The sequence below is a fragment of the Podarcis tiliguerta genome, assembly GCF_965153285.1.
Source record: "Podarcis tiliguerta genome assembly, chromosome: 12".
In the NCBI taxonomy this organism is placed as follows: domain Eukaryota; kingdom Metazoa; phylum Chordata; class Lepidosauria; order Squamata; family Lacertidae; genus Podarcis; species Podarcis tiliguerta.
In genome coordinates, this window is record NC_139545.1 from 49,114,219 (window position 1) to 49,358,472 (window position 244,254).

General features: G+C 44.4%; 1 protein-coding gene and 2 long non-coding RNA genes across 10 annotated transcripts; 1 reads left to right on the forward strand and 2 right to left on the reverse strand.

The window, feature by feature from the left end:
* Window positions 1–26,788: 26,788 nt before the first annotated feature.
* On the forward strand, window positions 26,789–242,242 carry PRKAG2 (protein kinase AMP-activated non-catalytic subunit gamma 2). Of its 8 annotated transcripts, none has more exons than XR_014503671.1 (17): window positions 26,789–28,431; window positions 96,410–96,481; window positions 106,966–107,248; window positions 167,994–168,205; window positions 200,696–200,762; window positions 212,356–212,465; window positions 214,245–214,326; window positions 216,775–216,833; window positions 229,229–229,274; window positions 230,720–230,774; window positions 231,525–231,651; window positions 233,424–233,589; window positions 235,368–235,405; window positions 236,932–237,078; window positions 238,713–238,765; window positions 240,376–240,469; window positions 241,488–242,242. XR_014503671.1 is itself a non-coding variant. In XM_083406524.1 (16 exons), the coding sequence occupies exons 1-16, from the start codon at window positions 28,333–28,335 to the stop codon at window positions 241,517–241,519; spliced, it is 1,689 nt and encodes a 562-aa protein (XP_083262650.1). In that variant the 5' UTR covers window positions 26,883–28,332; the 3' UTR covers window positions 241,520–242,242. The 8 variants fall into 8 exon arrangements, 6 of the variants coding, with proteins under 6 accessions (XP_083262650.1, XP_083262651.1, XP_083262652.1 ...); XR_014503672.1 differs by lacking the exon at window positions 26,789–28,431 and adding an exon at window positions 90,631–90,839; XM_083406524.1 differs by lacking the exon at window positions 238,713–238,765 and having other exon boundaries at window positions 26,883–28,431.
* Window positions 137,680–144,986, reverse strand: LOC310661119. The gene is made up of 2 exons (XR_014503739.1): window positions 142,272–144,986; window positions 137,680–141,779 (listed from the first exon to the last, which is right to left on the reverse strand). It is a non-coding gene; the product is annotated as an uncharacterized lncRNA (long non-coding RNA).
* LOC310661096 lies at window positions 191,540–200,068 on the reverse strand. The gene is made up of 5 exons (XR_014503700.1): window positions 199,929–200,068; window positions 198,048–198,092; window positions 194,189–194,583; window positions 192,151–193,840; window positions 191,540–191,769 (listed from the first exon to the last, which is right to left on the reverse strand). It is a non-coding gene; the product is annotated as an uncharacterized lncRNA (long non-coding RNA).
* Window positions 242,243–244,254: the final 2,012 nt, after the last annotated feature.

Sequence of the window (244,254 nt, forward strand, 5' to 3'; positions counted from 1 at the left end):
TCCACTAGGTGGACCTCCAAAGCAACACAGCACAGAAGGAGGCTGATCATGAGCTAAGAGAAAGTTCTGCGCTGATAGCTCTTATTGTCCCATTAATGCCTGGAGTTCCTCTGCAACTACATAATCACAGCTTTAAAAATGATTCTGGAAACTTTGTGGTTTCCTCCTAAGATTGCATTTTGGTGTGTGTGTTTTTTTTCCATAATGTCTGCAGCACTCCAGCTTTATTCAGGGCCAGAGCTAGGGGGTGGTGAGGGGGCCCCTGCCAGGGGTGCAAGTGGAGGGGCAAAATTGGCTACAAAATATGTCCATAAATATGTCTATAAATAAAAATATTGATTATTGCCTCATAAGAAAAGGTTTTAATAGAGGGTGAATTGAATGGGGGGTTGGGGGGTTGGAGGAGAGGTGGAAAGAAGAGCTAATTTGTCCATGGCTAGGGGGCGCAATCTGGACGGTTCTGCCAGGGGCCCAATATCAGCTAGCGACGGCTCTGGTCTTACTAGGTGCATGTTAAGTGAGATCAAGCTGAAGTACTAATGGGTTTCTCTTCCACAGAGCAGCTCTGATGTAGCCTGAGTGAAACAGGATGAATCATCCCTTTTTCCCTTCACCATTGCAAAGTACCCAAAATAACACTTTCAAATTTCTGCGACCCATTTCTTATGGGTCAAACCATAAAAGCAATTGCCTGTCTGCTGTTCAGCTCCTGAAATGTGCTGAAAGCAGTGGCAGCTGGTACCTCTTGGCACTGGTAGAGTGGGGGACCGGGACCCCGGCTGCAGGTGGAGCCGAAGCCAATGACAAGCTGGAGCCGGCTAATTCTACTTTTGTTGCCGCTCTCCTCCCTGGTGAGTTCTACAAGGAAAATGCTGGGATGAAGGAGGAGGAAGCTGGCATTCAATGCTGCCACCCTTGGGCTGAGAGTAAGTAAGTAAGAAGGCAGGCTGGTTGGTGGGGCAGTATCCCATTTGCCCTAAAGGACCAGTCCCACTGAGGGGAAAAACATGCAAAAAAGGTGTGCCTTGGATCCTCTGCACACATGACTCATGCAAGCTTCTTTCTTCTCTTCTCCTTTGGTGATCACACATAGCCGAGTAAGCTTGTCTTCCATGAACACGGTCTTAACAGTGAGTCCATAAGTGACTTTGGAGGCCAATTCTGGATTCACATATCCTTCCACAGTGGGGACATAAGTTTCCGGATGGGAGTTGATCACGCTGAGAGTTTGCCAAATGTGGCTTCCTCTTGGCTCATTTCTCCTTTTCAGGCTTCTTCAAAGTCCACAACACCTTTGCTAAAGGCTGTTCTCCAAACTGGAGCACTCAGAGGCCAGTGTTTCCCATTTATCAGTACAGTGGTACCTCGGGTTAAGAACTTAATTTGTTCTGGAGGTCCATTCTTAACATGAAACTATTCTTAACCTGAGGTACCACTTTAGCTAATGGGGCCTCCCGCTGCCGTCACGTGATTTCTGTTCTCATCATGAAGCAACGTTCTTAACCTGAGGTACTATTTCTGGGTTAGTGGGGTCTGTAACCTGAAGCATCTGTAACCTGAAGTGTCTGTAAGTACCACTGTACTGAGGTACCACTGTACTTATGTTACTTTTTTTAGATTTGCCTTGACAGTGTCTTTAAACCTCTTTTGTTGTTCATCAGTATTTCACTTTCCATTCTTGAGTTGGGAATACAGTAGTTGCTTTGAAAGACAATAATCAGGCATCCAAACAACATGACCAGTCAAACAAAGTTGATGTTGAAGAATCATTACTTTGACACTGGTGATCTTTGCTTCTTCTAGTACACTGACATTAATTCACCTTCCCAAATGATGTGTAAATTTTTTTGGAGATACCGTTAATGGAATCTTTCGAGGAGTTGGAGATGGCATTTATAAGTGGTCCATGCTTCACAAGCATACAGTAAGGTTGGTAGTGCAATAGCCTTGTAAACAAGCATTTTGGTTTCTTCAAATGTCCCAGTCCTCAACCACTCTGCACTTCAATCGGGAGAAAGTTGCACTCACAAAGCTCAGACAATGCTGGATTTTGGCATCAGTGTTGACTCTTGTGGAAAGATAACTGTCCAGGTAGGAAAAGTGATTGACACTTCCTAACTTTACACCATTTAGTTGGATTTGTGGTGCTGCAGAGGGGTTGTTTTGTGCTTGCTGGTGCAGCAAACATCCCCAGGCATGCACCAAACTCTGCTTTCTAAAACTCCACATTCAAGGTGTCTGCAGGGTATCTCAAGGACAACCAGGCACAATGTCACTCCCCAATCTTTTGGGTTGTGTGCTAGGTCTGCAGTCTCTTGAGACAGATGAACGCCAGCGACTATCCCCTTCAAGCATGTCATCTGCAATATTTTGTGGCAACACAAAATATTAATTCTGCTTGCAACACAAAAACAAGGGGGTGGGATGGAACATATCCTTTGCATGCAGAAGTTCCCATGTTTGACTCCTGATTTTAAGTAGCACCCCCCCCCCCCCGTATTGGAGTAGACCAAAACATCTGGAGAGCACCAGGTTCGGGAAGGCTGGTTCCGATAAAAGGATCCGATAGGGACTAGGAATATATCTTTTTCTGAGACCTTTGAATGTTGTTGCTAGTCAGCACAGACAATACTAGGCTAGATGTACCAATGGCCTAAGTCAGATTCTGTCTAATGCAGCTTCATGTGTATGTTCAACGCTATGGCTGAAATTGATATTTTGGAAAGCAGAATCCATTGCCTAATCCTTCCAGCTGCTCACCCATGCAGCTACACAACCTAAAGATTTGCTCTCTGTTCTGCCAGCCTGGAGCTACTCCTGCCTACCCCATATCCTGTGTCACTTGGTGAAAAAAAAACACACACACACACAAACTGAGATCACAGAGAGCTGCGGTTTGGTATGGCTGCCAGCAGCATTTTATTCATAGTCTTTGGTTTCCTCCTGTTGGTTTTGCTAGTTGGCCTTCTCTGGGGTATAATCCAAGAGGAGGGTTATTGTTGGCTCCACAATAATGATGCAGGAAAGAGCAGCGGCTGTGCCATTCCAGCTTTTTGCTGTTTCAGAACCTGCCTAGACTGAAAGATTTCAGTGCTACTATCAGCAGATCTGCTTTGTCTCTCCCAAGCCCTGCAGGTAACTCCTGCTGTTGGCAGAGGTTCTTGCTGACATGGGTTCGGGTGCCAAGTGTTAAGACATCAGTGTTGGAGCAAACTTGATAATTTTCTGGAACGCAGATCAGAGGCAAGCACATAGCCTCCCTGGTTTTTAAGGATAAACATGAAGGTAGTAGTAGGTTCAACAGAAAAAAACTTAGTCTGTTGGGGTGTTTGGTTTTTTTTTTAAACTACTTTGTTTCTTAGTGCAGAATTAAAGCAGCCAAGCTGGCCATGGATGGCACAGAAAAATATATATATGTAATGTTGCATTTATTTTTGTTTTTATTTTTAAAGAATCTATTAATTTTCACCATAAAATTACAACTCCATAGAAACAAAACATCAACAGAAATGTGCTTTTTAAATATTTGAATTGTTCCAACTTTACGCCTTAACTCTGCACTGAATACACTTAAAAAAACCCCTTAATTACATATTAACATGTGTCCTTGTAAGGCAGAGCCCAAGTTGGAATTACATGAAAGCTAATTATTGACCAGCTTATGGTATCATAATATTTGATCTAAACTCTCTCATTCCCCCCCCCCTTTTTTTTTCCTCTCTTGTGCTCTTTGAGCAAGAAAACTCCCAGGGCACTCCCTTTATAATCACTACAAAATAAACCCTTGCTGCGGTTCTCAACTTGTGGGTCCCCATATGTTGTCGGACTACAACTCACACCATCCCTGAGCTCTGGCCTTGCTAGCTAGGGGTGAAGGGAGTTGTAGTTCAACAACATTTGGGGACCCACAGGTTGAGAAAGGCCGCTAGAGTCTAGATGTTTAATCAAGGCATCTAATAAGTACTGAGCCATTGCCAACAGCTCAGTGTGTGTGTTTGTGTATGTGTGTAATTTTTTCATAACAAGGATGCAGGAAAAAAGGTGTATAGGTCCATGAGATTATAGAGCTGTGTGAAGATCTGATATGTAAAGGAACTCAAAAACAAGGCTGCCTGTAAATTTCAAAGAGGCAAAACATGGTGTTTAATTTGGCAAGTTCAAAAGTGGAGGAGATTGCTGTGATGGGATGAAGAGCTGCTTGTGTGTAAATTGCAATCCCTCAGAGTTTGAACAGCTTCTCAAACCTCTGCCTGTGACGGAGCCCCTCCAGCATGGCTGCGTCAGTCGCTAGCAGAATCCGAAAGTGGCTGCTTTCGGAAACGTTTCCAACATAAAAGCTCCTTAACGGAAACACGTCTTCTGGACTCTCTGCGTGACAGTTTCCGCCGAGGAACGGGTGTTCCTATAGGGGGTCCTGAGACTTCCCCACTGTTTTCACTGGAAGCATCTCTGAGCCATTCCTCCGACTCCCCTTCCCTTGACGTTCCTGTTCGCCCCCTACTGGTTCCCTCTTCAGGTGTCAAGTCTCTCTCTACCTCAGAGAGCCTTGGCACCTCCTGTCCTGCCGATGGCAGTTCCCTGACATCCACCTCCCCTCCAGGGCCCCCTTCACCCCCTCCCGTCTCCTCCCCTACGGGTTGTGAGGAGGTAAAACCCCGGAAAGAACCTTCCTCATCGTCTGAAGTTTCGAACACCTTTCTCCACTCGTTGTGGTTCCTAGTCTCTCGGTACTCCTCGTCATCTGAGTCCGTTCCTTCTTCCAACTCCGACTCCGCGAATCCTTCCAGTTCCTCTTCCTCGTCTGTGGTGCCGAAATACTCCCTTCTAAACCTTGCTACCGGCTGTGGTTTCCGCGGGAATCTTTGGTGGAACGTTTCTGTTAAAACCTCGTCATTGACCTCCTCTGCAGTCACCCAGGTGTTTTCTGACTCCGGTTCCCCTTCCCACGCCACTAAATACTCCACCTGATTGCCCTTCCACCTGGAATCGAGGATTTCCGCTACATGGTTACTGCTTTCCCTCTCTTCCAAGACCGGTCCCCTGGTGTGCTCCTCTTCACCTCCCCCCTTGTACGGTGACAGTAATGACCTGTGGAACACTGGATGCAATTTCATGTGGTTGGGTAACCGGAGTTTGAAAGCCACTGGGTTGACCTGCTGAATGACCTCAAAGGGTCCCAATCTCTTGGGTCTTAATTTCTTACAACCCCCTTTGAACGGCAACCCTTGGGTGGACAACCACACCTGATCCCCCACCCTTATGGTTTCACCTTCCCTCCTGTTCTTGTCTGCCTGCTTCTTATATTGAGCCTTGGCCCTTTCTAAGTTGAGCTGAAGCTGACGATGGATCGCTTCCATCTCTTCTACAAACTGTTCGGCCGCTGGGACGCTCCATCTCTCGCCCCCCTCCCCCGGGAATGCCCTGGGGTGACACCCGTAATTGGCCAAAAAGGGGCTCATCCCTGTGGACACATGCTCCGCATTGTTGTAGGCAAATTCTGCCAGCGCCAGCTTTTCGACCCAATCATTCCCTCTGTCATTGACATAGCACCTCAGATATTGTTGGAGGATGCCATTTGCTCTTTCCGCCTGCCCATTGGTTTCAGGATGCCGGGCCGTCGAAAAATTGACTTCCACGTGCAGCAAGCTCATGAGCTTCCTCCAGAACCTGGAAGTAAATTGTTTCCCGCGGTCCGAGACAACCCTCAAGGGGGCGCCATGCAGCCGGAAGACGTGTTCTACAAACAACTTCGCTGTTTCTTCCGCTGTGACTGCATGTGAACATGCTACAAAGTGGCACATCTTAGTTAACAGGTCCACTACTACCATGATGGCCGTCTTCCCTTTGGATTTGGGCAGATCCGTCATAAAATCTATTGATACCGCCTCCCAAGGCCGTTCTGGCGTGGGTAGTGGTTCCAATAACCCTGCCGGCGCCCTTCTTTCCCCCTTGGCCCTCTGGCATTGGTCACACCCTCTTACATACTCCTTTACATCTTCCCTCACCTTGGGCCACCAAAACTCCCTGGTGACCATCCACATGGTCTTGTGTTGTCCAAAATGTCCCGCCGTGGGACTATCATGCAACTGCTTGAGTACCCTCCCTCTCAATTCACCTTCTGGTATATACAGTGCCCCTTTGTAATACAATGCCCCATTTCTTTCTTCAAAACCCTCCGGGCTCTCACCCTCTCCCCTGAGGCCTCTGAGCTTATTTTGGGCATATTCGTCAGTTTCCGTTTCTTCTACCAGCTCTCGTCTCCCCACCAGCGCCGCCCCACACACCCAGCGGTCCTCAGGAATGACATGTCTTTCTTCGCTTGCCCCCTCCCCTTCCAAGTACTCTGGTTTGCGTGAGAGAGCGTCCGCCCTGACGTTCTCTGGGCCTGGTACATAACAAATCTCAAAGTGGAATTTGGAAAATTCCTGTGCCCATCTCACTTGCCGTTGGTTGAGTACTCGAGCTGTTCTCCAATACTCCAAATTCTTGTGGTCGGTGCACACTTGCACCTTGTGTTGTGCCCCAATCAATAAATGTCTCCACCTCCGGAACGCTTCGTGAATGGCAAGTAGTTCCCTGTCATACACCGTGTAGTTCCGCTCGGACTTATTCAGCTTCCTCGAGAAAAAGGCACACGGTCTCCACCCTGACGTATTTCTTCCCGGCTGAAGAAGCACAGCCCCCACCGCTCTGTCTGACGCGTCTGTCTCCACCCTCATGGGCTTCTGTAGGTCCACATGCAGAAGTTGTTCTTCCGAAGCGAAAGCCCTTTTCAGTTCTTCAAAAGCTCTCTCCGCCTCCGCCGTCCAAACAAATTTCTTCTTGCTACTGAGGCAGTCGGTGATGGGCGCCGTCAAGTGTGCAAAATTCTTGATGAACTTCCGATAAAAGTTCCCAAACCCCAGGAATCTTTGCACATCCTTCTTGGTTTTCGGTGTCTTCCATTCCAGCACCGCCTGGACCTTGCCTGGATCCATGGCCAATCCTTGGTCTGACAGGCGGTACCCCAGGAATTCCACCTCCTTGGCATGAAACTGGCACTTCTCCAGTTTCACCCACAGCTGATTGGCTTGCAGCCGGCCCAACACTTCTCTCACGTCCCTCACATGCTGCTCTTCATTTTCCGAATACACCAACACGTCATCCAAAAAGGCCACACAATTCTTGTAGAGCAACGGCCCCAGGACGTGGTTGATGAAAGCTTGAAAACATGCGGAGCCGGCTTGGAGACCGAAGGGCATTACGAGGTATTCAAATGCTCCCAAAGGGGTGAACATGGTGGTCTTCCATTCATCCCCCTTCCTTATTCGTATCAGATTATACGCCCCCCGCAGGTCCAGTTTTGTAAAAATCTTCCCCTTCCTCACCCTGGTCAGAATGTCATCAATTCGGGGCATAGGAAAGGCCAGGGGTTCCGACACGGCGTTCAGGGCCCTGAAATCCACTACAAGTCTCGGCTTATCTGTGTTTTTTTTGTCCACAAAAAACACTGGGCTGCCCCCCACCGCTCGGGACTCTCTGATGAAACCCCTCTTCAGGTTTTTGTCAATGAACTCCCTCAGCTCCTGCATCTCCCTGTCTGACATGGCGTACAGCTTGCCCACTGGGAGTTGAGCCCCCGGGAGTAGGTTGATTTGACAGTCAAAGGGTCTATGCGGCGGCAGTTTGTCCGCTTCTCTTTCGCTGAATACGTTGCTCAGATCTGCATATTGCGGAGGCACCTCCCCTTGCTTCATTACCTCCATCCCAGCTAAGGTGATCTTGGCTCCCCCTGGATCCTTCCCCTGCTTGCAGTGTTCCAGGCAATGCGCCGACCCAAAGGAGACCACCCTCTGGTGCCATCCCACTAGAGGATCGTGAAGTGCCAGCCAGCTCATCCCCAAAATAATGGGAGCTCCTCCCAATGTGGCCACATTAAACGCTATCCTCTCGGTGTGTCTTGCCACCCTCATTATCATGGGAACAGTCTGTTGGTTCACTTCTCCTCCCAACAGCTCTCTGCCGTCAATCGTGGTTACCTGCAGGGGTTTACTTAAGGGGAGGGTTTGTATCTGGTGCTCAGCTGCGAACTCCTTACTCATGAAATTACAGGAGCTGCCTGAATCCAGCAGGGCTTTGATCTGTAGGGGGTGTCCATTTGGCAGCTCTAGCAACACCTCTATCACTAGAGCAGGCCTGGGAGGTTCTGGTGCGGGCACTCTCACTGCTTTTGAGCCTGGCTGCTGTGCCCCGACGGCAGCCAGGCGTTGGCTTTTACTTGCTCTGTGCTTTCCTCCTCCTCTCCCCCAACAGCTCCTGCCATGCCTTGCCATTCCTTTCTCCGTGGACAGACTCTGGCAAAGTGTCCTGGCTGTTGGCAGAGATAGCATTTTTTCCCGCCCTTTCCCTCTTTCTTCCGCCCTTCACCGATGTTTGAAACTGTGCGCGCACGCGCTGTTCCCACTTCCATCGGCTCTGCCGGCGGGAAAGGCTGCTCTGGAATGTCTGGAATGCGGAGCTCCCTCCAACGTTCTCCTTTCCCCTCCCGCTTCTCCAAAGCCCTCGCTTCCTGGCGCGCTCCAATGGCTAGCGCGGCTTTAGTCAGCTGGTCCATAGACTCTGCTCTGGGGTTCCGGGAAAGTTCATCTTTCAAGGACGAAGACAGACCCTCTTCGAAAAGCATTTGAATGGGCTCAGAAGCCAAGTCCCACCCCAATCGATGAATCAACATAGTGAACTCAGTCCAGTACTCACGGACAGTCCGGTTTCCCTGTTTGCAAGCCATTAACTGCCTTCGCACCCCTCCCTGCTCAATGTCACTGGAAAACATCAGGTCCATGGCACGAAAAAACTTCATCGCGTCCTTTAGGATCTCATTATTTGCTGCCATCAAGGGTCTAACCCAGTCCTTCGCCCCTGATTCGAGGTGGCTAATTACAAAAGCCACTCGCGATTCCTCATCAGGGAAGTCATCGAATTGCAGATTGAGAGCATATTGCATCTCTGTCCTAAAGGCATGGTAGTTCCTGGGGTCCCCCCCAAATTTCTGCACCAATCCTGGCATCTTTCTGTTGAGTGGGGTGGCTTTCTCCCTCCCCCTCTCTGCATCCTGAGCCCTCCTTTCTTCCAGCCTCGCCGTCTGCAAGGCAAGCTGGATTTCCAACGTCCTATACCTTTCCTCCAGGCTTGGACCTCCTCCAGCTGCCCCTCCGGTTCCTGCTGGTTCGCTCATGATGCCTCTCCCTGGCACAAGCTAGCTGTCGATGACTTTCGGATTGCTGTGATGGGATGAAGAGCTGCTTGTGTGTAAATTGCAATCCCTCAGAGTTTGAACAGCTTCTCAAACCTCTGCCTGTGACGGAGCCCCTCCAGCATGGCTGCGTCAGTCGCTAGCAGAATCCGAAAGTGGCTGCTTTCGGAAACGTTTCCAACATAAAAGCTCCTTAACGGAAACACGTCTTCTGGACTCTCTGCGTGACAGTTTCCGCCGAGGAACGGGTGTTCCTATAGGGGGTCCTGAGACTTCCCCACTGTTTTCACTGGAAGCATCTCTGAGCCATTCCTCCGACTCCCCTTCCCTTGACGTTCCTGTTCGCCCCCTACTGGTTCCCTCTTCAGGTGTCAAGTCTCTCTCTACCTCAGAGAGCCTTGGCACCTCCTGTCCTGCCGATGGCAGTTCCCTGACAATTGCTCAACACTTCTGTGACAGAGAAACCATGTGGGAAAAAATAGGTTGAGTGCTGGCATTTGGCTCTTGTTAAAAGAAATATATATGCTCCAAAATGCTACGGATTCTTTTTTAAATAAATGATAATATAAGGACACAGTTATAGCTTGTGCCAGCAATATTGCCCAGATAATATGCCTTTTGGATAATGTTGTGTGAACACAGGTTATAAATCCAGCATTGGAAAAGCAGGGAGTGAATACTAAATTGGAAGGGAAGCACAACCACAATCTGCTGCCCAAATACTAAGTGAGGGTGGCCAATTTTAAGGCCCCTTCTCTCCCTTCTTGCAGGTTTTAAACCTTAAAATCAGTCCCAGATATGTCAAGAAACTGCTATTAATGAGGGTGCAGAAGGAGAGCGTCTTCTTTGCAGTAGCAAAGTAATTAGGCTACTTTACTGAGAACAGCTCACGAAGATATGAGCATAAATACATATTGTGGGGTTGCTCCTGCTAACATAGCTAAGGAGGGTGGGGACAATCAACCTGGAGGTGTTCATGGCACCTGGAATATCAGATGGAGGGATGCAAGCACAAAGGTTTTCTGACCTCAACTTATTACTATTGCCCCCTGACCCTACCCACAGCAAGAGATAGTTCACCAATCCTACTGAGAAGAAAGGTTTTGTAGCATGTCTCCTAATTTGCATTTAGGGTATTAGGGGACATAGCAGGGTTGCTATATATGTCTACACATTAGGGGTTTTTTTTAGGCTTGGTCTAGAGATGTATCTTCCTGTTATGGACATCACCTTATGCATTATTTTACTATCCTTATACAGGGTCCTGTGTGTCCATATCATCACATGCTAGCTGGAACTAGTTACTCCTTCCTAACCCCCATTGAAGCTCAATATTAATGTGATCAGGAGAAATCAAAATTAGTTTTAAGGATGTTTCACAAATAAACATATAATCTTTTCATATGCTCTGCCGACTGAGCTATCCCAGATTATATTTTATTACACAACTTGTTTTTAATGCTTGATTTTTTTAGTAGTATTTTAAATGAATATTTTCGCTTGTCTCTTGTAAATTGCTTAGAGGTATTTTGTTCTAGTAAGCAAAATATTCATTTTGTTAAATGAATGAATGAATGAATGAAACCCTAGGGAAAGTAGTTATCTGTGAAGCACTAAGGGTCTCCTACAAATAATTCTAAACATCCATTCCAAATTATGATTCTCAAGTTTCTTTAAGAGAAGCCATGGCTGTCAAGGTGGTATGAAACTGACATAAGCATTACACCCAGGGCTATAGGTAGATTTGGATATAACTGTTCCTTAGGGGGGGGGGGGGTCTGTGAAAGGAAAGAAAGAAAGAAAGAAAGAAAGAAAGAAAGAAAGAATCATGCCTCAATGCTGCCTGTTGCTAAGGGCCTCATTTTCAGTGATGTGTGTGTGTTTTGTCGGTGGAAAGACTTGGTATGATTAAGCTTTGTTCTGGTAGATTGAATTTTCACTATACCATATTGAAGTGGTGACGGATTTTTTTGGTAAGAAGATGGAATGTTAAAAAAAAAAAAAAAGCTGTCTGATCTTGTTTTAATTAGAATTCTGCAAGTGAGTTAAATGAAGCAGAACTTCACCCGAGGAAGATGAACAGTGTTTTGTTGTCTTTTTCTGAATGCTAGAAAAGAAGCTGGTATATGCTGATTGAATTTCAAGTAGCAATAGAACAAATATGCAAAGGATAATTGTCTCTCGATCCAAGGCTGATTTCTTCTTCAGTTTCCCCTCATATGGGAAAATCAAGGGTCAGCTATCGCAGGGACAACTGAAATCAATTCATTTTTCTGGCTGAGGTGAAGCACAATACAGTGGTACCTCGGGTTAAGTACCTAATTCGTTCTGGAGATCGATACTTAACCTGAAACTGTTCTTAACCTGAAGCACTACTTTAGCTAATGGGGCCTCCTGCTGCTGCCGCGCCACCAGAGCACGATTTCTGTTCTCATCCTGAAGCAAAGTTCTTAACCTGATGCACTATTTCTGGGTTAGAGGAGTCTGTAACCTGAAGCGTATGTAACCTGAAGCGTATGTAACCCAAGGTACCACTGTATAGGAAACTGACCATCGTGGTAATTGAATTTTACTTCACCACATGTCCTCCATTACACCTGAGGACATCTAGCTAGCTTAGAGGACTGACTGACCCCACTCTGAACCTCTGTTACCTGAGGCAGCCACTCATTCTACCTAATAGTAGAGCTGGGCATGAGACTGTCCACCTTTTTTTCCTCCCACATACAGTACTTGTAATATACATTTATGTGGTTGCCACCTGGTGGCGAAAACACTAAAGTGTTTATAGAGAAAAGTTGGAACCAAGCATGCTCAAAGCAGCCTGGTTTTTTTTAGGAGTAGTTCCAAACTGAAAAACCATGTAGCAAAAGCTACTAAATAAAACCAGTTACTGTTTCATCGTACTGGTGTAACCTACATACAGAAGTCAGGTGATTCAAGACTTTCACTAGCTGTCTTATTTGTTGCAAAATCCCCAATGTATTACAGTATTTGTAAGCTTGAAAACCTGCTCTGGAGGAGTGGAGATGTTGTCCTGATTGTCACAAGTGCCCGCCAATCAGCACTGCACCTAGCCCCTCAACTGTAAACAGTAAGAATGGGTTTCTGCCTATCTCAGTGCTTAAGAGAAGGGCTGTACGTCAGATTTAAGTTGAGAAGGTGCAACGTTGCAGTGGGCGCCACTGCTCAAATTATTGATATTTGGACACATCACTTCGGCTGCAAAACTGATCCCATAATTCATCAACATAAACTTGATTGCACTAGCCAAAGGCATAATCCAAAAACATCAGAGATCACTACTTATACAGTAAAACCACCATCAAATCTAGAATTCTTTGCTACATAGGATAAGAGGTAATTCTCATATAAAATATACATATTAAATCTCTGAGTCCGCTTTGCAGGTATCTAATTCTTTTGTCCTAATCTTCCTAGCTGCCAAGGCATAATTATTATTTTTTAAAACTTATGAATCATAATTAATTTTCTTTAATTATTTCTTGTTTCCACCAACAGTAATTGACAGAAGCTGCTACATTTAAAAAATTCCCAATCCTTTATGTAATGAAACTATCAATAATCATGGTTGTCATTTTATTACTACTCACTGTTTATACTGAGCTCTATATTTGACTGGAAAATGTGTTGTAGGTAAATGCATACGCCATAAATGCATACATTATCAATAACACCTAAGGTGATGATGCAGCTAGAGTCATAACCTAAGGAATGGTGCAAAATTGTTATGTGGAATGCTTGGTCTTTCTGGGCTGACACACCATCCCACTTGGTTTCTTAACAACTAAGACTTTTTCTCGCATTAACTTCGGGATTTCTCTCTCTCCCCGGATGTTGTTTGACTACAACTCCCATCATCTCTGAATACTGGTTCTGGTAGATCGGGATGATCTTATGGGGGCCCAAGGTTGAGAAAGGTTGCTCTAGATGATGCTCTGTATCATGGGGAAGCTGTGGACCAGAAGATGTTGTTAGACTCCAACCTCCATCAACTTGGGATGATGGAATCCAACAACATCCAGAGATTCTCCACCCCTGATGTAAAATATGCATATCTGAACACTATGCCTCTGAAGAGAGAAAGAAAGAAAGTAAGTTACACTTCTGTTCATGGCAAAAGCGAACAGCAGATGAAGCCACTTTTCGTTAGTGTTCTAAAAGTGTCATGATGAGAAAGGATGTCATGTTCCATTGCTCTGTGTGGGTGGGGAGTAACATAAATCAATTTAAAAATAAACCCAGGGTGAATGTACAAATGGGCCCTTATTCCAGGCTATGCTCATTCTTTTGCTTTTTATTTATTTCTGCGCAGCAGCTGTTTAGAAGCGAGCCCCGGAGCATTTTTACACAACAGACCAAGACCAGTTTTATACCAGTTTAAGTGCCATGGCACAAAGAATTCTGGGAACTATTTGATGAGAGTTCTAACAACTACATCAAAGTTCTCTCATAGAACTACAATTCCCAGGGATCCCTAGTAAAAGTATGGTCTGCGCATTTACTTTTTGCATTTACATGCCTTATTTCTGCCAAGGCACTTTACAGTCTTAAGGGACTAAAAAAAATGACATGGTAATAACCAAGGTTGGCTGTGGGGGGAGAGTTCAACTGCAGCAGGCCCTGTTGCTTTCTGTGCCTGCCTCTTTATATATTTTGGCTGTGTTGCATATTTGTTTTTCTTTATTGCACTCCTTTCTTTCAAGAAGCTTAAGGAATGCCTTACCCTGTGTGTCCCAAGCTGGTCACTGAGATCATCTAAGGGAGTAAAGGACTTGACTTCTGGGGAAAGAGTTGCTAGATACTTTAAGGGGACCATAAACTGTAAACTTAAACTACCAGCTGACAGCAATCCTAAACTGGGTTTCCCAGATGCTGGCAGGGCAAGAAAAAACCCCAAAGGATTTCAAATCAGCAGATGGAGTTCTTTTCATGTTTGGAATGGTCCTGTTTCCTGGGCCAGTTATAAACAAGGATCTGTAGCTTTTTCTTCCGCAGGGTCACAATGCACAGCTGTGCAACAGAGGCATGCAGAGAACTGGTCTGCATTGACCAACTAGCTATGGACTTTGGATTGTATGGGCAGAAACCCATTTGATTGTTGGACGACAACCAAAGCTGACTGACATACTCTCAAAGCGATATGTTTCATGTAAGAACCAAACACATTAGGGTGAAATACCACTATGTGTGTGAGGTGATACAATAAGGACTTGTTGAATTGGCGTAGAAATGACAGCCAACATTCTGACCAAGCTACTACCAAGAGACAGTCTGGAGAACCTTCAAGTCAATATGAGACTGGGTGGTTCATTAATTGTGCATGCAATTGTTATATTTGCCTGAGAAGTGCAACCAGCCTTATATAGCCAACATGCTTAAGTCTAATTAATGCATGAAGGGGTTAATGGCATAGAGTAAGCTGTACGGCCAGGCTTAGCTATGTCCACTTCCCTCAACAATAAGACTATTGATCCTCTTCAGTTAACCTGAGAAGCTCAGTATGTAAAGAGGTTTGAGCTAGTTGTTCCAGCTCAAATTGCATGGCTCTCATCAGCCATTATTGAGTTCGTATACCAATAATTTAGGAACTTTCACCACTTGGAACTAAACTAAGTTTTACTACAGTGTAACCTTTCTGACTGATGTATAGAAAAGCACATAAACCCGACCTTTGGATAGTTTGTAAGTTTTACTACAATGTAACCTTTCTGACTGATGTATGGAAAAGCACATAAACCCGACCTTTGGATAGTTTGTAAGTAAACCAATTTTAACTTACTTTATGTGCAGTCTGTTCCCATGCCGGGGGAAGAGGGGACTATTTTTTAACTCATTTTAAAGGGGACATTTTAAATGTCTCACAGCCTGTACTTCAATGCTTTGCTTTGCTACACATTTTGTGATTTTAAATCTCTCCTGGGGTTCTCTCACCAAAGAGGACTTGCCCCAAACCTGGACCTTGGCATCCAGGAATTTTTCTTGTGTTTATTTATGATCAAGGCTAGTTTTTGGACTCTGCCAAAATCCCAGCTGCATGTACTTTGGTGTTATCAGTTCCACTGTGTGCCTCAAAAGGACGGCAGTTTTATCTGGCCTGCAGCCAGGGAACTTTCAACAATCAGGAAATCCAGAAGTGGGAAATTTGCAAACCTTAGCAGGAGGCAGGTAGCTGACTGAATAGAAATTTGCTCTTTGATCCTTCAGCAGCACCATTAAAGGCTTATCAAGCTGGGCATCCATCTTACAAATGAATGGGGCCTGCCACTTTAATAGCCGTTGGGTGAGCCAACACCACACCAAGTTAAATTGTGCCAAAGAGTGTCATTTGTGGTCTAATATGTTGCCTAATCCGATGGCCTGCGGTTTGTTGCTTTTTTAAATGTCACCATGTTTTCAATAATCATAAACATCAGCCTAATACCATTTCTGCTAGAGTTAGTTAATTTTCTGCATTAGTTTCCTCCCTGCAAACGGTGGAATATGATACATGATGGCAGGCCTCACAAGGCTGGTGTGGATGATGAACAAAGTACTGCAGGAAACCTTGCATGCTAAGGATACAGGTATGCCAGCATGGGGTTTTCAAGTGCTTCCAAAGTAGTTTTTAAATAAACCTTACCCCACCTCAGTGGTCTTCTTCCATACCCTCCTTTCCCAATCCAGGTCAACATTTACATCGGGGACATATTGTGTTTGTTTACAAATGTGCAAGCTGAGTGGGTGTTGCAGGATGCAGAAGCAAGCACATAGGTTGGAAGTGTCAGTCCCAAAGCCACTTCAGTCCTCCTGGCATCCTAAATCCAAATCAGTTTTCCACCAGCTGTATTGAAATTGCTGCTATTAAGCTCTTCTTGCACATATTGGTTTGAGCTTCTACCCTGTGATTCCAGAGGCCCATTCGTGCAGCCTGCAGCAAGCAGAGGGAGACAGAACTGCCTATCTCAGATTTGCTCAGCTTGGCACATGACCCAATCTGCCGTGATGTGGTATAAGGTTTTCCACATGTTTGTCAAGCAAGCTGTATGTTTGTCAGGATCTTTATGTAGGCAGTTCTCAGAGACAAGTTTGAATCTGGTAGGTAAGGCTGTTATGAAGTCTCATGTTCACACAGCTTTCAGAAATGCAATCAAAATAAGTGTGGAAAATGTTTATCAAGAGGCAAATGTGTGGGGGCGTTTTGAGAGAGCTGCAATTTTTGACAGAAAATACATAAAGTACAATCGGTTGCAAATTATGCCTGGTATTGGCAGCTCTCTTTATAATAGAAGGTAATGCAAAAAGAGGATTTTACTTGGTAAAAAGAGTGTTTTTGCAGAATACCATCCTCCTATGTACTATGCATCAAAATGTAAAAGCTGAGCTAGTCATGATGTTTGCTTATGGCATGAAGAGTATAAAACAGTGTGACCAAAGCTCAGAGCAAACATATTGTAAACATTTTAAGAAGTCTGGGAATGTTCTGCAGGTCTTTATAAGGGAACATTTGACTTCCATAACCCAGATGTAAAGGGTAGCTGGGGTGGGGGCAAATTGTGTGATGAAATGCAAACAAAAAACTGTCATGTGCCAATTTTCTCTGCCTTTCCCCCTCCCTCCTTTGGCATATCAGTACAGGTTTCTGCATTGCAAAGGCCCAGACTCAGCCTAACTCTTTCCAAATGACTTTGTGGTTGTATTTTTCGTGTGTACTAGTGCTGAAAGATCATATTGTTACCATGCCAAAAATTGGTGCCTGTCCAGATATGACATTGCTGTCCCCAAATTGAAATGATGATGCAAGTAAAATGCATTGCTAATTGCTGTTCAAATCTAAGCACTAGGGTTGCTCTAAAAGTGATTAGGCAGCCACCAAGCAATTTATTTTGGAATGGTATTTCCTTACTCTAGGCCCCTGATGGTTTCATGTTTGAGGTTTTGCTTTAAACTGTTCAGGACTATTGGCAGAGAGTGTTTGTTTGTACTAAGCTAAATCACTGGAGAAGATGTTGCTTAGTTTGTACTCTGCTAACTGGAGGCACAGTGTTTCCAGCTTCATAGGCATTAATTGAAATCCATATGCAACCTGGTCCCTTCACATTTCTGCCCTTCTCTCTGCATAGTCAAGGTTGCAACTCTTAAGGAAGCAGGTGCATGCATAGTATGGGACAGACCCTTCAGAGCAGCTGGCTTGCAGCGGGACTAGTACTGCTAAGGCATTTCAGGGTGTCTTGCAGACCTGGTGGGTTTGATCATTCTTAGCTATTCAAGGAACTGGAAAGTTTTTATCTGTTGTGACCTTGTCTTGTGATTGTGTGTTGTACATTTACCGTATTTTTTGCTCTATAAGACTCACTTTTCCCCTCCTAAAAAGTAAGGGGAAATGTGTGTGCGTCTTATGGAGCGAATGCAGGCTGCGCAGCTATCCCAAAAGCCAGAACAGCAAGGGGGATCACTGCTTTCGCTGCGCAGCGATCCCTCTTGTTCTGGCTTCTGAGATTCAGAATTCACCCCCCCCCCCTTGGTTTCCTGCTCCAAAAACTAGGTGCGTCTTATAGAAAAATACGGTAGTTTAATAAGTTTAAGGCTGCAGTCCTATCTTTTTAGGAAATAAGGCCTATTGATCACAGTGAGACTTACTTCCAGGTCAGCACACACAGAGAAAACAAACATTTTATATTCTTATAAGAAAAATGTTTGGCTTCTGCCTCCCATCAGTTTCTCTGATCAAAATGATGCCGTTTCCAAGGCGGATGAAGGCAGACGCCAAACCATTTTGCTGTAAGAATTTAAAATGTCTGTTTTGTTAGTCATATTGAAACCATAGTGGGAACCGAAGCCTAGTCTTCCCTGTTTTGCTAGAAGCCTTTTTGATGACTCAGGCACCCTTAAGAACAGCTCTCTCAGCTGGCTGATTCGAAAGGCAAACATGCTGAATGACTACAGTCAATTCAATAAAACTTGGCCGGCAAGACAAGCAGAGAGAACACTGGGCCATTTACAGGACCCCGATAGCCTCACAAAGGTGGACATCCTTGGCTCAGGTCCAGACTTTGCAGATTCTAAGGGGTTTTGTTTGCTTCTTGTCTTAGTAGGTGGTATTACTTTTCTTCACTTCTCATTGCACTCTCTTATTTCTCCACCTCTTTCTTTCATCTGCACATAAAGTCCTGGGTTTTGAGCTGGTAGAATGGGCCTCAGAATTAAACACCTCCTTAGACATGGATCCTGGTGGGTTCGATGCAGGCATGTTACCACTACTATTTGTAAAACACTTGGTGTTGTTGTTTAAAATTTATGTTGTATAAATTTATGAAACAAATGAAATAAACAAACCACTCAGCAGTGGTTTCCTAATATACAGAAATAAATCAGGAATTGCCTGCCTTGCAGCATTTGGGACTTTTTAGTTTAGGGAGAAGGCGAGTGACATGACAGACGTTTATAAAATTATGCATGGAGAGAAGTTTTTTCCTCCCTCTGTCATAATACTAGAATTTGTGGGCACTCATTGAAGCTGAATGTTGGAAGATTCAGGGCAGAAAATAATTCTTTATGCCGCTCATAGTGAAACTATGGAACTGTCTTTCCCTTCAACTTCTGAAGTTCAGGAAGTTTTTAATGTGTGACATTTTAATGTATTTTTAATCATTGTTGGAAGCCGCCCAGAGTGGCTGGGGAAGCCAAGCCAGATGGGCGGGGTACAAATAATAAATTCTTCTTCTTCTTCTTCTTCTTCTTCTTCTTCTTCTTCTTCTTCTTCTTCTTCTTCTTCTTCTTCTTCTTCTTCTATTCAAAGGGCCACCTGAAGCAGGTTGCTGTAAGCACACCAGAGCTGGCCTGGGCAAGCACTGCAGCAAAGACATGGGAACACCAACATGCTGCAAAATTGTTTATAGTACATGTGAAACCATAACTAGATCTTTGTGCTAAAGGACAAGCAGTCAGTGGGCAATATTCCAGATCACTGAGGCCTAGAAGCTTTGTTCAAAGGCGAATGCATGCTTAAGTAGATCTACTGGAGCACACTTTGGGCCTTAAGATCATGGTAGGTGTACAATAGATGCACAGGGTTTGTGAAAGCTCAGGGCTGCCCCAGTGGTCCAGTTTAGTGCAAAACGGTGCACATTGCAATCTAGGAAGAGGTGGTTGAAAGCTGTTATCTGGCCTGTTTAAGACATGCTGAGATTGCAGAAGGAGGAAGAGCTCCTGGCTGAGAGTTTACTCCTGCTCTCTCTGACGTTTTTTGTTTGGATGGGGAGTGGACTAGCCTTTGCCTTTAGACAGCAGGAAGAGTGAATCTGTAGATGAGTATTAGTTTTTAATATAAAAAAAGATAGGTTGCTGACATTTTTGTTGCCTTAAATGTTTGTAAGTTATATTTTATTGCTTGAACTTTATTACTGGTGCATATTTTGTTGGGGGTTGTTGCTGTTGGTTTTTTTGTATCTAGATCTTGTGAATCACGTGAAAATTGTTCAGTTTGGTTGTATATTTTTTAAATGCTAATTTATTGTTTATTACTACTTTCACAATGTTGCAGCTATGTGTCCTTTTCCTGTTGCAAGCCGCCTTGAGCATGGTTTGAACTGTGGAACTGTGGCACACGAATAAAATTATGTATGTATGGAATGGCAGAGCTTGCCCTGGGGTGGAAGATCACGCCTCTTCTGCATTTCTAGTTTGTCTTAATTTGCCTTGCCTCTCCTTCTTGCTTTGCTATCTACAGTATTTTCAACACATGCAAGGTCGTCGTTCGTTTAGTCGTGTCCGACTCTTCGTGACCCCATGGACCAGAGCACGCCAGGCACTTCTGTCCTCCACTGCCTCCCGCAGTTAGATCAAACTCATGCTGGTAGCTTCAAGAACACCATCCAACCATTTCATCCTCTGTCGTCCCCTTCTCCTTGTGCCCTCCATCTTTCCCAACATCAGGGTCTTTTCCAAGGAGTCTTCTCTTCTCATGAGGTGGCCAAAGTATTGGAGCCTCAGCTTCACGATCTGTCCTTCCAGTGAGCACTCAGGGCTGATTTCCTTAAGAATGGAGAGGTTTGATCTTCTTGCAGTCCATGGGACTCTCAAGAGTCTCCTCCAGCACCATAATTCAAAAGCATCAATTCTTCGGCGAACCGCCTTCTTTATGGTCCAGCTCTCACTTCCATACATCACTACTGGGAAAACCATAGCTTTTACTATACGGACCTTTGTTGGCAAGGTGATGTCTCTACTTTTTAAGATGCAAAGTATATTCCATTAAAAAATGGCTCTCATTTTGTATTCTGCCTTCAACAGCAACAAAGCACACACATGCACACAGAGTATAACGCCATACACGTGAAAAGGCCCTTTAAAAAGCAAAGGATTAGTATCAGGCATGGCCAAACTTGGCCCTCCAGATGTTTAGGGACTACAGTTCCCATCATCCCTGACCACTGGTCCTGTTAGCCAGGGATGATGGGAGTTGTAGTCCCAAAACATCTGGAGGGCTGAGTTTGGCCATGCCTGGATTAGTTTGACCTTTGCCCTGCCCCACATTTGAACATGGCCAATTAAAAAAAAAAAAAGGAATTTGAAACTGAAAAAGCTTGTTTATTCCTATGGTATGCGCTTACCAAAATATTGAACTGAACTGAATAAAACTTTATTTGCATAGCCAACAGGCCATAGCATCAAAGGACAAACACCAACAGAAGTACATTACAAATATAATTAAAATCTTGTGACCTATTAAAACCCTAGGTAAATTAATAATCTCAGTACTTAAAACTTGGCAGTAATAAAATAATAGTAATAAAATAATAGTAATAAAACATAATGATAATAATCATAAAAACCCAGGCGAGGAATCCGGGTGACCACGCTGATATCATTCAGATACCAGCTCTCAATCTCATTGCTCTCTCGATAAAATTGGCAACCTTCTCTGTTGTCAAGCTGTTCTGATCGGCTAGAAGTGAGCACAATTTGGTTTCGCAAGAGCGGCCGGGGATGGCCGATAGGAGCGGCGTGATGGTCTCGTCCCTGAGATCTTTATATAGGGAGCAAGACAAGAGAACGTGTGACGCCGTCTCTACGTAGCCAGCTCCACAGGGGCAGAGCCGGTTCTCAAATGGGATTTTTTGATATCTACCTTCGAGAACAGCTGACGGTAACATATTTAGTCTGGCCAGTGTAAAGGCCCGCCTAAGTTTTGGAATGGTTAAGGTAGACAAATAAGGTGCCCGAAAATCAAAATGGGAGGGGGGCAGATAAGCGTACCAGGCACTAAATTTCTTAATATAGGCCAGATTATTCTGCTGCTCAATATCCTTCAAGCGCTGTTCGATAATGGTTTTTGCCTTGGGGAGACCCACTTTCAGGAGATGCTGTGCTTGTAGGCCACATGTAAGTAGTTTTTGATGCACTGCTTTGGACCACCGACTTCTATGAGCGTCTCGTGCTACTAGAGGTAATAGTCCGGATGGGTTTAAATTTAAACGAAGCCAATAGTTGAATGTTCTTATCCAGGTCCGGGTCTCGACGGAGAGGAGGCCGGTCTCCAGCCGTAGGGCCGCATTTGGTACGCATGATGGAACGGCTAGAATCTGTCTTAGGAATTTAGACTGGACCGTTTCGAGTGTGCGGCAATGATTTCCTGTCCAGATTTGGGCCCCGTAGAGTAGTTGTGCCAAGGGTTTTGCTTGAAAGACATCCAAAGCTGCTGGGATATGTCTGCCCCCCTTCGTAAAGTAAAAGCGAGACAGTATTTTGACGCTCTGAGATGCTTTTTCCCTAGCATATTTATGGTGGGCCTCCCAGGCCCCTGTTGACTGGAAAACTACTCCGAGGTATTTGAAAATTTTGACCTGTTCTATTGGCTGATTGTCCATCTCCCATCTGTGATGTCTGTGTCTCCTAGCGAAGACCATGACTTTAGTTTTTTGGTGATTAACTACCAATTGATCTCTCCTGCAGTAAGCTGAGAATTCTCTTAGTAGCCTTTTGAGGCCTACTTTAGTTCGTGATAAGAGAACCGCATCGTCCGCATAGAGGAGCACTGAAATTGATTTTTCGGCCAGTTTGGGGGCATGGAACTCTGGGGATGTTAGGTGTTTGACCATGTCATTGATATATAAGTTAAATAAGGCTGGGGCTAGAATGCAACCCTGCTTGACTCCTTTGGTGGCTGGTACAGGGCCAATTAGTTGCCCATTTACTGAGGCTCTTACATATAACTTGGAGTCTTTATATAGGCTTTTTATCAGGAATAGTAATCTTTTGTCAATGTTGGTAGCATTGAGTTTCGCCCAGAGTTTGATTCGTGAAATCGAGTCAAAGGCCGCCTTTAGGTCAATAAATGCTGCGTATAGAATCCCACGTGTTTTGTTGACATATTTGTCAATGAGATGTGCTAGTACGAAGCAATGGTCTATTGTTGTTCTGCCCTGTCTGAAGCCGGCTTGCTCCTCTGCCAGAACTGCCTCAGTTTCCATCCAGTCGATTAGTTTAATGTGGAGGTGTTTGGCGTACAATTTGCTGGGAATGGGGAGGAGGCTGATGGGTCTGTAGCTCGCTGGATCTGCCATAGGACCCTTTTTATAGATTGGGATGATTACTGCCTCTGTCCAGCAACCAGGGATTATGCCTGTTGAATCAATGTATGTAAATATTGACGCCATTATGGGAGCCCACCAACTGGTATTGTTCTTCAGGAGCTCTGCTGGAATGTAGTCTATGCCCGGGGCTTTGTTGTTTTTCAGTTGGGCAATTAGTTTCCCCACCTCCTCTATGGAGACAGGAGGCCAATATGGTAAATTCTCAGAGTAGGCACTTGGATCGTTGTGCTGAGCTTTGTCATCATAGAAGAGGGTTTGGAAATATTTCATCCACTCCTGGGGTTCTACAGTGCATGTGGGACCAATCTGTTCTTGGCCCAGGATCCCCCTAATGGTACGCCAGAAGGAGGTTGAGTCTTTGTCATTCGAGGCCTTCACTAGTCTACACCAGGCCATTCTCTCGGCTTTTTGTTTTTTTACCTTTAATAGCTGTTTGTAATTTCGTCTTAAGTAGATGTAGGCCGTAAATAGCGAGGGTGCTCCGGTGTTTCTGTAATTCCGATAGGTTGATCTCAGACGTTTCCTTGCTTGTCTACACTCCGAATCAAACCAACTCTCTTGATCCTTTGCCCGCTTTGTAACAGAGTTAAGTATCTCAGTTGTTAGGAAGGTCTTTAGTCTTGCTAATAGCTCGTTGAACGAGTCCATGGCCTTTGCCCCGGTATTGGCTAATACAATGGCTGAGTAGATGGTCTTCACGTCTTCCGAATGGAGGAGGTGAGTTAACTCTGTATTAAGCATGGGGGACCATTTAATGCTTCTGGGGGCCAATGATCCCAGGTTAACGATGGGGGTGTAGTAAAGGTTAGCCGTGGGTTTGTTAAACGATGGGCCATTGAGCGCTAAAGTTAGTGGGAGGTGGTCGCTTTCGGTGTTATGTCCCACTTGAAACGTCGATACAGAATTATAGGCGAATCTTGATATCAGAATATAGTCTATCACACTTCCTCCCATCTTTGAAAGATGGGTATACTCCCCTGGGTGGTCCTCTTCCCTACTACCGTTTAATATCATCAGCTCCCTTCTTTTTGCGACCTGGGCTAGGCATAGCCCCGAGAAATTACATTTATTATCTTTGGAAAGTCGTGAGACGCATTCTTCGGTTGGGCTTTCAGGGTCCTGCATCTGATTATATTGGCTGTAAAGGTTGTCATCATCAGTTCCCATACGGGCGTTGAAATCCCCCCCGATTATGATCGGTGTAGAAGGGTAGGAAGTTTCTATGGACTCTAAGAATGCCTCTAACTCTGCCCAGTTAGCTTTCACTATAGATTTTTTTTGGCAGGGGGGCAGGTAGACATTGACCACTACCAGTGCATCTCTCTTGATTTTGAGTAGGACTGCCGTGGCTAGTGAATTGCAGTTTGGGAGGGCTTTTAAGGAATGTTCAAGCTCTGTGGAGATGAGACTAGCTAAACCTCCACTAGGCCTACCTCCCCTCACAGATGGAGTAGCAAGTAGGGAGTGGCAAGAATACCCATTGAACAAAATGGGGTCGCTGTACCAGGTCTCCTGCAGGAGGATGATATCAAATCGCTTAAGAAACATCGCAAATTGTTGATTGTTTTTCTTGGCGCGCCATCCTGCAATGTTCCAGGACAGCAGCTTTAATTCTCTGTCCCTCCATGGTGTAGATTTGTTGGGTCCACAGAGTCCAGTGACCCCTTTACATCTAAAAAAACACTCCCATTAAGTTTGTCAATAGGCATCTGCTGCATAGGGGAGTGATTATCCATAGCTCCCGGGGACTTAAGGGGGTGGTTTGGGCTTGGGAGAGTAGCTATTTCATTTGGGGAGAGTTTAAGATAGTTGAACCAGGTACTCGGAGATGTGACAGTCTGTTTTAGTTTTGCCTTACCATACACCAGCGGGGGCTGCGATTGGTCTTCCGAATCTACACATTTAAAGGCGCCTCCCGCCGTCCTCTTGTCCACTAGGCACTTGGGGGATATAGGCCGTGTGTATGAGCCTTCCGTAGTCTCAACATGGGCCACCTTTTTGGTCAGTCTGCTTCTCAGGGTGTCCAGTCTAACCAAGATTTCCCTTTGGGCTGACGTCTGTAGTGACCAGAACCGATTTATTAAGGCATGTTCTTCTATGGAGAAAGGGTCCTCTCTGTCGTTCGAATAAAGTTGAGTCTCAATAGGAGCTTTGTTTTTCTGCTGATGCACTAGGCTCTGGTTTTGTTGGTTTTGTTGCATGTGCACTCTATCGTTTTGTTCCTCTGTTCCTGGTCTCCCTTCCCCCTTGGCCGCCAGTAGGGAGGTTGGCGGGGCCAAAGCTGGATCCGTCAAAGCTCTACCCCTTAAGGCAGTCCCTTCTTGCCGGTGGGATGGTCGTCTAGTAGATCGTGGGGAGGGGTTCATAGGGAGGGACCGTTGCTGCGAATTCCGGGCGTGATCCTCAATCCTCCTTGTAGGTCGGCTAACCAAATTTGCTGAGTCTGGGATTTTCCCAATAATGCCCCTACAGTTGTTAAAGAAGCATCTTTGTGGGAAGATTCCATACCAGTTGAGGCGATTTTGAAGTTTGCTCAAAAGTGTAGGAAGCCTGGGAGAATCGAACTTGAGCACCAAGCGCTTAAATTTTGGAGTCTCTGGCAGCCATTCTAGTGATAGGAGATCGCCCTGGGCCAAGTAGGACCTGGTCAACATTCGCAGTGAGATCACAGCAGCTTTACAATTTCTCCAGGCATGGTAGGGGAAGCGGGAGTGAACGATGTTCAAGCATATATTGTTAGGGGTGAGTTGGAGGTTTACTAGCTGCTGCCCCCTACTTGGGCTCTGTGCCTGATGATTATCAGGTCCCTGGTGATTTGATGGCGGAATCAAAATCGGGGTAGGGGTTTTGGTGAGAGCATTTAGTTTTCCCTCTAACCTATTGACGGAGGCTGATAGCACCTTTATTTCGTCAGCCAAGTGCATGCAATATTTCTGCAAAGTCCTCAGCTCCACTGAATGTACTATATCGCATAAAGATTTACAGTGAGAGTCGGAGTGAGGAGAGAGGCCGACTGGGCTTGAGGTTATATCCAGCAGCGGTTTGTCTCCTGTCAAGGGAGTATTTGCAGTCGTTGCGAGGTCATACGGACAGTCAACCTGCTTGGAAATGTTTGAAAGGTTGTTTGAAGTCATTGCAGGATCATGTAGGCAATCTAACTGCTTAAAGGCAACAGGCGAAGGGGGCACGAGATTGCAGAAAAACTCTTCTAACGATGAAATAGAAGGCTCTACGGTCTTAGGTGGTAAATCCAGCCCAGTAGGTTTCGAGATCTTAGACATAGGTTCCGAGGCATTAAAGGAAAGGTCTTCCACAGAAGAGGTACGGCCACGTTTTAGGTTCGTCATGCTGGACCCCTAGAGCGGCTCGGTTATCTAAGAGTCCTTCAAAGGCCAAGCAAAAGCTGGTGGAAGGCCAGGGAAGCTGCCCTAGTTACGGCTAATCAGGTTGTTAGTGAAGCTCATTAAAGAGATTTATAGCGCTGAGATTGCAAGCTTCCACAGAGTGAGTTCCTGGCGTTAACATCAAACCATTATCGTGCCAACTTCTCGAGAAAAGTAGGAGCAAAGTAACTTACAGCATGAACTGAAAGGGGAGCTCCGGCAAGTGCGTCTTACTTCGTCGCCATCTTGGCCCCGCCTCCCTCCCTTACCAAAATATTCTTTAAAATATGATAAGACTTTTAAGCAGAGGCTGTGTACCCCTTCGTCCGCCTTTGCCCAGCTGAAGCCGTTCCAGCTGTTTCGGACTACAAATCCTATCCCACGCAGGCCGGGGCTGATGGGAGTTGTAGTTCTAAACAGCTGGCCGGGCTTCAGCTGGCCAAAGGCTTGCCTTCGCCAGCAGCTCCGTGTCCAAACCGTGCAAACCTTTCGCCTGCAGCTTCGCCCTCGGCCAGCGGCAACCAGCGCCACCTGCCGGCCGCGCCTCTGGCAGAGAAGGCAGCGTGGGCACGACCGACGCAGCCTTTCGCAACGGCGCCTTGCCCGAGGCGGGGGAAGGAAAGGAGCCGCCTTCCTTCTGCGAACCCAGAAAGCGCGTTTGTGCACAATCGCGGCTCTCCCGCCGCCTTACCCTGACCAACAACGTTTGCAGCGGAGGAAAACTCAAGCTACATGAATCCAAGCATTACTATTATTATCTTTACCGGGGGGCGGGGAGGGTTGCTCCACGTAGGGAAGAATATTGATGCCCTTTTCGGAATATCATTCCCCTATTTAATTTTTTTTAAAGAGGGTGCCATATAGCATGGCTATGTAGCTAAGCCCCGATTTCAAAGCTGGGTCAACCGATTCCTCCCCAGTCTTGGCTCCATCTGCTCAGGCGATGATCAAGAGAGGAGGAGGCAGCCCCGGGGATGTCCTTGAAGACGGGATCCCCTGCCGAGATCCTTCCTCGGCTCGACCTTGGTTCTGGAGACGCGCGGAGGGGCGTGGGCCGCGGGGCGGGGCGCGCGCTCTGCGCTGGGGGAGAGAAAGTTGTCTTTCGTGATTTTGCACTTCCTGTTCGGTAGCAGCGTCCTCCTCCCTTCTCGATTGCGAAGAATATATATATATATATATATATACACGCGCACGCAGAGCTTGGCGACTGCCTTCCCGGGCTGGGTTTCCTTGCTCGCTCGCGCTCCTTTCGCTTGGATCTTGTGCAAGCAGCTGTCAGAAAGCGTCCTCGCTCGCAGAGCGCGAAACGGGAACCGCAAGCAGTGCTGGGTGATCTGCTCACCTCCCTCCCTCCCTCTCCGGGTCACTTGTGTTTGCAAACTGCAGCCGCCTGCCTGCCTGCCTGAGAGTCTTGTTTTGCAGCGCGAAAGGAAACCAGCTCTTCAACGCGAATTGCATCTCTTCCTCCTCCTCCTTCTCCGTAGTGGTGGCTGGCGGTGGGGCGGACCTGGGCACTGGAGCCCAGACTTGGCACTACAGAGCAGAGAGGGAGGGAGGGGGGCTGCTTTTCTGCAAAACAGCCTCCGCATTCAGATTAATCTGCGCGATTACTCTCAATTGTGTTGGGTGCACCTCCTTGCTTTCGCCCTCCGGGCACGCTGACTCAGAGGACATGCCCATCTCCTGCTGCGCAGGGGGAAGGAAACTTTTGCAGCCGCCCAGAAGCGCGGGCTGCTTCTGAATCGGCCCAGGAGTTCCCTGCTGCAGCCGGAGCTTTCACCCACCTTGGCTAGCTCTCTCGCCGCCTTCCAACCATTGCGCTTTTTCCCTGCACGATGCGAGGCGCCTTCTTCCGCCTCTCCTTCCCAGACCCATCCCGTGCCCTTGAAGACCCCGAGCAGCCGCTGTGGTCGTGACACCCCCCAGCAGCTTGGGACGTCCCTCTTTACAGCCAAAGGCTCTGGAAAAACAACGCAATATAAAACGAGGAGCTCCAAAGACCCGTCATTGGCGCGGAGGAGCTTGGAGAGGGTTAGTCGAAGAGCCTGGCTGGAGGCGAGACCTGGCCGGGCCGGTTCCCGCGGGCCTCTCCTCCGACCTTCCTGTCGGAAGGGACATCGGAGAGATGGGAAGCACCGCTATGGACACCAAGAAGAAAGATGCAGCGCCCGGTGGCAAGAAGAGCAGCGGCCAGAAGAAGCGCCTTCTGCGAGTCCACATCCCAGTAAGTTGCGCCTGCCTGGTCGATCTCGTTCTCTCTCGCTCTCCTTTCCCCTTGCTCAATTCCTAGCACTGGCAAAGACCGAAAAGCGAGTTATTGTTGTCTCCTCTTTTCTCTGGCCAGTTAAGAGCTATGGAGAAGTTGATGCACCTCTCCTCCCCCCCCCCCCCCCAAGGATTATGTTATCTCCTTTGCAGCGCGAGCTCTCTCTTTTGCAGCAACAGGTTGGGAGGGGGGTGGGGCACGAAAGGAATGTGCTCATGCCTGTCACTCAAAAGCCACAATTGGGGAACGGCTCTTTTTTTTCGGGGGTGGAGGGTGGAAAAGGGTGAGAGCGATGGGGCAGCCGTGCCCTGACACTTTGGGAGCCGCCTTTTTCCAGGGAGGGATTTATGTGCAATGCAACCCCTTTTAAGAAAACGTGTTTACATTTTATAAGCCACCCATCCAGCCAAGCTGTCTGGAAGGTTATGCAATAAAATACGACGAAAAATGTATTTTGAAGCACAGTGCCAAAATAAAACAAAAGCCCTTGGAGAGAGAAGCAACCCCCCCCCCCCAGCAAACTCTGCCCCCATTAAAGCAGGTTTAAAACACAGCAAGGGGGTAACGTGGTGCGAGCAACAGTAACAGCCCTGAAGCGGCTGTGGATTGGAATTAAAAGGCCTGGGGGAGCCGGAAGAAGCATAGGCGCCAGGTGAGTCTCTCTGGGGGTGGCATTCCTTACTCAGAAGTAAACCCCATGGCGTTCAATGGGACTAATGCTCCATGAGCGTGCACAGGTTTTACAGCCTCCGTCTGGTTTCTCCGCCAGCTGGTCGTGGGCTCCAAACGCTTCCCAAGGCTCAGAGAGGTGAAGCCCAGTTGGAGGACTGTGATGCTACACAGACACCCACGTGCATCTGCTTAAACCAGATTCCAGCCTGAATGGAAAACCTGCATTAGCCAGATCGCACAAGTGAATTAAAAAATAAAGCATTGGTTGCCTGCCTTCTACTCACGACAAGCTCACATTCATGCAAACTGCTGCACGGAGACTTAAGAGGGGGCTTAGTTTGCAACCCTACACTTGCTTCCCCGTATAGGGTTGTACTGCGAAGGTGCCCTTGATCACCATACAGTACTTTTAAAGCAGCTCTTTGGGTTTGAAGCTGTCCTGGGATCTAAGCAACTTTTGCCTTGAAGGTTGGGCTCTTCTCAGTGTGCAGCTCCTGGAGAACATTCGCTAAGATGGTGTCCTCCACATGTTTTGGACTTTGACTCTAATAGGCTGCCTGGGACTGATGGGAGCTGTAGTCTGAAACGTTTGGAGGGCACCTGGCTGGCAGAGGCTGCTTTAGACAGGGCAGCATACAAATTTAATAAATAATAGTAATAATAACTGCTTTGTGAGAAGTTCCAGGATTAAAGGTCCTCACTGCTAAGTCATACGAGAACACAAAATGTTCCTTTGTATGTTGAGTTCCAGGACACAGTATACCCAAGTTTTCTTGTGCACCATATATAGGATATTGATATGGTGCACCATATATAGGATCACACTGCCATTAACCCTTGATGCCCTGTTTGCAATAAGCTAAAATGGCTTAGATAACCCATAAGAAGGCATTGAAAGAGTAGAAAATGTCCACCTTCATCTTCTGATCTGGATCTGCAACAGAATGAGATGGTATCATCTCAAGGTGGCCAAATAGCCTCCACCACTTCAAACTGATGGTTGTGGGCTTTCATTTAGGATGGCTCTTCTCCCCTATGCAAAGGGTGCACACCTCAAAAGAAAACAAACATCCATGGAAGCAGAAGCTAGTGCAACAGAAACCCTGGAGCACTGTGGCTGTAGAATGCTGTAGAAACAAAACTGAGCTAGATGGACCAAATGGACTCAGTATATAGCAGCTTCTGATGTTTCCTAGTGTGTTAGTTTCTTGCGGACAGTTGAAAGTGATGTCCATGCTACCCTTTTCACTTTTTTTTCACATTACTTGTATGGATCAGAGCTGGGAAAGTAAAAGTATAAATCCCAAGGGGCGAACTCTGTAGCACAGGGCATCACAATCCCTGTTTCCTGTGAAAAGAGGGGCGACCCAATGGAACTGCACTACTTCAGCGGGACTCTTGAGCAAGCAGAAGTTTGCAAGCGCTTGCTGCGACGTTCCTTGATGCCTGTGGGCATGTTCTGTAGCTCCACATACTTTTTGTCGGGCGTGACAGGTATTCTCTCTCCCTGGCGTTCAGACATTGAAGCATCGCTGAGTAGTGAGAAGAGCACTGGAATAAACTATGCACAATCTGATAGTGAGGAACAGGTTCGCTTGTAATCATGCCCTTCCTGTGAGTTGCTTTGTGAGCACGGGGAAGTGAAAAATGGTTTTGCACGCGGAAGTGAGAAGCACCTTAACCCACATACCTGTCGCCACACGAACAGGATCCCAGCCTGACTCAGTATCAGTTATTTATTGTTGGCCTGTGAATTTATATGCTCGGTCATCAACACAGATGAGAATCCCTAGTCTGTGTGCATATGCGTCGAGGGCAGAGGAGGGTGGAAATTTAACTGTTTTTGAATCTTCCTCACTGTGATTTGGCCATTCAGTAAGTTGTCAGAAGCACAGGAAACTTTCTTACAATGATTCAGTTCATTGGAGGCAACTCCTAGGCGCTGAGATTCCTTCGCCCCCCCATACAATATTTGAGCCCCCCCCCCCAATTGATGGGCATTGCTATTCAAATGGTGTGTGGGTGTGTGTGCCACTTCATGTGATCACTTACGTGGGGCAGGGCTTACCAGCCCCCCATATTCAAGTTGACACCCATGATTCAGTTTCAGACCATTGGTTGATCTACCTAAGTATTGTCTACATTCAGTGTTCGATATTCACCAGGCATTCTGTTCTGGCGACTGTAACCTGGTTTAAGGAGCTATTTGGCACCTAGCTTATATATCTGAGTTTCTAACACTACATCAGAGGGTGGGGAACCAGTGGCCCTCCATATATTGTTGGGTTCTGCCTCTGTCCAGCATGGCCAGTGGTTAGGGATCATTGGAATTGTAGTCCATCAACATTGGAGAGCCACAGGTTTGAAACTGGCTGCCATTGGCTGTCCATCCTTTCGGAAAGAGTTCTTTCCTGGTCACCATCTGAAGATGCCAGGGTTTGAATCCAAAACCTTCTGCATGCAAAGCATGTTCTCTACCCACCCCCATTTTAATTTGCTTTAAATTATTTTATGAACCTCCAGCCTACAGAGTGACAAGCTCTTAGTAGCCTCACCTTCGTCCTAACCACACTTTATTGGAACTGAGGCTGTAAAGATTATGGTATAATCTCTCACACACTCACCTTGAAATTACACCTCTTGAACACAGTGGGACTTGTTCCCAAATAAACACATACGGGATTGTGCCGCAAACTCTCATTTAACTCAGTGGGACTTGCTTCTGGGTTTAGGACTGACCTGTGGTCATGTTGGGAGAATAACCGCTATTTTGTGGCATGCAACCAGGTGTGTGTGTGGAGGTCAGTGTGCATTGACTGCCTCTGCAAGGCAGATTGCTGGCTGGTTGGAGCGGTCAGAGAGTATGTTAGGGTTGAAGTGGATGAACAGCTACTGGAAAAGTTTCCTGCTTTCTGTCACAGAACAACAGCAAAAGGGATGTTGTGCTGCTTCTGTGTTGACTGTGGGCAGAGGAATTTCCTCAAATGTCAGATATCCCCTTTTCCTCAAGGGCAGGGACCCAGTCATATGTGCAAAAAGAGAAATGTTACCACTATTGATGATTTGCATTACCGGCCTTTACCAGCAGGCGCCAAGATAGGTTACAGGTGGCGCTGTGCTCTAAACCACTGAGCCCCGTGAGCTTGCCGATCGGAAGGTCGGCGGTTCGAATCCGTACAACAGGATGAGCTCCCCGTCCCAGCTTCAGTCAACTTAGCAGTTTGAAAGCACACCAGGGCAAGTAGATAAATAAGTACCGCTGTGGCGGGAAGGTAAACAGCATTTCCGTGCGCTTTGGCACTCTTCACAGTCCTCCATGCGCCAGTAGTGGCTTAGTCATGCTGGCCACATTACCAGAAAGCTGTCTGTGGACAAATGCCATCTCCCTCGGCTTGAAGTGAGATGATGATAATAATAATAATAATAATAATAATAATAATAATAATAATAATAATAATAATTTATTATTTATACCCCACCCATCTGGCTGGGTTTCCCCAGCCACTCTGGGTGGCTTCCAACAAAAGATTAAAAATACATTAAAACATCAGTCATTAAGAACTTCCCAAAACAGATGAGATGAGTGCCACACCCCCATAGTTGCCTTTGACTGGACTTAACTGTCCAGGGGTCCTTTACCTTTTACCTTCTACCTTCTATATTATAAAAGGTAAAGGACCTTTCAGGTAAAGGACGTGTCCAGGGGTCCTTTACCTTTTACCTTTTACCTTCTATATTATAGCAATATAATATTCAGAATTAAAAACAGAATATATTACAGTCACAGGTAGGGTGGGCTCTGAAAACACACCTCTCAAGGGTCAAAGGCCAGACTAAATAGGGTGACACCCTGTCAAGAGTAGACTGATAGCCAAGTCTTTCAATTGTCCTCACATTTGTGGTGGCAGCCAGAGAATTGTGTGCACCAGTGCCTGTTTGCTCTTCATGTGTGCCACAAAAGTAGTGTTCATACGGTAGCACCTCTTCCCTCACCTCGAGCTTTTCTTGAGATCGCTTATTGGTGCATTTCCTCTAATCAGTCTTAAATGAGAACTTCATTTATTTTTATACCAAGGCACACAAAAACAAACTAGGAAGTGTCTTGGTTGAAAATGGAAGGTTCCTTCACCACTGCCTCACTTGAGGTAAATATCCGAAGAAATGCACCAATAAACTGAGATGAAGAGTTTAAAGATGGACTCCTTCAGCTCTTTCTAGACACTGCCTTTATTGCATAACAAGTGCAGTCAATAGGCGTTGGAAACTCGTGCAACAGATTTCTCTCCCCTTTCCCCTCAGGTTAGTGTGGCTTGTCGGGCTGGGATAAAGTTGCGACATTCTGGCATGCGGACTGTATTATTTTTGTCATTGGTAAAATCCACCCCCTTCCTTACTTAGCAAGAGTATTTGTTGTGATAGAGAGAGAGGCCAGCATGGAACATGATTGAGCAAGAATCAGGAATGCCCCGTATGCAAGAACGCTTTTGACTGAGGTGATTTTGGCTCTGGTTTGTGTGTGTTTTTAACTTGGAGAGGCTTTTCTTGCGATGCTTCTTCCTTGTGGTAAAATTGCCAGCTTCTACATCCTGTTGAAGAACAGAATGCTGTGGCTGATTTTATTTATTTGTGCAATATTTATGTATATTTCCCAGTAATTTCTTTATTTTACATTTATATATCCCATCTTTCCTCCAAGGAGTTTAAAGTAGCATGTGTGGTTCTCCTCGTCTCTGTTTTATTCTCACGGCAACCCTGCGAGGTGGGTTAGGTTAGTAATAATAATAATAATAATAATTAAAACCTTTTTTAAAAAATTTATACCCCGCCCTTCCCGGTTCAGAAAACCGGGCTCAGGGCAGCTAACAACAAATTTAAAAAACACTTAATTGTAGAAGCAGCATAAAATACAGTAAAAAAACATGAATAACAATAAAATTTAAAGTTCATAAATCAATTGGGGGGAAATCTGTCTAATAAGCTTTAGATAGTCACCAGGGCTGGCTGGCTGAATTGGTCCTACTTGGGCCAGTGAGGAGGCCAGGGGAGAATTAGCTGTGGGGTCTCAGAGCGGGTAATCTTCATAAAAGGGGAGGGGGAGGGAAGAGAAGGGAAATAAAAGATCAGGCTGAATTCAAATTAACGGCCAGGTGGAATAGCTCTGTCTTACAGGCCCAATGGAAGGAGGTTAAATCCTGCAGGGCCCTAGTCTCATGGGACAGAGCATTCCACCAGGTTGGAGCCATCACTGAAAAGGCCCTGGCCCTGGTGGAGGATAGTCTGACTTCCTTAGGGCCCTGGACCTCTAAACTATGGTTATTCATGGACCTTAAGGTCCTCTGCAGGGCATACCAGGAGAGGCGGTCCCGTAAATATGAGGGCCCTAAGGCACAAAAGTAAGAGAGACAGGCGCAAGGTCACCCAGTGAGCTTCATAGCTGAGTGGATATTTGAACACTGGTCTCCCAGGTCCTGGCCCACCACCCTAACCAGTATACCACACTGCTTCCTGGGCCGTTTACAGTCATAATTGAAGCCATGCGAAGAAACAGGACACAAACATGGGCTCTGAAACGAAATAAGGCAAAGTTGCTGCTTGCAGAGTTTCAAAAGAACTCATTTTATGGCAGATGTGTCCTGTACCAACCCCATCAAAAGTGGCTGTGAAAATTGGACCATTGAAGGAAAAGAGCGTTTTGCTCCATTTATACCAAACCATGGTTCAGGACATTTAACCTTGGTTTGGCACGATCTCTGAAATGTACAAGCCACATTTTGTTATTGGCTGGTAAAGTAGAAATTGTATTTTGAAGTTGGCGCTTTCAGGCCACCGTTTATACCGATCTGCACCGAGAGAGCAGGAAACAAAAGGAGGCTAATGGTTCTAAGCCCACTTGTACTTTTTATGCACTTGGAAAGCGTACCTCTGGAGGCATAGAACCACCCTGCTGTGAGCTCTGATTCCAAACCACCACCCTCCGCTGCTGTGCTTCCTTATTATGAATGGTACACCTCTCCGCTCCCCTAAGGAACAAGGGGATAATTTTCTTTCTTGGTTTCTGATTTTGCATAATGGTTGAGAAGGCACAGGGCCTGCTGCTTATCGCAGAAAACCGCACAGAAAAAGAAGCGCTTCAGGCTTGGCTGCTAGCTCAGTGGGCTAAGTTTGATTCCTGCATGCCTATTACTGCATTGTAGGGGGGTTGGATTCGGTGACCCTTGCCGGTCCCTTCTATCCAGGGTGGATAAAAATCATTTTTTTTTATATATTTTTTAAAAATCTGATTTTTTAAAATATAAATTGGATTTTTAAAATAAAATGCTTTTGGAGGAAAAATCCTTCTAAAGATAGTTTTCTATTTAAGCTACATTATAGTCCAAAGGCTATTCATCAGGAAATAAGGATTTGCTTTAAGTTTTTCATGTGTGCTAAAACTAAATTTATTTTCCTTCCAATAAAGTACAGCAGAAAAGTTGTCCAAATATAAACAGTTAGCTTATTAAACCTCACAATAATTCCATAATTATCTATGTATTTCTAATAGCATAACCACATCGGTAATTTTTTGATATAACTGTAAAAACTACTCTGAAAATTGATTATTCCGAAAATGAAACTTCCATCTGTTTGTAAATATTAAGAACGAGTCTTTCTGTAAAAACAATGATTTAAATCAAGTCTTACTGACTAGTGATTTAAATCTATTTGATTTAAATCAAACCCACCCTGCTTCCAATTCTACGATTCTAGGTGTAGGACATCAAGTTCGCAGTCTGGAGCAGCTCTTGCGGACTGCAGTTGTTTGTGGGCAGGGAACCACCCCTGAAACCTTTGTGTACAGGTATACAAATCTGATCGATCGACCATTATAATGATGACACTTTTTCACAGTGACTACCTATAGAGCATGTTGTACTTCTCGAGGTATTTTAAAAGAAAGCTTGTTCCTTTCTCCACATCCCTCGTTTGCTATGCAAACACCAGTCTTGTTCCATCTGATAGGTTGTCTTGTGTTTTGTGTTGCCCGCAACAGTTTATCTGGTTTGGAAGTGTGCCCACAGGCCTGGCGACGGCTGCTTCCGGATATCACCAAATTTGGCTCTCTCCATCGCAGAGCTGTAGTGATGGGAGCCAGTGGAATTTTGCTTCCTGTGCACTTTGTAAAGGTTCTGTAAGGGGCTTTTTCGGCCCTGACCCAGCAACGCTATCCATAGGAAGTTTGCAAGGTGGGAAAAGGCGAGTCCCACGGAAGTGGCTTCTGTATGGTCTTGGATGCCGGCAGAGTGCTTCTGTAGGAACTGGTGAAAGTCAGTAGCCTTTCTGTGTGGCCGTGATCTCCATCCCAACAGTTCCACTCTGGGCCTGAGGGCTCTGCCCTTTTTTCTTCAAAATACCTCCAGTAACATGATTTTTAGAGGAAGTGGAAACTTGTGGGCAGAGCAGGGCTGTTTTGCATGTTGCCCAAAGAGAGAGTTTTCAATAGTGTCAGGGCACCAAGAACTCAAGTGGTTGTCTCCTTGTCCTCCTAGTTCTCTTTTTGCAGTGACGTTTCACTTTTTCTTCTTGAAAGGGGGTTTACCTTTTCTCCTGAAGGCACTTGTGTTGCTTGACTTGGCTAGGAGTGAGTTGCAAGCTTCCCCACTCTGTAGTTTGCAGTCCAGGTTACCTGTGCTGTGGAGCAGAGACCCTTCATTGTGTGTGTGAGATAGAGTGAGAGTGAGAGATACTTAGAACAGGAGCACTTACCGTATTTTTCGCCCTATAGGACGCACTTTTCCCCCTCCAAAAATGAAGGGGAGATGTGTGTGCGTCCTATGGGGCGAATGCAGGCTTTTGCTGAAGCCTGGAGAGCCCCAGCGCCAGCCCCACAAGGTCGGGGGACAGCGGGGAGGCAGAACGCCGCCATCCCACTGTCTCCTGATATGGTTTGGAGGCTGACGGCTGGGAGACGAGTGCTTCTCCTCGCCGCCAGCCCCGCAAGCTCCGGGGACAGCGGGGAGGCGCAGTGCGTCTTCCCGCTGTCCCCGGACCTGGTCTCAAGGCTGGCGGGGGGGGGGGGGAAGAGTGCTTCTCCCCGCTGCCGGCCCCACAAGCGCCTGGGGGGGAAATAATTTTTTTTTCTTTATTTCCCCCCCCAAAAAAACTTGGTGCGTCCTATGGGCCGGTGCGTCCTATGGGGCGAAAAATACGGTAGTTCCAAGCTTGAGAGAAGATCCTTACTTAGGCAAATGGGTTGGGCATCTCTGCCAGGTGAGGTTTGCCAATGCAGCTATTTCCTCCAAGGAAAAAGCAGTTTCGCCCTGCTGTGGGACACTCTGCACGGTGATCATTGCTGTGGATGCTGGATGCAAGCGGCTGAGTGGTGAAGTCAGGAGGAAGGAACTCACAACAAAGACTGATTTCTGTGGAAAGGAGGCATGCATTCGAAAAGCTGTTCTAATGTTTATAGAGAAATTTCGTTTGCCATTTAGGAATCCTTCGCTTTGTCAATTTGCTGCTTTCCAGTACATGCTACCATCCAAGTTGGTAACGAGCATTTGTGATGATCTACATGCAGTTCATGCTTCAACACTCTCCCACCCCTCTTGGTCTATCACCCCCCTCCCTTTTCTGGCAGTGTCATTTGCAATGGCATGGTTTAGCGAATCCATTTAAACCACATTCTCGCAGAGGATGCAATGAGCACTTAATGGGCTTGGATTCAACAAACTGTCTGTATATTTTTTGCAGATTTGCCTGTGGAGTCCATTTCCACTTCTGTTTGATTCTCTCCCCACCACACGCTTCGCAAGCTGGTGATGCCCAAAATTAAAAGCTCAATTGTGTTGATTTCAGCCCTGAGGCACATCAGCTACAATCATCAGTGCCTTGTTCATACTTTGGCTTTTGGAACATTGTGGAAAATGCTTAAGACCCCGACATTTGCAGTGATATGCCCCAAATGGAATCACCCCCTTTGGGGGGATGGAGGTTTGCTTCAGATTACCAATTCTGCACAGGCTTGGACTTCAAACATGAAGGCCTTTTCTGATTTGGCCTGACAGTTGCACTATAAGTATGTAAGGAGAACTCTTTTCACACTCTCTTTGTTGGCTATTGAGTCATCATGACATGCAGACTCTAACTATTTTCTTTCTCCCGCTGCTCCTCTTCCTTTTGGGCTGCCTTAGAGTATCATTTGTGTTATTTCAGCAGCTCCTGTCAGTGCAGAATTACTTGTCAAGAGAGCTTTTCACCAGTAAGGTTTCTTCCCCACCCCTCCTTCCTTTTTGTTACCAGATCATACTTATTATTCAGTGGATTCTTAAAGGTAAAAGAGGGGGGAACTCAGCATGTGTGTAGACGATTTGTCAGTTGCTGCAGCGCATAGTCTAGGAAGCTGGAGGCACATTAGAACATAAGTCACTGCTTTAATTTTCAGGTAGGTAGCTGTGTTGGTCTGACGCAGTCGAAATAAATAAGAAAATTGTCCAGTAGCAGCTTAGAGACCAACTAAGCTTGTTCTGGGTATAAGCTTTCATGTGCATGCACACTTTGAAATGCTACTGGACAATTTTTAACGTTTTTTGACTGCTTTAATTTTGCATGTTCCCCCCATCTAGCCCAGTACTGTCTTCTCTTGACTGGCAATAGTTCTCCAGGATCTTCGCATCATCCCTTACCAGATTCTTTTACCTGGAAATGCCAGGATTTGAACTTTTGACAATGAACTATGGTCTCCCAAACTGGTCCTGTTTGGGTTGCTGTTTTCTGGCTATAATAACTGGGATCATCCTAAGGTGAAACACCCTACAGATAGGCACAGAGGATTGGAAGGGTGAGACTGGGAACTAGCAAACCTTCTCTCTTCTGACTATTGCTATTGGTCCCAAAAGAAGGTTGGATTTTTTCGGTGCCTTGCCTTTAGCGGCTCTGCTGTAGGGTTATACATTTGCCGTAGCGCTTGGACACCTGGAAAGTGTTCTGGTGAGCCGGAACACCAGTTAAGGAAGTGTTTAGGATGGGACTTAGCATTGCAATCAGTTGTGTTGTTGCTGGGTTGCAAGCCAGCCTTGGATGCTGCGTTGAAGCCACAGCGACCTTTGCTGCATTGCAGTGTTGTGTGAGGTTGCTGCTGTGTGGCATGAAAGTGGATTGAGCGTGGCTGGAGGTAGATGACTCACCTGCATTGGAGTGACTCCTGGATGCTTGAAGGCATTCCAGTCATTCCAGAGCAAGCTATAAATTTTGTGCCTTGGAGAGATACATAGCTATTAATAATCTTAATGATTTATTCAGTACCTTTGATGTGCAAGATGGAGTGATCAAGAGCATTTCATTCACCCCGACAATAGGACACTTAGGTTGGTCCCCACAATTATGTCCTTTTAACATTATAATCCTTAGTTCACAAATAAAGGAATTGGAAGTTGGATGAATCTAGTCTGTGAATCTATGGATCGCCCTGCTTTTGAAAGACAGACTGTACAAATTTAAAGTTCTGCATCTTCTACTATCATGCCTAGTTTATTTTTTTGCCATTGTACTATAATTCCCCTTAAGAGGGGTGTTGCAATTTATGGGTGCTTTTGGACAGGGGCTTAATAATGCAAATGGGCAAAGGGTTTTTTCATCTCTCTCTCTCTCTCTATCTTACTAGATCTATCCTGGAAAGAGTAAATTTGGTTTAAATTGGGGGGATTGGAACTGGCATTTTGATGCCAACAACATTGTGTAGATGGTGCAAAAAGAAAAAGAGAGGCATGTACGGTAATAAACCCCTGCCTGAGAAATCCTCCAATTAACTTGTAAGAATGGGGTTTAATTCATGTCCAAGAGGTGTACAATGAACTCACTTCTCCTGTATTCCATATATTTATTTGGAGTATTTATTACAGTGGTACCTCGGGTTAAGTACTTAATTCGTTCCGGAAGTCCATTATTAACCTGAAACTGTTCTTAACCTGAAGATCACTTTAGCTAATGGGGGCCTCCTGCTGCCGCTGCACAATTTCTGTTCTCATCTTGAAGCAAAGTTCTTAACCCGAGGTAATATTTCTGGGTTAGCGGAGTCTGTAACCTGAAGCGTATGCAACCTGAAGCGTATATAACTCGAGGTACCACTGTACTTTGTTGCCCCAAGAGGCTGTCTGAAAGCAGCTTGTAAAAGGTTGTCAAAAGAAAACATGATTTTCTGAATTAGGCATTTATTTAGGATTTGGATGGTGCTGATGTTGAAGGACTTATGAAGGTGACCCACAAGTGACTTGATCTGATTTGGGGCCAGTTACCTCTCTCCATCTCTCTGTCTCTCTCTCCCCCACCCACCTAACCCCTGCTATGTAAGCCCTAAAGAGAGGCTGCTGAATCATTCTACATTGCTCATTATGTGTGTATTCCTGCCAATTGTAATGTGCTGAAGCCCAAATTCAGCCAGAGGCATCTAGATTCTCCTGTCAGAGCTAGAAGTCAGTTCAGTTGTTTAATGGTGCTGCTGCTCCTGTGAAGTACTGCTTGTATAATTATCCAGTTGAATACTAGTTTATAATGATGGATTGGCGGACTTCAGGACAGGGCCGGCCCACCCATGAGGCAAGGTGAGGTGACTGCCTTGGGTGGCAGGATCCACAGGAGCAGCAGATTTACGATATACAGCTTTATCCCCCCCCCCCTTTGTTCCTGATGTAGATTTTCACTCACCCCTTCTTCCTTGGCAGCAACGGAGCCATTTTGTGGTTAGCCTCAGGTGCCAAAATGTCTTGGGCTGGCCCTGCTTCAGAATGATATGTATCAAACCTTCATTTGCCTTGCCAATTTAGCACCAGCCTTTAAAACCAACAACACAGCCGTAAATATAGCATGTAAGGGCTTGCGCGGACATCTGCTTCCTGCATTTTTGGTTTTGGATCAAAAAAACCGTAGTATATCAAGACATGTTATTGGTCTGTCTAGCCGCATATTGTTTACTCTGAGTAGGGGAGGAGTAGAGTTCCTCCTCACCTCTGTTCTTTGAGATTCTTTCAAGTGGAGATGAACCTGGGATTGTTTTCCTACAAAGCAAGGGCTTTCACCATTGAGTTTTGTGCCTTCAGTGATGGTGATGGGATAGTGTCCTCCACAATCCCTGAGGTTGCAACCTGTTGCCCCCTCACCTGCTACAAGGTGTGGGGAGAGAGCATGTCATAACGGCATACACAGTTGTCCTCCAGCAAAGAGGACTGGCCAAGGGGGCTTACGGGGAACAGCCGGGACCCCCTGCATGACTTGGGCACTAATGGTAGAGCCTGCAACCGGGATATAAGCTCATGTATGGCTGCATATGGGACGTGGGTGGCGCTGTGGGTTAAACCACAGAGCCTAGGACTTGCCGATCAGAAGGTCAGCAGTTCGAATCCCCGCGACGGGGTGAGCTCCCGTTGCTCGGTCCCTGCTCCTGCCAAACTAGCAGTTCGAAAGCACGTCAAAGTGCAAGTAGATAAATAGGTACCGCTCTGACGGGAAGGTAAACAGTGTTTCCGTGCGCTGCTCTGGTTCGCCAGAAGCGGCTTAGTCATGCTGGCCACATGACCCGGAAGCTGTACGCTGGCTCCCTCAGCCAATAAAGCGAGATGAGCGCCACAACCCCAGAGTCGGCCACGACTGGATCTAATGGTCAGGCGTCCCTTTACCTTTTTATGGCTGCGTACACACCATATTATTTTCCCCAAATAATCCTGGGAACTGTAGTTTACTCCTCACTGAGCTACAACTCCCAGCACCCGCAGCACACTACAGCTCCTGGGGTTGTTTGGGGGAAATAATCTGCTTTCAGCGTGTGTTTCAGTGTGTGGTATGTACCAGGCATTTTCTCAGGTGATCTGATCCCCAACACAAACCCAGCATCCGAAAGCATCAATACTTGATTGCAACGGATGCCCATCTATTTTGGCCCTATGTCTTCAGTGGGGCTTTTTCCCATAGATTAAAATATGCAGTCATTCTATAGCAATCTAAGCCAAGGTATCATCTTAAGGGCTCTGGCAGCCTATCTATTTGGCTTATAGACTGAACTTTGATTACTTAAGAATCCAGATTCCAGAAGAACGAAGAGTTACAAAACAAATATGTTGTGTGGAAACATGTTTTGAATTAATAGGGTCTTGGGGAGTTAATTTACACTTTTGGTTAAGGGCTGATTTATGTCCTAAGTCATTATTTTGAAAACTCTTAAGCCAGGACTGTTTTGGTTCCGGAAGATCACCCTTTCCCCTTGATGGTGGAATACCTTTTTCCTACATGCTTCCATCAGCAGTAAAATCCACCTCACCTAACTGATTTAACAAATGCATGGCAGTACACAGAAGAGGTTTTTTATATATTAAAAAGGGTGGAAACATTCATTTGTGTTGTGTATGAATGCAGAAACACCCGTGGAAGCTGATCTGATTCAGACCTGGGGGAGGGTAGAGGGTAAAGACCCCCTGCTCCCCACACCAGGGTCCCAGTCCAGACATGCCAGACATAAACCAGCAGCAAAGCCCAGATCCACACCATACATTTAAAGTACATCCAACACACATTTAAAGCATGTGTCTTCCCTCAAAGAGGAAGCCGTTTGCTTTAAAAGTGTCTTGGCTGTGTTTTAAATGTCTGGTGTGGATCTGTGTTGGCTAAGTGGCTTTTATGCCACTTAAGGCTTTCAGGGTAACAGAGCAGGGTCTTTTTCATAGTGGCCCCAAACTTTTGAGGTATGTTTCCCAAGGTGAATATGATTTGGCCCAAGCCTTCCTGCTTCTAACAAACACTGCGAGACCACCTTGTATCAAAAGGCCTTTGAGGGCTTACTTTTGAGCAGATTTGATTTAAATCAAATAGATTTAAATCGCGATTTAAATCACTAGTCAGTAAGACTTGATTTAAATCACTAGTCAGTAAGACTTGATTTGAATAATTTTTTTTACAGGAAGACTCATTCTTGATGGTATAATCTTAATATTTACAACCAGATGAAGGTTTCATTTTTGGAATAATCAATTTTCAGAGTAGATTTTACAGTTATATGAAAAATTACTGATTTGGTTGTACTATTAGAAAAACATAGACTGATAAAAATGATGAAATTATTGTTTATATTTGTACTTTATTGGAAGGGGGAAATGATCATTTCCTTAATAACAATTTAAACAATTTATTTAACTAAAACAATAACATTGTAGCATATGTATCCATCTTTGTTAACTGATGTGGTTAAACGTTTAAAAAAACCAAAAACCTTAGACTGAGTTTTAGCACACATGAAAAACAAGAAACAAATCCTTATTTCCTGATGAATAGCCTTTGGACTATAATGTAACTTAAATAGAAAACTATATTTGGAAATATTTTTCCTCCAAAAGCATTTTATTTTAAAAATCTGATTTAAATAAAAAAAATCTGATTTAGATAAAAAAGTGATTTTTTGATTTTTTTTTAATAGAGATTTTTTATCCACCCTGCTTTTGAGTGTCTAAAAACTGTGATTATGTCAGGATGTGTTTGGCTGACTGTGTTTATACAGAACATATTTTTTTGCTGTGATTTTATGCCTTCTTTGCAAGGTTTGGTGTTTACAGTTTTGCAAGCGAGTTCTTTTGGAGCTGGACAGTAGTTCTTTAGAGAGCAGAGGTTGGTTGATAGAGCTGCTGTTTCCCATGATTGTATTTGTCTCTGGGCCAAACAGGCTTTGCAGGTTGGTTTTTGAAACTCTGCAGAAAGAGGTAGAGAGAGAGAGAGAGATCCTAGTGATGCCACAACGCTGAAAAAGCTGTCCTCTCTTCCCAGCCCAAGAAGTCTTTCATTGAAATGAAAATTAAAATATTGCTTACTTTACCTGCTCTTGCTCTGCAAGTCCCGCTTGGGAACTTTGGCTTGCCCTCTCCTTTCCCACATGCAACTGTTGTTTCTGCTGCAGTCGAAAGCCTTGTCAATTCCAATATTGCATGGTCTTCGGAGCTCACTGTGGGGAGAGAGGAGTCTGGGAACAATGCAAACAAGCCTAGCCAGTCATTTCCACTAATTGTTGTTGTGGGTGGCAGAACACATAAAGCGGGAGAGAAGGGGAGAGGCGGTGGGAATGTGTCTGCTTTGGAAGCTGGCTACATTAAAAATAATAATTATCATAGCGCTGTGCATGGTGGCTCTTGAATCTTTTCCTCTGATGTGGTGGAGCTTCGGATAGGAAAGTTCCAGATCAGAGCAGGATATGAGAGCTCTTGGCTGCTGTACAGCCTATAAGCCCAGTGAGAATAGTGTCAGGTGTGTGTGTGTGTGAGAGAGAGAGAGAGGGGGGGGGGTATTGGGAGGTTGGGTTCCCTCCTTCTTGTTAGAAATGTGCCATGTTGCATGTTTCTGCCATGGATTCAGATCGGATTACCCTTTGGGATGTTGTTGTTTAGTCGTTTAGTCGTTTCCGACTCTTCGTGACCCCATGGACCAGAGCACACCAGGCACTCCTGTCTTCCACTGCCTCCTGCAGTTTGGTCAAACTCATGTTGGTAGCTTCGAGAACACTGTCCAACCATCTCATAGAATCATAGAGTTGGAAGAGACCACAAGGGCCATCGAGTCCAACCCCCTGTCAAGCAGGAAACACCATCAGAGCACTCCTGACATATGGTTGCCAAGCCTCTGCTTAAAGACCTCCAAAGAAGGAGACTCCACCAGACTCCTTGGCAGCAAATTCTCGTCCTCTGTCGTCCCCTTCTCCTTGTGCCCTCCATCTTTCCCAACATCAGGGTCTTTTCCATGAGTCTTCTCTTCTCATGAGGTGGCCAAAGTATTGGAGCCTCAGCTTCAGGATCTGTCCTTCCAGTGAGCACTCAGGGCTGATTTCCTTCAGAATGGATTGGTTTGATCTTCTTGCAGTCCATGGGACTCTCAAGAGTCTCCTCCAGCACCATAATTCAAAAGCATCAGTTCTTCGGCGATCAGCCTTCTTTGTTGTTCAGCTCTCACTTCCATACATCACTACTGGGTAAACCATAGATTTAACTATATGGACCTTTGTTGGCAAGGTGATGTCTCTGCTTTTTAAGATGCTGTCTAGGTTTGTCAATGACCCTTTGGGATAATATCACACAAATTCTAAAAATGTAGTTGTGCTTGGCCATGCTCTGATGAGGCCTTGCACAGGAACGGTGTTTTGTTACAAGCCCACGGGCAAAACTGAGGGGAAGTCTGAAGTTTATTTTACTTTTTGGAATAAACTACTGCTGGATTGTAGTAAAAACTCAAAAGTGGTTTACAAAACATCCCCACTTGATTGTGATAACACCCCAGTCTTGTTTACAAAAAACAAACAGGACATTTCATTAGAATTGTCCATCAGAGACAACTGCTGCTGTTGGCATATGTTTGTTTCAAGAGACAACGGAGTGCGCCTCTAAGGAGTGAAGTCAAACCGCTGGGGCGCAAGGCTGGGCTGTTTGAATGGAGGTCCTGGGCAGCCCAGATGACAAGACCCTGCTCTCGGCCTCACAGAGCAAAATGTTGGCAACAGTTTGGCTGCAGGAGTTGCCGGACGGAGGCATTGAATAATAATAATAATAATATTTATTTATTTATTTATTCATTCATTCATTCATTCATTCATACATACATACCCCACCCATCTGGCCAGGCCTCCCCAACCACTCTGGGTGGCTTCCAACAAAATATTAAAATACAGTAATGCATCAAACATTAAAAGCTTCCCTAAACAGGGCTGCCTTCAGATGTATTCTAAAAGTCTGGTGGTTGTTCTTCTCTTTGACATCTGGTGGGAGGGCGTTCCACAAGGCAGGTGCCACTACCGAGAAGGCCCTCTGCCTGGTTCCCTGTAACTTGGCTTCTCGCAGTGAGGGAACCGCCAGAAGGCCCTCAGCGCTGGACCTCAGTGTCTGGGCAGAATGATGGGGGTGGAGACGCTCCTTCAGGTATACTGGACTGAGGCCGTTTAGGGCTTTAAAGGTCAGCACCAACACTTTGAATTGTGCTCGGAAATGTACTGGGAGCCAATGTAGGTCTTTCAAGGCGTCATCCAACCGTCTTAGGGACTCCACTCCGGATTTGTATAGGGTTTACTCCTAAGCCTTTTCTTCTCTCAAAGATATCCCCCAGAGCAGCGGAGGTTTAGGACCAGAGTTTTCCTTCTCCTAGATGGGCTCCCTCCCAGGTTGACTAGCGCCATCTGCCCCTCACTTCCCTCCACAGAACCTGCAAAAACTGCCTTCTTGACCGTCGGACCCACAATCTTGTCCACTCAACTCACCGGAGCCTGTCTTCACATGCTGCAGGGGACGGGGGACGGGGAGAGAAGACAGCTAAAAACTGTTATTTAAAGCAGCATTCAAAAAAACCAATCAAAATCAACAGTAAACTAAAAACTGATTGAAACACATTTTATTCATTTATTTACAAATTTGTATACTGCTTTATACTCCATCGGTCTCAGGGCGGTTCACTTAACTTCTGCATGTATGTAGAAAATATTTTAAGCAGGTGCTGAAAGGGGGTTACAGAGGGGTTTGTTCAGAAAGTAGTCTGTGTACAAAGACAAAATGTAGATTTGTTGCTCTGCCGACATTTGTTCTGCCTACCAGTGGCCTGTGGCCCTCAGGCAGTTGCCCAGAAGGATGTGTGACCCTCAGGCTGGCAAATGTTCCCTACCATATGAAAGAGGGTACCTTTTATCACATGTGGTGGACCTGCCCCAAGGTGAAAGACTTCTGGGAGAAGATTTATAATGAATTGAAAAAAACGTTGAAATATATATTTATTAAGAAACCAGAGGCCTTTCTTCTTGGAATAACAGGTCTGGAACTGCCCAAGAAAGATGTTAGATTGTTTTTGTATGTCACAACTGCAGCTAGAATTTTGTTACCTAAGAATTGGAAAACACAAGAAATCCCAACAGTGGAGGAATGGCAGATGAAGAAGATGGACTTTTTGGAGCTAGCTGACTTGACTGGAAGAGTCCGTGACCAGAAGGAGGAGGAGTGCCAGGAGGAATGGATGAAATTCAAAGACTATTTAGTTAAATATGCTAAGATAACTTAATTGGAAAAACTTGCAAATACCAGATAGGCTTAGGATTTAAATATGTGATGATAGAGAATAATATGTTGAAAGTTAATAAGAAAAGAAAGAAAGATGTTAAGTGATCAAGTTAATTTTATGAGAAAACTGGTTATGGAAAACTGTTACAATGAAATACACTGAAATTCAGCTAGGGGGGATTTGAGGAAGCCACTTAACAATTTTACTAAGATTGGATCAAGTACAGTTAAGATGTATGTTTGTTTGTTTGCTTAAAATTTTTGGAAAATCAATTTAAAAATTTGGAAAAAAATGTTCCCCACCATATGATTGTAAACCTGTTCCTGGATTAAGCAGGTGTAGAGAAACTTTGGCCTTCCAGATGTTGTTGGACATAGTCAGTGATGAGGGATGATGGGACTTGGAGTCCAACAACATCTGGAGGGCCACGGGCAACATTTGAAATTCGCCAGGTGCATTTTGCAAGTGGCTATTGGCTACTTGCGACCAAGTGAAGATGCCTGGGCAGCAAGGTTGCGCCTGGTGTCTCCACCATCTGGAAGTGCATGCCTGGGGAACTGAGAGCCAGTGTGGTGTAGTGGTTAAGAGCAGTAGACTCATAATCTGGTGAACCGGGTTCGCTTCCCCGCTCCTCCACATGCAGCTGCTGGGTGACCTTGGGCCAGTCACACTTCTTTGAAGTCTCTCAGCCTCACTCACCTCACAGAGTGTTTGTTGTGGGGGAGGAAGGGAAAGGAGAATGTTAGCCACTTTGAGACTCCTTAGGGTAGTGATAAAGCGGGATATCAAATCCAAACTCCTCTTCTTCTTCTTCTTCTTCTTCTTCTTCTTCTTCTTGGATCTTGACTGTTTTCACATACTAGCAACACATCCTGTAGAATTCTGTCCGTTATATGTTATCTGTGCAATCAGAATCAATTCCAGGTACCCAAAAGTACTGGAAAATACGACTTTTCAGTTGTCTGGCCTCCAAATGGCGACCAGGCATTCTATTTTGGCAACTCTAACCCTGGTTTAAGGAGCCATTTTGTGCCTAGCCTTTATATCTGAGTTTCGAAGACTGGTTGCAGGTTCCCTGTCCCTTCTCTAGACCTTTAGCATAGCCTGGCACCTGATGGTAGCCAGATGGCTCCTAATGAACGTTTATTGCTGGCCTGTGGATATTCTGAGCCTTTGGAATTATTGCGGTGCCATCTACCTGAGTGAGTCAAGGGCAGAAGTAAACTGCTTTTGTAGTGTGAATGTGGGAGAAAAGCCAAAAAGCCTAGATTTGGAGCTTGCTGAATAAGGATGCTAAATGTTTTCTGGCTGGCAGCATCTTGGATATTGGGAAGTTGAATTATTATTGTCTGGGGAATAACAATGCTTGCTTACGTGTTTCATTGCCATCTGCTCAACCTGTACTTTTGCAAATAAAAAGTTTATTAATAGAAGCCCCCAGTACCCTCTTTAAAACAAACAACCCCCCCCCCCAAAAAAAACCACAGGGTCCAGCTGTTGTGAAACCTCCTTCAGCTCAGGGAAATGGGAAGCCTGATAAAATATTGTGTACTATATTTAAATTGTATCTTGGTTTCAGAGTAGGAATCTTTTTGGGTGACAGGAGCCAGCTTCATGCGATAAACATTGATCTTCCTAAGAGACAGGCGATGAATCTGTCAATTTACTAAGTAAATATGAAGTGGTTCCCTGCCTGAAATAGCTATTATCGCTACTGGATTGCTATGTTCTGATTTGTGAATGCTATAATGACCTTAAAAAAATAATAAGTAACCTGATTATGGCAGTGTAGTCCTCTCTCTCCCTCCCCCCCCCCACCGCTTCGAGGGAGACATGTATTTTGCTAGAGCTAATTGAACATTAGCAGCTTTGGGATGGCAGAGGATTGTAAATGGAGACTTGATGGCGTTCAGAAATTCAGAGAAGTACATGCAGGATGGTAAGAAAGAAGGAACAATAGCAACAGCTGTGCTGAAAGTAGAGAAGAGGCAGGCAAAAAAACCAAACTTGACCCCTCTTGTTCACACATTACGCAATCGCAAAGAAAGAGAATTTGGTGTATACCTAAAAATATTGTTTTGGGGAACAGCCTTGAGGGACCTGATTCTGCTGCCCCGGAAAGGTGAAGCCCTAAAAATGGAGGGAGAGAAGCAGTAACAATAAGAGCAAGGCAGAGCTATTTATTTGCCGGCGCTTGCCATTTGGAAATGTAACATGGGACGTTTTACATGAGAGTCCAGTTTAAAGTAGGAATAGTGATCTCTTACCAAGCTGGACAGGTAGGCAGAGGTGGTGTTGGATACTAGCTGGATATTTGGGGCTAGATAAATGAGTCTGAGGAAGCCAGAGGAGAATTCTGGCTAGTTTTGATTCGCTGACCTGAGATGGGGACAACATGACTCCACATTATTCCACGTGGTGACATCAGAATATTTCATGAGAGGAGTGGTTGTCAGCCACGCTGAGCTGTCAAGATTGAGTATATAGCCTCTCTAGAGAGATGGCCTGAAGATTGTTCATGACTCCTTCAGTAGTATTTGCATGCAGCCCCAGTCTCAGGGGGGTGAGAGGTTTTGTGGGTTCCAGCACACACTCTGGGTGGTTTCTTTTGAATGAGGTCAGTGGAGACCAATGGAGTTTTCATGATGTAAGTTCATTTTTAAAAAAACACACACATAAACAAACATGCATACGGGCTGAAAATAAGATGTAAGGTTCGTAGCATTAACAAGCCGACAGTTCCTCACACACCACATCTAGGTTTATAAGGGGAATTCCCCAATCCTATAGGAATAAATGGAATTTTTAGATTCATTTCTTTCTTAGTCGTCCTGGTGGCTCATAAAGAGAAGATGAAAAAATATGCAATATTCAAAATATCATACAAATAAGTGTAGCATAAAAAGTTGGGTGGGGGTGGGAGAATAACTAAAGCTCAACTTTGTCAATATTCAGTCAGGGGGAGTTAAAAGTCTGGAAAAAATTCCAGTGCTGGAAAGAACATAAAGCATCAGGTGAGCTTTTTTAAGTAGACTATTCTATTCCTTTGTCTTTAACAGGTGTTGAATGTTTAAACTGTTTTTGGAATGCTTTTAAAAAAACGTTCTGCTGTGGGTGTATTTGCCCCTTTAGGCTCTTTCAGGAGGAAGGGTGGAATATGTGTTCAATATATAATAATCCTAATCATGGGAGTAAATCCAATTGAATAAGTGAGGTTAGGATTGAAGTCTTTTTATTATTATTATTATTCCGTGCAATCAAAGCCTGGCTCCCCAAAAAGAAACCTAGCTGGTTCTCCTTGCTCATTTATGTGCAAAACTTTTGTCTTGTCATTCAGCGGAAGAACACCCATCTCCCAAGAAGTCCTCAAAATGTACTTAGATCTGAAGCAGTTGGATCTCAGCCAGACTTCCAGGAGGGCTGCACATGTCTAACGACAAATTGTCGTTTTCTTGGATCCTGTTGCCGTGCTCTTTTTCACGAAACAGGTTGTGTAGCCTGGAGAGAGAGAAGAAAAAAGGATTTCCTCGTATTGTGAAACTTGACATGTCTTTTCAAAATCCCGATGACCCTGGAAGTGTCTCTTTCTTATGATCCTTGAAAACGCCACGTAAGCCGGAATAATTAAACACACCCTGGCTGTCATTTGTTTTGATGTGGCTGTGATTTGAGGATAGGCTGTATAGCTCGGTGACCAAGCCTATGGACCTCATGCTGTGTCCCAGGTTTAAAACCCCAGTGTCTCCCTGTAGGCCTGAGGCGAGAATTCTGTCTGAAATGCTGGCGAGCTGCTGCCAGCCAGTGTAGACAACACTTCACAACTGGTGACTGGGAGTGGCCGCCGGGACCACATAACACCGGTCCTGAGAGATCTGCATTGGCTTCCAGTACGTTTCCGAGCACAATTCAAAATGTTGGTGCTGACCTTTAAAGCCCTAAACGGCCTCGGCCCAGTATACCTGAAGGAGCGTCTCCAGCCCCATCGTTCAGCCCGGACACTGAGATCCAGCTCCGAGGGCCTTCTGGTGGTTCCCTCATTGCGAGAAGTGAGGTTACAGGGAACCAGACAGAGGGCCTTCTCGGTAGTGGCACCCGCCTTGTGGAATGCCCTCCCTTCAGATGTGAAGGAAATAAGCAGCTATCTTAACTTTAAAAGACATCTGAAGGCAGCCCTGTTTAGGGAAGTTTTTAATATTGAATGCTGTATTGTTTTTAACACTTGATTGGAAGCCACCCAGAGTGGCTGGGGAAACTCAGCCAGATGGGCGGGGTATAAATTATTATTATTATTGTTGTTGTTATTGTTGTTGTTGTTGTTGTTCGCTACATAGACCAATAGTCTGATCCGGAATAAAGCAGCTTCCTCTGTTATCAGCTGTCTGCACGAGACTGTTCTTGGGACCTGTGTGAGAGAATATAAAGTGACGAGCTACTTTTCTCATAACATGGAAAATGAAGCTCTGATTTTGTGCCGAAACACTCATTATTCCATCCTCCCTATTGCTTGTGCTGGCTGGAGCTGATGGGAGTGGAATTCTAGCAACATTAAGAGGAAATGAGTTCCCCACCCATGTACTGAATTCATTTGAAAATCAATACACCCCTACTATAACACCAACGTAAGACCAGTGTCCCAGATCAAGGGAAGAAATTGGACCATGCTATTCAACCTAGCAGTTTGAAAGCACACCAGTGCAAGTAGATAAATAGGTACCGCTCTGACGGGAAGGTAAACGGCGTTTCCGTGCGCTGCTCTGGTTTCGCCAGAAGCAGCTTAGTCATGCTGGCCACATGACCCGGAAAAACTGTCTCTGGACAAATGTTGGCTCCCTCGGCCAGTAAAGCGAGATGAGCGCCGCAACCCCAGAGTCGTCCGCGACTGGACTTAATGGTCAGGGGTCCCTTTATTCTGCCTTAGTCAGGCCACACTTGGAATATTGTGTCCAGTTCTGGGCACCACAATTTAAGAAGGATGTTGACAAGCTGGAACATATGCAGAGGAGAGCAAGCAAGATGATTGAGGGTCTGGAAACCAAGCCTGATGAGGAGTGACAGAGATACAAATCAGGTTCATTCTGCCAATACTACACAAATTCCCCGGACGGACAGAGCAACTCTGTATCTCCTTGCTACTTTAGATGCAAAGCCAGACGTAACATATTCAGCAGCCAGATTTTGCGCTGCTATGATGGACATTCGCCAAATGATGGTTTGGGTCATGCACCAAACCTAAAGTGAAGACCCGTTGCCCTCTATAGTGACTTTTGCAAGTGTTTGCTCTTAATCCTCTAGCTGATTTTAAGTCTCCCTTCACCCCCCTTCTTTGAGTCACTCCTTTTACCCGTTTTATCTGTTTTATTTCCCAAATTATTGTGTGTTTCTATTTTAACTAACGCTGGTTTGTGATCGTAATAAAGATGATGGTGGTAATGGTGTGGTGTGATTGGGTAATGGGTTAAATTATGTGCTCTGTCATGGTGGTGTGTGGTTATCAATATTGGGCTATTTCCCCCCACCCCAAATTAGTTGTACCAGGTTTGGTGTGGTGTAAACTTGCATAAGAGCAACAGCAGCAGCAGCAACAACAGTTAATTATTTAATATATCCTCAATTTTCAATTTTGGAGTTGAGGAGGGTGGAAAAATTCATCGCCTTTAACTACCTCCCCCACAATGCATGTTGTTTTTGCAGTGTTTGGCTTGGTTTCTTAAGCCTGTGATGACTTCTCCTTTTGATGGAATATTGCGCTTAAAAACAGAAGGAAAAGAATTACTTCATAGTAATTTGTTTGTTTGCCCTTCGGCCTATTTTTAAGCACAGTGCCAGGCCAGGGAATTGTGCCAGCAAGTTACTAGTAAACAATTAAAGTAAAGAGAGTTTTCTTTGCGAAGCTGTGTCTTCATGTGCCCAGTGGTGATTCAACAGCAGTCTTCCAAAACACAGACCCACACAAAGGGTACCTTTTCCACTCCGCAGTATTAATGCCCTGTTTCTTTCTTTTTTTAATAGAGAGAGCACCCATCTTGGAGATAAACAAAAAGCAGATCAAGATAGGACCAGTGCCCAAAGGGAGCCATCTGTGGAAGCATCAATAAATACGATCAGTGATGGATGACTTTGGACAGGGAGCAAAGAGATTATCCTTCCTGTCACAGATATCTTAGATTTTATGAGTGGCAGAAATGGGTTGTCGGAATCCTGTGAAGGAAACTAGGAAAGCTACCATTTAGCAGTTTGGTAGAAAAGCTGCATCGAGAAATTATTATGGGGTGTAAATGCTAAGTATTTTGAATAATTGTAATACAGTTGGCAGATAGAGATGTGGAAATTCTTCTCTGTCTCTCCCCCTATTTGTTTTCCTCATCTTTCTGTCTTTTTAACTCTGTTCTGTGTTTTTTTTTCCCCTCTCTCTTTTTCTTGCTTTCTGTATTACTATTTTTTTAACTCTGTATCGGATCTGTTTGGTTTTTATTGCACTATATTTTGAAAGCATATAATAAAAAGTTATGGGGGGAAACAAAGAATTAGCTTCGAGAGAATTATTTAGTTGCTTACATTTATAAAGTGCTTTATGGAGATGCAGGTTCCCACAGCACCTCAGGCAGAAGATTCCAGAATTTGGGAGCCGTTACTTTCAGTCAGTTGACTCTTGAGTAAAACTTGGCTGGATGCAGTTAACCACATTTACTGTTGCTTTTCTTCAGCATTGCATCATATTAGTAATGATAGAGTTCTGTTTCCTTAGAGAGCATGGGTAGGCATACTAAGGCCCGAGGGCCGGATCCGGCCCAATTGCCTTCTAAATCCGGCCTGTGGACGGTTCGGGAATCAGCATGTTTTTACATGAGTAGAATGTGTCCTTTTATTTAAAATGCATCTCTGGGTTATTTGTGGGGCATAGGAATTCGTTCATTTCCCCCCTCAAAATATAGTCCGGGCCCCCCACAAGGTCTGAGGGACAGTGGACCGGCCCCCTGCTGAAAACGTTTGCTGACTCGTGCCTTAGAGTCTGTCTGTCACAACAGCTTACAAAGCTGAAGGGCACGTTTTGAGAAAGGTACACAATGCACTCTTCCTTGGATAATGTTCTTTGGAATGCAAGTGGAAGATGTTTTGCCATAAACCCGTGTGGCTTATAAACCACCAAATTGAACGGTGCCCTCCAGTCATGTGATTCCCACCAAGGTCCCTGCTGCCTGCCTGGACTTACGAAACAGTGTGGTTGTCAAGCCCCTTAGCAGGCCGCAGCGCATGGCTGACAATGTGCTCTGTTCAACCCTGTAGGTTGCAGGTTCCACTGATCCAGAAACAAAGGGATATTTGCCAACCCGCTGGAAACAAAAAAAAAAGGCAAATAGAAGGAAAACATCCCAAGGAACTGGGTTTTTAAATAAGGAAGAAAGAAGTGTACTCGATGCATTTTGAGTTTGCTGCTCTTTTATCGTGGGTAGTATTTTGCCGCTCCGTTAATAAGAGAGACAGGTAATTTTCTTTCGTCTTTCCTGTCTGTTTCCCGCCACGGATGCCTGGCCTGTCAACGCGTACTTTCCACTTCCTTTAATTACACAATAACAGCCTCTCCTTTAGAGAAGGAAGAAAGCTTCAGGTGGAAATGCAATGCAGTGAAATGTGCTCCACTCTTTTAAGGGACTGAACAGCTATGGTTGATATTTTAGCTGCCACAGCAATCCCCGGGTTGTGTGCCGGGTACACAGCAGTGCCATAGAGAAACAGATTAGGCATTTCTGCACGCCCACAGCACCAGATGACTGAGGAGGCTCTGTGTCCCTGTATGATTTGCTGGCAGATTACATGCTTTTTGCATGCGGAAGGTCCCAGGCACCTCCAGCTGGGACTTGGAAAAGTACTTGTCTAAAAGATCTGGAGATCTACCACCCATGAGTGGCATCTGCCCTGTGGGAAGGAAGAAGAAGCCAAGGGAGGAAGACAAAGACAACTTCAGGGCCTGCTCCACTTGGACTCTCCTTCCCCACCCCACACCCCGAATTTCCATTTTCTATCATTCATCTGTTTGGGTCTTTTAAAATTGCAAATTGCCTTGGGTGCCTTGGCAGAAAGGCCAGTCTATAAATGCAATAAATAAATAATATTGAACTAGACCAGTGTTTCCCAAATTTGGGTCTCCAGCTGTTTTTGGACTACAACTCCCATCACCCCTAGCTAGCAAGACCAGTGGTCAGGGATGATGGGAATTGTAGTCCAAAAAAATGAATGGAAACACTGAAGTTGATTAATCTAGTGGTCAGGCGTGGTAGAAGGCAGCTTAGGAAACAAGACGCTGGATGCTTTTTATAATCAGAGCTCAGCCTGTCTAGCTCAGGCGCTGTATATGCACCAGACACGAAAGCCCCATCCTGAATCCTGGGAGTTGTAGTTTAAGGGTGCTGGGAATCGTAGTTCTGTGCATGGTCAACTACAGCTCCCAAAACTCTTGGAAGCGGAGGGAGGTGTACTTTAAATGTACAGACTCTGAGTATTGTCTACAATTATATTGACTGAAAGTGGCCCTTTTTTCGTGCAGAAGTCTCTCCCATCTGTTCCTGGACACACCAGGGATTGAAACCTGGGATTTCTGTATCCAGAGCATGTCCTCTAGCCTTGGGCTATGGTCTTTCCCTTTTCTGTGCTCCAGTTCTGCATCCCAAGCCTGGACTCTGTTCTCTTGGCTCATAACCTTTCCCTCTTTCATTCAGGGTATCCTGTCTCCACACAGCATCTGTGCTTTAGGAAGGGTTACAGATCGGTCCATAAAAGCATCTTCCTGTTTGCCAGTGGTGAATTTACCTGAGTATGGAAGTTTCCATCAGCAGCGGGGTTTTAGAAAAAGAAATGGAACTCCCTGCTGTTTTTGAACACATTTAGCTCCAAATACAAAAACAGAGGCCAAATGGAGCACATCAGTTTTGATTAGCACAAAACAGCCCCAGCAGCCAAAGGCCTGAGAACTCCCGTCACAGCTCTCTGCTAGATCCTGGAATTACCGTATTTTTCGCTCTATAAGACGCACCAGACCACAAGACGCACCTAGTTTTTGGAGGAGGAAAACAAGAAAAAAAATATTCTGAATCTCAGAAGCCAAAACAGCAAGAGGGATCGCTGCGCAGTGAAAGCAGCAATCCCTCTTGCTGTTCTGGCTTCTGGGATAGCTGCGCAGCCTGCATTCGCTCCATAAGACGCACACACATTTCCCCTTACTTTTTAGGAGGGAAAAAGTGAGTCTTATAGAGCCAAAAATACGGTATTCTGTTCTCCAAACTTCTAGCTAAGCTGCTGCTTCTGGCAAATGTTTCTTAGGCTCAAGGATGAAGAATTAGAATTTTCACTTGTTTGGGGGAAAGTTAAAGAAACAGCCAAACGCTGTTTAATCTCTGAAATAAGGAACTGTGGTGTGATTTACTTTTGCTTTGTGTTTCTAAAAAAGGAATGGAGCCTGATTAAAGCTGCACTCCTAAGCATGCATGCAGCAATTCACCTCCACATCAGAAGCAAAGTCCTTTGGGCAGTGTAAGGCTTTGCACTTAGAGAAGTGGGTTTGCTGTTAAGTACATAGGATAGCTCCTCCTCCTCCTCCTCTGTGCACTGAACTTTACAAAGCACAAGTTAACAGGATCCCACCCCGGGGGCTTGCATGGCAGAAACAGACACAAGGAAACGACAGAGGAAGGAGGAGGGAATAGAGGCAGAAGTAAACAAGGGAAGAATACGCCACTGTTTCAATCATGTGTTATTTGGCTGAGCTTCAGTAGGGTGTTGGGACACCATGATATGTATATTTGTTGCTGTTGTCGGCACCCGTCCGTTTCGAGAGAAAATGGAGTGTGCCTCTGGGGTGTGTGTCTGTGTGTGTGAAGTCAAACCACAGTACCAGAGTGGCCTCCATGTGGTGCAAGCCTGGGCGGTATGTATGGAGGTTCTAGGCTGCCAAGATGGCAAGACCCCCCTCTCAGCCTCGCTGATGTGACCCAAAGGAAAGCAGAACAATATGTTTGGCACCAGCTTGGCTGCAGGAGTTTCCAGAAGGAGGCATACAAGGCGCCACTCATCCGCCTTAGGGACTCCACTTCAGATTTGTGTAGCGGTTTACTCCTTAGCCTTTTCTTCTCCTGAAAATATCCCACAAGTTGACGAGCCCCATCTGCCTCTCAGTTCTCTCTACAGCACATGCAGAAATCTCCTCCTTGACCATAGGACCCGTTGGACAAGACCCCATTGGTCTTGTCTCCTCAATCCGCCTGAGCCTGTCTTCACATGTAAGGGAAGCCCTAAACCCACCAAGGGTTTGAGACCCATCGTCTCCCGTCACCTGGTTCAGCCGGTCAGTCGAAGCCATTCCTGGAGTGTGGCCGCTGTCGCATGGTGACAGCTTCTGGGGGCCACAAGTGAGAGCTGAGTGCAGGGTGGGGAACAAAGGTGGACAGACTACCCCACAAGGAGCATGATGTATCTCCCATCCAGAGGTACTGCTTCTCCCCTAACACCCCTGTTGTTGTTGGTTGGTAGTCGTTTAGTCGTGTCCGACTCTTTGTGATCCCATGGACCAGAGCACGCCAGGCACTCCTGTCTTCCACTGCCTCCCGCAGTTTGGTCAAACTCATGTTGGTAGCTTCGAGAACACTGTCCAACCATCTCGTCCTCTGTTGTCCCCTTCTCCTTGTGCCCTCCATCTTTCCCAAGATCAGTGCCTTTTCCAGGGAGTCTTCTCTTCTCATGAGGTGACCAAAGTATTGGAGCCTCAGCTTCAGGATCTGTCCTTCCAGTGAGCACTCAGGGCTGATTTCCTTCAGAATGGATAGGTTTGATCTTCTTGCGGTCCATGGGACTCTCACCCCTACACCCCATTAATTGACAACCCTCCTGACCTTGTTGACTTAAGATTTCTTCAATCAGATGACAGCCCAAATAATTATATCTAGGAACATGGGGAGCTACTTTATACTGAGTTGGTCCAGTGGTCCACCTAGCTTAGTATTGTCTACACTGACAAGCAGAAGCCTTTTCCAGGGCATCAGGCAGGGGTCTTCCCCAATGGCTGGGGCTGCTGGGGATTGAACCTTAGACCTTCTGCATGCAAAGCAGTTGCTCTGCCACTGAGATTCCCCACATGTCACATAGTGCCTGGAGGCAGTTGGAGGATGGATGGCGGGTAACAGATTGAGGTTGAATCCCGACAAGACAGAAGTACTGTTTTTGGTGGACAGGGGGCAGGTGGGTGTGGAGGACTCCCTGGTCCTGAATGGGGAAACTGTGCCCCTGAAGGACCAGGTGCGCAGCCTGGGAGTCATTTTGGACTCACAGCTGTCCATGGAGGCACAGGTCAAATCTGTGTCCAGGGCAGCTGTTTACCAGCTCCATCTGGTATGCAGGCTGAGACCCTACCTGCCTACGGACTGTCTTGCCAGAGTGGTGCATGCTCTGGTTATCTCCCGCTTGGACTACTGCAATGCGCTCTTCGTGGGTCTACCTTTGAAGGTGACCCAGAAACTGCAAGTAATCCAGAATGCGGCAGCTAGACTGGTGACTGGGAGTGGCCGCCGGGACCACATAACACCGGTCCTGAGAGATCTGCATTGGCTCCCAGTACGTTTCCGAGCACAATTCAAAGTGTTGCTGCTGACCTTTAAAGCCTTAAATGGCCTCGGCCCAGTATACCTGAAGGAGCGTCTCCACCCCCATCGTTCTGCCCGGACACTGAGATCCAGCACTGAGGGCCTTCTGGCGGTTCCCTCTTTGCGAGAAGTGAGGTTACAGGGAACCAGACAGAGGGCCTTCTCAGTAGTGGCACCTGCGCTGTGAAACGCCCTCCCTTCAGATGTGAAGGAAATAAGCAGCTGAAGGCAGCCCTGTTTAGGGAAGTTTTTAATATTGAATGCTGTATTGTTTTTAACACTTGATTGGAAGCCGCCCAGAGTGGCTGGGGAAACTCAGCCAGATGGGCGGGGTATAAATAATAAATTTATTATTATTATTATTATTATTGGACACAAACGGGATGGGGGCTATGTTAGCAGAATCATCCTTGCCCTGCCTGGTGCGCCAGTCTGCAAGGGCTCCTCCTGGGAAGTCGTTCTTGGAAGGCGCTGTGTTTATATGAAGGGAATTATGGCTGGGAAGAGGCTCTGAATCATGTCAAACAGCAGATGAATCTCCTGGAGAGGCAAATGCAAATGCTGCGCTTGTCCATTAAGTTCTATTAATGTTCCTGTTCTGGGAGTCGATACCCAGCGCTTTACTGGAAGACGTTTGCCGTCCTCCCGGCGGGGCTTGGGAAGCTGCACTTTAGATGGGCGCAAGGGAGATGTTGCGGGTGCCCTCTGACACTCGGCCGCATTAAGTCTCCTTGCTTTCATGCACACATTACAATGCGGTAATGAGGTTCTTGGGTCTAATGAGGGGGGGGGGCATTTCTGGCCTTTGCAAAGAAGCCACAGGAAAGCCAGCAGCTGCTTAGCAAGGCCTGAGCTCCCTCTGCTGCCCCTGTGCTCATATTAACCATGGCTGCTACCATAGCTCTGCTCCACATCAGTAGCGGCAGTCTGGGGAACTCAAGCCAAGGACCACAGTCCAGGGCCAGTGGCTTTATTTTTGCCTGGGTTGCAGCCAGGACTCTTGCAATACTCAGGTCTGTCTCGCATTAAGGGCTGGATTTCATAGATTCTCCTTCATCGAGTTGGATTTCGTTGCTGCAGCCGCAGCAAAGAGTCTTCAGAGATTTGTTTCGTGGCATAAACTTTTTGCACAGTAGTGTCTGTTTGTGCATCTGCCGAGAATTGTGCCACTGTTATCTTCAAGATGCCTTTTTTGGCAGGTGCTCATTTGTTTGTTTGTTTATTACCGTATTTTTCGCCCCATAGGACGCACCTAGTTTTTTTGGGGGGGGAGGGGAATAAATATTTTTTTTTTATTTCCCTCCCAGGCACGGGGCTGGCGCGGGGGAAGCCCGAGCTTCCCCCGCGCCCAGCCCCCAGAATAGCCTGCTATCCGCAAGCCTAGGGAGCTGCGCCGGTCTCCCCAGGCTTGTGGACAGCTGTGCGAAGCCCTGCGCACTCTTCAGCATGCCCGAGGCTTCGGAATGCAGGCAGCTCTGTGCAACCCTCTGGAGCCCGGCTTGGCGCCAGGCTCCGGAGGGTTGCGCAGAGCTGCGTGGACCCCGGGAGGGCAGGCAGCTCTGCGTGACCCTCCGGAGGCCGGTGCGGCTTCACGCCAGGCTCCGGAGGGTTGCGCAGAGCTTCCTGAAGCCTGGAGAGCGAGAGCCTCTTTCTCTCCAGGCTTCAGCGAAAGCCTGTATTCGCCCCATAGGACGCACACACATTTCCCCTTCATTTTTGGAGGGGAAAAAGTGCGTCCTATAGGGCAAAAAATACGGTATTTATTTCCTGGCTTTTAATCTCACCTTTCCTCCAAAGAGTTCAGGGTGGTAAATGCATCGTTCTCTTCTTCCTGTTTGCTGTAACGGATATAACAAAAGGGTGCCCCTTTTGAATTTACATCACCATTTGCTGCTGCTATTTATTTACTTTATTTCATTTCATTAAATTCATCCACCGTTTGATTGCAAAAAAACAAACGACACTCTCAAAGAAGTTTACAAAAAGATAAAACAAGAAAATCAAGGGGGAGGGGAATCACAACTCTATTTTAAAGCATACAAAAGTGAAAAATACTAAAGGAGATTGATATTACCGTAACTATCTAGCAATCTGGGTTGGCTTCTTTAAACAAGAATGTTTTTAGCAGGTGCCAAAAAGAATATACAGTCATACCTCTTGTTACGTTTGCTTCAGGTTAAATCTTTTCAGGTTGCGTCCTGCGTCGACCCGGAAGTACTGGAAAGGGTTACTTCCGGGTTTCACCACTCGCGTATGCGCAGACGCTCAAAATGACATCACGCGCATGTGCAGAAGCGGCGAATCGTGACCTGCACACGCGCAGACACGGGTTGCATTCTGCTCATGTTGCAAATGGGGCTCCGGAATGGATCTCATTCGCAACCTGCTTGAAATCAATAGGCAGGGAGTTCCGACGTCCAGGTGCTGCCACACTAAACCATCAAGTTCTTACCAATGCAGAATGGGTATTATGTGGCATCTGTAGAAGTGTTCAAGTGTTCAAGCATCTCTTTTACTTGTCCTCTAGCAGCTTGTTAAATCTCTTTATGCTGGATATCCTTTCCTAGGGCCAAACTAGGATTTCAAAATCAGAAACTTTTGCCAATTGCTGCCATGACTTCAAACAGCATGTGCAGTAATGGCACTGTGCACATGGGTACAATCCTCTACACATTTACCTTGGGAATAAGTTCCATTAACCTTAATGGGACTTATTTCAAAGTAAACATGTATAGAAACGCACTGCAGGAGACTGTGCTACAGATCAGGAAGTTCTTGCCTCTTCCGTGAACCACTAGGTGATCTTAGGTTAGTCTATCTCAGCCTCACAGCCTCTGCAATATGGGCAAGAATAATACTGATTTACTTTGCAGGGTTGATGTAAAGTTTGCAAGTAGATAATGCACATAAAGTGCTTTCAGCACTAGGAAGTGCTGTACACGCCTGTTACGTTTTCATAATGATGATTCTGTTTTCAGTCCTCCACTAATGTAACCTGTCAGGGAACTGCCATCGGAGCTGGAGGTGGAGAGAAGGCTCCAGAGGGATGCCGGAGAGGGTCCCAGTAGGGAGAGAGGCAGCCCATCTGCTGGGGAAGGAAATCAGCGTAACACCAGTGGAGAAGGGGGGCAGATGGGGGAATCGGAGAGGTGGCTCCAGGACTCCTCGCTGGAGACCAGCGGAGAAAGTACGAGTACTCCGCTGGCCACGCCCTCTCTGCGCAGAAGACTTCCGCGCAGGGAGAGTAGGAGGAGACTGGGCTTCAAACAGCTTTTATGCTGGAAGAGGTTCAAGAAACGCCCACTGACAGATTCTGCCAGCGACTGAGGCAGCTACGAAACTTGAGGCTGTCCAGACAGAAAGGGTTCAACCAGGTAACCTATCCAGGAGTGGCGGCAACTTACGCACGAGCAACCCCTAGAACCATTACATAACCCTTTCAGTTCAGAGGATTAAAAAGATCTTGCACGTTAAGAAAATCTTGTATATGGAATTTCTCTGTGAAGATTATACAAAACCAGTAGCTTCTCAAGAGAAGCAAACTCTTCTTTGGATGGCATTTGAATTTCCAGATTCCAGACAAGTAAACAAACAGGGGAAGTAATCATCACGCTTCGTGCAGAGCTGAGGAAATGAGAAGTGGGAAGAAGTGAAAGTGACCCATTTGCTAGATGGTATTTCAAAATTCAAGTGCGGAAGGAAGCAGGAAGTGACAAGCCCGTTGGACAGCTTGTGTTGGGAGCTCTTTGTGCTTGTGGTGTCTTATGCTCAGCTAGAGCTGGCAGGTGTCTCGCAGCATCCAAGCAATGTCGGAGACTTGAGATTCAGAGATTTGTGATGTCACGAGGCATCAGGAAGAAGAGTTTGGATTTGATATCCCGCCTTTCACTCCCCTTCAGGAGTCTCAAAGCGGCTAACATTCTCCTTTCCCTTCCTCCCCCACAACAAACACTCTGTGAGGTGAGTGGGCCTGAGAGACTTCAAAGAAGTGTGACTAGCCCAAGGTCACCCAGCAGCTGCATGTGGAGGAGCGGAGACGCGAACCCGGTTCCCCAGACTAGGAGACTACCGCTCTTAACCACTACACCACACTGGCTGGTGATGATTCAGGGTTGTCAGTTCTCGAAAGTGAAAGATGTGGCCCACCAGTGAAAGAGAGGTACCAGGTATAAGAAGGGTCAGAAAAATCGTGGAGGTAGCGGATTAATTTTCTACATGTTTTCTGTTTTGAATAGCACTCTCCTTTTTATTGTACTGTTGACAACGGCCTTTGCCCTAGCAGTAAAGATTTGAGTTTGAATTATTATCAGGTGTGTGTGTGTGTGTGTGTGTGTGTAAGTGTAAAAGAGGATTTCTCTCTACCACCCCTGGTGATAAAACCTTAAAATTTCTTATGCAGCATTTTCTCTTTCAGCACGATAACATGAACACTGGCTGTATACTTCTACATTTGATAGTAAAATATCTTCATGATTGCTACTGGGTTTTTCTGGATTTATTGCTAAATGGTCAACTCTGTTAGGCCTATATGTTGGAAAAATAGTTACAAAAGTTACAAAATAAAGAACACTTACAGTGGTACCTCGGGTTACATACGCTTCAGGTTACATACGCTTCGGGTTACAGACTCCGCTAACCCAGAAATAGTGCTCCAGGTTAAGAACTTTGCTTCAGAATGAGAACAGAAATCGTGCGGCAGCAGCAGCAGGAGGCCCCATAAGCTAAAGTGGTGCTTCAGGTTAAGAACAGTTTCAGGTTAAGAACGGACCTCCGGAAAGAATTAAGTACTTAACCCGAGGTACCACTGTATTTGGTTGGAATTAGCAGACAGAGAAGCATCCAGCTTGTGCTATTGATTTAAACATAGTGCCCTGAAGCCATAAGAGGAAAGCTCAAAACCTGGGTCTCTGGAACGATGTCTCAGACCTAGCAAACCCTATCCTGTGCTTTCATGCTGGTTATGTTTGCATGCGTGAGTTCCTTAGTAACATGATGGCTGTGGTTCTCAATTTGATGCTGTCACTTGTTTGCACGGTTATAAGAAGTTCTTGTAATTGGAAGGTTTTCCCCTAACAGTTCAGGGACCGGAAGCACTTTAAATCTTCTTTGGAGCTATTTAACGATTAGAGGAAGGGGAAAATTGATTGTCTTTAGTAATGTGAATCGGCATTTCTGGCTAAGCCCCCACTTAACCTTTCGCCAACATCGGGTGATTTCTTTCCTGGTACTTGAATTAAAATGGCTGCTTGGGCTGGAATTTTTAAAATAAAATTTTGACCTAGTAGGTGAGCCTGAAGATGACCTATTTCTTGAACATTCGTCCCGACTTGCACGGCGGTTACACGATGCTTGCTGTTCATTGAGTATTAGAATCATAGAATCATAGAGTTGGAAGAGACCACCAGGGCCATCGAGTCCAACCCCCTGCCAAGCAGGAAACACCATCAGAGCACTCCTGACATATGGTTGCCAAGCCTCTGCTTAAAGACCTCCAAAGAAGGAGACTCCACCACACTCCTTGGCAGCAAATTCCACTGTCGAACAGCTCTTACTGTCAGGAAGTTCTTCCTAATGTTTAGGTGGAATCTTCTTTCTTGTAGTTTGGATCCATTGCTCCGTGTCCGCTTCTCTGGAGCAGCAGAAAACAACCTTTCTCCCTCCTCTAGGTGACATCCTTTTATATATTTGAACATGGCTATCATATCGCCCCTTAACCTCCTCTTCTCCAGGCTAAACATGCCCAGCTCCCTTAGCCGTTCCTCATAAGGCATCGTTTCCAGGCCTTTGACCATTTTGGTTGCCCTCCTCTGGACACGTTCCAGTTTGTCAGTGTCCTTCTTGAACTGTGGTGCCCAGAACTGGACACAGTACTCCAGGTGAGGTCTGACCAGAATACAGTGGCACTATTACTTCCCTTGATCTAGATGCTATACTCCTATTGCTGCAGCCCAGAATTGCATTGGCTTTTTTAGCTGCCGCGTCACACTGTTTGTTCTGATTTGTTTGCAGGGAGGTCACACGGCAATGAGCATTCATCCTGATTCTGGCTTCCAGAAATGATATAGTGGAGGAGGGAATTTGGGGGCAGTCCAACTCTGGGACAGCAGGGATGACTTCATTTCCTGGAGTGTTTGGATAACTGACGGACCCTCCTTTTTCAGGTCCTGCTCTCTTATGGGGTTGGTACTTCGTTTGCACTTCTAATTAAAAGCCAAAAGGTGTTTTTCATAGAATTGGAAGAGACCACGAGGATTATCTAGTCCAACCTCCTGTAGTGCAGGAACCTTTTGTCCAGCGTGGGGCTTGAACCCACAACCCTGGGATTAAGAGTCCCATGCTCTACCAACTGCACTAAAGCCCAGTGCCTTTTGCAGATTGAATTTATTCAGTCATCGGTACGCACCACTAATGTTCAATGGAGCTTGCTGCTGGGTAAATGCATAGGACTTACCGTATTTTTTGCCCTATAAGACACACTTTCCCCCCTCCAAAAATGAAGGGGAAATGTGTGTGCGTCCTATGGGGCGAATGCAGGCTTTCACTGAAGCCTGGAGAGCGAGAGGGGTCGGGTGAAGCCGCGCCGGGCTCCCAAAGGTTGTGCAGAGCTGCCTGCATTCCGAAGCCTGGTCGCGCTGAAGAGCGCGCCCCCGGCTTCGCGCAGCTCTCCGCAAGCCTGGGGAGACTGGCGCGGCTCCCTAGGCTTGCGGATAGCAAGCTGTTCTGGGGGCTGGGGTCGGGGGAAGCTTGGGCTTCCCCCGTGCCTGCCCCGTGCTTGGGGGAGGGGAAATATTTTTTTTTTCTTTATCCCCCCCCCCAAAAAAAAATTAGGTGCGTCCTATGGTGCAAAAAATACGGTAGTTACACTGGGTAAAAATTTAGTATTTATCATGTCACGGAATTGCTTCTTTACTCACATTTGGGGTTGAATTTATTATTGTTATTATTATTATTTTACAAAGTTGCATTTTTGGATCCTCCTTGGGGTGTCTGGCGATGTGGGCTGCCATTATATGTGGCTGGATTTCGAATTTTCCCTCCCCACTCACTTCCAGTTTGCAAACCAACATTTACATCTGCATCTGTGAAACCAAAAAGAAACCAAAAGATGGAGGCTGCAATCCTTACAAGGGAGAAATCCCATCAAATTCAGTGGCATTTACTTCTTAGTAAACTTGGGCTGTAGTTTTATGCGTCTGATTTCCCTCCTGGCCTTTATTTGCCACAGGGTCAAAAGAGAAGTCATATCCCTGACTTCCCACGATGCTCTTGAGTTTTGTCTCCTCCTGTCTCTTGGCAGTATGTCCTGTGATCAGCAATGGTTTTTTTAAACTGGCACCCCCTTCCTTGAAGATGGATGCCACAGCCCCTTCTGGAAAAGGTGATGAGGGAACATTAACCCGTAAAATGGCAAGGATCTGGAGGCCACATCTCTTTTTCGTTTTGCATGCAAATCCTGTTAAAGTCAAGAGATATAGACCCGCTCTACAGAGACGGAGGACTATTAAGGCTTTAAATCCAAATCGGTGTCATCTTTATTGCTACTACTGTTCCACTTCAGGAATTTCTTTACTGCCTGCAGAGACTCTGTCACACAAAGAAATACGTCTTTATTGGGTCCTCACTAGGTCTTTGCCTTTTTTATTTAGGGAAATGCATCCGTTGTAAGCACTGTGTTTGTGGCAGTGGCGATGATAGGACACTGGCAGAAATTGGGTTTCTACATTGGCTCCCAGTACGTTTCCGAGCACAATTCAAGGTGTTGGTGCTGGCCTTTAAAGCCCTAAACGGCCGGGTCCAGTATACCTGAAGGAGCGTCTCCACCTCCATCGTTCTGCCCGGACACTGAGGTCCAGCTCCGAGGGCCTTCTGGCGGTTCCCTCACTGCGAGAGGCCAAGTTACAGGGAACCAGGCAGAGGGCCTTCTCGGTAGTGGCGCCCGCCCTGTGGAACACCCTCCCATCAGATGTCAAAGCGATAAACAACTACCTGACATTCAGAAGACATCTGACGGCAGCCCTGTTCAGGGAAGTTTTTAATATGTGACATTTTAGTGTATTTTTCATCTTTGTTGGAAGCCGCCCAGAGTGGCTGGGGAAACCCAGCCAGATGGGCGGGGTACAAATAATAAATTATTATTATTATTATTATTATTTCAAATTAAAGTAAGAAGCATGGCCCCTGATTCATAGTTACACGCAGACTTCCTAAGCAGTCTTGTTTCCCCCATTCATTCACCTCAGCTTCCATTTTGTGCTTGCTCCTGGCACTTCTGTGGAAGTGAATGGGAAGGTGTCTGGATTGGGACAGTTTAAAGAAACATCTGAGCAGCCATGTTCCTGACCCCCTTAGAAACGGCATCGGTCGATTTCGCTGCTTCCTCTTGCTTTAGAGAACCATCATCCTCAAAGGAAAAGCTCAGGAATGGATGTGGATGTGCAGGGATGAATAACAACAACAACAACAACACGTCATGCCTGTATACTCGGTCCTGTATACCTGAAGGAGCGTCTCCACCCCCATCGTTCAGCTCGGACACTGAGATCCAGTGCCGAGGGCCTTCTGGCGGTTCCCTCGCTGCGAGAAGTTACAGGGAACCAGGCAGAGGGCTTCTTGGTAGTGGCGCCCTCCCTGTGGAACACCCTCCCTTCAGATGTGAAGGAAATAAGCAGCTATCCTATCTTTAAAAGACATCTGAAGGCAGCCCTATTCAGGGAAGTTTTTAATATTTAATGCTGTACTGTTCTTAACACTTGATTGGGAGCCGCCCAGAGTGGCTGGGGAAACTCAGCCAGATGGGCAGGGTATAAATAATAAATTATTATTATTATTATTATTATTATTATTATTATTATTATTATTATTATGCCATGCACACTTCTGCAGTTTGCACATTTTGCGGAGAGACATTTGTTGGCATAATCATGATTTATCCTGGGTTGGAAACCTGCCAGTCTGGCATGACCAATGGCCAGAGGGAGACCAGTGGAGAGCTATATTACTCTCTTAGGAAGACAGTTGTGGGTGTTGGGTTCTTGACAAATAATTTGTGATCCAAAGGAACAAAGCCTCCTTTTTTTTTTTTTTTTTGGACAGCACTGTATCCCCCCCCCCCTTTCTCAGCTCATGGCCCTTAATGTGAGAGCAGAAGAGCTTTGCTGGGTTCTATTGAAGCGTTCTGAGGATTGTCATATCCGTTTGATAACACAGCTCTTGGACTGAGAAAGATTGCACGACAGTGACCTATGACACTTGTGAAAGTAAAATGCTTTCCAGAAAGAAAATCAGTCCAAAATCTACCTCCTCTTATCTTTGCAGTACTAAGTGGAGTGGGGCTTACTTATTTTCCAATCTCATTCATGCAATGTAGGTTAAGAGCGTTACAATGAAAGGATGTCTCTGATAAATGAAAGTCAAGTTATCAGAGGTGGTAGCTATAGCTCCATCCAACGCTTACCGTATTTTTCGCTCTATAAGACGCACAAGACCACAAGAGGCACCTAGTTTTTGGAGGAGGAAAACAAGAAAAAAATATTCTGAATCTCAGAAGCCAGAACAGCAAGAGGGATGGCTGCGCAGTGAAAGCAGCCATCCCTCTTGCTGTTCTGGCTTCTGGGATAGCTGCGCAGCCTGCATTCGCTCCATAAGACGCACACACATTTCCCCTTACTTTTTAGGAAGAAAAAAGTGAGTCTTATAGAGCAAAAAATACGGTACTTACTTGTTTTGCTATTCTCAGAGACAAAAATGTAGGATGTTTGCATGGCTGTTACCTGGTTATTTAGAGCACAAGAAGAGTTCTGTTGGATGAAGCGGAAGTCCCCTCTAGCCCAGCACCCTGTTCCAGCAGTGGCAATTTAAATACTGGGGAAATATAAATTCCTCACACCAACAAGCTGTCTTCAAGAAGAGCATCTGGACCCACAAGTCAATGACAACTCTGCAAATTATTCTGCTATAACACAGCTGCTTTGAAAGGCCTGCAGTCTCAGTTCCTTTCCTATGGCCAAAATAGCACCAATTGTATTGTCTAGAGAATATAAAGTTTGAGAACAGATTGTCCACTGCTTCATTGACAAACCCCTGGTTTTATAGCAAAAATATCTGAAAACTGATGAAAAGCTGAGCTTGTGTGCCTGTGATATTCAGAGAACCAAATGTCCTACCGTACGGGTATTGGTTTTTATATGTAATCCATCCAATGGTTTTATTTGTTCCATTTAAAAAAACAAAGGCTTAATTGGATTTTAATTTAACTAAGTGGATGTGCTTTAGTGGAGCACGTTTATAATGGACATCAGTGTTAGAACCTGAGATATGAAAGCTAGGAGCTAAATGACACCTTAAACCTAGGTTATGGGCACAACAACGGAATGTCTAGGTGTGCTTTATTATAACAAGAATACAAAGTTGAAAATGAATGAACTGCAGCTTAAATATTATGTTCATTTTTCACATGGTCTAGTCCTTCCCTTCCATGCCTGCCCCCTAATATTCTTCAGAGAATCTCTTCTCCAGTCTTCAGAGAGTAGCTGGAAGTGGGGAGAAAGAAAAAGGTGGTCCTTTCCTTCCACTCTGCAGTTTTATTCTGAAATCTTAGGTGCAGTACTGCGCCCAGAGCTCAGAATCTGCTAGCACCAATGAAATTCCCTGTTGCAAAATGCGCCTAGAACACTGGGAGTTTTGAACACTGATAGATAATCAGATTGGGGGTTTGGTCAGACCAGAGTTAGCGACAACTGTCCGGCATGATGCTTAAATCAGGATAGAGAAGGATGGAGAGAATTTGCACAAGGGAGGGGAGAGACGTGGAGGGGGCACACGATTCCGCAGTCTGTTGCACATCCCAGAATCAGGAAGGAGGAAGGCTGTGGCCCTCCAGATGTTATGGACTCCAGCAGGACTCCTCTAATGTCCTTAAATTGTTGGATATTTAATGAGAAGGGTTAGCTGGTAGACCCTACCCTCTCTATTTCCATTTCATTTTGACCCTTGATCAAATTTAGCTGCAGCTGTTTAATTAAAGCAAAAAGAAAAAGGAAAAAAGAAGTGTTTATCTGCACTGCAGTTGGGAACAATTTGCTCACTGCTATTTTACAAACCAAACCGAAAGATTCTTGCTGGGATTTTAGTAGCTTGTGTAACGTGCCCAAATCATCGTTAAGTGGAGGCCTGTGGAGCGGTGGAAAACATGCCTTGCAATGAACTTGATAAAGAGAGATGGAAGTCGATTCCTAGCTACCTCTCCATACATGGATACTTGAGCTGCTGGCTGTAGCAGAAGCCGCTCCAAACACTGTGGTGCGTTAAAGGTTGTTGGGTGTGCATAAGGCACCACCAGAAACGTCTGGAAATTTCAGCCACTGAATGGGATCCGTAGCGGAAAGCATGTTGTGGTGCTCACTTGATTTCCTGACAGCTGAGTCACTGTTGCTTGCTGGAAAGGAGACAGGAAGGGAAAAGGTGAAGGGAACGTTACTGCAGTGTAAACACGCCAGCAGGAGTGCCAGATTGGATCTGCCATTGCGTTTGCACTGTGCCAGCCTTGCCGCCTCTCCTTCGTAAGTGGCAGCAGCTTAGCTGTCAGGAGGGCAGCTGCACATCGCCACACCACCATCCATGTGATTTGCTCCTGAATGGGAGATTTCAAAATGGTGAATTTTGACCAGCGGTCGTTTTTAGTCAATGAAACAGGCCTGAGGGATCATGTGTGGATGAAGAACTCTGGAATGGTACAGTACATTTTAAAAAAACTTTTAAAAAAAGTCTGGCCCTCCAAAAGCATTTTATTTTAAAAATCTGATTTAAATTTTTAAAAAATCTGATTTATTTTTTTAAAAACAACACCATTGATTTTTATCCACCCTTCCTGTGGTCCAGCTTGGCCACTCTGAGTCTACATTCAATATTATCATCTCTGATGTTCTCCTTATTTGTCTTGGGCTGAATGTTTGTTACAATAGCATGCTATTGTTTTCTCTTGGTACGTCTAGGGCTGGGATGGCTGTGTCCTTGGGACACTGGATCATCGCACTAATAAATACTGTTGGGGAATGAAAACACTAATAAAGGCGCTAATTACCAACGTGTGGAAGTTGCTGGCGCCGTTTCTCTGTGTCTCCCATGCAAATATGAATCTGTGTAGCAACAATAACAACAACGATGACAAAATCAGACTTCCACGAAACATTTGTAGATGTGGGAATTTCCTAGGGTTGGGGAAATGTATTTCAGGCTTCAGTACAAGGATAGTTAAAGCAATACCTTTATTCGGAATCTGCCAAAAATCACAAAGTAATGTGCAGAATTTTGATTAAGTAATTCTAAGCTTCTTTAGTGGCTGGAGGCCATGTTAAAGCCCTGTAATGATAGGTGGTAAAACACTGGACGGCAGATCCCTGGTTGTCTTTTCCCTTCAGTTCTTAGGTTCTCCCTCTGGATGGCTAAATCTGACATGGCTCCAAAGCAGATGATAAAGGACCTGTAGACATGTTCAGCCAAGGCACTAAACTTGCTCACTAGGCAACAAGTTCAGGAGAAGTCCCTGGGATTACCTTCGATGTAAATTGTTTAGTTGTGAGGACATTAAGGACCGTGGGTCTCTAAATCATGAGGAAGAGGCGCCGGTCTTTCACTTGGGTGCTACCACGGCAGATATCTCAATTCAGCTGGAAGCTATATCTGCAGGGTCAATAAGTTGATCTGCTGAAATGTAATGGCAGGTGTTGCCACGAACGTTCCACTCCTTGTTGCATATCTCTTTGCAGCTCCTCTTGAATTGTAGCCATTCTGCTGATTTCAAAAACTTCCTGCCATATCCTCCCTGAATCCAAAAGGTGTGTCCTCCCTTTTTAATCTTCAATAGAGAGTAACCTTGCTTCCTGTTTACTGGCTTACACAATGGTCTACCCGATCCTGACAATCGTTGTTTGCCTTTTAGTCTCCTCACCCCCGTGCTCCCTTTGGTCATCTTGGTTGTACAGTGTTTCCCCTCTTCTTGGGATTCTAGCTTGGTCTGAAGCAGCGATGGCCAAACTTGGTCCTCCAGCTGTTTTGGGACTACAATTCCCATCACCCCTGACCACTGGTCCTGTTAGCTAGGGATGATGGGAGTTGTAGTCCCGAAACATCTGGAGGGCCAAGTTTGGCCATCACTGGTCTAAAGCTTCAATGCGATGCAGTGCTTTTCTTTAAGAAAAATAGGTGCAGAATCTCACCATGAAGTTGTTACAGTAAGTCGCCGCTTCCCTCGTCCTGTTAGATTCAGGCAGATGGCTAGGGCAGCTCACTCAAACATGCACACTTCCAACGGTAGAAGACTCCCTGGAAAGCTTGAAGCAGCCACCGCTACACAGGAGACGGATTGAAGAAAAGGAAATGTGAATTGGCCCTGTCCCATAGCTTGATCAGTTGTGGCTAGGAGCTAGGTGGAGTCATAGACCTAAAATAAGTGTAGACTCACACGTACTGGCCAGCTTCTGTTTTGACTTGAAATGTTTGCTTTAGGCTTCTCAGAAGTACGTAAAGGCAAGAAGCAGGCAGGGAGAATGCCAGCCCTCAGTGGCACCCACCTGAGAGGTGTTGCGCTCTGGCCCACTCCGGCTGCAAATGAAGTACTGATCCTGTGGACCACTGCATTGCCCTGATCTCCCAGAGCATCAATTGGGCCTTATAGGGCTTTTCTAAGATGTTATTGGCCTTTAGAAAAACATTTGGGCTTCCATCTTCTTTGCTCAGCTCTCTACACATCACTCGTTGTTCATTCAAGCATTGGGGTTGGTTCCTGTTGCCTCCATTGAATGTCTTTCTTGGCTTTCAGCTTTTACAGATTTATGATACCCACTTGATTATTTAAGGTGGATGTACAAGAGCATAGTCATGTTCAAAGCTACTATACTTCAAACTAAGTCCATTTTAAAAAATCAACTGAGAATGTGTGCTCTCCCAACCCCTAACAAAGGGCTGGCCAAAAGGATGCAAAATTGTTTGTAATCGAAGCAAGGTACAACAAAATGTTGAGGGCAATTTAAATTCCATTTGGTGTAATTAGATTGACAGCAGCGTTTGCTAAGTGCCTTCCATTCTAGGCCTAATTCAATTTGGAGTTAAGTCAAAATGCAGAAGTAAGCGGCTGTATCGGATTTTAATTTTAATTTTATCTTCTCATCTGAAAAACAACAACTAGCTTTTCCTTTATTGAAAATGGTGGAAATGTTCCTGTTGGTGGAACAGTCCCTTCTACTTCCACGCTACTGCTAACATTTTCATGGTAGAAACTGAATGAATGAATGGGGGAAAATAGATAGCTAGCTTAGATAAATCTTTCACTGCTTGTGTTATGCCAGCTATAGGGGAAAGCTTAGACATTTAATTTAACTAGATCAGGCGGATGGGAGGAGGCTGAATGAAGAAGAGAGGAACTGGTGATGTGTGACCAGAACAGGCAAATGTCGCGGCTTCCTTGAGGGGAGTCCACAGATCGTTGGTGATGCTGTGGCTGTTTTCAAAGCTGCCTGTCTCTGCATATGTTGAAATTCCATGCGGTTCAAAATCAGGGGCAGTGTTCTTCCACGAAACCTTCACAACTTAAGAGCATAACATTTGGTGAAGCCACACAAAAATCAGTTTTCTAAATGCACACACTGCTCTCCCTCTCTCTCCATCCTCCAGTCAGGTGAGCAAAAGGTGTTATGGTCCCAGGGGCCATATAGAGAGTCCCGAAGTGCTGCCTTCATCTTCCAGGCTCCTCTTATTGCACGAGGAGTTTTCATTCCACCTCCAGGAATGTGATGATAGCAGCAGGACCTTCCAAGCCCTTCCGTTAATTACCCCCAATTTTAGCATCCCACTCTTGTGGGATCAACATAACCAATAGTGTCCCTGTAGTGGCCACCCATTGATTGAGACCTTTCCTCCATGGGTGCTTTCCGGATGTCACCAGGGAGCAGGACTAGGACTGGTGGGGGGACAAAGGACTTGCCAGGGGTGGTGGGGAATACAGTGGTACCTTTGGTTATGAACTTAATTCGTTCCGGAGGTCCATTCTTAACCTGAAACCATTCTTAACCTGAGGTACCACTTTAGCTAATGGGGCCTCCTGCTGCGCCGTGGCGCAATTTATGTTCTCATCCTGAGGTAAAGTTCTTAACCCGAGGTACTACTTCCAGGTTAGCAGAGTCTGTAGCCTGAAGCACCGCTCAATAACCTGAGGTACCACTGTACTGCATTTTATCTTCTCCATATTGCTATTCTTTTTTCATTTTGCTGCCGGATCATGACTGCTACAAGCTGGCCTATAAGAATAAAGGTAAAGGGACCCCTGACTCCAGTCCAGTCCAGTCCAGTCACGGACGACTCTAGGGTTGCGGCACTCATCTCGCTTTACTGGCCGAGGGAGCCGGCGTTTGTCCACGGACAACTTTCCGGGTCATGTGGCCAGCATGACTAAGCTGCTTCTGGTGAACCAGAGCAGCGCACGGAAATGCCATTTACCTCCCTGCTGGAGTGGTACCTTATCTACCTGCACTTTGATGTGCTTTCGAATTGCTAGGTTGGCAGGAGCAGGGACCGAGCAACAGGAGCTCACCCTGTTGTGGGGTTTCAAACCGCCAACCTTCTGATTGGCAAGCCCTAGGCTTTGTGGTTTAGACCACAGCGCCAATCACGTCCCCTGGCCTATAAGAATAGAAGCAGTTAATTTAACAGTAGGCACATTATGATCAGCACATCTGTCTTTTGTATTATCCTCGAATAAAGTGGGTTTTTTAATGTATATAAACAGGCTTCTGACTGAGACCGGAATAGACACATGGCTCTTCCCAAACTCCAGACCTACAATCTGCCCTCACTGCATGGATGTCTTGTCTGCTAACAAGATAACACATTTTATTCCAAATCTCCCACTTACCTTACTTGCCTGTAGACGCCACCCCCCCTCCCCCGGCTTTGGACAATTGAGTGCATCCTCCAAAGTACGTTTCTCTTTAACGCATCTTTTCAAAGTTAATAGGGTAGGCTGGAGGGTTTTCGTAATCAAATCTGAATTGTCTGAAGCGTGCCTGGCTTGCAGCCTTTGAGCATCAGATGAAACTGTTGTCTGTGTTCTCCTGGGTTACCTTGTGTTCCCTGAGATCTCTCTGGTTGCTTTGCTCTGGGAATTGACAGCACACCCAGGCACTGGTCCCCATCTGTTGCGGCTGCGTCGCTCGCTGGACCTGAAACATTTCAATTTTGCTTTCTTTTCCCTGGGAATATTTGTTCTTGTTAAGTGCATTTCTATGGATATTTCAACCCAAGGTGCAGGATTTTACAGAGCTGTAAGTAATGGATTTGTGTGAGTCATCTGTGTTTTTCCTGAGGCTGTAGAAGAAGCAGATAAACCGTGCCTGTTAAAGGGAAACTGTCTCTATCAGTGCGAGACCAAGGCTGGGAGAAAGGGGAGAGAAATTTGTTTAGCTGAATAGAAATAGTCCTTGTGTATTTTACTGAGTGGATGTGTTTTGTCTATTCTGCCTGTATAAACTGACACAGCGACGCTTTCTCCCTGATTACAACAAAATGAAAGGTTGTAGATCATGTTCTCCTTCCAGGTTGTTTTTCAACCACAACTTTTTTTCTCCTTAGCAATTTGCAGAGAAAGATTAGATATTCCAGGGAGATATTCAGTGGAGTGCAAGGGGTGTGGGTGAGAATTTGCTGAATGCATGTTTAACCATCTGTTCTCTGTACCCTGCAGTGTCTGTCTTCTGCTTGTCTGGTAGAAGAAATCTCAGCTTCACACACAGACACACACACACACACACACACACACGTATGCATGCATGCATGTATCTTGGCTTATTAGTTGCAAACATTGCTGTTGATGGTGCTTTAAAAAAATAATAATATAGATATATTTTTCCAGTTTGAGATCTAACGAAAACGTTGGCTTTTATAAAGATTCACAGTTTGGGCAACTTTCAGTTTGTGTCAGTCCTGTAAACCACAGGCACGTAAATCTCAAAGCACTCAAATCCTGCGAACAGAAGCTTATGTTGCAGCACCAAAGCCAAACACATTGCCCCCGGCTTCAAAGAACTCATTGATACAACGTGTTCCGTGTGAAAATGGGCTTCCTTTGAGCTGCCCTGTACCGACAGCTAATCAGAAGGCATTGGACAAATCAAAGGTTTGATTTGTCCCCCCATGTATCACATAATCAGCTTGTCAGCTTGTTTGCTGGAAGTGATTTCTTCCTTAAATTAAAGCATTTCAGCACAGTTTTTGTGCAGAAGCCACGGGCGCTTGATGCGTCTTCGTGTGTTGCTTTCTTTTTGCCATGACTCAAGGCAACTGCTGAAGTTCTGGCAGGTGGGTGATGCCATCCTCTCTTCCCTCCTTTCCTCACCTGGTGGCGGAGATGGAAGCTATGCTTGCCGTCTGGGATGGTTGGCAGAATCAGGGCAGCTGTGGAAGTTCAGGGGAGCAGTTGATCTCCCTGTGCCCCGCCATTAAAGGTAAAGGGACCCCTGACCATTAGGTCCAGTCACGGAGGACTCTTGGGTTGTGGCGCTCATCTCACTTTACTGGCCAAGGGAGCCGGCGTACAGCTTCCGGGTCATGTGGCCAGCATGACTAAGCCGCTTCTGGCGAACCAGAGCAGCACACGGAAACACCGTTTACCTTCCCTCCGGAGCGGTACCTATTTATCTACTTGCACTTTGACGTGCTTTCGAACTGCTAGGTTGGCAGGAGCCGGGACCGAGCAACGGGAGCTCACCCCGTCGTGGGGATTTGAACCACTGACCTTTTGATCGGCAAGCCCTAGGCTCTGTGGTTTAACCCACTGCGCCACGCGTGTGCCTTGCCCGGCCATTAGGCCCTGGGAAATAGGACCTGTGGACTGGACAAAGGTGGTTGGCAGAATCAAGGCTGCTGTTCTACCTCCGGCAGGTGGGCAAAGCAAGGCCCATCTTCACCTTGCCTTCAGCCTATAGGTTGCTTCTACACTTAACGTCACTTCCAGATGACCCTGAGCGGTTTGCAGGGATGTTTGGTTACACCTGCTATTTATTGAGCATTCTTTCTGATCTGATTTGATTGCAGGATGATTAGACAACATTGGTTATTTAATGATTATTCATTATGATTTGGTTTTTAGATGGCATTGCACCAAGCAAGTATTATCCTGCATTTTCTAGCACATTTCCCCATTGCTTTCCTTATTGCAAAAAATGTTTGATTTTTGAGGGAAGTGAGTTTGTTGCGCAAGACCTCCAAATCCACTTTAAGGGTGCAATGTGAGTACAGTGGTACCTCAGGTTAAGTACTTAATTCATTCCGGAGGTCTGTACTTAACCTGAAACTGTTCTTAACCTGAAGCACCACTTTAGCTAATGGGGCCTCCTGCTGCCGCCGCGCCACCGGAGCCCAATTTCAGTTCTCATCCTGAAGCAAAGTTCTTAACCTGAAGCACTATTTTTGGGTTAGCGGAGTCTGTAACCTGAAGTGTATGTAACCTGAAGTGTCTGTAACCCGAGGTACCACTGTGTGTGATTGAGTCCCACCCGAAAGCAGTGACGGCCTGGAAATGGCCCCAGTTCAAATAGAGCATTGTTATTTCTTCTGTTAGTAGGAAGAGGAATTAAAATGCAGGTTCCATGCAGCATTTGAGTTATTATTATTATGCATTAAATTTATATACCATCCTTCATCCGTAGATCTCAAGGTGGTTCACAGCATACAAATACAAGACAAAAACACAAAATGCATAATAAAAACAAGAACAAGCACAAAACAAAGCAATAACCACCTCTCCCACAAACACATTTAAAATGATATAGGATCTTAGCCGAAAGCCTGGTTGAAGTGGCATACAGCTATAATATCTGTTGGTACCTTTCCCCGTGAGTGAGATCCTTCTGTAACGTCCACTCAGAAATAAGTTTCGTTCAGCCAAGATATTTTCTAACACTAACTGAAAACCACCTTCCACCTGTTCTACCCCTGTGTACGGCTTCCTGTTGATCCAAGTTGTGGGGAAAGTGAAGTGTGGTCTCTGATTTGCCTTTTGAGTAGCCTTTCTCGAATGGACCAGTGTCAGTTTCTCTTCCTGTGGTGGGGAGAGAAGGTTTTAGTTATCGATTTCCTCTCGTTTTTCCTTTCTTGAAACAAACACTGAAATAATGCTAAAGGGGGGGGGGGACGCGAGGAAATTGTGTATGTTTTCTGGAGAAGAGTTTGATTGGTTTTTGCCCAATACACATTCCGTGTTCTGCAAACAACAGAAAATAAAAAGAAAATCAACATTAGGCCTGGGGAATATATTGATATATTGCCCAAGACTGGTATGAGGAGCAGACCACGATGTTGATTTCACTTAGTCAAAAGTCCCTTCCTCCAGCGGGCGCTGCTAGCAGAGGCGGTGGTTTCACCAGCGATATATCGCTGAGTGAAACCAACATCCCACTCTGCCCTCATACGACGCAGAGGGAGAAACAAGCTGTATTGGCGTTATATCACCAAACCGCAATGTTGGGCTGGCGATACACCATGATGTTGAAAAGCTGATGTCGTCCAGCCCTAATCAAAATGTTATAAACTATTGTGAAAGTATGAAGCAGAGCTGGAGCAGAATAAAATTATGCTAAAATGGGAATAATATATAAGGGGGGGGGGGCATTTCTATGGAGACATTGGAAAGTCTTTGCAACAAAGACCATAAATTTTCTCTCAGCATGGCAGAGAACTGTCATGTGCAAGAGTTATATACAAGATGGTTCATAACATCCATTGCAATAAAGAGAATAAATGAGAACTATTCAAATAATGTAGAAAATGTCAGAAGCAAAACCAGATATCTTCAACGTATTTGCTGAGAATGCCCCATAGCAAGAAGATACTGGAGAATGATTAATAATATTATTGAAAAAAATATTAAAATATGCAATTCTTCTATATCCTCATTTTTTTAATCACTTAAATTATATGAAGAGTTTTGGAAGACCTTCTCATACAGGGCTAGCATCTTAAATATCTACTGTGGTTTGAGTACAGTGGTACCTCGGGTTAAGTATTTAATTCGTTCCAGAGGTCCGTACTTAACCTGAAAACTTAACCTGAAACTGTTCTTAATCTGAAGCACCACTTTAGCTAACGGGGCCTCCTGCTGCTGCCGTGCCGCCGGAGCACAATTTCTGTTCTCATCCTGAAGCAAAGTTCTTAACCCGAGGTACTATTTCTGGGTTAGCGGAGTCTGTAACCTGAAGCGTATGTAACCTGAAGCGTATGTAACCTGAGGTACCACTGTACTCCGTGTAAAATACTTGAGATTTCAAACATCTTCTGTGAAAGATTGGAACGCGCACTTGTGTTAAAATTAACTCGTATTAAAATTAGTGAAATCTGGGTGCACATTTAGGGAAATCGGTAATTAAAATTGGTAATTAAATCTCCCCCCCCCCCCCATGGAGGAGGAATAGAAAATGATAGTCAATCAGTTTTGAGAAGTAAATCCCAACACTATTCCCTCACCTTGGAGAATCCAGACCAGGCATAGGCAAACGCAGCCCTCCAGATGTTTTGGGACTACAACTCCCATCATCCCTGACCACTGGTCCTGTTAGCTAGGGATGATGGGAGTTGTAGTCCTAAAAACATCTGGAGGGCCGAGTTTGCCTATGCCTGATCCAGACTGATAGGGTAGGCAGAATTTGCAAAGCAGAAGTCTCAGATTTAACAGCATACGAGCAATGTAAAAGCCTTAGCAGGGTTTTTCCTGGCCCTGCTGAGCAGTCTGGCGCTGCAGTTGTGTTTTACCACACGCAAAACAATAATAAATAAGGTTGTTTGTCTTTGTGGTGGTGGAATGGTAGGATATCTTATAAAACACTGGAATGTAGTAGGCTTAACAACAGTGTTATAACCTTGGGGCGGTGGGGAGGGGTGGGAGAAAATGGTACATTTTGTCTCACGTCCTGTGTGGAGTCAAAAAGGGACTTGCTTTTCCCTGGTGTTCTTCATTGCTTTGGTCTGTTGACTCTGAAGGCCAGCGTGCCATTTCAAAGCAACATGTGGAGCTAAGCAGCTTTTAAAATTATCTGCTATTCTGCCAGATATCATCAAGAGGAGCATGCAGGACATTCCCAGGTGATCTTCCCTTTATATATTGGCCAAGCTCAGACCTGCTTAACTTCTGAAATTGAGCCACATTAGGCCCTTTCAGCACATTGTATGTTCATTTGTGTTCGGTCAGAGCACTTTATAATACAGTGGTGCCTTGATTTAAGAACAGCTTAGTTTTGGATTAAGAACGCTGCAAACCCAGAAGTAGGTGTTTTGGTGTGTGAACTTTGCCTTGGAATAAGAACATGTTTCGCTTCCTGTTGAGTGTGTTCCGTTTGTAAGTTGAGTTCCCCACTGCTATGGGAAAGCACACCTTGGTTTAAGAACGCTTTGGTTTAAGAACGGACCTCTGGAATGGATCAAGTTCGTAAACCAAGGTACCACTGTATGTTTAAAAATACCTAAGGGGATCCTGTTGCTCTCATGTCCTGCCTGTAGGCTTCCCATGTGAATCTGGATGGCCACTGTAAGAACAAGATACTGACCTGATCCTGCAGGATTCCTCTTAAGAATGCCAAGCACACAGTAAAATGGAACAGCCGACTTTGTTGCTTATATTCTTGTTTGCCATTTCTCATCTTCAAGGATTTGCATCTGACCTTTAGCAAAGCATGCCTGTCAAAGAGTAGGTCCCCTGCAAGGAGCTCAGCCTTGCAAGACTGGAAGAGTGTAGCCCTGTGTATGTTTACTCGGAGTAAGTCCTGTTGAGTTTATGGGCCTAGTCCTAGGAAGTGGACATTAGGCCACAGACCTATGTGGGAGCAAGCCCTATTAAATTCAGCGGGAATTGCCCACAATATATATATATTTTTTAAATTAATTTTAACATATAAAGTATAATACATACCACAAAACTTCACATCTTATACAATCTGTTTTTGGACTTCCTTCAGCACCTCTGATGATCCACCATTCTTATCACTTCTTCTGCATTTCTTAAATTCATATTGCCTTTAATTGTCTTAACTAGCCATCCTCCCCTTTATCCATTTTTGCAATAATTCAGATAATTCACCTCACAAAACTTCTTGCAAACCTAATCTGATCATCACAATTACCTTTCAAATAGTCCGTAAATTTACTTCAGTCTTTTGTGAATCTCTGGTCCCGCAGATTTCGAATTCTTCCTGTTAATTTATCTAATTCTGCATAGTCCATCAATTTCATCCTCCATTCTTCTTTCGTCAGTAGTTCTTCTTGCTTCCATTTTTGCCCACAAGATAAAATTTTGAAAGTGGTTTGCATAAAGGTAATAAAAATACATTTAATAAAATCCCTGAATGTGAAAGCAAGATACAGTCATACCTCGGGTTATGAACGCTGCGGGTTGCAGACCGCGCGGAACCCGAAAGTACCTGAACGGGTTATTTCCGTGTTTCGGCGCTCGTGCATGCGCAAAAGCACAAAATGACATCACATGCATGCGCAGAAGCGCTGAATTGTGCCATGCCTGTGTGCAGACACGGCACTTCAGGCTGAGAATGCTGCAGGTTGTGAACATGCCTCCCGCACAGATCACATTCACAACCTGAGGTATGATTGTAAAAAACAACAAAATTATCAGAGATAAAACTGAGCAGGGTTTAGAAGGGGGCTGGAATATGCAGCTGTCCCTTACGGGGATCGAACCTGCAACCTTGGCCTTATCAGCCCCACGCTCTAACCAACTGTGCTATCCCAGCATGCTTGTCCTAGAATGTCCGTCTGTACTTTGTATTGTGTAATTAGAGGTGGTATGTGTACAGTAGCGATATTTCCATAATCTATTAAGTAGGTCCATGTTCCAATAAATTGTTCCTAGTCATTTGTTCCTTGGGGAGCTAGATTAGATTAGAAAGACATTCCGGAAGGGGAGGTTGTTTGCTTTGAAATCTAAACTAACCCCCACCCTCAGATGCTGGAGCCAAGCCGGGAGAGTGGAGTTGGCTTCCTCCATCTTGTTCCATTTGCAGTTTTACCAGAAGCATCTGGCTGGAAACAGGCTAGTTGGAAACCTTAATCTGTTCCAGCACAGGCAGTCATTATAATTTTATAATACAACAGGCTGTTAACTGTGAGAGGAGGGGGCAACAAAGGCCTAGATTTGATGTCCCAATGTTTGAAGCAAGAGTATTGGCAATGCCCATAGATTTTGTTTGTAGACCATCAAAGGGTTTGGGCTTCTGGTTTGGGCTGTGTCCTCATATGTGCCGGCTGGTTACGGTGATAAACAACTCTTGCCAAATGGGTAGAAAGCTAAATAGACGTTTTAAGGAAGAAAACAACCATGCAATGTAGTCATGGCCTCTTCGGGGAAGTTTTTAGTGTTTGATGTTGTATTGTGCTTTTGTTTGGAGCTGCCCAGGGTGACTGGAGCAGCCCAGTTAGATTGGCGGCATATACATAAATAAACATTATTATTATTATTATTATTATTATTATTATTATTATATTAAAACCAGCAATAAAACCCAAAATAATAATCGGTGAGAAACCGTGTAATCAGCTAAACCAATACAGTAGATTTTAAAAGCCACAGAAAATAAAACGGTCTTAACCCGGCACTGAAAAGAATATAATGTTGGCCCCCGTCTTCCTTCCTTCTGGAGGGTACAGTGGTACCTCAGGTTGCATATGCTTCAGGTTACATACGCTTCAGGTTACAGACTCCGCTAACCCAGAAATAGTGCTTCAGGTTAAGAACTTTGCTTCAGGATGAGAACAGAAATCGTGCTCCAGTGGAGCGGCGGCAGCAGGAGGCCCCATTAGCTAAAGTGGTGCTTCAGGTAAAGAACAGTTTCAGGTTAAGTACGGACCTCCGGAATGAATTAAGTACTTAACCTGAGGTACCACTGTATTCCAGAGCTGAAGCCCCACCATCAAGGTGGCTCTCTCCTGTGTAAATGCATAACACAACTCATCTACAGATGGAAAAAGGACCTCATCTGAAGATCTGAATGCATGGAAAAGGTTGATACAGTAGGGGGCTGTGCTAGTCCTCTTGTGGAGAGGATTCTGCAGTAGAGGTGCCCTCACTATAAAGGTCCTGCTCCATTCTTAAAACTTACTGCAGCATTTTGTTTTTGTAGGACTCTAGTTGAAAAAAAGCATTCCTGATGCTCATTCCCTATTTTCACTTTTTCATCTCTCAATCATGGTGGGACTGATAAAATTACTTGACAGGATTGCCGGTCTAATGACATACCTTCCAGGAAGACTGATGGATAAACATACTTTGCTATCTGTCTCCATTTTCCTGAATATAATCATATGAGCTCCTTTCTACCAGATGAATTTGTTTCTTTTTCTTAGCCATTGTCAGAACCAGATGCCACAAACTTCAGAGTTTGGATCAGCATTTAATCTTGCTAGGACAGCATTGCTCAGTTTCCCTGAGCAAACAAATATGGCCATGTTTCCTATTGATTTTTAGAGATAGGTCATCTTTGTAATGAATCAAAGCTGCCATCCTTCATAAGATGTCATACTTGTTCCTTGATGTAGTCAACAATGCAGCTCTGTGCATTGTAGCGTGAATCATGGTTGTTGACTTGGAGTGTGAGGCTGGCAAATGATCTTCCATCTTGGGGAGGGACTGTAGCCCAGTGGCCAAGCTCATACTTTGCACGCAGGACATCCCAGGTTCAATCCCCTGATAGCTCTAGCCCAGTGGTTCCCAATTGGTGGTCTGTGGCACCATTAACATAAAAACTATCATAGTGATATAACAAATTTCAAAAGTACGGGATCTATTGCTTGGCTTTTGAACAAGCAATAGGGGGTCCACAGAATTTAGCTAACTGGCAATCACTGCTCTAGTTAAAAGGATCAGGTAGCAGGGATGAGAATACTCCGCTATCATAGTTTGTCTTCTACTGTAGTCACCCACCTTCCTGAGCAAACACCAGGCATCTTGGGGCTATGGGATGTGGACTCCAAGCGAGTGATCTCACAACACATTGCTGTGGACACCTAACCAGAACAGTTTAAGGTTTCATCCCCTGCTGCAAACTTCTCTTTGTTGAGTCTCTTCCTCAGCCAAGTGCCTTTCAGTAGTCTCTCTTCTATGTAAGTGGGGTCCCTCCTATCTGGGTGCGCATCTTGAAGCCATTTTTACTTCCACCAGTGCCTCAGAGTTTCAGTACATCAACTGCTTGGGACTGATAAAAGCACCAGCATACATATTTCAAAGCAGAGACCCAGGGACAGGTGTTTACAATAGGCCTTACCAGGGTACTGAGACCCGGGTAGATGCCCAGGAATCCTGTGAGTTGTCTCTCTGAAAATGAAATAAATGCAATACAAGTTGTGACTGGCCACGCTCAGCCTGCTGTTCTCCAGAGACTCACTCTTGACACATACTTGATTTTTAAAAAATAAATACAAGGAATAATCTCTCAAATTTACTTCCGCCAACTCCCGAACATCTCATTTTAGCTGCATAACACGGAAGATGTTTTGATAAGAACAGGTTGTGTCTCCAGAATACAAAAAAAAATGTATTCACAGTTTTGTCTTTTTAAATTCAGTTTCATCTGCCTCCATCTTAACAAATCTTGACACTAATCATGGACAGACTCTAGAATTGAAGCAGCGTAGCATTCCCCCCCCCCCAACATGCTGAGATGCACAAAGAATATAGATCTGGAAATATTAGAGCTCTTCGTGGACTCGTGAGTTTTCCCACCATAATTGTGGGTGGAGAAAAGGGATGAATACAGGTGGGAAGGATGACACATCATTTCACCAAATTTCTCCAAGGGGAATAGAAATTCTCTAATTGTTTCCTGGGGTGGGGTTCACCATTAACTGTGAGAACAGCACAGCTATTTTTCGTTTTCCTAAGTTTGGAGTTTTTGTTGTTATAGCTGCCACTGCCACAGCAAGTGGCATCAACATCAACTCTGGCCACCATTTTGTATCTCCTACCTTGCCCCAGATCTACCATCTTTCCACAGCATTGGAGGGAAAGTGGGGGATGGCAGCCATTTCACACACACTGAAAAAAGATGGAGAATATCCTGGGGAAATTCTGCAAAGTGGAAGGGTGAAAAAAAGAAAAATCTCAGACATTTTCTCAGAAAAATTGACCCTATTGGGTCTACATAGACTTTCTGTTTCTCTTTTAAATTCCCAAGTCTTAAATTTTGTTTATTTACCATTTATTTTACTTCATTTTATCCATATTAGTATTTGTTGTATTTAATGGAGTATGCTGGGGTTTTTTACCGTATAGTAAATTACATCACATTAATTGTCGTGAGAATGGGTAGAAGTCATCACTGTGGCTGAACCTCCATCATGTCCCTGTGTTTCTCTCGCTCACCCCACTTGCTTATCTGCCAAAAACATGGACAGTTAACATTTTAACTATAGTGCAATTGTCTCTTATGCTCTGTATAGTACTAGGAACACACCGAAGGTTTTGAGTGCATGGTGAATGTTGTTCTCCTGAATAACCTTGAGCAGAGACGACTCTTCCACCAACCTGAGCTGCCAATCTCTGTGAAACAATGGAAATGACAATGGCTTCCCTGTATGCAGAGTTGTTGTGAAGATGAACCAAATCAAGGATTCGAAAGATGTTTGCGAATCAAAAGCACTGTGTAAACAATTGATAATAATGGTAATCTTCAGGCTTTAATATCCTTGCGTGCCAGCTGATCTCTTTGCTCAGGAGAATTACTCATGGCTATTAACCAAAAAGAATGCACAGAGCAAGCAGGAAGAACAGCTGTTTTCCTAAACTGCTGAGAGGTGGAAGCGTGGCCTTCGCTCTGCTTGCATTTTTGAGATTTTGTACGTTTTTACGTGATTCGGACAACGGCATAGAACAAAATTTAAAGGCAGAACTGATCGCTGCTGTGGCGCCGCGTTTAAGCGGTGCTTTCAAATTCCTGGTCCAGAGCAGGCTACTGTCAGGGGCCAGGAGTCTCCTTCAGGTGATGGAAGACTCCAAAACAGAAAGCGAAGGGCACATGTGATACACCCTGGAAGCCTTGCCACTCTGTGACGCATGTGTCCCCCTGGCCAGAGGATGTGGCACTGCCATCTTCAGACTCTGGAAACTTCATGGAGGACAAGGGTGCAGGCAGAGACTCTTGCACTCCATCCTAGTAGGAGACCAATGGAGAGGGCTGTGCCTCTTTAAGTGAAGGAGTGTCTTCTGGTTTGGGCAGAACTCACAATTTGGAAGCAGCTGTGCACACAGGGCTACATAGGGCTGGAGCTCAGTTTGTTCACTGCGGGGGCAACATAGAGGTTTTGGGTTCCTGGAAGATAGCCTGAAGGCCTGCATTCAATCTGAGTCTTTCTCTACCTAGTGTCGCTTCTGTCTGCCTGGTGCCCAGCCTGTGTTCTGCCTTGCCTGAGCACAGAGGATGACAGTTGCAAGACGCTCTGTGCCTAGCATGACTTGCTAGAGTGAAACCTTATGGTCTGTGGTTTTCTAGAAGGCAGAGCGGTTTAGTTCATGTTGCTAACATGGCGCTGGTATGCAAAGATGGGTTTTGTCTACTTTCTTTGTGTGCTAGACACTTCACCGATTGATTGAGTACAGGGATTTATTTTTTTTACAAGGTTTATTATAATACAATTTTTAGCATGTATACAGTCATACCTCGTGTTGTGTTTGCTTCATGATACGTTTTTTCAGGTTGCGTCCTGCGGCAACCCAGAAGTACCGTAAAGGGTTACTTCTGGGTTTCGACGCTTGCGCATGTGCAGACGCGCAAAATGACATCGTGTGCCTGCGCAGACACGGTGAATCGCGACCCGCACAGAAGCGGGTTGCGTTCTGCTCATGTTGCGAACGGGACTCTGGAACCGCTGTACAAAGTTTATATACAAAGTTTATATACCTAAAGAAAAAAAACAAGGACAAAAAACTATTCCAAAATCATATATGTACCAACACTTTGGACTTCCTGTCTATCTCGTTGTAAATTCCTTTTTTTACAAATGAATGTACTCTTATCATTGTATATTGCTTTACGTTTTATCTAATACATTCCTATATCAATATGTACCCTTGGTCTTATTTCTCAACTCAGTCCCTCTCCAACGTCAATCGAATGTTAGCATTCAGTGATTTTCAGTGATATTAAAATATAAACATAATAATGGGGCATGGGCTACAGCCATCTTGCTGAATCATAGACTAATTGGAAGGGGGCCTGAGGGCCCCCTAGTTCAACCCCCTGCAATGCAGGAAAATTTTGCTCCGTGTGGGGCTCGAACCAACAACCTTGAGATTAAGAGTCTGGGCCCTGCTTGGATGAGAGACGTGATGGGGACCCCATGCATTCAGCTGTGAGTTCCATGGGAGAAAGGTGGGATTTAAATCCAATAAATGATGAATAATACATTCAGGGGGCAGTCATCAGGTCTGCAATGCCGTAGCTCCCAGGCCGTTCACTGATCTGAACACAGGAATGTACAATGCAAGACTAAGCACGTCTACTCAGAAGTAAGCCCCACTGTGTTCAATGCAGCATAATCCCAGGAAAGCAGAAGCAAACGTATTGTGCTTTGAAGCAGAAGTTTCATGATTGTGCGGGCCCCACATTGCGCAGGGAACACAAAAAGATCCAGGCATCTTTTGTCATTATCTCCTGTTGAAAAGCAGTACAAAAAATCCTGTTCTATTTATCCTGTAGGTGTCCATCTGCTGTTTGTGACGAATGTTCTGTCCGTAACAGGAGGGCTTCATAATTCTGAGTACAAAAGAACTACAAGAAGCAAAGAACCTCAAGTCCCACTAGTCGCAAATAGAATTACATTATACAACGTAAAGATTTGGAAACGTGGCAGCTTTATAAATCCTTTTAATGTAGACCTTGGGGCCAGTTTCTTTCCAGAAATGAAAGCAAAGTATAAATAAAAGGCAGCTGGTAAATAGCATAGACAAATCCATACAATTTTTATGTGCAGCCAACTTGCACAAACAATAACTTTCTCAGTGGCTGGGGCAGCCCAGTCAGGTGGACAGGGTATAAGTAAATTATTATAATTATTATTCACAAAAACCAAATCAGCAGATTTTTTTTTTAAAAAAAATCAAGTTCTCGGGTTTCTTTTTGCTTGATTTGATACTCCTCCCATCCATTCTCCTGTTGTAGCTCTTCCTGTGTTTGCCTCCTGAATGATCAGAGATCGATGAAGGCTGCACTGCTTCCCGGGTTGTGTGAATGTACCGTTCTGCATCTGTTACCACCCACTCTTTTGGAGTCACGTTGAAAGCCAGCCACCCCAGTTCTGGCACGTGACAATTTAGCTTGTCACTCTTTCAAGAGAAGACACACACACACACACACATCCTTGGTGAAGTGTGCAGAACGTCAAAGCCAAGAGCATGAACCAATGTTTGAGCCTTGAATTAAATCATCGCTATAAACCAGAAGAAACAAATGGGTTTTCACAAAATCTGATCCTGCATTTTAACAGCAGGGTCTAGGGATTCCTCTCTGCCTGACCCGCAGATACTTGTCTGTGGCCTTCACTATGTGTTATTCAGATATGGTGGGCCAAGCTTATATATCAAGTAGCTTCTGCTCATACTCAGTTTTGAGGGGAGCTCTACAGTTTGGGGTGGCGCTGTGGGTTAAACCACAGAGCCTAGGGCTTGCCGATCAGAAGGTCGGTGGTTCAAATCCCCACGACGGGGTGAGCTCCCGTTGCTCGGTCCCTGCTCCTGCCAACCTAGCAGTTCGAAAGCACATCAAAGTGCAAGTAGATAAATAGATACCGCTCCGGCAGGAAGGTAAACGGCATTTCCATGCGCTGCTCTGGTTCGCCAGAAGCGGCTTAGTCCTGCTGGCCACAAGACCCGGAAGCTGTACGCCGGCTCCCTCGGCCAATAAAGCGAGATGAGCGCCGCAACCCCAGAGTCGGTCACGACTGGACCTAATGGTCAGGGGTCCCTTTAGCTTTACCTACAGTTTGGTGTCTAAGGAGCTGTGCACAGGGGAGACTATGGGTTGGTGGGAACCCACATCGCCAAGCTTTTCTCTGTTTGTATGAGGCAATCTCTGGAACCTCACAGCTCTGGAAGCTTCAGCTTTGAAATCTGGTATGAGAGAGCAGGGGAGTTGGGACTGTCATGGGTGGCTGACCTCCTTCCCCGCCGCACCAAGCCACAACTTTGCCTGTGGATCCTTCCCAAGGCAAAATAGTTTTCATAGGACATTTGTAGGTTCCATAGGGCATTTGTGTTTGAAATTGATGCTTCCCTTTTTTGGAAATTTTGGAAAATATGCCCTTTTCTGAGTACCTCTGGTGCTTTCCAGATTTGGGGCTTAAGATGTTAAAGGCCACTGGATCACCTAATTTAGGTTTGTCTGAGATGCCAAGAATTTGAGATTAGCATTACTGATTTATTCTTTTAAAACCATCCACATTCAGGTGCTTAAGCAGTAATAATCACTTGAAAGAAATCTGGCTTGAATCCCCCTGGTGCCCTCACTTGCCTGAATTGCTCTCTCTCTTTCTGCATCTCATGCGGCTCCAATAATTCCCCGCCAGTGACCATTATTTGCCCCGAATTGAAGAGGTTGCAGGTTAGAAAGTGTTCATCGATAGGGGCCATCACTCACTGGCAGAGCACATGTGAGTTATTGAGCACAGTGGGCTATTGAGAAGCAGATTAATCCAACAGAGAATGTGGCATTTAGCAGGAAAAGGTTGCAGGGTAGAGGATAGAGCGTTGTATTTTGGCTGGGCACAAATCCTTTCGTGCACCTGAGAAAGGATTTGAACCTCAGCACATGTTTGCTAAATTTGTTGTTGTTTAGTCGTGTCCGACTCTTCGTGACCCCATGGACCAGAGCACGCCAGGCACTCCTGTCTTCCACTGCCTCCCGCAGTTTGGTCAGACTCATGCTGGTAGCTTCAAGAATGCTGTCCAACCATCTCGTCCTCTGTCGTCCCCTTCTCCTTGTGCCCTCCATCTTTCCCAACATCAGGGTCTTTTCCAGGGAGTCTTCTCTTCTCAGGAGGTGGCCAAAGTATTGGAGCCCTCAGCTTCAGGATCTGTCCTTCCAGTGAGCACTCAGGGCTGATTTCCTTAAGAATGGATAGGTTTGATCTTCTTGCAGTCCATGGGACTCTCAGGAGTCCCCTCCAGCACCATAATTCAAAAGCATCCCTTCTTCGGCGATCAGCCTTCTTTATGGTCCAGCTCTCACTTCCATACATAGCAACATACTAAAACAGCACATTGTTTAATAAGCACAAAAGTCCATCCGACAGTGAGCAAGCAGCAGAGGCAAGGATGCAATTACAGTTTATTTTCCTTAATTAAAGATGACTTGGGCATATTTGTCTCATAAGTGTAATTTTCTTCGCATCACTCAAAGCTGTCTGATCATCAGCGCAAATACCACCCCGGCTACCCCGGCTTTTGTTAATTATTGCTAATTAATTTAACGAGAACATAGCTCCTGCTAATGGAAAGATATTGAATGGTGGCACAAAGGGATCATCTCCTTTGAATTTAATTTGAAGTGTTGCACCGATTGCGATCTTCTGTTCCGAATATCTTCTGCTTCCTGCAAGGTCTGAAGATTGCGAGTGGTGATATTATGTATAACAAATATTTGTGTTTTATTGAGTTAGCCTTGGGAATATAATATTGGGGTATGCAGAGAGAGGCTGCTGGGAAATCAGTGTCCTTCCCTCATTCTGCATTTGAGAGCATTCTAATCCAGAACCTTCTAGAAAGAGAATGAGCTGGAATTAACAGGGCTACTTTTAACTGACTCAGAAGATGGGCAGAACATGTATCATGTGTGAGAGAGCAGGAGTAGATTTAGATCTTTTCTGGAAAAGAGAGAGTTGTTGTGTAGAGTGGAGAAGGGCCATAGGGAACCTTTTGTCTGCTTTAGGGACTAAAAGGAACCAAAAGAGTGAAGAGCGTTGAAGGATTCAGTCTCACAACTGTGAAGGAGAAGTTGACCCCAGGTAAATTAAATTTTAATCGCCTTCCTGAATGCAATATGGACCTGCCCATCGTGAAATACATACTTTGCACAACATCTCTCATCCCAACCAGCCAGCATGACCAGTGGTCAGGGACGAATGGAGTTTTAGTTCAAAACATCAGGAGAGCATCGGGTTGGGGAAAGTGTTGAAGCCTCTAGGATAGCCATGTTACCTGTTTTCTGATTTTACTTCAGACCTTTGTGAGATTTATGAGGAACGGTTGAAGGAGCTGGGTACCTTTGGCCTGGAAAAGAGGAGACTGAGAGGAGATATAATAGCCATCTTCAAATATCTCAAAGGCTGTCACAAGGAAGATGGAGCACGCTTGTTTTTCCCCTTGTTCTGGAGGGTAGAATTCAAACCAGTGACTTCAAGTTACAAGAAAGGAGATTCTGGCTAAAACTTCAGGAAGAAGTTTCTGAAAGTAAGAGCTGATTGACAGTGGAACTGACTCCCACTGGAGACAGTGGACTCTCCTTCCTTCCTTTTTAATGCCATGGATTCTTTAGTTGAGATTCCTGCATTGCAGAGGGTTGGACTAGATGACCCTCAGGGTCCCTTCCACCACTACAATTCAGTGATTTTGTGATTCTGTCTTATCAAGTATTTTCAGAAGGATTTCTGTTTTCACAAACAATCAGCAAGCCACTACGGTGTAGTGGTTAGAGCGTTGGACTAAGACCTAGGAGACCAGGGTTTGAATCTTCACTTGGCCATGAAGCTCACAGGGTGACGTCACTTGCTCTTGGCCTGGCCTACCTCACATGCTTGTTGTGGGGATGAAATTTGGAGGGGGAAAACAATATACAGTGGTACCTCAGGTTACTGATGTTGAAGTACCAAAAGACCTTCAGAGGGAGACTGTAGCATGAAACTGCTGAATTATAAGATAAAGTTCACCAATGCCAGGTGGTTTGTGTTACTATCACCAGTGGTTTTTTGAATCATTACTGTAATTATATTACAGTGGTACCTCAGGTTAAGTACTTAATTCGTTCCGGAGGTCCGTTCTTAACCTGAAACTGTTCTTAACCTGAAGCTAATGGGGCCTCCTGCTGCCGCCGCCGCGCCACCGGAGCATAATTTCTGTTCTTATCCTGAAGCAAAGTTCTTAACCCGAGGTAATATTTCTGGGTTAGCGGAGTCTGTAACCTGAAGCGTATGTAACCTGAGGTACCACTGAAATCCACCTTGAGCTCCATGGAAGAAAGGCAGGGCGATAGTGCAATAAATAAAATAAAGGAGTATAGAATTCTCCCCTCTCCATTTTTCCGTGTTCCTGTGGGTTCTTTAAGTTGGCAATCTGATTAGTGTCCCTTAACACATTGCACAGGCAAATCCCCTGTTTAATACAGTGGAAGCAATGTCTCCCTATCGTGGCTTCTTGACAAGCCTTCCTCCCCAACACCTGCAGTTGCAAACACATACTTGTCATATTCACACATCTTAGGTTTACTGTTGAGACAATAGGTTTTCATCTAAAAATGCTATTAGCATCTCATTTCCTTGGAGATTCTATGTGACAGCTGATTCACCTATTATATATTTTGGAAAATAGTTTATGTCTGTCCGTCTGTTCTCCATTTTATGATCTAGTTGTTTTAGTTTTGTTTGATGTTTTGGGTATTTTATATAGAAAAGTGTGATGAAAATAGATAAATAAGTAAAAAAGGGTAAAGGTAAAGGACCCTTGGATGGTTAAGTCCAGTCAAAGGCAGCTATGGGGTTGCGGTGCTCATCTCACTTCAGGCTGAGGGAGCCGGCGTTTGTCCGCAGACAGCTTTCCGGGTCATGTGGCCAGCAGGACTACACTGCTTCTGGTGCAATGGAACACACCGTGATGGAAACCAGAGCGTATGGAAATGCCATTTACTCTCCCACCGCAGCGGTACCCACTGCTTTTTTTTCTGGGGGGGGGGACACACAGGGGTATGCATACCCCTAAACATTTTGTGAATCTTTGTACTTTTGTCCATTTACTGTATTTATTTTCCCCAATTTGAACTATAAAATGGTGGTTTTCTTGAGTCAAAATGAGAGTACCCTAAACATATTTTTTTTTAAGAAAAAAGCACTAGTACCTGTTTATCTACTTGCACTGGTATGCTTTTGAACCGCTAGGTTGGCAGAAACTGGGACAGAGCAACGGGAGCTCACCCAGGTCACACAGATTCCAATCGGCAAGCCCAAGAGGCTCAGTGGTTTAAACCACAGCGCCACCTGCTCCCCTTATATATATGTAACACGGTGTGACAATATTTAAGGAATGGCAAAGAACAATATCAAGATATATATGGCAGGGCAAGCGGCCAAGAATAAAATTTAAGATACTGACAGATGTGAAAGAAAGAGGAGGCTTTGCCCTGCCAGACTTAAAGCTGTACTATGAAGCTTCGTGTCTTTGCTGGATAAAGGAATGGATAAAATTAGAAAACACACAATTGTTGGATCTAGAAGGGTATGACAATAGATTCGGGTGGCACGCATATTTATGGTGTGAAAAGAATAGAGTGCATAGAGGTTTTGAAAACCACATCTTTAGAGGACCGCTGAATGAGGTTTGGAATAGGTATAAAAACCTTTTAGAATTCAAAACACCATACTGGTTATCACCATTGGAAATGATGAGTGTAAGAAAGGTCAATATGTCAGGGAATTGGATTACATATGAGAATTTGATGGTGAAAGAAGGTAATAAATGGAAACTAAAACCATATGAAGAAGTTAAGGAAAATGTATATGATTGGCTGCATTACCACCAGATAAATGTGATGTTTAAAAAGACATTGTGGGAAAGAGGTTTCCAAGAAAAGCAATCGAGGTTTCAGCAGGAAATTTTGAATAATGATGTTAAAGTTCTGTCAAAAATGTATAAATTATTGCTTGAGTGGCATACGAAAGATGAGGAAGTGAAATCGGTTATGATCCAGTGGGCCAAAGATTTCGGATATAATATTCAGTTTGATCAATGGAAAAAATTGTGGGAGGAGGGAATGAAATTCACTGCATGTACTACAATAAAAGAAAACGTAATGAAAATGATGTATAGATGGTACGTAACACCAGTGAAACTTGGTAAGATGTATAAAATCTGTAACAAATGTTGGAAATGTAAAGAAAAAGAGGGAACATTTTACCACATGTGGTGGGAATGTAAAAAAGTGAAATGCTTTTGGGAAATGATTTATAATGAGATGAAGAAAATGTTGAAATATACATTTATCAAGAAACCAGAAGCATTTCTGCTTGGGATAGTAGGGAATGAAATTAGTAAGAAAGATGTGAAACTGTTTAGATACGCAGTGACAGCAGCAAGAATTTTGATGGCCCAGAAATGGAAGCAGGAAGAAATGCCGACCAAGGAAGAATGGAGAATGAAATTGATGGAGTATGCAGAGATGGACAAATTGACTGGAAAAATAAGGAACCAACGTGATCAGAGATTTTCCGAGGACTGGAGTAAATTTACAGAATATATCAAAACTGAATGTGAGGAGCAACTAACGCTTGTTGGCTTTCAGGAGGCTTTGTGAAAAAGACTGATAGAAATGTTGTTCAAAAAGAAAGGTTAAGATTAAGAGATATAATGTGCAATATAAATGTAAGAAATGTGAGACGTAGTGAGAGTATGGAGAATTCTCAGATAGGCTGATGGAAGTCAAAAAAGATGTTTATGTCAAAACAAATGTTAAATCTGGAAAAAATGTTTATTGGAAAGTGAATAAAAATTATTTATAAATATATATATATATATATATATATATATATATATATGTAACACATTACATACAAAGACCCGCATCATTCAGGTCCGGCTCCGAGGGCCTTCTGGCAGTTCCCTCGCTGCAAGAAGTGAAGTTACAAGGAACCAGGCAGAAGGCCTTCTCGGTGGTGGTGCCCACCCTGTGGAACCCCCTCCCATCAGATGTCAAGGAGATCAACAACTATCTGATTTTTAGAAGACATCTGAAGACAGCGCTGTGTGGGGAAGTTTTAAATGTTGGATGTCTTACTGTGTTTTGATTTGTTGGAAGTTGCCTACAGCGGCTGGGGCAACCCAGTCAGATCATCATCATCATTTTATTTGTATCCTGCCTTTCCATAGTTGAAACTATGCTCCAGGCGGCTTACAACATGACAAGATTTACATAATTACAAACATAACAGAAGTCATAAACTATAAATAAAACAAAAAGTACACAACCAAATGGAAACAATTTCCACGTAAATCATAAGATCTAAAACTAAAGATACACCAATAATATCAGTAACAGAAACAAGCTCTCTCAACCGCCTGTAAACAATACTCCAGCCCAAGAATCCGTTCAACAGCCTCAGCTTTTGTAGTTGGAGTCAGTCCACTCCACTCTCCCAGGCCAAATGGGAAAAGGCCAACAAGGCAAGGTGCAGGTCTTCCAGGGCTCACAGCCAAGATGGTCTCATTTAAAACAACACGGATAGAAATTAAAAACAATTTTAAAGAGGAGCCCTCTCTGCTGAGCAGTAGCCGCAGTCCTTGTGAATCCTGTCAGGCCACGCCCCAAGCCAGGTGGAGAGAGCCAAGGGCAGGCAGAGGAGCAGCATATATATTACATTATTATTATTACTATTTAAGCACCAACATCTGTCATCATTTTTTCAATGAAAAGCTGCATCCTGGGGGGACTCTTTTGAGCAGAGGACCGTCATTGCACTCAGGTCCTGCATGGCTACAGTGAAAACAAAATGCTGGAATAAATGGGCCTTTGGGCCTAATTCAACTGGGCGGTTCCTATGTTCCACATGAGGCATAGTTCTTCACAAAATTGTTTCCAGCAGTGCTGAAATCAGATCCACTGTGTTCAGTGGGTCTTACTCTCAACCACAGAAGTAAGAAGGCATCGTTTTTCTGTTCTGCCCATGAAGCACTGTTTGCCTTCTGCTGCAGTTCGCCTTTCACACAGTGTTTTTTGTCTTGCTGTTTTCTGTGGCAAAACTGCACAGCTTATGTAATATACGTAATTCGGTACATAAGTTGTGTTGCCATTACAGTATCCCACCCTGTTCATTTCAGTGCAATGCGAGTTGGTGGGGAATTGACACGTGATCCATTATGTACCATTTACAGACTGAAAGCAACAACTGCAGCAAATACTGATTGTATTGGCTGGATTGAGTTCTGTTGGAGGAGTGGGATGAATAAAATGAACGTTGGCAATTTCTGCTCACATTTCTATTTTCAGTGGAATTCTCTGACATCCCTCCTCTCAGGTAAGTAGGAATAGAATAGCAGGCCAAATGCCTCTTTGGGAAGGCAAACAGTACCAGGGACTGTACAGTGGAAGGGTGAAAATGCTCAAAGAAGTGAATAAATAGCCAGCAAATAAGTTAAGCGACCCCCACACCACTACACCACTCAGCATTAACCATCCCAGAACTGCTTTTCATTTTATAAAATGACTTCTGAAGCTTCCTTTTACATACGACGTATTGCATTTCTATTCCAGTCTGTGTGCCCTTTAGAAACTTTAATTGAAAGACTATAATTTTCCTTTTTCCTTTTCTCCTAGGATCTCAGCTCATTTGCCATGCCATTCTTGGATGGGGACGTGGACAGTGCAGAGAAGCATACTTCACGGAAGGTAGGACTTTCTGAGTCTTCTTTCTATCTCTTGCTACTGAAAACTGGTGGTGCTTCCATCAGTCTTCCCAGAATCCAGAGACCTGTTTCACTGAGTTCACGTCGGCCATGTTGATTTGTCCAGAAATGGCTGATTCAGCTGAGCATTTTTAAGTGGAAGTTGCTGCAAGGTCCCTTTGTCCCCTCCGTGTTGATGATGTGGTCAAGTGGTCTTGGGAGAAGGCCTCTTCTATGGCACCCTTGGGACACGAGTGGCGCTGTGGGTTAAACCACAGAGCCTAGGACTTGCCGATCAGAAGGTTGGCAGTTCAAATCCCCGCGACGGGGTGAGCTCCCGTTGCTCGGTCCCAGCTCCTGCCAACCTAGCAGTTCAAAAGCACATCAAAGTGCAAGTAGATAAATAGGTACCACTCCAGAGGGAAGGTAAATGGCGTTTCCGTGTGCTGCTCTGGTTCACCAGAAGCAGCTTAGTCCTGCTGGCCATATGACCCGGAAGCTGTACGCCGGCTCCCTCGGCCAGTAAAACAAGATGAGCGCCGCAACCCCAGAGTCGGCCACAACTGGACCTAATGGTCAGGGGTCCCGTTACCTTTACCTTTATGGCACCCTTATCCTGACCTGTGGATCTGGTTCCACGGGAGGCACTTGCACAGGACCAGCTTGCTGTGTGAGGAAAATGGAGGCGTGGCCTTGCTATAACTTTTTCACCTTGGACGTGTGAACAGACCCTTTAGCAAGCTAAAATCCCTCCAGGAGAGGCAAAAGCCCACTCAAAGTGGTTTAGAAGGTAAGAAATGCAACTGCCAGGCAGCCCAAAACAAATAGCTCAAACACAGACAGTGGTGTGCATTCAGATGCAATGCTAAACCATGGGGATATGATCTCCTTCTCTCTGCACACTGCCAATTCAGTACTGAATTGTTGCCAAATATTATTTTTGTGTCTGAATGGGGCAAACCATGGTTTGCAGAATTCATTGTTTTCCAGCAAATCAGGAGCAAGCTATTATTTCCTCTTTTGCCTCCCCTTGTGCAGAAAGGACAGGGAAAGAGCTTTGTTGTTAAAGTCTGCTACTCTTGCGATATTTTACCTCTTGGGACAGCTTCAAGAAAAATGCTGGGAACACGTCTTTCTGGCTGTTAACGTTTCACAAAACCCTTTGCCTTAGTAAGCAGAGATCCATTTTAAATTCTGCGGAGCTGACTCACACCTTTCACAATGAAGCATTAAGCACGACACACTTTAGGAGTGTAGAATCTGATTGCCTGAGAAGAAAAAAATGGTTCTTAAGTGAAGCTACATTACAGCACTTTATGTGTTTTGGGGTCGCCGCCACTACCATCAGCGATGAGGAATTATTGCTTCTCGTCTGCAGATGAAAATATAATTTTCTGCAAAAGATTGGAAAGTGTGTGATTCAATCTTGCACATGCAGTTTTATTGTGCTTCGCAGATACTGCTCCTTATGAGGACGTGGGTACAGCTGCAGGCAGCCCAGCTGCTTCCAGGGGGAGAAAGACCCACGCTTCTGCTGCAGGAGTCGAGCTGGCTAGGGGGCCTGGCTTGATAGACTATAGCAGGGGTCAGCCAACTTTTTCAGCAGGGGGCCGGTCCACTGTCCCTCAGACCCTGTGGGGGGCCGGACTATAGTTTGAAAAATAATAATGATTGTATTCCTATGCCCCACAAATAACCCAGATATGCATTTTAAATAAAAAGACACATTCTACTCATGTAAAAACACCAGGCAGGCCCCACAAATAACCCAGAGATGCATTTTAAATAAAAGGACACATTCTATTCATGTAAAAACACGCTGATTCCTGGACCATCCGTGGACTGGATTTAGAAGGCGATTGGGCTGGCCCCGACCCCTGGGCCTTAGTTTGCCTACCTAGGGACTACAGCATAGTGTAAACAGAACTTATATATTCACCAGTGGCGTAGCGTGGGGGGTGCAGGGGGGCCCGGCCGCACCGGGCGCAACATCTGAGGGTTAGGGATAGGGGGCGCAAATCCACGGGTTAGGGGGCGCAAATTACTTGCCTTACCCCGGGTGCTGACAACCCACGCTACGCCACTGATATTCACACCCAAAACATGTGTGTGACTCGCTTTATTGCGATATTTGCTTTATTGTGGTAGCCTGGAACCGAACCTGCAATATTTCGGAGGTATGCCTGTAACTTTCAAACCTGAGGCGTAAATTAGGTGTCACTTGGTGAGAGTGTTTCTGTAGGCAGATGAGATTGCGTTTGTACCTCCTGGGGAAGACCTATTGCAAATACTGATGGACTCATTCCTTCCTCCCCAGCCCAGCTTGTGACATTTTTAGCTTTGCTGGGAGTTTTAAAATGGTGGTTATAACACAAGGTTCTGTTGCTCCTCCAGACTAAACTGCCGGATGGAAGTTTTGTTTCATTTATCTGCGGAAAGCGTTGCGCATAATCCCTTCCCTCACACATTTTTTTTTAACAACAATCCTGTGAGGTAGGTTGAGGCAGTGAAGTTGGCTCAAGGTGACAGATGTACATATGACGTCTATGTGTGTGGCGAGATCAAACACGAGAGAAGCTTCCTGAAGGAGAATGTTGTTGTTGTTTAGTCATTTAGTTGTGTCAGACTCTTCGTGACCCCATGGACCAGAGCACGCCAGGCACTTCTGTCTTCCACTGCCTCCCGCAGTTTGGTCAAACTCATGCTGATAGCTTCGAGAACACTATCCAACCATTTCATCCTCTGTTGTCCCCTTCTCCTTGTGCCCTCCATCTTTCCCAACATCAGGGTCTTTTCCAGGGAGTCTTCTCTTCTCATGAGGTGGCCAAAGTATTGGAGCCTCAGCTTCAGGATCTGTCCTTCCAGTGAGCACTCAGAGCTGATTTCCTTAAGAATGGATAGGTTTGATCTTCTTGCAGTCCATGAGACTCTCAAGAGTCTCCTCCAGCACCATAATTCAAAAGCATCAATTCTTCAGCGATCAGCCTTCTTTATGGTCCAGCTCTCACTTCCATACATCACTACTGGGAAAACCATAGCTTTAACTATACGGACCTTTGTTGGCAAGGTGATGTCTCTACTTTTTAAGATGCTGTCTAGGTACTTTTTAAGATGCTGTCTAGGTATAGAAGGTCCCTATTTTCATCGGATAAATGTTGGAGGGGATGGTGATGTAGGTTTGAGTGGAAGCTGAACCGTAGAAAACAGAAGCTGCGCTGATCACACACCAAACTCAGGACAGGACTGAAAACACTGTCGCCTTATATCCTTACCCAGACCCCAGTCAGATGCAGAACACACTGACACACACTAACAGCCCATTTAATCTTGCATTTGCCTCTGAGAATGTATGTACAGTCCGATAAAGCTATCTGGTGAGACGTGAGCGACGTTCTGCAGCGCTATACCACGGGCAGAAATTCCCTCGCCTTGAATGACACTAATCTAACTGCACCTTGACATGAAGACCGATAGCATATCGTTTAGTTTAATCCGGTATGTGCCGTCGCACCCTTTGCTTGAAGGAAATAAGGAACTCCCATGTCTCCAGATCTAAGGGAAAGAATTTTTCTTCCTATCAGGGAAAGGTTGTTAAAGTGTTAAAGCATCCTCTGTGCACGTGGAAGGCCCCGTGTTCGATTCCTGGCATCTTCAGATAGGGCTGGGAATGTCCCCAGTCTGAACCCTGGAGAGGCCACTACCAGTTGGTTTAGTCAAACAGGGGGCCACGTGGACCTTGGCACCACAGACTTGCTTCAGGCCCAGGAGTCAGATATGGCCTTGGAAGTCAGTGAAAGTGTTGAAGGGAATTAGGAGATGAGGTAAAAGGTTAATATTTTAAAATAATAATACAGTGGTACCTTGGTTTACCAACTTAATCCGTTCTGGAAGCCTGTTCTTAAACCAAAACCGTTCTCAAACCAAGGCGCACTTTCCCTAATGAGGCCTCCTGCCGCTGGTGCCCTTCCACCGTTCGGATTTCCGTTCTTAGACCAAGGTAAAGTTCGCAAACCGGTACACTACTTTTGGTTTTGCGGAGTTTGTAAACTGAATAGTTCATAAACTGATGTACCACTGTAAATGGGAATAGAAAGGAATGAGATAATGAGAGGAGGAAGTGAATATAAGTTTTTGGGAGGGGAAACAAAGTATAAGTTAAGAAGAAAAAGTGGAGGGGAATAGAAATTCAAGGAGATGAGTAAAAGTACTTTTAGAGGTGTGTTTGTATATGTATGTATGTATGTACATGTATGTATGTATGTATGTATGTACACACACACACACACACATATACATATACATACACATACACATACACATATACATTTACATACAGTGCTTTTTTTCTAGGGGGACGCAGGGGGACGCATACCCCTAAAACATTTTGTGAATATGTTTGGCCTCAATGAGGGGCAGTATTTCAATATGAGTAAGAAAATGAGAGTATCCCCCCAAAACTTTTTTATAGAAAAAAGTGTGCGCTCTCTCTCTCTCTCTCTCTATATATATTCTCCATATAGAGACTCTGGATCAGCAAATTCTGCCTAAAATGGGGAGACTGAGTTAATGTTTGTACTTAGCTATGGATTTTCTGTAAGGAATGCTCCAGTTCAAACCATGCAAAGATCTCTGAGTTGGTGCTGCTTGTTACAATAAATCTGTCCCTCACTTCATCACTTTATTGGGTACTTTATTTTCTTCTTAAATCTTTAGTAAACAAATCCTGTTCTTTCCCTGAAAATAATATAAAAGATTTACGGGTCAGAAGAAAGGACACAATTAAATATAAACAGCAAAATGCAGGAAAATACAAAAATTAACAATAATTATTGCATCGAAAGGTGCGTGGCAGTATTATTAACTTATTGAGCTTTCAGGTGAAAGCATAAGAAAAGAGCTCTGGTGCCAGAGTCTAGACTCCAAGCTCTTTTGCGGCTCTCTAAAACACTTGTGTCCTCTGGGGGCAATAATAAGAATAATAAGCTTAACGTCCCGAGTAGCAAGGGCCTGGAGCTTAGCTATGGATCCCAGATTCAGTTATGCATCGCCACACGTGCCTTGTGTGGAGAAGTTCATTCGTAGCTGCTCTGCAGACTAATGCTTGTACATGAAGGTCCCTGGCAAAATGCTTGTTTTGTGGAGTTTCCTCCTTCAGCTTGCACTTTGTTCCACATGCTCCCTTCGCCCTCTGCTGCTCAGTCTGTGGAACATCTGAGGATGCCAGAGGCCCCGCTGCCTTCCTTCTTGACTAATATTTAAACAGAATTTGCTGAAAACAATGAGCCGATAAATGCCCACCCTTTGGTTTCTGCAGCTGAGCTTCTGTAGCTGCCGGGGTATCAAGAATGGGCTGGGTATCTTTAGAAGTCATGGGTACTTGTGTATGTGTTCTTTATTGAGGACTGGATCCTGTCTGATAAGCTCAGAGAAGGAAAAATTGATTGAATGAATTGCCAATAGGGAAGCAGATATGTGTGTGTGTGTGTGTGTGTGTGTGTGTATGTGTGTGTGTGTATATATATATATATATATGCAGGTTTTGGTGTCCTCGGGTGTCTTCCCGTGTAAAAGTTGGGGTGTCTAGGCGACGTTTCGACGAGGTCTCACTCGTCATCTTCAGGCTGGTGCTTTCGGCTTCTTGTTACTGGAACAGAGCAGGATCTTAGTGTTTGAGTTCCTATAAATACTGTTGAGGAGGTGTGGTGTATAGCCTCCAATGTTCTGGGCAGAGAGGAGGTTCCCAGGCTAGTGTGCCTTTTCTTCTTTTGTTCCTTAATTACTTGAGGGATATCTTGAGTGATTTCTTGAGTGATTTCCTGAATCCCACTTAGGTGGGTCATTAGGTGTGGATTAGTTGCTAAAGCCTTCGTGTCTTGAACTCTTGAACTTTGTGAAGAGTTTTTCTGAGAAGATGGCTGTACTGCACTTGGTTGTGCTCTGGCTTGGCTTCGTGTATAGGGGCGAGCTGTGGTTTTGTGGCCTGTGCCAGCCAGATCTGTGTAGGGATTGCAGGGGGGTGCAGCATCCGGAGGTGCCACCCTGGTTTGGCTACTGGATGGTGTCTGTAATTTATCTGTGGAGAGGGTCTGGGTTTGGGTCTGGTGTGGTTGATTGGTGATGGCGTTCTGTGTGCCTCTGGATCTGGTGTCAGATTTTGTGGGGAGGGCTAATTTCCAGATGTCTGGCAAGCGGGATGTGTCGTCACGCTTGTTCATGTTGTGAGGGTGTTTCTCTATCTCGATGGCTTCCATGATTATTCTCTTGTGGTGATGTTCCATGTTAAAGAGCAATTTGGAATCTGCAAAATTAATTTCGTGTCCTGTTTCTTTCATGTGTTGGAAAAGAGAGGAAGTTTTTTCTTCTTTTTTGACGGCATTCTTGTGTTCTGCGATACGTGCATTTATTCGTCTGTTTGTTTGTCCAATGTACGTGGCTGGGCAGACTTTGCAGGGTATTTCATAGACCCCTTGGTTTTCCAACTGAATTTTATCCTTGGGGTTTCTGAGGATATTGGCTATTTTTTGGTTGGTGCAAAAGGCTGTTTTGATATTGTGTTTATGGAGGATTTTGCTAATTTTATCTGTAGTGCCCTTGATATAAGGAAGGAGGGCTATGCCATTGTTTTCTTCTGTGTCTTGGTTTTTGGGGGGTGTTTCTTTTTGGATTAGCTTCGTAACCCTGTTTTGCTGGTATCCATTGGCAATTAACACATTTGAGAGATTCTGTAACTCAGTTGTCAAGTGGTCTTCGTCAGCCAGGCGTTTGGTTCTGGAGATGAGAGTCTTGGCTACGGAGTTTATTTGTGCAGGGTGGTGGTGTGATTGTGCATGTAAGTAGCGGTTGGTGTGTGTTTTTTTCCGGTAGATAGTGTGTCCTGGATAGCTTCCTCACACATCTCAACAGCCTACACCCCAAAATACAATTCACTATGGAAATAGAAGCCAACAACCAACTTCCCTTCCTTGACGTCCTAATCTACAAAAAACCTGATGGCTCCCTAGGACACACTATCTACCGGAAAAAAACACACACCAACCGCTACTTACATGCACAATCACACCACCACCCTGCACAAATAAACTCCGTAGCCAAGACTCTCATCTCCAGAACCAAACGCCTGGCTGACGAAGACCACTTGACAACTGAGTTACAGAATCTCTCAAATGTGTTAATTGCCAATGGATACCAGCAAAACAGGGTTACGAAGCTAATCCAAAAAGAAACACCCCCCAAAAACCAAGACACAGAAGAAAACAATGGCATAGCCCTCCTTCCTTATATCAAGGGCACTACAGATAAAATTAGCAAAATCCTCCATAAACACAATATCAAAACAGCCTTTTGCACCAACCAAAAAATAGCCAATATCCTCAGAAACCCCAAGGATAAAATTCAGTTGGAAAACCAAGGGGTCTATGAAATACCCTGCAAAGTCTGCCCAGCCACGTACATTGGACAAACAAACAGACGAATAAATGCACGTATCGCAGAACACAAGAATGCCGTCAAAAAAGAAGAAAAAACTTCCTCTCTTTTCCAACACATGAAAGAAACAGGACACGAAATTAATTTTGCAGATTCCAAATTGCTCTTTAACATGGAACATCACCACAAGAGAATAATCATGGAAGCCATCGAGATAGAGAAACACCCTCACAACATGAACAAGCGTGACGACACATCCCGCTTGCCAGACATCTGGAAATTAGCCCTCCCCACAAAATCTGACACCAGATCCAGAGGCACACAGAACGCCATCACCAATCAACCACACCAGACCCAAACCCAGACCCTCTCCACAGATAAATTACAGACACCATCCAGTAGCCAAACCAGGGTGGCACCTCCGGATGCTGCACCCCCCTGCAATCCCTACACAGATCTGGCTGGCACAGGCCACAAAACCACAGCTCGCCCCTATACACGAAGCCAAGCCAGAGCACAACCAAGTGCAGTACAGCCATCTTCTCAGAAAAACTCTTCACAAAGTTCAAGAGTTCAAGACACGAAGGCTTTAGCAACTAATCCACACCTAATGACCCACCTAAGTGGGATTCAGGAAATCACTCAAGAAATCACTCAAGATATCCCTCAAGTAATTAAGGAACAAAAGAAGAAAAGGCACACTAGCCTGGGAACCTCCTCTCTGCCCAGAACATTGGAGGCTATACACCACACCTCCTCAACAGTATTTATAGGAACTCAAACACTAAGATCCTGCTCTGTTCCAGTAACAAGAAGCCGAAAGCACCAGCCTGAAGATGACGAGTGAGACCTCGTCGAAACGTCGCCTAGACACCCCAACTTTTACACGGGAAGACACCCGAGGACACCAAAACCTGCATTCCTGTACCCGTGAAAATCTACGAAAGCATATATATATATATATATATATATATATATATATATATTTACACTCATCTTCTGCTTTAATGTTTTCTTTACCCCTTGTCATTAAGGTAAATAATTAATCAAATTATCTCACCTGAGGTGCTCTGACTGGAACAATTGCTGCAGCATCAGGCTAATGGCTGTAGCCATAAAGCAATTGAGATAGTCATGCGCACTGTACATGCCATTAATATCAGCATAATTGCTTCCCGCCCTCCCTAGGACCAATATAGTTATAACGTATGAGAACGTTTCAGTCCAATTAAAGGGAATATTGTTATATTCCAGTTAAAACATAATTTGAGTTTTAAAAATGGCTGTTGCTGCATATTGTACACAATAAAAAGCCATTACAGTGGTACCTTGGGTTACATACGCTTCAAGTTACAGACACTTCAGGTTAAAGACTCCGCTAATCCAGAAATAGTACCTCAGGTTAAGAACTTTGCTTCAGGATGAGAACAAAAATCGTGCTCCGGCGGTGTGGCAGCAGCAGGAGGCCCCATTAGCTAAAGTGGTGCCTCAGGTTAAGAACAGTTTCAGGTTAAGAACGGACCTCTGGAACGAATTAAATACTTAACCCGAGGTACCACTGTATCAGCTCTCAGGGTGGTGCATGTGAGGCAAAACAGCTCTTCTTCGGCAGAAGGTAGGAGGTCTAAGAAGGCATGGATTTCTGCTCTGACCCATGCTCATCACTGTTGCACCTTCCAAAAAAACCTGCATGGCTTGTCTTGTTGGCCATTGCGGCAGAATTTTATGTAATTAACTAGGCTCCCAGAAACTGCCCGTTCTTTTCACATCCACAAATGGCAACTGTTGGGACCGAGATGGATCATTTCTCTTGGTTTACATGCAGGAGGTCATAAGTCTAGTCCCAAATTTAAAAGATCAAGTCAGAGGTGACCGCGGTGAGACTTCTTCCCCAAGGCCATGGAGATAGACTTCCTGTCAAAGTTCAGCAGCACTGGACCAAATAGACAAATAGGGTGACTGGTATAAAGTAGCGTATTGTCTTCCTATGTTGGTAGTGAGTCCTCCTTGTCACCCGTTGAGAGTCTGCATTTTAACTTTTCATTAGAAGAAGGTGGGATTTGACTTTTAATTCTGTTTTCTGACCACCTGCAGTGTTGGGCAGACAATATTCCTGCCCCTCAAAAATATTTTTTATTGGTTTTCATGTCAATAGAAGAACAACATTAACTCGCCCAGTGGTACATTCTTGTTAGGTTTCATATGCAGTACGCAGTTCACAAGCATTATGTTTATTTATGCATTATCATTTCAAGTAGCCTCTCCACAGAGATTCTTGCGTTGAGGGTGGAATAAAAGTACCATATTTTTTGCCCTATGGGACACAATTTTCCCCCTCCAAAAATGAAGGGGAAATGTGTGTGCGTCCTATGGGGCGAATGCAGGCTTTCGCTCAAGCCTGGAGAGCGAGAGGGGTCGGTGCGCACCGGTGCGCTGGGGTCCCCACCAAAAAACTAGGTGCGTCCTATGGGCCGGTGCGTCCTATGAGGTGAAAAATACGGTACCTTCTGTCTCTATTTATAAAGGCAAAGGAAGGAAGCCAAGTCTCACCAAAAGTGTCTATCCTTGAACTGCTTTTAATTACCCTTCCGTAGCGAGATAGAGCCACATTCCAAATATTATTTAATCAGATTTCAATGGGGGTTTCTTTAAGTTGTTTCCAGGATTGGGCTGTTGTTAATCGGACTGCTGATAATAGGAAAAATTACTGTACCTCTGCATTTAAGGTTATTCTTTCAATTTGAGACTAATGATAACAAGGCAAGACCCGAATTGGGCAGAAGGGATAGCTGTGTAATTTTGGAAATAATGAGAAACAACTTTCCCCCCAAAAGATGTCTACCAATGTGTGACTCCACCATGCATAAAAATATGAGCATATCTCTCCCAGCCTTTCCAACACAGGAAAAATGCTAGTGTTTGGATAGTCCAGCAAAATATAATTTTAAGAGAAGGGCAGGCAATATTTTATTGCAGCAGATTCACTGGTTTGACAGAGGTCAGCCTTGGAATAATATATTTTTTTTGGTTAAAAATTATTGCCCCTTTCTCTTTTCCTTGCAGGCGGAAGATAGCTACACCACAGGGAGCCCTTCCAAAGGACTTTTCCCAAAGGGGCTCCAGAACCGGCCTTCCAGCCCAGCCTCTGCCCCGGTCAAATCCAAGCACAGTCCCGGCTCGCCCAAAACAGTGTTCCCCTTCCCCTACCAGGAATCTCCCCCTCGCTCCCCTCGGCGCATGAGCTTCAGCGGCATCTTCCGGTCGTCTTCCAAAGACTCTTCCTCCCCCAGCTCCAACGCATCCACTTCCCCCGGGGGTATAAAGTTCTTCTCCAGATCAAGAAAAAGTAAGGAGCTCTTCATTGTTAAATTTTGGGAAGGTGCTCTTGGTTTCGGGGCCATTTCCTTTTCCTGCAGCAGGAAAAGGTAAGCAGAGAGTGTGTGTCCTACCAGCTTTGGTTTCGAGTTTTGTTTAAGTTGCTTTTAAGTGGTTGCTCTTCACACTAGCTCGCTAGTGCAAAACACAGCAACCCTGTCGCGCATAGCTGTCAAGCGTCCCTTATTTGGCGGGACAGTCCCTTATCCCTGCTCCATGTCCCGCTGCTGTCCCTTATTGATGATGTCCCTTAAATAAGCTACTGAAGGTAATGTGGTCCAGCTGTTGCTTTTTTTGTGTTGAATATATGCTATATGGTAATTTATGGACCTAATAGGTATCTAAAGCCATTTGCACACAACAAAATATGCATCCCACCAAAGCAATCGCCGATCCCTTATTTTGGCTGTTGATCCCTTATTTTCAAGGCTCCTGGTCCCTTATTTTCACAACACAGAGTACTAACCACTATACAATCACGGCCGCTGGTCCCTTATATTCAAATCTGTAAGTTGACAGCTATGCTGTTGTGTATGTTCTCTGTTGGTGGTGCAGGACCAGCCCCAAGGATGGGATGGAAGGACTCCAGCCCTGACTCCGTTCTCATTCTCTACCAACTGAGCTATGCCCATGGGGCATTTTAGGGCTGATGGGAAGCCAACCCCCATGTGGAAGGCCCCACTCTGGCTACCTTGGGTATAAACAGCGCTGAGCAAGACGGATCATTGGCCTGACCCTGTATAAAGCTGCCTCCTCTTTTCCTGCTTAATGTGCGCTTCTATTTTTTGCCTTAAGATGGTGCTGTTAGTTTTAGTTGCTTGGTTCTTACAGATAAGGTTTCTGGGTTTTAAGCAGATTCTATTGTTGCTGTGCTGTAGAGGAGACACATAACTTTGACCGGCAACCTTCTTGCCTTTTGATATGAAAGCCATGTTGATTCTCCAACATATAGCTGATAATCATTGCTTCTTGAAAGCTTGCCTTTTAAATCTAAGCCTTTTTTTTGGAATCTACAATATAGGTTCATCAGCCATAATTGGGGTGTGTTACGATTTGTTCATCTGTTTATGTGCAGGGACTTTACAGAGGTCTCGCCGTCTTAATAGAATAGAAGGGCTTGCAATCTAAACTTGGATATGGGCAAATCTATGGAGGTTTCACAGTTAGGAGGAAGAAAATGTGCAAGACACCCAAAAGTGCTTTTAACAAGTTTAAGACTTCTTCTTTTTAAAATGATGAGCCAATTATCGTGCCATACTTAATGGTTTCCTGTGGCTGAGCCAGTCTGGGCAGTTTTGCTCCTCCCCACTATTGCTTGGAGGAAACAAATCAATCCTTGGCTTAGCATTGCACCTGGATCATGGAATCATGGTTAGTTTCTTTCGAGCAAATAAGAAGAAGAAAAAGAGTTTGGATTTGATATCCCGCCTTTCACTCCCTTTAAGGAGTCTCAAAGCGGCTAACATTCTCCTTTCCCTTCCTCCCCCACAACAAACACTCTGTGAGGTGAGTGGGGCTGAGAGACTTCAGAGAAGTGTGACTGGCCCAAGGTCACCCAGCAGCTGCATGTGGAGGAGCGGAGACGCGAACCCGGTTCCCCAGATTACGAGTCCACTGCTCTTAACCACTACACCACACTGGCTCATAAACCAAACCATGGTTTATGAGCAAAGATCAACTCTTGGCTTACCATTGTGGTGTGTTAAGGGAAAAACAAGCCACAGTCCCTGAATCAGATGTAATGCTGAATCAGGGGTTGCGAATTGTTTCTCCCCATTGTTGGGGGGGGGGGGCTGTCCAGGCGGACACAGTTGGCTCATGCACAATAGCCCATGATTCATGACTTACTGAAGGAGTATGAGACTGGATTCTACTTTGAGCCTATGCCTCGCCTAGGAAGAATTAGGAATATATCTGCAATGTTTCCATTGAAGCCACGACTCTTTGTTGCCATATTTTGAAGACCAAAAAAGAGGACATATTTGCCAACTACTACTTTTAACTATGGATCACTAGGACGACTCTCATTTTACATACCCATGAAAAAGAGGATGTGTCCTGGAAAAAGAGGACATATGGCAACCCTTCACAGCCTGTGAAATAAGATGAAGGGCAGTATACAAAAATTAATAATAAATAATAAAGACATAAACATAAGCCAGTGCTGCAAAGAGTCTTCCTTTGCAGCTATGACTTGAATTTAAGTTGAGGCTGCAGAAGAATTATGAATGCAGTCTCAAGGCTGTGTGTACGCTCTGCCTTAGGAGAGCCAGTGTGGTGTAGTGGTTAAAAGTGGTAGACTCGTAATCTGGTGAACCGGGTTCGCGTGTCCGCTCCTCCACATGAAGCCGCTGGGTGACCTTGGGCCAGTCTCACTTCTCTGAAGTCTCTCAGCCCCACTCACCTCACAAGTGTGTGTTGTGGGGGAGGAAGGGAAAGGAGAATGTAAGCTGCTTTGAGACTCCTTCGGGTAGCGATAAAGCGGGATATCAAATCTAAACTCTTCTTCTTCTTCTTCTTCTTCTTCTTCTTCTTCTTCTTCTTCTTCGCACGTTTGAAACATCCCCTCCCCTAAAGAATTATGGACATTGTAGTTTAGCCCCTCACAGAGTTGTAACTTCCAGCAACCCTTAACAAACTACAGTGCTCAGAGTTCTTTGAGGGAAAGATGGTGTTTTGCATGTGCTTTAAAGCTAGAGGGTGAATCGGATTCCCAGGCCATCACACCCATTACCCTGGGGGATGGGTTGGTGGTTGGGTCTGGTTTGTTGTTGATGTATTTAGTGTATAAGGAGTTTTTGTTTTTCTTATTAAAACCTTGTTTAAGTTATTTTTGAGTCCCTTTTTAATGCATGGTCTCCCCAGCAAGCTCTCTGCAGCGCTACCATACTGCAAATAGCCAACATCGTTGGTTATGGGCCCAGCTGCTGAGTGGATGACAGAGCCAAAATGCACTCGCTGTTCTTCCTGTTCAGCTGTAATTCGCCGCTTTTTGAATCTGACGCCCATTTTCGTTACCACAGAGCAACGGGAAAAGGCTCTCAGGGTGTGCTCCTGATTCTTCCTTTTTGGTTTGGCACTGCAGGTTTACCTGTTGTAAACCTGCCTTGCCTGGCTTTGGCTAAACCACACTGTGTGCCAAGTGGGGAGATCTGGTGGGCTTATGAAACTGGAGTTCCCCCCTGCATTGGCTTACTGTGATGTGGCAAATTCAGCCACTGTTGGGAATAGGGATGGGTTTGGAGATCTTTTGTGCGTGAATATTTTACAAATGTGAAAGGGCAGTGCAATTCTGCAGATATTAAAAAGCACATTGAAAGTCCTTGGGTTTAATCCAATGAAATCCTGTTCTGTTCTGTATAATGAAATTAATTCTTTCCACCCTATTTGGCTAAGATAAAATGACAAAGTAGCTTTTTTTCCCAAGGGACAGAGAGAACAAAAAACACTGTTTTAATGGGTTTAGATTGATTTTAGAGTCTTCTAGGGCCAGGTCCTATAGCATTTCCTATAACAATATTTGACTGCAGAATGAAAAAAAAAGGACCTGCTTTTGTAAGACCAAAGTACCATTAGTGGGAAATTAGCCCCAGCTTATTATGGTTGAGTAGGGACGCGGGTGGCGCTGTGGGCTAAAGCCTCAGCACCTAGGGCTTGCAGATCGAAAGGTCGGCGGTTCGAATCCCCGTGGCGGGGTGCACTCCCGCTACTCGGTCCCAGCGCCTGCCAACCTAGCAGTTCGAAAGCACCCCTGGGTGCAAGTAGATAAATAGGGACCGCTTACTAGCGGGAAGGTAAACGGCGTTCCGTGTGCGGCTCTGGCTCGCCAGAGCAGCGATGTCACGCTGGCCACGTGACCCGGAAGTGTCTTCGGACAGCACTGGCCCCCGGCCTCTTGAGTGAGATGGGTGCACAACCCTAGAGTCTGTCAAGACTGGCCCGTACGGGCAGGGGTACCTTTACCTTTACCTTTATTATGGTTGAAGCTTCTAGGCAATGCTCAGCAGTAATGCACAAGCCAGGCAAAGATTAGTCTTACACAATACCTTTTTTTTTTTGTAAGGAGCCAAATTAAAAATGGGTATTGCTGCCCCTGTTCGCCTGTCGGTAATCTTGGCATTTGTGCCCTTCCTTGGAATTTTCTTTAAAGGTGCACACACATTCACACAGGTGCAGAAATACCTGCATGCAAACCCAGAACATGATATCGGAGGTCAGGGAAAAAGTCATTGAGTGGAGGGTCAAAATGCCACAGCCTGGATTCATTCCATCAAGCTCTGTTGACCAATGGCCCTATTTCCCAACTTCCCCACTGTTGAATCCTGGTGGTTTGGCTGCCGGCAGGTGATAGTGGAGGGAGGGAGGAGCCCAGTGAAACTGGTGGTCTCAACCAAGCTGAGGAAATGTCCTTGGCCCAGCCTCTTGTCTCACACTCTGTTGCCTCCCAATAGCCCTCTTTTCTACTTTCTGAAAGCAGAATTAATTGATGGTGAGGATCTTGCTGTTCTGACACCTCCTGAAGTTGAAGGCTTATGGTAAGCTTTTGCACAAATGCCAGGGATTAGCATGAGCTGGTTTGTACAGCTGCCCGAATTTCCTAGGATCAGGCATCCATCCACTCGAAAAATGCTGAAGTTGTTAGCAAATCCTTAGGTGGAAGGCCATCGGAGAAGTATGGGAAGAAGGAGCCCACTCCAAACATCCAGACGCACAAAGAATTGCTATAAAAGCGAGCGGCAACCAGATGTTGGTTTTGTTAATGGCAAAAGCATATTATATCTAGAACTTCCTGTGGTATATTTGGTCTTCCTCCAACCTGAAACCTCTGGTTTTCAGACAGGATAAAAACTTCAGATTTCAAAACACGCAAGTGTGCAAATAGCATGTGTGGAGCATCACACATGATGACTGCAGTTCTATCTGTTTTCGCTGCAAATGCACGCAGCAAAATCAGCAAGCTTGCAGTCATGCAATGTGAATATTATGCTGTTTTGTGTGATTCCTCCCATTTTATTTATTTGAGAGTTTAGATTCTGCTGATTTAGTCAACCAGAGGTATCAACCGCATTTAAGTTGGAGGGCAAAGCTGCCCACCCAGCAGATGTGGCCACACGCATAACTCCCTCTCCCCTCAAGCCAATGGGACCAGTGGTTATCTTCTGAATATAGCTTCATTATCCAACCTCGGTGTGCCACAATCCCTTCATCACCATCATCGCTACTTCCATTCACTCAGGCCTGAGCAACCTCTGCAGCTCTTGCGGCCCCTGCTGCTTGTCATGTTCTCTGGACACAATCCTCCATCTGGCTCACAGGCAGACCTGCAGGGAGAGGAAGCATCACTTGGGACATAAATACCCGCCCTGCCCTCTGGACTATCCGGACCAGAAGCTGTGGCCTTACCAGACTCCCTCCAGCTTGGATGACACCCTTCCAACTCATCCATGCTGTAGGAACCAACAGCTACCCAGCAGGGTAATGATCCTTTAAAAGAGCCTACATTGTCATAAAAGGGGTAGGGCTAATAGACAGTCCAGACCAGCTGACTTTCATAAAGCCCCAGAAGGCTTCAGCATGTTGTTGAGTCAACAACTGCTCCTGAGTGAGCTCTCCGGGGTGCTGATATGCTCCTGTTTGCCCTGCTTTCCACTGTGGTTGGAATCTGGTATTGTCAGGTGCATTTGACTGATCTACCTGGCTTGCTTTTCTGTAACCCTCCTGTTTGGAAAGTGGCATATGATTAATCCAGCCAGGGATTGCCTTGGCTACACCATGGTCTCCCAAGCAGGACACCATCGATGCCCTTGCTACTGCTCGTTCTCCAGTATCCTCTTCTGTGCCAAAATGGCTGCTCCCCATGCCACCAACTGAAATACAGTGGTACCTCGGGTTGCATACACTTCAGGTTACAGACTCCCCTAACCCAGAAATAGTACCTTGGGTTAAGAACTTTGCTTCAGGATGAGAACAGAAATCGTGCTCTGGTGGCTCGGCGGCAGCAGGAGGCCCCATTAGCTAAAGTGGTGCTTCAGGTTAAGAACAGTTTCAGGTTAAGAACGGACCTCCAGAATGAATTAAGTACTTAACCTGAGGTACCACAAATCAGGCACTCAGAATAAGAACAATTTTTTTAAAAAACCAGGGAGTTGTCTGTGTGAAAAGCAAATCCTAGTAATGATTAGCAATTGTGCTTTTGGCAAAGAGGCTGGGTAGGGGTTTTTTGGTTTTGGTTTGTTTTTGTTAAGCTATCCTTAATGCTGCTGGCAGTTTTTGTAATGCTTCTTAGAGAGAAGGCAGAACAAATTGCCTGGCATAACTGAGATCCTGAGAAAGGAATTAATCTCTCTCCGCACAAAGGCAAAAGTTGACCATATATAGTCTTTTTTATAATATTTGTTTTTCGTGGGTTTTTCCTTGTACTCCAACATTTCCATTCTTGTTTTAGTGATGGGTGGTAGATCTTCACCTTTGTTATGAACTGTTCTTGCATGTCCCAATATACCGTATTTTTCGCTGCATAAGACGCACCAGACCATAAGACGCACCTAGTTTTTGGAGGAGGAAAACAAGAAAAAAAATATTCTGAATCTCAGAAGCCAGAACAGCAAGAGGGATTGCTGCGCAGTGAAAGCAGCAATCCCTCTTGCTGTTCTGGCTTCTGGGATAGCTGCGCAGCCTGCATTCGCTCCATAAGACGCACACACATTTCCCTTTACCTTTTAGGAGGGAAAAAGTGAGTCTTATAGAGCAAAAAATACTGTATGTTGGAGACGTCAAAGCAAGCATGAGGAATCTGTGGCTGTCCATGTGATGGTCTTGAACTATCATCATCTCAGACTAGTAGTCCCGTGACATCTGCAAGGTCACTATATTTGGGCTCAGATAGGCTGTGGAAAATTGCCTTGCAGCAGCCAATTCACAACTCTCAAAATGTGCCACGTTGTACTCTAGACCCAGAATAAAGCAAATCGGCTTCTATCTTGCGCCTTGCTTTTTCACAGGCTCTGCAGGTGTGCCCCTAAAAAAAATTATTCCCCTGAGGTTCTAATCTCAGCACAGAAGAAATACAGTATGGTGTGGGCAGATGTAGAGATCTCTAACATTCTTATGGCCAGCCCAATTACCATGCAAATTCTGGGATTTTTGCATAAGGGGGGGGGGGGGAAATTGTAAGGTCTTTGATACAGTTTAAGAACGTGTCTGGCTCCTGAGTTATAGACTGGTGACTGGGAGCAGCCGCCGAGACCACATAACACCAGCCTTGAAAGACCTACATTGGCTCCCAGTATGTTTCCTAGCCCAATTCAAAGTGTTGGTGCTGACCTTTAAAGCCCTAAATGGCCTTGGCCCAGTATACCTGAAGGAGCATCTCCACCCCCATCACTCAACCCGGACACTGAGGTCCAGCGCCGAGGGCCTTCTGGCGGTTCCCTCGCTGCGAGAAGCCAAGTTACAGGGAACCAGGCAGAGGGCCTTCTCGGTAGTAGCGCCCGCCCTGGGGAACACCCTCCCATCAGATGTCAAAGAAATAAACAACTATCGCACGTTTAGAAGACATCTGAAGGCAGCCCTTCAGTTTTTAATGATTGATGTTTTAATGTGTTTTTAATCTTTTGTTGGAAGCCACCCTGAGTGGCTGGGGAAACACAGCCAGATGGGCGGGGTATAAATACTGTTATTATTATTATTATTATTATTATTATTGAAGGTAAAGGTACCCTTGACCATTAGGTCCCAGTCGCGGACGACTCTGAGGTTTCACGCTCATCTTGCTCTATAGGCTGAGGGAGCCGGCGTTTGTCTGCAGACAGCTTCTGGGTCATGTGACCAGCATGACTTAAGCTGCTTCTGGCGAACCAGAGCAGCGCACGGAAACACTGTTTACTTTCCCACCGAACCTTATTATCTACTTGCACTTTGACGTGCTTTTGAACTGCTAGGTGGGCAGGAGCAGGGACCCAGCAATGGGAGCTCACCCCGTCGTGGGCATTCAAACCGCCGACCTCTTGATCGGCAAGCCCTAGGCTCTGTGGTTTAGACCCGCGTCCCATTATAATAATAATTATTAATTGATTGTAATTTAGCAAATAGCAGGGTTTGGGGAGCCGGGGTTGGATTGATACCACGGCATGCAGCAAGGGGGGAATTTAAGTCTTCTCATGGTCCCGATTCAGATTGGTCCGTGTCTGCTGTTTTTTGCCCTGGGAAGAAAGCTGCTCTTGGCACTAAGACTCATTACTCCTGCAATTACATTAAAGGCCACCAGATCCAAGCTTTGCTGAGCACAATAAAACTCAGGGAAACTTCTGGCGGAAAGGCTGAGAAATCTGTCACAGCTTGTTAAGAAGCTGCTTATCAGTGCCAGGCCTAATTAGGGTAACTACAGATCAAGCAATTAAGCTGCAGCGTTCCTCCCACCCACAAGGCATGTACTTTCACAGAGCAGGTGCAATGTAGGTGTCTGCAGGTACCATCATTCTTCCTCCCAAAGGAGCACTGGGCGCCAAACAATAGAAGGATAAAGAAATAACAGTATAGAATCATAGAGCTGGAAGGGACCCTGACGGTCATCTAGTCCAACCCCCAGCAGTGCAGGAATGTGCAGCTGCCCCATACAGGGATTGAACCTGAAACCTTGGCGTTATCAGCACCATGCACTAACCAGCTGAGCCGTCCAGTTAAAAACCAACCCCTGTACAGATGCAGATTAGGAAACAGCTCCACTAGAACTCCTGTTGGAAGAGGAGTGTCTTCAGTAGGTACCAAAAGGACAACAGAGACTGTCTGATATTCAAGGACAGGGATTTCCAAAGGGTAGGGGCCACGCCACTAAAGTCCCAGTTCCTCTGTCGTGCAGAATGGAACTCTTGATAAGATGGCACCTGCAAATCACGACAACCCAAAATATGTGGCTGCTTTATTTATTTATTTTGTGCAACTTGGGTGCGGCAGGAGAGCAAGATAAAACAACGGCAACCACCCCATAATAAATAACAACGGCGCTTGAATTTTTGGAGGTTACATAATAATGCCGTAGTTTCCTGAGTCCCTGGGAGAGGCGCCCATTAGCAAGCTGGCCTCTCAAGCCAATTTTATTTCAGAGCCTAAAAATAGGGAAGGGAAACAAGGAATTCTGGTGGATGGCGGAACACTCTGACCGCTGCAACCCAAAATAAAGGCCAGCGGAAAGTTCCTAATCCACGTTGCGCTCCCTGTCGCTGTTGCGGGTCTTGTTACATCTCCGAATACACTGAAAGGGGAGGAAAAACACAGGCTCAAGATTTTTAATATCGGGGCACAGCAGGTGGTAAAGAGAGCCTGCCTGTTGCCTACCGCTGGCCCAGCTGGGCCTCTTATCTTTGGCCGGTCGGACTGTGCTATAGGTATTGTTTTGGCCGTAATCCCTTCTGCACAGTGTTTGTGTTTTGAAGAAAATCAAATTCAGTCTTGCAGGCTTTTGCTCTTGTGCCGCCTCAGCAGAAAGGAAGATAATGGGTGTGTTGGCGCAGGAAGGCTATAAAAGGAGGGGTGGCCAGTCAGTGACGGTAGGAGGCTCCAGAGAAAGGTGTAACTCTTTGCTTTTTTCTCTCTTGGGACCGTTCAATCCTCTTTCTGCCTAAGGAAGGGTCCAGGAAGGATAGAATAAGGTTTGAAGCAGGGGTGGGAGTTATGAAGTGCCTGGCAGCCTCAATTTGAAAGTGTGTGGAAAGCTTACATAGAATGATATTGCTGAAAGTAATCGACATTATAAGCAGACTTGGAATCTTACCGTGAACACACCATTTGGGTTGTTACATTGCAGAATTTGCCATGGGAGATTTCAATTCATCCTCCTCAATGAGATTTCCCATGAAGATGATTGTGGCAAGTTTTACTGCATACCCATTGACGCATCAACTGTGCATTTGATTTGTACCCCTCAAGTCTTTTCCCCAAGACTCTTGGTTTTATAAGAAAGCCAGCTCTGTAGGGTGGGTGTGTCCTTCAGTTCTTAATAGAGACCAAACAGCTTGTCCATTGGTATGTGGCCTCATGGGGCATGGAAGCTCTGAATGATTGAATTCAGGGTGGCTGAGATGGCTGAAAATGGCTGAGGCTTATCAGTCACAAAATGGCGGCAGGTGGAAGGAGAGTTTGGCATTTACTGACATTGTTTCCTTCCGACACTGAATCCATTTTTGGAAATTGCTAAATTCTCTGTCACAGTGTTTTCTTTGTGGTGAGGTTCCATAGCTTAGCTTTTCTGAAGCGAAGTACAGGAATTTGCTCCAGAGGTATTGTGGGAGAATTAGGCAGAATTTGCTGATCCAAGCGATGAAGGCCTTTCCTTTTTAATTTGCCCCTACCCACACCAGTTGTTAGGTATTGAAGTTCTCACCCTGGCCACCAGGAGTATCGTGTATATAGTTTTCACTCAGGTCCACATCAGTTACTTTAGGCGGGAAACCCTGGGTTGTTGTTGCTTGAAGAATCGCTGTGTCTTCTGATATGTTCACCCACAAGTTAACACCAGTCCCTGTTAATTCTTCTCCCAGTTCCTTTTACTTCCAACTTGGACCTTCTTCCCCCACCTCCAACCTGCAAGATTCTCTAATCCCCCTCTCCGGTCTTTTTCAGCCACTTCTTCCTGTTGCAACGGCTCTCCTCTCTTCTCCCCTTCCTTTATATTGCTTTATATTCCCAGTTTGTTTTGTAATAGGATTGCCATATTTCAACAAGTGAAAGTCCAGACACAAAAGTTGTTTTGCTTTCTGAGCTATTTTGATTGACATTCACCAAAATCTACACTTCCAACATGGGCTGCCATATGTCCTGATTTTCCCAGAAATCTCAGCGATTTCCGCCTGGAGACTGCTAACAAGGACCGAATATCAGAAAATTCCAGACATATGGCAGCACCTCCTCTGGCCACCCCCCTCCTCATTTACTCAACCTTTACTCAAAATGCCCGAAGCTGCTGGTGTTGGCATTGGTTGAATTGGGTTGAACTGGCTGTGGGGCAGGGCAGGCAAGGAAGGAGACACTGGGCAGGCTGTAGCAAATGTAAAGGTAAAGGTAAAGGTACCCCTGCCTGTACGGGCCAGTCTTGCCAGACTCTAGGGTTGTGTGCTCATCTCACTCTAAAGGCCGGGAGCCAGCGCTATCCGAAGACACTTCCGGGTCACGTGGCCAGCGTGACAAGCTGCATCTGGCGAGCCAGCGCAGCACACAGAACGCCGTTTACCTTCCTGCTGGTAAGCGATCCCTATTTATCTACTTGCACCCGAGGGTGCTTTCGAACTGCTAGGTTGGCAGGCGCTGGGACCGAACGACGGGAGCGCACCCCGCCACGGGGATTCGAACCGCCGACCTTTCGATCGGCAAGTCCTAGGTGCTGAGGCTTTAACCCACAGCGCCACCCGCATCCCGCAAATGAGACCCACCTAAAAGTCGTCCTTTGTGGGATATCTTTGGAAGAAGAAAAGGCTACACAAATCCAGAGTGGAGTCCCTAAGATGGCTGGATAATGCTTTGTATGCCTTCTTCTGGCAACTCCTGCAGCCAAGCTGGGGCCAAACACATTGCTCTGCTTTCCTTTGGACCACAGCAGCGAGGCTGAGAGGGGGGTCTTGCCATCTGGGCAGCCCAGGACCTCCATACTTGCTGCCCAAGCTGGCACCTCCACTTAGGTGCTGCTAATGTAGCGGCTTAACTCCACCCCCAGAGGCGCACTCCATTGTCTCTTGAGACAGATGCCAACAACAAAAGTGGTCGAAGGTCCAGAGTCGAGAAACTCTGCTTTAATCCACACATATTATCTCCCACCTCATTCGAAGTAGTGAAGAAACAAACATGCTTAAGCAGAGATTGTGGATTGGAGCAATGCTTCCTGTTTGTGTCTCTTTAAGATGCAGGTTTTAATATTTAATACACCAGTCACACTCTTCTGATTTGAGTGCCAGAGATATGCCATGTCTTCATTGCTGGCTGCTGAGAAAACATTGGGTTCCTCCCCCCGTAAAAGCATATTGCTCTCATTTTAAAATTGCAACGCGTTCCCCATTTTGCCAGACAGCCCAAAGGTTTGACAACAGAATCCTGCCTCTTGATTAGCCTCGATCATAAATCCTCCTTTGCTCCTATCACAGCCAGCAGCTTTCTAAGCTGGGCTAGTGATGCGTTTAATTCCTCTTTTCAAAGCAGGTAATCTGCGGTTCATAACTGGTTGAAAAGCCAAGAAGAAGAGAAAGACTGCTCTTCATCCAGATGAGAGCAGGACTGTGTGCACTGTGAAGAGAGACTTGGCAAAAGCTACAGCCTCTGCCACCCTTTTGACTGCATTTTGGGGGTGTTCCTGGGTTCAGCGCTGTCGCTTGAGGCTTAGGTGGCCTCAGTGGCCAAAGACCCCCCTTTTCCAGCTACAGCTGGTTCACCAGGTACGACCCCTTTTGGGCAGAGATGACTTGGCCACCATACTCTGGAAACCTCCAGACTGGGTTACTGTAATACACTGTTTGTGGGACTTCCCTTGATTATGGTTTAGAAACGTACATTGCTCCAAAATGCAGCATCCTGGGGCTACATTTAAATCTTGTATAACCCCCATTTTAAAACAGCTGCAGTTTGTTGCCAGGGCCAACTAAAGCTGCTCATGTTAGTGTTTAAAGCCCTAAACGACTCAGGCCCCAAATATCTGAAAGACTGCCTCTTTCCTTATAGACCCTCTTAGTTGCTGAGACTGGCGGATGGGACCCTCTTAGAAGTTCCTCTGCCCTCAGAGATTGGGGGGGGGCAGGGGAAGAGGGCCTTCTCTTTGGTGGCCCCTAAGCTGTGGAATTCCCGCCCCACAGATGTGTGTCTCTTGCATTGTATGTTGTTTTAAATTGCTTTTAGTATTGTGTTTTAATGCTGTAACCCGCCCTTAGGCTGAAGGGTGGGTAATTCCATGGGTGTCCAAATCCCAAAAGGGTTGGAGCCTGTCTGATACTCACCAGAACAGATTTCTTTATCAATGGGGCTGCTAAACTAAAAGACCTCAGTGGCATGCTGCATTCTAAGAAGGGCCTTCCCGAAGGACTCCCTTCTGGAGAAGGGAGAGTTGGACCGGACAGGCTTGGGATAAATACTGCTGGAGAGCAGATATTGTCATGGACTGGCTGGTTGTAGAGGAGTGGTGGGAGGCACGAGGTGGAGCACCCCCAAGGGAAAAAGCCTCAGAGCCTGGGGATTAGTGGTGGGACAACAATGAGTGGTCAGAGGGAGAACAGGGAGCGGACTGGGAGCCAGAGGTGTCAAAAGACGAAGAGGCAACAGGGTTTAGTGAGCAGGAAGATTCTGCAGCAGAGAGCAGTCCAGAATCAGGGGCAGAAGTGGAGGCTGGGGAGGAGGGGGATCAAGAGGCAGAGATGAAGCAGGCTGTTGAAGAAGCCAAGGAGTCTCCACCGTCTGCTAAGGCCAGCTCCTCTACCCCCTGGTCTTCCAGAACCAGAAGAGGTATGAAGAGGGTGGAACAATGACAAACAAGGTGTTGGAGTCTCAGATTGCTTGGGATAGACCTGGGGGAGAGGAACTGGCCTCCTGAGCAGTTTTGTTTCTTTGAATAAAGTGTTAACTTCACTGTGAATTATTTCTGACCTGCTTCTGAGGCACGGCTCTGTCACATAATGGTCAGCTGAGCAGTTCTGTACACTCATGATCTCTGTAGCACCTTCCCTCCCCCCCCCTCCAATCTGGGTATGGCGGCTGACACCCATCTTTCTAAGCCAGGTAGCCAGAAGAGCACCGACATTTTAGCTCTGACCCTGGTGCCAACATGGATGATCTTCAGGCCTGGTGCAGATCTGCCAGTTTCTGATCTCTCTGTTTAACAGCTAACGCCCACCAGCCATCAGGTTGAGGATCATTATCATGCTCTTGCTTATTTTGCAATTTGGGGAGTGGAAAATAAACAATGGGGGGTAAAGATCCAGCTCGTGGTGTTGCTCTTAGCACCACTGGTGTTATCTGAACTCTTAGAACAACAGAGGAGCCCAAGCTGGTTGCGGAAGCAAATCCTTTGCTTTATTATGATTGAAATCCTTCTCTTCTCTCTCTCCCCCCTGTATACTTCCTCCTGACTCATGCCATCATTTTTGTGCTTTGAGATTTGGGCAGGGTGTTGTTGCCTTGTCAATAAAGCACCTTCCTTTCTACAACCTCTGGGCTGGCTTGACACGAACTCCTCTTGTTATCAAGAGAACATACGTAGGAAGAGCACTGAGGTGGCAGCAGGGGGGATAATTTTCAATGTTTTTAAGTTAAGCCATCCTCCTGTGAGGGCAACTGAAAAGCTCTAGGTCAAAATAGGATAGAGTTCTGTTTGGGATTAGAACAGCACTTGGGTCGGTGTTCCACCTGAATCAACACCCTATGGAACAATCATAACATCAGTGTAGCACAATAGCATTACAAAAATTGCTCAGGCTTCTAATAATAAATAAATAGCCCCAGGAACTTAACAAAACATACGCAATGAACATTCTACTCTATTGTCTGAAATTACATGACAGCATTTAAATAGTGCTTGAATAGCAATGTTTGAAGTATTCTCAATAATCCTTACCACAACCCTTAAAGGGTATGGAGAGATAAATTTCTCTCTCTTGTAATACTAGAGGTTGGGATCGCCCAGCGAAATGGATTGGAAAGACAAAATGAAGTTCTTCATGCAGCACATAATAACTTTTGGAACCTATTGCCAATTAGAAGGTCGGCAGTTCGAATCCCTGCGACGGGGTGAGCTCCCGTTGTTTGGTCCCTGCTCCTGCCCACCTAGCAGTTCGATAGCATGTCAAAGTGCAAGTAGATAAATAGATACCACTCCAGCGGGAAGGTAAATGGTGTTTCCGTGCGCTGCTCTGGTTCGCCAGAAGTGGCTTAGTCATGCTGGCCACATGACCCAGAAGCTGTCTGCGGACAAACACTGGCTCCCTCAGCCTGTAAAGCGAGATGAGCGCCACAACCCCAGAGTCGTCTGCGACTGAACCTAACGGTCAGGGGTCCCTTTACCTTTACCTAGCCATGACAGCCTAATTGGAAGTCCAGATTCAGAGGGAATATTCCTCTAAACACCAGCTGCCTGGGCTGGAGGGAGATTTACAAGGCAGAACTGTTGCCTTCATCTCCTGCTTGTTGTCTTCCCAAAGGCAATTGACTGTCCGCCTTTGGAAACTGTGCACTGGGCTAGATGGGTCATTAGTCCGGCCCAACAGGGCCTTTTTCATGTCTGTACATAAGCAGACTTAGATTTATAAAAAGGTAAAGGTACCCCTGCCTGTACGGGCCCGTCTTGCCAGACTCTAGGGTTGTGCGCCCATCTCACTCAAGAGGCCGGGGCCCAGCGCTGTCCGGAGACACTTCCGGGTTACGTGGCCAGCGTGACATCGCTGCTCTGGCGAGCCAGAGCCACACACGGAACGCCGTTTACCTTCCCGCTAGTAAGCGGTCCCTATTTATCTACTTGCACCCGGAGCTGCTTTCGAACTGCTAGGCTGGCAGACACTAGGACCGAGCGACGGGAGCGCACCCCGCCCCGGGGATTCGAACCGCCGACCTTTCGATCGGCAAGCCCTAGGCGCTGAGGCTTTTACCCACAGCGCCACCCGCGTCCCCTACTTAGATTTATAGCCTTAGTGTAATTATTTCCCCAAAGTTCTAGTTTCCACACTCTCGGAACTTTTTACATAGGAGGGTGAAAACCAAACAGTCTATCTGCATTCTGAAATAATAATTCTGGATTCACCTCATTCAGCATAACATGTGGAATGGCTTTTTCAGTACCACCGAAGGTGTGCTTGCATTACCGCCTTAGAATGCAGTGAGATGCGTTTCACAGTTTTTTCTCCCCTAGCTGTTCACATCAGCGTGGCATCAGTCAGATTCTGTTGGGCAAGATGGCTTTATCCGATTCCAAGGTATTTATACCGTGGCTGCTTCCAAGCCTCTCTCATGGTTTACTCTCCAGGCTTACTCAGTAGCAGACCTCACTGGGTTTCTTAGTGCACAAGATTGCAGGCAGTCCAGGTTGACCTTTGGCATATGATTTGAGTTAAATCTGCTGAGGGTTTGGACTGCATGGTCTCTCAGATGCCTCTTAGCTATCGCAGTTTTGTGATGCTTTCAGATCAGCTCGTAAGAAAGAAAGAAAATGCTTGAAATAGAGATGGATATTTTCTTCCCAGGCTTTGAAGGATGGTTTGGGCCTTTGCTGCCCTTGAAAACTAAACCCAGAGTCAGGGCAAATGTGCAACTCTGCCTGCCAAAAAAATAAAATAAAATATGCACCTCTTGCCAAAACCACTTAGACCGACCTTTGAGCAACCTCTCCTAGGTTCACACACTGCAGTAACAGTGGGGTGGAAAATCAGAATGACCAAATACCACACCAGCACCTTTATAATCCTGTTAGAAGGAACAGCCCTCTTATTCCCAAGCTTTGGCTGACCCTAGCCTGTTCGTTCTCATGGCCCTAGTAGTCTGCTTGTTTCAAACATTTCGGCCAGGGGTGTAGCCCTGGGCACATATTTTTGAGGGGGCATGAAGCAGGCACCCCTACGCAGGCCCCTCCAGAGTGCCCGGGCCCAGAATTCCTCTCTCAGCATCAGAGGCAGCAGTGTGCCCCTTCTTGGCTCTGGTGTGGGGCAGAGTCAGCGGTGAAGGCCAGGGTGCTGTGATGGACTCATTCACCCTCCGCCCTTTGCCCCCCCCCAAGCGCCTGTGCACACTTGCCCAGGCGCCGCGAGCTCACGCAGTGCCGCTGCTTTCAACCATTTGCGTTAGGAAGCGTACAGCGTTAGGTTTCCTCTTTCTCTGTTCTGAGATATATTCTGCAGTTTTGAAAGGTTCAGCCTGCCATCTTGATTCAAAATATTGTCCAGTTGTATCCAAACATAAAGCCTGCTCCTTTGATCTCAGGAACAATCATGCAAAAATTGGTTATGATCTTTTAAGAGGGGTCCAGATGCACAGCAAACAGCAAACTTTCATATACATACATATACATATACATATACATGTGTGTGTGTGTGTGTGTGAGTGAGAGAGAGAGAGAGAAAGTTTGCTGTTTGGATATATATATTCTTTGGTGATCACTCGTAGCCGAGTAAGACTGTCTTCCATAAACACGGTTTTAACAATGAGTCCGTAAGTGACTGTGGAGGCCAATTCTGGATTCACACGTCCTTCCACAGTGGGGACATTGGTTCCCGGGTGGGAGTTGATCACGGTGTGGATTTGCCAAGAGTGCCTTCCTCTTAGCACGTTTCTCCCTTGCGTCCTCTATCCACACAGCAGTGTCTGGATGTCTATTACATACTTATCTACATAGGTGACGTACCCTTTTAATATGTAAGCAAAACCGGTATTTAAATACCTGGCGCCTTCAGTCTTCCCTCACTCAAATACCACATACGTTTTGTTGTTGTTTGTTCATCCAGGACATAGCCCAGCTACAAATAAGCATTTTTAAGTTGAACTGACTTCAGTGGGTTATACGCAGACTGGAATTACATGTCTGAGCCACTGCGCAGCAACGACCAAAAGCAAAAGCTCTGCACCACCTTCACCTCTCTGTTAAATTTAGTAAGGCAAACACAGGATGTGAGGTCGCCATGTTGCAAGTTTCCTCCACCTCCCATATAGCAGGCAATGAAGTGGAGCTTGGGGAGACAAAGGTGTCTGTTGATGTGCCTTAACTATTACATACCCATCAACTGCACTGCCCTGATCTCGGGTTGTACTTTCTTCAGGCATGGTGCCCCAAAACACGCATGTTGGGGTGTCGGCCAAGATTGCTGCTCTGGAAAACAGCTTACAGTGGGGCCCAACAAATTTGTCTTTCCATCTCAGTGCTTCCCTCCCCAAATTTGTACTGTAACGTTGGCTTGTCTAACAGACTTATTGAAAGAATTCCTGAAGAAAATCATGCAGCACACTTTGACTACTACTCAAAACATATATGGAGACATTAGGATGTCTTTGTAAACTCACAGCTCCTTAATGATGTAACTAATATGCAATTTTTATATATAAAAAGCAGCACTTGAAAGCACCCTTAATATAGAGTAATTGTGGAAGGAGTTTTATATTTTACCTCTGCACTACAAGGTCGCTTTGAAAAGCCTGAACGTTGTGAGGAGTGTGTCACATTATGGGAACCTTGATATTGAAGCCATTTGTCCTTAAACCTCCATTTAAAAAGATTGGACTGTGCCGTTGCAAATACATTGAGTGTGGTTTTGCACATGCATGTGGGGACTCGGTCCAGGGTGCTTCAGCTGCTCAGGTTTCCAAGAAGCGACTTAACTTGCCCGTCACAAAACTGACAGCACCTCATTCCCGTGATCTGGCTTGTTGCTTCTGTCCTGGAGGGGGCTGAACACGGCTGAGGTTATCAGCAGGCAGCCTTACTAAAGAGACCTAGGCGACATGAATCAAAATAGTTGAGTGATGTCATAATGGGAATGTGCTCTGGCCAATTGGTGCCAGGAATTGTCTGCTCTGGGGTGGTTTCCTTTTACAGTCTTTTTTAAAGAGACATCACGCCGAACTGCACATGGCAATTACCTCCCAGGGATCTCGTGCCTACTTAGCATGTTCGGTGTTTTATTTAAAAAGAGGCAAACGGCTTATCATCCGGCCACAACCCCTCTCTGCCGAAGCCGATCTGCTGGGGGAAATCCCAGCCTCCGAGCTTCTTTTCTCCTTTTTTCCTCCTTAAGGAGAGAAGTGCCGCTGTTGCAAGCTGGACTGGGGTGTTCAGCTGCTCCTGAGATCAACAGATGTTGGCAGCGCACGGCTATTTACTGTGCATTGGGAAGATATAATTCTCCAGCTCCTCTGCCTGCAGCTTCCCATTGAAAGTTGCGGAAAGTTCGTGGGCTCAAGCAGAAGGTTTTAAACTTGTTTTGATTAGCACACCTGCTGCTTCATTGGGTTTATCAACCCCCCCCCCCTTTTCTCTGGATTTATTTTATTTTTTGCTTGCTTGCTTGCTTCTCGGACTCTTTGTTGACAAGTTCAGTTGACGCGTTCTCCCTGCTTCGCTCCACCTGTGGGACGCATTTGCTTCTGGAGAGACGGGTATGACTGACGGCTGGTGGTGTCTGTGCCTGTTGTAGCCCATGAAGCGATTTGGCAGCCTGAGAGGAAGCAAGAAGCGAAAGGATCAAGGCAGGAGCTCCGAAAGGCGCAAATCTGAACCCCATGGCCTTCTAGGTAGGCAAATGCTCTCCTTAAAAACCTTAGATGAACCCCACGAGTTGGCAGCAGCCAGGAGCTGTGGAGAGAGCAGCTTAATTCCATATCGATTCAGCGGTTTGAGTTTTGGGGGGGTGGCTGTTTAAATGCAGGTGCCTGGAAGATATTTAAGCTGCTTTCTACATGCCAATAAGAGCAGTTCCTCTCTCAAAAGCAAACTAGCTTAGCCTCTCTCATCTACCCCCCCACCCCCAAATTTTGCTTTGCGGAATTTCAGATAAGAATGTTGAAAGGTGAATTTTCTACCTTGTTGATAATTCTAAACTTTGGTTTGGAATTATTCGCAGGCAAAATACCAGGAGATTTCACAAGTGTCCTTTTCAGTTCTTGGAAAGCCAAGGCACATTATGAGGCAGACATCCTTCTCTGTACACCAGTGCTATAGGAGAAGTTCAAGAGCTGTCCGGTGATTGCTTAGTTATTTGTGCTTGACTTACCCCTTCGAAAGCCTCTTCTCGGTTTTCACTCTGTTTTATAGGATGACTTCATTGCAGGTACCCTGATATTATAGACACACAGAACTACAACAGGGACCGCAAAACATGTAGCAGCATAATGATAGGCTTATAAGATAGGTTTGTACTCCTGTACTTATTGTCCGTTGCAATTCTGCTGAAAATGCCTCCTCCTCATTATTACTGTTGTGATTTAACTATTCTAAATTGCCTAAACATCACAATTGCCATAGAGAGATGAAAATGGCATCTGCAGGCGTGCAGTCCCATAGCCACAGCACAAAAGGAAAATTCAATGAGGAGGGAAAAGGAAAGAAAGCACTGGAGCAGCTGCTCCTTTCTGACTGATGGTTGGTGCATTTACTTCCCCTCTCATGGTGATCATTTCTACACCATGGAATGGCCCCCTGCATTTAGGATTCCTCTGTAAAACTAGTGAATTTCTGGATGTATCTTACTGGAGGAATTCTAGTGTGATTCCAGCTTTCCAGCACCAAGGATGCTATACCAATGTGTCTGCTGAGGATATCTTTGATGCTGCAGTAGATACGCCTTTCCTTTCCTCTGATCCAGCCCCTGTTCAAAAAGATTGTCCTTAAGCCGTTTGAAACATCACCCAACTCCACTTCGCCTTCGTTTTGTAGAGCAAGTTCTAAGCAGTCAGGGCAATATTGCTAGCTCCTAATAATCTTTGGCTGCTTCTGTTGCTGCTTCCTGATGCATATCACAGCCCAGCGGCACCTTTTTGTTGTTGTTGTTTAGTCGTTTAGTCATGTCTGACTCTTCGTGACCCCATGGACCAGAGCACGCCAGGCACTCCTGTCTTCCACTGCCTCCCGTAGTTTGGTCAAACTCATGCTGGTAGCTTCGAGAACACTATCCAACCATCTCGTCCTCTGTCGTCCCCTTCTCCTTGTGCCCTCCATCTTTCCCAACATCAGGGTCTTTTCCAGGGAGTCTTCTCGTCTCATGAGGTGGCCAAAGTCTTGGAGCCTCAGCTTCAGGATCTGTCCTTCCAGTGAGCACTCAGGGCTGATTTCCTTAAGGATGGATAGGTTTGATCTTCTTGCAGTCCATGGGACTCTCAAGAGTCTCCTCCAGCACCATAATTCAAAAGCATCAATTCTTCGGCAATCAGCCTTCTTTATGGCCCAGCTCTCACTTCCATACATCACTACTGGGAAAACCATAGCTTTTACTATACGGACCTTTGTTGGCAAGGTGATGTCTCTGCTTTTTTAAGATGCTGTCTAGGTTTGTCATTGCTTTTCTCCCAAGAAGCAGGCGTCTTTTAATTTTGTGGCTGCTGTCACCATCTGCAGTGATCATGGAGCCCAAGAAAGTAAAATCTCTCACTGCCCTTTTAGCGACCCATTTCTTACTGAGGAATTCCACCAAGGATATATCTCTGGTGTGCTCTCTGAATCTGCTGCCTCTGCAGCATCCTAAATGAAGGGTCACAGGTGCCTTTTGGCGCTAACATTTGCTACAGGTCACAAGGCTGATGGAGAGGAACTGAAAAGCAGGCTCGTGTCATTGCATTTCCTAGAGAGTAGCTGCTGAGCTCCCAAAGGAAATCCCAGTTCCGTTTTTCAGAAGCAAGGTTCAACTTCGCACATGCACCTGTGAAAAGCTGCTACATAACTGTTTTTGTAATTTATTAAGTTCCTTCATTGGAAGCTTATGGTTTGTTTGCTTTTAATGCCAAGGAAATGAGGAGCAGAATACTATGCCGTTAACTCCTTGCCTTGCCGCCCCACTCGGCTGTTTAACTCGCCTTGGCACCTTGTCAACTGGTGCTCTCTGTCGCTCCTCCATGAAACTGACTGGCAGTAGATCTAGATCCAGAGCAGATGACAGAATCAACTTTATCAAGCCAAGCTTCCAGTAGAATTCACTGCCACTAGAATAGGGCGGTGTCTGCTGGCTTTTAAAAGTGGATTAAACAAAGCCATACAGGATGTGTCTTATCAATGGCTATAAGTGATGTCCACGTTGAAAGTTGGGCCACATACACACCAGACATTTAAAGCACATTTGACACACATGTAAAGAGCGTGGCTTTCCCCCAAAGAATCTGGGAACTGTAGTTTGTTGTGGCTGCTGGGAATTATAGCTCTGTAAGGCATGAACTAAGTTTCCGATTTTGGCGGCGGGTGGGAGGGTGGAGAACCATGTCTTTTAAATGTTTGGTGTAGATTATTTTACTGAATACCAGTTGCGGGGAAACAAGAACAATCCCTCCCGCCTTGCTTGGGGGCTGTGAAGGCAATGGCTTAGCCACTGTGGGAAGCAGAGTGCTGAACCTTTAGTCTAACCCAGCAATAGTCTTCTTACAATTCCTATGATGAATTGGATTCACTGTGACCATTTTCAGGCCATGTTTGGCTTCCTACAGGATCCTTACTAAAGAATAGCATTTCACAGGGCACATCGACTCTACAGTTCTGTATTGGATTTGTCTTGATTTCTGCACCCGCTTACCTGCTAAGAAACTCTTGCCAGATGTCTGCTATGGAACCCTGGGAATATTGCAAAGGATTCTGTGGGCAGGTGAATATCCTAGGAATGTGTTCTTTTGGACCTTTGCCATCATCCCATGAGGACTAAGCTGCACAAGATGTTGAGGGTCCCTACTTGGCTTGCCCACCTCTTTAAATTTCTTTATCACCACCTTGCCCCCCAAAGTTGGACCGAGGCTGTGTTTTTCTGAAGTAAATTGCCCCTCCAAAGCGATTTGAATGCAGACAATAGGGAAGATAGCAGCTTGAGGAGCACTGGTTATATCTGGGACATGATCTTTAGGATCCTCCCAAGGTTTGTCTTTATCATAGAATTGTAGAGTTGAAAGGGACCTCAAGGGTCATCTAGTCCAACCCCCTGCAATGCAGGAATCTTTTTGCCCAATGTGGGGCTCAAACCCACGACCCTAAGATTAAGCGTCTCATGCTCTGCTGACGGAGCTGTCCCACAGATTCCCAAAGATATCAGATCGTAAACCTGCAACGTCATGTCTTACTGGGTGTTGAGTGTTGCCCCAGAATGCTGCTGGGTCTCACACTGCAGGGGAAAATGGTACGGTGGTACCTCGGGTTAAGTACTTAATTCGTTCCAGAGGTCCGTTCTTAACCTGTTCTTAACCTGAAGCACCACTTTAGCTAATGGGGTCTCCTGCTGCCACCATGCCACCGGAGCACGATTTCTGTTCTCATCCTGAAGCAAAGTTCTTAACCTGAGGTACTATTTCTGGGTTAGCGGAGCCTGTAACCCGAAGCGTATGCAACCCGAGGTACCACTGTACTGACTGGCAGGCTCAAAGGATCTTCTCTACAATTACTGATCGCCTCATGGAAGAATGCCTGGTGAGCTTCAAAGGAACCCTGTGGGTCCCCCAGAAGAAATCCACTGAACTGTCTGCTACTTCACTTTATAAGACAGTGGTGTCCAAACTTTTTTCAAAGAGGGCCAGATTTGATGAAGTGAAGGCCGACCAAAGGGCCAACCAAAGTTGTTAACCTTTTTTAAGGATTGAAGTTGTTGAGCTTTTTTTTAGGGTTTTACCCCAGGATATAAACTGCCACAGGGGCCGAGTAAGGCCCCCGAAATGGACATGCCTATTATAAGAGTTGCCCCTGGCTCCCCTTCGACTCTCAACATGGCCAGTTGTGTTTAAACAGGTCAGGTCCCTGTTGCTGTTTGTAAATGAGATTTCTTCTTCTTCTTCTTCCAAGCAAGATGAGACTAATATCCCTGCCCTTTAAAGGACACCATCTGTTCGGGGATAGGTTGAATGACACATACGAAGAACGCAAGGTTCAAACGAGTTCCCCTCTGACGAACCTGGTGCGGGAGGTGGCTCTCCTCTGAGCCCTGCAGCTGTGAAAACATCTGGCTCAGCACAACAGCAACTGGGGGAAGGCCCACTTGCTGGTGCTGGTGCCTGCTGAATCCAGCAAAGATCCAGCCTCATCCACGTCCATCTGGACCCTCTTTGGAAGGCAACCCAGATGTGGCTTTTCCCTGGGCCACCCAGGGCTCGAACGGTCTGGTCAAGCCCAGCTTGCTCCTATGACTGGGCTTGTGCCAAGCTCAACCCAGATTGGCTAATTGCGCTCACTGCAGCTCCCGCAGGATCAAGAGTTAACTGCATGGGTCTTCGCAATTGCAGTAGCACCATGCACTCCTACAACTGAGTATCTAGCTAATAATGCCAGCTTCTTACCAGGGTAGAGAAATGTGGGTGGGGTAAACTGATGGAATAAGCGCAGCTTGCGGACCTAACATAGAATAAGAGATCAAGAAGAACATACCTTTAAAGAAGATTGGAAAATGTCTATTGAATATATGGAGGGAAATTGTGTTTATGTAAAAACGTGGGCAGCATTAAGATAAATCCAACAGTGTAAATAAGTTTTGATGGATGTAATAATGGAATGCTGAATGGTTTAGTTTATATAAAATGTGAAGGTATTTATGTTGTGCAAAATTGAAAGAGAGGAAGGGAAGTCATTGGTATTTTAAGGTTGTCTAAGTTAATATTCTATGTAAAACAGAAATTGCATTTTTAAAAACTTAAGAAGAGAGAAATGTGGGTGGATGCGGAACCTCTTGCTTTTGCACGGCTGGAACATGGCCTGCTGTACAAAACTAAGAGTCACATCTGTTGTTTTGCCTGCTTTCGTCAAGTGGCCCCCAGATGATTGCACATTAGGAAATGTGGCCCTTGGAATAGGGATTATAATCCTATCCTGGATTAGCAGGGTCAAACAGAACTATGATGCATAATGATAAAGTATACAGTGGTACCTTGGGTTAAGAACTTAATTAGTTCTGGAGGTCTGTTCTTAACCTGAAACTGTTCTTAACCTTAAGCACCACTTTAGCTAATGGAGCCTCCTGCTGCTGCCGCGCCGCCAGAGCACTATTTCTGTTCTCATCCTGAAGCAAAGTTCTTAACCCGAGGTACTATTTCTGGGTTAGCGGAGTCTGTAACCTGAAGCATCTGTAACCCGAGGTACCACTGTATAGGAAAATTCAGGTTGCAGTCAACTTGCAGTTTCTTCCTTCATTGCACAGCATTTAGGTTTGGTTTTGTCCTTTGAACCGAGTCTGCACAACTATTCCTTAATCTTTGAAGTCAGAATCTGTTACTGGGTGAAGAAACCAGAGTGCTCAGCTTTTATTTGTAGGGAGGGGAACAAGTTTCTAGTTCACTTGGCTGCAAAGAGAGGCAGCATGTGGTGTACTGGTTAGAGGGCCAGACTAAGGTTAGGGGAACCAGGGTCCAGGTCACCACTCAGCCATGAATCTCCATGGACAACCTTAGGCCAGTGGATCTCTCTCGGTGTTACATAGTTCACAGGGTTCTTGTGAGGATAAAATGGGTGAAATGAAGGAACGGAAGTGTAGATGTGTAATAATAATCGAGTTAAAATATATATATATTAAAAAATTGTCCAGTAGCACTTTAGAGACCAACTAAGCGCGGGTGGCACTGTGGGTTAAACCACAGAGCCTAGGACTTGCCGATCGGAAGGTCGGCGGTTAGAATCCGTACAACGGGGTGAGCTCCCGTTGCTCGGTCCCAGCTCCTGCTAACCTAGCAGTTCAAAAGCACGTCAAAGTGCAAGTAGATAAATAGGTACCGCTCCGGTGGGAAGGTAAACGGCGTTTCCGTGCGCTGCTCTGGTTCGCCAGAAGCGCCTTAGTCATGCGGTCACGACTGGACCTTTACCTAAGTTTGTTCTGGGTATAAGCTTTCGTGTGCATGCACACTTCAGATAACTGAGTGTACATTTTGAGCATCAACAGTGTCTAGAGAAATCTTTGAAGCTAGTGGGGGAGCTCTGTAGGATTAAGAAATGAGTCTTCTGGGCACTCCGTAGCTCCTTGCCCTCCCTCCAACTGGAGAAAAGGTGCCAATTAAACTGGGGAAACAGCTTGCAGAATCCAGCTTTCTGTAGTATATATTTTGGTTTGCCTTGTGTGCAGCTGTTTGGCTTCAGCTGTATCCTGCTTTTCCGGCCCTTTGCCTGTGCTGCTTTCCCCTGAAGGGCTTATCTGTGTGTACTTGGGGCATTCTTAAAGGTAAAGGTAAAGGTACCCCTGCCCGTACGGGCCAGTCTTGACAGACTCTAGGGTTGTGTGCCCATCTCACTCAAGAGGCCGGGGGCCAGCGCTGTCCGGAGACACTTCCGGGTCACGTGGCCAGCGTGACATCGCTGCTCTGGCAAGCCAGAGCTGCACACGGAAACGCCGTTTACCTTCCCGCTAGTAAGCGGTCCCTATTTATCTACTTGCACCCGGGAGTGCTTTCGAACTGCTAGGTTGGCAGGCGCTGGGACCGAAGAATGGGAGCGCACCCCGCCGCGGGGATTCGAACCTCTGACCTTTCGATCGGCAAGCCCTAGGCACTGAGGCTTTTACCCACAGTGCCACCGCGTCCCTTAGGGCATTCTTAGCCTGCACATTATTTTGCAGAAATCCCAACTTACCCTAGGGGATGGGGTTGTGCCAAGGAGCCGGGCTCTCCATCAGCGGTGCCCAGCATTGTGGTGGTGGTGGTGGGAACCACTACAGCCTCCATGCTGAGACACAAACACGGTTGCATTCTAAGATTTGCTTGTCTGTGCATCCGGGGCTCAGTGGTACAACTCGCAGCAACGCCCGCGGAGCTCTTTCATTTATTAGCTGTCCCCTCGCTCAGCCTGCTGAGTTGACGGCAATTTCAGAAAATGTGCGCTAGTGGCCGATCAGTGCCAATTAATCTTGTATTGCAGACGACACGGGCTGGGAGGCTTCGCAGCAGCTGGTTGCAGTTTGAAAGGAGAAGGTGTGACGGATTGCCGTGTGGTGTGCGAAACCTCCTTTCCCCCTGGGGTTTGCTTCTAGGGATATCGCATATTTCCCTCCCTCCCTGGGAGCCGTTACTGCACTTCTCTGAAGGTGCTTTGAATGTCAGGAGTATTTCTAGAACCGCAAAGTGCCTGCCTAATCTCCAGTCCCTAATTTAGGACTTTTATCAGTCAAAGAGGACCCTGGGGGTGAACCTCGATTCCTACTAAAATTACTTGCCAAAAGGCTTTTGGGTCCATTGCTGAGTGAAAAGCCAGATATGGCCCTCCAGTCCCCTTTATATGGCCCTTGGGACTCTCCTTGCACCACACTCCTCCTTGGCCCTTCTCCACACTCTCCTCCAGTTCTTTTGCCTGGCTGGAATGTGTCCTTGGATAGTAGTAACACCTCTTACTTCCTTGAATGGAGAAGGGTTCATGTAGAAAGCTTTGCAAGAAAGAATGGCGAGTGATGATTGACTTTCAGCCCTGCCAGGTTAGGAACAGGTTTGGATGACCTAGTTATGGGGAGACAGGCTGAGCTATTAAAACCGGCTCTCAAGGGCCCCCAATATTTTTACAATTTTGTTTTTTTAATCCACCCGTCATATTAGAGTAAGCAGATGCAAAGGGGTTTCTGTCGCCTTGTGTAGAAGAGGGAGTTTGGGCAGGTGGATGACAGGGCACCAAAATTCCTGCCGCCATACATCTATGGAAAATACAGAAACTCTCTTGTCATCTGCAGCCAGTCATTCTGCATGTGCTCCGTCTTTAAAATAAAACATTGTCATTGCACAACAAAGTTAACTCAAAACGTTGCACCAAATCATGCCATCTTGGGCATTAATTTAGTGGGAAGGTGGGCTGTAAGTATTATAGAGGAAGAATAAAGGAAAACCCTGAAAGCTGTGACCTGAATAATTATGCGAGTTTTTGTGGATTCTGCATCACTTTTCCGCTTCGGTTTGCCTTGGAAAGGGCAAGAGGTTTGTTTTGAGACTTAAGAGGAAAAGGTCATGATTTGTAAGCATAATGATTCCTAGGGAGTCCCTTGGGCACTATGCTCTGGGGTGTGGATCCATAATGTCCACAGATAGCCCTAGAGACCAGAGATCACATTTACAGGCCCATTTGATGGTTGTGGATCAAAGCTCTCTACAGTGAAAGACCAAAGGATGCTTCATTGTGTTTCAAATTAGATTTGAAATTAGTACATTTAAAAGATGCACAGTTCTATTTCTACACACCCATGCGCACACACACACACACACACACACACACACAGAGTGGTACCTCGGGTTAAGTACTTAATTCGTTCTGGAGGTCTGTTCTTAACCTGAAACTGTTCTTAACCTGAAGCACCACTTTAGCTAATGGGACCTAATGCTGCCGCCGCACCACCGGAGCATGATTTCTGTTCTCATCCTGAAGCAGAGTTCTTAACCCAAGGTACTATTTCTGGGTTAGCGGAGTCTGTAACCTGAAGCGTATGTAACCTGAAGCGTATGTAACCCAAGGTACCACTCTGTGTGTGTGTGCGTGTGTGTGTGCGCGCGCGCACACACACACACACAGATATATATATATATATATATATATGCAGGTTTTGGTGTCCTCGGGTGTCTTCCCGTGTAAAAGTTGGGGTGTCTAGGCGACGTTTCGACGAGGTCTCACTCGTCATCTTCAGGCTGGTGCTTTCGGCTTCTTGTTACTGGAACAGAGCAGGATCTCAGTGTTTGAGTTCCTATAAATACTGTTGAGGAGGTGTGGTGTATAGCCTCCAATGTTCTGGGCAGAGAGGAGGTTCCCAGGCTAGTGTGCCTTTTCTTCTTTTGTTCCTTAATTACTTGAGGGATATCTTGAGTGATTTCTTGAGTGGTTTCCTGAATCCCACTTAGGTGGGTCATTAGGTGTGGATTAGTTGCTAAAGCCTTCGTGTCTTGAACTCTTGAACTTTGTGAAGAGTTTTTCTGAGAAGATGGCTGTACTGCACTTGGTTGTGCTCTGGCTTGGCTTCGTGTATAGGGGCGAGCTGTGGTTTTGTGGCCTGTGCCGGCCAGATCTGTGTAGGGATTGCAGGGGGGTGCAGCATCCGGAGGTGCATTGCACCCCCCTGCAATCCCTACACAGATCTGGCCGGCACAGGCCACAAAACCACAGCTCGCCCCTATACACGAAGCCAAGCCAGAGCACAACCAAGTGCAGTACAGCCATCTTCTCAGAAAAAACTCTTCACAAAGTTCAAGAGTTCAAGACACGAAGGCTTTAGCAACTAATCCACACCTAATGACCCACCTAAGTGGGATTCAGGAAACCACTCAAGAAATCACTCAAGATATCCCTCAAGTAATTAAGGAACAAAAGAAGAAAAGGCACACTAGCCTGGGAACCTCCTCTCTGCCCAGAACATTGGAGGCTATACACCACACCTCCTCAACAGTATTTATAGGAACTCAAACACTGAGATCCTGCTCTGTTCCAGTAACAAGAAGCCGAAAGCACCAGCCTGAAGATGACGAGTGAGACCTCGTCGAAACGTCGCCTAGACACCCCAACTTTTACACGGGAAGACACCCGAGGACACCAAAACCTGCATTCCTATACCCGTGAAAACCTACGAAAGCAAATATATATATATATATATATATATATAATCCAAGGATGACTGACAGCGGGGTGGAACTGCTGGAACTCCAGATGTTGAAAAAGATGCATTTCAGATTAACTAACCTTCCTTTGGGAGCATGTTTCATTTAGCAACTCCCATCAGGTTCATAAACCACCATAGGACTTCCTATGGTGGTTTATCCACATGGTGGAATTTCCAGCTGGAGTTTGTTCCTCTTTTTCCTGTTGCAGTCCAACAGAACCCATGTAGATTCTTCATTGGGTGCCCTGGAAGGGGACCATAGCTTTGTGGTAGAGCCCAGGCACAGCTCCTGGCATCTCCTGTTGACAAAAAGGGCCTCCAATAGGCAATGGCGTGAAGGATTCTCTGCTGGGGACCTTGGAAGAGCCATTGCCTGTCAATATGCATAATATCAGGGTAGAGCAATGATGGAGAACCTGTGGCCCTCCAGATGTAGCTGGACTACAACTCCCATCATCCTTGACCATTGGCCATGCTGGCTGTGCAGTCCAACAGTATCTGGAGCTGCCACAAGTTCCCCATCCCTGGGCTAGTAGGGCAAATAATCTTGCCTGTGTTTCTGGATATATTGGGATAGTTGGCGATTTGATTTCTATTCTGCTTTGCTTCCATTCAACTCAGGGTGGTGTATGTACATTCCCTGCCTGCCTCCCATCCGACCTGCGTGGCTTTGGTGAGGCTGTTGCATTGCACATCCGCTGCCCATGATGATGGAGAACGTTGCATTTTTGAACTTGTAAAATGTTGACTTTCCTCTCCACTTTTTTTTAGAAAAATTATCTTCATTTCAGGCCAGTTTCTGCTGATGGCTTCAGTTTTCCCGCAAACAGTGGGTTGATTGATTGATTATTTATTTGATTATTTTTTTTATACCGCCTTTCATCATACGATCTCAGGGTGGTTCACAGAATGGATGAGGAGGTAAATGTGTGCTCTCCCCACACCATTTAACAGGGGGAGGCTCATACGACTGTAGGTTCTTCTATGCCTAAAAATAAAAATAAAACAATATTCCCTGCACTGGGAAATCTAGGGTGTCAGAAGTTGGGTTACGAGCAAAGCTTATCGAAACAGCTTTGAGGTTTCGGGTTTTTTAAAAAAATTGAAAAAAAAAACAGTTAAGCAGTTTATGGAATAAATAACTTCTCCTGCATAGTATGTGCAAGGAATTTTAGACATTTTTTAAAAAAATACATACCCCTCCCCCCGCTCCTCACATGAGCAATCTGAAATAATTACAGGGCAGGCAGAAGGCATCTCCTCATATGTGAGAACTAGCTATATGCCTCGGCAGAGTACAAACCCGATTCCCGACTGAGCAAAATTTAGATGTCCTCAACTCCCTTCCTTTTTTACTGCTCTTGTTCGTCTACTCGACTGAAGTATTGCAGCAGGGGCTGGGTTTGTATCTGCCAGCTGTTGCTATAGCAACGCTTCTCTTGCCCGAGTCTTGCAGCTAAAAATAGATCACCTTGAACCCGGGGAAAGAAATCAGGGGAAATCAAAAGGTGCCAGCGTGATTGACTTCCGCGGTGGCGCTTGCAAAGCAGCTCTGCCTTTGAAATCCAACAAATGAAAGCCTTCCACAATGCGAGCAGGCATGAGCAGCCTATTTAAGCAACAAATTGGAAACGGTAGGGTTGTGTTTGAAGTCCTGCTCCGTGGTGTAAATTACACCCAGCGTCTTACAACCCAGGGTGTGTGCTGCTGTCCCAGGCTGCTGTCACTGAGGGGCACCCCAAAAGAGAAACCACTGGCTGCTGCCCAGAAGCGAGGGATATGTTGTGTGTGTCTCCCAGCTGGTGCATGGGGCAACATCCATATTGAAATTGAAATACTTTATTGTCACTTGTACAACTTGTATACAGTGAGATTACAGAAGCACCCTCCACTCAGCTCTCTTAGTCTTAATTCCCCTCGTTTACTGACGCACACCCACCAAACCCGAAAGTCAGTTGCCCTGTTGTTTTCTTTTCATTCAGCAGCCTAACAGCCCACGGATAGAAGCTGTTCTTTACCCTGTTGGCGCAACTAATCAGGCTTCTATATCTTCTGCCCGAGGGCAAGAGATCAAGAAAGTGCCGACCAGGGTGTGAATCATCCCTGAGAATTTCCCTCACTCTCCTGAGGCAACGTTCTTCTGCGATGTCATCCAGCGGATTCACGGACAGCCCATAATATCTTGTGCTGTATTCATCGCCCTCTGTAGGCACTTCCTATCAGTTGATGTCAAACCAGCGTACCACACCGTGATGCAGTATGAAAGGACACTTTCTATTGTGGACCGGTAGAAGGAGATCATCAGATGTTGATTGGCATAGTTCTTATGCAATACTCTGAGCAATACATGTGCAAAGGCCTCCTTTGCGGGGCCTGATCTGGCCTCAATGGTTTGAAACCCATTCACATCCGTGGAATAGCTCTGGCACTGCTTTCCCTTGCTTGATTCTTTGAGACCCCCAGGAGGGGAATTGAAAGGAAGTGGACAAACACGAGAATCTGTGCAGTGCCAGAGTGCAGACTGTCAGGGTATCACATGCATCTGATTCAGAGGGAGACAGAGAGAATTGTGGGAATCTGATACACAGCCGTACCTTGGAAGTCGAATGGAATCCATTCCAGAAGTCTGTTCGACTTCCAAAATGTTTGGAAACCAAAGCGTTGCTTCCGATTGGCTCCAGGAAGCTCCTGCAGCCAAGCGGAAGCCGTGGAAGCCCTGTCGGACGTTCAGCTTCCAAAAATAGTTCACAAACCGGAACAGTCACTTCCGGGTTTGCGGCGTCCGGGAGCCAAAATGTTTGAGAACTAAACTGTTTGGAAACCAAGGTACGACTGTATACATGAGACTGGGGCAAGGAGCCTGGAGCCCTCTAGACATTTCTGTACTACAACTCTGCTTATCCTTGAATGTTGGTCAAACTGGCTGGGGCTGGTGGGAGTCATAGCCTAACAAGGAAGGCTGCAGGTTCTCCCCACCAAACTGCTTTAAGATTACCGTCGTTCCTGGATTTGAGAAACTTATTTTTAAGTAGCAAGGTGCTAGCATCTGGTAGGCTTTTCTTTAATGGCTGAAGTGTTTGACCAATGCTAAGGGGAACTTGGCATCCAGTTGGCCAGTGTGACAATAGGATGCTGGATTAAATGGGCTTCTGGCCTGATCCAGCAAAGTTCTTCTTATGGACAGCCAGGGAAGATTTGGGAGAAATGACTTGTGGCAGGAGAAAAGGAGGTGTCCCTGCGAAGGTTTCTCTTGCACTGGAATATAAGGATGGACCAGCGAGACAAGCAGGAGGTTTATATGGGAATGGAGAGCAAAGCCAGGCAGAGGCAAGAACTCAGAGGTGCAAAGAGTCATAAGCTGCTGCTAATAATAATAATAATAATAATAATAATAATAATACCACCCATCTGACTGGGTTGCTGCAGCCACTCTGGGCGGCTTTCAATAAAATATAAAAACACAATAAAACACCAAACATTAAAAACTTCCCTAAACAGGGCTGCTTTCAGATGTCTTCTAAAAGCCAGATAGCTGTTTATTTCCTTGACATCTGATAGGAGTGGGTTCCACAGGGAGGGTGCCACCACCGAGAAGGCCCTCTACCTGGTCCCCTGTAACTTCACTTCTCACAGTGAGGGAACTGCCAGAAGGCCCACAGAGCTGGATCTCAGTGTCCGGACTGAGCAATGCGGGTGGAGATGCTCCTTCAGATATACAGGGCCGAGGCCATTTAGGGCTTTAAAGGTCAGCTTCAACACTTTGAATTGGGCTTGGAAACCTACTGGGAGCCGATGTAAATCCTTTAGGGCTGGTGTTATATGGTCTCTGTGGCCGCTCCCAGTCGCCAGTCTAGCTGCCTCCTTCTAAAATAGTTGAGGTTTCCAAGTCACCTTCAAAGGTAGCCCCACGTAGAGTGCATTGCAGTAGTCCAAGCGGGAGATAATCAAGGGAGCCATTTTTCTTCAACGAAGACTTCTTTGAGGACTGTGCAAAGCTTTCTAATAGGTTTCTGTACATGTCAGCAGCACATCCAGAATAAGAAACTGCTGTGTGGCAGTGTGTGAACTGGAATTAGCGATGAGATAATCTCGCTGAACTGTCGGAGATAATGTAAAGGCCTCATTGCATTCCCTCGCATTCCTTCAGGCAAGAAGAGGCTCCGTGTGTGTGTGTGTGTGTGTGTGTGTGTGTTTGTGTAGGAGCACGAATTAAGGTCCTAGGGTGGTGTGGTTATAATTCTTTAGGGTGATACTATGGGTTCCTAATAGCCAAGTCCTTTAGGAATGGAGGATCAGTGGTGCTTAACAGAGATGATACTCCTTGCATCATAATGGCATAATAGAGCAGGGCCCCTCCAGACTTGTGTTTTGTCGTGGTTATGTTCTGCAACATATCATTGACCCAACGGTAGTAATTTAGTGGGGGGTTTAAATGGACCGTCAACACATCGTTCTGCTTCATTACCTGTTCTGCGGTGCTTTGCAAGCACCTCTGTCTTGCAGGATAGTGCAACAACAGCAGAGCATTCACCCACAGAAGCACACATCAAACACTGTGGTATAAAAAATTACAGGATTTCAGTAGGACACTATGGGACATGCCCTGATCGCAAACGAAAGCTGCGTGTTTGCCCCCAAAACGGTTGCAGAGGCAAACAGTATGGAAGCCATTAAATGACTTGGACTTGAACTTGGAGACCTGCTTTTACACTAATATGAATGCTTAGGAGATGGACTTGGAGGAGTCAGGGGTCTAGAAACCAAGCCTTATGAAGAACAGTTGAAGGAGCTGAGTATGTTTAGCCTGAAAAAGAGGCGGATGAGGGGAGATATGATGACCACCTTCAAATATCTGAAGGGCTGTCCAATGGAGGATAGAGAAAGCTGGTTTTCTCCTGCTCAGGAGGGTAGGACTTGAATCAGTAGATTCAAGTTGCAGGAGGGAGATTCCGATTAAACATCAGGAAGAACATTCCGACAATAAGAGCTGTTCGACAGTGGAATGGACTCCATTGGGAGGTTGTGGACTCTCCTTCCTTGGAAGGTTTTGAGCAGAGTTTGGGTGGCCATCTGTCATGGATGCTTTAGTTGAAATTCCTGCATTGCAGGGGGTTGGACTAGATGACCCTCAAGGTCCCTTCCCGCTCTACCATTCTATGAAACCTAAATAGTATTGCCTTATCATTATTTTCCAGCTTTGCTAATATAAAGACACTGCTCTGTCTTATTTTCTGCTTCCCAAGAGGACTGTTTGTTCCAGTTGGGGCCTGAGACAGAACCAAATAACTACTTACCGTATTTTTCGCCCTATAGGACGCACCGTCCCATAAGGCGCACCTAGTTTTTTGGGGGGGAAATAAAGGGAAAAATTATTTTCCCCCCCAGGCGCGGGGTTGGGGAAGCTCGAGCTTCCCTCGACCCCAGCCCCCAAACAGGCAGCTCTCTGCAAGCCGTGGGAGCCCAGCGCTGGCTCCCGCTGCTTGCGGAGAGGTCCGCGAAGCCTGGACGCGCTGAGCTCAGCGCGCGCAGGCTTCAGCATGCAGGCAGCTCTCCGCAAGCAGCGGGAGCGCTCCCGCTGCTTGCGGAGAGGTCCGCGAAGTCTGGACGCGCTGAGCTCAGCGCGCGCAGGCTTCAGCATGCAGGCAACTCCCCGCAAGCAGCGGGAGCGCTCCCGCTGCTTGCGGAGAGGTCCGCGAAGCCTGCATTTGCCCCATAGGACGCACACACATTTCCCCTTCATTTTTGGAGGGGGAAAAGTGCTTCCTATAGGGCGAAAAATACGGTAGTAGTCACTTGAATAACTTTTATTCTTAGAAATGGGAGGCATCCATTTTCGCTGCCTTTGTCCCAATAACCCGGCATGAATCTTAGAAACCCCTCTTTGTCTCACAGTTTGGGAACTGTGAAGAGGGATTGGTTGTTAAACCTCTCTGGGAATTGTAAATCTGTGGTAGGGAAGAGGTGTCTCCTTACACCTCACAGTACCTTTAACAAACGACAACTCCCAGAATCCTTTGGGGGGAAGCCATGGCTGTGTAAAGTGGTATTATACTGCTTTAAATGTACAGTGTACATGTGGCCTTTTCCAGAGTTGACTAGCTTTTTAAAATTATTATTATTTATTGAATTTATATAATGCTCTATATCCGGAGGCCTCAAGGCGGTTCACAGAAGAAAATCAAAATATAAAACCACAAAATATATAATCAAAACAAAAACAACAACCCAATATCCCCTTGGGTTTCCCTTGGGAAAGATGGACATTGCAATCCAAACCATCTGGGGGACACCAGGTCTGAAACAGACAATATTAAATGAGATGGACTCAAGTTGTCACTCCACTCCAGATGTATTTTCTTATGCTGGTTGAAGCGGAGTCACACCACAGAGGGCCAAACAGAGCACACACTCCGGTGTAATGATAGCTGCTCATACACTCATTAGCCAAATCTGAGCTGGTTTTATTTATACTGGAGCCCACAAGGAGAATGAATTTCTTCTGTCTCATTCTCCACTGCCCTCTCAGGCATGAAGGGAGGACAAATGAGCCGTGTGATCTGAGCATTCACAATATGAGGCGAAGCTGGAGAAGCGTGGCTCGGGGCGACAGTGTGAGCATCAGGCAGAGCAAAGCTGTCTGACCGAGACGGCTCAGCAACCCCACAAGCGTTTCAGACAGGGACATCAATGGAATCAGAAAGGGCGAGCCTTTTACAACACCAGCAGGGGACTCCAAACACATTGCAAGCGCCGGGATGCAAGAAACAAGAGATAATAGTATTTGGCTCCAACATAGGCTGGAGTCTGTAGTAGGTGTGTTGCAATCCTAGCCTTCCCCAACATGATGCCCTCTGGACATTTTGGACTGCAGCTCTTATTATTCCTGACCATTTGCCTTGCTGGCTGAGGCTCATGGGAGTTGGAATGGTTTGGAATCCAAGATGGTGCAACAGATTGAGGAAACCTGCCCTAGATTAGAATCAAGATAGCACCTTTCTTGATGGCCCGGAAGGTCTTCCCATTCTTTTCTTCTTTAGCCAAAATCTTGATTGTGGTGCACAGACTACATTTTCCTCTGACATATCCCAGCTTCAGAATGCTATGCAGACTCAAGAGTGATATCTGGAGACTAGCAATAGCACTATTTTATTTTATTTTATTTTTCTCACCTCCACTGCCTTCCGGAGGTCCAAGTTGATAGTTCGATTCTGGGCCTCTCCTTGAGTTCCTTGGAAGAGAGTAGCAAATGTTAGGAGGCACTGCAAACAGGGTTGCGTTACAAAGGAAAGATATAAGTCACTGTGCGCAAGACAGGTCGCCGGACGTGTGAGAGTCTTGGGTGTCAAGGCAGCCCCAGTGCCCCACAGGCTCAGATTGCGTTTCACAAAGTCATTGTCTGTGAAAGAAATCTTCGGCGCAGGCGTGGCTAACCTGTGACCTTCCAGATGTTGTTGGACAATAACTCCCATCACGCCTGACCGCTGGCCATGCTGGCTGAGGGTGATGATAGTTGACATCTAACATCTGGAAGACGACAAGTTTTAGTGGCTTGTCTGGTGCATCTCCTCATGTTACAAGAGGATTGGTTTCATTTTCTCTGTGAACTATCCGTGGCAGACGGGTGTTAAGCCTGCCCCTGAAATAGCAGGTTTAACCTTGACACCTTTCCTCGATTGGTGGGTGACAATCAGGATGTAATTACACCACCAAAAATATGATGTTGTCTTTTTAGTTTAAGTTAGTCTCCGTGGGAGTCTTGTTTTCCCCCCTTTTGAACCGTTCCCATGTGCTCTGTGAAGTTTTAATCAAATGTGTGTCTGCTCCAATAGCATTTCAGAATGTGATACTGTCCTCTGTTGTTATTTAAAGGGCCCATAGAACTCAAAAGTACATGCTACTGGATAAGGTGCTATTGATGTGGTACTGTATCCTTGGGGAAGGACCGTAGCTCAGTAGCAGAACATCTGCTTTGCATGCAGAAGGTCGGCATCTCCCTGAGGTGAGAGATAGTTAAGAGACAAAAGGCCAGCATTTCAGGAAGCTGAAGTGGGGGTGGTGCCAGAGCACAAGCTGGACTGTCTATTTTATGCTGCAGAGAGGGCCACACACAATGTTTGGCGTCTCTTGAAATCAGAGTCTGCGTCAATGGAAGAATAAGGGTTCTTCTTGGGATGTGAATGCTCCGAACTCTCTCCATCTAGACGCAGGTTGTATATATGTGTAAATAAACCATATATCATAAAGACACCACGGACTCGGCTGTGCCTCATTCTTCCAAAAGGTAACATGTTATTGTTTAGTCGTTTAGTTGTGTCCGACTCTTCGTGACCCCATGGACCAGAGCACGCCAGGCACTCCTGTCTTCCACTGCCTCCCGCAGTTTGGTCAAACTCATGCTGGTAGCTTTGACAAAACTATACAACCATCTCGCTCTCTGTTGTCCCCTTCTCCTTGTGCCCTCCATCTTTCCCAGCATCAGGGTCTTTTCCAGGGAGTATTCTCTTCTCATGAGGTGGCCAAAGTATTGGAGCCTCAGCTTCAGGATCTGGCCTTCCAGTGAGCACTCAGGGCTGATTTCCTTAAGAATGGATAGGTTTGATCTTCTTGCAGTCCATGAGACTCTCAAGAGTCTCCTCCAGCACCATAATTCAAAAGCATCAATTCTTCGGCAATCAGCCTTCTTTATGGTCCAGCTCTCACTTCCATACATCACTACTGGGAAAACCAAAGCTTTAACTATATGGACCTTTGTTGGCAAGGTGATGTCTCTGCTTTTTAAGATGCTGTCTAGGTTTGTCATTGCTTTTCTCCCAAGAAGCAGGCGTCTTTTAATTTCATGGCTGCTGTCACCATCTGCACTGATCATGGAGCCCAGGAAAGTAAAATCTCTCACTGCCTCCATTTCTTCCCCTTCTATTTGCCAGGAGGTGATGGGACCACTGGCCATGATCTTCATTTTTTTGATGTTGAGCTTCAGACCATATTTTGCGCTCTCCTCTTTCACCCTCAATAAAAGGTTCTTTAATTCCTCCTCACTTTCTGCCATCAAGGTTATGTCATCTGCATATCTGAGGTAAAAGGTAACATAGACCCTTCTAAGTGTTGGATAATCTCTCTCTGTGTGTGAGAATCATTTGTACCAGAAACAGAGAAGAAGGAAGTCTCAAGACAGCAGAAGGTTGAGATTGTTTTGTCTATGCAAGGACACTTTCTGTGGGAACTGTTTTTGGACATGCGCAGTGTGACAGGAAGTACTGATAACAAGGTTCTGTGTACCTTGTTGTGAGTCTGTTGCTTGTGCCTTGCGGCGAGAGAAGCAGAGATTGAGTATTGGACTCTTGTTGGACTCTTAAGCAGGTGCACACCCACAGGCCATGGCAGTGGTGAATGTCTATATATTTGCTGCCAATATGCTTTTATACCTGTCAAGTAAACCTTTACACTTGACTGAATCTTTATGGTGTCCATGAGTGTTTATTGCCTGCTGTATGTACCTTCAACCCTGAAGACGCTTCCAAGGAAGGAACTGCGTTGAGATTCAACTCTGCTAGGTATGGATACTGGCACACACACACAGCGAAAGTGATGCCGGACCCAATCCTTCTAAATCATCCATCAGAGGTTGATGGATTGATCCAACATGAGGTTCACCTGCTACTCCTGGAATCTCGGACTGCTTGAAGATCAGGGTGGTGTGTAACAGTGTTATAGAATCATAGGACCTTAGAAATGTAGCATTGGAAGGAACCCCAAAGGTCATCTGTTCCAACCCTATGCAGGAATCTCAACTAAAGCATCCATCTGATGACCCATCTGATGTGAACATCCATCTGTGAGAACATAATGCATGGACCACCCCGTACGCATTTCATGAACACCAGAGTTGGGAAGAACAAGGGGCCATAGCTGCCCTTTATTGCAGTACAGTGGTACCTCGGATTACATACGCTTCAGGTTACAGACTCCGCTAACTCAGAAATATTACCTCGGGTTAAGAACTTTGCTTCAGGATGAGAACAGAAATCGTGCTCCAGCGGCGCAGCGGCAGCAGGAGGCCCCATTAGCTAAAGTGGTGCTTCAGGTTAAGAACAGTTTCAGGTTAAGAACAGACCTCCAGAACGAATTAAGTTCTTAACCCGAGGTACCACTGTACATCTGTTCTCTTCCTAGGAGATTGCAATTCTTGGCAGTGGCAGCCAACAGGGCAGGGCTTTGGGGCAGATGTCCATGCCCAACTCAGAAGAAGGAGCAAGACCTCTGGTTGCAGCCAGGCTATCTGGCCACGTTTTGAAATGAGTGGAGCAAAACACATCACCACCCAAGGAACTTCCCAGCCCAGTAAGACCATTAAACTCACAAGCACCTTTCTCCTCGGCGTGCCTCTTTCTGCGTGAGGAGGAGCCTCCTGGGCTTGCACAGGGAGAGAAAAGACCCTGAGCTGCTGATTTATTAATTCCCAGGGCAGGAGCCAAGGCTGGGCTTCAGGCTTCCCAACCGTGTTGGGAATGCTGAGCCTCCGGGAATCACTGGGGCCGATTGTGAAAGGAAGATAGGAAGTCGAGGAGAGAGAGAGAGAGAGAGAGACGGGCTGTTCATCATCATTTCCACCCTAAACTTTGGGCAATGGAAAATATTCCAGATTTTTTTCCTGGAAACCTCACAGCATTGGGTAGGGACATGAGTTGAAAGCACATTTTTTTGTCCAGGACTGGGGTTTTCTATGCTCATATAATTGGATTGGGGTTCATAGAGGATTGCCTCCTACAGCCTCAGGTGTGCTTATGGTCTCTTGCAAACTTGTTGAGCCTTCCAAGTTTGCTTCTGGAATGAAATCAAATTTTTGCTGCTGCCCCCCCCCCCCCCGAGGTGTGCGAGCCTCTGCTTTCTGTGTGGCAGCACAGGAAAGAGCCTCTGCAAAGCCAAGCCTCGGGGGCTTGACCCTGGTTTGGTCCGGATCCAGGCATCTCTTTGCCATTCAGTGGCATAATATTTATCCGAGCACGGAAGGTCTGCCAAGTCACATGGTTTGGCAGCCGGACACACTCTTGGGCCCCACTGACGTGGGTGCGGAGACACACCTCCCAGTCATGCCGCTGTGCTCTGATGACAATCCAGATAAAGTCATGCTGTTAGAGCCAAAAGGACTCGCACTGCCCAGTTCTCTGCAGAGGACCAGAAAAATTCAAATCAGATGACATGGAGCCAGATATTGGGGGGGGGGGGGGATCACATGAGCATTTTAAGAATGTTGATCTCTCCAGAATAAAGGCACCACAAGAATATAAAACATTGTGTGCACGAGAAGGTTTTTGTTTAGTTGTGCTGTGTATCAAGGGACAGAACGGGCATTTCTTTCATACAGAGCAAAGTACTGTGTTTTCTACGTTTGGGGGATTTAAGTGAACTTTTTCTTCCACTGTTTTTGCACATAGTTCCTTATTCCCTCAACCAGTAGGTAGTTCGGCTAGAGGGGGTTGGATCCAACTAAGCCCTGCTCTGAGTAGACCCATTGAAACTATTCCATTTGTAGCCCACCTGTCCTACAAGGAGCTCAAGACGGTGTGCATGGTTCTCTCCCTCATTTAATCCTCACTGTGGGCGGTCCAGGTCACCCAGTGAGCTTCATGGCGAAGTAAGGATTTAAACCCTGGTCTCCCAGGTCCTAGTTTGACCCTCTAACCACTACACCACACTATATCCCAAATTAACAGAACCAAGCTAGTCATGCCATTCATATCAATGGGTCTAACATGAGTTGGATACAACACAAGGTCAACTTCCTTGTGAAGAGAGTGAGCTGGAGCCTTATGGCATCTTTGTCACTCCTAGTGGAACAGCAATAAAACCGCTAGCACATTTGCAAAGCTAAGCAGGATCCAGTATGGTTTCATGTTGGATGGGGGACCACGTATTGAGATGCCTACCTTGCAGGGGATTGGACTAGATGTCCCCTCAGGGTCCCTTCGAACGCTACAATTCTGTAATCCTATGAATGCACTCCTATGAACATCTCTGCTGCTTTTGCCTAACAGAGCTTACCTTTGTAGGCTCTCCCGTGACCTAGACAATACGTCTGGCATATCCTGAGATGGGACTGGGACTACCAGTGCCGGAACACCTGTTGGGAATATAATTCTAGACACAGTCTCTAAGCCTGCCCTACCTCGCAGGGTTGTGGGGTTACAGTCGCAGCGGTGGCAGAGAGCGCTGCAGGTTCTCCATCTCTTATCTACCCTATCCCCAAGTGCTGGAGGAGGAAGGGGATAGAATTGCAATAAATATTAGATAGCATCCTTAGCTGTGGTCTGGTAGCAGGTCCAGAGTACGATGCCCGAGGCTACCCAGCAAGTGTAATAGGTAGCCGTGCGATGATTTGAACTTGGGTTTTCCACATCCAGACTCGAGGCTCTAACCATCCTGATAAATGGAGAGCCATAGAGTTCAGTGTACCTTGCTCCAACAGTGCTCCAACTCACCGTTCTCTCCATTTTACATGCTTGGCTTTTCTAGAGAATGATTACAGAATAGAATCATAGAATCATAGAGTTGGAAGAGGCCACAAGGGCCATCGAGTCCAACCCCCTGCCAAGCAGGAAACACCATCAGAGCACTCCTGACATATGGTTGTCAAGTCTCTGCTTAAAGACCTCCAAAGAAGGAGACTCCACCACACTCCTTGGCAGCAAATTCCACTGTCAAACAGCTCTTACTGTCAGGAAGTTCTTCCTAATGTTTAGGTGGAATCTTCTTTCTTGTAGTTTGGATCCATTGCTCCGTGTCCGCTTCTCTGGAGCAGCAGAAAACAACCTTTTTTCTCCCTCCTCTAGGTGACATCCTTTTATATATTTGAACATGGCTATCATATCACCCCTTAACCTCCTCTTCTCCAGGCTAAACATGCCCAGCTCCCTTAGCCGTTCCTCATAAGGCATCGTTTCCAGGCCTTTGACCATTTTGGTTGCCCTCCTCTGGACACGTTCCAGTTTGTCAGTGTCCTTCTTGAACTGTGGTGCCCAGAACTGGACACAGTACTCCAGGTGAGGTCTGACCAGAGCAGAATACAGTGGCACTATTACTTCCCTTGATCTAGATGCTATATTCCAAATCTTGCTGCTTCGGTGAAAGGGGAGTTAAGTAGCAGCTAGCTGCATTCCCAAATGCTTCTTGCCAGTATTTTTTCTGCTAAGCAGCATGCATTTAAGCATGCATACCATTTGAGTTAATTAACACGTGCAAATGAAACGTAGCTTCATTACTCCTCTGGGAACAGCGGCAACTCATCTGCCTCAGAGATGCTCGTAAGATCGATGCCCCCGCCCTCCCAAAAACCTGCCTTGCTTCAAGCCCACACTTCTCCCCCAGTTTAGCGTGTTTAGATAAATTGTTCTTTTAATAGCAATCTAATCAAATGAGCTTTGCGCCGGGAAGAGCAAATCGGATGACGCCTTAGAGGAAAGCGCAGAGGACGGGAGCATTGATGATAGCCGTTTTTTCCTTGCTCGCTGTTGCCGAGCACATGGCTGCGGATCACATGGTCGGCAGGCATGTGCTTTTCTCCTGCTCCCGAGTCCAGCGCTGCTGACATGCACTTGTCAGTCACACTTCCATACTGATACCAGATCCCCAGCAACTGTTGCTTCATCCAGCTGTGGTTCTATAGTTACAGTTCCTATGTATGTTTTGTGGGTGTGCACCAGAAACAAAACAGCAGCAGAAGTGCCATGGGAAATAACACATCAGGCAGCAGACTGGGCAGGAGTGTTATACTTCACTTGAGTATATTGCCCTTATATGTATATGTGTGTGAATTATAATCTTGTGGCTGGCTGTGTTTTACAGAATGTCAGGGAATGTAACTTCAAGTCCGCATTTGCCCTATACAGTATTTCTTTTGCAAACTTGAAACCTCCCGAGACTAATGCATCTGTCTGGGTTCTTCACCTTACTGATTTGCAGAACCTCCTGCTATGGAGATAATTGTAATGAGAAACCTTTGGCCTACAGCATTTCTGGCGCTTTCAGTGCTGTCAACACAAGCGTCAGGTGTAATCCTGAGCAAGTACACTATCTAGCAGTGCTGCCTTTACTCAGATGTAAGGACCGTGGGTTGTGTCCAAGGTACCACTATGGACTCCTGGGCCCCCCGAACACACTTCAGCTTGTCCCGGGTCTAAAAAGCAGAGGTCTGAGCGATTTTGCCTTATGCCCTGCAACTCCCCCCCCCCCAACCCCCCAACCCCAGTTGCTGTTTGTTCTGCTTCAGTGCTAAACCAAGAGTTTTCCCGGGAGAAAGTGACGAGGCAAATGGAGGTATGGATGAGCCCCCAGACTTCCGCTTGTCCCACCGCTTTCCCCTGGGAAAACCCGATTTTCACTGCTGGATAGGCGCAAATCGGGTCAGTGCTGAAGAGCAGGAGGAAGCAGTGTGGATGAGCCCCAAGTTAACATCACCTAGCTGTGTATTTCTTCTGCTGGTGCTTTTTTTTTTTACCAGGAGAACAATCCATAAACTGGCAGGCTGTGCAGTCCGTTGCACCATGAGCTTCTGCTAGTGTAACTGTGGTGCTCGATTGCTCTGCATTAAAGCTCACCTGTTTGCCAGTGCAAGGGCCTGGTGTTAAAGGACAGGGAAGTCTGAATATAGTCCATCATGTTCAATAGGGCTTGTTCCCTAATCTATTTACAGTATTTCTAAGATTTCTTAACCTGCCCTTCACCATAAGGCCCCAAGGTGAATTATGACAACATAATACACCATTTTAGGATTGTAAAACAGGTGAAAGCATTCCAAACGAAACAGAACAGTACGCAGTCAGTAAGAGAAGAGGAGATCCCTCAGAGCAAAATGCTTTAGCTGTCACTGTGTTTGGACTGCAGGCAGGCGATGGCACTTAAGAATTAGCAGTGAAAGAGTTACATAAAACTGCACGATTGGGATTTTTCTTCCTTGCTTGCTTATATCTCCCCAAGGGGCTTATTCCTGCGTATGCCTTGTTTCACTTGGCTGTTTTAATAACTAACCCTGCTCTGTCCTCATGCTTTTTTGTTCCCCTACCTCTCACCTCCTCCTGCGACCAGCTGCCGCCCTTTTCTCTTTTCTTCCTGCTCTAGCTGTTTTCATACACATTCTGAGGTTTGCATTAGCGGTCTCAGGACCTTTTCTTCTCAGCTGTTGGTTTTATGCTGGCAAAAACAAACGGGGCGAATTCAGATCACACAGGGCAAATAAAGCAAACGATAATAGCCCTTGCAGAGCAAGCCCCATGCTGTGTTTATCTCTCCTCCTCCTGCAATGTAAGCAGCGGCTCTGCCCGCTCAGAGGATGGGCCCCTGGAGAATGGTGTTGCGTAAAAAAGCCTTTGGGAGCTTGCTTCTCAACCCTGAAGTCTGCATGGGGATGCCTCTGCCTTTTGTGCGGAAACCATGTTTGCTGCAAATATGCACATGCATGTGTTACAAAGCAAGGGTGTTTCTTGCAACAAATATGTGGATAACATCCCCATGTCTTCAGGAAGCTGCCTTACACAGAATCAGACCAATGGTTCCTCCAGCTTATCATTGTCTGCACAGTGGCTGGCAATGGTTTTTCAGGGTTTCAGACAGGAATCTGTCCTGTCCTGAAGGATACCTGAAGTATACCTGAAGGAGCGTCTCCACCCCCATCATTCTGCCCAGACAATGAGATCCAGTGCTGAGGGCCATCTGGGGGTTCCCTCATTGCGAGAAGCCAAGTTAACAGGGAACCAGGCAGAAGGCCTTCTTGGTAGTGGCGCCCACCCTGTGGAACGCCTTCCCATCAGATGTCAAAGAGATAAACAACCACCTGACATTCAGGAAGATATCTGAAGGCAGCCCTGTTTAGGGAAGTTTTTAATTATTGATGTTTTAATGTATTTTTAATCTCTGTTGGAAGCCACCCGAAGTGGCTGGGGAAACCCAGCCAGATGGGCGGGGGTACAAATAATAAATTATTATTATTATTATTATTATTATTATTATTATTACTACCACTACTACAGTGGTACCTCGGGTTAAGTACTTAATTCGTTCCGGAGGTCCGTTCTTAACCTGAAACTGTTCTTAACCTGAAGCACCACTTTAGCTAATGGGGCCTCCCGCTGCCACCGCACCGCCGGAGCCCGATTTCTGTTCTCATCCTGAAGCAAAGTTCTTAACCCGAGGTACTATTTCTGGGTTAGCGGAGTCTGTAACCTGAAGCGTATGTAACCTGAAGCATATGTAACCCGAGGTACCATTGTACTACTATCCCTACCTGGGAGTGCCAGATAATCAACCTGGGAACCACATGTCCTGTCCTAACATTTGATGCACTCATGTTGCCCACATTTTCACATTTGCTGCAGAAAATGACATTGCAACACCGACATGCATACAGCAATTGTCATAGGAGCCAATTCCTAGGGTCTGAGGTCCCTTCACCCCCAACATAAAAAAGAGGAGCCTTTAGTCACATGAATTCCCAGGCACAGGTATAGTTTCTCACTGAGAGGCAGGCCCCTACCTTAGTTTATCACTGCTCTCCTTTTCCTTCTATCCCCTCTTACCAAGTCTTCATGAACCGTGGGAGCCTTCAGGGAAGGGCTATTGCTCAGTGGCAGAGCAGTTCCTTTGAGACAAGAAGTCCAAAGTTCAGTCCCTGGCATCTCCAGGTAGGGCTGCAAAAGACTTCTGGCTGAAAACCTAGAGAGCTACTGGTGTCCAGAGTAGTCCAGAGGAGGCTCACCTGTGGCACTTCAGATGCCATAACTCCCATCAGCCCCAGTCAGCATGGCTCCTGGTCTGGGCTGAAGTAGTCCAAGCATATTTAGAGGGCCACAGGTTCCCCATCCCTGGGATAGACATGACTGAGCTACTATAAGGCATCTTCTTGTGCAACACATGAGACAGGGTGATGATGGGTCTGCTTGGTTCACTTCCAGGTAAATATGTTTAGGATGAGGTAGTCAGAAGCATGCCTGAAGCCAGTAGTGTACACCTACTACTTGGAAGTGAGCTCCACTAATGCTCAACGCTTCATTAAGTGAATGGTAATAATGATAGCCTGAGTCTCTCTGCATAGCTCGGTTCTAGCAGGAGCCAGTTCCATATATTGTCAAAACCACTGTGCATTAAGTGTTAGATGGCTGTTGCATGGCTTCTGGTTCTCTTCTTCCACCCTTTGGCACACCCCAGCAAGGAGATAGGAAGTAGCTTGTATCTTCCCAGGAAGTTGTCTAGGCCTTTCTCGCATTCTGTGTACATCTGCTATAAATGCCCAGGATTTACATGACTCCCAAGAGCCTATTGGGTTCCTTCGCACTGAAGTTTCAGCGTTACTGAATGAACAAGGGTTGGGTGTATTCTGCACAGCTGGGAATGTGTCACAGAAACAGAAAATCAACTGAATGGCATAGAATGTGGCATATAAACTATGGTAGATTTTTGAGTGTGGTTGGTTTTAAAAGCAAGTTTTTAGATCTCATTCCTTGCCAAAACCACTGCATGTTCTTCCCAGTCCAGGCAATCTCTGTTGAGGGCAAAAATCCAAATTATTTAGAAGCCTGAAGAGCAAAACCAAATAAATTATGGAAGTGTTGAGTGGATGTATACAGCACCACCTAATTTGCACAATTGACTCTAGGTTTTTCAACCAGACAGTACATCTTTGAGTCCGGTAGTTTGTGAGAACGCTAGAGCAGACCCTTTAGAAAGTCATGGGTTCAGGTTTCATAGATTGCCATCCATATCTAGCTGAAATTAATGCCAAGACACCTACTGATTTTAACGTATCTGGATTGCAGTTGGATTGTGCAAGTGGATTGAGCATAGTGTCCTCATGAGACTCATGGAGCAATGTAAACAGTCTCTTGACCAAAGAGATTCAGGCTTTAATGACGTGTTTGTGACCCACCCCCCACCCCCTAGGCCTTGGACTATGGGTAATATATGAACCAAGATTTCTAGGGAGCAGCTACTTCTTAAATCAAGAACTTGAACTGCTGTTCATTTTCAGAAATGAAATACACACACACACACACACACACAGCAGCTGGGAACAGAGGGGTCAGGCTGACTCCAGGGTAATGAGATATGGAGATTTGCACCTCCAGCTCAAACACATCCCAGGTCAGCAGTGTTGACCACACAGGGCTGTCTTTGGACATGTCTGCAGTGCCAGAGTTTCTGGAGTGGGAAGTGAGACTCTTTAAGGCAGCCAAATAAGCCTCCGAAAGTTACTAGCTTGCCTTTCTTTTCTTAACCATGAAAATTGTGGTACTGCATTAGGTCATGATAATGTAATGGACTGGCGAGACGCAGAGGAACGCTGGGAGGCACCAGGGAGAGAAATCCCAAGGGAAGAAGGCTCAGAGCCCGGGGAGTGGTGGTGGGACGATGATGAGCGGTCAGAAGGAGAAGAGAGAGAAGACTGGGAGGAGGTGTCAGGAGTTGAAGGGGAAACAGGGCTTAGTGAGCAGGGAGAATCTGTGGCAGAGAGAAGTCCAGAAGCAGGTGAAGAGGGAGGTGAAGAGGCAGAGATGAATCAGGCTGGTGAAGAAGCTAGGGTGTCTCCCATGCCTGCTGTGACAAGCTCTCCTCCCCATTGGTATGAAGAGGGAGGAGCAAATACAGGCATGGAGCTGGCAAGTCTCAGATTGCTTGGGAAGGACCCTGGGGAGGAGACGACTTAGGCAGTTGTGGGAAGGCAGGGACCTTCAGTCTCCACAACTGCCTCATAGGAGTAAGTGTCGGACTTGCATTCGACCAAACTACTCCTCCAGTCGAGCCTTCTGATTCTCCTCCGATGATAATTAACGACCTGAGCCTTTGATAAGGCTCCAAGCACGTTTCCCATTACGCAGAGTATTCAGCACGCAGGGAAGGACGAGAAGTTTATGAGCTACTTCACCAAAGAGTTTTATTCATAACTACACAGACAGAAAAGTAACATCCTCTCTCTGTGAAAGCAGAGAGCAACTGGAAAAAACAATGGAACAGGAAACCAGTAAACATCATATCCGTCTCCTGTTTTCCGTGAGACTTCCAACAGTATGGAATCTCTGGAATGTAAACAGAGTCTTGTGACTCCAAGCAACTGCACAGTGGTACAAACAGAAACTAACAGTAAGACATACCAAGAAGAGTTGCTGTGCTCATTAGACCTGGTGCTCCTGAGCAGGCCTTGTTCCTTCTACTACAGGCAGCGACCATTTTGCATGGGGGTTCCGTTTGTCAACCCCCCAATGCATCGGCGGAGTGTGCATAAGCCTGCCCCGCCCTGTTACACCCCCATTCCTCCCTTTTCAGGGTCCAAAAGGGCCCACGTGTTGGTGGACACGCCTAAAATGGTCACTGCCTGTAATGAGTTAACTTCACTTACTCTATGAGATTTATTGCTCACTGGCTCCCTGACAGATAACTACTAACAGAATTGCACAAACATGATGCTTGAAGCCACACTAGAATATATGAGTACATTTCTGAGGGAAGCAGGGGCCAAAATAGAGACCAAAGCAGAGATGATTTTATTGAGTAAGTTCTTGGGAAGAATTTGGCGACAGTCTGAAAGGCACCACTGGGGAGAATAAGCCCACAGCGTGAGCAGAGTAGACAGAGATAAGTCGTTTTCCCCATCTCATAGTGCTAGAGCCTTTGTTGATCTTGATTGGCACCAGACTCAGGGGAGACAAAAGGAAGGAAGCAGTACATAAGCATTTTGTGGAATCTGCTGCCACAAAATGAGGTTATGGCCACAGGCTTAGATCAGATTGGACAAATTCACGTGCGGGGGAATCTACCCATGGCTACTAGTCATAATAGCTAAGTGGATCTTCCATGTTCAGTGGCAAGAAACAGTGAAAGGTGCTACTGCTTGTGTACTTACCTGAGGCATCTCAATATCCCACCCTGGTAAGAGAGAGCCTTCAGTTGGGTCAGGGGTGTGCGAATCTGGGGCAAAAGGAGAAGACTTGCACCGCTCATTCAAGAGGAGGATTCCTGAAAACAAAGGAAAACAGTGGTAGAAACCAGTGGTTTCAGGACCCTGGACAGAGCCCTGAAAACAGGCTACTTGTTCCAAGGCACACTGAGTCCTCTCTGAGCCTTACTGCACCTCTCGTGCTCCATCTAATAAAGGGGCAACTCTCTGGTTGCAAGCCCACAGACCATCATCTCACCAGGAGCTCATGCTGTGCATGCTGTCTCTGTTGCCCTGCTAGCTCAGCTGAGTACATTGGGGAAATATACCAGCTCCTTGGTGGAATGGGATTGGGGGCCGTCATTCCTGGGGTGTGCAGACAGCTGATGGCCTCAGGCTTGGATGCCTCAGTTTCAGTGGTGGGGCTTAGTTCCAAAGCTTTCTCTGTTTGACCCTCAGCCTCTGTCTCTGGGTCGCTGTTGGGCTTTGGAACCAGGGCATTGTGGGGAGCAAGGTGCTGAACTAAATCGGCCTTTGATCTCCTTCAGCAGGAGCCTCTTACATCCTTACATTAGCCAGAGAAGAGAGTGCTTTTGGGTAGGGAGGCAAAGGAAGTGGTGTTGGTGCAACCAACTGGGGGTCTAAGCCTCTGAATTGGGAAAGGAAGAGTTTTCTGGAGAAGAATGCTGCTTCACGAAGCCTGTGGGAAGTGCAGGTGTGAGTTGGATCGGACGCTGCTGACAGGCCAGCCCGTCTTGTCTCTGGCCAGCCGCTTCCCGCTGTGTGCAAGAGGAGTGTTGAGAGGAACCAACAGCTGCCGGCCTCCTGAGAGCAAGACTCGGAAAGCCGCCTTGTGGTGCGTTTCATCCGAGTGTTCTCAGCCTCAAGGGCAAACACGTACACTGGCAAGCGGAACTAGAGCCAGAGACAATTGCCTGCTCAGCCTCCCTGCAAACAGCCAATAGCAGAGGAGTAGTAGAATTTCTTTTAAAGGGGCTTTCAAGGGAAACGAGCCTGGTTGCGGCAGGAGTGGCGCAACAAATAGTTTTAACTCCACTGCAAAAAAAGAAAGGAAGTCCAAATGCAAGGAAGTGTGAATGGCTGAGATACCAAGATCCCTTTTGTAAGAAGTGCAATGCCTGTCTGTACGATTACCAGGTTGTAGGGGTGGGGAAAAGCCAGAGATGACAGAGAGGGTCTTTGTGCAGAGAGGGCATCCATTTCAATGGGAGGTAGGTGAGTGGGCAGCTGTGAGATCAGATTCTGAGAGCAGATTGCTCAAACGTGCAAGCTGCAGATGTGATTTTTTGCTATAACCGGCACAAATTTATTTCACTAAGTACAGTAAGGGATCATAAGCGAGGCGCAAGCAGTTTATTTTCTGTCAAACAGGAGCTAAGCAGTCATCACTCATTCCTCCAGGAGGGCTTTGGCAGGTGTCCAAGGAACCACACTGCGACATACATTAATAAAGAGATTAATTTCCCACGTTAGCAGGATAAGAATGATGATGAGCAGGGCTGAAAGTCTGGAGCTCTCTTTCCCCCATCTCACACCCCTGCTGTCTCCCCATGGGATGAGGCTGCACTCGGATGCATTTTGAATTTTAAATGGTGTAGGTTACTTTGGGGGGGGGGTTAATTGTTCTCCTGGCAAGGATGCAATGCCTATATGCTGAAAAAATCCAGTCTCATAAAGGAGAAGGAATGACAAACCAAGGCTTTATTATCACAATGGCTTGCCCTCTGAGAGGCACTAGCATTTTCATGTTCAACCCCTGCAGCCCAGAGCATAAAAGCAAGTTGTATTCTCAGGTTGGGAGTCATCTTTCTAGGCATACCGTATTGCTTTGTCCAGAGGTTTTGCACAAGCCTGCCAAAGCTAAATAGTTTTAATAGCCTGATTCTATGCAGGTTTATTTGAAATAAGGTCCCGCCGAGTTTAATTGGTCTTACTCCCAAGCACATTACTTCATTGTTATTTTGTTAACAGAGATTTATATCCCACCTTTCAGGTAGAATTTATTTGGGCAGCCTACACAGTTTCGCCATCAAATACAAAATAATAAAAACAGACGATAATGCAGCATAAAACCAGGTGCTATTCCAAAATTAAAGCGCTTAAAACAAAAGAACCCAAGAAATTTAAATTTTGAAAGCTCTGTGCTGGACACACACACAAAATAGCAACGACGGTGCCGGGCGAGTCTCCCTGGAAAGGGCATTGCAGAAATGAGGTGCTGCTGCCAAGAAGGCTGTTTTCCTGGTAGCCATTCACAGCACCCTTTCAGAGAGTTGTTCTTTACAAAGGTTCAATCTGACATCCCTTTGTGCCAATGACCTTTGGCTCTTATCACTGCCAGTGGGATCCCATGAGGACTAAAAGCCCTGAGCAATCAAAGTCTGAGAAATGGTCGGTGATATCAGTTCCAAAGATTATTGCACATTTGAGCGTGGCCGAGAAACGAAACCTAGGATGGGGATACTGGATGAAGGTGGCTAGGTAGCTGCCTTACGCTGCATCAGATCAATACATCTACTCTGTCCCTGTGTTATGATCTCTTCACAGAGACGAGAGCTGTTCAGACCAGAGTGGGCTTGATTCTTAAGGGCTCGGATCCCTGGGAAAAACGGGGGCAGGGGAGGAAGAAGTTTAAATCTCACCCCAGGAGGTTTCCAGGACATGCCTTTACCCCCCCTTCTTCCCATTAAATGAATGGTTGCCATACACTCTTCAGGGGGAAAGTGGAGTGACGAAATAGGAGAATCCTCTTCTGATTGCAGGAGTGTCAGCCTTCACTATCAAGTCTCCCTTCGGGAGATGCAATGTGCCACCGTGTAATCTATATGTGGAGTCCATCAAGACTCACTGCAACCCCCAGTGGTTCTTTACAAGCTCTCGCCAAAAAAACAGGACCCCACCATTTACCATAATGAAGGGGGAGGGCGGAGAGAGAGAACCTATGCTTTGCGCTTAGAATTTAGGGTAGTAAATAAAGCTGGCTTCAGTACACCCTATAACCTGCTCCTTGATCACTCAGACTGTCCCATTTAATATTTGGGTCCTGTGTTTGTGTGTGATATTTTACTAGAGTGGAACCTCGGGATTCGGACGGGATCCATTCCGGAGCCCCGTTCGCATCCTGAACAGAATGTAAGACGTGACTTTGCATGCGTGGGTTGCGTCTCACCGCTTCTGCGCATGCGCGTGACGTCATTTTGACCGTCTGCGCATGCGCAAGCGGCAAAACCCGGAAGTAACACACTCCGTTACTTCCAGGTCACCGCGGAGCGTAACCCGAAAGCGCTCAACCTGAAGCGTATTTATCCCGAGGTCAGACTGTACTGTGTTTTGATGTTATCTTGTTTATTTCATAAGCTACTTTTGGAGCATCTTAGAAATAGTAACAGACAGACAAACAAATTCATAGTTGCTCTGAGGTTTGCCTACTCCAAGAAATACCCTAACTTGGCTGTTGGTTTTGGCATGGTTCCCCCCACCCCCCATTTTTAGAAATATCCAGCGTGCCTGCCAATCATATAGCACAATGTTTTTACATGCGTTGGTATTCCATGGATGGCATGCATCATATGTAGGCTATTTTGCAAATCCTCAGTGATTTCAGAGGGATTTAGCGTGCCAAGATCTAGATTGTGGAATATTTTTCTCATTTCACTATATAACACAACCCCCTTCCCTGCAAATTTGTGCATGGTTACTTGGGAGTAAGTAACTCAGCACAATGGTATTTATTTTGGAGTTAACATGTGTAGGACCTGGTTGTAGTTGGCCAAGTTTATTAGCGTCTTATTTGGAGACAGGAACCTATTCTCACTGGATCCACACAATCAAGGGGTGGAATGATTAAGGGGGAAGAAACCCAAATAATTAGAGGGCTCTTTCTTCAACTCAAGGTAACACCTGTTGGGTCTAGTTTGAGTAAAACTTAGTTGTATACCACCACATCTTATGGCAGCAAATTCTCATGTTGATTATGGATTGTTTGAATATGAAGGCATTTCTTTTGCCTCCAAATTACGTGATTCGTGGTTGTGGTGGTTGTTCTAAAGAATCGAAGTAAATAAAGCTGTAGAGGAGAAACTCCCGAAGCTTTACCTAATTTGTGAGGTTTGTAAGGGGCAAATAATCAAGCATTTCTCATCACAGAATCTGGGCTCCAGAATTTGTACATATTACATTTTGCACAAAGTGTGCAAGGGTTTGAGTGTAACTAATGTCACTGGTAGTACAGCCAGGTTAATGGTGATCACACTTGCATGGGTGCAGACTGGGCCCAGAACCTTGTTCCTTTAAAGCCTCACCGTTGAGGAGTGTGAAGTATTCTGTAAGAGAATGAGAAACCAGGTGATGTGCTAAGTAAATAAAGCCCGGGGTGCCTAGGCATTGCAACAGGCTCATGGCGTAAGTGACAGGGTCGGAGGTCAGCATTTCAGGGCTGTGTTGTCTTAGCGCTTGTTGTTGCGTTAGCAGGGGCCAAGGATGTATTCGCTCAAGGACTACTTGAATGTGTTTGCTGTTTTTTGTTGGCTAATGTGTTTGAATAATAAGCTGAAGAAGAATGGTCCTTCTGATCAGCAGGAAAATATGCTACCTAGGGCAGGGGCAGCTTGCAAACGTTCCGAGTTCACCGTCTTGAAAGATTTCTTGAATGCTGCGTTAATTGCAACAACAATAACACTTTGAATTTATGCCTTCCGAGCATTCAAGGCCTTTATATTAGTAATTCTTACCCCAGTATTATGATCCCCATATTATTAGCATTACCATCCCCTACCCTGCTCACCCTGCTCCAGAAGGAGTACTTCCTTCCACATGACTCCACCTTCCCATTTTGGTCTTTGGAAGAGGCTCTGCTCTCTGTCTCATCAGAAGTGCAACTGGTGGGAGTACAGGACAGGTCCATAATGATTGCAGCTTCCAAACTGTGGAACTCCCTCCACTAGGAGATTCATCCTGCTGGTCTCCAGAGGTCTGGTGAGAATTGCCGTATTGTGATGGGCACTCGGTATTGGTTAGTTGTCCTAGTTAGTGAAGCCGACATCTTTGCTGCCCCTTTTGCTGCTTTGTTCTGTTGCTCAGATCTTTTTATGGATATTATTTGACATTTTTTCATATTAATTGATTGACTGATTAAATTTGTGTTCTTCCAAAGGTTCCTGCCAAGATGCATAGCAATATACTAAAATATACCAAATCCACACACACAAAAACAAAAATATAAAACTATTATAAAAAAACCCAAACATCACAATAGCAGAGAACCAAATTTGTTGACAACCAGAACTCAAATCTCCATTTCCTTTTTATTGTGTTCGTCATTGTTTTCTTTTTTTAAGGGCCCTCTGAGTACAAAAAGCAGCCTATACATTTCAGTATCAGTATTATAGATTGGGGTGAGGGTTGTGGGGGACAGAGATGACTTGCCTAAGATTTTATACAGCTCAGTTCTATGCAGGGTCAAAGTGCTTATGTCCCTTGATTGATTAAAATATTTACAGTTCACAAGGTAATAGTGATAACAGTGCCCTGGTGTATGGTGTGTACTTCAAGGAGTGACAGGGGTCTCTGTTCAACATGGCACATCCTCATGCCAAGACAAAAGTGTGTTGCATCAGGCATTAGGCCTGTCGAAAGCCCAGCTCTGTGTTACAAAGATGTCTCCAAATGTGACATGAAGGCTGGCAATGTCAACTCTGCCCTGTGGGAATCGCTTGCAGATGACCGCAGGGCCTGCAGACAGGCAGTCAGGTTGTGCATCCATAGCAGTGACCAGAGAGGAATGACTGCTGGGAGGAGCGCAGAGAGAAGAAACGCCCTGGTGCATCTGCAGCAGCACAACCAGATGCCTTCACCTGCCCCAGCTGCAACAAAACATCTCTCCCATATCGGTCTCTACAGCCACAGCAGGCGCTGTAACTCTCCAACAGTTTGACATTACCCCTGAAAGTGCACTCTACCGTTGTCTCCCGAGACAGATGGGTGCCAACAACAGCTTTGGAATGGCATAGCAATTGAGATTCCTCCCATCTGTTGGGGCCGGTGTAGATACGATAGGGCCAGTCATATTCATGCGTCGTTCAATATATGCATTTATTGGGGGAGTAGTGGAAGATGCTTTTGAATTATGGTGCTGGAGGAGACTCGTGAGAGTCCCATGGACTGCAAGAAGATCAAACCTATCCATTCTGAAGGAAATCAGCCCTGAGTGCTCACTGGAAGGACAGATCCTGAAGCTGAGGCTCCAATACTTTGGCCACCTCATGAGAAAAGAAGACTCCCTGGAAAAGACCCTGATGTTGGGAAAGATGGAGGGCACAAGGAGAAGGGGACGACAGAGAGCGAGATAGTTGGACAGTGTTCTCAAAGCTACCAGCATGAGTTTAACTAAACTGCAGGAGGCAGTGGAAGACAGGAGGGCCTGGCGTGCTCTGGTCCATGTGGTCATGAAGAGACGGACATGACTAAACAACTAAACAACAACAACAAAGTGGAAGAATGAGCCAGGAGATGCTGTATCTCCCCCTGCGTTATATCTCTTAAAGGGAAATACAACATTTCCCAGTTGCAGTAGGGGTTGTACTGCCTAGCTGCTTGCTTCCTTATGTGGCTTCCCATCTCCAGAGAGCTTTCATTACAAATCATCAACACACTCTTCACCTGCTGCTTTGTATGTGCCTTCACAGCCATTAAGCAACTGCAGACAACTGTTATCACGTGAAGTTTGCAGCAATTGCCTTAAATGCCTGGTATTCTTTGCAATGAATCAGCCTAATGGAGAAATAGCAGGCCCTGCTCAGTTTTGCTACAAGTAACTGACTCTACTTAACATTCACCAGCCATAGCTTGCCTGCACCTCAGTTTTCACTGCTAGTGGAAGAGTGCAAACCTTTACGGACGGGTTGCAGGGAAAGAGAGTCCTTTGCCCCATGCCCTTACACAGTGCACATGGAATAACTGCGCATTTGAAATGCTGGCACAAAAATGGTAAGCAAATGCTTAAAAGGTATGGAAAATATTTAGCCCGGGGAGAAACGGCTTTGCATGTCAGATCCTGAGCAGTGCCAGAAAAGGAAAGCCTAAGCTGATGGGGAAATAGAAGAGTGATTAACGGCAGATTTGGACTTGCAGCAATATTGATGCACAAATCAAAAGCAAGGGGAAAGGCTGAACTCCAAAGCCTTGTTGGAAGACACATTGCATGGGCCTACCTGTGTGGGTGCAAAACTGCTCGACTTCTGTGTGCAATCCTGGCCAATCGATAATCCAAATTAAATTACAAATCATCCATTTTAAAACCAGCACGCTTCTGTAATTGAGGCTGGTGTATGGGTGGACAAGGAGGTCTAACCCTTTCTGCCCGTGCCTCAGCCCTCCTTCAAACCCCACACCCCTAGCCCCTGAGGCCACTAGTGATAGAGATGGGTGTAGGGCTTGTTGCTCAAGCAACAAAGTTTTCCTGAACTCTGGTGTGGTATTGTATCCTTGGTTATTCTTTGATCTGGACTTCTGACTTGCTTGTTGACCTCACCTTGTGGTTCGTCCTTTGCGTAGAGACTTACTCTTCAGTTCTGATTATTGGCTTTTCCCACAGTTCCTGGTTCCTAGCTCCTGGCTCACTTGAGACCACTATCCTTGGTTCAGCCCTGACATACTCCCTGTCCATTCACACATTTGAGTGGGACAGGGAGAGTGAAAGTGGAGAGAAACTATATGAAGACTATCTTATACACAGCTCTGTAGTGTTCCTGAAGAAACCTCATTTGCTGACCATTTACTGCATCCTCTTATTTATTTTTTTGGCATGTCTATGACGTTGCTAACTGTGTGGCTTGGCTCCTGTGTGTCTGATTATTAGTGTTTTGGCACAGCCTGTTGCTATTGGACCTCTCTTCAGCCGACATGTTAGCCCATTAGCTTTTGTGATAGATGCATCTCAGCAGTCGCATTAAGGAGCTGTAATGCAGTAAATCATATTTCCTTTGAATGGAATGTCATTTTCATCATTTGCAGTTTCCACCAAAACTTCAAGCACTCTGAAAACACTTACCTCCCTGTAAAAACATTGTCCCCACGATGGGGTGAGCTCCCGTTGTTCAGTCCCAGCTCCTGCCAACCTAGTACAAGTAGATAAATAGGTACTGTTCTGGCCGGAAGGTAAATGGCATTTTCATGTGCTGCTCTGGTTTCGCCAGAAGCGGCTTCATCATGCTGGCCACATGACCAGAAATCTGTCTGCGGACAAACGCCGACTTCCTCAGCCAGTAAAACGAGATGAGCACCGCAACCCCAGAATCATTCACAACCGGACTTAACTGTCAGGGGTCCTTTACCTTTACCTTTACCTTTAATGCATTGGACTTGGAAGAAATGAAGCATTGGGGAAGAGAGTTCAGATTTCAATCCTGTTCACGGTTTCCTCAGAGTAAATCCCACTGAACTCAGTAACTTTGACCTGTGTAGACATTTATAGGATTGCACAGTTCATTAACCTTTCTCACAACCTAGAAAGCTTGACTCCCATGTAATCTGATGGGAAATGGCAAGTCTGATTAATCCTTAGTTTGTATTGTGGTCCGAAACAGTGCACCGATATCGTGTCTGACTGCAAAGGAGTATTGTTGTCTGATATTTTGACCAGCAGACTGAGGCGAGGTCTTTTCAAACATAGAAAAGGGCATTAAATATTGCTATTCTAGCTAGAAGAAACAATGTTCTTTCTATAGTCATCTGTTAGTTAGAGTTAGCATTTCATTTTCTAAGAGACAAGACAGCATCAGGCACAACAGAAGGATGTAGGGAAATTCTTGAGAATATGAATGTTCTCTAGCTTAGAATCTGTCAGGACATAGACTGCAAGCTTTGCGGCGTTCAGGAGCCAAAATGTTCAACTTGCAAGGCGTTCAAGATCCAAGGTACGGCTGTATCTCCAAACAAACAGATACAGACTCTTTCCCTTTCCTTCTTATCCCAGCTCTCGCTCAAGATCCGAACCCTAACTGCACGCTCCCTCTCTGCTTCTTAACAACGACCCCCACAATCTCCCACAAATGTATTCTCTTGTGTTCACCAGGTCTGTTCTCTTGACCATCTGTCTCCTCTTCCTCTTTCCTGTTGCATGTGCTAATTTTGCTGGCTTTTTTCATCTCTTCTTCCTCTTGTCACTTTCCTGCTCTCTTATAGCAGCCCTCCATAAGTGAAATGGAATGTAATATTTTTAAACTGTGATGGAATGTGGGGCTACAGAGCAGTAGTGGGGGAAATGCTATACGCGTAAAGCTCCTGTGGTTTCTCTATAGCAGAACTAGTTAAATATTACTTAGGTAGAAGGGTAGGAAAGACCCTCTGCTGAGACATTTCATGATGTTCCTTTATAATAACTTTAATATTCACCTGTTGGTCCTTAAAAACTCTCCCAAGGTGACTCACACAAAACGAAAAACAATCCAAGCCTGTTACAAAATACGTAATGCCAGAGAGCAGCTGCTGATCAGAGTATTCAGTATTGGGTTAAGTGAGCCAAAGATCAGCAACATCATGTGTTTAGAAATAGGCATCCTAATAACAGCGGCATAAGAGTATATCCATGGGACGCGGGTGGCGCTGCGGGTAAAACCTCAGCGCCTAGGACTTGCCGATTGAAAGGTCAGCGGTTCGAATCCCCCCGGCGGGGTGCGCTCCCGTTGCTCGGTCCCAGCGCCTGCCAACCTAGCAGTTCGAAAGCACCCTTAAGTGCAAGTAGATAAATAGGTACCACTTTATAGCAGGAAGGGAAACGGCGTTTCCGTGTGCTGCGCTGGCTCGCCAGATGCAGCTTGTCACGCTGGCCACGTGACCCGGAAGTGTCTCCGGACAGTGCTGGCTCCCGGCCTCTAGAGTGAGATGAGCGCACAACCCTAGAGTCTGTCAAGACTGGCCCGTACGGGCAGGTGTACCTTTACCTTTACCTTTAAGAGTATATCCAGAAGGTTTTTCTGTTTTTTATAACATGTCACAATTGGGTATCTTTATGGGCGAGAGCAAACAACCATCTTTTCAGAATTCTTGTTTATTTACTGCCTCTCCATTCATAACAGCCTTTAAATCTTTAGTTCAATTTCTTTGCTGCTTGGAAGTGTTCACTTTCTCATAGCAACATCTGAGATAACAGAACTGCTGAGGAGGGCATGCATGAGGAGTTTCCTGGTTCTGAACAGTGCCTTAACAGCTACTGTGTGTGTGTTTTGTTTAATTTTACACAACACAAATGCCTCTTCAAACAAAAGTCAATTTCAGGTTGCCAAGATATGGTCTTTAAAATCAACGGAGACTGCTGTACAGTTGACTTTCATGATACTTTCGACCAACAGAAGACGGATTGTGTTGGAATAATGGGATTGGTACAAATCCTCGGCACAGGAGCCTTCCTTAGCCTGGTTCTCTTCAACTGATGGTTGTAAGCCAAGACATCTTGAGGGCACCAAGTTGGAGAAGGCTGCTGCTCTAGAGACCTTCGTTAAATGTATCCACCAACTCTCCCTTCTCCTCTGGCAGTGCTTGCCATGGAAAGTCATCATACCACATACATTTTCTGTAAGAAATCCTGTAACAGCCACTTGGCTCTGATGGACCAAAGATGTTGAAATTGACAGTCTGGCCAGTTCCAGATTCCTAATAAAGCGGGTGGGTGTCCCTTGGGGCATTTCTAACTCTGCCCTTCCCTTCCCATCTGGCTCCATCAGACATTGAAAGTGGCTAAGCTAAGCAGTATCATCTCTTACAATCAGCTTTCTACATTTCCACAAAAGAACTGCCTTGGCTTAGCTGAACTTCCCTGATTTCTACTGCACTGCTCTCTGCCTTTTTGTTTTGGGGTTGTTGTTTTTTCTAGTGTTTTTAAAAATAGCAGGCTCGCAGTACAAATTTTCTGACCTTGCAATACCTGAGTGCATTAAGCTGAGCTGCCTTGCTCTGAAACTCCATCCCTACCACACTGCCGTTCCCAGGAGACTGTGAGAAAGCAAAACATTGCTGGGCACCTGGAGCTTTCAAAGAATGTGATCTCCCCACCTGAAGTATTCGATTTATGTGAGCCAGTAGTGATTCAATCCAAGGGAGTTGGCATATCATTAGTTCCCCCCACCCTTTGAACAGTCCCTGGTGTGTCTGTGTACATGTGGGGAGGAGAAAGCCCTAAAAAACAGGAAGGCACAAGCATCTCTACTCTTGCTTTCACCCCTGTTTTCTTCACAGATTGCTCTACATGGCTGTCAGCAATGAATTTTCTTCATTGGCGGCACCGAGGAATGGGATGGTATATCTTTTGCAGCCACATCTGGCTGGTTGTGCTTGCTTGAGATCAACACACTCTTCACAGCAGCTACTTTATAGATTAAAAAAGGCATTTTATGGCAATGGGAGGAAGACCCGTACTTCGTAAATAGAAAGACAAGATTTCTGTTCAGTGTTGCATTGTTTTGGGGGGATGTAAATATTGAATCAAAGCCTTTGCATGGCTTAAGCCATTAATTCCTCACCCCATATGTATACCAAGATTTAATGACCTGCATCTTTTTTTGTTTTGTTTATAGCCTCTGGTCTGTCCTCCTCTCCCTCGACCCCGACACAAGTGATCAAGCAGCCAACGTTTCTGCTTGAATCCTACAAACATGAACCAGAGAGGCTAGAAACACGGATTCACACGTCCTCTTCCCCCCCAGATACAGGCCAGAGACCGAGCCTTCCTCCTGGACAAAGTGTGGCCAAACCTCCCACCTCCACCCCGTGCGCTACCTCAAAAGCCGTAAGTATGGACTGTTTCATTTCTCTGTAAGACATGCAAAGTCCTGTGTGCATTTTAGGATTAACAGGGTGCTTCTAAGTGTCCAAGTGCATAACATGGATTATCTTCTTATAATCCTTTTGATATAATTGGTCCAGTATACCTGAAGGAGCATCTCCACCCCCATTGTTCTGCCCGGACCCTGAGGTCCAGCGCTGAGGACCTTCTGGAGGTTCCCTCACTGCGAGAAGCCAAGTTACAGGGAACCAGGCAGAGGGTCTTCTTGGTAGTGGCACCCGCCCTGTGGAACGCCCTCCCACCAGATGTCAAAGAGAAAAATAACTACTAAACTTCTAGAAGACATCTGAAGGCAGCCCTGTTTAGGGAAGCTTTTAATGTTTAATAGGTTATTGTATTTTAGTGTTCTGTTGGAAGCCGCCCAGAGTGGCTGGGGAAACCCAGCCAGATGGACGGACTATAAACAAACAAACAAATAAATTATTATTATTATTATTATTATTATTATTATTATTATTATTATTATAATATTAATTCTGCAAGGTACTTAAGTCTTACAGTTATCACTATATTTCAGTTGGGGTGAGGACAGAGGCTGGTGCCTTATCTAAGGCCTCCTAATGAGTCCAAGGCAGAGGCGAGGTTTGAACCAATGGCTTCTCGATTCTTAGCAAAGGCTTTTAGACTGCAAATATCTGCAGGTTTGCTTGGGAGTTTTCAGAAGGTGTGCCTAAATTTTAACTTGCACACTGAGTACTTAGCCATCAGCCATTACAAATAGCAACTAATTATTGGCACCATTGTCTTCAATAGGATACAGTGTTTAATTTGTAGGATGCAGTTTTCTGTTGGAAGATAAAGCTACTTTGATTACTTGGGTTCCTTCCGCAAACCTGCTTATTCTGCTTAATCCTGTATAGGATTCTAGCTGTGAACACCCATCAGTCTTGTTTATAGTATCAATAGCCGTAAGCTTTTTTCTGAGGGGTAGGCAATACACTGTGTTTTACTTTATAAAATTCTAAAAACCTCATCCATAGCGAATATACTTTTCCTGAAGCTTAGAAGTAACAAACATTTAAAGCCTGCATTTTTCAGAGAAAAATGTGAAGACAGCCAAACCTTCCATCTGCTACAGTGTGTGTGTGTGTGTGTGTGTGTGTGTGTGTGTGTAAGAGCCAGAGGAAAAATGGGTTGCAGAATCTCCCACTTAACTTGGGAATTTAAGGGGTTAGCATCGATCTGGCTTGCAGTCTGACAGCTGTATTAAGCACCTGTAAATTTACGGAATTTACGTAAAGAGATGACTAATGGGAACTAGAGCAAAGGTAGCTGATATGTGCTGCTGTGAGACGTGCAGTTAGATGTGGCTGGCGAGAAGCCACTGATGACTAAACTAATACTTTGACCTCAGCTCATTCTAACATCAATCACATCAGGTCACTGTAGACTTTGCTTCCATGCCAGTATGAAATAGCAGTTGACTTTGGTGGGGAAACCACTCCTGAATGGCCAGTGCAGAGCCTCGGAGTGTGAAAGTCAACTGGCAACTTTCATAGGAGGAAGAAATTACTCATTTGGGGGTTGGATATATGAAATATAGCTTGGTGATTCAGCTGATAGGTTATTCTTCTATCAGCCTTTCTGAGTGAACGGTGAGTTCTTCAAACCACTCACCTTTGACATGAGCTGCTGATCTTAGTACGGTCCACACAATATGATCACAATATGGCAATCAAACATGGAGGATTTATTTCAGATAACAACAGAGAATTGTAGGGTTGGAAGAGATCCCAAGGGTCATCTAGCCCAACCCCCTGCAATGCAGGAACCTCAGCTAAAGCATCCATGACAGATGGCCATCCAATCTCTGCTTAGAAACTCAGTGGAAGGAGAGTCCACAACTTCCTGAGGGAGACAGTTCCGCTGTCAAACAGTTCTTGCTGCCAGAATGTTTTTCCAGATGTGATCAACCTCCACCTCTGGCCATGTGAAAACCTTATGTTAGACCTTTGACTTTCTAAAGGTAAAGGTAAAGGGACCCCTGACCATTAAATCCAGTCGCGAACGACTCTAGGGTTGCGGCGCTCATCCCGCTTTATTGGCCAAGGGAGCCGGCGTACAGCTTCCGGGTCATGTGGCCAGCATGACTAAGCTGCTTCTGGCAAAGCAGAGCAGCACACGGAAATGCCGTTTACCTTCCCGCCGGAGCCGTACCTATTTATCTGCTGCCACTTTGATGTGCTTTTGAACTGCTAGGTTGGCAGGAGCAGGGACTGAGCAACGGGAGCTTACCCCATTGCGGGGATTCAAACCGCCAACCTTCGGATCGGTTCTGTCGTTTAACCCGCAGCGCCACCCGTGTCCCCTTTTTGACTTTCTAGCCCTGTGTTTATTTATACCCAGTCTTTCCTCAACAAGTACAAAGCAGCTAAGTTAAAAAAAAATCCATAATCAAACTTGCCTTGGATCAGAATAGCCATATAATATGAATACTCAGAGGTCTCCCTCCTGTCTTAAGGTGTTACGTCAGCATTTGTCCCAGGGCATGCCAACAGGACAATAACACAAAATAGGACACCTAAGTTAAGTACTAAAACTTGGGGAGAAAGAGATGGGGAGACAATAGCAGGGGGTGTTATCTTTCAAGGTAAGAGATGGGCTGACCAATCTTCTGTAGTCTACTTTTTGTAAAGCTAGAATTTCCCACCAAGGTGCATTAAATGTACCAAAAAAAGTAGTTAAGGTAGCTGAGGCATAACTAATCTGTGCTAAGTGATCCTAAATATGTATGTGTTCTTTCTTAAGAGCGTAAGAAGTGCTTGGGTGGATCAGATTAAGGTCTACCAAATTCAGCATCCTTTGCAAGAAACCCTTTCACCCCCAAGCACTAAGTAACCCATATGGAGCTTGAAAGCTGTGTGCCATTTTTTATCTTCTGTGCACACCTAGTCTAGGGTGAGAAGATCCTTCTCCACATCAAGACTTCCCAATTGCTATTTCCTACTTATGCCATTCCTATTACCCAAAATATTTTCTATCATTTGGTTTTGCTATCTCCCTATATCTGGGGTCAGTTAGTATTGTTATGAGTTTGGGAAGGGGTGGGCCTAATGTCTGGACCCCCTTCTAATTTTTAATAGCCAGGCTAGCTTCCTGGTGAGGTGATAGCCTGGGTGATGGGCCATTCAGGGGAAGAAATAAAGGGGCTCTGTGCGGGATGGCAAATGGGTGGGAAGCTAGAAGGACAGAGGCAGAGTTGAGATCAGAGACATGGGAATGATGTGAGCTGGAAGCTGGAAAAAAGCAAGCAGAAGCCAGAGAGATGGAGGCATGCCTGATTTCTGTTCAAACCCAAGGCTGTGGCTATTAGAGAAACAATATCCTCTTGGGCTGTTAATTCTGTGAACCTCTCCACCATAGGGTCAGGCTGTATATATGTGTGTAAATAAACCATATATTATAAAGACACTACAGTCTCCGCTATCCCTTATTCTGAAGGAAACACAAACCCTGGGCAAGTGCCTGGAATCTCACATTGTGCTGAGATTGGGGTGGCGTACAACAGTATATTCCCAACCATAGGAATGGCAGGTGCTTCCTATCACCATGATCTCTTCCTAAAAATCTCATGCTGCCTCCATATTTTTCTCCTTTACATCTAAATTTCTACTCCACAATCTTGTTCTAACCTTAATTACTTGGTTTACTGTTTACTCCAACTGGCAACAGTTGTTTTGCACTAAATAGTCTCCAGTCCTACATTCTGCTTTTGCATACCGCGCATCTCTTGGTGTCTCCTGTGAGTCCGCTTTTCTGAAACTACTGTTAATATGTCATTATTCAAATCTGGCGATTGCAACATAACCCTTTGCTTTTGATTAATGTCGGCACTGTGTATTTAGTTATATAATGCTTGCATACCAAAATAGTTTCAATGCCGTTTACAAGTATAAAATCAAGTATTCAATATCCACACATAATTGAAATACAGAATAAAGCAATTCCATCGAAACATAAAAACATCTGTATTTAATATAGACGATAAAACAAGCCTGTGGAGAAACATAACAATTAAAACAGTTAAAAGAACAATTAAAACAATTAGATCAGAAAGCTCAGGTTCAGGGAAATGCTTGACTTAGAAGATGTGTCTTTGAGAGCCAGTGGGTCCTCGGATCATAGAATCATAGAGCTGGAAGAGACCACATGGGCCATAGAGTCCAACCCCCTGCCAAGCAGGAACCACCATCAGAGCACTCCTGACATATGGTTGTCAAGCTTCTGCTTAAAGACCTCCAAAGAAGGAGACTCCACCACACTCCTTGGCAGCAAATTCCACTGTCGAACAGCTCTTACTGTCAGGAAGTTCTTCCTAATGTTTAGGTGGAATCTTCTTTCTTGTAGTTTGGATCCATTGCTCCGTGTCCGCTTCTCTGGAGCAGCAGAAAACAACCTTTCTCCCTCCTCTATGTGACATCCTTTTATATATTTGAACATGGCTATCATATCACCCCTTAACCTCCTCTTCTCCAGGCTAAAAATGCCCAGCTCCCTTAGCCGTTCCTCATAAGGCATCATTTCCAGGCCTTTGACCATTTTGGTTGCCCTCCTCTGGACACGTTCCAGTTTGTCAGTGTCCTTCTTGAACTGTGGTGCCCAGAACTGGACACAGTACTCCAGGTGAGGTCTGACCAGAGCAATATATTTCAGCAATATTGATGCATTTGCTAATACTTATATTTCGTGCATGAGACTCTGAAGATTGAAATAGTATTATCTCTTAACCTCTAGGATCACCAACATTCCCCCCTCCCTTTTAACTGCCCTGCTTCTGTGCTTCTGATGGCAGCCTAATGCACAGAAACCTTTTCCCACCATGGAGATAAATGGTGGCTAAAAACATTCACCTGCTAAATTTATCTGCATGTGACTGCTGTTAAAGGTACAGGTGCAGGAATAATTTTCCTGTGAACAATATCCCATTTAACCCCCAAACTTTCTTTACAGCAGCAGGAAAGTTTGCTGGGAGCTTGTTTGAGAAAACCATCATGGTATGGAAACAGGATCCTTGGTTGTATTCTTTTAGCATGCCTATTTACATCTGAGACCGTCCACCAGAACAAAATTAATTTTGTTTTTTTTTAAAAGGCTTAGACACAGGAAACTGAGATGACTGTGAGATGGATAGCTTGCCCCTGACTGTGTACTGTACTTATCACATCTTTCATTGGCTCAATAACTCTTCCTATTTTCTGGAGCGTGGCTGCATAAGATAGCCAGCAAGTCTGACAGTGGCAGAGAAACCATGATTTATAAGCCTTGCATCGCATATCCTTTGCAGCCTTTCTGTGTTAGGACTTCGGTTCCTCTGACAGGGAATAACACGTCTGCTGTCTACATGCTCAGGTTGCAACCTGAAGATTTCCTCCTCTGCCTTTAAATCCACCCATAAAGCAAAATGCTTAGCAGCTGTGGCTTATATTGTTTACCTGACATTAGCTCCCTATATCTGTTGATGGGAAAAGAGGAAGATTTCAGAAATGGGGGGGACACTGGAAGCAGAAGCTACCTCAGCATCAGATGATGTAAAGGTAAAAGGTGAACCCCTGGTCACAACCCAGAAAGGCAAATTTAATTTGTTTGACCCCCCCCCCCCCCCAGCTGAGATTTCACCACCCTTCACTGGCTGGGCATACTTTATGCTTTCTAATTTTCATACTTGATTTCCCATTGCTATAAGTACAGGCAATGACCATTTTACACACATTCAATTTGTGTGTGGTCATGCACATGCGTGTTGCCCGGAAGTGACCGGGAAAAGGGCAACAGTGGCCCTTAAAAAGTGTGGAAAGGGCAAAAACGGTGTGAAAACTGCACCTAGCAATCCCACGAGCTTTTGCAAGTACAATTGCAAAAGTCCTTGCACCAACCATTGAGGCCTGTGGAGAGTTGGAGTTTGAGAAAGGAGGTTTGGAGGGAACAACTATGGTGGAGTTTGGCATCTGGTAAGTGCTGCTGGTTTTTTAAAGGGTTTTTCTGGGGTTTACAGAGGGTGTTCACGGGCTTTTTCTATGGGCGTCCCCAATATACGCGATTTCACTTAAACCCACGGTGCCTTGGAATGTAAGCCCTGTGTAAAATGGTCGTTGCCTGTAGTTCCACAGAAACTGAAATGCTTCTGTCTCTTTGTACAGTGGTACCTCGGGTTACATACGCTTCAGGTTACATACGCTTCAGGTTACAGACTCCGCTAACCCAGAAATATTACCTCAGGTTAAGAACTTTGCTTCAGGATGAGAACAGAAATCGTGCTCCGGTGGCGTGGCAGTAGCAGGAGGCTCCATTAGCTAAAGTGGTGCTTCAGGTTAAGAACAGTTTCAGGTTAAGTACGGACCTCCAGAACGAATTAAGTACTTAACCCGAGGTACCACCGTATCTTCAGATATCTTAAGGGCTGTCACATGGAGGAGGAAGCATGCTTGTTTTCTCCTGCTCTGGAGGGTAGGACTCGAACCAGTGGCTTAAAGTTGCAAGAAAGGAGATTCCGACTAAACAATCGGAAAAACTTTCTGACGGTAAGAGCTGTGCAGCGGTAGAACAGACTCTCACGAGAGGAGGTAGACTTTCCTTCCTTGGAGGTTTCTAAGCAGAGATTGGATGGCTATTTGCATTGGATGCTTTAGCTCAGGTTCCTGCATTGCAGGCGGTTGGACTAGATGACCTTTGGGGTTCCTTCCCACTATCATTCTACGTTTCTGTGCCTTTAACAGCAGAAATGAAGCAGGTGGAAGCTGAGTGCTGGGAGCAGGTTTCCTTGCAGCATTTCTGTATGTCAGGCTGTTGTTAAAGGCACAGGAACAGAGCCAATATATACTGTATATATATTTAATGCAACAACCTGGCAGACAGAGTTGCTTGTTAAATCTGAGCTGGTACAGGCATCCTTGCAGTTGGGGTAAGGGTTGCAAACCAGAGGTTTCTAACTTTAAAGTGACATAGTAGCTCTGGTTGCCCCTGCCTACTCCTTCCTAATGCTGATCTGTTGTCTGGCACGTCTGGAGTAGATAAAGCTTGGGCAGAATGACTAAGGCATAACCTGGTGAGAGACTTGCCCTGCCTTAAGGAAATTTTAATGCTGTCTTGCAAACCTCCTGGTTGCAAAGCAAAGTAGAGGTAAAGGGACCCCTGACCATTAGGTCCAGTCGTGACCGACTCTGGGGTTGCGGCACTCATCTCGCTTTATTGGCCGAGGGAGCCGGCGTACAGCTTCCGGGTCATGTAGCCAGCATGACTAAGCCGCTTCTGGCGAACCAGAGCAGCACACAGAAACGCCGTTTACCTTCCCGCTGGAGCGGTACCTATTTATCTACTTGCACTTTGATGTGCTTTCGAACTGCTAGGTTGGCAGGAGCAGGGACGGAATAATAATAATAATAATAATAATAATAATAAATTTTATTTATATCCCGCCCTCCCCAGCCGAAGCCGGGCTCAGGGCGGCTAACAACAAATAATCAAACAATCAAATAATCAAACATTCTAAAAACATTCTATTATAAAAATTAATTAAAGTCAAATTAATGGCAACCATTAAGCAAAATTCTGTGCAGGTTGCCAGAGGAGGGAGTCAGGCTGGGCCCTGACCAAAGGCCTGGTGGAACAGCTCTGTCTTGCAGGCTCTGCGGAAAGATGTCAGGTCCCGCAGGGCCCTAGTCTCTTGTGACAGAGCGTTCCACCAGATTGGAGCCGCAGCCGAGAAAGCCCTGGCTCTAGTTGAGGCCAGGCTAACCTCTCTGAGGCCTGGGACCTTCAGGATGTTTTTATTTGACGGAGCGACGGGAGCTCACGCCGTCGCAGTGATTCGAACCGCCGACCTTCTGATCGGCAAGTCCTAGGCTCTGCGGTTTAACCCACAGCACCACCTGCATCCCCGGTTGCAAAGTAGCAGCTGCTTAACTTTATGGGAAAGTGTGTGTTTGTTTATGTATCTGTCCCTAGTAGGGAGTCCAAAGCACTTTTTCCAGATAAAGAGTCTAAGTTTAGCTGGATTCCTTCAACGAAAGGTTAGGCCAGCTGTGTTTAGTGGGAAGACATACAACTTCACACACACACAGTAACATCTATAAGACAACAATTTGTACTTTGACTTCTTGTTATTTGAACTGCCTGACCTTCAAACAGTAGCTGGCGGATGGTGACTTAAACTCTTCCTTAGTGTCAGATTACCAAGTGTGAGTGGAATGCAGAGAGGTTGTAAAGGTAATGGGGGAGGCAAGTTTCCTTTGCTTCTGGTTTTGTTTTGTTTTTTGCCTGGTGTGGGGGGGGGGAGGGAGAGGGAGACTGTTCTCTTCATTCCTTTCTCTGCAGCTTTATGGTGTGGCTGGTTTGCACAGATCTGCCATTTTAAAAAGGATGCCCGGCTCAAGGGGCTTTTTCTTGTAAATATTATTGTACATCTCCCTGGAACACTTTAATTAAAGGTGGTTGAGATTTTTTTTTTTAAGTACTTTATTTATCTGGTCAAAGAGAGCAGATGAGCAGGCAGCAATAGCCAAGTGGAGGAACAGCAGAGCCACAAGGATCCAGGGGATGGAATTGGACCTCCTGCGGGGTGTAGGTCTTGGCAGGTACCCAGCAGTGCAGCCAGACTTGCAGAATGGCGCGCAGAGCTAACAATGCCGTATAATTTTTCAGTAAATTCAGCACAACTAAAAGCAGCGCTAACTAAACATGGAACTGCATAAAGCCTACTAAAACAGCACAGCATTGCCCGTCTAAAAATGGGAAGGGAGGGAGCCATTCACATCTCCCTGCAGAGGGCCCTTCATAGTTGTAGTGCCACCACCCAAAAGGCCCTGTTGTAGTAATCTCCTGTTTTAATAGCCATTTGTCATGTGCACATGAGAGAGCTCCCCCAGCCCTGGAAAAAAGCTGTACCTGGAAGTGTGTCCTGGCTGCAGCCATAAAGTCAGAAAGCTGATGTGTAAGGTGACCTTACATTCCCATCCATCCCCCTTCTATCAGCCCAACAAAGTTTCTTGTGCATGCATTGGGAAACAAAGTCTTCATTCTACCGATCATTTCACCTAAGATTTGATAGAGCTCCAGATAGGGTTGTGGGGGGGTTTTAATACAGAGGGTGATGATAGGTTTTTTTTTCCCTTTGCATTTTCTGTGCCTTCAGAAATAGTTCCTTTTTCCCTCTCCTTGTCTCTTCCTCTCTTGCCTGACTCCATCCTTCCATTTCCCTCAACCTTTTTGCTGTGACTCTGCTTTTCTAGCAACTGCCCGTTCCTTTTCTCACGTAAAAAGATGAACACAAAATGTAAGAGAGCTTTTGGGTCTTTGATTGCATGGCAGCTCCTGGATGCTAGTGGTGAATTGCCTGCTTTCCTTTGATATGCATTTATTACATACGCTCCTAAGCTTTTCAAGCTTCACCTGGAAATGACTTGGCACAAAAAACACTTTGTGATTTCAGACATATTGTGTGTGGCCAGATCACTGAAGAAAGGCTGACTCTGGGCAAGTCATATTTGCCCCTGGTGTTTAAAGTCCTGCTTGCACACCCATCCAATGGGCCTCCAAGGCTGCAGACTAAGTCATAGAATCATAGAATCATAGAGTTGGAAGAGACCACAAGGGCCATCGAGTCCAACCCCCTGCCAAGCAGGAAACACCATCAGAGCACTCCTGACATATGGTTGTCAAGCCTCTGCTTAAAGACCTCCAAAGAAGGAGACTCCACCACACTCCTTGGCAGCAAATGCCACTGTCAAACAGCTCTTACTGTCTCTTACAAGACTGGGCAATCTGCAAATATGGTCCATTCTCAGGCACAGGGTTTGGGAGAAGCAAGGTAAACAAGCAAACTCTTCACTGCTTAAAAGAATTAAAATGGCAATGAACTCCCAGTCACCATGCATTCGGAAAGATGCCTCACATCTTTCTAATAACAGAAAATAGTGTTGTCTGAAAGAGGTCAAGCACACTAGGACTAGGTACAACCCTCCCCCCAAAAAAACTCCTCTCTCCACCACCTCTGCATATCCCAGAGTTGCACATGGAGACTGCGGCAGGAAAGGAAAGTACCTCTAGCCTGAATCTGGCACTATTTGAGAAGAAATTAGGTGCCTTGAGGGAAAGGGAGAATGTGTGCTCTCATTGTACTGTAGCCCCAGCATTCCAGTGTTCAGGTGGGCAAACATGATTTAGCAAGTTGTGCCAAGAAGTTTCTGTGACTCAGCCATGATATGTTTACGCCCCGGTAAACATATCACAAAAGGGGATTTAGGAGCAGCTGCAAGCTCTTCTCCTTGGGCAGTGGCCAGTGTCTGTCTTGCCATCGATTCCTTAAAAATAGCATTTTGCCCAGTCTGGTTTCAGAGGCCCTCGGCTACCCACCACTTCCCTGAGGGAGATTGCTCCACACTCTAATGGATCTCGGTGGACCACAGCCAGCAATAAATGCTTAAATAGAACTCTCCATTGGGAGAGAACGTTGATGCCTGAACTGCCCGAACTGAGAGCAGAGAGAGAAGAGGCCCAAAGACAGAACTGCGAGCCGCCTATCCGTCCAGCGGTGCCTGGGGAAGGAGGGTAAGGAGAGACACGACTGTGAGCCCTGCTTTGAGACTGGCCCATAGACACCCAGCTCTGTTGAACACAGAGAAAGATAAAGCTTGGAGATTCGGGGGTTAACTCAACTGATTGTCCCCCACCCAGCTGAGGGGCTGTGTGAACTAGCCGGGGACAACATTCCTGCTTCTCAGCGAAGAGGAAGTGCAGTAGCTGGAAAGACTCTTCATTTTAACAAACTGTTTCGAGGAGACCAGCATTTATACTTTCAGAGACTCCTGGTGAAGGCATCCTGAGTTTTTTACAGGAAGTTTTTAATCTACATAATAAGGCAATTTTAATTTTAATGTAGTTTTTAGTCGTTCTACTACTGCTGTCCTTTTGGCAGCATTGTTTTTATTATTATTATATTTTGATTAGGTTGCAGCATTTGTGAGATAGCACTGGTCGCATGATTGAGGTGAAAACTACAGGCTCAGGACAATCGCCAAGATCTAAAAACAGAGAACCTAAAATAGAGAAATATACTGAGGTTGTTGATGAGCATATCAGAAAGCTGCTGCTGAGAGCAGGGGTAAACTGCCCTCTCTCTATATTAAGACAACTCTTAACATGGTTTTTACTAGAAGAACATATAAGGAGTTGGGTATACTGCCTGACCCGGCAACCAGCCCACTGGGTCCTGGTAATAGACAAAGCAAAATCACAAATTACTTTCCAAAGATGGAGGAGGCTAAGAGCCCACAAAAAGAACCAACTCTTGATGAAGTAATACCCTCCTCTCTTACTGTTCTTGATTGGACGCCTTATTTTAAAGAGATATATCAAGATACTGGAAACATTAACTCCCCATGCAGCCTAGCGCAAGAACTAGCTGTAGCCGAGGAATTTCAGGAGGGAAATATCTCTATTACTAAGGAACAGCTGCCCACGGAAGAAATTACATCAACCCATCAAAACCAGTTACTTGTCTCAAAATACTCTCAAACAGAACTGAGTGATGGCCGCCCTTTGGATTACTCCCTAGCAATAAATATTGATCTAGCCAATATAAAAAATTATCTAACAATAACAAATGGGCTACTGCTGACGTTAGTAGAAAATTTTATATCTCAATCAAAAGAGATAAAATTAAATGATATGCCCCAAGAACATAAAACAGTTGAGCTAGAGGGGACGAACAAACCAGCAATAAATAAGAACCTGCAAAGATATAACTCAAGGGTAAAAGTGAAGAAAAGTAAAAATATCAAAACAACAAGGAAAGCCAAGTACACCCGCAGTAATCGAAACACATATTGGCAGAAATTGTTTAAACTTCTTCCCTCGGCCCCAAACAAATCAACCACACGGGGCAGTAAAAAGAAAGGTAAAAAGAGAGAAACTAAGATAGCTGCACAGCAACTGGCTAAGGAGGACTCGCCAAGGCTGACTCCAGTAGCAAGCGAGAAGGCAGAAGTAACAACTCAGCCCCTGGACAACCAACTATTTAACAAACCCGATACTGCGGAAGTAGAGGCCTCTACTTATGAAGGCAACAAAACACTCAGCAGATCGAACAGCGAGGAAGAGGAAGCGTGCAGTATAGATGATACCCCTCTTCAGTCCTGGCAAGCCTCCAGACAGGAAAGAGATTGGAATCTGATCCTAAATCCCCTAAAATTGGTATTCACGAACTTCTCGAAGCCTAAGGGCTTCCTTACAGGGAAACAACGAATAATGAACTTTGTATCTAGCCTAAATTACATTCTGCCAGGAATGGTTAATTTTAATGATATCACCTCGGTGGAATATCTACATTATGATGGTCACTCAGTGAGAGCACTGACCACTTTTAGGGATCAAAACCTGGCCAAGTTTGTGTTTAGGTCAAGACCTGCCTTTTTAAAAGCACGGATAACAATACTTAGGCTCTTTGAAAATAAGGCTCCTTTGAGCCCCCTCTTGAAAACTAAGCAGGCAAACCTCAGAAAGGGGAAACAACTCCCAAAATCCTGGCCTGACAAACAGAATCCGCAATGCCTTGTGAGCAAAGGTGAGGATTTCTTTACTATGGAAGAAAATATCCTAATTGACCAATTCTGGATGTTTCCACCATTAATACAAACTGACATCTTGGGAAGACTAGACAAGCTAAGAGATAAGCTGGCCGAGAGAGCTTCAGGCAACGAGGTTATTAAGGGGGACCAAAAGAAGATCACAACACGTAATCTTCAGATTAAAGCGGAGATTAACTTCCCACCAAGAGAGATTGTGCCACCCTCCAAGGAGAGCACTCAACTATCCCCCCGAAGGAGAAATATCCCTAAGGTGACCCTACCAGACGTATGGGATAAAATGAGATACCTAGATGAATCAGAATTGGGCCAAAATCAGGCCGCAATAGAATACCCACAGAAGGAATTTACGCACAATAAAGATCCGGTGTGCACAAACGTGAGCACTTTGCATCCACCTATTGAAATCATAGAGCGGCTGGATAGCCCGCCACTCAAAGACATTAGGCGACCGATACACAAAGCGACAAACCCTAAAAGTACGTTAGCTAATAATTGACAAAGACTCGACTATGAAAAAGCCAATCTTAAATTCTTATCATGGAACATTGCTGGTTGGCTCAACAAGGCGACTGACCAATCATTTGTCAATTTTATTCAAGATCATGATATAGTCTTCCTGCAAGAGACATGGCTAACAGGGGATTTAGATGTAAACGGTTTTGCCTCATTTTCGCTCGCAGGTTCACCAAGCAACAAAGGGGGACGAGTTAAGGGTGGGCTAGGCATTCTAATATCCACAAGGCTGAGAGCATCTTTCGTCAAGCTGGAGCCTCTGAGCAGTGTGGCCATGGCACTATTAATGAAATGCAGATATTGCACACTTCTATTGGTTAATATATATGCCCCTCCCCAAAGAGGCAAGCAGCTTATCAAAAATACCTGGCATAGGCTAGAATCATATGTCGATGAGCTAATGAATCAAACTCCTGCAGCGGCAGTGCTGCTGGCTGGGGATTTAAATGCCAGAATTGGCCAAACAGACGAAGCGTTATATGCTCATTTCCATGACGTACCTCCCATTTCCGAAGAATTCCATTCTATTCCCCCAAGGCTCTCAAAAGACAAGGGCTGCAACTACGCAGGCCTATGCCTTCTACGTTTTTCCAACAATCTGGATCTGACTGTATTAAATGGTCGTGTTGACAGAGAACCCAGTGGGGAATTTACATTTATATCTAACATGGGAGCCTCCACTATTGATTACGCCCTGGTGTCATCTAACCTTTTGAGCAGAGCACGGGATTGTAAAGTGGTGGAGAGGGTTGACAGTGACCATCTACCGCTCTGTTTAATACTGGATGTAAGAAAAGATTTATTTTGTTCTGATAAACTTGCAGCCCCATGTTTTGAAAACATGGAGCTAAGACACTCACGTATTAAATGGTCCAGCAAATTGAGTAATGAAATATCGGAAAGACTTCACTCAGATACTTTTCTTGCCAGAAAGGAGAACCTTGTTAATTCCCCAACTCCTGAGGCTAGATTAGACATGTTCCGGGAACTGATTTCGTCCTTACAACCTTATCTGACCAACAAAAAAACGCCACGGCAATCTCTACACTCTAATAAATCCAAACCTTGGTTTGATCAAGAATGCATGGCTATGAAACGCCTTCTGTTGGATAAGTACAGGAACTATAGATCAGCGAACTTACCTTCGCTTCCATTAGACTGGTTTGAGTTAAAACGCAGTTATAAAGCTTTGATTAACAAGAAAAAGCTCCAGGCACAAAGGGAGGAATGGCAGTGCCTAGTGGAGGCCTCCCAAAGGAAAGATTCTGCCATGTTTTGGAAAATAATTGCAAAAAGCTGGAGAGACTCCCCAATTGAAATCGAATACTCTATACCCGCGGGAGCATGGGAGGCCTATTTCCTCTCACTATACTCATCAAACCAACCGGTCCCAGCTCTGCTTCCTACTTTAAGTGAATTTGGCGAGGAATGGCCCCCTGTAACCACAGAAGAAATTACTGGCCTTATTCAATCTCTTAAATCAGGGAAAGCCCCGGGTGCTGATAATATCCCACCAGAAATTCTTAAGCCAATGTTGAATGGTGGGCCCCTGTGCTAGCCGCCTTGTTCACTAGTATAAATCAAGCGGCTATTATCCCCGAGGACTGGGGTTTAGCCATCATCATTCCAGTATACAAGAAAGGAAACAGAACTGAGCCAGCTAATTACAGACCAATCAGTCTATTAAGTATTATTAGCAAACTGTACGCTGCTCATTTATGTAATAAATTAGTGGAGTGGATGGAAAGAGAGCATATCCTATCAGAAGCTCAAGCTGGTTTTAGAGCAAAGCGTTCAACTATAGACCAGGCCCTTATTCTTCAACATCTGGCAGATAAATACTCTAGAAAAGGGGGGTCTTTATATGCAGCTTTTGTGGATTTTAAATCGGCTTTTGATCTAATACCAAGGGACAGACTCTGGGAAAAGCTTGGCGCTACAAACATAGATAAACGCCTACTACGCCTTATCCGTGGTCTCTACGAAAATACCAGGGTGAGGGTAAGATGCGATCGAGCAGGCCATTTAACTAAAGAAATTCAAACGCACTACGGGGTTAAACAAGGATGTGTCCTCGCGCCAACGCTATTTAATTTTTATATCAACTCTCTAGCGGTAAATATGGTGAAAGAAAATGCCCACCCTCCCAAACTGGCAGGTATGCCCCTTCCGGTGCTTCTGTATGCGGACGATGCAGTTCTACTCTCCTTTTCCTGCGTTGGCTTGAGGAAGCTTTTGAGATCACTCGCTGACTATTGTCAAGCGGAACAACTATTAATAAATTACAGCAAATCTAAAATTATGGTGTTTTCAAAAAAAAGAAGGAAACACAAATGGAGAATTAATGGACAACCTATTGACCAGGTAGCAACTTTCAAATATCTGGGAATAACTTTTCAGGAAAGTGTCTCGTGGCACCAACAGATGAAAAATGCCATTGCCAACGCAGGAAGGGCCAATAAAGCCCTCACTAGATTTTTTCACGGGAAAGGGGCTAAATACGTTCCGGCGGCCACCCAGGTTTTTACTGCAAAAATACTTCCACAACTCACTTATGGATCCCAGGTTTGCAGTTTTAAAAATTTCGCGCCTATGGAGACATTCCAAACAAAATTCTATCGGTGTTTATTGGGGATCCCCCCCTGTGTATCTAATATAGCTGTCCGCTTAGAAGTTGGACAACCACCCGTTAACGCGCGGTTGTGGATTCTAAAGATACACTACTGGTTAAAACTTATCTTTTTCCCGGCCGGTTTGGCTCCTTTAACACTCTTAGACACCTTTCATTCTACCTGGAAAGCATCCCTGTTTGAAAAGATAAGAAGCTTGGGATTCTCCCCGCAGATCTTGATAGCGGCAGGATATGAGAGAGCCAGAAGTCAAGTGCTCCAACGCATTAGGGACATAGAGCTGCAATGTCATATGGGCAGAATGGATAAACATGCCACAATCAGAGACTTTGGGAGAGGGTTCTCACCCGCAAATTATTTGGCTGATTTACAAATACCTAAGTACAGACACTCCTTTACCCTGGCTAGATTTAACGTCCTGCCCTCTGCCCTGCTGCTAGGCAGATATGAGGGCAAACCATATGAGTCACGTGTTTGCCCATGTGGTTCATCGGAAGTAGAAACAAGTCTGCATGTACTGCTGCACTGTAGTTACTACGAGGATCTACGCCTGACCTTTATTGCCCCAGTTCTACAAAAGCTTAAAAATGAATCAGAACTCCAACGTATGAGAGCCTTGGTAGAAGATAAGGTTCCTGAAATTACGATCAATGTTGCCAAATTCTGCGTAGCCGCTATAAGGCGCAGGAAACTAAAGCTTTCCAAAGTCAATATGCAGGCAAATACCTAATTCTACTCATGCTGCCTAATTTTAAATTGCTGTTATGGCCTAATCTGTATTGAAATTGTTCTTTGTTTTCTCTGGTGTTATGTTTTGCTGACTAACTGTACAAGTTAACCTGGTCTGTGACCGTTTAATAAATTTGATTGATCTTGAACTCTCCATTGACATTATAAATGCTGGTGTGAACGCTGCTGCAGTTAGTGAAGGAAGGGCTGGCAGTTAAGTACGTCTGTCTGAAAACATCTTATGACTAGGGCTTCATAAATTTTTCACCAGGCACTGTAACTAAGCAGACAAGGAATAAGGGGGACAGGGTGGCAATGACCTGAATGCTTCCTCTAGCTGCACAGTGGTCCACTTTTCCTTCCGTTGTTAGGGAGGTTGGCTTGCAGCACTCGAGGAGACTTTCCCAGGTCTTCTTACAACAACCCTGTATGGTAAATCAGTAGCCTCTCTAGATATAGGCCTGGGCTGAGGGACAGCAGCTTATCTAAAGGCCAAAGGAGACATGGCGTGGGAGGTTGGGGGAAGTAGGTCTCCAAATATGAGTTGCTGGGAATCACAAGTTGGAAGAGTGGCTCTTGTGTTTGAATCTTGCTTGTGGGTTTCCCACAGGCATCTGGTTGGCCAAAATGAGAACAGGATGCTGGGCTAGAGGGGCATTGGCCTGATCCAGTATGGGATAGGTTATTTAGGGTGCTTACAGACATAGATGATTTAGCATGGTTGGTATCCATCTGCCTCAGGAGACAATGGAGGAGTTTGCCTTTGGGGGTGAAGTGAAACTGTTGGAAGGTTATAGCGCCTGCTGTGGCTGTAGAGACTGATATAGTGAGAGATGTTTTGTTGCAGCCGGGGCAGATGAAGGCGCCCAGTTGTGCTGCTGCAGATGCAGCATAGTGTTCCTTCTCTCTGTGTTCTTTCTAGCAGTCATTCCTCTTCTGCTATGGATGCACATCCTGACTGTTTCCAGGGAATGCCTGGTCATTGCTCCTCTGCTTTAAACAGGAAGGGCAGTAGCAACCTCATCTAGACTTCTGGAATCCAAATTGCATTCTCTTGTGATCGGCCCACGTTTCCCCAGTCCAAATGTTTATTGGGGGATATCACTTAGACCATGCAGGGGCAGGGAAAGAAGGTACAGTACTCTCTCCCCCACTGCTGCCCTCCAAACATACCACAGTACAGTGGTTACAGACGCTTCAGGTTACAGACTCTGCTAACCCAGAAATAGTACCTTGGGTTAAGAACTTTGCTTCAGGATGAGAACAGAAATCGTGTGGCAGTAGCGGGAGGCCTCATTAGCTAAAGTGGTGCTTCAGGTTAAGAACAGTTTCAGGTTAAGAATGCACCTCCAGAACAAATTAAGTTCTTAACTCGAGGTACCACTGTACGGTACAGTTGCTCTGTATAGGCTGGAACAACTGTGTGATGGTTCATCTACACCTGAGGAAATTGCATAGCTGTTCCATCATGTAAAGAGAACAAACAGATTTTTCTGAACTCTGGAGGAATAAAGAAGCTGAACAGGGAAAACATGGGAGGAGGATGCTTTTATCACTACAGATGCCTCTGTAAATTAGATTGAAGGGAGTGTGACTTCCATAAGTAAAAATGCTCAGTGTCGAAGCAGCCCTTAAGAGTTTATGACGGAGGTCTTGCTAATTCAAAGCTTAGTGTTTTAGACTGCAGTCCTCAGCCCACTTACCTGATAGTAAGCCCCACTGAATTCAGTATGACTTACTCTGAAGTAGATATGGTTGTGATTGTTCTGTTACTAAGCTACACATGGAGAATGAAGCTGCTGGATTTTTTTAAAGTGTGCATTACCCCATTCCACAGATGTCGTCGTGTACTGGGAATGAAATGGTGGCTTTCCCTAAGTTGTCCAGTAATATTTGCTCTCGCTGCTTGCTCAATGGGGACTGCTCTCTGTCCATACTCAGTGCCACACCAGCTAAGCCATTGGGAAGCCCAGGAGGAGAGGAGGAGGAGGCATAAGATTGCTTTAAAAACAGAGTCTGCATTTAAAAACAAAAAGCAAAAACCTGCAACAGGCTAGGTTTAGCCACTGGAAAATGAGATGCTTTGGGGCAGCTGACTCATAATAATATTGGAGAATGTCTCGGCAGTGGGCTGGAAAATGTTTCCTGTGCGTGGGATGACTGATGTGAACTCAAAATAGTTATTATTTCAGATTCATCACTGTCATGTTTTCAATTGGAACCGAGAGCAAGGATAAAAGCAACCTGTTGATAATTTTGATTGTTTTGCACTAGGAATGTGGCCTTGCTCTCCAGTCCTTTAGTCAATTATAGCAGACTGGCTGAATGTGTGTCCTTTGGCCAAGTGCTACTTCTGCCTAATCCCAATTCACTCCAGTGATGCTTCACTGATCATTTCCTTAAAATGAGATATGTGCATATGTGGTTTGAGGAGTATGACAGTACAGTGGTATCTCGGGTTACATACGCTTCAGGTTACATACGCTTCAGGTTACAGACTCTGCTAACCCAGGAATAGTATCTCGGGTTAAGAACTTTGCTTCAGGATGAGAACAGAAACCGTGCAGCAGCAGGAGGCCCCATTAGCTAAAGTGGTGCTTCAGGTTAAGAACAGTTTCAGGTTAAGAACGGACCTCCGGAACGAATTAAGTACTTAACCCGAAGTACCACTGTAGTATACAACACACTTTGGGACATGGGCAGGTTGTCTGCACCACAGATGGATATAATTGTTTTAACCACGTGGCACCTTAGGGTGAAGGGTGGGTATTTAACATAATATCTGAACTGTCAGGGCTCTGTCCAAGGACTCATGGGAATTTTAGTTTAGTAATGCTTTTTGGAAATGGTCTTTGATCCTTAGTCCTCGCAGAACCAGAAGTTTCTCCCTCTCCTCCCACTTTGCCACCTGTGTGAAATTTGTTACATGGCTCTATGTGGACCTAGGGTTGCAAGTAACCCACCCTTGATCTAGGGTGAGATTCACAGTGACCAAAGAGAAGGCCTGGAATGGAGGTGTTTGTTTTGGAATGCCCTCGCTAGAGAGGTCTGCTTGATACCAATGTGGCTAAATTTTAGGCAATGTGTTGCAACAATTACCACACACATAGAATCACAGAATTGTAGAGTTGGAAGGGACCCCGGGGGTCACTTAGTCCAACCCCCTGCAATGCAGGAATCTCAGCTAAAACATCCATGACAGATGGCCATCCATACACAAAAGATTTTCTTTGAACAGAAAAGCTGTCTTATGGCTGTTTCTTACATTCTTATGCTACATAATTTTATTGCATAGATAGATAGATAGATAGATATACCGTATTTTTCGCTCTATAGGATGCACTTTTTCCCCTCTAAAAATTAAGGGGAAATGTGTGTGCGTCCTATGGAGCGAATGCAGGCTCCTTGGCTTCAGCGATAGCAACGCGAAGCCTCCGAAGCGCAGAGGGAGCGCTCCCTCCGCGCTCCGGAGGCTTCACGTTGCTTTCGCTCTTGCTCTCCAGGCTTCAGGAATAGCCGCCTGAAGCCTTTGGAGCACAGCGGGACCTCGCGCTGCGCTCCGAAGGCTTCGGGTTCCTTTTGCTGAAGCCAGGAGAGCAAGACTCTCCTGGCTTCAGCAGAGAGGGAGAGCTGCGCAGCGCCCCTTCAGCGAAGCGGGAGGAGAAATGGAAGGGGCTCCGTTTCTCCTGCCGCTTCGCTGAAGGGGCTCTGAGCAGAGAGGGGGAGATTTTTTTTTCTTGTTCTCCCCCTCTAAAACAAGGTGCGTCCTATGGTCGGGTGCATCCTATAGAGCGAAAAATACGGTAGATATAGATATAGTTCCAGCTCCCTTCATCTGTTTCAGAACCAAAACTGTCCCTCTCTTTGTATATGCCTTCCTTGTTAGAACTGTTATACACTGAAACATTCTATATGGATTCGTCTTCCGTCTGAATTAAGGCAGCTGCCAACATTGATGGCATTTCAATGTTGGCAAAAGTAGAATCATATATGTAGCATTGGAAGGGACCACAGGGGTCATCTAGTCCAACCTCCTGCGATGCAGGAATCTTTTGCCCAGTGTGGGACTCAAACCCATGACCCTGAGATTAAGATTCTCATGCTCTACCGACTGAGCTATCCTGTATTTGTTAACTTAATACTTCGTTTACTTAGTACAACTGTTTTGACTTGAAGGACTATGGTAATTTGTTTATCTTAATGTATTCTTGTACACTGTTTACATGGAAGGCGGTATATAAATGGTTTTAATTAATAAGTAAATTCTGGCTACTCAAACAGTATCTTTGGCCGCTGTACCGATAATCGTGTGCACTGTTAACTCACCTTTTTTCAAACCCCAGAACTGCACAGGCATTATATAAGCCACAAGAGAGAGTTTGTACTTTACTGAATGACATTTTACGCTTGGTGCAAAATAAACTACGGGGGGACTAATCTGTTCAGGGAGCCCTTGAACAAGGAGTCTCGCGTCCTGCAGTACATCTGCTAAATAAATGAAACAGATGGCCGTTTTCCTCCCGCAAGTTGCAGAGTGAAAGGAAAAACTCTCTGCCAGCCTCCTAAACTGGATTACACGATTAATTGTAATTTATATCACTTGAATCAGTTATATTTCTGCAAAGCCTGTCTCCAGTTACAATTTTTGCGATGGAGGAAATGGAAGTTCCATTCTCTTCCTCATTAGCTCCATTGCTTTATGCTGCCGAGAAGCCATTAACATCAGCTCTGCCTGGTTCACCCCTTTGGCAGATTTGCAATTAACTTAGTTCTGGCTAGGGCCTGCAGTGCTGCCTTAGGCCAGTCACTGGGATGGACAGCTGATTCATTTCTCAAGGGGAAAGTGGAATGGCACTTCTCATAACTGACTGATGTGCTTTTTTCAGGCTCATAATAAGCCAAAAGGTAAAGAGGATCTTAAATGCATGTGTCCTAAATGTCGGTGATTTGATTGGGCCAGTGCAGATGTAACATTTCTTGACTGTTTAGCAATGGATATGCAATGGAAAAAGTTCAAGATTATGTGTACCCTTCCTCTGCTCTTCTAGCCCAAGACTTCTTTCTTCTTCTTCTTCTTCTTCTTCTTCTTCTTCTTCTTCTTCTTCTTCTTCTTCCCAATCCTGTCACTAGTATGCTATGTCTGCTCCATCCTGAAGACAACCTCAAGCCTTGTACAACAAGTTAAAATACAATGCTTGTTGTTTGCCAGGCTGATTAAGATGGGAAGGAGAAGGAGGTTGTAATGACAGTTGCCACTGAGTGACTGAATCACTGCAAGGCCCGAAAGCTGGCAGCTTTGGTACCAATGAATGCAAAGATAATTCCACCTGTCCAGCTCACCTGGGCAGTGCAACCATTAGTCATTTTCTTTGCCATTTGAGCAGAAGAGCCACCCTTGTTTTGTCTCCATCTCTTGACATTACTGGAGCAAAACCAATAGTGCCAGATGATCCAAGAATAAGTATATATATTCTCAAATTTAACTTGAAACGCATATATTCCTACACAGTAGGAAGGTTTGAGGCTTGCACAGTTTGAGTTGGAAGCACCATGGTTTAGACATGACTATTTCAGAGAGAAGAACTGGAAGCATGTGCAAAAGCTATAAATTGTGGCATGTTTCATTCACAGATGGTGGGGAAAGTTCCATTTGTAACTATTTGTGCATTCAAGATTGGTGTACCTTGATTTGCATTTAGATAGGAATTCCTTCTCATTAGACTTTAGTCTGTTAAGCTTTTTTTAAAAAAGGTAGGGTGGGTGTGTGCATGTGTGTTTACTTCTTAAGAAGCACTGGGAGGGAAATTAAAAACTAGTATGGCATTCTTAGTTGCAGAGACATATTTAGAGCATAATGCTGAAGCCATTAGTTTATTAGCTTCTGTGTTTTTGGTAGAAACAAAGGTTTTTTGAAAGAAGTGTTTTTTGTATCAAGGAAGGTCAACTGTTAATAAAGGGCACCCATGGCTCTTCTTGAAGTGCTTGAGTAACTCTCTGTCATGCGGTTCTGGCTTTAAAACAAGATTCTTGAGCCTCTACCCAGCCATAGCAGATTAATATGTAACCACTGGAATTACTCAAAACACCATTTGCTTAGGTGCATTCTGTATGTTATAAATGAAAGTCATTTTGTCTGTTGAGACGCCAACTTTTCCATTCCTTGAAAAGCAAGAATATTACACAAACAGGATACAACTGATATCAGTATATGGAGCCCATTATTTTGTCATTTTTTCCTCTACTGAAAGGGGCACCTAATTGTTGCATTTGAGGTACAGTGGTGCCTCGCAAGACGAAATTAATTCGTTCTGCGAGTTTTTCCGTCTTGTGATTTTTTTCGTCTTGCGAAGCACCACTGCGTATTGACGGTTTCCCATAGGAATGCATTGACGGCTTTAAAAAAAAGGCGCAAGACGTTTTCGTCTTGCGAAGCAAGCCCATAGGGAAATTCGTCTTGTGAAGCAACTCAGAAAACGAAAAACTCTTTCGTTCTGCGAGTTTTTCATCTTGCGAGGCATTCGTCTTGCGAGGTACCACTGTACTTACATGTTGCTGGCTTGAGATGCCTTAATTTTTAGGTAGACCTAGTGTCTTAAAGCTGCTGCCACATTGAAAATGCAGATACTAATGTAAGCAGGGCGATGCACATTGTATGAGTGAATTTGCTGTACAAGTGTGCAACCTGGAATGTGGTGCAGAACTTCCTTCCGGAGGAAGAACTTGGTGACATAAGGGTGGATTTGCTGATGGCTTAGATTAGAGCAGGGTCTAGGTAGGACTTTTTGTAGTCTGCAGTTCTGGCTTCTCCGCCATCCACACATTCCTTTTCTAATATCAAATATCCTTTATTAGGCATAGCAAACCACACATTATCAAACAGACACCGTATACAAATTGTGCAAAATATGAGCTCAGCATAACAAGGTTTGTCCCAGTCAGATCCTTAACTCCAGAGGAAATCAATTTGCATAAATAATACAATAGAACACAACCACATCACCGATCAATTAAGAACCACATTCCTTTTCTCTCTAAATGGCTGCAATATATGCTTCTGCTAGCAGTCAGAGGGGATGCGGGTGGCGCTGTGGGTTAAAGCCTCAGCGCCTAGGACTTGCTGATCGAAAGGTTGGCGTTTAGAATCCCCGTGGCAGGGTGCGCTCCCGTCGTTTGGTCCCAGCGCCTGCCAACCTAGCAGTTCGAAAGCACCTTCGGGTGCAAGTAGATAAATAGGGACCGCTTACTAGCGGGAAGGTAAACGGCGTTCCGTGTGCTGCGCTGGCTCGCCAGATGCAGCTTGTCACGCTGGCCACGTGACCCGGAAGTGTCTGCGGACAGCGCTGGCTCCCGGCCTATAGAGTGAGATGAGCGCACAACCCTAGAGTCTGGCAAGACTGGCCCGTACGGGCAGGGGTACCTTTACCTTTACCTTTACCTTTACCTTTAGCTGTCGGAACCCCAGTTCACAATGAATAGTTATGATGGGCAACTTGAATTAGAGATAAAGTTGGAAGCAATACATGTGAGAATCAGAATTTTGGGCTTGCGTTACAGCTTCAGTTGAAAGAAATTTGGATTGGCATTTGAGAGTCAATATTAAACTAAGGTTTTGTTTTGTTGGAGGAAACACAGCTTAACATCCGTGGCTTTGGATTTGCAAGACCTTTCCTCCCCACCCCCTACACTAAATGAGTTTTCAGTCTCCTTGTGGTGAGCTCTGTATGGGAAAGTCTTCAGAAGTTCTGGCTTTACGGGGCTTGTATTGGATCATGCCTCAAGCTTGTTTTGACCCTGATGTACATGGAATTTGCTGCAGGTCATGTGCAGAAGCAGCACTTTTAGTGTGGTGAAAGCAGCACAAATTCATCCTTTTCTCATCTTATTTTGTTCCATAGCTAGGATGTTCTTGTGTGCTGTTTGTTTGTTTGTTCAGTGCAATAAAGATAAATTCTGTTTTGGACAGATATTTTGCAAATTGTTTGCAAAACATGCAATGAAGATACGCTATGCTATCAGAGCTTGATCTTTTGCCAGTGACTAACCATGCAGTGAATAATCCTACAAGGACTTATCTGCACTATAGTCTTAGACAGGTTTAGCTTGTCATTCTCTTTCTAAAGACTCTTGTGAAGTAAATTTCTGTGAAGAAGGCTAGCTATCGCTTTCAGAGAATAAATGGCATTGTCATAAATACTATGATTCCCAGGATTATTTGGGGAGAACTTTAACTGTCAACCTTGTATAAGTTTTATTTCCATGGGCAGAGCTATACTACATTGTGTATTGGTACACAATTAAAAGACTTTGCAGGATGGAGTACTTCGGATTCTATTTCCTATTCAAAAGCTTAGCAGTATTTGTGATAAAAGCCAGGGCCTTCAAGTTAGTTGAATTGCAGCTCATATTCTTCCATTACAGAAGCACTTTAATTTTATTCTGATCCATATTTTATTACTTCAAACAGCCCTTAGGTGGGGGTTAGTATTATTGTGTGGTGATTTTGCCTGGATCAGCATTTTGATTGCAAACACCCGGCTGTAATAACTCCGCCATAAAAGCAGTCTTGCTCCAAAAGAAAGCACAGAAGAGAAGCAGCACTGAACTATTTTTATCCTGCATTTTGTAAAATGCATTTGGTGCAAAACAATTAGATTTTCATATTTCATATAACATGAGTGTTGTGATAATGAAAATTCTGGCTTAGACTCTGTTATTTCTTTAACACTTTTTGTTTGGCACTTCAGTATGTTGGCAACATTGTATTCAAAGCCCGCTCCTAAAATTATCAATATTTTAAAAATCAGAGTGGCCTAAATGTGCTCTGGAAGTCCTTAGCAGAGAAATCCAGGAAATGGAGAATGTGCCTTATCAGTGTAATGAGAGCGGCAACCCTTGACAAACAACACAACTTTAAAGGCAGGTACCAAGAAACTGTCTCCTCACTGGCAACAAAATGCAGATCAATTGCACAAGGTCAGTGAAACCATTAATGCAGCGAGTGAAAGATATATATATCTCAAGGTTATCGGAGAGCATGAAACTAATCCAAATAGGTTTGGCATGAGAATGGGTAACTTGGTCTGACTCTTATGCCCAGCGACTCTCATAAGGATTAGCGGAAGTGTCTCATAGCAGTGGCGTAGCATGGGGGGTGCAGGGGGGGCCGGCCGCACCGGGCGCAACATCTGGGGGGGGGGCGCGCTCGCACTCTCAGCTCTCTGCCCCTACCTGGCTCACTCACTTTCTCTCACTGCAGTGCTGGCTGTGCGAATCCGATCCGAGCCGCCGGGTCGCCGCCCACTGTGGAGGGGAGGGTGCCAGGCGTGCGGTGCGGTGCGGAGACAGAGCGAGGGACTATCTGGGGGAGGGACAGTGCAGCGGGGGGGGGGGGCGCAAATTACTTGCCTTGCCCCGGGTTAGGGGGCACAAATTACTTGCCTTGCCCCGGGTGCTGACAACCCACGCTACGTCACTGTCTCATAGTACTCTTAGTATGCACTAGGCCTGCACCACATGTGGCCCAGTCTGCTGGTCAATATACCACAGGAATTGTCCAGCTTTTGCTGCATTATGCAGGCTGCAGCCAACCTGACGAGTGGCATGTTGTGCAGGCTCATTGCACATATAACATGTAACAAGTGCACACAACAGATTGGTCCACACAAGGGCAGGATCCCAAAATGAATGCACCGTTTAGTCACAGTTTCAGAAACCAGAGCCAGTTCAATGTTGCTCCAACCACTTGCAAAGTTCAACAAGGCTTAAGGTGGGCCCACAAACAAATCTTCATCCGCCTTCAAAAGCAAAATCATGCTCCCCCTCCAATCATATTCTCATGCGGGTCCCTTCTCCAGACTTCAGCAAGTGGCTGGAAGTGGGGAAGCAGACACTCTGCACACAAACTCCAGATTCTCCACCCCCCCACGCCCCCACCTCACTCTGAGATTGCATAAATCTTTCTGGTTCCACCTTAACTGAAGAGAATGCAGACAGCACCAGTGGATTTGTTTTGGTTTTTGCTTTGCTTTTCCGATCTTCCCAGGGTTGAGGAAATCTAATTTCACTCAACAAAAAATGATGGCTGGGTTCTGGTTGAGGGCAGTGCCCGGAAATCTTGGATTCAAGTTCACAGTCCAGTCTGGTGTGGACAAGCCCCTTATTTGCTTAATAGGCGCAGATAGGAAGCATCTTGAGAGAGGTGGATGAAGTATCTTGAGAGCTGGAGATATGGAGACTGCTGGTGCCATCCTGGCAACATAATTCAGTGACAGAGCACATATTTGCAATGCAGAGGCTCCCAGGTTCAATCCATGGCACCTCCACGTAAGACTGGAAAAGACCCCTTTCCAAAAGCCCCAGAGAGCCACTGCCCATCAGTGAAGACCATACTGAGCTAGATGAGGCCAATGGCAAAGCTTCTTAATATATTCCACATTTTGTCAGATTGCATATGCCTAGGAAAAGTAGCATTCTGAGTGTATACTATGCTGCCCAAGGAACATAACTAGGAAGTGTTTGGGTTGGGTGTATTGGTCTGTTGTGGAGAGGCTGCAAATTGATCTTGGAATATGAATGTTTTAGTATGTTGTTGTGAAAGTCCACAGTAGGAGATCCAAGAACAAGAACATCTGCATGCAGCCTTGGGTGTTTTGGTGTTGCTTGCATTAATACTGAGCCGATGAAACTTTTATGGTGTGCCCAGTAGAAGCAGCAACTGGAATTACACCTGCATGGCTTTAAGTTGTGATGTTATGACTTTTAGAAGACATATGAAGGCAGCCCTGTTTAGGGAAGCTTTTAATGTTTGATGCATTACTGTATTATAATATTTTGTTGGAAGCCGCCCAAAGATGGGTGGGGTATAAATAATATATTATTATTATTATTATTATTATTATTTTATTAATTTTCAGCAAGAATTTTAAAAAATCCAAATCCAAGTTAGTCATTTGACAATGAATCTTACAAGGCTTTTAAAAAATGCAGAATATGAACATAAATGGTAAATACTTCTTCCCTGCAGGTTTCAGCTACCATTTCCTTTTGCTTTAAAAGAGTGGCTTTGGACTAGTGTACCTCCCAGTTCATGTCTTGCAAAGAGTAATAGCTTCTTCTGCAATCATTATCGGTGCAGCTTGAAGTTCACTTTCAAGTCATTATTCTGCCACAAATGATGCTGGAAGGACTTGGCATCTGGGGTTATTAGCATACCTGTGTGGGATTGGCAAGTACTAGAATGACTTGCAGATTTATTTCTGCAAGCACAAATTGCTGAGTTGGCCTGGGATCTTTTATAGGTTTCCTATTTCCTTCCCTTGGGCTTTCTGAAACTGGTCTTTTTTGGGGATTGGGATACTGAAGTTAGATGGGCCATTGCTGTGCTCTGGTCTCGTCAGTTGCAATTATATTCTGATGCTCGGGAGGAATGCCTAACATCTCTTTTGTTTTTAATTAACATTCTGTTACGTTCCTAATTTAGGGACTTGCTGGGCTTTGGTAGTTCCTGTCCTGTGCGCTGACTTCAAGAAAAGTCTGTATTCTCTGCATGGCCACTATGGCTCCTTTTGAAGTGCCGCATTGTGCATCCAGGGGCATTCCTAAGCCGCAGTGGCATCTGCTGCCACAGCACAGCAGGGGAGAGAGAACTGTTTCCGAGGAAAATGAATACTCTCATTGAAGTTCAGTGGCTGGTGGCAGACAGAAGCCTCAGGGAGCATCTGAGCCCTGCAGGAAATTGCTGGCTCTGTCTCTCTCTAAGGAAAAACACTTAAGGAACCGCGTACAACAGTTATGACCCTTAAGATCCAAACTGACAACTGGCGGGCAAAAGATGAAGGGGTTAGGAAGATGTGAAATTGAGGGAACCTTTCCGGAGAGATTTTGGTCACCCTGGCAAACCTAGTCTCCTGCATCGTGTGTTTGGTTGCTTATGTTGTTGAAACACTACACTTGAAAACCATGTTTTGGGGTGTGAAGATAAAAAGGAAACCTCTTAAGGCTGCTGTATCTGCCCAATGAGCTTCAAAGGAGAAATATTGGGTAGGGATGGAATCTCTGCATAAATCAAGTATGACCAGGCTGTCTTCTAAAAGGTAGAAACATATTAAGAGTTATGTTTATTCTTAAAGCAACTGTTACCTTGCCTGAAAAGCCAATAAACCTGCTCTTCTTTTTATACGTCATAGAAATTAGATCACTGGCCACTGTGCATTAGTGAAAAGCCTTGTTTTGCATAAGGCTGAGCACTGCTTGCAGCAAGATCCTAAACATGCTTCTTCACAGAATCAGGTTGGAAGGGACCACAAGGATCATCTAGTCGAACCTTCTTCAATGCTGGAATATGCAGCTGTCCCTTATGGGGATCAAACCTGCAACCTTGGGATTATCAGCACTGTGCTTTAACCTACTGAGCTATCCAGGCTATGCAAAATGAGTCCCTATGAGTTCTGTGAAGCTTGCTCCACAAGAATTGCTGCTTTATATGCCTATCATTTATTCAGCTGATCTGCACCATGTTTTTTTGCAGCTCCTGCCTTGCATTATTTCAGCGGAGGAAAGCTACTTCTGAGTATGTTTGCGTTAAGCTTGCAGGTTTAGTCATTTCAAGTAATTAATGGTTTTATCAAACTTGCACTAAGCATGTGTATTAGAACAGTAATCCCAGAAAAACAGATAGAGGACAGAGTGTATGTGGACCTGTTCTGTGTGTAGAACAAAGTTGTATGAGACTGTAGCTACTCTGCATTCAGAACCTGAGAGTATGTGATAACATTACTGAAGTAACAGTCTCTGAATGTTGCTCCCTGAGCCAATTCTACATAGACAAAGGGAGCTGTGCATTTTTCTTCCACAATTACATGGTTCTGGTTGCAGATACACTATTGCCTTGTGAAAGAATATGAATGATGCCGTGGGCTGAATAAGGATTGAGTGAGACTATAAATATTTTGGAAGGATTTGGAAATGGGTGATTGATGGAAGCAGCAACTCCCCAGGCATATTTGAGGTGACTGACTGTGGAAGAGTAAGATGGGTGAATTGAGGTGTCATATTTTATATACAAGTAGAAATATGTCTGTGAAGTAGTTCTGATCACATTGACTCCATAGTTATGGTCACCTTCTTCTAACCCTAGCATAAGTACCCACTGGATACAGACTAAGACCTTTATATTTAAGCAAGGATTTGGTTAAGATTGTGTGTGTGGTTACGTTGAGAAGTGTGATTTAAACTTATTTAAATTTAGAATCCTTATGTTAAGCATATCTACTTCCCTGAAAGCCTGAGAGTTTGGCAGTGGATAATATAAGCTCAAAAATAAACTCTGTGCACTGTGAGTAATGTTCTGAATTTTTCCTGTGCTCCTTAAAATTCTGCCTGTTGAAAACACAGAAAACCAACTTCAATAATAGGAAAGCATGAAATTACATAACGTGCCATATTCTTACAAGATATAAATCTAATTTGTAGTTACTGTGCAAATCCCATTCAGGTAAAGTCTACTCTGAACCAGACTTTCTTACAAGCTTTCCATTTTTATTTTGCTCTAATTTCTTAAATTAGTTTAAAGATTGGGCCTATACCCAGCTCTATGACTTGTTTGGCTAAGCATGTTAATCCATGGACTCTTCAAGATAAAGCGGATAAAGTATGAATAATGCACTTGTAAAGTGCAGTATCTACCTTTTAAGAGCTGTTCATTGCTGTCAGAGATACCTAATCCTTTCACCATCTCTGCTGAACATTAAGGGGGAACAGCATATGCACTCTTGGGAAGTGGGGGACCCAGGGATGGAAACAGTAGAACCAATACCTCTTACAGTGAGAAACATGAGAAGTTTTAAGCAAGTTAAAAGAGACTGGAGAGCCAGTGTGGTGTAGTGGTTAAGAGCGGTAGACTTGTAATCTGGGGAACCGGGTTCGCGTCTCCGCTCCTTCACATGCAGCTGCTGGGTGACCTTGGGCTAGTCACACTTCTCTGAAGTCTCTCAGCCCCACTCACCTCACAGTGTGTTTGTTGTGGAGGAGGAAGGGAAAGGAGAATGTTAGCCACTTTGAGACTCCTTCAGGTAGTGATAAAGTGGGATATCAAATCCAAATGTACCCACGAGTGGTTGAAAAATATAAGAACATGCGCATCTGTTGTGTGGATATAAATTTGCTTCTTAAGCCAAGGGTGGGGAGCCTGTGGCCTTCTAGATCAGGGGTCAGCAACCTTTTTCAGCCGTGGGCCGGTCCACCATCCCTCAGACCATGTGGTGGGCCGAACTATGCCCCACAAATAACCCAGAGATACGTTTTAAATAAAAGGACACATTCTACTCATGTAAAAACACGCTGATTCCCAGACCGCCTGTGGGCCAGATTTAGAAACCGATTGGGCCCCATCCGGCCCACAGGCCTTAGGTTGCCTACCCCTGCTCTAGATGTTGCTGGACTTCCCATCAGCCCTAGCCAGCATGGCCAGTAGTCAGGATGGAGTGACTAATACCTAGAGGTCCACAGTTTTTCCCTTCCTGCCTTAAGCACTCTGCTGGGGGGGTTGAAGGCTAACAAGTGCACAGGGTGAGATCTGTTCAGTGGTGATGAGTATTGAATGTGGAGGTTAGCAGAAATACACCTCCATCTCATTCTTCTTGTGCTACTGGAGGTTGAACTGAAAAAGACGAGCAAGGCTGCACACCAGATAATGGGAATATGATGTGTGGGCGCATACTGAAGGGTGATGGTGAAAAACAAAGTTAGGTGGGATAGGGTGCCCTGTATGCAAGCATGGGGCATTATGGTAGGCTTGCCAAACTGTGGGGTCACCGACACATCTGTAGAATGTGTGAGGAGAGGAACTAACATCTGGATCATATTGCAGATAAACTAAGATCCAGACAAATCAGTCCATTCTTACTGTGGCACAATGGGTCAGTGTGCCTGGCTGTTAACCAGAAGGTTGGCGGTTCAAGCCCACACAGGGACAGCTGTGGGCAGGATTCCTGCATTGTGTGTGTGGGGGGTGGACTAGATGACCCTCGGGATCCCTGCTAACTCTGCAGTTCTATGTGCCGTGGCTGGCAGGAGGAGACAAGAACATGAAGCTTCTCCCCTGCACCAGAGCAGTGGTTCATCCTGTTTTCCGTGCAGGTGAATGCACACTGGACAATACCAACAGCAGCTGGCGGGGGTGGGGTGCGTGGGGAAGAAGCGCATCTCCTGTCCTACCTCCGCCTCTTAAGTCTAATATGGAATCCTGCGGCCCTGATCTCTTAACGGCAGCGTAGGAGTGGGGAGGGCAGTAGGCGTCTTATTTCCCTAGCATAATAGGAAACTTGCCGCCGGCCGGCCAGCCAGCCAGGCCCGCCCCCTTCCCTCCCTTTTTCCGAAATGCTAGGTGGTAGCTGCCCGCTTCTCCCGAGGGGCAGTAGCGCGGCGAGGGGTTTGAGGAGCGCGGGATGTTCCACTGCGCTTTCCCGAAATAGGGGTGTGTGTAAAGGTGGCGGTTGAAACGCGCCAACGTTCTGCCGGCGGCCGTTGGCCGCTTAACGGCCGCCCTCCGCGCCTCAGCCCTGCGAGAGGGGGATGCCGCCCTTGCTGAGGGGGAAGGCAGCCCGCGCCGCGGCTAACCGAGTCCCTGAAAGGGGCGGGAAGAGCGCTCGGTATATCGTCGGGCCTTGGCGAGACTGCGAAGGGGTTAATGGGCTGTGTGGGGAGAGTGAGGGAGAGAAAGGCCGGCCGAGCCCTCCCGCCCCTCGGCTCCTCCCCTCGGCCAGTCCCCTTCCTCGGAGCGTGCGGGAGGCGTCGCAAACCGAGCCCGCTCTTGTCAGGCCGAGCCTCGAGCTTTGCCGGTCGCAGCCCCCCGGCTGCCCTCCGCCGCCCGCTCCGCTCCCGCCCGCCCCCGGGGATGCCGCCGCGGGCCGGGTGAGTTCCGCGCCTGGATGCTGCTGATCCCGCCGTCTCTCTCTTGTGTCTCCCTCCCCGCCCTCCTGCAGGCAGCTCCTCCTCAGTCCCCGGCCGCCTCCGAAGGGATGCTGGAGAAACTGGAGCTCGAGGATGAAGGTAAGGAGAAGCGGCGGCAGGCGCGGTGGCGGGGGGGGGGGTGGGGGCAGGCAAGCAGGCAGACAGACCGGGTAGGATCATGGGGGAAACCCCGAGGCAGGCGGAATCCCTTCAAAATCACACAAACAACAACCTCGTAATCCGGCATGGAGCCTGCTTGGGCACACACCGCTGCCCATGCAGACACCTGCTTTTCCTGCTGCTGTGTTGTGTGGTGAATTTGTACAGGGCTCATTGGTAGCTGGAGGAGCGGGCAGTTTTGGTATAGATATCTCTCTCTCTCTCTCTCTCTCTCTCTCTCTCTCTCACACACACACACACACACACAAAATATTTCATTTCCCTGCTGGGGTGGGGAGGGGATTTCTGGAGTAGCCAGGCATACCAGTTGCATGAGTGCCGTGATTAAAATATTATTATTATTATTATTATTATTATTTAATTAATTAATTAATACCCAACCGGTGGCTTGCAGTAAATGATTTGGTGAGGAAGAATGAAAGGTAAAGTGGGCAGGGGGGGGGGATAGACAGGATATAGGCTTCTTGATATTCTAAGCAACCTCTCCCAAGTAACAATGGGAGGTGCAAGGTAGAGGTGTGCCGTAAGATCTGGGCTAAAATGGTATTGCGCCCCCCCCCCCATCCAAAGAATTGACAGCCATTCATACAGTGCGTGGGCGGAATTTACAGTACGTTTGTTTCTCCCAAAGAAAATCCCTGGAAGTGTCGTTTTCTCCTCTCGCAGAGCTACAATTCCTGCCCCATTCAAACTGCAGCCCCCTCTGATTCTTTGGGGAAAGTCGTGTGCTTTTAAATGTATGGTGAATACGCAGCCATAGTCAAGGTGGCTTAATGTGCATTAGTTAGTTTCTTCAGTACCGTTAGTGTACACGGGTTCACAAGTGAAAGGATGTATCCCTGTCCCCATGGAGCCTACAGTCTAAAATATCAACTCTTTCATGCCTGGGTTCTTAGGTTTATATATTTATTTCAGAATGTGTATTTCTCTTTACAGGGTAAACCCTTCTGAGGAGGTTCATATCAAAATGGACTATTAAAAAAAGAGAGAGAGAGAGAATTCAACATACAGTAATTTGAAAAAAAAATCAGTCAAAGCTAAAAGCATAATTAAAACAGCAACAGCATTAAAATACAGACATACACACATTAATTAAAGCATTGTTAATTAAAAGGTCTTCAAGAGGACCTTTTAATAGCTCTATGGGAAAGGAAACTTCATCAGAGGTAGCTTTCCTTCGCTCTGCAGCACTGTTACGACAAGTAGCATTTCATAAAATTATTCCTCTAAAAATTCTTGATTCCTATGGCATTGGGTAATACCCTTTAAATGCTGTGCCCTACTTGCATTTGGAGAGGGTGGTTCTAGAAGGTAAATTCATTTCTGTTCTGTCAGTACCCAGTTGTGTGAAGTAGCTATTCTGAAACAGTATGGCATTGAGGCTAGGGGTGAGTAGAACAATTACTTATTTAGTAGATCAGGGACAATCCTGCAGTCTGCCCAATAGAACAGGTTTAATCTATTTCTGCATTCTTGCCATACAGAAATTCTCCCCAAGCAATTCCCAAACGAGAATTACTTATTTCCTCCCCAAGCAATTCTCCTAAATGGGAATTACCTGTTTCCATAGAATAGATATGTTTTGTGTGCACAGTCTATTCTCATTCCATGGAATAGATTTCTCCCTCCAGCACCATTAATCCCATCAGTTAGTTGCCCTTTGGTGTCGGTTGCATTCTAAAAGTGTTCTCTCACACAGCCATCTAAAAACTGGCTAAACAGGCAACCTGCCACATGCAACTCTGAGACCTCAAAATAAACTTTTGATGTATACACAGGCCTTCCTAGGCAATATAGCTCTTTATTTGTAGTTTTGTGAGAGGGGGCAGCTCATATTGAGATTGCCAAACCTAATTGTTTTTAAAAGCAACACTTCTGAGCAGTGGTGTCTGACATAATGGATTGCTATTGTGCTCTAATGGACTGTGGTATTCTGGATTAAGGGTCAGTGAGTTAAAATAAGGGACATCTGGCACCTTTACTGTTTGCCCCCTAGAGGCATTTAGAGTACCTCTGAACAGTTAGTTCTGCAGATATTCACAGTTCTCCTGAGCAGATAATCTTCTATGGACCTCCATTAAAATACTTGTTCAAAGTGCACTGTTGTGACTGCAATCTCTTCACACAACTTCATATCCACATTTTGTTTTGGAAATTTAAGCCTCTGTAAATTTTCTACAGGTTTATTTTTTTCCAATATACTTTTGTTATAGAAGATACTATAGAGTGACTGCTATGTCACGTAAAGATGGTATAAATAACAGAAAGCTCTTAAAGGATATTTCAGCACAGAGACTCTCGAAGTCTGTTTTGTTTTGAGAAAGCCTACTTAATTAGATGGACAAGTCAACATAATGCTTCTTGCACTCCCACTCATAACTGAGCTTCTTATTTAAAAGATCTTTTAACAAAGGATTCATTTTTCTTTTCAATTTTGGGTGACTCAGTTTGTTAGACTCTTAAGAGTTATAGGCAGTACAACAATCAAATGCAGTTTTCCAGAACATATTTACAAAGAAAAAATGCTTTATAATCAACAGAGCTGTTTCTCCCCTAAGAACTTGTTCCATTTCCTCCTGTGATTAGCAGACTTTGAGGACAGTTAGTGGAGTCAGGCTGCAATCCTAAACACAGTAGGATGTAGCTTTTGAGTAAATACATACAGGATTGTGCTGTCAGCAGCTTGATGCGACTTTGCATTGGAAGGTTTCCTGGACCACCTCATGAATGATAGGACTGACTTTTGATCATTGCTATGTGTTGGCTTGAAACATCAACAAGACCAGTTTCTTAATGGGTCTCACTATAGAATGACTGCAGAATCACACTTTAGTGGGTAGTAGAGCTGCAAGACTCTCTTTCTGATCTAATGGTTATGTTTGCTTTTATGTATAATCTCTTCCGAGTAACTGCATCTTCAATTTAAATTAGTGCTTTAAAGATGCTAAAACACTTGGTCTAAGCTTTGACTGCATTAGGAATGTCAAAAGTATCTTCTCTTCTTCAGCTGAGCATTTTGTGATAAAGCGGTAAATGGATACAAGAGATTATTTTTGGCCTGCCCCCCTCAAATATTTTATTGGTAGGGGGCGAAGGGACCTTGGCCCCTAGGAGTTAGCTCCTGTGGCAGGAATTGTTGTCCAGAATATGTAGCAGAGGGCACAAGATGAGGAGGTCTTGGCTATGTTAAAAAGATTACTTGGTGCAATTGTACAAGTCTATTGTACTCAGCATATTGTACAAGTCCATTGTACTCACAATAGGTTTTTGTCACCATTTCTAATTCTGTTCAGGAGCAAGTTTCAACTCTCATCAAAAGTCAGTGGTCACATTGCTTATGCCTAGCCTTTCCCCTATTGGTTGTATGAAGAACTGTGACATTCAGGGTCAGGGCATGTACCTTGTAGCCAAATTGATGCTTCATGTAAAATAGGTTTATTTCTAAGAGGGAGGAGAACAAAAATTGCTTGATTCCCACTTAAGATAAATTAAAACTCTGCCCTGCCACCAGTACTGTTCTGTTCACACAGATAAGTTGATGTTTGCGTTCACTCACTCCATCTTGATTGGGGGAATTGAAATATATGATCAAGTGAGATTTCTGTCCCTGAGAGGTTTGTGAGTTTTAGCTCTACAGACATCTTACAAGCAGAGCTAGCCCTTAGTTTGCGCCCCCTCCAGGAAAACACCTGCAATGTTTTCCTTTGTGCATCTTTTCCAGTGAAATTTTACCACTTGCTTCCATGATACATAATCATCTCCCCAGTGGCACACAGGAGATGAGCAAGAAGAGGGTGAATTAGAGACTGCTCTGGAATAGAAGTCATGAAAATTATATCTGCTCACAGGGAGAGGAACTGCTGCCTTGATTAAATGGAACCAATACATCCAACTAGAGAGCTGCTTTCTCTCTGGCCCACCTTCCCAATAAAAATGTGGTGCTCATGTCACCCAGTAGGCAACCTGTATAAAATAATTTTATAAAGCACCATAGAGATATGGTTCTGAGAATGGATTAATCTGTTTACTTGAGAATAAGGTTATTACCATACTTCATAGCTGAAAATGGTTCGGTGACAAAAGCAGTACTGTTGTTAGCAACAGCTGTACTTGTCTTAGTAAGCAATGTATTTGATTGTTTTAATTTTTATAATCATGTGAAGGAAGAATTGGGAAACTGGTTCCTGTCCTTGGTATCAGACTTTTCAGTTATTAAAAGTTGCCTTTATTAACGATTGAGCGTCCTGATATATTGGTTTGTTCGGCATGAAACTTTAATAACAGTTTGTTGTGTAGTATAGTTTGAACTTATAGTGTTAATGTGTTCTGAAATTAGTGTCTTTGCTTTCAAAGCAAATTGGACTAAAATTTGATTTGGTTGCAAAACCATTTCTAAGAATAAAACTATTAAGCATCAACTATATGCCTATCACTTCTGTTAACTGGTTGGTGCAGAGCTGTAAGTCTATCTTGGATAACTGGTTCTGCTGCAATGTTGGCTTTCATCCATTTCTCATCAGCACAGTTTTAAGAACAAGAAGCAGTAGACAATATACAAAACTGCATTTGTTCTTTGAGATATCTTTTTACACATTGGTGGCCAGGGACAAAAAGGTTTCTGACACTGAATTCTTGCTGTCAGAGCAATTTGTTTAAATCTTATATCGAAGAAAAGGAATGGGAGATGCTGACATCCTCTCCAAGTGTTGAAGTATAGTACTAGTACTGTAAGTCATTTTTGCCTTAAGCTAATAACTTCCTCTTGTTAGAAAAAGTTGCTATGAATTCTTAAGTGACAGGTGGGCTTTGTTTTCTCTGATTAATTTTTGAACATGACGGGACTGGCTTCCTTGGGGCTCGCTCCCAGGTAGAATTGTAGTGTGAGCTCTTTGCACTTGCCAATAACATCTTGAATGCAAACATTAGACCTGCGCTGTAGTATCCAACTTCCAAAATTGGGTAGTTTATATGACTTAAATGGAAATAGTGGTCCTATTGTCTGATTAAGATAGTGACAGCTGCTGTTTCTCTTCCATTTTTTGCATGTCACAGTCACACTGTCCACTTATGTGAGGATGCACTCAAATAGTAGTTCTCCTGATATCTACATTTGAGGAAACAATATTAAGGCAATACCCATTTACTGGAGGAAGTTGCACTGTATTTGTCTCATTACTGTTTGTTCTCCTGTCATGCAATATGGTTCTAATCTTTTAATGAAAAATAAAGACCAGTGATAGCAATCAATGGAATGTGAATATTTGGTGTCCCATTGCTTTTTCCAGTGTATGGGGGAAACTTCACCAGGGCTGAAGATAGTTGTATGTGTCTGGAATCCTGAAGTGTGCCTAATAATGGTTTCTGAAAAGGGGAGTGTTGTTTGTTTGCCCTTTGTAGTCTTGTTTTGTATAAAACTGCCCTTTCGTTAAAACCATCTCCTTACTTAGATGTGAGGAGCAGAGTGCTGTAGCTTCATCTTGTGTTTGCATGAGTTCTAGTCCCTTGCTTATGTCTTTCTGGTGCTGTCCTCCTATTCTACAACATGACCTGAAGGATGATTGGCATTCATTTTAGTTTTCCATTGAGTTGGTAAATGTGTAGAACAGCTACCATAACTTTTGACATCAGTAGGATAAGATGACAGTTACACTAGCTACTCCACCCCTACAGTCGCACTTCTGCCCATTTCTCCTTACGGTTTCTTAGTTACATCAGCGTCAGTACAATGCTGATCATAAGTCACAAAGGAGTAACTGCATTACTCTATGGAGTTGTCCCAGTGTACGGAACTTGGTAGCCAGTGTGGTATAGTGGTTAGACCGTGACTTGTGAGACCACCTATGAAACCAGTCACTATCTCTCAGCCTAACCTTCTTCACAAGGAAAACCATATATTCCACCTGGACCTCCTTAGAGGAAAGGCCACTCCCAATCCCTAAATCAAGTGTGTGAAACCCTACAAACATTGCTGCAAACATTGCTACAAACATCCATCACGCCAGCCAGCATGGCCAATAATTAGGGATGATGGGAGTTGTAGTTATTCAACATCTGAAGGGCCACAGGTTCATCATTCCTAATTTAAATAGTGATTCATGCAGGCAATATGCAGTAGTGATAAGGTAACTAAACGAGATGAGATGCAAGATCTATGGTAAAGCTGCAGGGGGGCAGGGACCATATTTGACTGGTGCCAAAGAGCTGAAGTGGCAAGGATTTAACCTTTTCTCCCTGTATCATTTCCTGATTTAATTGGGGATTCATTCTGTCCAGTGGGGGACAGGAACTTGCTTTTTTCCAGGCAAGCAATGCTAATAACTGGAGCGATATTGACTGGGAGAAAAGGTTGCTTTATACTGTAAGCTTTGAAAAAGATGAGTGGAGATCTGTTGACTGATCATCCATGTCTGGCTTTGCCTCTAGAATTTTGGGTTTGAGGTGGGTAACATTCCTGTTTCACTCACTAAGTTGCCTTGGCCAGTCATTGTCTCTTAGCTGTACCTACCTCACAGAGCAGTTGAATAAAATAAAATGATCTCCCTCCCTATGCAGTCTCCTGAGCTTTGATGGAGGTATACAAATGGAATACTTTCTTCCAGCCTGTTTTCATGGTATTTCTAGTCTTAATGAGTAACCAGTCACAAGTCATTGAATCTTCATTTATGGATTAATGCAAACAACAATTGCTGTAATGTTGCCCTGATTTATACTTTGGATTATATATAAACTCTTCACTTCATTGGTATATTAACCAGTGTTTATGCAGATGTGTCCATACTGTTGACTACACAACTTACCATAATTGCTTTTGCAGAAGAAAACAGAAAAGGCATGCATTACATGGCTTGACTAAATCCAAGTTCTACTGTACCTAATTACTTGCAGCACAGTCTGTCATTTATACATGCTTCTTGAAATACTGATAATTAATCAAGCATGGTGTTTGAATACCGAGCGGTATAAAAATGTTTTAATTAAAAATAAAGGTGTTTCTCAGTTTATTTTTTCTCTTTTCATCACTACAAGGCAAATAGATGGGAGAAATAGCACTGGTGTGGAAATGACTTACCTGAATTTCAGAACAAGTACTTCAGCACAACCCCTGGTATACCATGTGTATCAGTTTTTAGAGCATAACTGATTGTAACTTTTAGCTCTGTAGAATTATTAAATGTCTTGCAGTAGGAAGGGAACAGTAACAGTTTCTTAAAGAAGTCTCATTTTTACTTTCTGCATATTGACAGTATTGGGCAGTTGAATTCCTGTCTGGAGGAAATCAGTATTTGATTTCAGTTGAAATGCTTGTTCTTCTAAAACATCCTCCTTGCAGATAGATACATAAGTATATCATATATGACATATATGAGAAAGGGAATGTTGAGTTACAAAGGGGTTTTACAAAAAAAATATTCTGTTTGACCCATATAGTAGGAGTACTTGGGATTATCAGATGGAAGATTTTTGTTGGGCGTGATTTTTATGTAGTGTAAGTAGTGGTTAAACGCCAGAAATTTGGATAATGAGATTATAGGTGTTGTTTGTAACCATATGAAAATACAAGTTGCAAATTAAATAAATTGGCATTTGTTAAACGTGGCTACAGTATTTCAAAAAAGATCAGATTTTGAAGGAGCAAGTGGAGGGAAGAGATAGCTGTTCTTTGGGTCATTAATAGCAAAACAATATTTAAGTAGCACTGAGCCAAAAATGCCTTCCCACTTCAAAAGCCATGAAAGTGGGTCAGCGTTTTTGGCTTGGTTCTAAACAAATGGATGCAGATTTACGATTGTAAGTAGTGGAAGCAGCAGCAGTAGCCTTCACGGGGAGTATTTAAAATAATTGTTCTTCCACTAGCTGCTGTACTACTCTGAATGATGATGCGTCAGGATATAGCATTGTTCTAGATGTAGTGCCCCCCCCCCCCCCCGCTGTATATCTTCCTGCAACAATTCCTCTGGAACAGTACTGCATCCAACTCCTTAAAAATAATCCTTTATCATTCTCTTCAAAAATGTTTAGAAGAGCTAGTTGTGTGGTGGGTGTTATGTTACAATTTGAAAGTGTGCTAATCTCTTTAAACACAGAGAGCCAGAACTTTTATATTTTTCTTCAATCCCTCCAGAGATGTTTTAAGTACACACTATCTGGCATCCCCTCCTACAGTATGGTGATACTGTATAATTTATACCGGATAACCTCTGTACCATTTTAAGTGCTATTTCCTAGTCACTAACTGAGATGGACCATGGGGATTTGTTCCATCTTGCCTGCCATTCCTGTTCCTCCAGCTTCAAATCCAGTTCTTGCTCCAGCATTATTTTAAGGCCTTCTGTGCCGTTCACTTGTGATTTCAGTAAGCTACTGGATAGTCTAAAATCAAACCCTTAATATAACTACTGCAGTGTTTCACCACACCTTCAAACTCTGAAAGTTTACATGTTACTGCCTCTCTAATACCTTTAGAGAAAAGTAGAGATCTGCCTCCACAGAAGCCATGGTACATGTAGTTTTTGTAGACTTGTCCTCCAATATGGGAACACAAAAAAGTAAAACATTCTCTTACAGTCCACAACCATCTTATATCGTAAGTTTAATTTTTGTGAAAAAAGAGGGGATGGAGCACCAAATAAATTAAAAGGGATAGGGCTGCTGCAAGTACAGCCACCTTTCTAAGCCAATAGTGGACTGCTGTTTGGAGAAAATTGTTGTGTATATGTGGGTTGTTTTGAAATTTATTATTGGAGTCCAAAAAGGCATGAAAGGGAAGACCCTATATCTGTTTAGATTGCATACAAACCCATTGTTTGTCTGTATCATCCATGATCATTGAAATAGCATGGTGAAGCTGATTTGCCAGGTAGTACAATTCAGGATTCTCACAAATCAGAAGGTTGGTGGTTCGAATCCCCGCGACGGGGTGAGCTCCCGTTGTTTGGTCCCAGCTCCTGCCCACCTAGCAGTTTGAAAGCCCATCAAAGTGCAAGTAGATAAATAGGTACCGCGGGAAGGTAAACGGCGTTTCAGTGCGCTGCTCTGGTTTCGCCAGAAGCGGCTTACTCATGCTGGCCACATCACCCTGAAGCTGTCTGCGGATAAACACCGGCTCCCTTGGCCTATAGAGCGAGATGAGCGCCGCAACCCCAGTCGTCTACAACTGGACCTAACGGTCAGGGGTACCTTTATCTTTACAATTCAGGATTCTCCAGCCCCACTCGTGATAGGCCACATAAAGAAACTTCTCTACATGGATTTTACATTGTTCAAAAGTAAAATAATTCCATCTATGTTGCCGTAGACATGATTGTACAGGCGATATTCATACTAGAAGAGCTTGAAAGGGGTATGTTAACTTGGGAAGAGTCACCATTTTAATTACCACTAATCTATCTAGTATTGTAAAGGTTTCTTTTCTCCAGCGTTTAAATATTGTGGTTAATAGTGAGCCAGTGCCAACTATAGTTGACTTTGAACAGTCTGTTCAAATTTATAGTGATAAATATACCTAGATATTTCAGTTTCACATAATGCATTCTAATATTCAACAAACTCTTGACTGATTTTTGTGTGTGAGGAGGGATATGAAAACATATTGCCTCAGTTTTTTGGAAATACACACCCTGTGACAGAGGCAAAGTTGGTTTCCATGGGTTTCGATGTAGTTAGCATAATATCATCCATGTACTTTCCGAAGATACAGTATCTTGGTTTAATATTTACCCCTGAAAGGTCTGCCGAGGTCCAGATTCTAATAAGAAAAGGAAGTGATGTCTTGTAAGCCAGGACTTGAGCAGATCTGGCACTGAAGTGGCTGCAGCTGTAACTATATCCATATGAGAGACGCAGCCTCTTCCAACTGCGTTTAGATTATCCACCTCCCAGAGCCTGCTAAACAATGCAGGGCATTGCAGGGAAGTTCAGCCGTAATAGCAAAAGGTTCTAGTCCCTAGTGTTAGAATAAGTAAAAATTGTAATAAAGGACAACCTTGCTTTGTCCCACATTTAATATCTATACTATTGGAGTTCAGATGATTAATATTAATATTGAGTAATATAAATGATGGCTTTAGATTAAGAATCAATGTTGATTTTATGTGTACATGGTTAGTCAAAAATATTGTGCAGTAGGATTCCACCTGCAATGGATCTTTATATGGCTGGGGTATAGCCACAATTTTAGATTCCAGCCATGTTTGTGGAAGGCAGCCCCTCCCAGATATTGACTAACTTGGCCATATCTAGAAGCAAACTGAAAAGGTTTTCCAGAATAAATAAAATATTCACAAATGTATTGAAAGGCAATTGCCAGTGTGGTGATTTCTGAATTACCTGATGTGAAGGTGGAGAAATAGTTTAATAACGGAATTATTCTAAGCTTAATTTGTAACCTTTTGACTTACTTTGTAAGCCACCTGAAGAAAATGTAAAGCATGATAGAAATGGGTAATTCTAACAATGGCTGACAGTTAACTTATATTGTCTCAAAGCATAGTGAAGTGGCTCCATCTCAACTCGCCCATTCTGGAGGAACCTTTGTGTGGCATGTTGGCATCCTCTAGAAGCCACTCATATTTTTTGCTCTCTTCTGCATTGTCGCCCCAAACCTGCAACAGCAATCTGATTTGGGACTTAATGCCATGAATATTTAAACACTGGGTTTTAAATATCGGTGCTGATTCAGGTGTAACATTAGGGCCGCTTTATGTATCATTTTTTCCAACATGGCAATAATTGTGCAATATGAAACCAGAGGTGCAAATCATAGCAAAGCTGAGGGAACCTTCAGGCAGGTGTTTATCACACTGGGAGTCCACTTGGGCTGTTTATGTGCCTAGTAGTCTGCTCTGAATTCTTATGCATGTATGAAGTACATGGTTCTGATTATATTTGTTAATATACTGAAACATATACCATAGAAAAGTGGCTGTCTCAACTTCCCATTAAAGGTGCACTGCTTACTTTCTTCTTATTTTTTCAAATTATTTTTATTAGTTTTGTAAATTAATACAAATCAAACCTATTTAATTTAATACAATTTTTAAAAATCAAGTTTCCCACTCCTGTTGCCAACATATGTCCTTCTCTTCTGTTGTTGCCACATCCTTTTTTCTTGAAATCCACTTAAAATCTTCGCTAGATGTAATCCATTCTCACCACTGCCACTGCCAATAAATCATCTTTAGAAACAATGTTCTTTTTAATTTCCTTTTCACATGTGTTGTCATTCAAATCAATATTCTCAGACCTGTTGTGGAGGAACATCTCACTGCTTACTCTCCAGGCATTCTGTTTTCTTGCTGGGGTTTGCCTTTCGTCAGGGAAGTGAACCTGCCTCATTCTGGAGCTCTGTACCCACTAAATTTGTTCATTGGTTTTTCTCATCAATAACTTTAAAAATTATGCCCAAGTTTATATGACTATTGCTGTAGAAATGTTGTTGAGAATTCCACTTTTTCCTTCCTTAAATTAGAATAGCATTCATATGGTTTTTTAAAAAACATTGTTTTTCTTACAGCTGTTGGCGAATCAGAAAGTGATATCTACATGCGATTCATGAGGTCACATAAGTGTTATGATATTGTTCCAACAAGCTCAAAGCTTGTGGTCTTTGACACTACACTACAGGTGAGTTGTCCATTTTCAGAATCTATTTCCTAACCATTAGTTGCCTTATTAATAATATACATGGGTTGTGGCCTGTGATACAGATGACCTTGTTTTCAGAATGCAATGCCTCAAAGACATTTTAAAAGTTTTTTTAAAAAATGTTCTTCCTCTTTGAATCAATAATTAGACATCAATCCTAATGACCAATGGAAGTTCCCTTCCTTTTAAATGGAAAAGGGTTAGTGACAAAGTGCCTTTGTGTGCTTGTGAAAATGGAACTATCAAATATGTTCTAAAATCATATGTTGAACAGATGCCTATCTTTTGTTTTATAAATTATATGGCATAAGGTTTCAAATACCTTGGTAAAGTAACTTTTAAGGACTGCATGCCAGTATTTACAAGTAAGCCCACTAAACTATAATTTTTATATACCTACCTAGGATCTGTCTGGATGAAGGTCATTTTAGAAATTTTTAAAATAAAAATGTCATAATGAAGCCAACACTTAGACTGTGAAGCTCTATATTAACATTTTTCACTGTAACATCATTTTAAAGTTGAAAAGGAGCACTGAATATAGCAGAATAGGAACAGAGAAACAGCATGGAACAGATTTTCTGAGAGACATATATTCTTCTAACATGACATTTTAATATAAATTAGCATTTCCAGTTGACACAAAATACAATCCTTCTATACTCATTGACTTTCAAAGTCACATTGAATTATTTACAATGAAAAGTATGTTACTAAAAATATATCCTTTTATAATGTAGTTGCATTATCTTCTTGTACCTGGTAGGTAAATAAATTAAGCTCGTGTCTTTGTTGATAGACAGATCTTTTTATACAATGCACGCTTTCATAAAGTTGGGAGGTCAACACTCAAACCTGAAGACCTATATAGAACAAAAGTATATTATTCTCCAGCTAGCCTGAAGGAAACCTAGTCTTCCATTCTTTACCATTTTTTCTCACGATTAAAGTCTTAACATGCCAGTGGATTCAGGTGACTTTTTTTTTTTTTTTTTTTTGCAGAAGAGCTAAGTTTGCATGTCATGCTAAGTCATAGTTGATTTTAAACACATTACCTTACCTCTGTACAATGCTGTGTGTGGCACAAACGAGCCACAACATGGCTTGTCATATTTCATACAAATGAATGGTAAGCTAGAAATAAGCCCATAACAAACATTTGAAACAAATTAGATTTGCATGATCTGATAAGCCATACAATAGCTTGCTTTGTGCTGCACATGGCACCCACCAGAGGTGGGGGGGCGTCACACAGTAGGCTAGGAGTCACATTCACGATTAAGCCATGTTTTAAAACAAAGTATGGCTTAGAAATGGATGGGGAACATTTTTTCAGTTGGGGAGCCAGATTCCTTTCTGGACAACCTCCCACAGGCCAGTGGTGGGTGGGGCCAGAGGCAAACACAAATGCAGCAATGAATGTGATTTTGTACAGGGCAGTGGGGGATATTCATTGGCTAATACTGCAGGTTTATTAGAAAATAAGTGTTTTCCATGTCCTTGAGTTTGGGAAGCTGCCAAGAACTAAATCACTGTTCCGGTTTGTACATACAAGTGTAATGCCAAATGGATAGAGAACAAGTGAGAGAGGTGTTTCAGTGTATCCATGTTGTTTCTTTAGGCTTGAAACTCATCCATACCTTTCTAGCAAATTGTAGCTGTCATGTCCTCCTCAGTATCAAGCTGTGTGATAAGATTTTTAAAAATAGCAATGCTCTACATCCTTTTTTAAAAATGCTGTTTTGTTTTGTCTTTCAGGTAAAGAAAGCTTTCTTTGCCTTGGTAGCAAATGGTGTCCGAGCAGCTCCTCTGTGGGAGAGTAAAAAACAAAGCTTTGTAGGTAAGACAATGTATATTAGTATAGAGTTTGGAGAGAGATATTTAATTCATCTCCACTATACAGTTGAATCAGATATAGTGGTGGGTTGTGGGGGGTTTTTGTGCTTTTGCATTCTCTTCGTTTTTTTATTTTATACTCATGAAATACCGTCCGTATCTGTTTCAGACATAACAGGAAGTCTCTGCTTTCCCACCTGTGTGGAGGCAATGGGGAAGCTCACTCAAATAGTGAGACACAGTGGTTTCCCATTATCTCTAACATGGGCTTCAAATCATAGAATAGGTGATGGAGAGGGTCTGCAACACTTAGTGCTTTTGTGGAGGAAGCTGAATTCTTGTTTTTTTTATACTGACATTTTAAACTGCTCGGAAATGGGATGCTTAGTGTATCATAAAAGCAGGGCTGGAAAAAATATTTTAAATTCCAAGGAGTCAGCATTGCTCTTTCAAGAGCCAAACATACAAAGAGCTGAAAAGGTGCAAGCAGCAATATTTCAGGTGCTTTTGAATTATCTTCAGCTTTTCCGAAGAGAGAGAAGTAATTTCCATTACAAGCAAATTCCTGTTGGCTTTATTTCTAAAATCCCATTTAATTTCCGTAACCCCCTCCCCCCAAAAAAAACATCTTTCTAGGCTTCATTTCCATGATAAATATGCAAGAATCTAATCTGTAGCAAGACACTACTAGTTCTGACTGTGTCTTTAGTGAACACCATTGCATGGCTGTGTCCAGTCTTTTTAAACACATGGAGCCCTCCAGACCGTTGCTGCTTGAAAAATATCTCTGATTTTAAAAACTCTTGTATACCTGCCAGCAGAATGGTAATAAAATCCATGCCTGGACTTGTACTTCTCTCATGCATAAAGACATGAAATTACATACCTAAGAAGAGGATGCAAACGTGATTTTTAATTTTTTTTCCAAAAAAAAAATCCCATTGTACTGTTGCCTCTCCCCTGCCGCCTTGGGGAATATTCAGTTGGAATGCCAAACTATAGCTTGACATTATGAGAACACACCTCATACTTTTATGCTCCCTTCTGTGCCAAGATTAGAATTTTCCAGTCACTGCCAGTTGGTCTGAACCTGGTAAGCTAATGTTTATAGCAGGTAGCCACTGTGGTACCCTCCAAAAGTTGTTAGATTCCCTGCTGGACTAGCACTGGCAGGGAATTGAACCAAAAAGTGTAAGCCCGGGGTCACCAACCAGTGGGCAAATTTGGAATTTAGAGAGAGGACCATATACACCAGTTTTAAAATGCTTACCGTGAAGATGACATAACAGAAAATGACTGCTATGGGCATAATGGCTTCACATCTTAAAGAGCAAAAGAGAGAGAGGACCACAAAATGGTGCTGACAAGCTTTCCCATCAGCTGCCCCATCAGTGAGAGTGGGAAGCACCTATACTGGCCACAGCTATGCTTGCTCACAGTGAAGCTCTTTGCAGCTCCTGATGGAAGCGTGGGCATCCATTCCTGGCATCCAATGAAATGTGGTCATGTTGAAGGGTGTGTTCAGTTTAGGGGAGGCTGAGCGAGTGTAAACAAGAATTAACTAGAAAGAGCAAACACTCTCCTGCATCAGATTTTTGAAAGGAAACTTCCTGAGACCTTTTGAAAATAACATAGGGAGGTACTGGTTGGCAACCACTGGTGTAAATTACGGATTGGATTGCTCTTACTGTTTTAAAGCAGCTAGTAGGTGCAATAGCAACGGAGCCAAAGAATTTTGCTTCTTCCCGGATTTCTTGCATATAAAAATGCTAACATGTTCCGTATGTTCTAGCTGTAATAGTAGTTCCTTTCCATCAGAAACTCAGCCTGCAGTCTGACTGCATCTCACCAGAAGTTTCTACAGTATTTTTTACAGTAGGCCTATGGCTACAGTTTTGTTCGGCCTACTTGTGTATAACTAAGTTGCCAAGCTCTTAACTTTCTGGATTCAGTTTATTCACCAAGTTCTATAAACACTCATTCCTGACCATTGGCCATGCTGGCTGAGGCTGATGGGAGTTGTAGTTAAACATCACATTGGCTACTTCTCGTTTATAATTTACCAGAAAATGGAATCATCCAATCTTGGCATACAAGGGAAGGAGTAAGCGTGGAAGGTTGAGGTTCCTGATCATATACCAAACAACAGTTAGGAGCTGTTTAGTGAGGACATTTTGCTAGAGTTGTGTGACAAAATAGATCTTACCTGTTTTACAGATGTGAAATGCTATGTTCATTTATTATGTGGGAATTATGTTTCTGCAGCTCTGGTGGTTCTTCTAAAAGGCGGGCAGTGTCGTGTACACTCATATTTCCAAGCTACACTAGGAATTTTTTTTAGGAACTTTTATCAATTAGGGATGCAATATTTAATTTATTTTAACTTGTTAATTAAAAATTGTGTCTAAATATGATCTAAATCTTTATTTTGCATTGTTTTCTCTTGTTACAGGAATGTTAACTATTACAGATTTCATTAATATACTGCATAGATACTATAAGTCTCCAATGGTAGGTACAACCTCATAAATACAATTATCATTAGTGAGTATCCCTGAAATAAAAGCATTGATAACAATGTATTTGATAATAATTTTTTTTGTAATTGGATGGGTGGTTGAAAGAATGCTGCCTTTTGAAGAGGAAGGAAAGTTTTGCTGCTAGATTCTGAATGGTACATGTGAATTTAAGATTCCCACCTTTTCTGTAGACATTTGGGCAAAGGTTTCTTTATCTTATATCACTTATTAGTTATTGAATAAGAGGATAAGAACCGTTATTCCTGTTTTCATATCAAACTTGATACTTTAAATTAGTGTTTCCTGAACTTGGGTCTCCAGCTGTTTTTGGACTACAATTTCCATCATCCCTGATCACCGGTCATGCTAGCTAGGGATGATGGGAGTTGTAGTTAAAAAACAGCTGGAAACCCAAGTTTGGGAAACATCACTTTAGATAATGGGTAGGCAAACTAAGGCCTGGGGGCCAGATCTGGCCCAATCACCTTCTAAATCTGGTCCGCGGATGGTCCGGGAATCAGCGTATTTTTACATGAGTAGAATGTGTCCTTTTATTAAAAATGCATCTCTAGCTTATTTGTGGGGCCTGGCTGGTGCTTTTACATGAGTGGAATGTGCTTTTATTTAAAATGCATATGTGGGTTATTTGTGGGGCATAGGAATTCATTCATTCCCCCCCCCCCCCAAAAAAATATAGTCCCCTCCCCACAAGGTCTGAGGGACAGTGGACCAGCCCCCTGCTGAAAAAGTTTGCTGACCCCTGCTTTAGATAATTGCACGTCTCTGATACTGAAGGAGTTTGTTTTTTATTTCTCTGGTGCATGGCTTAACCATGATAGTTATAAAATGATATGCACAAACCAATATAAAAAGCAGAAATAACATGGATGTAACACAAAGTATGAAGGGACGCGGGTGGCGCTGTGGGTAAAAGCCTCAGTGCCTAGGGCTTGCCGATCGAAAGGTCGGCGGTTCGAATCCCCGCAGCGGGGTGCGCTCCCGTTGTTCGGTCCCAGCGCCTGCCAACCTAGCAGTTCGAAAGCACTCCCGGGTGCAAGTAGATAAATAGGGACCGCTTACTGGCGGGAAGGTAAATGGCGTTTCCGTGTGCGGCTCTGGCTCGCCAGAGCAGTGATGTCACGCTGGCCACGTGACCCAGAAGTGTCTGCGGACAGCACTGGCCCCCGGCCTCTTGAGTGAGATGAGCGCACAACCCTAGAGTCTGTCAAGACTGGCCCGTACGGGCAGGGGTACCTTTACCTTTTTTAACACAAAGTATGCGGAAAATATGCACAATGGGATGGAACCAGTGTGGTTTAGCACATGGAATAAGTGTTGGACTGCAGATACCTTGATTCAAAGGCTGGTTTAACTGTGAAAATAACTGGTTGTCCTGGGGCAAGACATTCTCGGGCACTAGGTTTGTTGTAAGACTGAAATGAGCCAAGCCCTCCACAGTTTCATAATATGAAGTTAGGACACAAATTTATACACAGAGATCCCACTTATCCACCTGCTCATTATCCAAAAATTTCACTTATCTGAACATAGTTATACTCAAACCTCACTACATACAAAGCTGATTGATATCCAAACAACTGGAGTTTGCCCACTTCCTTCCTTCCTTTTTGCTTTGTTGATCTGCAGCAGACATTTTCGGACAGAAACCATGGAGAGAGGGAGGAAGGAGAGAGAGTGGACAAATTAATTTTGTCTTTGTCTCTTTTTGCCGGATTGGCTGCAGCCCTTTTATGAAGAAACGTGGTGGGAGAGGGGAGAGAGATCATGGGTTAGAAATGTTCACATAGGAAATAATGGAAATCACCAGTTTGTTATGCAAACCCTTTCCTAATGAATAATTTCCTGGGTACACATTGTGTTTGGTAAGTGGGAACTGCATGTAGTTGTATAGGCATGCAGCTGGGATCCAGGATGTGTCTGCTACATAGCAATCGTGATTGGTATCCAGCCTGTTAGTTCCTGTTGTTCGTTTCAGCCTAGCAGCTTTATCTGAACATGCCAACTGTTCCAATTTGAAACTCTTCTGCCTTGCATACAAGGTTGAAATGTACTTTCCTATGTGCTTTAATGCCAGTAAGTTCCAGTTCTCCCTTCAGTCAATCACAGAGCATATTGTTGGAACCATATAAATTCAGTTATAGGGGGGAAACCCTTTTGGTGCACTTTTAAGGAGAAGAACTTCCTTTATTAGTTTTTTTCAGGAAATAATCAAGTTGTGCAAGGAGAGGAAACAGCTGACCATTTGGTAGTTAAATCTGATCTGCTACTTGTCTTTCCCTGTGTACCTGATGCATTTTGTTGGAACAGAGACAGTGAAAATGTTTAAAGAAAAATTTAGATTTCTTTCACCTGGGAGTATACAGCCTGATCCTAAAGATATATATCGCTGGAATGGTGCACAGACACAGTGGGTCAAATGCTTCCTTTTATGATTCCTGTCAGCCATGACACACAGTTGTCTATGTATCCAGCTCTCCCAATACTGGCTTGGCTAGGGAAACCCCCTGTTAATTAACAATCCTGTACCAAGGAGAAAGTGGAGTTTTGGGGAATTCTCACCCAGCCTAAGGTCAGGCAAATCTTATCAGATTTGGACACAATGGGAATGAGTATGAAACAGAGCTTTGGAAACTCTAGGGTTTGGCAAGGAGCCTGAAAAGGAACTGGAACTGGATTTCCATTGAATTAAACCTGCTAAATCTTTGGCTGCAGGGCTCCATTTATAACAGATACCTATTACTTGTCAGGTGCTTAGATTTCGACTGATTCCAAGGATGTTGCATATGTTAATTGTCCCCAGTCCTTGCTTCGGTCTTTAGCTTTCTTCACTGTTTCTGTGCCACAAAACAGCTGTCCACAACTAATCTATGGCCCTTCTCCTGCGGAGGTGATAAGGCTGTACTACTTTAGACTGCAGTTTGGAGGCTCTCTCTGCTGAATATTCCTCCCTACACATTTAGAAATCTAGATGTTAGGGAGAAGAGTTCTATTTTGCTATGTGGATGAAATTTTATGGATGGAGCGCCCCCAAGCAATCTCGGTGCTATAGCCCAAAATAAATTTACCACCTTAGTTAAAAACTATGCTGGTCAAATGGTGACTTATCACCAGGATAGTGCTGACCTATGCATTTCTGTTGCGCTGATGTAGCTGTTCTACTGTGACCAAAAGCATCATAGTGATTTATTGAATTTAGGTAACAGTTGCCTGTAGCTCTTCAACAATGCTGGTTTTTTGCTTGTAACATTGCTTCAATCACATTTTCCCCATTTTGGCTTAGTATGTCTAGAACACATGGTGTAAACATGTTACCGTCCAGGTTTTGTGGACTGCATCAGCCCCAGCCAGCATCCACAGTAGTCTGGGATGTTGGGAGTTTTGGTTCACACTCACTGCAAGGCACTAAGTTGGCTATTTCTGGCTGAGGGAATGTTTGTTGTTAGTAATCCTTCAGTTGCTAAACAAAGCCAACAAGTTATTTGACATTGAAGTTTGCCATTGTTCAAAAAGGAATAACAGCAATAAAGAATTTATTATATTTGAATAGTTGAAAAGGCTACTCTGTAAAGCACCTATTAATTGTAGGTTTGTTTGTTTTTAATTCGTTGCAGCAGGAGAAGCAAAAGTTCTTTATTTTTGCATAAATGACCGTCAGACATTTAACTCACTGAAAATAGTCTTGCTCTGTCAGTTACTGAAACCATAAATTCACTAAATAGTGAATGGAATTAATCATGATGTAAATATAATTAATTTGGCGCAGTTCAAACAATCCTTCATATAATGGTTTGGAGGATCAGGCATACACTGCAGGCATACATTTGCCCTTTTTGCTTACTCTCCTCCATTTCTGGTTTTCTGTAATCTGAATTGGGTAAATAATTGAATAGAGGCAACCAGAAAATGGAGGAGGGAATCCACAAAGAGGAAACGTATGAGCCTGTGGCATGTTCCTAATCCACCAAACCTTGAATGGGCCATTATGTTTGACACAGTGGATAGATGTGATGAGAGATGAAATGCAACTTTGTGAATTTTAAGTGTAAACTTAGCACTATATCTTTTTGCACTTTGAAAACCATAATTTCAATTTCACAATTATTAGATGGGTGCATTTTGTAACTTTAACTTCCTAGAAACCATACTTACTTCCTCTCCAGAGTTATTGTCCCCTTCCCTTCCTTGTTTTTCATGCTACATATTCACAACCATGTTCATTGATGATCCCAGCTCAAATATGAATACAGCTTCCATTTTACAAAGGATGCCTAGTTTGCATTGTTGAAGTGAATTTCAAGAAGAAGAAAAAAGGAGTAACATCTGGAGAGTGAAGGAAAGGGAGCACCATTAATGAGCATTATTTGCAAACCATGGTCTGTAGAGGAGCCAGGAATTTTAAATTAGCACTGCAGCATTTTCAGCATCAAATAAGGGAGTGTTCATTTTTGTAAGGCAATAAAATCCAGCTGTACCACTGCTGTAAGAGTTGCATGCATTCCAATAGCTTATAAGCGTTTTCCATATTTGCTGATGTGTATGGATTCAGGGTTTTTTTACTCCATCATGAGGAAAGTTGGAGTATTGTAAGTAGAGTTTCTATTTTGCATTAGAGTGCCAAGCACCCATGCCAAGGGATTTCTGTACAAAGTTCAAGTTCTTTCCATTGCTACAAACATTCCTGCCATTACTCAAATCATTACTGTTGCAGTAATGTCAACAAGTCAAACTCTATATACCAAAATTGGTACTTGGTTTTTAAAGGGTGCTGCAAAGATCCATTCCCTTTAAAGAAGATTTCTTAGGCAGAGAAAATGAAAGACGCTTCTTAACTCTTGTGGCTTGCATTCTTTAGAGCCCAGTCTAAAATTCAACATTCAAGAGCTCTTTTAACCCGAACTTCTGAATTATTGAAGCATGGTGCCATAGTGTCAGGAGATGGCAAAGTTGTAATTCACCCTCCCGCCTCTGCTAATGTTATTTGGGAACTGCAGGGAAAGATGCGGAACTCAAAAGTGTAACATTCTGGAATCTCCAGTTCTTTTGCTCCTCCTGTTATCTTGGGGTCTGGTAGCAATTTTATGCCAGGGTAGGGATGATACAGTGGATCTGCATATGTATGTTAGTGCAAAATGAGTGTGCAGAGAGGGCCTTTACCACACACAAGTGTATAAGATTCTACAATGATATGCCAGTATAACTTTGAAGATTCATTTGCACATCTTGGACAAGCACACACGACACTACTGGGCATGTGTTGCAATCTCCTTCCCTTCCCTTATTAGTGTTAACTATGTTGCAGCATTTTGTCTGCACTAGCATTAACTGTAGTTAGCTTTGAAATTAGGATTTCTACCTGACATGGAAAACTGCTTAGTTTAACGCAGATGTAATGCTGCAGTATGGGGAACACTAACCAAGGAAGGGTGGAAGTTTCCGAGCCTGTGGAATGCTCCCGATTGCCTAATCGAATATGACAAATCAAAAGTGGCATTTTCAAACTTACTTTTAAAGTAAGTGTCTTGTAAAGAATGCATGTAGCTACCCATAAACTGTACACAGCTAGTGATAGGGATAAGGGGCTGCTGCTGACACTCAAGTTATGATGTAATCTTAATCTACACAAGAAAATGGAAGATGCCCAACTTTTCTGCTTCAGCAAGATTTTTTTCATTATTTTCTTGACAGCGGAATGAATATATTTTGTTAGCAATGCATTCTATACCTGGTTATTTCAACCACTTTTCAGCCAAGTGCTCTCATTAGTTTTATCAGTGTAGGAAAATATAATTTCATTTTCCAAACATGCAGATGAGAAACTTGTTCATCCCAGTGCTGGTGTTAGCAATTAGTATTTTCCCACCAGCCTTAATTCCTGTTTGCTGTAATGTGCTTGCAACAGAGCATAAGAAAATGATTCAAATTAGAATGTAATTGTCAATTCCAGTGGCTGTGTATGCAGAAAATCTAAGTATTTGTTCAGGATTTTGGTTTAGTTTCCAATTTGTCAGGACTTCCGGTCGGCGCCAGCGCTTAATGGCGGTCCTTGCCTCGAGCTCCGAGGCAGGACTGCTCTGTGAGTTCGGGTCTGACCCGCTACGGCGAGCGGGGGACCCCTAAAATCACAGGCGCTGAAGCCTGTGAACAAGGAGACTCGGCGGGCACCTTTTGCGCCCCCCGGTATTGCGAAAGAGCCTTTTTAAAGGCTCCGTAGCGGCATCGGGTGTGAGCGCGGTGCTGAGAGTCGCAACCCAGCTCGCAGAGTGAAGCCGCGTCGCCATAAGCGGAGAGCGTCGATTCCTTCCTGAAAAGAAAATTCGGACTGAACACCCGTGAGTAAGAGCGGAAAAAAGACGGTACAACAAAATTTTAAAAAATTTGGCTGAAAACGGGACGGCATAAAATAAGGAAGTCTGCCCCCCCCGGACTGCAGAAATCTAAAGCAACGTCAGACCTCGCTGCAGTTGCAAGAAAGTTACAGTTGAACTTTTAACCCTGACCTGTCAAATGTATCCTTCCCCCCCGATCGGCAAGAGAAGGGGGGGAAAGACAGTCTTGTGAAGATACTCTTAATTTGAAAAGGAAACAAGGTTTCCCATCGCCCTGACTCCCCCGGGACGACCTGCCAGGAGTGAACACCGGGAGGAATGGGTCTTTTAAGAGCATCATTAAAAAGTCGGAAAGTTGGATAAAGTTGTAGAACTTGAAGGGGACTTTATTAGTGAAACTGATTAATTAAATCCATCAGAGGAAAAGTGTTTTTAATAACTTTAATGGCGGACTTCGGACTTTTCACATTTGGCTTCCTGTTTCTTTGTTTCCCCGAATTTGGACATTGTTAATTGCTCCCTCTTGAGGATCAAGAGGGGAAAAGTGTGACTAACAGTGGGATTTTCCATCGCGAGTTTTTCCTGTGAGAACGACCTTGGGACATGAGCGGCACAGCTGAGGAGATAAGAACCAGATCTAAAACTAAGGTAACACAAAAGAAAAGAGCCTCAATTTCTGGCCAAACAGTGCCGGCACCAGAAAGCTCAACAGCTGCATCAATGGATTCTATGACACAGGCACTACTGAAAATTAATCAATCCCTTGAGGCTTTAACAAAGCAATCCACAGAAAATACAAAAAAATTGACAGAATTGACAGTGAGACTGGACTTGAATACTACATCTGTGACAACTAATACGGAATCTATTAATAGACTGATTCAGGAATCTACAGAAACTAGGAAAATTGCTACGAGTGCGAAGGCAATTGCAGAAGAGACACAGGGGAAACTTGCGCCGATTGAGAAAAAAGTGAATGAGCATGAGGCAGCTCTCTCCCTATTGGAATTACAGAGGAAAGAACGAAATTTGAAACTAAGGCAAGTTCCAGAGAACGAAGGGGACGACCTGAAGGAATTCCTCACAGAGGCAATTTTGGAAAATTGGCGAGAGGATTTGGAAGATGATGAAATAGAAATAACAACGGCTTTCAGACTTGGCAGAAAACAAGTTAAAAGGGCAAGGGATTGTCTGATTACCCTAAGAACCAAGCAGGAGAGAGATAAGATATTGAACCTGCATTACCAAAAAGCTTTGGTCATTGAGAACACTCAAGCTCTGATTTTTAAAGATATTCCTAGATACATCTTGGAAGTGAGAACCTTTTATAGAGATCTTGCCAATTTGCTGAGGAAAAATTACATACCTTTCAGGTGGGAGTTCCCACAGGGATTGTCCTTTAACTATAAAGGGAAGAAGGTGAGAATAAGAACAGTACAGGAGAAAGAAGATTTCTTGGAGAGAAATTTGGAGGACCTGCAGAAAGGAACGGCACAAGGACTAACAGCAGAAGGGGGAGAACCAGTGGATATAGCAAACTTATCATACGGCCTACCACAATCAACAACTGAAGAAGAAGACAAACTTGGGGCAGTCGGAGGGACAAACGCTTAATAATCAAGATGTCACTGCAACTTCTTAGTTGGAATTGTAATGGTTTGAACCATCCCCGAAAAAGACGTCAAGTTTTTCATATCTTGAAAAAAGAGCAATTGGATTTGATATGTCTACAGGAAACTCATATAATCAGGACACATAGAAAATTGCTCGTGAATAAAAGATTAGGACAAGAATTTATATCTTCTGACAAAGTCAAAAAGAGAGGAGTTGTGATTTATGCAAAAGAAAAATTGGATCCAAAAATCAAATTTAAAGATGAAGAAGGAAGATATTTGGCAATTGAAGTACAGATTCAAGGAGAAAAGTATTTGGTTGTTGGAGTATACGCGCCAAATGACGGGAAGGCAGAATTTTTTAAGAAGTTGCATGGGACTTTGATGGACTATCTCGACTGCAAAATAATAATGATGGGGGACATGAATGGAGTGGTCTCTACAAATATGGATAAAGCACAAAGACAAATGATCTCTAAAGAAGGTAGATTACCAAAGATCTTTTTTGAGATGACAGAAAATATGGACCTAATAGATATTTGGAGGACTAGAAACCCTCTCGAAAGAGAGGGAACTTTTTTCTCGGAATCTAAAATGACATGGACAAGAATCGACCAAATCTGGGTATCTAGTGTGATGGCTGCAAAGATAAAAAAAGTGGAAATCTGCCCAAAAACCTGCTCCGACCATAACGCAGTGAAGATGGAAATGAAATTGACAACAACTGGATCCTTTAGGTGGAGAATGAATGACTTCCTATTTAGAGATGAACAAATTTGTGAAAAGGCCCTAAGGACATTGAAAGATTATTTTGAGATTAACTTAAGAACAAAAGTTGAAAAAAGAATAATTTGGGACGCAAGTAAAGCCGTGATGCGAGGCTTCCTGATACAACAGAATTCAATTAAGAAGAAAAAACAAAATGAAAGGAAAAGTAGAATTCTGGAAAAGATGAAGGAAGGAGAAAAGAAATTGAGGTCCAATCCAAAGTCTCATGAAATATTGAGAGAAATAAAATATTATCAGATGCAGTATATGGAACTTACAAACCAAGAGATAGAATGGAAAATTAAACAAATGAGACAGAGGACATTTGAATCAGCAGATAAATGTGGGAAGCTTCTTGCATGGCAATTGAAAAAAAGACAGAAACTGAACACTGTTACTTGTCTGGAGGAGGATGGAAGGAGTATATGTAAGCCGAATGAGATAAGTAACTGTTTTCAAAGTTATTTCAGGAAATTATATTCACAAGGGCCTGTGAAGGAACAAGAGATAGATGAATTTCTGGAAAATTATGGACTACCAAAAATCTCGGAACAGAACAGGCTGATTTTGAATCAAAAAATAACAGAACAAGAAATAGAGGAAGCCATTCAAAAGACACAATTGGGAAAATCTCCAGGACCAGATGGCCTGACGGCTAAATATTACAAGGTTTTGAAAGACTGTCTAGTACAACCATTGAAAGAAGTATGCAATGAGATACTGGAAGGGAAGGGGGCACCTGAATCGTGGAGAGAGGCTTTTATATCACTTATACCAAAAACTGAGACTGAAAAGAACCAGGTTAAAAACTACCGCCCGATCTCACTTTTAAATGTGGATTACAAAATATTTGCAGACATTTTAGCAAAAAGACTTAAGAAAGTGTTGATAGGTGAGATTCATAAAGATCAAGCTGGCTTTCTCCCGGGAAGACACATGTCGGACAATGTAAGGAATATAATTGACATTGTGGAGTTATTGGAAACAAACATTAATAGAAAAGCAGTATTGATTTTTGTGGACGCGGAGAAAGCCTTTGACAACATTTGTTGGAGCTTTATGAAAAAGAATCTCCAGGGGATGGGGGTAGGCCAAGGGTTTGAAAATGGTATAAGTGCAATATATTCTAAACAGAAGGCAAAACTAATTGTGAATAATGTGGTAACTGAAGAGATAGCTATAGAGAAAGGAACACGACAAGGATGCCCCATTTCTCCCTTACTTTTTATTTCAGTCTTGGAGATATTGTTAAACATGATTAGAAAGGACCAGTTGGTAAAAGGAATTCAGTTCGGAGCGAAAGAGTATAAGTTAAGAGCATTTGCAGATGACTTAGTCTTAACATTACAGCAGCCGAACACTAGTACAAAAAGAGTTTTAGAACTGATAGAAATATTTGGTCAAGTTGCAGGATTTAAATTGAATAAACAAAAAACTAAAGTGCTGGAGAAAAATCTAACAAATGAGGAAAAAGAGGCATTCCAAAAAGAAACTGGTTTGGGGTTAGCAAAAAAAGTTAAATATTTGGGGGTAAATCTGACATCGAAAAACGTGAATCTATTTAAAGACAACTATGATAAATGTTGGTCAGAAGTTAAGAAAGATCTAGACACATGGTCAGGATTGAAACTTTCTCTGTTAGGAAGAATCGCCGTTATCAAAATGAATGTATTGCCTAGAATGTTATTTTTGTTTCAGACTTTACAAATAATAGACAAGATGGATTGTTTCAAGAGGTGGCAGAAAGACATATCCAAGTTTGTCTGGCAGGGCAAAAAGCCTAGAATAAAATTTAAGATTTTAACAGATGCTAAAGATAGAGGAGGCTTTGCCCTGCCAGACTTAAAACTGTACTATGAATCAGCAGCATTCTGCTGGTTGAAAGAATGGCTGCGCCTCGAGAATGCAGACATCTTGGATCTTGAAGGATTTGATAATAGATTTGGTTGGCATGCATATCTATGGTATGATAAGGTAAAATCTCATAAAGGTTTCAAAAATCATGTTGTCAGGAAAGCTTTGTACAATGTTTGGATTCGATATAAAGATTTACTTGAAAGTAAAACCCCCAGGTGGTTGTCACCTATGGAAGCCAAAGAGGTGAAAAAATTGAATATGGGGCCACATTGGCCTAAATATTCTGAAATTATAGTACAGGATGGTGAACAACTGAAACTGAAAAGTTTTGAGGAGTTGAAAGACAAGGTGAGAGATTGGCTACATTATAGACAAATAAATGAAGCATTTAAACAGGACAGAAAGATAGGCTTCCAGATGGAGAGATCCAAACTAGAAACAGAATTGTTAGAACCCAATACTAAAAACCTATCAAGGATGTATAATTTGTTGCTGAAGTGGAATACTCAAGATGAAATGGTGAAGTCTAGTATGATTAAATGGGCACAAGATATTGGACATGATATTGAGCTTGCTGACTGGGAGCAGTTGTGCACCACTGGTGTTAAATTTACGGCATGTAATGCCTTAAGAGAAAACATTATGAAAATGATCTACAGGTGGTACATGACTCCTGCTAAGTTAGCGAAGATCTATCATTTGCCCAGTAACAAATGCTGGAAATGTAATGAAACTGAGGGAACCTTCTTTCACCTTTGGTGGACCTGCCCGAAGATTAAGGCATTCTGGGAAATGATCTATAATGAAATTAAGAAAGTTCTCAAGAGAACCTTTTTCAAGAAACCAGAAGCTTTTCTCTTGGGCATGGTGGGCCAAATGGTGTCAAGGAAGGACAAGACATTTTTTATGTACGCCACAACAGCAGCAAGAATTCTCCTAGCAAAGTATTGGAAAACGCAAGAACTACCCACGCTGGAAGAATGGCAGTCGAAGGTGATCGATTATATGGGATTGGCGGAGATGACTGGCAGAATTCGAGACCGGGGGAAGGAGGCGGTGGAAGAAGATTGGAGTAAATTTAAAGAATATCTTAAAAATCGTTGTAATTTGGATGAAAACTAAGGTTCAGGGCAATAAGAGGTAAAGAGCTACAGCTGTTAATACTAAGTTAAAGAAAATTTAATTGATGGAAAAAAAGGTATACATTGTTTGACTAAAAAGTTGCTGAAAAATCTGAAATAAGGATGCAGAAAAGGGGTGGTATGGGGAGGTCCATTTTATATGTTTGTTATTGTTTTTGTTTATGTTATTGTTATGTTTGTTTTTTATGTGGAAAAATAAAAATTACTTAAAAAAAAAAAAAAACAATTTGTCAGCCTTTCATTGCATTTTAAAGTCACCCATATTACTATAGTTACCGTATTTTTTGCTCTATAAGACTCACTTTTTCCCTCCTAAAAAGTAAGGGGAAATGTGTGTGCGTCTTATGGAGCGAATGCAGGCTGCGCAGCTATCCCAGAAGCCAGAACAGCAAGAGGGATTACTGCTTTCACTGCGCAGCAATCCCACTTGCTGTTCTGGCTTCTGAGATTCAGAATATTTTTTTTCTTGTTTTCCTCCTCCAAAAACTAGGTGCGTCTTGTGGTCTGGTGCGTCTTATAGAGCGAAAAATACGGTAATCTCAGCATATTAACTATGTGCCTCAGTCCTAATTACTTGAAGGTAGATAGCCTTTAATTCACTGGCCATTTTAAAATTATATGCTAAAGATTTGAGCTTTAAACCTGTTTTTTTCTTTGCAGGTACAAATCTATGAATTGGAGGAGCACAAGATTGAAACATGGAGGGGTAAGTACCCTTTGAAAGATATGCACTAAGAACATGATTCACAAACCTGTTATGCAGTACTATACTATGTGTTGTCCTTAATAGGGGAAAGACTATATAGTTCAGTGGTAGAACATCAGCTCTGCATGCAGAAGATCTCAGGTTAAATTCCCAGCATCTTCAGCTTGGGCCAGGAGACACCTTGCCTGAAACCCTGGAGAACCGCTGCCAGTGAGTGTAGACAATATTGAGTTACATAGACTAATGGTCTGACTCAGGAATAGTTTCCTATGTTCCCTTAGCCTGAGAACCCAGATATACTTGGGCTCTGCCATGGGCTGTGGAAGAGATTCCAACACAAGTGTGAGTGCTGTAATCCATCCTAATTGCTCATATCTTGGGAAAAACTCAAGTCTGTTCTAGTCTGTATTCTGTAAAATTCTAAAGGGATTAGCTCAAATTAAGGCCTTTCTTTGCGGGAAGGATAAAATTACAGGAAGGTAGGAGTTAGAGGTGTAAAGCTTTAGAGACAAAATTAATGTTCAGGTATTTTGGAAAAGCTCATTTTGGCAAGAGTAATGGAAGTAGTAAAAGAGATTATTTGATATGATCTGTTGAATCCTAAAATATTGCTTTTGGGATATTTGAAGGATCATCTATTGCTGGAGGACTTTAAAACGGTGAATAGTTTACATGATAAGAGTTATCTTGGCAATCCCCCTGAAACTCTTTATTATCATCTTCAAATGAGTGAATGTGTTATTTCTTACAAAACTTTCCTGTTGTAAGAGAGGATGCTCACCAGGCAAGTTTATTGAAAAGAGTTTTTTTAACAATCACTGGAAGATGAAATATCACAGTAATATTCACCTGTATGTGATATATTTCTGACTGGTGGTGTAAATTTTAATTATTACATGTTGCATGTTTTGATTTAAATATGGGTAATAATGGCTTTTTGTATTTATATTTTCATAAATATAAATTGTCTCCCTTTGCCTCTTTCCGCCTTACCAAGTCACTCCTCAGGAAATGATGGTTAGATAAAAAATTGAAGATCTTTCAAAAATATTCATCTTGAAGATGTGTCTTCAGGACATGCTATGCGTTGCAGAAAAAGTTGGGAGTTCATTTATTGCTACAGGTGCCTGAGAAGTAGTGGTGCCTTAAAAACAAAAAGCGCTTACATTAGTAATCTGAAACACTTCTTTAAAATACCCTCTGCTCAGCCTTTGCTGTCTATTTTTTTATGGTATTCATGTGTATTAATATAGTACTACAGTGACCTCTAGTGATTGCTCTTACGAACCACTGCCATTCTTTAATTTAGTAAATCATGGATTGTCCTCACTTTCATATGCCGGGTTCACTGCTAAGAGTAACACCGGGGTGTGTGTGGATATTTCATGAAATACTATTTTTTATTATTAATTTATGAAGCATTGGTTTTGTTTTTAATTATACAGAGCTTTATTTACAAGAAACCTTTAAGCCTTTAGTGAACATTTCACCAGATGCCAGGTAAGAGGCTTTTCTACTTTTGATTTCTTAAAATATAAATTGTGCTAATACATCCATCACACAGCTGCAAGGGACAACCTAAGACAGATAGTGCACGTTAGCAATTGGTGTTTTTAAGTTTTTAACTTTAATTAAGTTTCTAAATTGGTGATAGGAACCTTTATGGCTTATCTTAGAATATTTGGGGGTTTTGAATCTGATTTTTTTGGGGGGGTCATGATTACACAAAAAATACTGAGGATATGGCATAAGTTTTCTTCCTTTCCACTCCTGCTTCCAGTTACATGTATTTCTGTATGTAGTATTAGTATATTACTATATAAGTGAAGCTTGTTATGCCATAATTAACCATCCATTCTGCGTAACCCTTCCAAGCCAGCACAAGGACATCTAGTGAGAAAGCTGTTGTATTTATTACTGTTATTGTCCTCTATTTTAGTTTGCATCTTCAGGTCCTTATAAGTAAAACATTCTCTTTCCCCACGCCATCACAAAGCATTTCCCCCTCTTAACAGCTTTCTTGTTTGGCTGTCAGGATCTGATATAATATTGATGTTAAACTGTACTATACCTACTTTAACAATGATGTAATGAAATCATCTGTCCTTTAGCTCAGTTTTCACAACTTCCTCCAACATTATTTACTAAAAATCAGTTAATTGGTAGAGTGTAGCTTTGGGGGAATCATCAAAGCTGTCTTCAGATATCACAGCAAGAGTATACTAACAGTTGCAATAACTTTCTCTTCAGCCTTTTTGATGCTGTGTATTCACTGATCAAAAACAGAATCCACAGATTGCCAGTTATTGACCCAGTGAGCGGAAATGCACTTTATATACTTACCCATAAAAGAATCCTCAAGTTTCTCCAGCTTTTTGTAAGTAAAATAATAAATTCCTATTACTTCTTGATGTTGGAACAGACAAAGCTCACTGTTACATTAGTAAAGTCTTTATAAACAACTGTACTAATATGATCCCTTCCCTTTGAATACTCTACACTTACACCGGTACAGAAATAATAGGTATGTTCCCGTTGCCTCTCTTCATGCAGTTGGTAGCAAGCCTTTACTCTGCACTACAGTGATAAAAGTGTTTCCATCCATAATAACTATGCAGGAAGTATTTTAATTGGACCTGTGCAATCAAGCAGTCTCAAAAAAGACTCTTAAATAATCCAGTCACTTTTGCAGGTGACACTTGATCATCCGGTTTGCATGTGTGAGAGGAAAATCAAAGCTTCTGCTCTCACTGCAGACTAAAGCACCGTTTCCTGTTACGTACAAACTTGGAACCTTAGTTTATTCTAACAAGATCCTGGATTCTTTTATCCTACTGGAGTTTGAATAAGGAACAGTTCCTTAAGTTTTTATTTCAGTCAAAAGTGTAAGCTTCCACTCTCATTTCTTGTTCATAGAGGAGGAGTGGGTGCAAATTCAAGGCTTGGCCTGCCTCATTTGCAGTCATCTGGCGTAGTTCAGTCACTTGAAACTGTAGTTGATTTTCCTAGGTTTTTATAAAGTTCTGGCGTATAATGAGATTATAGTTGAGAATTATCAAATGACCACGTGGATGGTTTTTGTTGTCTCACTTTTCCTGTGACAAAATTTCTAGTATTGGGATGGGTCATGCAAATAGTGTTTACAGAGTATTCAGGTGGCAGCAACTTTATAGTGTTTACTGCCAAGAAACCTTCATGGTAAAAATCTATGCAAACTTTGCATTCTCATAATAGGGCTCACCACTGAGTTCAGAGACAGGATTGGAGCCAACCTGGGGCGCTGAGAAAGGAAAGAGGTATTGGCATGCTCAGATGAACTCTGAGGTTTGCAGAAGTAGAACATATTGAAAAACAAACCACAAAACAGCCCAGTAAGGACTGAGCATGCTCAATAAGCACAGAATATTGATTGATTGTTGGAAAATAGAAATGTAGAATGGACAGGGTCATGATTGGCTGGCTGAAAACCTGTCCAGGAGCACTCCTACTAAGAGGCGAGGATACACTGCAACATTCTTGGAGGTTCCACTTGTCTGTAATCGGTACAATAAAAAGATATGCTAGTAAAACTCCTTAGACATGCTATCCCTTTCATAACTCTCCTGCAAAATTCAGTGTGCTAAATGTCACAGCTGCAGAAGCATGTCCAAATGATGCCTGGGTTATACGACACTCAGAAGTTCTAGCATTCAACCTTAGATAAGGCATTAATAATTGCATTGTGAAGCTTGGATAAGGAAGCAGCAAGCTTTGAATGATAACTGTGCTGTTTCATTCATAAGCTGCATCTTCAAAACACCAAGGACACTTGTGCCACTGCAATCCATGCTGCAATTATAAAAGCTGTGAACGTGTTACTGTATATTGGATATTTATTGTGTTTTCCCAGTTCAGGGCATCCCTATATGGGCAAGAAACGTGGGACAGAATGCCAGAATAGAGTTCAACTTCAAAGACAGTGTTAGCTTCATTCTAACGCATTTGACTTTGCCCACTAATCTTAAGCTTACTAGGCTACTAAAATATGTTACCAGTTGAAAGACATGATAAGAAAATTCCTTGCGTGGTAATTTTTAAAACTGTGTGAGCTGTGTAGCTTACAAATGGTAAAATATGCCTGTCAAACAAGTAGTATTTTACTTCTTCTAGGTGTCAGAAATGCCAAAGCCTGCCTTTATGAAGCAAAATCTGGATGAACTTGGGATAGGAACATATGACAACATTGCCTTTATACACCCAGACACTCCTATCATTAAAGCATTGAATATATTTGTAGATAGAAGGATATCAGCACTACCTGTTGTGGATGAGTCAGGTTTGTATTCAGTAAAATGGCTATCGTTCGGAAGGAAATAGTTTATTTTGCTATTGGTTATCTGTCGTAAGTGCTAAATTATCTGAGCCGCCTTATTAAATGGGGAAAAATAAAAGGAGAAAAAAGCTTCTTTATCACCCTTTGATCAATCTTTTATTCATAACATCTCTATCATCTCACTTGAATTAATTACGTTTCTAGGAAACTGTAATAGAACAAAATGGTTCCATTCTGTTTTGGTTATCTTGCTTTTCATTATCATTTAAAGCTAAAAGCACATTTGCTCATATCCCTTTTCCACTCTCATCAAACCCTATAGGATCTAGAACAAAATATATTTTTGCTTCTCTTTTCAGTTGTGTGTTTTCACTTCAATAAAATTACTCCTGATTTGCACCTCTATTTTTATTATACCTCTGCAGTAATTTCATTTTCCTTCCATTCCAATATAATGTACAGAAAAGTGCAGATGGGTTGTGTTTTTGCATTTCTTGAGTAAGGAAGGCAAAATTTCCCATTAATTATTTTCTGTGCTGAAATCATTGAAGCTAAAAATCCACTGTGTTTCCTAAAATATGCTCACCTTTTTATATGGATTCATCCTGCACTATAACTTGTTGACTTAAAAGTAAGCATGTGTGTCATATACACATTATGGAAGTAAACCCCATGATCTCTGAATAAACAAGTATGGGACCAGGCTGTAAATCTGTTAATACAATTTGGAGGTGTATTAACATCCATCTTAAAGTAGTGTGCATGCACACGAAAGCTTATACCCAGAACAAACTTAGTTGGTCTCTAAGGTGCTACTGAACAATTTTTTAATTTGTATAGAACAGTCTTTGTGCTGGCTAGGGATTGGTGGGAGTTGTACTCTTAAAACATGAATTGTTTTTAACAGGGAGATGAATTTTAACAGGGAGAAATGTAAAGTATTGCACTTGGGCAAAAAAAATGAGAGGCACAAATACAAGATGGGTGACACCTGGCTTGAGAGCAGTACATGTGAAAAGGATCTAGGAGTCTTGGTTGACCACAAACTTAACATGAGCCAACAGTGTGACGCGGCAGCTAAAAAAGCCAATGCAATTCTGGGCTGCATCAATAGGAGTATAGCATCTAGATCAAGGGAAGTTATAGTGCCACTGTATTCTGCTCTGGTCAGACCTCACCTGGAGTACTGTGTCCAGTTCTGGGCACCACAGTTCAAGAAGGACACTGACAAACTAGAACGTGTACAGAGGAGGGCAACCAAAATGGTCAAAGGCCTGGAAACAATGCCTTCTGAGGATCGGCTAAGGGAGCTGGGCATGTTTAGCCTGGAGAAGAGGAGGTTAAGGGGTGATATGATAGCCATGTTCAAATATATAAAAGGATGTCACATAGAGGAGGGAGAAAGGTTGTTTTCTGCTGCTCCAGAGAAGCGGACACGGAGCAATGGATCCAAACTACAAGAAAGAAGATTCCACCTAAACATTAGGAAGAACTTCCTGACAGTAAGAGCTGTTCGACAGTGGAATTTGCTGCCAAGGAGTGTGGTGGAGTCTCCTTCTTTGGAGGTCTTTAAGCAGAGGCTTGACAACCATATGTCAGGAGTGCTCTGATGGTGTTTCCTGCTTGGCAGGGGGTTGGACTCGATGACCCTTGTGGTCTCTTCCAGCTCTATGATTCTATTCTAAAACATTTGAACCAGGTTGAGAGGCTAATATAGAGTATTGTATTTGGTTTTATAGCTTAATTACCAACATAAAGTTTGTTTTATCTTCTGTTTTTAGGAAAAGTTGTAGATATTTATTCCAAATTTGATGTAATAGTAAGTATTTACATGTTTTATATCTTTCTAAATATATTTTATATCTCTCACTTTTGCTCAGAGGCTTTTCCTAGAGTAGAATGGTCCTTTTTGCTCTTCAGTTCCTGATATTTCTATGTTAGTCTCTAATTTCAATTATTCCTATGATGGTTTCCATGAGTGCTTCTAGAGGGGTGGGAAGGTAAATTTCCTTGGAAAGGAGAGAGCAGCTGGCAACCAACAAAAGACTCAGTCTGTTACTTGGTGCAAACCTAATGGTGCCCCATCTCCTAATCAAGATTGGGATATCATAGGTTTGCACGCTCCTATATTCTCCCCTCTTCTGTGAGCACCCACCACTCAATTTGAGTTTTGTAGCTATCTATGATTAGTGTTACGAGGGACATGGGTGGCGCTGTGGTCTAAACCACTGAGCCTAGGGCTTGCCAATCAGAAGGTCGGCGGTTGGAATCCCCGCAACAGGGTGTGCTCCCGTTGCTTGGTCCCAGCTCCTGTCAACCTAGTAGTTCGAAAGCATGTCAAAGTGCAAGTAGATAAATAGGTACTGCTGTGGCGTGAAGGTAAACGGCGTTTCCATGCGCTGCTCTGGTTTCACCAGAAGCGGCTTAGTCATGCTGGCCACATGACCCGGAAAAACTGTCTGCAGACAAACGTCGGCTCCCTTGGCCAGTAAAGCGAGATGAGCGCCGCAACCCCAGAGTCGTTTGCAACTGGACTTAACTGTCAGGGGTCCTTACCTTTTTATGATTAGTGTTATGTTTACACACTAATTTGCACTAATCCGCAGTTTGCAACCATGATTAAAGTGGAAATCTGGTGCAAACTGAAAGAAAATAGGACTACCCATTTGAGACAGGAAGGGGAGGAGTGTGCAAGCTCATTGGGTTTTCCTGATATCCTAAACTTGGTTTGGAGATCAGGAAACATTAATCTGCAAAGAGCCAATCGTGTTTAGCAGAGGCACAATAGTCCTCCTAACTGGCATGCAAGCTTGGTCATAATGTTATATCTTTGTGCAACCTAACATTGCACATGCAGTGGTGCCCCGCAAGACGAATGCCTTGCAAGACGGAAAACCCGCTAGACGAAAGGGTTTTCCGTTTTGGAGGTGCTTCGCAAAACGAATTTGCTATGGGCTTGCTTCGCCACACGAAAATGTCTTGCGAGTTCCTGCGGGGTTTCTCCCCCCCCCTTTCCCCCCAAGCCGCTTAACAGCTGATCCGCTAAGCTGCTTAACAGCTGATCCGCTAAGCCCGCTAAGCCGCTAATAGCGCTAAGCCGCTAATGGGCTTCCTTCGCAAGACGAAAAAAACCGCAAGACGAAGAGACTCGCGGAACGGATTCTTTTCATCTTGCGAGGCACCACTGTATTTATTTGGATTGTACTCTTAGTGTATCTGGAGGACTTGGTTTTTGTTCCATTTCTGAAATGATCTTAGTAGCATCACATTCCTGATATAAGGGGATAATACATTGGGTGTTTGGTTTAAAAAAAAAAAGAGTCTTATGTAATCACTTTTTTTCAGAATCTTGCTGCTGAAAAAACTTATAATAACTTAGATATCACAGTGACACAAGCCCTACAACACCGCTCTCAGTATTTTGAAGGTGTTGTGAAATGCAGTAAGCTGGAAACACTGGAGACCATCGTGGATCGGATAGTTAAAGCTGAGGTGAGAGTTCTTGGACCACAACACATTTCTGAGTAGTGTTGCTAACCAGAATTCCAGCTAACACAATTTCAAAGAAGGACTCGGGCGATGTCTGCATAAGACTCCTTCAAAGGTGTGCTAGAATGTGCATTTAAACTTATATTTTATAATCCTACATAAAGCACAACGGCTCTGTACTTCATGGATTCTTTATTCTAACTTTTAAAGACTGTCATATTTCTTACACTTTCTTTAAAATAAAAAAGTAATTGAGCATGATGAACTACTGCAGCCTTGGAGACTTCGGGTTTTGGCAAGCAGTGTGACCAAGCCCTGATTTTTGTGGAGATTGTGATGGCTACCTATGAAAACATGTGGCATTGTTGATGGACTGAAGTCTAAAGGTCTTTTGCTGAAATGAAGAGGTGGGAGATCTAAAGTTGCTCTAACCTAAGGTTTATAGATGAAAAACTTAGCTGGACTGTTGGTGGTTATGTGAGAACTGTGACTTCTGCCACATTTTTTAAAACTTGATGAATATTAGTTTGCAAAGGCACATCACAGAAATGTGGATTCTGCTAGCGCACCCTTTAATCAGTATTTATGTGACAACTAGTATACGTTGGTTGAAAGGGGAAAAGAAATGCAAACTTGTAAGTTTAATACAGAGCACATAGTTCTGGATAAGGGTGTAATCAATAATTACGCTTTGCTTTCAAAATACTGCACGTTTTGAATTCTGCAGTAATACCAGGGACAGGACAGTTCTTCTGGGATAGTGCTGCCTTTTAGCTACAGGCATGATCACCTTGCAGGCTAGGAAGTAGCTTCCCATCTAGTTATCAGAAAATAGCATTTGAGCTTCTACATTCAAACTCTTAGACATCCTCCTTAAAATCTTGTGATTTCTTCCTTCCTTCTCCCCTAGGATGGGACAGGATAAATGTTATGAGGTATATGGGAAACTTTCCCATACAACCATCACCATTGTAATGGAACATAGAGTCTTCCTTCACTGACAAAGCCAACCAAGCCATAATATGCTTTCTCGTTTTCCCCTCTCCCTGCCCAGTGCCCTAATTTCAGACCATAATTTGAAAAAGTGAAATGCAAAATATTCTGAGTGAAATTTTTCATATGGGATAAAATCAGTTATGACACCCGATCAGGTACACACAAAGCAAGAACAGGTAGCAATGGAAACTTTCCAACATTAACTAAGATTGGTATGTGCTTTAAAATCAATGGTGTCTCAATTTTATATATTTCTAAACACAGACATAACCGATCTTACAATATCTTTTCAGAAAGATGCCATGTAATTATTTCACAACTTATGTAGATACCAGAAATCTGAATTAGATTGGAGGATGGGTGGAGGTTTTTTTTAAAGTAATTGGTTATTGCTGTTGCGTCTTGGCAGAGAAGTGTTTGTACTGTCACTTTATTAATCGATAGCCTTTGAGTAATGAAGCTGTTGAACTTGAGAAAGATGGCCAAGTGACTGACCATGTGATAGTCCATCCTTAATAGTCATATTAAACCCATCCATCATAATAACCCTGTCTAAAGTATCGCCAACGTAAGAGGAACATATATAAAAATAGAATTTCCCCCCTTTTCTATTTCTTTCCTGTGTTCCCCATTTGTATCAGGTGGGTATGACTGTTCAAATACAAGAGAAGAGGAGCTCTAAGTTACCTGGCCGGTATGTAGTTCACCTCTGTCCTAAACTGTTGAAGTACCTTGACTTGAACTTTGCTATGTCTATTTCTTTGACAAAGGCCTCTCTTGCTCTTTGTTTCTTGTATTTCTGAGTTACTTTTAGCAAACATTTTGATGGAAGTTTAAAGTGGTTACAAAATTGGAAAATGGTTGAGAGCAATCATAAAACATCAAATGTTTAGTAGAGCCGAGGTCATCTGTTGAGAGTCTGGTCATTCTTTAAATGCTTGTGGGAACTGATCATCTCACTATTTTGCATCTTAATCATTTGGGCATCTTTCCCATAAACAACTGCTGTCTTACTCAAATGTCTTCGTGGCAAAGCTACAAGTACTCCGTGATAAGTGTGCGTATTTAAAAACAGCTGAACAAAACTTTTGTCAGATTATAAAGCGAAAAAGATGTAGACCTACTCTAGAAAAGCGTGTCAGATAAGGTTGTGGACTTTTCCCTCTCAAACAGCTGTTCACATACCCCATATATGAAATGCCAACTGTGGCATACTCCGTGTGGGTTTATGGCACTGCTGTTGGCATGTTCCCCAGTTCAATTAACTAGATGCAAACTCACAAACAGAGGGCTGCTGGCACTGTCTACTCATCAATGCTTGACCGGTTGTACATTTGCCCAAAGGGGTGTCTGTGCAGTATAGCAAACTGCTTTTGAAACTCAGGAGATGTGCTATGTGGGGAGGGTATGTTGTTTAAAAGTCCTATCGGGCAAACACAAACTATAATATGCACCTAAAATAGTGGTGCATAAATTTTAAAGACACACCATTAAGCTGACGTTGTAAATTAGGCTATTCTAATTATAAATATGATTTAACTATGTATGGAACCAGTAACATTACACTTCACTTTTATAATAAAAATAGACTTGTTAGTTTTAGTCTGTTCCTTGTTAGATTATGTGGCAGTGTTTGGGTTACAGACAGTATCTATTTTTAACAAGAACTTTCCACTTGAATGTATTCATAATGAGTAGGAATAATTTCTGTTGAACTTTATATTCTGTTCTGACAATCAGGAAAATGCAATCTGCACTCTCAGATTTCTTCTATCTGTCGACGGACAGTTTTTACTGTTAAATAACACCTTGCTAGCATTTCAACAATTAGCCTTTCATAGCTGTGAAAAGTGAAATGTATTCTGCTACTGTGCAGCATGTCCCTGTTCAATTATAGAACAGCTGGGCCTCCAGTTATTCATGTACAAGCCCACAGAAAAGATGTGAATGCAAACGCACAGTGCTAACAGCGAGGGAAATTGGGACTGCTTTTTAATGACATACTGGTGTAAAACTAAATGGTCTGATCCAGGCTTCACCTAGCGGCATTAGAAAATGGATCCAGTTTAATGTTTTCTCGTTGTATCTCACTGTAAATTCAGTTTGAATGTGGTGTGCCCTCCTGGGTCTCTGGAGCTGAACAAAAATTTGTTCTGGAAAGTCTCTATATTAATTCATTGAGGGGGAGTTGAGTGTCCTTCGAAATAACTTGATTCATCTGGCTATTATTAACATGAACGTGGAGTGCACTGCTCATTGGCAAATACAGTAATCTCTTAATATGCTTTTGTTTCATGTTTGCAGGTGCATCGATTGGTGGTAGTGAATGAAGCAGATAGTATTGTTGGTATCATCTCCCTCTCGGACATCCTACAAGCTCTGGTGCTCTCACCAGCTGGTATGTATACAGCATTTATGTATTGAGTTCTTCTGTAACATACAAAGTATTGTACAATGACTTTATGCTCACAACAACTCTTGAAAGTTGAGACTGATGCTGATTTGCTCAAGGCCAAGTGGGCTTCATGACTGAGCCAGTTGTCTCCTGTATTCACACCAAATGTCACAATGATAACCTTCTCTTAAAAGCAGCACATCTTTTAGTTAGCACCCCTAAAATGTGAATTTCTCCATTATGTGGAGAACTGGATTAATACTTCTAGTTATCAGTTAGTCGGACAGATTGACCCTTGTGCATGTTGGAGCATTGGTAGGCACAGTAATCTCTCCCTTGCACACAAATGTAATGGGCTGAACTTGCACTTAGTGCACTGGGCTGCCTCTGATATAAGTGAGCAAAGAATTGTACACAGGCCACAACTGCTATGAATGCATTTGGGTGTCAGCAGAACTTTGCATCTGGACCATAATGTCCTCTAGCTAAAAAGTTTAAAATAATAAAAGGTACAGTGTATATTGCATTAGAGCTTAAAAGTAAAGTTTATACATTGTATATTATGAATAGACCAAACTTCCATAAAAATAAAAAGTTTGGCAGAATGCATAATGGCTTTGAAAATTTCACTGGGTGCAGGGGTAGAAAAATCAAATTTTGCCAGGCACAAAAAATGTTATGTGTTGAATGCTGGGCAAATGCAGTCTCTCCCATGATATGAGAGTGCAGACCATGGGTAGGCAAACTAAGGTCCGGGGGCTGGATCCGGCCCAATCGCCTTCTAAATCTGGCCCACGGGCAGTCCGGGAATCAGCATGTTTTTACATGAGTAGAATGTGTCCTTTTATTTAAAATGCATCTCTGGGTTATTTGTGGCGCATAGGAATTCATTATTATTATTTTTTTCAAAATATAGGCTGGCCCCCCACAAGGTCTGAGGGACAGTGGACCGGCCCCTTGCTGAAAACATTTGCTGACCCCTGGTGTACACATTTTCTCACATCTACCTTTCCGTTAACAGGTGCCAAACAAAAGGAAAGTGAAACTGAATGATTGCTGTGAACGTATAAACCTTTGTAGAAGAACTTGATTGAAGTTACTGGGTCATCTTTGCCTCAAGAACACTGGCAGCACTAGAGAAGAGAGAAATGGGGATGAGTATGTGTGTATTGGGACTGAGTGTTGGGTAACTAGTCTATTACTTCCCAGTGACTGTCACACACAAAAAGCAGCATGACAAAAAGCTTATGTATTAAATACAGGCTTGCATTTCAAAATGTTTGCTGAAAGACTTCACATGATGTCCTTCATCTAAAATGCACTGTATCCTGAAAACAAACATCTTTTGTATTTGATAGAAGTCACTGCTCAGCAACAGATCTCTGACATAAGGCAAGTGTATGGCATATTCATATCATAGTGCCTTATGTCAAAAAGCCAACAATATGTCATCGCTGTTGCCCATCACAATAAGAGGAAGTATTGTGTGAAACGAGACACTGTATTTGAATGTTCAAGTCGCTAAACCTAAAACCAAATCAGTTTCAGTTATCATTAGATTTGTCATAAAAGCTGTAATTTGAATATCAGTAGATTACTTTAAGACTTTAATGACAGTTTTGTGTGTTTATAAATGTTGCATTCTGAAGAGATGGTAAAACAAGACTGATCTAAAACCAGCTTTATTTATTTTTATTTTCTTGCAATTTTTTACACATCTTTGGTGGATAGCTAAAACTTCACCATATTCATTAATAAAACATTGATTGTTATATACGAAGATCTCTCATTACTAAAAACAGTGGTGCAAACCATGTGGCTTTTAGATGGGTTGTACACAAGAGGCACAGAAATCGGGTTTGTCAAATGTATCACCCCTAGACACCTCATATTTCCACAGAAAAGAAGCTATGAAAAAGTAATCAACAAAGGAAGGTGAATGTTGGATTGCATATAAACTTGCAGAAAAGTAACAGTATCATGCTGGTAGTCTGTAAAGATTGGAATGAAAACCAGGGTGTGAGAATAATTCCAAAAGTCCTACTGTGTAATTTTAGTAACAAAAAAATCCTAGGTGTCCAGAAGATGGCATAATCCACTTAAAAATACACCCATAAATCTCCATATGCAGTACAACCACATGTTCTGGCATATTCCATTTTTAGGGCGATTCAAGTTAATTCCTTTCAGAAGGCAAACTGATTATTTGTGTAAACTATAAACATATATTTGTTGTCCAAAATGTAGTTGTTTTTAAGGATGTGCTCTTTTCTTTTTAATAAGCTTATTTTTAAAAAACAAACAAACAGAAAACAGGCAGTTCTTTTCCCTTTTGAGAAATTAAAGAAAGATATCTGTGGAAGACTCTGGAGTTGAATAGCTTCTTTCCAGGGAAGGTTCTGTCCCTTAAGCATCTATTTGTCTCCTGTACATTGTGTGGATATGTTGGCTGTATACTAGCAGGATGTATCTCTGCATCAAGACTTCCCATCCCCACTGTTCAGACATCATTGCCAAAGTGCCTCTGTTCAGTGCAATGTCCTGATTTTGGGGTGGGGTGTTGTAATAAAATGCAGTCAGAGCGCTCCCCAGCGCTCCCCAGCGCTTTAGAGTGTACTTGATCATTAATTAACCGTTTCTTCTTTACAGGTTCTGCCCATTTTATAATTGTTTAAAATATTTATATTCCACCTTTCTGCCTTGCCAATGCCTGACAGAAAGCAAAAATTAGTACAGTCAAAAGAATTATTTTAAGGGCAGTGATAAAAGCTATGGGCTCTGTTCACTCCTCCAGCCTTTCAGTGTTTCTGTTGAGGCTGTGTCTCTTGAAAAGTTTCACGATAACCATTAGTTAACTTCGCTGGGGAAGGTTTGTTCCTTTTATTGTCTATTTCCTCCCATAGCAAATAGCTCTCTTTAACTATTACATAATGAAAGGAAGCCAGTAATTAAATCTTCATACACACCACACACAAATGGAAGAGGCTTCAGGGGCAATTCATAAGTAATCCACACACCCAGTTGTGCTGCATAGGTAGCAATAAAAAGCACTAAACCTGGAATAAGGCATCTACTAATGTTGCAAGAGACCTTTGCTGAATGGAACTGCCTTGTGAATAAACATTACAGAAGACTTGGCCATGGAGAAGAACGCTTGTGGAGTATATAGTGCTGTATTGCGCCATGTAGAAACACACCGTTAATTCCACATCCAGATGCTTATGAAAGAGCAGTGTGAAAGGAAAATATATTTGCTGTGTCTGTGGACATTCAGAATGTGACACAAGACAGGTCCTAGTTTTCTTCTGCATCATTTACATTTCAAATAGGAGATACATATGATACAAAAAACAAAAGGAACTGATTGTGCTTACAATCCAGAATACCCTGTTCCTTTTATCTACACTCCAAACCATTCTTGTTGAAGGAACTCCTGACCCCTCCAACAATACATGATGGTCTGTGCAAATTTCATAGTCTACGTCTGAAGGGTGCCAGTACAGCATTGAGGTCTCTCATGAAAGGTGAACAATTATCCAGAGATTTCAGATGGGATAGATAAGATTTTGTCAGCTGCAGTCAGAGTTAACATGGCTGAGAAGGACAATGTACTTTCCCACCATTGATACTGACTTATATCCTGCTTGTATCCTCTTCAGAATGTGTGCTTTAAATAGGTTAAACATTAAAATTTAAATACGTAAGCGAAATACGTGTATGAAACAACAACCGGGAGCAATTATTAGTAAATGCTATTGGATAAGAAAACTACATCGCATGGTGGCCAA

What these genes read in the sequence shown, in the direction of transcription:
- PRKAG2 (XM_083406524.1), top strand. Translation starts at nt 28,333, where the DNA reads ATGGGAAGCACCGCTATGGACACCAAGAAGAAAGATGCAGCGCCCGGT. An exon ending in CAAGATTGAAACATGGAGGG is followed by an intron (nt 229,275 to 230,719) that starts GTAAGTACCCTT and finishes TTAATTATACAG; the next exon opens with AGCTTTATTTACAAGAAACC. An exon ending in TCTGGTGCTCTCACCAGCTG is followed by an intron (nt 240,470 to 241,487) that starts GTATGTATACAG and finishes TTCCGTTAACAG; the next exon opens with GTGCCAAACAAAAGGAAAGT.